Source organism: Lontra canadensis, unplaced genomic scaffold, assembly GCF_010015895.1.
Source record: "Lontra canadensis isolate GAN:19392208 unplaced genomic scaffold, GSC_riverotter_1.0 scaffold66, whole genome shotgun sequence".
Lineage (NCBI taxonomy): Eukaryota > Metazoa > Chordata > Mammalia > Carnivora > Mustelidae > Lontra > Lontra canadensis.
Window position 1 is genome coordinate 2,959,875 of NW_022631060.1, and position 265,790 is coordinate 3,225,664.

General features: G+C 52.2%; 27 protein-coding genes and 2 non-coding genes across 60 annotated transcripts; 9 read left to right on the forward strand and 20 right to left on the reverse strand.

The window, feature by feature from the left end:
- Positions 1-3,962: 3,962 nt before the first annotated feature.
- AHNAK (AHNAK nucleoprotein) lies at positions 3,963-29,186 on the reverse strand. Of its 4 annotated transcripts, none has more exons than XM_032879224.1 (6): positions 29,038-29,186; positions 18,822-18,920; positions 18,380-18,536; positions 17,743-17,930; positions 9,544-16,803; positions 3,963-8,937 (listed from the first exon to the last, which is right to left on the reverse strand). In XM_032879224.1, exons 3-6 carry the CDS (start codon positions 18,534-18,536, stop codon positions 4,798-4,800), a joined length of 11,745 nt encoding a protein of 3,914 aa, XP_032735115.1. In that variant the 5' UTR covers positions 18,822-18,920; positions 29,038-29,186; the 3' UTR covers positions 3,963-4,797. The 4 variants fall into 4 exon arrangements, with proteins under 4 accessions (XP_032735115.1, XP_032735116.1, XP_032735113.1 ...); XM_032879225.1 differs by having other exon boundaries at positions 3,963-11,613; positions 13,594-16,803; positions 29,038-29,184; XM_032879222.1 differs by having other exon boundaries at positions 3,963-16,803; positions 29,038-29,185.
- A 10,670-nt stretch (positions 29,187-39,856) lies between these two features.
- Positions 39,857-51,440, reverse strand: EEF1G (eukaryotic translation elongation factor 1 gamma). Its single transcript, XM_032879238.1, has 10 exons — positions 51,313-51,440; positions 50,080-50,238; positions 49,310-49,373; positions 49,012-49,154; positions 48,307-48,450; positions 45,624-45,753; positions 45,037-45,241; positions 40,549-40,721; positions 40,336-40,460; positions 39,857-40,099 (listed from the first exon to the last, which is right to left on the reverse strand). Exons 1-10 carry the CDS (start codon positions 51,322-51,324, stop codon positions 39,941-39,943), a joined length of 1,314 nt encoding a protein of 437 aa, XP_032735129.1. The 5' UTR covers positions 51,325-51,440; the 3' UTR covers positions 39,857-39,940.
- Positions 51,441-52,502: 1,062 nt separating this feature from the next.
- Positions 52,503-63,448, reverse strand: TUT1 (terminal uridylyl transferase 1, U6 snRNA-specific). The gene is made up of 9 exons (XM_032879236.1): positions 63,283-63,448; positions 61,645-61,835; positions 57,971-58,286; positions 57,660-57,760; positions 55,354-55,820; positions 54,631-54,740; positions 54,363-54,473; positions 54,111-54,203; positions 52,503-53,687 (listed from the first exon to the last, which is right to left on the reverse strand). Exons 1-9 carry the CDS (start codon positions 63,362-63,364, stop codon positions 52,546-52,548), a joined length of 2,613 nt encoding a protein of 870 aa, XP_032735127.1. The 5' UTR covers positions 63,365-63,448; the 3' UTR covers positions 52,503-52,545.
- A 1,660-nt stretch (positions 63,449-65,108) lies between these two features.
- MTA2 (metastasis associated 1 family member 2) lies at positions 65,109-73,552 on the reverse strand. Its single transcript, XM_032879237.1, has 18 exons — positions 73,042-73,552; positions 72,222-72,289; positions 71,706-71,799; positions 70,013-70,130; positions 69,821-69,884; positions 69,524-69,641; positions 69,127-69,229; positions 68,846-68,945; positions 68,517-68,705; positions 68,341-68,415; positions 68,157-68,215; positions 67,871-67,968; positions 67,610-67,749; positions 67,100-67,328; positions 66,807-66,896; positions 66,418-66,536; positions 66,160-66,308; positions 65,109-65,940 (listed from the first exon to the last, which is right to left on the reverse strand). Exons 1-18 carry the CDS (start codon positions 73,067-73,069, stop codon positions 65,775-65,777), a joined length of 2,007 nt encoding a protein of 668 aa, XP_032735128.1. The 5' UTR covers positions 73,070-73,552; the 3' UTR covers positions 65,109-65,774.
- Positions 73,553-73,738: 186 nt separating this feature from the next.
- On the reverse strand, positions 73,739-83,657 carry EML3 (EMAP like 3). 7 transcript variants are annotated; one of them, XM_032879230.1, is made up of 22 exons: positions 83,439-83,657; positions 82,450-82,621; positions 82,111-82,368; positions 81,903-82,016; positions 80,501-80,568; positions 80,220-80,343; positions 79,827-79,997; positions 79,587-79,656; positions 79,388-79,498; positions 79,041-79,136; positions 78,488-78,643; positions 78,185-78,326; positions 77,572-77,723; positions 77,365-77,490; positions 77,145-77,276; positions 76,614-76,681; positions 75,786-75,874; positions 75,616-75,713; positions 75,395-75,482; positions 74,801-74,899; positions 74,382-74,512; positions 73,963-74,292 (listed from the first exon to the last, which is right to left on the reverse strand). In XM_032879230.1, the coding sequence occupies exons 1-22, from the start codon at positions 83,458-83,460 to the stop codon at positions 74,089-74,091; spliced, it is 2,691 nt and encodes an 896-aa protein (XP_032735121.1). In that variant the 5' UTR covers positions 83,461-83,657; the 3' UTR covers positions 73,963-74,088. The 7 variants fall into 7 exon arrangements, with proteins under 7 accessions (XP_032735119.1, XP_032735123.1, XP_032735122.1 ...); XM_032879229.1 differs by having other exon boundaries at positions 82,111-82,371; XM_032879228.1 differs by lacking the exon at positions 74,382-74,512 and having other exon boundaries at positions 73,739-74,292.
- Positions 83,658-83,995: 338 nt separating this feature from the next.
- On the forward strand, positions 83,996-85,967 carry ROM1 (retinal outer segment membrane protein 1). Its single transcript, XM_032879239.1, has 3 exons — positions 83,996-84,886; positions 85,289-85,535; positions 85,652-85,967. The coding sequence occupies exons 1-3, from the start codon at positions 84,297-84,299 to the stop codon at positions 85,868-85,870; spliced, it is 1,056 nt and encodes a 351-aa protein (XP_032735130.1). The 5' UTR covers positions 83,996-84,296; the 3' UTR covers positions 85,871-85,967.
- A 355-nt stretch (positions 85,968-86,322) lies between these two features.
- Positions 86,323-91,423, reverse strand: B3GAT3 (beta-1,3-glucuronyltransferase 3). 2 transcript variants are annotated; one of them, XM_032879241.1, is made up of 5 exons: positions 91,167-91,423; positions 89,867-90,005; positions 87,673-88,033; positions 87,212-87,502; positions 86,323-86,840 (listed from the first exon to the last, which is right to left on the reverse strand). In XM_032879241.1, the coding sequence occupies exons 1-5, from the start codon at positions 91,246-91,248 to the stop codon at positions 86,742-86,744; spliced, it is 972 nt and encodes a 323-aa protein (XP_032735132.1). In that variant the 5' UTR covers positions 91,249-91,423; the 3' UTR covers positions 86,323-86,741. The 2 variants fall into 2 exon arrangements, with proteins under 2 accessions (XP_032735132.1, XP_032735131.1); XM_032879240.1 differs by having other exon boundaries at positions 89,867-90,041; positions 91,167-91,422.
- A 1,045-nt stretch (positions 91,424-92,468) lies between these two features.
- Positions 92,469-107,435, reverse strand: GANAB (glucosidase II alpha subunit). Of its 3 annotated transcripts, XM_032879244.1 has the most exons (25): positions 107,329-107,435; positions 104,594-104,698; positions 104,342-104,450; positions 103,969-104,096; positions 101,959-102,138; positions 101,425-101,490; positions 100,551-100,620; positions 100,296-100,383; positions 100,112-100,208; positions 99,474-99,654; positions 98,711-98,864; positions 98,263-98,498; positions 98,055-98,181; positions 97,870-97,949; positions 97,267-97,410; positions 97,075-97,171; positions 96,645-96,746; positions 96,236-96,479; positions 94,948-95,012; positions 94,678-94,754; positions 94,495-94,569; positions 94,210-94,323; positions 93,976-94,088; positions 93,724-93,824; positions 92,469-93,584 (listed from the first exon to the last, which is right to left on the reverse strand). In XM_032879244.1, the coding sequence occupies exons 1-25, from the start codon at positions 107,364-107,366 to the stop codon at positions 93,475-93,477; spliced, it is 2,901 nt and encodes a 966-aa protein (XP_032735135.1). In that variant the 5' UTR covers positions 107,367-107,435; the 3' UTR covers positions 92,469-93,474. The 3 variants fall into 3 exon arrangements, 2 of the variants coding, with proteins under 2 accessions (XP_032735135.1, XP_032735136.1); XM_032879245.1 differs by lacking the exon at positions 101,425-101,490; XR_004385190.1 differs by lacking the exons at positions 92,469-93,584; positions 93,724-93,824; positions 93,976-94,088; positions 94,678-94,754 and having other exon boundaries at positions 94,275-94,323.
- Positions 107,436-107,611: 176 nt separating this feature from the next.
- On the reverse strand, positions 107,612-112,238 carry INTS5 (integrator complex subunit 5). The gene is made up of 2 exons (XM_032879242.1): positions 112,104-112,238; positions 107,612-110,782 (listed from the first exon to the last, which is right to left on the reverse strand). Exons 1-2 carry the CDS (start codon positions 112,181-112,183, stop codon positions 107,803-107,805), a joined length of 3,060 nt encoding a protein of 1,019 aa, XP_032735133.1. The 5' UTR covers positions 112,184-112,238; the 3' UTR covers positions 107,612-107,802.
- Positions 112,239-117,814: 5,576 nt separating this feature from the next.
- CUNH11orf98 (chromosome unknown C11orf98 homolog) lies at positions 117,815-120,952 on the reverse strand. Its single transcript, XM_032879262.1, has 4 exons — positions 120,855-120,952; positions 120,584-120,708; positions 118,248-118,345; positions 117,815-118,163 (listed from the first exon to the last, which is right to left on the reverse strand). Exons 1-4 carry the CDS (start codon positions 120,891-120,893, stop codon positions 118,054-118,056), a joined length of 372 nt encoding a protein of 123 aa, XP_032735153.1. The 5' UTR covers positions 120,894-120,952; the 3' UTR covers positions 117,815-118,053.
- Positions 120,953-121,045: 93 nt separating this feature from the next.
- On the forward strand, positions 121,046-123,646 carry CSKMT (citrate synthase lysine methyltransferase). Of its 4 annotated transcripts, none has more exons than XM_032879257.1 (3): positions 121,046-121,061; positions 121,348-121,664; positions 121,745-123,646. In XM_032879257.1, the coding sequence occupies exons 2-3, from the start codon at positions 121,598-121,600 to the stop codon at positions 122,476-122,478; spliced, it is 801 nt and encodes a 266-aa protein (XP_032735148.1). In that variant the 5' UTR covers positions 121,046-121,061; positions 121,348-121,597; the 3' UTR covers positions 122,479-123,646. The 4 variants fall into 4 exon arrangements, with proteins under 4 accessions (XP_032735148.1, XP_032735147.1, XP_032735146.1 ...); XM_032879256.1 differs by lacking the exon at positions 121,046-121,061 and having other exon boundaries at positions 121,099-121,439; positions 121,513-121,664; XM_032879255.1 differs by lacking the exon at positions 121,046-121,061 and having other exon boundaries at positions 121,099-121,439; positions 121,532-121,664.
- On the forward strand, positions 121,123-121,271 carry LOC116880637. The gene has a single exon (XR_004385236.1). It is a non-coding gene; the product is annotated as a small nucleolar RNA SNORA57 (small nucleolar RNA).
- Positions 123,647-126,883: 3,237 nt separating the features above from the next.
- LOC116880306 (ubiquinol-cytochrome-c reductase complex assembly factor 3) lies at positions 126,884-127,351 on the forward strand. Its single transcript, XM_032879263.1, has 2 exons — positions 126,884-127,020; positions 127,110-127,351. Exons 1-2 carry the CDS (start codon positions 126,901-126,903, stop codon positions 127,257-127,259), a joined length of 270 nt encoding a protein of 89 aa, XP_032735154.1. The 5' UTR covers positions 126,884-126,900; the 3' UTR covers positions 127,260-127,351.
- Positions 127,352-130,281: 2,930 nt separating this feature from the next.
- On the reverse strand, positions 130,282-132,944 carry UBXN1 (UBX domain protein 1). 2 transcript variants are annotated; one of them, XM_032879254.1, is made up of 10 exons: positions 132,838-132,944; positions 132,636-132,723; positions 132,443-132,496; positions 132,259-132,353; positions 132,093-132,162; positions 131,676-131,867; positions 131,530-131,581; positions 131,268-131,381; positions 130,582-130,774; positions 130,282-130,419 (listed from the first exon to the last, which is right to left on the reverse strand). In XM_032879254.1, exons 2-10 carry the CDS (start codon positions 132,692-132,694, stop codon positions 130,370-130,372), a joined length of 879 nt encoding a protein of 292 aa, XP_032735145.1. In that variant the 5' UTR covers positions 132,695-132,723; positions 132,838-132,944; the 3' UTR covers positions 130,282-130,369. The 2 variants fall into 2 exon arrangements, with proteins under 2 accessions (XP_032735145.1, XP_032735144.1); XM_032879253.1 differs by having other exon boundaries at positions 132,247-132,353.
- A 2,410-nt stretch (positions 132,945-135,354) lies between these two features.
- On the reverse strand, positions 135,355-137,579 carry LRRN4CL (LRRN4 C-terminal like). Of its 2 annotated transcripts, none has more exons than XM_032879260.1 (2): positions 137,411-137,579; positions 135,355-136,844 (listed from the first exon to the last, which is right to left on the reverse strand). In XM_032879260.1, exon 2 carries the CDS (start codon positions 136,837-136,839, stop codon positions 136,126-136,128), a length of 714 nt encoding a protein of 237 aa, XP_032735151.1. In that variant the 5' UTR covers positions 136,840-136,844; positions 137,411-137,579; the 3' UTR covers positions 135,355-136,125. The 2 variants fall into 2 exon arrangements, with proteins under 2 accessions (XP_032735151.1, XP_032735150.1); XM_032879259.1 differs by having other exon boundaries at positions 137,394-137,579.
- A 683-nt stretch (positions 137,580-138,262) lies between these two features.
- BSCL2 (BSCL2 lipid droplet biogenesis associated, seipin) lies at positions 138,263-150,438 on the reverse strand. Of its 6 annotated transcripts, none has more exons than XM_032879248.1 (12): positions 150,269-150,438; positions 147,838-148,048; positions 146,049-146,365; positions 144,000-144,081; positions 140,761-140,904; positions 139,835-139,969; positions 139,595-139,692; positions 139,321-139,462; positions 139,100-139,166; positions 138,866-138,952; positions 138,650-138,730; positions 138,263-138,509 (listed from the first exon to the last, which is right to left on the reverse strand). In XM_032879248.1, the coding sequence occupies exons 2-12, from the start codon at positions 147,913-147,915 to the stop codon at positions 138,355-138,357; spliced, it is 1,386 nt and encodes a 461-aa protein (XP_032735139.1). In that variant the 5' UTR covers positions 147,916-148,048; positions 150,269-150,438; the 3' UTR covers positions 138,263-138,354. The 6 variants fall into 6 exon arrangements, with proteins under 6 accessions (XP_032735139.1, XP_032735140.1, XP_032735137.1 ...); XM_032879249.1 differs by lacking the exon at positions 150,269-150,438 and adding an exon at positions 149,911-150,194 and having other exon boundaries at positions 138,866-138,946; XM_032879246.1 differs by lacking the exon at positions 150,269-150,438 and adding an exon at positions 149,911-150,194.
- On the forward strand, positions 148,328-149,965 carry GNG3 (G protein subunit gamma 3). Of its 2 annotated transcripts, XM_032879264.1 has the most exons (3): positions 148,328-148,650; positions 149,068-149,167; positions 149,443-149,571. In XM_032879264.1, the coding sequence occupies exons 2-3, from the start codon at positions 149,069-149,071 to the stop codon at positions 149,569-149,571; spliced, it is 228 nt and encodes a 75-aa protein (XP_032735155.1). In that variant the 5' UTR covers positions 148,328-148,650; position 149,068. The 2 variants fall into 2 exon arrangements, with proteins under 2 accessions (XP_032735155.1, XP_032735156.1); XM_032879265.1 differs by lacking the exon at positions 148,328-148,650 and having other exon boundaries at positions 149,069-149,167; positions 149,443-149,965.
- A 5,829-nt stretch (positions 150,439-156,267) lies between the features above and the next one.
- Positions 156,268-167,101, reverse strand: HNRNPUL2 (heterogeneous nuclear ribonucleoprotein U like 2). Its single transcript, XM_032879267.1, has 14 exons — positions 166,262-167,101; positions 163,991-164,126; positions 163,626-163,702; positions 163,288-163,427; positions 162,677-162,767; positions 162,468-162,580; positions 161,789-162,052; positions 161,482-161,604; positions 160,943-161,071; positions 160,127-160,295; positions 158,472-158,672; positions 157,363-157,436; positions 157,000-157,107; positions 156,268-156,885 (listed from the first exon to the last, which is right to left on the reverse strand). Exons 1-14 carry the CDS (start codon positions 166,800-166,802, stop codon positions 156,805-156,807), a joined length of 2,247 nt encoding a protein of 748 aa, XP_032735158.1. The 5' UTR covers positions 166,803-167,101; the 3' UTR covers positions 156,268-156,804.
- Positions 167,102-167,894: 793 nt separating this feature from the next.
- Positions 167,895-176,629, forward strand: TTC9C (tetratricopeptide repeat domain 9C). Of its 2 annotated transcripts, XR_004385191.1 has the most exons (4): positions 167,895-168,774; positions 172,713-172,895; positions 174,864-175,063; positions 176,524-176,629. XR_004385191.1 is itself a non-coding variant. In XM_032879273.1 (3 exons), the coding sequence occupies exons 1-3, from the start codon at positions 168,537-168,539 to the stop codon at positions 174,956-174,958; spliced, it is 516 nt and encodes a 171-aa protein (XP_032735164.1). In that variant the 5' UTR covers positions 167,897-168,536; the 3' UTR covers positions 174,959-175,719. The 2 variants fall into 2 exon arrangements, 1 of the variants encoding a protein (XP_032735164.1); XM_032879273.1 differs by lacking the exon at positions 176,524-176,629 and having other exon boundaries at positions 167,897-168,774; positions 174,864-175,719.
- Positions 176,630-183,763: 7,134 nt separating this feature from the next.
- On the reverse strand, positions 183,764-186,116 carry ZBTB3 (zinc finger and BTB domain containing 3). 3 transcript variants are annotated; one of them, XM_032879269.1, is made up of 2 exons: positions 186,087-186,116; positions 183,764-185,637 (listed from the first exon to the last, which is right to left on the reverse strand). In XM_032879269.1, the coding sequence occupies exon 2, from the start codon at positions 185,584-185,586 to the stop codon at positions 184,027-184,029; it is 1,560 nt and encodes a 519-aa protein (XP_032735160.1). In that variant the 5' UTR covers positions 185,587-185,637; positions 186,087-186,116; the 3' UTR covers positions 183,764-184,026. The 3 variants fall into 3 exon arrangements, with proteins under 3 accessions (XP_032735160.1, XP_032735159.1, XP_032735161.1); XM_032879268.1 differs by lacking the exon at positions 186,087-186,116 and adding an exon at positions 185,979-186,078; XM_032879270.1 differs by lacking the exon at positions 186,087-186,116 and adding an exon at positions 185,913-185,974.
- Positions 186,117-198,340: 12,224 nt separating this feature from the next.
- POLR2G (RNA polymerase II subunit G) lies at positions 198,341-202,283 on the forward strand. Its single transcript, XM_032879272.1, has 8 exons — positions 198,341-198,377; positions 198,510-198,619; positions 200,282-200,441; positions 201,194-201,244; positions 201,345-201,410; positions 201,544-201,615; positions 201,814-201,847; positions 202,067-202,283. The coding sequence occupies exons 1-8, from the start codon at positions 198,366-198,368 to the stop codon at positions 202,078-202,080; spliced, it is 519 nt and encodes a 172-aa protein (XP_032735163.1). The 5' UTR covers positions 198,341-198,365; the 3' UTR covers positions 202,081-202,283.
- Positions 202,284-207,781: 5,498 nt separating this feature from the next.
- Positions 207,782-218,295, forward strand: TAF6L (TATA-box binding protein associated factor 6 like). The gene is given in 12 exon segments (XM_032879274.1): positions 207,782-207,841; positions 209,380-209,539; positions 209,992-210,078; positions 210,804-210,954; positions 211,108-211,158; positions 211,631-211,725; positions 213,408-213,482; positions 213,604-213,824; positions 214,185-214,317; positions 217,227-217,355; positions 217,492-217,986; positions 217,988-218,295. Coding segments are annotated over 12 exon segments (1,881 nt in total). The 5' UTR covers positions 207,782-207,833; the 3' UTR covers positions 218,264-218,295.
- Positions 218,296-218,343: 48 nt separating this feature from the next.
- On the forward strand, positions 218,344-220,670 carry TMEM179B (transmembrane protein 179B). Of its 2 annotated transcripts, none has more exons than XM_032879276.1 (5): positions 218,344-218,484; positions 219,345-219,532; positions 219,617-219,751; positions 219,924-220,028; positions 220,221-220,308. In XM_032879276.1, coding segments are annotated over exons 1-5 (570 nt in total). In that variant the 3' UTR covers positions 220,222-220,308. The 2 variants fall into 2 exon arrangements, with proteins under 2 accessions (XP_032735167.1, XP_032735166.1); XM_032879275.1 differs by having other exon boundaries at positions 218,348-218,484; positions 219,924-220,002; positions 220,221-220,670.
- A 1-nt stretch (position 220,671) lies between these two features.
- On the reverse strand, positions 220,672-222,361 carry TMEM223 (transmembrane protein 223). Its single transcript, XM_032879277.1, has 2 exons — positions 222,064-222,361; positions 220,672-221,104 (listed from the first exon to the last, which is right to left on the reverse strand). Exons 1-2 carry the CDS (start codon positions 222,359-222,361, stop codon positions 220,812-220,814), a joined length of 591 nt encoding a protein of 196 aa, XP_032735168.1. The 3' UTR covers positions 220,672-220,811.
- A 155-nt stretch (positions 222,362-222,516) lies between these two features.
- NXF1 (nuclear RNA export factor 1) lies at positions 222,517-233,413 on the reverse strand. The gene is made up of 21 exons (XM_032879278.1): positions 233,245-233,413; positions 230,882-231,065; positions 230,515-230,668; positions 229,468-229,551; positions 229,247-229,351; positions 229,055-229,135; positions 228,877-228,946; positions 228,643-228,731; positions 228,408-228,515; positions 228,131-228,240; positions 226,276-226,312; positions 225,702-225,770; positions 225,569-225,624; positions 225,355-225,462; positions 225,184-225,242; positions 224,961-225,076; positions 224,800-224,842; positions 224,185-224,257; positions 223,463-223,645; positions 222,982-223,042; positions 222,517-222,861 (listed from the first exon to the last, which is right to left on the reverse strand). The coding sequence occupies exons 1-21, from the start codon at positions 233,270-233,272 to the stop codon at positions 222,823-222,825; spliced, it is 1,857 nt and encodes a 618-aa protein (XP_032735169.1). The 5' UTR covers positions 233,273-233,413; the 3' UTR covers positions 222,517-222,822.
- Positions 233,414-234,866: 1,453 nt separating this feature from the next.
- On the reverse strand, positions 234,867-254,172 carry STX5 (syntaxin 5). Of its 3 annotated transcripts, none has more exons than XM_032879283.1 (11): positions 254,058-254,172; positions 253,117-253,360; positions 251,429-251,499; positions 251,203-251,258; positions 251,016-251,086; positions 247,557-247,673; positions 247,416-247,472; positions 247,161-247,242; positions 246,381-246,487; positions 246,085-246,206; positions 235,461-235,620 (listed from the first exon to the last, which is right to left on the reverse strand). In XM_032879283.1, the coding sequence occupies exons 2-11, from the start codon at positions 253,339-253,341 to the stop codon at positions 235,461-235,463; spliced, it is 1,068 nt and encodes a 355-aa protein (XP_032735174.1). In that variant the 5' UTR covers positions 253,342-253,360; positions 254,058-254,172. The 3 variants fall into 3 exon arrangements, with proteins under 3 accessions (XP_032735176.1, XP_032735174.1, XP_032735175.1); XM_032879284.1 differs by lacking the exon at positions 254,058-254,172 and adding an exon at positions 253,563-253,918; XM_032879285.1 differs by lacking the exon at positions 254,058-254,172 and having other exon boundaries at positions 234,867-235,620; positions 253,117-253,341.
- Positions 254,173-254,445: 273 nt separating this feature from the next.
- On the reverse strand, positions 254,446-254,972 carry LOC116880318 (testis-expressed protein 54-like). The gene is made up of 2 exons (XM_032879286.1): positions 254,827-254,972; positions 254,446-254,701 (listed from the first exon to the last, which is right to left on the reverse strand). Exons 1-2 carry the CDS (start codon positions 254,900-254,902, stop codon positions 254,502-254,504), a joined length of 276 nt encoding a protein of 91 aa, XP_032735177.1. The 5' UTR covers positions 254,903-254,972; the 3' UTR covers positions 254,446-254,501.
- Positions 254,973-255,053: 81 nt separating this feature from the next.
- WDR74 (WD repeat domain 74) lies at positions 255,054-260,811 on the reverse strand. Of its 3 annotated transcripts, XM_032879280.1 has the most exons (11): positions 260,696-260,811; positions 260,507-260,613; positions 260,299-260,420; positions 258,600-258,675; positions 258,304-258,450; positions 258,033-258,134; positions 256,751-256,851; positions 256,608-256,663; positions 255,719-255,864; positions 255,584-255,640; positions 255,054-255,273 (listed from the first exon to the last, which is right to left on the reverse strand). In XM_032879280.1, exons 1-11 carry the CDS (start codon positions 260,757-260,759, stop codon positions 255,094-255,096), a joined length of 1,158 nt encoding a protein of 385 aa, XP_032735171.1. In that variant the 5' UTR covers positions 260,760-260,811; the 3' UTR covers positions 255,054-255,093. The 3 variants fall into 3 exon arrangements, with proteins under 3 accessions (XP_032735171.1, XP_032735173.1, XP_032735172.1); XM_032879282.1 differs by lacking the exons at positions 260,299-260,420; positions 260,507-260,613; positions 260,696-260,811 and adding an exon at positions 259,907-259,930; XM_032879281.1 differs by lacking the exons at positions 260,299-260,420; positions 260,507-260,613; positions 260,696-260,811 and adding an exon at positions 259,239-259,458.
- Positions 260,812-262,492: 1,681 nt separating this feature from the next.
- On the reverse strand, positions 262,493-262,683 carry LOC116880643. The gene has a single exon (XR_004385242.1). It is a non-coding gene; the product is annotated as a U2 spliceosomal RNA (small nuclear RNA).
- Between the last annotated feature and the right edge of the window lie 3,107 nt (positions 262,684-265,790).

Here is a 265,790-nt window from a genome sequence, read left to right on the forward strand (position 1 = left end):
GTTAAAAAAATTCCTTTAAAAAATTATATAAATAAGTAAAAAAAGGAACATCAGTCCCATCCTCAGCAGCATCTCCCTGCTACTAGAAGTGTCACACACACAGAGTACAGGGGAGCTGAGGTGGGACACGGCTACAGTGAGACATGCATGCCAGCAACCCGCACATCCCGGTGGGCACCACGTTTTGGCTTTGGAATACTGGAGACATAGCAGTAAATCAGTAACACCGCCGTTGCTCAAAACATTTGACCCAACTCAGCAACCACACAGGAAAATGAGTTGTGCTGCATTGTAATCACACCTCGCTCTTGACCCAACCCAGTCTCATCCACCTAATTTGCCATCTTTACTTCTGAGAGGATCATAAACTATTTGGAACCGGCAACAGCCTTTGAGAATGCATGCCTGATCCCTGTCACAAATGAGGGAAACTGAGGCTCAGACAGGAACCAAGGTCACGGCTAATCCCACTGACTCCTCCCAGGCCAGTGCGCCTTTCAAGGTTCTGTCCAGGAACCCTGGAGTATCTTCCAGGCCTGCTGGCTCTTTGCAAAAAATTCAAGACAGGGAGGTCTATGTTTTCCCAAGGGAAAAAAAATTTTCTTTTAATGTATAGGTGACATTGAGAGCCATTTCAAAAGAAAGGAAACAAAATATTCTTAACAGAATCTTCATAGCAGCACCTCCCAAACATAAGTGTTTGTTTAAAACAAAAACTGTTGTATGGGGGGGCCTGGATGGCTCAGTGGGTTAAGCATCTGCCTTCGGCTCAGACCATGATCTCAGGGTCCTGGGATCGAGCCCCGCATCGGGCTCTCTGCCCAGCGGGGAGCCTGCTTCTCCCTCTGTCTCTGCCTGCCTCTCTGCCTACTTGTGATCTCTCTCTGTCAAATAAATAAATAAAATCTTTAAAAAAAAAAAGACTGTCGTATTACTTTATGATCACACCTTAAATACATCCCACGTCATGGGGGCTATTTTAAGAAATCTCAATATACAGGGCACCTGGGTGGCTCAGTTGGTTAAGCATCTTCCTTCAGCTCAGACCATGATCCCAAGGTCCTGGAATGGAACCTGGGATCAGCAGGGAGTCTGCTTTTCCTTCAGCTCAGGAGGCTGAGCCCTTCATCTGCAACACCTAGACTCATTTGCCCTCCAGGGAGAGGCACCAGCAGGAGGACAGATCGCTTCCTCCTGTTTCCCATGGCTGGCAGTTTCTGGTAGGTGCTATGGTCCTTCGAGGCTGTAGGTGCTATGGTCCTTCGAGGCTGTAGCTCCTGCCGGCGCTCCCTCCTCTGCCCCCGGCTCACACTGGATGCCAGGAACACCATTTCCTCCCCCAGGCCCCTCCAGGCCTCTTCAGGCCCCTGGGTGGTACCAGCTTCCTGCTGTCCCCGTTGCCATCCCCTTCTACCTCCAGCCCAGCACTGGCTCCGCTGTCCCTGCCCATTCCTCCTCGAACAGTACCTTTTCAAAGCCTCTGTGCTTCAGCTATCTTCCCGTGGAATTTTGTTTCCTCTAGGGACCCAACAGATTTAGAAATGAGTTTGTGTGAATGAAAAATATTTACTGCCATTTGTGAGCATGTGGTGCCTTTCAAAGTCACTCCACTTGCTTTTTAAAAAAATATTTTATTTATTTATTTGAGAGAGAGTGAGTGAGAGAGAGCATGAGAGGGCAGAAGGTCAGAGGGAGAAGCAGACTCCCCATGGAGCCTGGACTCTGATGTGGGGCTCGATCCTGGGACTCCAGGATCATGACCTGAGCCGAAAGCAGTCGCCCAACCAACTGAGCCTCCCAGGCGCCCAGTCACTCCACTTTTGGAATGTCCCCTGAACCACACGACCTCCCACACACAATCATGCTACCAAAAGCAAGGTACAAGGCTGGGGGAGCCCAGCCCAGCCCTTTCCCGGTCTCCTGATGCTACTCCCGCCCACGACCTCAAGTGTAAGACCTCGTGCATCTGGGCCCCGCAGGACCTGGGGGTATGAATACCAGAGAGCAGCTTATTCTCATCAGGGACTGAGAGAGGGCGGGGGTGGCTGGAGATGAAGGCAGCACGCAGAACAGAGGGAGGGGGGAAATGGAGGAGCCAAAGGCAGGGCAAAGAAGAGTCGCTGGGAAGGGCTCTCCACATGCCTCTCCAGCCCCCAGCCCCTCCTTGCTGCTGTCCCTTCTGTGGTCACAGTCACTGTGGGATGGAGAGTTCCTGTTCCCCGGCCACGACATTCAGACAGGGTCTGATGGAAGCTGGCAGCTGAGAGGTTTCTCACGTTTGAACGGCCAGGAACCATGTTCCTTCTCCATCCCACCCACCACCCCTGACTATCCCAGCCACTGAGATCTCATCCTGAGAGCCAGGGGCCATCACTGAGTCGCCACCAGCCTACAACCCCCTTTCTTAAGCTTAAAAAAAAAATTGCTAATTGATATATTACTGACAATCTGAGTCATCCTGTCCACGGGATCTTGCCAGCGTTCCCCCTGGCTGTGTACACAAGTACACCCCACTGTCACCCACTCGTCCCACCCTGTAGACACCAGCGCCAGCCATCTCAGCGTGCACGCTCCGTCCCGCCCCACACCCACAGCTTCAGAATTGAGGAAGGATTCGGGATTGGGCTCTGAGCACCGGAAGAATGAAAGCAGCACTGGGAGGGCTCCCGAGGAGTTTAGTGCCTGCGTGTGGGTGTGTGTGCCAGTGAGCCCCCGTGTCCTGTTGCTCTTGAGTGTGCATGCGGGTCTGTACACCTGCCTCTCTGGGACCCCACACCCAACCTCGTGCTCCCAGCAAACTAACCTATGCTCTGATATAGATGCTACCCCCTTTGATGTCGTGTCCTTGCACAGTCGACAACTCAGGTACCAGAGCAGACCCTTTGGCTCTATGGATACATGTCCCCGTTTTATGGGGGAAGAAGCAAAGGCTCAAAGGGGTTAAGTGTCTTGCCTAATTCACAAAAGCAATGACGGTAGGTCTGTCATCTCAAGAAAAGCAGCAGGGGTCTCAGCACCTCCCTTGTTCCCTCTTTCCAAACTGAGAGCGGCTCTGGAGTTCCAGAAGCTCCAGGGATGGAACGGATGAAGGTGACAGACTGTGAAGTCCGAGCCAGGGCAGGTGGAGCACCCCTGGGCAGACCCCATGGCCATGTGCCAAAACCCCGTGGACAAGCTGGCAGTGGAGAGGATGGATGGGGCAGGAGCTGTTATCCGTGGTCTGGGGTGATCTGGGGTGATGGGTGGGGTGCAGAGCTGCCTCCATGGGCAGGAAAAGTGGCAGCTCTGGGGAGCAGCAAGGGGAGGAGCTTGTTCCAATCATTTTGGTCTAAAAAGGCACTGCCTTCTGCTCAGCAATGACCAACACTAGAAGCCAGTTTCTAGAAGCACCACCACCACCACCACCAAGTATTGTCTGCAGAGCTGGAAATCAAAAGGGGACTCTGGACACAAGAGGTTTTTTGTAAAATTTAGCAGGACTAGCAGAAACCACAAAGACCCCTACTATGAGATCAGCACCCTTATTTCAAAGAAGAGGAATCTGAGGCCCGGACAGGGCAGGTAACTTGAGGCCAGCCCGCAAAGCCGCAGCAGAGTCAGAAATAGATGGCATGCCTCTAACTCAGAGCCAGATCGAGCCCTTTCCACCACTCCAGTGGGTCTTGTTTTCCATTCATATCTGTATCCTCTTACCCATTCAGAACCATTTCTGAGTTGTGTATTCCTATTGGAGGACACAAAGTTGGGGTGAGGGGGTCCTGGGGCCTGGGCTGCCAGGGTGCCAAGCCTCTCTAGATTTCTCGGCAATAATGCAGCCGGCCTCACCATGAGAATCAGGCAGCAAAGACACCCCGCCCCTCCATCACCCATTAATGAAACCGGCAAATTCCCCGGGATGGACGGAGTCTCTACAGCCAGGGCTGGGTTTGTGCTCCCAACATAGAATGCGAAGGCAGGAGACATCAGGGTTAATAAACAGCTTTATTGGCCTTCGATTTCCTTACATTCTCAATTAATTTGCCATTAAAGTGCGGGAAATTTTCTTAATCAAGGTAACATTTATTGAAAGAAATCAGAACTAGTATCAGGAATGTGGCGGCCATAAAGGAAACATTTCTCCCACAAGACACAGAACGGGAGCCCTTCTTGCTGAGCTTGGGGGGGTCGGCCAATTTGCAAACAGATTCTAATTCCGGCTCACCGTGAGCACCGAACTGGCTAGGACCGCCACCCCTGGGGGGAAAGAAAGCAATGCTAGAGAGATCTAAAAACACCCACCCCGCCTGCCACCTCCTCTCGGCCCTCTTTGGGTGTTTGCTGTTTGAATAGATCCAATCTTAGGAGAAACGGAGGTCTGGCCCCCTCTACTGCCTTCTACCCCACCCCACCCTTACTGACGAAAGCCCCCAAAGTCATTACAATGAAAAAGTGGGTTTCCATTGCCCCAACACTAACAATGTTCAGTAAAAATGAGGATAATAAACACAAAAGCTTGCTTAGTAAACAGGAGCTCTCAGCGTTCAATGCAAAAACAAAAAACAAAAACTGAAATCTCAAGGCAAATCCTGTTGGCTCTGCACACGGGCTGGACGAACCTGGAACCGGTCATTCCCATCGGTAGAGCTACGGGCCAGGAGCACAAAGGCGGCTGGCTGGCTTTTTTCTGCACTTGCCCCGGGCAGAGGCCAGATCTTCGCATTATGCTGAGGCTGTCGGTGTGTTTCTCTTTGCAGTTTATATACAAACACACCCAAGGCTGATGAATTTTTACACATATATGTACACACACGAGGCCTGCTACTCTTTCTTGGAAACCACCAGCTCCACCTCGGGAAGCTGGATGCCAACCTTAGTCCCACTGTCATTGCTGGAAGAGGAGGACAGTCGGGACTTCTTAGAGGCCAAGGACACTCCACTCCCTTGCAACTTGCCTGTCTCGTCATCGCTCCCGGTCACCTCATAATGACCTTTGCTCTTTGACCCCAAGCCACCGAAGGTACCAAACTTCAGCTTTCCGTGTTTCCCTTTGACTTCCCCACCTTCAAACTCCAAGGTCCCGGTTGGGGTGGAAGGCGCCGAGAGCTCCCTTTCGTCACTGAAGGAATTGGAGCGGTGCCGGGGCTTCTTACTTTTAAATAAGGAGAACTTGCCTTTGGGGGATGACGTCTCGGCCTCGGCATCTCCTTCCAGGGAACCGAGGCTGGCCTTCGAGCTCTTCAGGTCGCCTTTGGACCCTGAAATGGACGCTTCCGGGGAGCCGGCGACACCACCTTTCGCTTTAGGTTTGGAAAAATTGAACTTGGGCATTTTGATTTTGGACTTTTTAAGTTTCACGTCGGACTCTTCCCACTCGCCCTCTCCGGCTCCAGCCTGGGCAGTGGCCTCCACTTTAGGGAAGTTAATATCCACCCCGACTTCTCTGCCAATCAGCTCACGGCCAGAGAACGTGAATTTGGGGATCTTCATCTTGGGGAATGTTACTTTTCCAGATCTGCTTTCCAAGTGACCTGGAAACCCAGACACACTCAGCCCAGGACCCTGGAGTCCAACCTGGCCTCCTTTCACACCTCCTTCTACCTTTGGTCCTGAGAAATGAAGTCCCCCAGCAAACTTCGGTGCATCCAAGTTGAGAGCAGAGGTGGCCTGGGGTCCTTTGACACTCACGTGCCCTTCGCCCAGGCTGACAGCTGGGGTGCCAACACCCCCGGAAACATCCACACCTCCTTTGATTTTCGGGCCCTTCAAGCTGACACCGAAATCTGACTCAGGGGAGGCCACGTTAAGGGAAGGCCCCTTGATGCTAATGTCGGGAGCAGCCCCGTGGAAACCTATTCCCGAACCTTTCAGATCGCCTTTGATTTCAGGACCAGAAATTTGCCCCGTTGGGAGTTTCACATTCGCACCTGGCAGCTCTACATCACATCCAGAGGACTTGATTCCAGGCATCTGGAGGTTTCCTCCGAGGCCTTCAACGCTGACGCCTAGAAGACCTCCTCCAACAGTGGGGCCTTTCATCTCACCAGTGGCCCCAAGGCTCCCTTTTATTTTTGGTCCTTCCAAGTTCAAGTCCATGTCTGGTGCTGAGATTTGAGGGCCAGAGATCTGAGGCCCTTTCAGGCTCAGGCCCCCGAGGTTCACATCCATACCTGGTGCCTGTAGTTCTCCAGTCACTTGTGGCCCTTTGACGTTCACGTCCATGTCGGACCCCGGAGTCGAGATGCCAAACTGAGGCAGCTTCATTTTGGGAAGTTTAATGCCACCTTCGGGGGCCTCCAAACTTAGATCAGGAGCACCTACTGATACTTTAGGGCATTTGATGTCACCAGACACAGCCAGGTCCCCCTGCAGGCTTGGTCCCTTCAGGGTCACGTCTGGGGCACCAAGATTTAACGTGGCATCGATCCCAGGCACTTTCACACCATCTCCTTCCATCCTCACCTTTCCACCTTGACCTCTGAGGTCAAGCCCTGGGGCATGTACCTTCACACCAGGAACAGAAGCATCCAGGTCTCCCTTCAAACTTGGTCCTTTCAAGTTCAGGTCAACATCAGGTCCAGAGATTTTTGGCATAGAGAGGGTCACCGAAGGCAAGTCTAGTCTTGGCCCCTTCAGAGACACATCCGGCCCTTCTAGCTTCACATCGGGTGTGCTCAAGCCTCCTTCGAGAGAGGGCAGCTGGGCATGGACCTCCGCTCCTCCCCCTTCCATCTTCACACCAGGGACGCCGATCTTGGGCACTGAAAACTTGGGGAACTTGATCTTTGATTCTGGACCTTGCAGATCTATGTCTGGTCCTTCCAGTCCCACACTTGGGACATCACCCTTTACCTTTGGTCCTTTCAAGCTAACGTTCACATCGGGGATGGAGACCTGAGGGCCAGAAATGCCGAAGGACGGTGCTTTGACTTTGGCATCTGGGACTTCAATGTTGATGTCAGGTGCGTCCAAGTTGGCCTGCACCCTGGGGCCCTTCAAGTCACCCTCTAGTTTTCCTGAGACATCCATGCCTGGCAGCTTGAACTTGGGAGCCTTCACCTTGATGTCGGGACCTTCGACATGAATTCCTGGCGAAGAAATGTCTACATCAGGTGCCTGTATTTCACCCTCCAGTTTGGGGCTTGGGAGAGGGGCCTCAGCTTTAAATTTAGGTGATTTAATGTCAAATTCTACATCTGGGAAGTACATTTTCCCGAACATAGGTTTCTTGGTTTTGGGGGATTTCACATCACCTTTAAGTGTGGCATCTGGCACAGCAACGTTGACATCTACCTCGGGCACCTTGAGACTGGCATCAATTTCGCCCCCGGGAACATTCAAGTCAAATCCCTGTTTTTTGGCCTTCATTTTAGGGCCACTCATGTGAATTTTGGGCATTTTAAATTTACTCTTCTTGCCCTTGCCACCAACACTAATTTCAGGAGTCTCAATATTCATCTCTGCCTCGGGAACAGTCACATCCAGAGAAGGTGATTTGATGTCAGCTTTAGGGCTTTTTGCCCCAAAACCAAACTTGGGTTTCTTGAATTTGGGAATTTTAATGTCTGGCCCCTCGACAGTAATATCTGGGCTCTCCGTGTGTACATCCAAGTTTGGAGCTTCTAAATCAACTTTGGGCCCTTTGAGGTCCAGTTCAGCACCTTCCAACTTGGGACCAGAAATCCCAATTTTGGGTGCCTTGAAATGCAAATCAACATCAGGAACAGTTACTTTAGGGGCAGATATATCCAGCGATGGCATCTTCAAATGTGGGCCACTAAGCTTGGCATCTGGGCCTTCAAAATCCAGACCTGAACCTTTAAGGTCTACTTCTGGGCCTTTGAAACTACCTTCGATCTTAGGGACCGACACATCAAAATCTCCTTTGACTTTGGATCCTTTCAAATCCAGGTCAACATCAGGCATGGAGATTTTGGGAGCTTTGATATTTATCTCTGGCATCTTGAACTTAGGGCCCTTCAGTTTCGCATCTGGACATTCGATATTCACATCCGGGGCATCAATGTCCACTTTGGGGCCAGAAACGTCAATGTCAGCCTTGGGAAGGTTCACATCCACTTCTGGGCCTTCTCCCTTGAAGCCAGGCATGCTGAACTTGGGCATTTTCACCTTGGGCATCTTCAGGTGCCAGTCTGGACCATGAACGTCCACATCAGGGGCATCGATGTCCACTTTGGGCCCTTTGATGTCGATTTCAGGGCCCTTGACGTCACCTTCCACTTTAGGCAAAGACACATCCACATCACCCTTTACCTTGGGACCTTTCAGGTTTAAGTCAATATCAGGCATGGAGATCTTAGGAGCTTTGATGTTCATCTCAGGCATCTTGAACTTGGGGCCCTTCAGTTTTGCATCTGGACCTTCAATATTGACATCTGGAACATCAATGTCCACCTTGGGTCCTGAGATGTCAATGTCAGCCTTGGGCAGGTTCACATCCACTTCTGGGCCCTCACCTTTGAAGCCTGGCATGCTGAACTTGGGCATTTTCACCTTGGGCATCTTCAGGTGCCAGTCTGGGCCATGGACATCCACATCTGGGACATCAATGTCCACTTTGGGGCCCTTGATATCAATGTCAGGGCCCTTGAGGTCACCTTCAACTTTGGGCAGAGACACATCCACATCACCCTTTACCTTGGGACCCTTCAGATTCAGGTCCACTTCAGGCATGGAGATCTTGGGTGCCTTGAGGTGCAGGTCAGGCATTTTAAACTTGGGACCCTTGAGTTTCCCTTCTGGGCCGTGAATGTCAACATCAGGAGTGTCTATGTCTACCTTGGGTCCTGAGATGTCAATGTCAGCTTTGGGCAGGTTCACATCCACATCTGGGCCCTCGCCTTTGAAGCCTGGCATGCTGAACTTGGGCATTTTCACCTTGGGCATCTTCAGGTGCCAGTCTGGACCATGAACGTCCACATCTGGGACATCAACATCCACCTTGGGGCCTTTGATGTCAACTTCAGGGGCCTTTAGGTCACCTTCCACCGTAGGTAGAGAAACATCCACATCTCCTTTCATCTTAGGACCTTTCAGATGCAAATCAAAGTCAGGCATGGAGATCTTGGGAGCTTTGATGTTCATCTCTGGCATCTTGAACTTGGGGCCCTTCAGTTTTGCATCTGGACCTTCGATATTGACATCTGGAGCATCAATGTCCACCTTGGGTCCTGAGACATCAATGTCAGCCTTGGGCAGGTTCACATCCACTTCCGGGCCTTCTCCTTTGAACCCTGGCATGCTGATCTTGGGCATTTTTATCTTGGGCATCTTCAGGTGCCAGTCTGGGCCATGCACATCCACATCTGGGGCATCAATGTCCACTTTGGGGCCCTTGATGTCAACATCAGGAACTTTAATCTCACCTTCCACTTTTGGCAAAGACACATCCACATCACCCTTCACTTTAGGGCCCTTCAGGTTAAGATCAATGTCTGGCATGGAGATCTTGGGGGCTTTGATGTTCATCTCAGGCATCTTGAACTTGGGACCTTTCAACTTTCCCTCAGGACCCTCAATGTTAACATCAGGGCCTTCAATGTCCACCTTGGGTCCTGAGACATCAATATCAGCCTTGGGTAGGTTCACATCCACTTCTGGGCCCTCTCCTTTGAAGCCTGGCATGCTGAACTTGGGCATTTTCATCTTGGGCATCTTCAGGTGCCAGTCTGGGCCCTGAACATCAACATCTGGAACATCAATGTCCACTTTGGGGGCCTTTAGGTCACCTTCCACCTTAGGCAAGGAAATGTCCACATCTCCTTTGACCTTAGGACCTTTCAAGTGTAAATCTACATCTGGCATGGAGATCTTGGGAGCTTTGATGTTCATTTCCGGCATCTTAAATTTAGGCCCCTTGATTTTTCCCTCTGGACTCTCGATGCTCATCTCTGGGACTTCAATGTCAACTTTGGGTCCTGAGACACCAATGTCAGCCTTGGGAAGATTCACATCTACCTCTGGACCCTCTGCTTTGAAACCAGGAACGCTGAACTTGGGCATTTTCATTTTGGGCATCTTCAGGTGCCAATCTGGGCCATGAACATCAGGAGCATTTATGTCTACTTTGGGGCCCTTGATGTTCACATCTGGTACTTTAATTTTACCTTCTACCTCAGGCACAGACACATCAACATCCCCCTTGATTTTTGGTCCTTTCAAATTTAGGTCCACGTCAGGCATAGAAATATTTGGGGCTTTGAAATGCATGTCAGGCATCTTGAACTTAGGACCTTTCAATTTTCCCTCTGGTCCTTCAATGTTAATATCTGGCCCACTGATGTCACCTTTGAGGTCTGGCCCTTTGAGGTCACCTTCCAATTTGGGAACATCAACATCCACCTCTCCCTTTATCTTGGGACTTTTTAAGTGTAGATCAATGTCTGGCATGGAGATTTTGGGAGCTTTAAAGTGCATGTCTGGCATCTTAAATTTAGGACTTTTCCATTTGCCATCTGGACCTTCCACAGCTACGTCTGGCATGTCAACATCCAATTTGGGGCCTTTGACATCCACTTCCGGACCCTTTAACTCTCCCTCCAGCTTTGGGGCAGAAACGTCAAAGTCTCCTTTGATTTTAGGCCCTTTTAAGTTGAAATCAACATCAGGCATGGAGATCTTAGGGGCATGAAAGTGCATTTCAGGCATCTTGAACTTAGGGCCTTTCAGTTTTCCTTCTGGACCCTCAATGTTCATATCTGGCGCTTCAATGTCCACCTTAGGTCCAGAAATGTCAATGTCAGCCTTGGGCAGGTTCACATCCACATCTGGGCCCTCACCTTTAAAGCCGGGCATACTGAACTTGGGCATTTTCATCTTGGGCATCTTCAGGTGCCACTCTGGGCCATGAACATCCACATCTGGAGCATCAATGTCTACTTTGGGGCCTTTAATGTCCACATCTGGCACTTTCATTTCACCTTCTATCCTGGGCACAGACACATCCACATCCCCTTTGACTTTGGGGCCTTTCAAGTGTAAGTCCACATCAGGCATGGAGATCTTGGGGGTCTTGAAGTGCATGTCTGGCATCTTAAACTTAGGGCCTTTCAACTTTGCATCAGGACATTCCAGTTCAACATCAGGCATCTCCACATCCACACTGGGGCCTTTCAAATCTCCTTCCAATTTTGACACAGACACATCCACATCTCCCTTTAGTTTTGGTCCCTTAAGATTCAAGTTCACATCAGGCATGGAGATCTTGGGAGCCTTGAAGTGCATCTCAGGCATCTTGAACTTGGGGCCTTTCAGCTTTCCTTCCGGTCCTTCAATGTTAACATCAGGGGCTTCAATGTCCACTTTGGGTCCAGAGATATCAATGTCAGCCTTGGGCAGGTTCACATCCACATCTGGGCCCTCGCCTTTGAAGCCAGGCATGCTGAACTTGGGCATTTTCATTTTGGGCATCTTCAGGTGCCAGTCTGGGCCATGAACATCCACATCTGGGACATCGACATCCAGTTTGGGTCCTTTGATGTCCACATCTGGCACTTTCATTTCACCTTCTATCTTGGGCACAGACACGTCCACATCCCCCTTCACCTTAGGACCTTTCAAGTGTAAGTCCACGTCAGGCATGGAGATCTTGGGGGTCTTGAAGTGCATCTCAGGCATCTTAAACTTAGGGCCTTTCAACTTGGCATCAGGACATTCCAGATCAACATCAGGCATCTCCACATCTACACTAGGACCTTTGATATCAACTTGTGGACCTCTCAGATCACCTTCTAGCTCAGGCACAGAAGCATCAATTTCTCCTTTCACTTTGGGACCCTTCAAATTCAAGTCCACATCCGGCATGGATATCTTAGGAGCTTTGATATTCAACTTAGGCATCTTAAATTTAGAGCCCTTTAATTTTCCTTCTGGTCCCTCTATATCCAAATCAGGAGCATCAATGTCCATTTTGGGGCCAGAAACATTAATGTCAGCCTTAGGCAGGTTCACATCCACTTCTGGGCCCTCACCTTTGAAGCCAGGCATGCTGAACTTGGGCATTTTCACTTTGGGCATCTTCAGGTGCCAGTCTGGGCCGTGGACATCCACATCTGGGACATCAATGTCTACTTTAGGCCCTTTGATGTCCACATCTGGCACTTTCATTTCACCTTCTATCTTGGGCATAGACACATCCACATCCCCTTTGACTTTGGGGCCTTTCAAGTGTAAGTCCACATCAGGCATGGAGATCTTAGGAGTCTTAAAGTGCATGTCTGGCATCTTAAACTTAGGACCTTTCAGTTTCCCTTCTGGACCCTCAATATCAATATCACCAACATCCACATCCATCTTTGGGGCCTTCATGTCAATTTCAGGACCTTTCAAGTCTCCTTCCACTTTGGGAAGGGAAACATCTACATCAGTTTTCAGTTTAGGAGCTTTTAGATTAAGTCCAACATCAGGCATAGAGATTTTCTGTGTCTGTATATTCATGCTTGGCATCTTAAATTTGGGACCTTTTAGCTTCCCCTCTGGACCTTCAACATTAACATCTGGAGCATCAATGTCCACCTTGGGACCTGAGACATCAATGTCAGCCTTTGGCAGGTTTATATCCACTTCTGGGCCCTCTCCTTTGAAGCCTGGCATGCTGAACTTGGGCATTTTCACTTTGGGCATCTTCAGGTGCCAGTCTGGGCCATGACCTCCCACATCTGGTGCATTAATGTCTACTTTGGGACTTTTGATGTCAACATCAGGAGCTTTTATCTCTCCTTCTACTTTTGGAATTGTAACATCATAATCTCCTTTCATTTTAGGACCTTTCAAATGCAAACCAACATCTGGCATGGATATCTTCTGAGACTTTATATTCATTTCTGGCATCTTAAATTTAGGACCTTTTATTTTTGCATCTGGACCATCAATATTCACATCTGGAACTTCAACATCCACCTTGGGCCCTGAGACATCAATGTTGGCCTTGGGCAGGTTCACATCCACTTCTGGGCCTTCTCCTTTGAAGCCAGGCATGCTGAACTTGGGCATTTTCACCTTGGGCATCTTCAAGTGCCAGTCTGGGCCTTGAACATCCACATCTGGAGCACTGATGTCAACTTTGGGCCCTTTAATGTCCACATCCGGCACCTTTATTTCACCTTCTACATCAGGCACAGACACATCCACATCTCCCTTTAGTTTTGGTCCCTTAAGATTCAAGTTCACATCAGGCATGGAGATCTTGGGAGCCTTGAAGTGCATCTCAGGCATCTTGAACTTGGGGCCTTTCAGCTTTCCTTCTGGTCCTTCAATGTTAACATCGGGGGCTTCAATGTCCACTTTGGGTCCAGAGATATCAATGTCAGCCTTGGGCAGGTTCACATCCACTTCTGGGCCCTCGCCTTTGAAGCCAGGCATGCTGAACTTGGGCATTTTCATTTTGGGCATCTTCAGGTGCCAGTCTGGGCCATGAACATCCACATCTGGGACATCGACATCCAGTTTGGGTCCTTTGATGTCCACATCTGGCACTTTCATTTCACCTTCTATCTTGGGCACAGACACATCCACATCCCCCTTCACCTTAGGACCTTTCAAGTGTAAGTCCACGTCAGGCATGGAGATCTTGGGGGTCTTGAAGTGCATCTCAGGCATCTTAAACTTGGGACCCGTCAGCTTCCCTTCTGGACCTTCAAGGCTCACGTCTGGGGCTTCAATGTCAACTTTAGGTCCAGAGATGTCAATGTCAGCCTTAGGCAGGTTCACATCCACATCTGGGCCCTCACCTTTCAAGCTGGGCATGCTGAACTTGGGCATTTTCATCTTGGGCATTTTCAGGCTCCAGTCTGCACCTTGGACTTCCACATCTGGTGCTTTAAGGTCTACCTTGGGTCCTTTGATGTCCACATCTGGAACTTTCATCTCACCTTCTATTTTCGGTGCTGACATATCTAGACTGCCTTTCACTTTGGGTCCTTTAAGATCCAAGTCAACATCTGGAAGAGTCATCTTAGGAGCCTTGAAGTGCATCTCAGGCATCTTAAACTTGGGGCCTTTCAACTTTCCTTCTGGTCCTTCAAGGCCCAAATCTGGAGCACTAATATCTACCTTGGGTGCAGAAATGTCCACATCAGCCTTTGTCAGGTTCACATCCACTTCTGGGCCCTCACCTTTGAGGCTGGGCATGGTGAATTTGGGCATTTTCATCTTGGGCATCTTTAGGTTCCATTCAGGACCATGAACTTCAACATCTGGGGCACCGATGTCTACTTTTGGCCCTTTGAGTTCCCCTTCCATCTTTGGCACCGTAATATCATATTCTCCCTTCACCTTGGGACCTTTCATATGCAAATCCACATCAGGCATAGAGATCTTAGGAGCCTTGATATTCATCTCTGGCATCTTAAACTTGGGACCCTTCAGCTTTCCTTCAGGTCCTTCAATGTTCACATCTGGAACTTCAACGTCCACTGTGGGTCCGGAGATGTCCATGTCAGCCTTGGGCAGGTTCACATCCACTTCTGGGCCCTCTGCTTTGAAGCCAGGCATGCTGAACTTGGGCATTTTCATTTTGGGCATCTTCAGGTGCCAGTCTGGGCCATGAACATCAACATCTGGAGCATTGATATCCACTTTGGCACTTTTAAGTTCAACATCAGGAACTTTAATCTCACCTTCCACTTTTGGCACTGTGACATCATATTCTCCCTTTACTTTAGGGCCTTTCAAATGTAAGTCCACATCTGGCATGGAGATCTTTGGGGCTTTGATATTCATCTCAGGCATCTTAAACTTAGGTCCTTTCAGTTTCCCTTCTGGTCCCTCAAGGCTCACATCTGGAGCACTAACATCTACCTTGTGCCCAGAAATGTCCACATCAACCTTGGGCAGGTTCACATCCACTTCTGGGCCCTCTGCTTTGAACCCTGGCACACTGAATTTTGGCATTTTCATCTTGGGCATCTTTAGGTGCCAGTCTGGGCCCTGAACATCCACATCTGGGGCATCAGTGTCCATTTGGGGGCCTTTCAGTTCCCCTTCAAGTTTTGGGACTGTTACATCATACTCTCCTTTTACCTTTGTGCCTTTAACATGCAAATCGACATCAGGTATGGAGATCTTTGGTGTCTTGACACTCACTTCAGGCAGCTTAATATCAGGGCCTTTAAGTTTGCCTCCCGGGCCCGCTATGTTGACATTTGGGGCCTCCACACTGACCTTGGGCCCTGGAATACTGACATCTCCTTTGGGTAGTTTCACATCTACATCTGGGCCTTCCCCTTCAACCCCTGGAGTGCTGAACTTGGGCATTTTCAGGTTCCAGTCTGGGCCATGAACTTCCACACCTGGGGCACTGACATCCACTTTGGGGCCTTTGACATCCACTTCAGGGACTTTGACTTTCCCTTCTACTTTGGGAAGCGTGACATCTACACCCCCTTTCATTTTAGGGGCAGCCACATTTAGATCTACATCTGCCATAGAGATCCTGCACGTTCCTGCTTTTCCAGAAAGACTACCAAGCGTGGGTCCCGTCAGGGTCCCCTCAATGCTAGGTGTCTCTGTGTCCACTTTGGAGCCTTTAACTGCCACTTGAGGGCCTTTAATGTCACCTTGCACCCCAGGCACTGAAACCTTAATATCTCCCTTCACTTTAGGGGATCCAAGGCTCAGATCCACATCCTGCATGGAGATTTTAGGTTTCTGCATGATCATTTCAGGAGTCTTGACTTTCGTACCCTTCACCTTCCCTTCCAGCCCCCCAGCAGCAACCTCAGGCAGGCTGATGTCACCAGAGATCCCAGGAAGAGTCACTTCACCTGTGGGCAGTGTCACATCAATGCCAGTTCCCTCTCCCTTTGAACCTGACACAGAGAATTTGGGAACTTTCATCTTGGGCATATTCAGTTTGCCCCCAGGCCCGTGAAGATCAACATCAGGGGCTTGAACTTCCACACTGGAGCCAGTGACAGTGCCCTTGATTTTGGGACCTGAAATGTCCACCCCTATGCTCCCCTGTGGCTTGGCGCCTTTCAGGCCTAGGTCACTCTCAAGAGATGGCCCAGTGATTTGGGGTCCCTTCAGCTTCCCCTCAAGCCCCTCAATATTGGCAGAAGGAGCACTGACTTCTAGCTGAGGGGCCTGGATGTTCCCACCAATGGTCAGGCCAGGCTTGCCACCCTTGTGTCCCACAGAGAACTCGGGTACAGAAACGCTCAACCCTGCTCCTGGGGCCTGGCCCTCAGGCGCTGTCAAGACACCGAATTTTGGCACCTTCATAGTGGGAATTTTAATTTTCCCATTAGCGCCACTATCCAGAGATGGGTCCTGTACCTCCACTGCCCCACCCCCAAGAGAAGACGAAATATCTGCTCCTGGAACTTGGACCCCTCCTTTGCCACCCAAGTCCAAGCCCTTCGCACTGACACTGACGCCTGGGCTCCCCACCTTTATCCCAGGCACGGTGACCTGGAGCTTCGAGTGGCCAGCACCTTGGAGCTCTGGTCCCGAAGCAGAAACAGACCCCGCTTGGATGTCCACAACAGAGCCCGTGGTAGGAGATGCTGCCCCCGAGCCCGAGGGCAGTCTGATCACTGTCTTGCCAGGCTGGGTGTCCACATCCACAGCGGAAATTTCAGTCAGTTTGTGCCGGGGAATCTTGATCTTGAACTCTGGGCTGCTGATATCGATCTCCCTGGCTCCTTCGTGGCCTGTCACATCAACAGTGTAGGCCGTGACCCTTCTCGTCACGGTGATGGTGCGGCTCTGGGTTTCCCCAGGTTCCCCTTCTAGTCCGTCCTCCGACCTCAGCCGAGGCTTGATCTTCGTGGTGTAGATGCGCTGATAGTCCTCGTCATCCCCGCTCTGCAGAAAGACACGGCCGGGAGACGTTGCAGCAGGATCTGCCTGACCACGGACGCCCGGCCACAGCCCAGCCAACAACATGGTTGCCTGTTTACCACAGAAGCTGGGACCAGAACGGAGGCCCACAGAGCCTCCTGGGGCAGAGCATGGAGGGGTGAGGAAAGGGGCTGACAGCCACATCACAGGAGGGAAACAAATTATTTGGGGAAACTCTGGGAAGCAAAAGCTATGGGGGAGAGAAGCAGGGTAGACTCTTGCCTTCTGGGGTCTGGAAGAAGGATTTATAATCAATCAATTCTAGATTCCAATCGGCTTGTCAAGTCCCAGGGATGCCTCCCAGCTCTGCATGGATTTGGCCCTTGGGCTCTCAATTCTCAACTCACGGGCTTGTATAACGGGGACAGGAATCCTCTCAGTGACCTGTCAGAAAGCGCTGGTGGAGACTTGCTGTGCTTGGATTAATACTTTCACTTTGAGGACCCATTATATGTTAAATAAACAAGCCATCAAGGAGCAAAGAAACGTCCCCCAGGCGCTTTGCTGCCCAGCCTCTGACTCACAGATGAGTCCAGGCCTCTGGAACGAGAAAAAGGCGTCTGGAAGGCAGAGCGGGGCACCTGTGAGACTGTTCTGATGATTCTTGCAAAGCAGCTGACTGTCCTCCTGGCCTCTAGGGCCAGACAGCGGGAGCGGGTTCCACGCTGCGGTACTCTGGACCCACTGACGGAAGGCTTTCAGGGTCAGCGTCAGCCACACGCTACACACGGATACAAGCACACGGTCTGGCTCAAGAGAGAGGCAGGGGAGAAGCAGGAGAGGGAACCGCAGGGAGGTCCCGCAGGCAGACATGAGGCTCAGGAAGTGGCCAGTAGGTCAGTGTGGCCCAGAAGCGGGTGGGGTGGGTGGTTTAGGGCACAGACAGGCCGGCCAGGCACTCACCAAAACCACCTCGGAGCTTTGGGAGCTGAAGACTTCGTGGGTCCAGGTCTGGCCAGGCTCAGGGGAGCGGTCCCCCTTGCGATGCAGCTTCAGGCCCACGGTGTGGTGTCCCATGGTGTTCAGCAGCTGGGTCACCTCGCCTGACTGCAGGTTGTCGAAGTAGATGGTGGCACCCACAATCTGGTCCCCTGAGCGGGGCGGAGCAAGAAGCAGGTGAGACCCACGGGGTCTCGGGAGAACAGCACACAACCACCACAGGCTGGGCCCTCGTGTAGGAGCTCAAACTCAGACTTGCATTTACTGCATGTCGTGACAAGCCTACAGGTGTGGTAATACCCATTGCACAGATGAGGAAAAGTAAGGCGTAGGGAGGCCCACTAATTCGCCCAAAGCGGCAGAGTTCTTGGGTAGTGGAGTGGGCACTAAGGATGATGTGTCCACCACCCTCCATAACCGCTGTCCCTCAGGACTGTGTGAATCAAGTGACACCAAGAGGGCAGGGGAGGAGAGGGTGGGGCCTGGGTACCGACCGTCCTGATGTCACTGGGACTGGCCCCTCCACAGACCCTGTGGCCTTCCCGCCGCCCCCCTCAGCCAAACCACCCCGGCACCCAGCCCGCACCCTGAGGTGACTCACCCTCCTTGACCACCCCCGTGCGGGCCGCAGGGGAGTTCCGCATCACCTCCTGCACAAAGACGCCGTCGTCCCTCTGGGCGATGGTCAGCCCGTGGGAGCCGCTGCCCTGCCAGTTGGGCAGCAGCAGCTCCCGGGTTGTGTCCTCTTCCTTCTCCATCTGGGGTAAGGTAAGGAAACAGGGGCTCAGGACAGTGGGGGATCAAGAGCATGAGGAGACAAGAAAGCCAAGGCTGGCCAGTGCTGTAAACCCCCGGGGGGCGACGCGGCCGTGCCCGCTTCTGCCGTGCAAGTGGTCCCCGTGGCAAGTGGACATAGGCTGCGACCGACCTCGGCAATAACCAGCCCCTCATCCCTTCCACGCGGGCCCCACTTCCCGATGCCACCCACCCTTGGTCCCACCCCCCCAACCCCTCCCCTCCGTCACACCCTCCCTCCCACGGACCTTTTGCAGGACTCAGCTCAGGAGCAGATGCCTTGCCAGGAGCCCGCCCCTCCTTCCTCTCTTCTTAGTCTCTCTCGTCGGGAATTTCGGTCACACAGTCTAGGGAGAAGGAGACAGAGATGCTCACGCTCAACCAGGGCCACACCGAAACCCCAACCTTCCCCTACTCCAACATCATTCGTTCATACATGACTCTCCAACCTGGGATCGTGGAGACGGGGCTCGGGGAGGCCAGACTCAGATATAAACCCTGGTCTCGAGCCTTGCTCTGGGGCCTCTGGGTGGCTCAGTCAGCGAAGCATCTGCCTTTGGCTCGGGTCGTGATCCCGGGGTCCTAGGTCGAGCCCTGTGTCGGGATCCCAGCTCAGCAGGGAGCCTGCTTCTGCCTCTGCTCTCGAGCCCTCTCTCCCTCTCGCTCTTAAATAAATAAACAAGATCTTAAAAAAATAAAAATAAAATAAACCCGGTTTCTGCACCCTCCCAGCTGTGTGTCCCTGGCCAAGTCACTCAACTTCTCCAAACATCATCTCCTCTGTGAAAATGGAAAGGATGCAGGATCTCCCGGAGGAGGGAAGGAGAGAGAGAGCTCGGGTATGAAAAAGCCCAGGTGCCCACAAGTTTCACAAAACACCCATTCTCAGTAGTTCTTTGTAACAGCTCCAGGGAGGAGACCATGTCCCCGTTTTATAGATGGAGAGACTGAGATGTTAGGTCTGCAATGAGCGTGCCACCACCCCTGGGCTCTGAGCCTGCAACTCTCTCCCCTGTAGCACATCAGGTCTGCAGCCTTAACCAGCGTCAGACTCCTCTTCACAGTGTCTCCAGCACTGGAGGCCTGAAAGCAGGAAGGTCAGTGCCCTCCCTCCCCTGCTGACAAACAGTGAGTCGGTCACCTGATCCAACACAGCCCTTAGGACCAGGGGGACCCTTGCCAGCTGGGAGCTCCAGGTGCAGCGGGCTGAACAAAAGAAGCCCCAACCCCCGCCCCCCCCCCAGAGCCAGCCCACGCCCCAGAGGCTCGAATGCAGCTGGGCCGCCTCGGGGACACGGTGAGTCAGAGCCCACCTGGCTGCCCACACAGCGCCCCGAGCCAGTCCCCATAGATGCGGTGCTCAGGAGCAAAGATGCCCTCTGGCCACAGGATGAGCTATCAGCTGCAGAGCTGCCCTGGGAAGACACAAGGCAGGACTCTGGAAGCAGCCCCGGCCTAAGGCCACCCACGCAGAACAGCAGGGCCGGAGTCATCCAGAAGCCGGTCTGTGAAACCAGGCCGGGAACGCTAAAGCTCAGGCAGGGCCTCGCCCAGAGCCCCACCCGGAAGCTGTTGACTTTCAGAATTTAGTCAAAGATGGATAAATACATGCACGCTGATGGCCTCCTGCACAGCCAGCACCGGAGCAGACGCAGCAGAGAAAACAGGCAAGGGATGGACTCCGCTTAGCCCAGCCCTGCGCCTGCTGCGTTAGACAGTCACGAGCTTCACCTGCAGGTTCTCTCAGCGCTCACTGCGCACCAAGTGCCCGATGCGGAGATTTAAAAGACTTCGCTCCTGCTCTGGATATAAATTATGAGCAAGGTGCTCTGGGTGTGACCCATTTAGCCTCAGAATGTTCTAGAAGGTCGGGGAGACTCCTGGGGGGGGGTGAAATATAGAAGGAAAGAACGGGGCAAAGAGAACCTATTATCTGCCAATTCTCTTGAAGGCATTAGAGTTTGTTTGCCTCTGAGGACAGGACTGGATCCCCCAGAAATTCATGGGTGCGTCGTGGGTGCGTCGCAGCTCTGGTGTCAGGCTGATCACACAGCACGGGCGAAGACAGCAGCTGGACCCCCAGTCCTCCACCCTCTGAACTCACACATGCAGAATTTAGGACACGGGCGCTGCCTAGGAGGCGAGCAGAGCCACAGAGGGTGAGCGGCCTATCGGCACATGGGTGAGCTAGGGAATCGCCTCTTCCCCTCCAGGCCAGCAGCTGCTAGGGGACCCCAGCAAACAGCAAAGCCATGACTTTAAGGCACCTGCCCCCAGCGTCCAGCACCAAGTAGCCAGCCCTGCAGACAGGGAGCCAGGCAGGGCAGGGAAGGAAAGGCTTCCAGCCCGAGGGCTTCTCAGCTCTCTGAAGCCACCAGCCAGCCTAGCTCCCCTCCTGGAGCAGGCCCCTTCTCTCGGCCCAGCATTCTGGTCCCCCGCCAGCAGGGGCGGAGACAGCGCGCCAGCTCACCCTCGCCCACAGCTCGTCCCCACCCTCCCTCCTTCCCAGTGAGTCACGGAGGCTGCAGCAGCTCCAGACATGCAAAGGGTCACGCCTAAAATCCCATGGACAAAGTGCTTCCTTGGCCAGAGCCCCCAGTGCCAGAGGGGCTGGGGCCCTTGTGGAGACAGGCAGTTGGCTTCCAGGCCCACTCCTGAGGTTGGAGCCCCAGGCCAGGAATCCCCAGGAGCACAGCTCAGAGGCTCAGGAGGGACTTGCTATGCACCTCTAGCCAACAGCTCAGAAGGAGGGGAGAAGGGGCACCTGGGTGGCTCAGTGGGTTAAAGCCTCTGCCTTCAGCTCAGGTTATGATCCCAGGGTTGTGGGATGGAGACCCGCATCGGGCTCTCTGCTCAGCAAGGAGCCTGCCTCCCCCACTCTCTCTGCCTGCCTCTCTGCCTACTTGTGATCTCTGTCTGTCAAATAAATAAATAAAATATTTTTAAAAAAAGGGGGGGGTGGGGAGGGAGAAAGCCATCATGAGTGGTGAAGGGTCCATAGCCCCTGAGAATATGAGCCATGGGACCGGGGGCTGCAGGTTGGCCCCGACAGGGCACCCGCTGGCTTCCTGGCCAGGAGGGGCTGCAACCACCCTGCAAGCCCTGGCCCAGGGCTCTGAGCAACTTCCCTTCCCTCCCCTCTGCTCTGGGCCATTCAGGTGGCTGCACACAGGGGTGCTAGGGGGAGTTAGGTGCGAGACCAGGATAGGAAGGGTCTGTTTTCTGCACCTGAGTCCCAGTGCTCAGTCTCTCCCACATCTTCAGAGCCTGTACCAAGCCCAGACGGACCGTTCTTCTCCTACATAAGTCAGGTGATGCCAGGCTTCCCCGAGGACCGAGGATCCTGCCCTGTGGCTACCCAAAAAAGGGTCTGTGGAACTCTGGGGAATTCTGCATATTTGGCCAAGTGTCGTAAGTCTTTGGAGCTAGAAGAACCTTGTAGCCCTGCTGTTGACATGGTAGTTACATGTGGCTATTTAAATTTAAATTAAGTTAAAATGAATTGTTAGTTTATTGCTTGCAGTAGCCACATTTCAAGAGCTCACCAACCACAGGGCTACCCTATTAGACATGGCAGATGCGAACGTTTCTGCCACTGCAGAAAGCCTTGCGGGGACGGCACGGTCTGGTATTTACAGAAGAAGGGGAGGTCCAGAGAGGTGAGGACAGGACAGTGCCGGGGCCCCAGAACCCTGGTCTGCTGGCTCCCCACCCCGAGGTCCATCTGATACTGGCTCACAGTATCCTTGCTGATGGGAGGGACTGGAGTGGGGACCCTCTAAGCAGAGGGCTGCCTGGAGAGCAGAGGAAGTGCGAGATGGTATGTCCACTCCATCTGTGAGGCAGAGACTGGGGGGACACCAGAACTCAGGCTAGAAGCAGCGAGAGAAGAACAAGGCCATCCTGTCGATTCAAAACTGCAAAGAGGGGGCCCCTGGGTGGCTCAGTCAGTGAAGCCTCTGCCTTCAGCTCAGGTCTCGATCTCAGGGTCCTGGGATCGAGCCCCACATCAGGCTCCCTGCTTGCGGGGGGCGGGGGTCTGCTTCTCCCTCTCCCTCTGCCCCGCTCCCTGCTCCTGTACGCACGCTCTCTCTCTCAAATAAATACATATTTTAAAAAAAAACTGCATAAAGGACGTGCACCACCTCTGCGGACTGGGGAAGTGGGGGGGGGGGGGCAGGGGTGAAACGCGGGCAGATCCCGGAAGCAGACTCCTTGCCCAGGGCAGAGGGTCTAGGCCAAGGGTGGCATCTAAAGGAGCATCTTTCCCCCTCCCCTGCCCTTAGGGAACAGAGCCCCTTCCAACCCCAAGAGCCAGTATGAAGCCAGCCAGGGAGGGGGCCCAGCCTAATTGCCGCTGCAGCCAAAAATGGCCTACAGTGTCAAGATGGCAGGAACGTGCAGAGGCCCCACTGCTGGGCCTCCAGGCCTCTGTCCGCCAAACCTGAAGACGCACACCCGAGGGGCGCAAGTCTTAGCATATGCCCAGCATGACGGACACGGGAGGTGACGCTCCGTGAGAGACAGAAGTGCTCCCCCCACCGCGGGGAGGACACCGACAGCAATGGGACTTCTACCCAGGCCCAGGGGTGATCACACCCACCGGCTGCACAAGCCAGGGAGAAGCACCTCGTGAGCCAGGAAGAACGAAATGACTCACCCCCCAGGTAGAGACCTCCACCAGAGGGAAAGTCCCCAACCCTTCTAACAGGACGAGCGCAAAGGACAATCGAAGAAAAGGGAGACACACCCAGAGGGGTGTTCTACTCCCATGAACACCAGACAGCGAACAGGAAGAGAAAGCCCTTCAGGGAGAGAAAACCCTCAACAGACAGAAGCAGAGAATTTGGCCGAGCTCCTGCAGTTCCACGCCGGGGGTCTCACTGGACCCCAGACAACCCCACATGGTTAATAATTAATGTGCTTATTCTAGAGACGCAGCGACAGACCTCGAGCAGTAAGATGACTTGCCCAAGTGTGAACTGGGGTTGAGATGCGAGCCCAGGCTTCTCGGACTCTGCGATGCCAGAGCAAACAGTCTTTTCCTGGGTGGAGGAGTGCACACGGCAGGTACACGGAGGACAGAGACCTACAATGCAGGAACGCCAGAAAGACACCCACAGGGCGATGGAGGGACCTCCATGCACACCTAGAGGGAGACATGGTGGGAGGGAGCCTCAGGGACAGGGGCGTAAACCTGGAGAAAGGGAGGAGCTAAGATTCCCCTAGGGGACCCAGAGACTCCGGGAGCACCAGGAGACTCACCCAGAGAGCCGTGACGCCTTTCAAGGGCCACAAGCAGCAGGAGGGAGAGCAAGTACCCACCAGTCTCCTGTGCCCACACACCAGCCACTTCCTGGCCAGCAGCTTGGGGACAGCACACCCGGATGGGCAGAGTCCCAGGCATCCTGGAAGCCAGGATCTGAGGTCCCCAGAGTCAGAAATCCTGAGCCACACAGACCCCAGCTCACCGCCAGGCTCTCTGGGGCCCCAGCAAGTGAAGGCCATGAGGGTTGTCCCCTCTGGGGCTTGCGGGACACAAGACCCACTCCAGAGAAAGGCACCAGCAGGGCAAGACACACGCTTCCACTCACTGGGGAAGGGGAACAGCCACAACAGCACAGACCCTTGTCCCACACAGGGCTGGGTTCCCTTCCAGGGCCCAAGGCTCCGAAAAGACCTCCGCGGAGGCCGCTGCCAGAACTCTGTCTGGAAAACAGCAGGCCCTATTCGAACTGGGGGAGAACAGCTCGGTAATCTCCAGAGCCAAAGCCGGCCATCGAGAACTTTTACACTCAGCTCATCCTGGGGGGTACAGCCCAAGGGGGCATGTTGTGTGTTGGGGGGAGTGGGATTATCAGGCAGAATACAACTAACATGCTGCAAGACACAGGCAACCTGGGCACTGGAAGGACATTCCCAGAAAGAAAGACAAGGACGCGCACACGCCGCATGCACGCCGACACGCTCATCAGCCCCGTTCCCCACTCTTCCCAGCCCTGAGCAGGCCCACAGCCCTGCCTTCCCCAGCTCCCAACACACACCTGTCTGGGCAGCCCCAGGACCTGCCCATCATGGAAGGCGCCTAACCCGTCAGCCTGGTGCCCGGAGTCTGTGTCTCCCTCTACCTGTGTGCGCCTATCTTGTTCTCTGGCCACCTGGGCCATTGGGCCAGCCCACAACTCCCACCAGGAGGGGGTTCCTCCAGCTCGGTCACTCCAGCCCTCTCCTCCAGGTCAGCCCCAGCAGGGGACCCCCACCTCAACATCCAGGGGAGCCCCACTCAGACCCTACAGGCCAGCTGATCTCTGGGTCCCTCCCTTAACACCTCTCTCCAACTCTCCCCACTGGCCCTCCGCACACAGCTTCCTCCCAACCCCCCCAGAGCAAGCTCCAAGTTCTCTCTTCCAGCAAGGAGGGAGATTCCCTCTACCTCCCCTGACCGAGAGGGACTCCCCTCCTCCTTGTGACAGGGGATGGGGACAGCAGCCCACTATCCAGCCGCAAGTCCCCGCCCCTGGCCACACAGCCCGGGAATAGAGAGCTTTTCCCCAGGACCGCGGGGACTAAGACACCAAGTCTGGCGGTGGCACCCTCTGCGGGGCAGGGGTGGTGAAGAAGAACGCTCCGTCTCCCCCTGGGGGAAGACGACGGCCCCGGAGCTGCCAGGGGTGCAGAAACTCCCCAACCACAGGCGAGCTCTCCGCCCAGCGGTCACACCCCGCCAGTGCAGGGGCGCAGGGCCAGGCCCCCGCCGCTCCGCAGCGGCCAAGAAGCCGCCCCCCAGCCCAGCCAGGACACGGAGCCGGGATCAGCTCCAGGCACTTCCCCTTCCCCTAGAATCTCCGCTCTGGCCTCCAGGGATGGGACAGGATGCCTCTCCCCGACCAGCCGTGTGCAGCGCCTCTCCGCATCACTCAACCAGGGCTTCGTTCCCAGAGCTAGCCTCGCCCTCCTGAGGACCTCCGGATACAAACTCCAGGGCCCAGAAACTGTCTAGGACACAGAAACCGTCCTACCTAGAGGCCCTGCGCAACCTCCAGCACCGGGGCAGAGACCCACTGCTGTCCCCAGCCCTGGAAGCCACGGGCGCAAGCAGGGTGACACATCGAGGACCCCCATGACAGCCAGAGGAACACCCTCCCGCGGGTGATCACACCTCACCGCTAGGACACTGGGGGTCACAGGGACGCAAGAACACTGTGAAACGGCGTCGCCTGGATGCAAGCAAGACCCGCAGCTGCAACAGCCCAGGAGTCCTCCTGGCGGGAACTGGGGGGAGGGGGGTTTCTATCAAACTCATGCGCACGTGCCCCACCGTGGCCCATCCACGCAGGAGCCCCCTCGCTCCCCGGGCCACCACGCACGGAGGAAACTGAGCCCGCCCAGGAAGGCCTGGAGTGCCAACAGGATGGTCACAGGCCAGCTCCCTGCGAGCCTGGATGAAACCCATGGGGGGGCGAAGAGAGAGCAAAAGGCCCTAGACATGGCCGCCGCCACCACCTGACTAAAGCCAGCACATTCTAGACCTTCTCCAGCAGCTACCTCCCTTCCCCTCCTCAGGCCCCAGCAGCAGGCCGGCCCAGCTCCAGGGAGAGAAACTTGGGGGTGTTGGGGAGTGGGGGGGGGCGGGGAAGAGCCTACAGTGGGAGAGTTCCCATCACGAGTAGGACTAGCTTTCCTGGTGTATCTCTGTCTGTCCCCAGGCGGTTCCCAAGTTCTGAGGAAGGTGGTGACCACACCCCAGAGCCCCACACGCCCCTCCACCCCCACAGCTTTGCCCCAACCTCTCAAACCAGCTCCTCGGGCTCTGGCAGTGTCTCCACCAGCGCCAGCCAGCCAATTCCAAGTTGAGCCAAAGAATCTAGCCGGGCAATGCCTGGTCACCTCCACCCAGGGCCTCTCTGGGCCTCAGGCGACCCTGGAGACCCCCAGCCCATTCCCTGCCGTTGTCTGCTGCTGGCCTTCTCCCTCCACGAGTCCTCCGTGGTTTACTCTCTCGGGCCTCACCCTGGGCCCTGGACTAAGCCTGGCTGGTACAAGTCCCAGCTCTGTGGGGTTATCTCTTCAAGGGGTTGCCCAGACAAGGACCCCTGACTCACCGCAAAGGCCTCCCGAACCCCCAGCACGAAGCCCCGCATGACGGACGTGGCGCCTTACGCGTCCCTGTCCGATGACCAATGTTCCTGCCTATACTCTCTTCAGGACAGAGCCTTAGAGAGGGGCTGAGACGCCCTCCAGTCCCCATTTTGAAGCTCCCAGACCCTGTGTCCTCTGCTAGCCCAGCTCTCACGGTCCCAGGTCCTCTCCCTCCCTGCCCCACCCCACCTCCTTCATTCCGAAGCTCACCGTTCAGACCAAGGACATACCCCCTAAGCCTGGGGCGCCCTTCTGCCCCCCACTCTGCCCACTTACCTACCCTGTGCAGGCCTAACCCATCATCCCTCTGGGTCAAGAAGAAGGAAGCCTCCCCATTCCGCCTCGGAAAGGAAGTGAGTGCCACACCCTGCCCCAGGGATTTCCCTCAAGGCGGGGCAGAGGCAGAGAGGGAGAAGAAAGCAGAATCTGCACCCCTGCTTTACGGGCAGCCTAAGTGTGGAGGCCTGAAAATGCCTTCCAAAGCATCTTCAGTCTCCCCCCACCACCACCACCCGCAGCCTTCGCCTATCACTCTAGCCCCCATGCTCTCACTGGGTCCGGTGAAACCAACCCAGCCCCTACCAGTGCTGGACCCGGTGAGGAAGGGCAAGTGATCCCTGTCATTGGAGGTTGGATCCTAACAGGAGAAACTGTTTCAAAACCAATTATTTATTGGGAGCCCAGCGCTGCGCCAGGGATTCAGAGGTAAATATCCCACTCTTTTTCTCTCCCAAACTCCAGGTCACTCTCTAAGGATCCCCCCACCCCCCGCCCAAATAGGGGATGGTCCCATTCAGCCTTTCCATAAATCCACTGCACGTTAGCAGGGCTCTGAGCAGCCTCCGCGGGCTCCCTGGAGGCACCCACCTCCCCCTCTCTGCAGCCACACCCAGTGAAAGGCGAGAGCCCACACCAAGCACACCACATTGTGCAAAGGCGCCAGGGCCGTCCCCCACCTGGTGCAGGCGCCTAGCCCGAGCTGCGAGGTGCCCAGTCTGCCCACTCGGCTCCCCTCCCACGCAAGGAGCACCGCCAGGCCTAATCAGACCCCACGTGTCCCTCGTGGCCAGCACCGCCCAGGGCTGCACCCCACATCCCGGGCCCTGTCACTGCAGGGGGCGCCCGGGCCAGCCCTGGAGGGCCAGGCCCTCACACACTGCACACCCTCTCCCCGCCTGGGAAAGCCTTACATAACACGGCTCTCCGAACACACCCTAAACCCTCTGCCTTTGCAACTCCACGGCCGGACCCCGTCCCCCAACCCCGTCTCCTGGAGCGCATCGCTAGTACAGAGACGGCGGCTAAGCCCTCCTCCCGCGCGGAGCCGGCTCCTGCCCCCACCTCCCGCACACAGCCCCTTCCTCCCCCTCCCCTTCGCCCCTCACCACTCCCCCCCGAGTTCTGGTTTGAATTAGTCAGCGGCTCCAACCACCACATTCCTCAGGCTGCTGGCGCCGTGCCAGGCGCTGGGGCGGGGGCCATCCCGCCCGGACGGGTTTGGGAGTGGGGTAGGGGAGAGCGCGCCGCCCCCGAAAGGGAAGGGGCGGTGCCGGGGGCCGGGCTGCCGCACAGTTCCCCCCCATCCCCGCCCACCCCAGAGCTGGAATCTCCCTAATTACGCCCCCCACCCCCACTCCCACCCGTCCGGCCCCGAGGCGCGCTGCAAACTTCAGGCAGCGCGGCCTTGGAGGAAGAAGGGAGACTTCTGGAGCGGGACACGCGGAGGGGCCAGACTAGGGCGGGGCAGCTGGAGGGGGGCTGAGAAAGGGAGAGGCTGGTGGTACAGAACTGGGTGGGGCCGGGAGGACTCCGGACGCTCAGTTGAGGCGGAGGTGTGGGGAGCGGGGAGGGACCGCGGAAGGGGCGCGGGGGCTTCGGGAGGAGCCGAGGGGCCGCGGCGACGACCACGGAAACTTCTCCAGTAAACACGGAATAGGAGCGGGAGCGGTGCGCTTGAGCCGCCGCCCCAAGAAGGAGGGGATGGGACGGGGAACCACAGGGGACCCCCAGGCCAGGAACCGCGCGCCCAGCCGTGCAACAGAACCAACACTCAGCCCTCGAGAGAAATAAGGGCTGGAGCAATACCCGCTTCGGAGCGATTTTCCAACTTTGCCCAACTTGCGCCCCAACTCCGGAGGCAGAGTCTGGCTCCCAGAGCGCGACGCGTCGCCTCCCCGCGCGGCGCCGGGCAGCCCCGCTTGCTACACACTGAATCCCCGCAGTGCGCTCGGCCCGAGCGCCTCGCCCCCGCCCTGAAACCCACCTCCCCGCACCCGTTCCCGGACTCGCGTCCCCGCCGCGCCGCGGTGCGCCCGGTGTCCCTACCTGCGCGCTCAGCCCCCGGGCACAGCCATAGCCCGCGCGGGGCCCCAGGTCGCGGTGCTGCGGCTGCCTTAGGCGGCGAGCCTTGGTTGGGGCGGGTCCGGCAGGGCGGGCGGTGCAGTCCCCGCGGCGGAGCTGCTCCGAGTGGCCGGGCCCCCGCGCGCGGAGGCGGCTCTTGTAACTCCGGCTCGGGCGGGCGGGTCTGCCCGGAGCGGTGGGGAGAGGGCGGGGCAGGGCGGGGCCGGAGTGGGGCTGGGACGGGCCAGCGGGCCGACCCGACATGGACCCGGGAGCGGGCGGCTGGGGGGTTGGGGGGAGGGGGCGCTGGGGGGCGCGGAAACGAAGGGGCGTCGCGCGTCCGAGGGCTGCCTTACCCCGTTCCCCCTCCAGTGCCCCCTGCTCTGGCCCGCGCCTGGATCTGCCCCCCAACGTTTTCAGTGTGTGGGCTCCCCGACCAGAAACTCCTCGAAGCTCCCTGAGCCTCATCCTTCCCCCTGGAACTGCGAACCTGCTCATTTTGCAAGAAGGACCAAGGGGTTCAGAAAGCGGCTGGGGGGGGGTGGGGGGCGGGTGCTTGGGTGATTCGGCCGCGACCACCAGCCTGACTCAGACCTTTGAGCTTTCTCTCAACCCAGGCATCTAAACTTCAAATCCCAGGCCCCAGTCCCTTCACTTGGTTCCCAAGCTTCATGCAGCCGCGCCCATTTCTCGCCACCACCCCTTTCTGAGCACCCCCCATAGCTTCCCCCCACCCCCGCCACAGAAAACCTGTCTGTAGACGCTGGCCCCACCCCTGGAGTTAGGGTGTCCACGTGGAGTCATCAGCGCCCCACGCACCACGGGGCTGCTCCTGTCGCTGCCGTGACAGGGGCGTCATGCTGGCAACCCACCCTCCTCCCCGGGCTCCTGAGGGAAGCGGGAGCTTTAGCCTTGCCTCTACTTACCCACTTCTGACTCGAGCCCTTCCCCCACCTTCCCACTTGCAAGGACGCTGTTTCCAGATTTACTGCCATTTCCCACAGCCACTTCTAATCCAGGAGACTTTATTAACCGCTTAATGATGGGGTGCGGGAGGCGGGGGGAACCTTCTGGCTCCCCGGCCCCCCTTCCACACTCCCATTCTCTTCTCCCCACGAATCCTCTTATCCCCTCTCCTAGGTGGCCACCCACTACCCACATCAAGGCAGTGTTCCTTCCTTCCCAAATGCTGAGGAAGGAAGACCCCCAGGCTGGAGGCCCCCCCAGAAGACCCTGCTCCAGGCAGGAGCGCCCTCCTCACCGCAAGATCGTGAGTGGGCTGGGGCTGAGACCTGAGGCCCTGTCCTCTGAAATGGCAAACATGTTTACAGGCTAAAAATACCCAGCAGCCAACTCTGCTGCCAGCCCTGGGGGCTGTGTCCCAGGTCCAGTTACCAGCACAGGCCATGGGGGAGGGAAGACACAGGCAAAGAAGTCCTAGCTGTGCCCAGACTCATACAATGGGCGCAGAAAGGTGGAGACACACGTGTAGACGTTCAGACAGGCATAGACACGCAAAGACAGACAAAGCAGAGACTTGGGCACCCGCATTCTATATCTCTCTCTGTCTCTCACTCCTGTGTGCAAGTGCGTTCTCCCTCCTCCCCCCACTCCCTACCTCTGTTTCACACACACACACACACACCCAGATAGGGACGCAAACCCACGGCAGAGGCCGTCCCACCACACAAATCACAAGCTTTCCAAACCCAGGGTTTCCAAAGCAGTGCCTCCTCCATTTTGTTCTGTACCCCTTTCCTTGAACCTACCCTATTTGAAGAAAACACCTAAACTTTTCAACTTTGGGTTGCTTTTAAAAACATGTAAGTACCAGGCCCCTGAGTAGCTCAGTCATTAGGTGTCTGCCTTCAGTTTGGGTCCTGATCCCATGGTGCTGAGATTGAGGCCCACATCGGGCTCCCTGCTTGGTGGGAAGCCTGCTTCAACCTCCCCCACTAACCCCTGCTTGTGTTCCCTCTCTCTCTGTGGCTCTCTCTGTGAAATAAAAAAATCTTTTTTTTAAAGATTTTATTTATTTATTTGAAAGAGATAGATCACAAGTAGGCGGGGGCAGGGGGGAGCAGGCTCCCTGCTGAGCAGAGAGCCCAATGGGGGGCTCCATCCCAGGACCCTGAAATTATGATCTGAGCTGAAGGCAGACGCTTAACCTACTGAGCCACCCAGGCACCCCAAATAAATAAAATCTTTTAAAAAATAAATAAATAGGGGCGCCTGGGTGGCTCAGTGGGTTAAAGCCTCTGCCTTCAGCTCAGGTCATGATCCCAGGGTCCTGGGATGGAGCCCCGCATTGGGCTCTCTGCTCAGCGGGGAGCCTGCTTCCCTCTCTCTCTCTGCCTGCTTCTCTGCCTACTTGTGATCTCCGTCTGTCAAATAAATAAATAAAATCTTTTTAATAAGTAAATAAATAAAAATAAAAATATGTAAGTACCAAGCGCTCCTTATTTCCTTTACTAATGGCTTTTTAATTATTTCATTGTCCATAACATTTTTTCAGCTTTTCACAAATGGAGCGAGAATACCGAGAAACCAAAGTGGGCCCTCATGCCCCAAGTCCGATAATCCTTGTTGACTTTTTTCTTTTTTTAAATAAAATCAATGCCCCCATCTGGTGAAGAATGTAAACAATAGAGAAAGGTAGACCGGTAAAAAGTCAATGGGTCCCTCCTCCCCTCCCCAGTCCCTCTCCCCAAAAGTAACCACTGTTAACAGTTGACCGAAGGATTTTTAGCTTTATGACTCACCTGGTTCCTTGAAAGAGCAAGATTTCCCGGGACATATTTAAAGGGGAGTGGATTTAGACCTAGGTTTTGGGAATTTGGAAAACAGCTCTCTGCGGATAATCACGGAGACCTAGGGGTTCTGCCGAAGGGCGCGTTGGGAGTTTGGAGGGAGGGGCTGGAGCGGGAGAGAAACAGGGAGGGAGGGTGTGGGTGTCTACCTCCCTGGAGCATGGGCTCTGTCAGCCCCCCAGGAGTGAAAGAGCAGAGGCTAGTGTCCTGGGCTCACGGCCAACGTATCTGTTCATTGTTTGTTCTGGCCACCCTCTTGGTCAACAGAGAAGAAGGCAGGAGAGGCTGGTTTGCAGAGCTGCTGCAGAGCTGGGATTACCGTCCAGGTTCTTCGTTCAGAGGTAGGAGCGACCCCCCTGGTGGGGGGTGGTCCTGGGGACGGGCTCCTGCCGAATTCCCAGCTGAGCGAGAGGCGGAGTAACCGATACCCTTGCCCCATTAAAAAAAAAAAAGAAAAAAGAAAAAAACTATGGTCGGTACCTGCTGGAACAGGAGCTGGGCTTTCCTAGGTCAGCTTCCTTGGCCCAGGGGAAGGGAATATATTCAACAATTTTCAATGGCTTAAATGGAGACGCACGCTCTTTTGGAAATTTCTGCCCACCCTTCTCCTTCCGCCCTCTGCTGGAGCCCCCTCCCGCCCCTCACCCCTCACCCCACAAAGCTAGACCGTAATGGTGATTGTGTCTCAGGCCACAGCAGGCAGTATGGTGTGTTAGCTCAATAGATCGTCACATGCTTGGGGACGAAATGGTCTCAGAAAGGATTAGTGATTCCCCTGAAGTCACACAGCCCTCAGCAGCAGGAGTGGAAACTCCTACCGGCATCCAGGCTCCACAAGGGCAGGGATTTTCTTGTTCTTTGTTGTCTGCCCTGTGCCTGGAGCAGTGGCTGGCATAGAGCAAACGCTGAAGAACTTTGCGGAATGAATGAATGAATGAATGAATGAATGAACGAACGAACGAACTCCAGGGATAACTGCCCCCAAAGTCCGTGTCTTTTCCACAACAGCATCCTGAACCCCACACTTCCTTTTACTCTCAGCCTCCAGGGACCAAGTCCCCCACTTACAGACCTCTCTGGCAGCTGCACAAACATTCACTGTGTGTGTAACACTAGTGGTGCTGGTGCAGGGGATCAAGAACCTGATGGGATGGGGTGCCTGAGGGGCTCAGTCGGTTAAGCATCTGCCTTCAGCTCAGCTCACGATCCCAGGGTCCTGGGATCGAGTCCCGTGTCAAGCTCCCCACTCAGGGGGAGCCTGTTTTCTTGCTGCCTGCCACTCCCCCTGCTTGTGCTCATGCTCTCTCTGTCAAATAAATAAATCTTTTAAAATTAAAATTAAATAAATAAATAAATAAGAACATGACAGGATGGCATCCCTGCCCTCATGGTGCTCCTTCCTGAAGGAAATGTATTCTGAGCTCCTCGCAGGCCTTAGGCTTTGGGAAAATGGGATATTGTCTTTTCTGCTATATCCTTTACACTGACACCTCATTCCCCCAACATACACTCGTGGGGGAATTTTTTCGTGGATACACACACAATTTTTTTAGTTATAAGGAATCACCCCCACCCCCAACTCCATCTCAACTTTGCAAAGAAAACCTTTCTCTTTTGGAAGGTTTCAGATGCCTCGGTCAAAATAAGGGCCACCCAGGGGTCCAGGAGGACTTCCAGCCTCCTGCCTGGCACTCTGTCACATTTCTGAGGCATCTGACCCCACACGGGCCTGCGGGTTCATTGGCAAAGTTAGGTGAGTCTTAGAACTCGTCATCACTGGGATACCCCAGCTTCCCCAGAAGTTTTGTTCCCTCCCCCCGCCCCCTGCTGGGGGTTCCCTGATGTGTACATGCGTCAAGTGTGTGTGTGTGTGATGAACCTTGGGCTTCTCTGTTGCCAGGCGACGGGCCTCTGTTTTGTTCCTATTATGCCTGTTTCCATAGTAACGACAAAGGGAGCTCTGTGGGCAGGCCCCTTGCCAGGGGGATTCCCCTTCCCCTCCCTCCTCCCCGCAGTCCCCTTCTCTAAAATCAGTGTATTACAGGGAAGACAAGACGCCTGACTGCTCAGAGAGTAATCATGGCTTTTAAACTGTGATCCCAGCAAGGAAGTGAAGTGTGCAATCTGTAGTCTCTTTGAAAGCAGACTCCCCGCCCTTCCCATGAGGGCCCTTTGGCGTGTCAGCCTTAGAAGCAGAGAAATGACTGTTACCCCTTCTTTGAGCCATCTGGGATCTCCCCGACCCCACCTCCACCCCATATACCCCCCCCAGAGATGAGCATGTCCGCCAAACATCAGCCCCTTCCATGTTCTCTTTCTTCGCTTCCTGATCTGTCTTTCCCAGTGAATAGCAAACCTATCTGGTGATTCTGGGATAAAGATATTATTGCCTAAGCAATTCTGAAACCCCCAAACTCCTAACCCAAACTCAAAATAAGAAGCCAAGTAAGTATCCCAGCTCAGTTCAAACCTCAGCCTGTATTTAAACCTCGGACTTCAAATAAGGAGTTCCTGAACCGCTCAGATCAGACAGCCGGGGTACCGGAAACCCGCGCATTACACTCAGTCCTAATTGAAATCTTCAGGCCAAAGCAGAACCCAATCAAAGCTGATTAGAGAACAAGAGACGGCACACAGGGCTCTGAGGACAGACTCTGGGAGGAAAGAAGGCACAGAAAGAGCATCCATGCAAGAGAAAGGGGACAAAGTGGGCAGGGACAGCAGGGCAGGTGGATACGGTGAGAGAGATGGCCTGGAGGCCTGGGAGGTGAGGATGTGTGGATGTGGAGAGATCAAGAAGAGAGGGGAAATGTGGAGCTGAGATTAAGGAAGACAAGAAGCAAAACACTATTGAACAGGACTGTGAAAGAGAGAGCCCCCCCCCCCAAAGTAGAGCTCAGAACTGAGCTGGGGACTGGGCGGACCGACTGTGGATTGGAGCTGAGGGAGGGAGCCAGAATGAGCGGAGCAGCCGATGCCTCAGCCAGCTCCCCTCCCCGGCAGGGAGCAGGGAAGGAGGGGAGCACCAGCCTCCTCTCCCCTTTTTTGGAATCTGCCTTTCCGCCACCCTTTCCAACTTCCTTTGCCTTTCCTCCAGTTCCAGGGGAGAAAGGGAGACCAGCCCACTTTTCCCTCCCTCTGCTGCTTGCACTTCCCAAGTCCAGGCTAAGGAGATCAGGCTGAGCAGCGAGGGAAGGGCCTCGGCTGCCCAGAGCCTGAGTCACCACATAGTTGAGGTTCCTGTCACTCGAAGTCCCGCCTCTGCTACACCCTGTGCCCTCTGCCCGCCCGAGGACTTGGAGCGCTGTGTTGGGAGGTGGTGGCGGTGACCTGCCCTGGGACCTGCTCCACTTCTGAGCTCAATACCCAGTGAGGGCTGCTCCAACCCTGGATACCACGCTGTCTCTGCCTCCAAAACCGAGGAGGGTGTGTGGTCCGTCATCGTCGCCCCGCGGCTTTGGGATAGGCGCCCTCCTGCTCTAGGAACCAAAGTGACTCAGTGAGTGGCTTCGAGAACTGTGGAAAGACTCACATGCACCCTTGATAAGTCACTTCCCCTCTGTGGGCTCGGTTCCTCCTGGGTAAAATAAAGGGACTACCTAACGCGTGTCTCGGGCAATCCTGCATACGGTACATTCTCTAAGTCTGAGTCGCGCAGATGGAGTGTTCCCGCTGAGGAGGGTGAGATAAAGAGGCATGTTTGCTAACCCCTGTCCTAACGGGAGTGGGCGGGGTAGGACACAGGCACCTCCACAATAGGGCCGCCAACACCCTTGGCAACTCCGTGATTCAGGCCCCGCAGAGAGTGGGCCTGGCAGGAAAGCATCCCGTGGCTTCCCTGTGACTCAGGGGGAAATGCAGATCTCCCTGAAGAATGACTGGCCAGGGTCCCACTATAACCAGCTCTATAGCTTGTCTCCCCAGCACCTAGAAAGTTTCCAGTCCCAGTGTAGCACCCCCCCGCCCCGCCCCGGCCTTTGACAGCGCTCTGGCTGCCTCAGCTGCTTCCACCGCCCCCCGCCCTTACCTGGCCCTGGCAAGCCTCTTCCCCCGGCCTTCAACTCCATAGCCCTCCCTGCCCTGCCATGTCCCCTTGGTTACCCTTTGGCTCTGCCCATCCTCACTATCCACCCCCATCCTGACGGAGCCAGCCAGATGATTGCAAAAGGGCTGAGCCAGCGGGAGAGGCCCTCACATGACAGCTGTTCCTGCTGCAGAGGGGAGGGGGCAGCGGGAAGTAGAGGGAAGCACATTCCATGGGAGATCCGATCAGAAATAGCCCCAAACCCTGACCGTCCAGCCCCTGCTCTGCTCCTGGCCTGCCCACTGTGTAAACAAGGTAAGGTCAGTAGGCTTCCCCTTTGGAATCCTGAGGAAATGTGGAAAGCGGGGGGCAGGGGGAAGTGTCCAAAAGGGAGGGGGCTGCAAGAATGAAAAGAGCCCAGGAACATCTAGAGACCCAGGGTCACCAAGGGCACCTTTGCCACTTAGGCAGCCCCACATGCCCATGGGATTCTGTCTTTCCCAAGACATTCAATACAGCACAACGCCCAGCAGCCACCTTGAATGCCATTCCACCCATCCCTTGGGTGCTGAAGCTCTGGGACACCCCAGTAATTCCACTGGAGTAAAACAACAGCCTCCCCCAGGGAGCCATGCCAGCCTGATTAGAGCCAACAGACAGGAGCAGGTGGCTGTGTCTCTAACCTTTTGGGAACCCTGATATCTTCACGCCCCAGCATTAGGGGACACATGCAGAAGAGGGGTGAGGACCCCAGAACTCCATTCCCTGACCAAAGCGAGTCAGGGAAGTTACCCTCCAGTGTAGATACAGCTGGAGGGGTGGGCCAGGGAAGCCACAGCCGCCCAGGAAAACCCCTTTGATGTGCAGAGGGAAAGTTCTGGGTTCTGAGGACAAAGAGTGCTGGTTGCCATGAAAACCACAATATTAATTTCAGAAATGACTGGGTGGATCCTCCAAAACACTTCATTCCACTCCCTTTGACATTCTAGACCCTTCCCCCACCTCTCAAAAGGGGAAGTGGCACATTTGGGGCATGTGGGCAGCTGGTGGGCCGGGTCTGACCCAGTGTGCAGAGCAGCTGTCCAGCTCCAGCTCAAATAGGACATGAAAAAAATAAGACAGTCTAGGTCTTTCTTGGAAGAACTTTAAAGGCTTTTGGCTTTTTAATAAGTGACTTAAGCAGAGGGCCAACAAAGCTAAAACAAGTAACTGCTTATAACCAGTATCTACCGGTTTCTACACAGGCTGAACCCAGTCTCAGGCGTTTCCATTCACACACTGGGCTCGGTGCAGATTTTATCTGCAGCGAGGACGTGGATGGCGCTGGAGAGTTATCACGCTAAGTGAAATAAGTCAGAGAAAGACAAATACGCTATGACATCACTCATAGGTAGAATCGAAGAAACAAACAAAGGAAAAAAAGAGAGAGACAAACCAAGAAATAGACTAACTATAGAGAACAAACTGGTGGTGGTTCCTCCAGCAGAGGGGGCGGGGGAGAACAGGGGATGGGGATGAGGGAGTGTCCTGATGAGTGTGCTAGTGTGAAATCACTCAATGGCACACCCGAAACTAACATAACACTGTACGCTAACTATACGGAACTAAAATAAAGATTTCATCTGCAGTCAAATGCACCTGAGCCCGGAATCCTCTCCTTTCTCCACCTCCTTTTCTGGACGCTCTTAAATTTTGTCCAGTAAGTGGATAAAACGGCTTCCTCCTTGCATCTCACTCTAGTTCTCCAAGATCACCCCTGTTCTCAGGCCCAGCCCGCTCCCAACTCCAACTCCCCCTTCCCTTTCCTCCCCATGACCCCGGCTGGGGACTCAGGAGGCACACGCTGCAGCCTGGGCTCCCGGATGCCAGCTCCAGGTGGTGAGCCTCCCTGGCATGTCAGGAAATGGGCCCAACAACCAGAGACGTCCCCCTGGCGCAGGCGCTCACCGGCCAAGCTGAGGCAAGCCGGGCGGGGCCGGGAGGAGCCCAGGAGCCAGGCAGAGCTCCAACAAGCGCCTGGGCCCCAGCCGGGATCGGGGTAGGGAGGCTGCGAGTCCCAAGCACAGCCCCAAAGCCCCAGGCTGGGTGGTGACTCAGGGCTCCTCCGGGCAGGGCAGGACCAGGACCGCACCAACTCCAGATGGCCCTCCCCTTTCCCTAACCCACATCTGCCGCTAGAAACTCCTGCTGTTAACCTCTTTCTTGCCCACCAGGGCAGGGCAGAAGCCCTCTAGTTCCATCTGGCTTTGGAGGCCAATAGCCAACTCGCCCCAGGTCACAACACCCTCCCCTTGGGCTGCCCACCCCACCACCTCCGTTTGTGGGTATTGGCCGGCCCCCAAGCACAGGCCTGGTCTCATCCAACAACCTGGCCACCCTCCTCTGCACCAAACCGCCAGACCCTGAGGCCCAGGAGGCAGGACGTGGGGATGAGTCACTCTTCCTGCAGTCCGAGGGAGGCTGGGAGGCGGGGTGCCCCAGACCAGCCCAGTCCACATGCGGTGCCAGGTCTGCTGCGGCCCACCCAGCAGAAACCCCATTTTCCCCAGCTCGGCCCCATTTCTGGGCCTCTCTGACCTGCCCCTTCAGACTTTACAGAACTGGGGTCTCTCCGGACTAACTCCTCAGCTACCTGGAAGGTCAAGGATACCCGGAAGGCGGTGGGGGGGGTGGGGGTGTGAAGATTACACAAGCGGAGAAGCAGGGAGGTGTGGTGGGAAACGGAATCTGGGAAGGGAGTCTGACAGGTTAGGTGAGGCCCCAGCACCCAGCGCCTGGCCCAACCCAGCCGGCAACTAGCACTTTTAGATCCCAACCAAGAGCAGCCTGGAATGCTCGGAAGCAAGACAGGTGGCAAGTTTGGATCCAACTCCAGATGACCTGCCAGGGAGCAAACCCTGAGCAAGAACCAGCCCATCCTCGCCCAGCTGGATTCCACACGGTGACGCTGCTCCGCCCTTTCTTCCCAGAACCCCAGCTGTAGTCCAAGTACCCAGAGAGATGACAACCCCAGCCCCCTCCCAAGCGACCAGACCATCTGTACCTGGGAAGACCACCTTCTTCCCCTCCTAGCTAAGTCCTTCTCTGCGCTTGGACTAAGGGTGGGAGAGAAAGAACACATGTAAAACCAAAAACTAGAGACCAAAGGTTGAATCGTGACTGTTTCTACATCTGCCTCAGAATGTGAATCAAACTGGAGCCTTCCAACTTCACCGTGTGTAATACACCAGGAGACCTTCGGTGCTCTTCAGAAAAGACAAGAGAAACAAAGACAGTAGGAACAAGAACCTGTGAGAAGGGCATGATAAAAATTAAGCTCGAGAGAGAGAAAATAGTACTCCCAGGTCTGAGTGGGGTTCTTAGGTGGCAAGTCCGGACTGTCCCAAGTTGCAGGAAGCAGCCGGGCACATTTTCAGTACGGGTTCCAGTGACACCCACTGGGGTCAAAATCCCATCTCTATGACCCATCTCCACAGGCAAGTCTCTTAAATCTCTGAACCCCACTTCCTTGTGAGAAAGTAGGACTAGCCCAGAGATGACCCACAGCCAGTCTAGAGCCAAAGGCCAGGCCTGTTCTGAGTAGTCTGTGTCTGGTATTCCTACTTGAAATATTTCAACCAAGACCCTCGATGCCACCACCTCCCTCCCTCCCAGGGCATCTGTGAGAAATAACAAGAACTTCCTCCACAAACTGTGCAATCGTGCCTTAGCAATCTGGTCCCGAAGACTTAGGCAGTTCCAAAGCTCTATGTCACCGCTCGACCTAACTGCATCCGGCCTCTCCCAGCTAGGCTAAAAGTCAGTGATCACAGTACAGGCACGGTGAATACAGCCAAAACAGAGACCTCTCCTCTACCCTTCTAAGACTCTCTCCTGCAAAAGGAGGTACTGCAGGCCCAGAAAATAACCCTGCTTCAACATATCGACTGCCCTTTGAAGAAGCCATCACTCATAAAGGAGGCAGGACAGGTAAGGGTTCAATGTTCAGTTTCCTTTAATGACCCCCATCTCCCTGAAGGGCAGGTACAGGCAACTAGGCGACGGCAAGAGATGTTCACTTGAAGATCTTGCCCTGATTGAAGGTTTTGCCCACATGCTGGAAGGCCCCCTCCCAGGAAAAGTACTCTCGAACCAGCGTCTGGGTCTCCTCGCTGCCAGGATCCAGTTTCCGCCAGGTATAGGACTCGTAGTCCACCTGCCAATCTGGACTCAGCTGGGGAGAGAAAGCCAGATTAAGCACATGGTCAGGTTATCAGACACTGTCCCACACCTGTTACTTCCAGCTCAGACACATGTCATCAGATCCTAAAATGCCCGTGACCATGGCAGTCCTTCTTGCACACATTCCTTGCACTCTCCGAATGCCTACAAGCACAGGAATGAAGGTGGACTTCCCACCCCCTTGCCCCACCCTGAAGAGACAGGCTCCTCCCCTACACCTTTCCTCACCGGAAAGGCAAGCTCCTGGCCTCGGAAGACCCAGACTCCAGAAATGGAGCTGCTGTTATTGGTTCCAAAGAGGATGACACTGGCAAAGGCATTCTTCCTCAGTTTGTCCAACCGCTGGAACATTCCTGAAGGGGCGAGGGAGAACACGCAGTCTTTAGAATCACATCACCCACGGCCTTGTCCCCCCTCTTCCTCGACCCACTCTCTTCTTACCAGTGATGAGGTTGCAACTCATGAAGGTCTGGGTGAGCTCTTCAGGGAAGCGGTACTCAGCGTACCACAGAGACCAACCATCCTTATCAAAGTGCTCCCAAAAATACGGCAGCGCCACAGAGAGTGTGTCCTCATTGGAGTACTTGCGCTTAAATTCGTCCAACACAAAGGTACTGAATGGAGGAAAAAAGCAAGGTCAATGTGGAGAAGGTCCCACTGAAGCAACACAGGGTTGCCAGGCTAAGAGAAACTAAGGGCAAATTTCACTAAAAATGTACTGGTTTAAAGGAAGAGGTCACTGGATTGGCAGATGGGTACCACCTTGCAAAGGAGGAGAGCTAAGGGCATATAACCAGGGAGCCAGGGCACTCCCTCTGCTCCCTCTCTCGGGCCTAAGTCAGCTAAGCTGGAGGAGGGTAGGACCCACATGGGCTGGAGGGAAGCCCTGCCCCAAGGAGTGCAGGCAACTGCTGCCCCCTGGTGGAGACCCAGAATGTGCACTCCTTCTCGGTGGCCACCCCCTCCAGGGCCCTTTCCCACTGAGTCACACTCAGTCCCTGAATCACCCAACTCTCCCCCGCCACCACAGGCCTCTTCGGGTTACACACACTACAGTATGACAGCCATGTAACCGGCAAACGTTATCATAAGGCCTCCGCCCCAGACCTTACACCCGTGGCCTTGAGTCACTCTGCCCAGGAATAAGCCCAGATGCTGCAAAGCCCTTAGGGTTAGATCCTTGCAGCAACTTGGCACACTGCTGAGAAGGCTCGCAGTGGAGAGTCCCTCCCCTGATGGCAGGGTGCTCTTTCTTTTCTTTCCAGTTATAAAACCACATGCTGACTGAAGAAAATCACTCGCAATGCCAGCAAACAAGAGAACTGATTAGTATGTTCGTGTACTTCCCGCTGTTGGCTCTCCAAAGACCATGTGTGTAGTTTTGTGCCTTTCATCATTTAATACTGTCACTCTACCAGGGATTCTTTTTCACAAATGTTTTAAGATTTCCTGTGTATTCATTTGCGAGAGACAACACGAGAACACAAGCAAGGGGGAAGGTCAGAGGGAGAGGGAGAAGCAGACTCCCCACTGAGCAGAGAGCCCAATGCGGGGCTCAATCCCAGGACACCAGGATCATGATCTGAGTCGAAGGCAGACACTTCACTGAGGAACCCAGGCGCCCTTTACAAATTCTTTTTTAAGATATTTATTTATTTATTTATTTATTTGACAGAGAGATCACAAGTAGGCAGAGAGGCAGGCAAAGAGAGAGGAGGAAGCAGGCTTCCCACTGAGCAGAGAGCCCAATGCGGGGCTCGATCCCAGGACCCTTAGGTCATGACCTGAGCTGAAGGCAAACGCTTTAACCCACTGACCCACGCAGGCGCCCTTTTTACAAATGTTTTAATGGCGAAATAATCCTCTACTGTATGAGTGTGCCATAAACCTATTTTTAAAAAACCCTTACTAAATGTTTAATTGGCTCAATTATTCATTACTATAAATAATGCCAACAAACCCCAGAATTAAAAACCATTCCTTTCCCTCTTCCCAGATAAGGTTAAGTGGTGTGACCTGCCCACTGTTAGAATATAGCAAAGCAGATGCTGTCCTTGAACCCTGGGTCCTATGGTCCTTCCTAAAAATACAAGGGAGACCTCCTCTGAGGAGCTTCCAGCCCAACCATCTGAAAAAGGGACTGGAGATTTTTTTCTTCACACCTTCCTGAGCTGTTAGAACTTCATAATTTTTGACCATGTTGTATCCCATTTCCCCCCAAATGAGGACAAGCTCTGAACCGCTCCGGAAACAAGTGTAGCTGGAAGGCCTTAAAAGGACTGGAACTGGGACGCCTGGGTGGCTCAGTTGGTTAAGTGTCTGCCTTGGGCTCAGGTACCGATCAGAGTCCTAGGATAGAGCCCTGTGTGGGGCTTCGTGCTCAGCAGGGAGTCTGCTTGCCCCTCTCCCTCTGACCTCCCCCCCTGCTTGTGCTCTCTTGCATATAAATAAAATCTTGGAAAAAAAAAAAAAAGAGCCAGAACCAACTATCGACATATAGCGGTCTTCATCTTTGAAGACATTACCTTTGCATTAAAAATCCTACAGAAGGGACGCCTGGGTGGCTCAGTTGGTTAAGCAGCTGCCTTCGGCTCAGGTCATGATCCCAGTGTCCTGGGATCAAGTCCCACATCGGGCTCCTTGCTCGTCAGGGAACCTGCTTCTCCCTCTGCCTCTGCCTGCCATTCTGTATGCCTGTGCTTGCTCTCTCTCCCTCTCTCTCTCTGACAAATAAATAAAGAAAATCTTAAAAAAAAATTAAAAAAATAAAAAATAAAAAATAAAAATCCTACAGAAAATCATCTTGCCAGCCCAAAAGAGAACCATAGTAATACTGCTAACTGGTATGAACCTGGGCACCTGGGTGGCTCAGCGGGTTAAGCCTCTGCCTTCGGCTCTGGTCATGATCTCAGGGTCCTTGGATGGAGTCCCACATCCGGCTCTCTGCTCAGCAGGGAGACTGCTTCCCCCTCTCACTCTGCCTATCTCTCTGCCTACTTGTGATCTCTGTCAAATAAATAAAATCTTAAAAAAAAAATGGTATGAATCAATATTCCCAAAAGGATGTAAGTTGTTTTTTTTTTTAACTCAAGTACATTATTTATGTTTTTTTAATTTTTAGATTTTATTTATTTATTTGACAGAAAAAGACACACCGAGAGAGGGAACACAAGCAGGGAGAGTGGGAAAGGGAAAAGCAGGCTCCCTACTGAGCAGGGAGCCCGACACAGGGCTCCATCCCAGGACTCTGAGCCAAAGGCAGACGCTTAACAATGAGCCACCCAGGCGCCTCAGGATATAAGTTTATTAACAATTTTCAGTCTACTGGTGATTTATTTTCCACCCAAAATATACATACCTAATATATGTGAAAATCTCTACCTAACAATTAACTGGGTCCATGTTACAACAGCACACATAACTCAGGTTAGTTATCACAGCTTATGTACACACACCAAAACTCCTGCTCAATCCTGACCTGTCCGTGTATTAAGTTCAAGGTCAACCACCTCAGTTCAAAAAGAAATACATCTGTAAAGAGAAGCTGCAATCTGGAGGCTTCCTGGTCACGTATGAAGTGCCTAGGCCCAAATTATACTTCTTCCTCCCCAAATGGGCTAGGAGGCTCATCATTTACAAGTCCCCATGCCCCTATTCTGCCCACCAGCAGCGTGCACCTTCATGCTAATTTATCCCATAAGAAACCATTACAGGGGCGCCTGGGTGGCTCAGTGGGTTAAAGCCTCTGCCTTCGGCTCAGGTCATGATCTCAGGGTCCTGGGATCGAGCCCCACATCGGGCTGTCTGCTCGGCAGGGAGCCTGCTTCCTCCTCTCTCTCGGCCTGCCTCTCTGCCTACTTGCGATCTCTATCAAATAAATAAATAATCTTAAAAAAAATTTTTTTTAATTTTTTAAAAATGTTAAAAACCATTACAAGGAGAGCCTGGGCGGCTCAGTTAGTTAAGCACCTGACCCTTGATTTCAGCTCAGGTCATGACCTCACAGAGATCGAGCCCCATTTGGGAGACTGCTTCTCTCTGCCTCCCTCTGCACACCCTCCACAAAATAAAATCTTTAAGAAAAAAAAAAAAAACAAAAAAAAAACACCATTACAAAACGGGGGAGGGTGAACCCTGTTGAACCCCAATAGACCAACTAGTGAGATGGTAGATGGCTTTGGGAAAGGCAGAATGAGAGGGTGAGAAAAGCAGGGACCAAGGAGAACTACGTGAAGTGGCAGCTGACAACAGAGGTCTCCTAATGGAATTCTAATGAAACGCCAGGGCACTAGCTGAGGACTTGAGTACAGATAGCAGGCAAGTACTGGATGCCCCCCTTCTAGGAAAACCAACAAGCTTCCTTTCACTGTATTCTTTTCTTTCAAGAACCCCAAACTTTACTGAAAAGGTTGGCAGTGGATGGGGTGAGGACCATCCCATCTTCTTCCTTCTTGAGGGGCTCTATTCCCCCATCTGGGAAACAATCCAGCAGACAGGCACTAGGGAGTCACGGTCACCGTCCCTTCTTAGTGAGGATGTTTATACAGTTTGCTCACATAGGGCGCCTGGGTGGCTCAGTTAAGCGTCTGCCTTCGGTTCTGATCATGATCCCAGTCCCAGAGTCCTGGGATCAAGCCCCAGAGCCCCACATCAGGCTCCCTGCTCAGCGGGGAGTCAGCTTCTCCCTCTCCTTCTGTCCCTCCCCCACTGCTTATGTGCACACGCACCCTTCTCTCTTAAGTAGATGTTAAAAAAAAAAAATTTACCCAGTTCTTGAGGATAAACTCAAGAAGTTGTTTTCCTTGCAAACAAGACATCTTTCAATTTTATATGGACAACGTAAAATCGTCCTAGCTATGAGAGGGGAACACACACAGGCAAAAACCGGCCTTCAGGAGTCCCATGCCCCCTTCCCTCCAATATCCTTACCTCTTGGGCAGGTGAGCGAAGGGGTCCTTGGCCTTCGGCTCAGCAGCCAATGCCTGTTCACATTCATCCATCTCCTCCTCAGGAGCAGGGGCAGCAGCCTTCTTCTCCTCTTTCCGCTCAGCCTGGGGCTTCTGCTTCTCTTCCCGAGAACCTTTCTCTTTCCGTGGGGTGTCCTTTTTAGGCTGGCTCTCTGCAAACTTTTTAGCTGGCGCAGAGAAAGGGAGAGAAGTCAGCATCCTGCCTCTCTCCATATGCCTCTCAAGGCAGGCAATGAGCAAGGGAACGGAAACCCGCTGGGCGGGGCAACTGTGGAATCTAAGCTCAGCACTGCTCTGCCACCCGCTCCCTGTACGTCCTGCAGCACGAACACAACACTCAGCAACAAACACACACATGCACTACAACTTCTGTACGTGAACACTAAGGAGGGAAAGTACGTATGCCTGTAAAACATAGGACACTACACAGGACAGCCCGCATTCTGTGGGTCCACGTAACCCAGAAGCCTGATGGGAAGGAAATCAAGGGATGGAGACTGAGCGAACAGCCCCGAACCCCGCCACGTGCTCCTCTACCTCCAGACTCACCATCAAACTGGGCCATCTTCTCACAGAGTTTCACCTCCCCCAAGACAGCCCGGAACTGGGGCTGGTTAATGCAGGTGAGGAACCAGCGGTTGGTATTGGGGAAGGCCTGGCGGAAAGAAGGCTCCAGGACCTGTCAGAACATAAGGGTGGAAGAAGCAAAGGAGAGAAAGGTCTTAAGGGGTTTCAAGTCAGAGAGCTTTGTTTTTCTCTACACCAAAGCTCCACCCTCCTCTCAACCCCTGAGAGGGCAGCTCCCTAGAACACCATCTTACCCTGGAAGGCTACTTCCCATTTACCCTCCTCTTTTTAACACTACAGTCCAACTTAATGGATACTTGATCCCATCCTTCGTTTACTACAAATCTACCCGGTAGACATGTTCATATGGCACCTTACCCCTTTCACAAAACCACGTCACACCTACACATTCCAATCTTTCAAATGTCATGTGTCAGGGCACCTGGCTGGCTCAGTCGGTTAGGTGTCTGCCTTCAGCTCAGGTTATGATCCTGAAGTCCTGGGATCGATCGAGCCCCCAGTGGGGCTCCCTGCTCAGTGGGTACCCTACTTCTCCCTATCCTTTTGCCCTCTCCCCAGCTCATGCTCTTTTTCTATTTCTTTCTCAAATACATAAATTAAATCCTTTTAAAAAAAGTTACATGTCAAATTAAAAACAAACAGAGGTGGGGCAACACAGCTACCAATACTCCTTTTGCCAAATAAACAAGGTAACAGAAACTATCTACACATGATACATATTTTTCTTTCGCCAAACTTCAGACCTAGCAACATTCGTAACAAAAAAAAAAAAGCAAAAAGTATTTCAGAATACCAAACAGTCCTTTAAACTAAACTTAGCTTTGCAACAAACTCCTTTACCACCTTTTTTTTTTTTAAGACTTTTTTTTTTTTATTTATTCATTTGACAAACAGAGATCACAAGCAGGCAGAGAGGCAGGCAGAGAGAGAGGGAAGCAGGCTCCCCACTGAGCAGAGAGCCCGATGCGGGGCACGATCCCAGGACCCTGAGATCATGACCTGAGCCAAAGGCAGAGGCTTTAACCCACTGACCCACCCAGGCGCCCCTCTTTTACCATCTTTTAATTTGCTAAGATCAGAGCGAAAATAATCTTTGTCGTGGAGACAGACTAGAGCAGTCAGTTCTATAGTACTGGTTCTACAGTATGTAAGTTTTCTTTTCTTTCTTTCATTTTTTTTTAAATGATTTTATTTATTTATTTGACAGAGAAAGATCACAAGTAGGCAGAGAGAAAGAGAGAGAGAGAGAAACAGGCTCCCTGGTGAGCAAAGAGCCTGATGCAGGGCTCGATCCCAGGACCCAGAGATCATGACCTGAGCAAAGGCAGCGGCTTAACCTACTGAGCCACCCAGGCGCCCCTGGGTTTTCTTTTCTTTTCTCTTAAGATTTTTATTTATCTGAGGCACATGGGCAGCTCAATTGTTAAGCATCTGCCTTCGGCTCAGGTCATGATCCCAGCCTGGGGTGGAGCCCCCATCCGGTTCCTGCTCAGCTGCAAGCCTGCTCCTCCCTCTCCCACTCCAGCTGCTTGTGTTCCCTCTCTCACTGTCTCTGTTTAAAAAAACAAACAAACAAAACACACACACACACACACACACACACACACACAAAACACAAGGGAACACAAATAGGTACTTTTTGCCCCCAATTATCACACTACTATTCTGGACTAATATCCGTCCAAGAGCTGCTGGGAACCTGGGTGGCTCAGTCAGTTGGGCCTCTGCCTTCGGCTCAGGTTATGATCCCAGGGTCCTGGGACAGAGCCCCATGTAGGGCTCCTTAGTCAGTGAGGAGCCTGCTTCTCCCTCTCTCTCTGCCATTCCCCTGCTTGTGCTGTCTCTCTCTCAAATAAATAACTAAAACACTTTTAAATTTAAAAAAAAAAATTTTTTTTTAACTTAAAAAAAAAGGGGCATCTGGGTGGCACAGTGGGTTAAAGCCTCTGCCTTTGGCTCAGGTCATGATCTCAGGGTCCTGGGATTGAGTCCCGCATCGGGCTCTCTGCTCAGCAGGGAGCCTGTTTCCTCCTCTCTCTCTGCCTGCCTCTCTGCCTGCTTGTGATCTCTGTCAAATAAATAAAATCTTTACCAAAAAAAAAGCTTTAAAAAAGAGGTACTGCTCTGCATTCAACATGTCATGTTCTTTGACCCAGTAACCTCAAGACTAATTACCACCTCACTGGTTTTGTAACTTACAAGGAAAAAAAGAACTAAAGGAATTCTCTCTCCCTCTCTCAAACACACACACACACACACACACACACACCTCTACCTACAACTAGTCAGTAATGAAGCCAAGAACTGAACCTAGCCTGCCTGCCTCCAAAAGACCTTGGTACTGCAGCTGCCAGCCCTACCTGTATCTTCACAACTAAACGCAAGCACAGCTGGACTTCCCCAAAATTATGGAAACAAGCTAAACATCTTCACTGCCAAACAGAAACTCAGGAAACAGAACGTTACCTAACTTCTCAGGAGGAGGGAAAGCAGTCAGGGTACTCAAACTTGAGATCCCTAGTTGTTACCAGACACACTCTCATATCCGAGTCCTCGGCAGAATACGGGTAACCTGGAAGACTCATCACTTCGTTTCTACCCTCCCTCCCTACCCTCTGCCAACGTGATTCTTTATAAACGTCACCTGTTTATAGAGCCACAACAGGGTGCAAACAACTGTGATGTCAGCCAGCGTCACACGTTCGCCCACCAGGAAAGTCCTCGTCTTCAAGTGAGCATCCAGTAGGCCCAGAATTCGCCTCACTTCCTCCTTTGCATTCTCTGTGGCCTATTGATTTAAAATGATCAAAAACTTAATAGCGGGTACCCATCCCTTTCCCTGCTCCCCTCCCCCAGCAACAGAACCAAGGTTGGTTCTGTTTCATTTCATTTCATTTACTAAATTCTGGCTCATCCCCATCCCCTCTCAATGGAGTCAGATCCGAGATCATTCCAAATGTATGACAAATGAAGCTCTCGACACCAAATTTCTTCATGGTGGAGTCTAGATGAATTTCCCACTACACTGACCTAGTCCTTTATCTTTGGATTTTAGAAGGGACCTCAGAGATCACCTGGCTTAACCACTCCCCTACCATTTGGGATAGCTTTTCTACAGCAGAGATCTCTGACCACTCACAACAGGCACCACTTCCAGTGGATCTGTGTGACAAAGAACCCAGATACCATCAACCACAGTGCTCAAAATTCACACCCCCATGATGAGGTCTTTAGTTATCCACATATTCTTAGCATCTCCTTTTCTCAGTCTATTATATTTCTTACTCCCTGACACTCAGGAGTTGATGCCATCCCTGCCCTTGGCTTCTCCCCCAGTCCCAAGGCTTACCTGCTTGTTGTGGTGCATGATGCCCAAAGTGGGGAAGACCCAGGTACTGGCTGGGGGCACTATGTCGCTATCAGCAAAGCTCACCCACTGCACCACCTGGGCTGCTGCCTCGGGAGTACTTCCCCGCAGCTCCTCATTGCTCACTGCAGAGGCAGTACACAAAGGTCAGAACTTTGGGGTCATGCCAACATCAATCCAAGTCCATGAAAATTCCTCTTCTACACACTCCAGCTCACCCTCATCCTCTCCTACCTCCTTCATTCCAGATCTTCCCATTCCCACACCCACCGCAAATTACCATAGTAGGCAATGGCATTGCTCTCGAACACACAAAATCCATCGTCACCCTCAAATGCTGGAACCTGGGACAAAACAGTCAAAAAGAGAAGTAAAACTCAGAAAAATAAGTCAAATTCACAGTAACTTTTCACTAGCCAATCTCAGGAACTCAAATCATTTTGGATGAAAGTTCTTACATAAGGCTGACAACCCTTACTAAGCAAACTACTGATAAACACTACTGGTACTAACTCTAACCCATGAACTAGAAATATTTAAGTAATTTGCTATACTTTACAATCTAAACTCTCATAAGAAACCCCAAAAATTTAGGTATTATCAGATGTCTGTATAAAATCCCTCAAAATCAAATAGGCAAAGGATCAAAAAACCAAGTGTCATATCTCTGTCCATGTACCTGAAAGGATGGCTCCCCACACAGCATTTGTCTCCTCTCTGTTTAGCAAGATTATTTGTGGATCTCTGTAAGCCCCGTGGTCGGCTCAGGGCAGATACCTGATACATTTGCACCAAAACTCTCTCTCCCACAAACACAAAAAAAAACCTGTGAATTTTATAACAATCACTGGACAGCTCTGCATTACTTCTAACTACATGTAAATCTACATTTATCTCAAAACAAAAAGAACTTTAAATCACTGAAATGTTAAAAAAAAAAAGTTATATGGAAATCTCCCTTTTAAAGATGGAGACCATCTTCAGAGTGAGACAATCTCAGGGCTCCTTGAGTTCTCGGGACCAAAGACCCCTGTGCGCTTTCTTACTTACCTTGCCTGCAGGAAATTTACGGAGAAATTCAGGGGTGCGGTTGGTTTGGCCAAAGTGGAAGTGGGGTGGTGCGGAGAGCACGCGGACCTGAGCCCCGCTGTACTGAGCAGCAATGAGAGCCTTGAAGGCCCTCCAGTTTTCAGGATATGTGTACAGGGTCTATGGGGAAAAGGAGGGTGGTATTCATGAGTAAAAAGGTCCCAGTCCTAAATCCAGGATAAATTCCCGGAATTATTCCCAACCCGCTCAACTCACTTTTACTCCCCCGGTGAACCAAGCTCTCTAGTATCTGTCATGTGTAATCAGAGTCCTCTGAAATACCGAAGACAGAACTACACACCAACTGCTAAATAAAGCTTGCTGACAGGCTTGACCTTCCCTAAGGAAGGACATCTCTAGAAGCATTCTCACCTCAAATATATCTGTCCAGAAACCCAGAACTTGTAGCTCCCTCAGACTCCACCCGCCAACAAACATACACTCCTCCCTTCCCGGAGCCTTGGTTTCATTCATTGATGGTTAGCGAGTACCTGCCTACTCCACTGCTGAGCCGCGCACCCCTTCCAAAGCATCACCCTTGTCTCACACACCCCGACCGTTTCCAAGTTCCCCTCAGAAGAGCCACGGAGAAACCGAATGGCATCTTCTCTTCCTAAACCAACTCGTTCTCCCCAAAGGACCACTCCTCCTTGTCACGCGTCGCGTCCCTCCGGTCCTGTCCCGCAGTGAGTTCCCTGGCGTTGCCTTCTCCTTCTATTGACCCGGCCAGCACGTTCACGTTCTGACTCCACCGTCCGGAGAGTCCTCCCGTTCCCAAACCTCCCCGCTGGACGACCCTCAACCGGAGACAACCGTACCTGCCCACAAAGACCCTCCTCTTCACCCCGTCCCTGTGGCTGCCCCACAAAACGGTCGCAAAAGTTCTGTCTACCTGCCCGGATCCCACGTCTCGAGGCGGCAACGAACCCGAACCCCTTTCTCAGGCCCCAGACGGCCAGGATCCGACATCTCTTTTCTCCTCTACCCGAGACCCTTCCACCTCTTTGGCCTCCAAGAGTCCCAGCCTCAGTTCCCCTCCGGGGCCTGGAAGCCTTGCACTCCAACAGTACGGTCTCCAGACCCCGGATCACTTCCCCACTCGGCTCCAGAAGTCCTCTGACCCCGGAGGGCCCTATTCCGGCAGAGGATGGCGTCGGATACCGCGACCCGGATCGCCGGAGCCGGCAAACTTACCCCAGCCGCCATGGTGATTCCGCAGAGAAAGGGGGTGGGGCTCTCGGCGCTGCCGCAAAGTAAGCCGTCAGGGAGAGGAGCGGGGGAAGGGGAGAGCCGTGGAGAAGCAGCAGCCGCAAAGCGAGGACGCCACAGAAGGCATACGCACGACAGTTCTGTATCCCGTGGTGGCTGAATTGGAAAAAGAAGGGGGTGGGGCCCGCTGGTCTGCGCCGAGAAAGCTCGCGCCTGTGCAGTGGAACTCCTGGCTGGCCCGCCCCTCGGGCCTGGCCAATCCAAGTCCCGACGTGGAGGTTGAAGGCGCGGAGGGTAAACTGTGAGAACCAGCTGGAAAACCTCCCCTTGTCTGCGACGTGGCACAGCTGCCAACTCCGCGCCAGCGCCGGCTCCCAGAGGCGTTTCCCCTCCAGCTCGGGGACCCGCGGTGACTGGACGGACATCCTGCCGGGACCCTAACATCAGGACTGTGGGACCCTCACAGGAGCGGAAACAAGTCCTGCGTGGATAAGTCCATTTGTTCCCGCTCTGGGTTTTTTAGAGGAGAGGATGAGTAGCTAACCAGAGCCCAAGTCAGAAACCCTGCCAAAGTGATGTTTCCTCCCATTAAACCACCCTGCGGCTCTGCGATGCGGTCCTGCAAGAAGGGCCCTGGTAGCGGGCCTGCAGCAGTAGAGCGCCCTGCGGCCGGGGAGTGCAGAGGAAGAACTTGGCGCATCCAGGCGCATCCCTTCCACCCGTCACCCTTAAGGGCTGCCAGTTTACCCATGATTGGCTGCCCTTTACCCACGCTCGGGTCGGAAAATGTTTCCCCCATTTTAATCAGAACGGAATGAACTCGGTTAAGTGAGAGAGTGAAGAGCCCTGAACCCGTTTCAGGCCATCACCATGGAAGTCCAGCGGCAAGATACATGGGGAGGCAAACTTGGTACTTCTGCCTGGTGCTGCCCCAGCCGCCCACCCGGCACTCCCATCCTTCAGGAACTCTCCGGAGCGGGCTCCGGTTGCAGGGACACACACACCATCACAGGCGCTCGCTGCAGGTTGTGATAAACGGTAGGAAGCAAACAAGCCGAGACCTATTTTAGGGTAGCCAAAGAAGACGCGTCTGAGAAAAGGCAGTAAGGTCTGGGGAGGCAAAGTACTGAGTGGAATGGGGATTACTACCAGGTGGAAATTAGAGGAAACTAGTGTTCATGAAACTAGCAGCTTTATTGCCTGTCACAGTCCCGGTCTTCACTTCAGGAGGTTCCGAAGTGCTTGAGGGAGGAAAACCTGTAAGAAATGATGGAGGTCAGGGAACAGGCCTTGAGAATCCTGGACTGGGGTCACGGTGAGAGTCTGGTCAGCCTGGGAGGCAGAGGCCACAAAGGTCAGGAGCGGCTCTGCCTCTGGCCGCTGTGCAGCACTGCTCAGTCCTCTTAGCTCCTGGGTGACCTGGGCCTCCACGGCCAGCCACTCCGAGGTGCCGTCTCCACCTCCGCCTCTCTCCTTGGTTTGCTGCTGCAAGCGTCGCCGGGCCCGCCGCCGCCCCTGCCACACTCGGTGCCACAGGGCACAGCGCCAGCTCACAGAGCAGAGTGACACCCCCTTCCCTGTCTCACCCCAAGACCCGTCTCCAGCTGCCTCGAGTCCCTTGGGCTCCTGCTCTGCCAGTGCTGCATGGCCCGCCTGCCCCTCTTCTCCAGGGGCGAGCTGCTTTCCGGGCATCTGGGGTGGCTCCCCTGGCTGCCCAGGGCTCTGCCCCCAGTCCTGTACCATCTCTCCAGCCTCTACAACCATTTCCTCCACCCCGTCTTCACTGTGATCCCCGATACATCCCTGCTGCTCCTCCTGCCCCTCCTCACAGCTTTTTTCCTGTCCATCTAGTTTCAACCTTTTGCTTGTCCTTCCCTGAGGAGACTCAGGGCCCCCCCTGTCTGACCGCAGTCTCTTGGTTCCCTGTTCTATATGGCACCCTAACGCTTCCCTTAACACCTGGGCCAGGGCAGCAGTGAGCCGGGCGAAGGGGGCAGGGGGTAAGGAGATGGGTGTTGCAGACAGCAAGGAACTAGGGGAGCTGGGCTGCAGAAGGGGGAGCAGCCCCCAGTCGCGGCCCCGGGAGGAGCGGCGCTGGTACTGGAGGCTCCGGCAGTAATTGGCCGCCACCCGGCAGCTGATCTGTAGGCGTCCAGCTACCCGGCTAGTCACATTGGCTGCCACATTGTGACTCAGGTCAAAGGGGTCCTGGAGATTCATGGGGCCAAGGCGCAGACCCTCCCAGCGATCAGAGGGCAGGCCCCCTGCCACAGGCAGTGCCTGACCCTCCCGCAGGGACAGCAGTGAGCCACGAAGATCCCAACAAGAGACGCAGGAGAAGAACTGGGCTAGCAGAGAACCTGGAGGAGGAAGAAGACCAGGCAGAAGGGGTTACTTAGAGGCCAGAAATGAAATAGGCCTGCACTAGACACATTCTCTACGAACTTTCTTTTCCCTTCCAAGGAGCTCAGAAGAGTGTCAGAAGCCAGACTTCTTTGATCTTTATATAAACAAGAGGTCCAGCCTCTCTCCCCACATGCCCCGTGTCCCCAGCAACCTCCTTCCCCAGATGCTGCTCCTTCCCCTCACCAGCAGTGTAACCTTGAGCAGCCACTTAAGTGCTCCAAGACATGGCTTCTTCATCTGTAAAATGGTATTAAGGATACTAGCTATCCCACGAGGTTGCTGGGCAAACCATGCCAGGCCAACAGTAACTGCTGGATATGACCTATAGTCGTGTTTAACATCATTTATTAATCCTCCAGCGGGCTCCCCAAACTCACTGAGGGGCTCCTTATTGGTGCTGGGCTCCAGTCTTGAGGCATCCCTGGGGAAACTACAGTCCCAGCCATCAACCTCCACCTGCTCACCCTCCCCTGCAAAGGAAAAAAGGTGAGGGTCAGCCCGGAAGCAGAAAGATTTGGGGGTGACAGCAGAGATCTCATTCCTGGGGCAGCTTAGCGCGTCGAAATGAGACACAGAAGAGGAAAGCGGAAGCTAACAAGAAAAGGTGGGTGGCAGCCAGGCCACTGTACCTGCTTTCTGGGTGAGCTGGGACACAGTGGGCAACACAGGAGGGTCCCTGGTCTGAAGGAAATAGATCACGAGCAAGGTCAGGGCGTAGTTACTGAGGAGGGGGCCACTTCCTGGGTAAACAAGAATTCCAGTTAGATTGGAGATGCATGTAACACCCTGGTTGGTTCTCTCAACCCTCGTTCCTGTACAAACCCCCCTCTCTTCCCCGAACCCCCACCTTTGCCCCAACGCCAGTTCAAGCCCAAGTCTGTCCGGATCCATTCTCACCCGACAGCCCTCGACCCTGAGCCCAGCAGCGCAGGGTGTACACCAGGGGCCGAACTCGCCCATCCAACTCCGAGCAGAGACTCAGGAAGCGAGAGTTCTGCAGGGCCAGCCTGGAACAGAAACAAGAGCGTCAGTGCTGGGGAACCCTCTGAACAATCACCCCAGCCCGTGTTCCAGGCCCGCAGAACGGGGGTCCAGCTGGAGTAAGGCCAAGAGAGGGTTTCCCAAGCGTTTGCTGACCCAGTCATGTGAACCGGCAAGCAAAGAAAGGACAAGCAAAAGGACGTCACAAGTGTTCAGGAAACATGACATCCTATATGCCTGTCCTAGATAGGATGTTAGAGAAGGGTTTCCTTACAAGACTGCTCAAAGCCTTTCATACGCAAAGAAACAAAGACTGGAAGGGAGGGAGGAAGACAGAAAGAGGACGTGGGGAGATGGGTGGGGAGGGAGAAACTGACTTGCATCTAATTTAGCATTTCCCAAACTTACTCAACACTTGAACTCTCTTCTAAATCCCCTAAAAATAGTATTCGAAGGAACACACTTTACATTCGTGAAAATGGATGCCAGACAGGAGAAAAATGGCAGAAAGAGGCATGGGACCCAACTAAGATAATCTCGAGGTTCAGCTAGTGCAAAAGCTTCCCACCCCCAGGCGCTCTCTTCACCCATCCCAGAGTGCTCAGCTGGACTTCCCAACCACCCCCTATACAAAGGTACCGGTTACTGAGGGAGACGTCACCGTGAAGACCTGAAGGCCGATGGCAAAACTTGACCACAGGGCGTCGGGCAGTGGGCACAGTTTGGACTCGGTACACTCCAGGGACACAGCCCCGAAGAATGGATCCCACCAACTCCAGCATGGCTACTCCCTCTGTTTTCTCCCCCCTTAGGACCTCTGCTAGTTCCAGGGCCTTCCCCAGGTCCCCCTCTCCCGGGTCTTCCTGCAGTGGTGAGGCTGGAGGCAGGGACTGGGGAGAGGCAAGGGTCTCAGAGGCCAAAGCAGAGTCCGGAGTCTGGGGTGCCAGTGAAGAGGAAGGAGTTTCAAAATCCAGGGCTTCTGAGTCTTGGGGAGAAGGAGGCTCTGAGTCTGGAGGGGAAGCCAGGGTACAGCCCAGGGCTTGAGGATCCAGTGGTGATGCAAGGGCTGAGTCCAAAGATGGAGACTCAGGGGCCTTTGGGGCTGGCTGCGGGCAGAAATGGGTTCAGTGAATATTCACCTCTCCTGCTGTCCCCCATCTGGGCAACATTCCCCAGAATATATCTATTACTGCTTATATGCTAGGTTCCGTTCCAAGGACTTTATATATATTAACTCAGTTAATCCTCACAACCCCTTTTAAAATTAAACTTAAAAAAAAAAGATTTTATTTTTTTGACAGAGAGAAAGAAAGAGAGCACAAGCAGGGGGAGCAGCAGGCAGAGGGAGAAGGAGACTCCCCTCTGAGCAAGGAGCCCGATGTGGGACTCGATCCCAGGACCCTGGCATCATGACCTGAGTGAAAGCAGACACTTAACTGACTAAGCCACCCAAGTTTCCCTAAAAATAACTTTTAGTGCCACACAATGAATGGTCTGTATTCTACCAAGATGCCACTGTCATGAAAGATAAAAGGCAGAGGAACTGTAAAGGAGACTGAGGGGCCAATGCTAGCCTGGGACTGGGCAGCTGATAACTGCAGGCAATGGACTGCAGACTGAAATCTCAGAACATTTTACACCCGCGCCAGGGAACACATTCGTCCTTGCTAACGGTACTGTGGCTGTACCCAAGGATGCCTTTGTGTTTCCCCAATAGATAATGGACTATTATGGGCATCATGTATGCTCTCAAATGACTCTGAAAATATAAAGTGTGTGTGTGCATGTGTCTATATGTAGGCAGAAAGAAAAAACAGACTGATAAATTTTTTATTTTTTTTTTAAATGTATATATGCTTTTTATTTGACAGAGAGAAACACAGCAAGAAAGGGAACACAAGCAGGGGGAGTGGGAGAGGGAGAAGCAGGCTCCACACTAAGCAGGGAGCCCCATGCAGGGCTAGATCTCAGGACACTGGGATCATGACCTGAGCCAAAGGCAGACGCCTAACACCTAAGCCACGCAGGCACCCCTAAATTTATTTTTTAAATAACCCTTTTTGTGGTGCCCCTGGGTGGCTCAGTCAGTTAGGCATCTGACTCTTGGTTTCATCTCAGGTCATGATCTCAGGGTTGTGAGGTCAAGCCCCACATCAGGCTCTGCATTCAGTGTGGAGTCTGCTTGAGATTTTCTCTCCCTCTGTCCCTCCCTCCGCTCAAGCCCAATTTCTCTCTCTCAATAAACAAATAAAATATTTAAAATAAGGTAGGGAGTATATGAAAACTCTGTACTTTTTGCTCAATTTTGCTGTGAACCTAAAGCTGCTCTAAAAAAACAAAGCCTATTAAAAAAAAATACTAACAACCCTTTCCTATTCCAAAAGCAGAATCAATATATTAGATGTTAGAAAATACAGATAAGTAGGGGTGCCTGGGTGGCTCAGTCGTTAAGCTTCTGCCTTCGGCCCAGGTCATCATCCCAGGGTCCTGGGATGGAGCCCCACTTCGGGCTCCCTGCTCAGCAGGAAGCCTGTTTCTCCCTCTCCCACTCCCCACGCTTGTGTTCCCTCTCTTGCTGTGTCTTTCTCTGTCAAATAAATAAATAAAATCTTAAAAAAATATACAGATAAATAAAGACATAACCCCAAAATTACTTTATGTTCTCATATTTCTTTTCCAAAATACAGTATTATATACACCTGTATATAAAAACAGAAAAATCTGTTTTTCTCCTATTCCCAATGCCATATATCCTGTGTCAAGTCATATTCATCCTATCTAATACCCATCTAATACATTCACATTTCTGCAATTACAATAACCCTTTCGGGTTCCATTATCCCTGTTTCACAAAGGGGGAACTAAGGCATGAGGGAGATGGTGCTTGCCCAGAGTCCCATAAGCATCCCCACTGACTCTTCCCAGATGCTTCCCCAGTCACTCACCTGGGACTCTTCCAAGTCACCCAGATCCAAGAAGAGGTCAAGATCACAGCCGTGGACATCAAAACTGTTTATGGAAGAGCCAAAAGGATGGACCACACAGCCTGGATGCCGAGCAGAAAATAAAGGCCGAGCGGCATTAGAGAGGAGTGTGGGGTGGAAGAACACAGTGGGGCACACAGAACAAGGAACAGCCAAATAAATGCCTCTCCCTGAGGGAGAACTGGGGGATGGGGGATGGGGAAGGAGGACGGCGAGGGAGGACAGGGAGGGAGGACAGGGAGGTTTCAGGCATGATAAAGGAAGTGACTCACCGGGAAAGAACTCTGTGAAGACCTCTTGCATCAGGGCTACCACGAGGCTCCGAAGCTGTCGCTCAGCCTCAGACAACTCCCTCAGCCCCACGAGCTTCACCATTTGTGCCCCCACATCTGGGGCCTCAGCTAGTGCTTTGGCCAGCTGGTCACTCTCAGGGGCTGCTCCTTTGGGGGATTTGGAGGCCGGGCTCTGGAACTCTTTCTGCTCCCGTGGTCTGACCCGCAGGCGATGTCCTCCCAGGGTGTGCTGGGGCTGCGACAAGACAGCTTCCCGGGTCCCAATGTCCCCCAACTCCACAATAGCAAACACTCCCTGGCAAACCACAACAGAGGCAGGGATCATGGTTTTGGAATAAAAAATCCAAACACACGGTTTGACACTGAGTGGGATTCTTTGAAATGGGGACCACCCTATGAATTGGGAATATCTGCTTAATGTTTCTGGAACAGGGAACATATTAGAAAAACAATTCTCTCCCTCACTCCCATGCCACACATTTTACTCCCATCCCAGTCTGCCTCTGAAAATGCCATTTTATTTATTCCACTCTCCCCTGCTCTTACCAATGACATGATTTCGCTGCTTATACTATGAGGCATCCCCTAACTTTTCCTTTTAACTTAATTAGACCTTTCAGTGTTGATTTAGAATCCATATAATGAGCTGTGCTAGGTGGAAATATAAATACACCCTACCTTAAATAGACTTCCTATCTAGAAATAGCAGCAACATGACACCGTGATGCTATGATCTGGTTGAGTTCCATGATATTCACTGGGAGATAGATAGATTTTTTTTCTTTTTTTTTTTTTTAAGGTTTATTTATTTATTTATTTTACAGAGAGAGAGAGAGAGAGAGAGAGAGTGTTAGTTCACAAGTAGGCAGAGAGGCATGCAGAGAGAGAAAGAGAGAAAGGGAGAAGCAGGCTCCCTGCTGAGCAGAGAGCCCAATGCAGGGCTTGATCCCAGGACCCTGAGGTCATGAGCTGAGCCGAAGGCAGAGGCTCAACCCACTGAGCCACCCAGGCGCCCCTTTTTTTTTTCTTTTTAAAGCAAAATGTTACCAGGAACAGGAAAAATACGACTGCCTTGGGGCAAAAGTCCATATCCTTTCACATTCTCTTCAGTAGTAACGACAGAGCCTCATCCTGCTTGTAACAAGGTATGTATATCAACTAAGACAGTGTGATATTGGGGTGCCTGGCTGGCTCAGACCCTGGAGCCTGCATCTCTTGATCTCGGGGTCTTGAGTTCAATCCCCATGTCGGGTGTAGAGGTCACTTAAAAAAAAAGGAAAAGATGACGCTGGGTGGCTCAGTGAGTTAGGGCCTCTGCCTTTGGCTTGGGTCGTGATCTCAGGGTCCTGAGATCGAGCCCCGCCTCGGGCTCTCTGCTCAGCTGGGAGCCTGCTTCTCCCTCTCTCTCTGCCTGCCTCTCTGCCTACTTGTGATCTCTCTCTCTGTCAAATAAATAAATAAAATCTTTAAAAAAAAAAAAAAAAGGAGAAGAAAATAGACAGACACTGGCACAAAGACAGTCATTCAGAGGAAGGAAATGAATCAAAGACTCCATAAATTAAGCCCATACCTCTATGGTCAACTGATTCTCAACAAAGTTGTCAAGTCTATTCAATGAGGAAAGAACAGCCTTCCCAACATATGGTGCTGGGACAGCTGGATAGCCACATGTGGAAGAACGAAATTGACCCTACCTTACACCATATAAAAAATTAATGAAATGGGGGGTAGGGGGGACAAGGGGGAGCAGCCTCCCCAGCACACAGGCTTGAATCACACGTAAGGAGTGATAAAACATTCTGGAAGGATGCATACATATACTAACAACCCCTAAATTCTGTACTTTAAAGGTGTGAATTTTGTGCTATGTAACTCACAACTCAATCGAAAATACAAGCACAGTGGGGGGGGGGGCTGTGCCCTTTCTACCCTCCCTTCCACCCCACGCCAAACACGGCAAAGAACCATAGTGAAACTAAGGAGACAGGCAGCCACTTGGACCTGCCCAAGCCCGTCTTCTGACACTGAGGATTCACAATGCTCACCAGACTGCAGTTCAACCGCAACTATGCAACCAAAGCCCCTGCTAGAAATCAGGCGTGTCTTTGCCTGGCCTCATCTTTGCGTGCACATTTCTCTCAAGAAACTAAAATTCAGGGGCGCCTGGGTGGCTCAGGGGGTTAAAGCCTCTGCCTTCGGCTCGGGTCATGATCCCAGGGTCCTGGGTTCGAGCCCCGCATCGGGCTCTCTGCTCAGCAAGGGGCCGGCTTCCCCTCCTTCTCTCTCTGCCTGCCTCTCTGCCTACTTGTGATCTCTGTCAAAAAAATAAATAAAAATCTTTAAAAAAAAAAAAAAAAGGTCATTCTCTACAACTGAAACAAATAAAAACAGGGATACTGAGTTTTCTGAAAAAGGAATCTGGGGCAGACATTGCCAACTGCCCTCCCAATATATATTTTGCTTTTCTTTCTTACTAACAGAGTCCCAAAGGTTCAGAAGGGCAAGGTGTCCAGCTTAAAGAACTTCATTTCCCAGGCTTGCCTGAAGCTAGGGGTAACCATGTGATAGAATTCAGGCCAATGAAAAGTCTAATGAAGAGGGCCCTGAGAAAGATATTTTCCTGGAAAGTAAAGAAAAGCAGGGGAAGACAGCACTAGCCTTTTATATTCTATCCTTTGGACTGCCCCTTTCTCTTATCTGAAGATGTGCAAACAGCATTATCACAACTAGGAAGGGAGAGCCAGGTGCCAATAATGACAGAGCAGGAAAACTGTAAAGTGCTGGACTGCCCAGGACTGGACTTCTTGTTAAGGAGAACAATTAAACCCCTTTTGGTAAAGCCTCTGTGGGTCAGTTGCCGAATGTGATCTCTAAGAAAAACACACCCAGCCCGGCCTAAGAGAAGACGTGGGCTACCAAAGCCATTTGGAGTCACCTAAGCCACGCCTACACAACCAGAGCACAGTCTCAGAACTATAATATGATTACACAACAGAGCAATACAACAATGAACTTCTTCCAAAGAACTAAACAGAAACCGACAAACCACCTGCGTAGAAGACCAAAAGGACCACAAAGAAGCAGCTTATTTGTCTAGCACTGTCCAGAAGACAGGGTAATTTGACCAACTAATTTCAATACCTCACACTCTAAGTTAATAAACTGCTAGCTGGTTTATAAACCAGTCTCTTGTGGGGTTAGGATAGATCTCCCGATGCTGTGGCCTTAAAGCACCTACTTCATTGTAATACTCGTTTAACTGTCTACTTTATTCACTAGACAATGAGCTCTGAGCCTGCATGGGCCACATCCATCCCATTCACTATGGAAAACATAGCTCTTAGGCAGCTGGGTGGTGCAGTCAGTTAAGCACCCGACTCTTGGTTTCAGCTCAGGTCATGATCTCAGGGTCGTGAGATCGAGCTCCATGTCAGGCTCCATGCTCAGTATGGAGTCTGCTTAAGATTCTCTCTCCCTCTCTCTCTTTCCCCCTCTCTCAGCTCACAAAGCTGGACTGGTCCAAGTACTGTGGTGTCCATCAAGGAAAGGCCCCACAAGGCACCAGCTGAAACAGGGCTGCTGGTTTCTCTCTCATTTCTTTTTGGATGTGGCACACCGGACTCATTCTTTACCCTAAGAGCCATTCACTCTACCTTGTCCTTGTCCATGACAACACTGGCCACGGGTCCAAATGCCTGGAAGTACTGAGTGAGCTGAGCAGAATCCACATCCCGGGGAAAGCCACTGACAAACACACTTCGGAGTCCCTGGGCCTTTCGGGCAGCTCGTAGTTCTACCAGGTGCCGGTGCTTCCGGCCCCCCAAATGGGCATCTAGGCTGGGTCCTGCAAAGATAATCGCAAAACACACCCTTCAGTGTACTTACATGCTGGCTTTACCTATATGCACTCCTAACTCCTACTAATCCTTCCAAGCCACAGAAAGTGTGACCTTTGAATATACAAAGTCCTGGCTCTTTTCACCTTCCTCTCTTGTCCATTTGCCTATATAAGATATTCTAAGTGGTCCCCAGGAAAACTAGCTACAAGTTTTTTTTAAACCATCTCTAAGTACTAGGTAGAGCAACACCTGCAAATTGTAAAAAAAAAAAAAAAAAAAAAATTAACAGGAAACTTACCCCGATCATATACAGAAGAACGAAACAAAGCAAGACCCTAGACTACTCCCTCAAGGATGGTCTCTAGGTATGGTACAGAAATTTCAAGTGCATAATTTGAGGTCACACTGCCCAAGTTTAAATCCCAGGTCTGGTAAACTGTGTGAGATCTTGGGCAAGTTACTTAACCTCTCTGTGCATCAGTGTCCTGGGTCACAAACTGAAGATATTAATAGTACTTACCACAAGGGTCTTATGCAATATAGAGTACCTGGCACAGTCTGATACATGTTGAACATGGGAAAAGTTAGCAATTATTATTTTTATTAAATTCTGGGTCAGCTGTTTATTGTCACCAATGTATATGTTGGACCAGGGAAGACTATGCTGGATTTTTGGCTTGCCTCAGGGGACAAATAGTGATAATGCCATTCACAAAGAAAAAGAACAGAAGATCTTGTTTAGGGAAGATCAGGATTCCAGACTTCAGAAGTGGAATTAGAGGGCGTCTGGGTGGCCCAGTCAGCTAAGCATCTGTCTTCGACTCAGGTCATGATCCCAGGGTCCTGGGATTGAGTCCTGCATGGCGCTCAGAGCCTGCTTCTCAAAAACAAATAAATCTTTAAAGAAGAAGAAGAATTTGAGGTTTCATGGAGTCCCCTGCGCTGTCACACAAGAACCCTGATTACTTTGCCAAACCCACCTCCTACTCCTGCATGCCATGCTCCTTCGTATACCTCTGCCTTTGGGTAGCTCCTCTGTAGGGCTTCCCTTCGTTAATTACTACTTTCTCTGTGATCCTACAGCTCTCCAAACATATCTATTGAGCACTGCAATTGTCTCCACCTCTCAATGGTGAGCTCCTTCATCTCTGAATCCCCTCACCCCACCCGAGAGCCCAGCTGAGTACCAGACACAAAGGTGGCGTCCGACAAATGACAGTTTAAGAGGGAATAAGATAATGAAATTTTCGTTGTGGAGATTTCGGATACTAGGAAGGAGGGGGTAAAGTGGTGGGACTTCCGCCACTCTCCAATCCCTTGTACAGGCGGAGTGAAAACGGAGACGAGTGACCCTACCAAACGACTTGTCAAGAACTATGACCTAGAACCCTAACTTTCGCTAGGACCCACAGACGAGAACTCACAACCACCCCCTCACAAGCCACCGCTTACGGTTGGCTGTAGTAACGTGGCAGAGGCAGCAGCGGAAACCCCCACGGGGCAACGATTGGACATCCGAATCCACTGCCGCCATCGCGACTCTCCAGTACCGACAACACACAACCCGTTCTGCTACCGCCGGAACTCACGCCTACAAATCGCAACGCGCTCCGAAGCAACTTCCGCCAGCTCATAGGAAGTGACGTAGTATCGACCATCGCGCAGGCACACTCCTCCGGAAACAGCTCCTTCGACTCAGGGTTCCGCTTTCATCCCCGTTAAGTCTCTTCCACCAGCTTCAGGAAAAGCCGCCCATCTTTGATACTTATCTGCATGCTGTAAGCCGATTGGTGTGCTCTGAGCCATTCAGGCGTTGATTGACCCAACGAATCATGAATATTCATGAAGGCGACCACAAATGCCTGCACCGGGGCCCTTTGAAGTCAATCCGCTGTTTCCCTGCTGCTTGGTTAGGGGGCGGTTTCGCAGGTATCTTCCCTCTCGGGGCGATAGGCACCCGCGGCGCTCCATCCTCAAACCCGTATTTACCTGGCGAATAAAGGCGGAGGATGAGCCGACTTCACGAAGCTCAAGGCTGTCCCCGGACTCCCGAGTTCCTTAGGGCTGCTGCTCTCTCTCTGCCCTCGGTCCTCCCTCCAAATGGGTGTTCTGCGACCACTTCCCAGCCGGGTTAGGGAGCTATTACCCCACTGGGCGCCTTCCAGACTCCACTCAGCCACAGCCAGATCTCTGCGGCCCCGTGAGTCAGACTTTCCTTCCGCAAGAGTGGACGCCGGAGTCACCGGCCCACCCAAGGTATGCGGTGGGGCCTATTACCGCCTTCCTATGGCCAGAGCCACCGGCCCACTTCAAGGTATGCGGTGGGACTCACTATGCCTTCAATGCAGCGGAGTGAGGATATCGTTCAGAGGATATGCTGCTTTCCCCAGACGGGTATAAGTGGTCAGTTCCTCCTGATACTGCCCAGGTGTAAGCTCGGAATGGGGAGAGTGAAGGGGCTGTGAGCCCCCAGGGGCAGAGAACGGGATGGAGATGACTCAGAAGGGCTACGTAGCTCCTGCTGTGGTTATCGGCCCACAGCTCTGGACTGTGAAAAGCACACCTGACCTAAGGCAAACACCTGAAGGTCTATAAACTTAAACAATTCCCAACTGCTGAGGCTGTTGCCCTACAGGGAAGGAAGTGCAGAAGGAACACAGAGTAAGTTTAACTTCACCTACATTCTCCCAAGGGTGCGCCTCCTGTTGGGCCCTGCTCAGGCTTCTGTTTCCCAAAACCAAGAAGCAGGAGACGGTTCTAGAGTAGGCCTCTAGATAGGCCCCACTATCAAGGCAGGTGCTGAGGCTGGTCTCGGGAATCCTTGAGCAGCAATCTGTGCAAATACACCACAGAGCTGGGTGGTAAGAGACAGCAGTACCCCCCCAAGATAGGCTGCATCTTGCCCTGGTCTCTAGCAACTCCCAGAATTTCCTGAGATGAGTGTTGGGAAATAGAAAGAAAAGCACCTTCACACTTCCCTTCCTGTGGAAGCCACCAACCATCCAGAGTCCTCTCATTCCAGCTGCTCTGAACAAATCTCTGTGTATCAAGAGGAGCTTGGGTTCCAGCACCACAGGGATCTGGGAAGCAGTTTGAGTCACAGGAAAAAGCTAGCTGGAACAGGCTGCCTGTCCATGCTGCCTGTCTCCTAAAGCTGTTCTTGGGGAAAGTCCCATCTGTACCTCCTTCATTATCCGTTGTCCTTTATTTTCCCAATTGCAGACACCGCCCTCTCCCCTCCCCACCCCCCACAGCAGAGAACAGCTGAGCCAGGAGAAGCTGAAGAAAACAGCTTTTTATTTGTTACTAAAGAACCAATTACAGAATCCGAGGTTAAAAAAACGGACAAAAGATCTTTATTTCTGAGAATTGGCGTACAAAAGGCGGAGGGGGCAGAGGGAGGGAAGGAAAAGAGAGAGCATGGGCTGGGGTTGATGCCAGCTTAGGCTTAGGGGCCTCAAACTCCAATTAGGAAAGTCCGGACACCGGACAGGAAGAGAAACCCCCATTAGAAAAAAAAGATAGACATGGCAGTCATGGCAGTACACGTCCCCCTCCCCCAACCACCACCTCCTATCCATTTACTCTTCCCCCTCCCCCATCCCCTTTCACAAAGGGAGGCAAAATTTTAAAAAAATTAAAAAACCCTCCCCCCAAAACTGTCCAAGACAACTGTGGGTCCTACCCCCCAAAACAGGCTAGGTTCCCACAATGGGTCAAGTTCCTGCAGTGTGCCTTCCACCACCAGGTGTGGAGAAGCGTGGGAAAGGGACAAGCCTCCAAGTGGTAACACCAGAGGGCGCCCAACCCCTCCAAGGACACACACTCACTTGCTCCCTCCCTCCCTCACTCCTCATTCCCTTTGATACTAAAAGGAAGGGAGGTTGGATGCCCTGGGCACCCACCCTCTAGCTTTCAGCCCACCTCCCTTCCCCCACAGATGCTCAATCCTCCAGGACAATGGGCTCATTGGTGCTGGCAGGATGTGAGGGTGCAGACAGTGGGACTGGGGGCCGCACTGCAATCAGTGGTGGCTTCACCTTCAGGGGCAAGTTGGGCCGGCGGGCAGCTCGCCGCATTTCCAGATGGGTCAGAGCCTTCCGCAGGGCCCTGGCCAGGAAAAGAAGAGTGGAATGAAAAAAGCTAATAAGACTCTTGAGGTGAAACCCCAGATTTCATACTCCAGTTCTGCCTTCTGGCCCATTCTTTCCTGACATCCCCATCCCACACCCAGTCCTCCTGGAGCTGGTCTCACTCAGAACTGGTATTATCCTTACCCACCAATCTGAGCTGTCAACCTCTCAGCCCCTCCCATGGTGGCCTCCCTACCTGGTATCCTTTGTGGCCACAAACACCACAGGATTGGGGGCATCAGCTGGGTTTAGTTTTTGACGCTTGGCTGCTGGCTGTGAGCCGGAGCGAATCCCTGAGGCCAGAGGCCTTCCATTGGCAGAGAAGGGGACCCCCGCTCCTGCCATCTGGAAAGTGGGGGGGTGGGGGGACAGCACAATGAGAGAGGACTCACAGATTCCAATCAGAAATAAAAGCCCACCCAATCAGTCTGGCTCGCTCCAGCTGTCAACTCACAGTTTCATAGGCCCGTTTCACCATAATGCCCCCCAGACCCCGGTTCTGGGTCAGCTGGTTTCTGTTGATCGGCGTCTTGGTACCCCGAGGTGTTTTTGGTTTCAGAGGCGCCTGGGCCACTGCCAAGGAAAACATAAGAGAAAACTTAGAGAACTTTCATGCTTTCTCTTCTCTATGTAGTTTCCCCGGGCATCCCCAAAAGCAGTGATGGGGAGAGGGGTCTGGCAAGCAATTAGCACATGAGTGTGATCTTATCATTCATTACGGGTAGCTTATGAGAACTGTTATTAATGAACAAAAGCAGAGGCTGTTAGACTAAATCTCGTTGGACTTTGACGGTGAAAGGATGACAGAGAACCTGACACCACCTGACCAGTTCCATCCCCTACCCAAATCTTTGACGATGGTTGCCAGCGGCAGCCGCACCAGAGGATGAATCTTCAATGGAGTCTTCGCAGCCTTAGGAAGTCGAATGGAGCCTAGAGAACAAAGAAGAAAATTCTTGAAGGGGCTTCGCTATTCAGGCCTCTCCTATGGCCAGGAGCCACATCTACTCGCCTTCCCAAGCACTGTGGCCTGCCATCCCTGCTGTCATTAGACCTCCAGAGAAACACTGGTCTCCGCTCTGCTTTCTGGCCAGAGCATCCCGACCTGCCACTAGCCCCACCACTCCTGCCCTTACACTCCGCCTTGATGGCATTGGCATTGATAGGGGCATAGGGTCGTCGGGCAGCCCTCCTCGGCTGTAACAGGTCCCTGCACATGCGTCTGGCCAGACGGGTCAGCTTTGTGGTCTGGAGCAGGAATGTTTGCCTGTTCTTAGCCAGCAGCTTGGCCCGGTTGGCGCTGGTCGTATAGGGAGAGAGACTCTGAGCTTCAGGTCTAGACAAATGACCCCTCGAGTGTGGCTCCTGGAAGAAAGACATGGGAAAAAGGAGAGCCCAGATGGACACTGGGGCTCTTCTTTCTTCCATTCTCCACAAAAAGCAATTTATTCCTGCCTGATCTCTTTACTGCCATCCCGACCTCCCCGTCTCTCCAACCACCATCGAGCACCCCCTCCCCACCCACATGCACATCAAACCATCACCAAACCATCACCATTTAAGGGGTTGGGTGTTCTGGCTTTCACCTAAAGCTCCCATCAATATGCTTAACTGCTCTCCCCGCCCTGCTCCCCATCAGTCCTTACTGTTGTGCCCCGAGCAGCTCCCTCAAGCTGGGTCGGGGTCTTCAGCCCCCCATACTTCTTCCAGTAGATCCAACAGGAAGCACAGAGCCGGCACTGCATGTTGGGTGGGCCCCAGGCGTACCACTGGGCAGACTGTGTGGCTGCAGGAGCATGGAGAGAAGGGGGGAGTTTGGGAAGAATATGTCACCTGAGCCCCTCAGGTCCTTGGGCCAGAGAAGACCTTACCCACCCGCAACATCCCTATCCTTCCCTGGAACTCACTGTGGCAGCTCTCGCAAGTGAGGCCCTTCTGGAATCCAGCCCCATTCATGCCGGGTTTCGAGCCCACAGAGATGATCTGGTTAGGATTTGGCTTAGTACTAATGGGAACAGTGTGGGGAGAAACCAGGAACTGGTCAAGGAAGAGAATCCCATTTCCACCTCGTGTCTATCATCATTTGACTCTTTGACCCTGACTCCCGCCCACCGCCAATCTCTGAGAAAAGCATGAGCTGGAGGAGAGAGAAAGAAAAAGAATGCACCAGCCTCCCCCACCTACCACACTTACTAGGTAGGGATATAGACTTGTTTTAGTTTGCTGTCTGCTTCAGCAGCTTTCAACCTTTTCTGCAGGAAGGGAAAAAAGAAAGGAAGAGGCGGATCAGAGCATCTCTGCAGGAGAATGTCATCAACTCCCAAAGGCAGAGGTGAGCAGGAGGCCCCTGGTCCAGCCTTCCCAGCCCAGCCCGTACCTGCTGAATATAGCGGTCTGTGGTTTTCCACATGTAATAAAACTGGACTATGCTGGCGAGTGACTTCCAAGGCAGCTAAGGAGACAGAGGGAAGAAGCAGAGCTGGCATTGGCCCCAGGTCCTGGTTCCCTCACCTGTCATCTCTTCCACCTCTCCACCCAGCCCCATCCACTTACGAAGTCCTGGCGAATATCATTGAAATCCTTCCCGTACTTCTCCAGGGCCTCCTCAAACAACATGGCCTCGGAGGCAGACCACTCCTCCATCTCATCCCGACACAGCACCGGGCCCCCCTGGGGCACCAGGGTAGACATGGCTTTAGCCAAGTCATAGCCATTCCTCTGCAATGTATCCATCGCATGGAACTACAGGGAAGGTAGGAAACAACGCTGATGGCCCAAGCCCCTCTGCACCATGCCCTCGGAGACCCTTCCTCTCCTGTCCCAGGGCTCTGCAGGTCCCCACGGAGCCCAGAATGTCTGACTGCACAGCCGCATCTGCTCACCAGCGTGATATCTCGGGAAGCGGCGGCTGCGCTCATGTGCAGGCTTGGCTGCCGAATGGAGCTGCTGCAATCCAGGGCTCTTGCAAAGGTGCCCACGGCTCTGAGGAAGAGATTGAGAAGTTAAGAGGGAAAGAAGAAGGCATGAGTGGGCTGAGGAACCAAGCCAAATAAGGAAAACACCCATGCCAAGAAAAAAAAAAAAATCAAGTCCACCTCTGAGAATTCGATGCAAGATGTCCACACCGCCCCCAGCCCATCTTCCCCATCCACCCACCCCTCACCGGGCCACCACGAGAAACTGATCAATCTGCCGGTCTGTCAGAGGGTTGTCTGGGTCCCAGACCTTCATCTCCATCTTCTGTTGGTTCCGATTATCGGATTCCCCTGGGAAACAGGGCGATGGCAACATCAGGGACAGGGAAAAGAGGGTAAGTGTCTTGACACAACAGCACCTCATTCCTCCTTGTCTCCCACTCAGATTCTGTCAGCCCTCTCAACTCTCAAACTTCTCCTCCCAACTGTGCCCAACTGCCCCTCTCAGGTTCCCAGGGTCCCATCCCATCAGGGTGGCAGCAGAGAGTCATGAAGACAGCGCAGCAAACAACTCCACGGCACACCATTCACAGACACTACTGTGTTCCGTGACCCAGCAGCCGTATGGTCTGTCCTGTTGCTTACCCTCTGCCAGGCGATCTGGGATCTCAGCTTGGTATTTGCAACCAACTCTGATCTCCCCCTGATCAGCTAGAAGTGTCTTCTGCACAGGATCAAACACCAGTGAATAAAAAAAGCAGTCCTGGAGACGGGAGGAAAAGGTTAGCAGGCAGCAGTCCTCAGAAGCAGAGGGCAGTGGGGAAGACCCAGAGTTCCCAAAACAGACAGTCTGTCAACCTATACCTCGTCACGGTTCTACCTTCCTCTGGCCTTGTTGGGCATACCCACCCCCTCCTCCTTCTCCCAGCACCTCTTTCTCACCTCCTTTTCCAGGTATTGGCTCAAGATGTCCGTCTCGTTCAAGAGGGTCACACTGCATTTCCCCCTACAGAAAAGAGGTCCGAAAAACCTGGGTGAGCTCCTCGTTCCCTCTCCACAGCATCTCCAATACACCCCCCTCCCCATCTTCTGAACAAGTGCATGCAGGCCACAGTGGCCCAGATCATCCCGTACCGTATGTGTGTGGCTGGTAACGATTCAAACTGCCGAGAAAGAAAAAGCTCCCGGTGCTTCAGCTGATGTCGCTGCTGCTCTGAAACCCCTGGCTGCTTTGATTCTTCCTCAAACTCCCCTGGGAGACGAAGGAGGAAGAAGCCAAGTCAGAAACTAATTCAGAAAGAAGCCACCCTGGAAACTCTAACCCAGGGAAAACACCTTCTATTTACCAGCTGGTTTCTCTGCATTCCCCAGGCACCTGCCTCTCTCAGCTTTAGTCCACCAGTTTTACCACTTAGCCCTCTTCCCCATCACAGCGCTCCAACTCCCCATCGCTAACGTTTTGGGAATAGCTGCTGAGAGCGCACAGAATGCCACAGAAACCCATCCCAAACCCAGGCACCAATGCTCAGAAGCCACTCAGAAAGCACAAATCTGCCCACACGAGGCCCGACAAGAATATCACACTTGTCTCTCTTGCTAAACCAGCCTGAGGTCCAGAAACCCAACAAGGTGAAAAATCATCACACAAGGTTGTGCTTACCAGTTCTTTTCAGATTTCAGGGCTGTCTTTCCTCTTAAACATCATGCAACCCTAACTACCCTTCACTGTCCACTTGGCTAATGATAAGTTTGTGGGGCTTCCAAGGCCAGTACCTCTCAAGCCAGGGCCAACACCTTCTTCCCCAGGCACTGCAACTCTGCCCTGAAACCTTGGTGGAAAGGGTTAACTTGGCTGGGGGCCAACCAAACCAGGAGGGGGCAGGCCAGCCACAGGCCCAGGCTCATTGGTGCATTGTTCCCAACCTCAGGGAGAAGGGGTGGGGGTGGGGGTGCAGCAGGCTCCACCCCTCGCCTGTGTGCTCCGGAAACCCCAGTGCTAAGGCAAGGGGGGACCACACCCCCCAACCCCCTCTGATTGGACAAGGCCAAGGTCAGCCCCTGCCAGATGGGGCTGTAAACCCCAGAGGGCCAGAGAACTTGGTAGGCCTAGCTCCTCCTTAACCCCTTCATGCCCAAAGCTGCCTGAAATAAGGAAAATAATTTCAAAAGGAGGAACACGAGGAAGAAAGAAAACCAAACAAGGAAAGAAAAAAAGAAACTAAAGAAAACAGAAGGAGATATGTTTTTTAAAGACAGATGAAAGCATAAAGAGAGGGAAAACAAGGCAAAAGGCAAAGATGTAAAATGGAGTGGTGAGAAGACAGAACAGCTGAGGAAAAGGGGCAAGAAAACTTTCCTAGCTTCCTATTCTCTCCCTTCAATGTATTCTCACTACCTCGTGATCACAAAATTAGGCTGTTTCCCTATTACACAGGCTTCTAAGTACAAGCTCTTCCTCTTCAACCTTGACCTTTACAATCAGCACTCACTGTCCCAATGTACCCAAAACTGTCCCCCAAGGGTCCTGCTTCTCTAAACCCCTTCCCCATCCCCTATTTAAATACTATCATCACTTTTACACCCATCATTCAGATACACAGTCACACACAAGCCATTTTCTGGCTTTCCTTATCATGGTCTCTCCACCCTGCTTCCAACCCCAACGTGTAAAAACAGGCCTCCCTCCGCAGACCAGGCATTTCCCACCCCCAAACTCACACCCCTGCTTTTGGGCATGCTACCAGAGGAAACACCTGCAGGGACATGCCTGGGCCTCAGATCATGGGGGGGGGGTGTTAGGGTGAGGTGAGGGTGCACAGACACTCACTGGCATTGCTATCAGCCAGGCTGTTGAGGCTACTAGAAATGTCCCTTCGCCGGAAAAGGCACACAACCTTTGCCTCCACGTTTCCGTTTGCAGTCTAAGGGGATAAAAAAAAAATGGCAGTTAAAATTGGTCATTTTAAAGTGGAAACTCATAAAGAAGAAACTAACCACCGTGAATAAGGTTCTAAGGGGTGTAAATAGAAAGACCCGAAAAATTATGAATAAAGAGACTTACACTTATGGACAGACTTCTGAACTTTTTTTTCCCCCAGACTTTCCCTTTCCTTAAACCCCCAGAGATAGAATAGTTACGTTCACACCCAACTCTCTAAACCTTTCCTGAATACATCCAATGAATGAATGAATGAATATGAATGGGCACTTAGGATCGCGTTGGTTCCCCGCCCCCACCCCCTTGGCTTCCACCTGAAGTTAGTGACCTCAGAAGAAAAAGACGCCCCCCCAAGGGGGGATGGGGAGGCAGGACAGGACAGAGGTGGGGCTCTGCTCCACTCACCTTGTTGAGCTCCTCAATCCGTCTAACCAGGTAAGGATTGCTAGAAGAATTTTCAAAATAGACGTAATCTGTAGGAGGAGGTGGGGAAGCATCGGGAAGATCAGAGGAGGAGATGGGAAAGACTGAGTACCAGGGTAGGCGAAAAAGTAGGCCTGAGAGGACCAAAGGATAAGGGTCCAGGTAGCGAGGAGCCTGAAATGTGGAAGTGGAGAGACTACCAGAAAACAAGGGGTTCCCCCACCACCACCCGTGACCACCTAGTTCTTTTATCAAATCCTTCACTCAAAAGTGAGCCTTAGGAGACGAGAAGCAGGGGGCCCCCCCGCAGTCCCCACAACTCAACGGTGGAGTTGCACCCCAGTCTCGGCCAAGAGAGCAACTGTTACTGACTCTAGCGCAGGGTCCGCACCTTTTAGATCCCAGGCGCACAATAACGACCCGGGGGCGGGGAGGAGGAAACCTCCCGTCGGTTCCCGCTCAGGTGGCAGAGCGGTCGCCTCGGCCCCCCCGCGCCCCCTGCGTGCCCTGTCAGTTCCTTCGGAATCACTTTCCGGCCCCACTCCCCGACCCAGGGGCCCCCGACGCGAGCCTGAGAGTGCCGTCGGGGCTGCCCGCAGCCTCTCCGGGAGCCGCGGCGCCCCGCCGCGCGTCGCCGGCCCCGCACACTCGCTCCCCGTGTTCCCGGTTCCGGTTCCGGTCCGCGCTCGGGACCACGCCGCCCCAGGCGCGGCTCCCCGCGCTGCCGGGTGCCGAGCCTCTCCGGCCCCGGACCCCGACCTCTCCCGCCGCGGGCCCCGCAGCCCCTGCGCCCGGTACTCACCCCCCACCCGGTACATGTTGGCCGCCATGGCCGTTCCCGCCGCCGCCTCCGGCCGCACAAAGGGGTCCGGGAGGCTCGCGGGGGCAGGGCTCGGCTCGAGGCGAAGCCCCGAGCGCGGGGCTGGCGCTTCGCGAAGTCTCGGTCGGGGCCGCGCAGCCGGCACCTCCGCTGCCTCAGCCGTCGCGGTTCATCCCGGCCCGCGCTGTCGCCGCCGCCGCTACCGCCTCACGCCCGGGACGCCGAGGCCAGCGCCGGTCCGCTCGGCCTCTTCCGGAACGAGCTCGGCTCCCGCCGGACCGGAGCCAGGCTCCGGCTCCCCCGCCCCCCCGCCGCCCTAGCCAAGCCCCACCAGACGTAGGGCTCTGCCGGCCGCCGGGAAGGCTTGCCCTGCCCGCCTCGGGGTTCGCCTCCTTCCGGAACACCTTCGGCCGATCCGGAGAACAAGGCCCGGCGCTCGGCTCAGGTCGGAGAGCGAGACCCCAGAGCTCGGCTACTTCCGGAAGAGATTCGGCTCCCTCCGGCCAACCGCGGCCCGGCGCTCGGTTATTTCCGTTGCAGCTCGGCCCCTCCTCCGAGGGCGGGAGAAGAGTTGGGCTTAACTCTCTCCTCGCCCGAGCCCCGCTGCTCCGCCTGCGGCCGCGAAGCACTCGCGCGCGTTTGCGCTCCGCGGGGTTATTTGCAAGCGGCTTTGCCTGTTATTTGCATGAGTGGCCTACGCTCCCCTACCCTTTCCAAACTCGTCTTTTTCTTCATCGCCACCCCCACAGGGCCCTGGAGGCGCCCAGCCGAGCCCCACAAAAGGACTGGGAGGCGACTTTGCTTTTGGTTTATTGCCCCTCAGCAGGCGGCGGGAGTCAGGGCCCAGGCTGGGGCTGCCCGGCTCAGCCAGCGGGTCTCTACAGTGTGTGCAGGGGTGCCACTCGCCCCCTCCAGGGAAACGCGCAATCGGGAATGTCTTGAAGTCCAGGAAAGCTCGGCCCCTGGTCCTAGGGGTTTCGGGTGGGGCGGAGCCGCGCCGCAGGGCCGGTGGGTCCCCTCCCGCATTGGTCAGACGTCGAGAGAGGAGGCGGGGGACAGGGAGGGGGTTCGAGAGGGCGTGGCGGGCGCCGGCCCCGAGCCCCCAGCGCCCAGCACTCGCCATTGGAAGATGCTGGCGTCCTTGCCCCCCAGCGAGATGAGGTGCGAGTCGTCGTGCGTGAACCGGACGCTGGTCACGTGGCTGCCGTGGCCGCCGTACACGAGGCTCGGCGCCTGGGCGGGAGGGAAGACCGAGTTGCGGTGGCCCCGGAGCCCCGGGCCTGTCCGGCCCGCCCGGCCCCAGAGGCCCCAGGAGGCCTCACCTTGGCGCGCGCGCACGGGTACTGGAACAGGTGCACTTTGCAGAAGTCGTCGGCCACGGCCACCACGCGCTCGTTGTGGGAGCGGCACAGGGAGTTGATGTCGGTGCCATCCGAGCCATCTGGCCACACGCCTAGGACGGCGGCCCGCCTCAGTGAGGCCTCTCCCCTTGGCCACCCACGGCCCAGGGCCGCACCGTTTCCGGCGCTCAGGCAGCCGCGGCCACCCACCGGCCGCGTTCCAGGCAATCCTTCCCAGTCCCGACAGCCCAGGGCCTGAGGGGCCTCCAGGGCTGGATCTGCCGGTTTCTCGACGCCCACCCCTCGACACATGCCCCGCATTCCGAGCCCAGGGCGGGCTCCACCTTGCCCCCGACCCCCCCACCCCCACCCCTCCCTCAAGGTTCCAAGGCCCTGCTCACCGTAGACGTGGAAGCCCAGCACGCAGGTGTAAGTGGCCCACTCCCGGTCTCGGCTGTCGTAGCGATTCCTCAGCAGCTTGCAGCCTCCAACCACATCCCCTGGACAGAGGGAGCCCACCCAGCTCAGCTCTAACCCAGCCCTCGGTGGGGAAGACACCGAGACAGGCAGGCTGGAAAGACCTGCGTGTGATCTGGTCACCGTGGTAGCAGCCCTCAGCCCAGGACAAAACTTAGCCCCATGTGCTTCCTGAATTCTTGCTCAAGTTCTCCTGACAGCTTCTCATCAGTTCCTCCTCCCTAGATAAGTCAATCCCTCCACACCTGCCCTGACAAACTTGTCCAAAACAACCTCTTCCTAGTACATTTTTCAACTCCCTCAAGTCCTCATGGGGAAAGACGTGTAAAACTGGGGGAGGGGGGAATCCCAAATCATAGTGTTTCTCCTCTGTACAATTCCAACCCATCTCCCCCTCTCTAAGTAACAGCCCCTCTACCTACTCTCCTTCAACCACTCCCAACCAGGAGCACCCCCCGCCAAACAAATAAAACCCACCACGTTACCCATTCCCCATGCTCTCTCTTCCTTCCACTCACAGTAAAGGATCTCATAGTCCCCAGAATTGGACATGATGAAACTCCCATCCTTGGACCAATCAAGGTGAGTGATGAAGCTGGAGTGACCCTAGGAGAAAGGGTCAAGAGACTAAAAATGTAGATACTGTTTCCCCTCCTCACATCCCCCTTAGTGCATGAGACCCACTTCAAGGAGTTTACCTGCTATGGCAATGCCCCACCCTCCAACCCAGCCTCCTCACCACACAGCGGCCAAAGCGGCTGGACTTGGCCCCATCACTGGAAACGCTATAGATGTAGATCATGTTGTCATGGGAACCGATGGCCAGGTACAACCCATCTACAAAGACACTCACTCAGAGAGGGAAGGGCCAGGGACAGGTCTAGGACCAGGGTAGGGGGTGGCTCCCACCTGGGCTATACCGGACCACTGAGAGCTGCTCATTGCCGTCAGTGATGTCCGACACAATCTCTCGGGTCTCTGTGTCCAAAACCAGCCACCTGGAAGGGAGGGGGTGGAAAGCAGGTGTGAGGTTACCTGTCCTGGGCAAGGTGGGGATTGGCAAGTTGGAGAGTCTCAGAGACACCGACAGAAAGGCTGTGATGTAGACAAGTCACCACTGTTTTGTTTTGTTTTGTTTTGTTTAAGAGAGGGAGAGTGGGGAGAGGGGCAGAGGGAGAGGCAGAAAGGGAACCTTAAGCAGGCTCCATGCGTAGCACAGAGCCCACACAGGGCTCTCGATCTCATGACCCTGATGAGATCACGACCTGAGCCGAAATCAAAGAGTTGGATGCTTAACAACGGAACCCCTCAGGCACCCCCAACACTCAATTCGTATGCTAGGAAATGGGAAGGGGCCAAGGAGAGAGAAAGGCTGAGGAGCTTCTGATGCCTCTAAGAAAGGAGGACCTTATGGAGTCACAAGCCTGGCACTTCCCTTTGCTAGTCTCTCCCAAACCCTTCCCACCCCCACTGCTTCTCTATCCTAAGCTGCCACCTCCTCCACTCCCGGGTTTGGAGGGGAGAGTGGTTGAGTGTGATGACAGTTGCCACAGGAGAGCAGGCGAGGCCTGGGCTGCAGAGAAAAGCACTGAGGAGGGAGAGGTGCAGCTGGGGCCCCTGAGGAGGAAGAAGCCACACTCCTCCCCCACCCCGGCGCCCCCCCACACACACCTCATTACCGGGGAAGCCTTCCCATACCTCCTGCTTGCCCCTCCCAGGAATCCTGGCTCCTCTCACCTCCCTGTGTTCAGTCCTACAGCCACAACTGCCCCACTGGGGTGGAAGTCAGCACAGAGACCAGTCTCCTGGGAGGGGGGAGAAGGTGAATTTAAGAAGATGCCTTTCTAGTGAAGATACCCGGATGGACACCTCGTCATGTTGGTAACACCAAAGCCTTCTCCTCCCAAGGATGAGACAGGGAGGAGAGGGACAGTAGACCTGGGGTGGAGGCAGGGTGTCACTGGAGCCCAAATGAGGTGATACTCAAAATATTTAACAACCAGAACTGAGCTGGGAAGCTGTGCTGGAGAATTAACCATTTGTTGCTGGATCGAGGGAGAGGTCTGGGGGCTCAGGGACAAGGGGGCAGTGTTCAGGGGGCACTGGAGGCATCTGCACAGTAGAACGGAGATTTTAGTAGCCCATTTGGCCATACCAGTACAAACTGGCTGCCTCCAGGGAGAAGGGAAGAGGATGTTAGGGAAGGAGTGGTGACCACAGAAGCCATGGTGGGTGTTGCACTGGGGAGCCAGGAACACAGGGCTCTACCTTGAGGTCAATGCTCCAGGCCAGTGCATGGCCCTCCCCATCCCACAGGCAGAGCTGCCGGTCGTGGCCACAGGTGAGGAAGCGGTTCTGGAAGGGATGCGTGCAGAGCCCCCAGAGCTCATCCGTGTGGCCCTGCAGCAGAGCATGGGCTGTGACCTCTGCCCCGTCTCGGTAGCTCTTCCCACCTCCTCCCTGGACCCCTGGGATGGTGGGGGCCAACCTGGATTACAGGGGAGAAGCCCTGGGCCAGATCTCCCCTCAGCAATGCATTCTTCGTGGTTCCCACCAGCAGCTCAGAACCCAGCCCCTCCGCAATGGCCCGCACAGCCCCAAAGTGTTCAGGAATCTGCGGGATGGCAGCAAAAGTCAGGGACCCACTGGCCATTCCTCTTCCTCCTCCCTCCCCTGACACCAGCCTAGCCCTCACCTCAGCCTCCTGGAGGGCCACCAATCCTGGCCCCCACTGGACCAGCCGGCGGTCCCGTCCGCCACCACTCAGCACAGTCCCGTCCCGCCGGAGACACAGGGCAAAGATGGAACCTTCGTGAGCATGGGCCTGGGCCACAATCCCGTAGGTCTCTGTGGGCAAACACATGAGTTGGCAAAGACATGTTGGCATCGGGGTGCCAGGAAGTGGGCCACTGGAGCAGCCCTGGCTGTCCCAAACAGAGTAATAACTCCCAGCTGTTGAGTACCGGCCGAACACGGTCTCTGATCCTCGGCTACTATTTTCCCCAGTTTACAAACTGGACAACTGAGGCCCAAAGATGTGAGGTAACTTCCTAAAGGCCAAACAACCAGAGGCAAAACTGGAATGTGAACCCAGGATCTGGCAGATTCCCAAAGCCCCAGCCCTGCCCCTTTGCCACGGTGTCCCTACCCTGCTAGACGGCCCTCCTAGAGGGCCCCTTGGGGCCCACAGACAACCATCAACTCTCCTAGTAAAAAAAAAAAAAAAAAAAAAGAACATCCTCTTCTCTGTTCCCACAGACCCTCTGGGGTACTAGACTCCCCAGAAGCCACCACCCTCAACCGCATACCTTTGGCCCCACCCCTGCCTGGGGTTCTGGAATCTGAGAGGCTCCGCCCCCAGGTGAGAATGTTCCCCTCTGAATCCCCAGTGAGAATGTCTCCATCCGGGAGGAACACAAAGCAGGGGATAAACTTGGGTTTCTTGTATTTCTGGGGGAGAGGCGAGCAGAGAGCAGGGGTCAGAGGGAAGGGTGGAGACCGGAAGTCATGGACCGTTGCCACTTGGGGGTATCAGGGTCTACAGTACTCAGCCCAATACCTCCACCTCCACTCTGTCCTCCCGCACCACCCCGCACCCATCCACGCCTCACCCCAAAGACACCCTGTTTCCGGGTGAGGGTCCCGTTTCCAGGAATCCCTGCTCCTCCACTCCAGTTCCAGAAGTGGACGTGGGATTTCCCACTGGTGACAATGCAGCTGCTGTCACGAGGGCTGAAGCCAACGGCCAAAACCGAGTCATTGGTACTCTGAAGGGAAGACACCAGATTCAGCCGCCCCAAGCCCTGAGCACTCTCACTTGACTCCACTTTTCAGTTTGCATCCTGACAGCTGGTCTGCGGAAGCTCCGAAACCCCAAGACAAGCATTCCTTCCGGACCCAGGCCCCGGTCCCCTAAGAGCGCCCCTCCCAGTCACTCACGATGCTGGGACCACCCTAATGCCTGACACGCAGTGGATCTCTCCGGAGACCAGAAACTTCCACAGTTCCCTTTCACAGCCTCGGAGAGGCTAAGAGGCTTCACTCCAGGTGACCCAGCCAGAAATGACGTCAAGGTACAGGGAAGTCTGGAGTTCGCTCTGTATTCCGCTGCTCTTAGCTCCCTAACCTCACGGCCACGCCAGGCCACCTGGACTCCCTCCTCACCTTGATCTCAGCCAGCTTCGTTCCTCGGCTGCAGTCCCACACCGACAGCATGTGTTCATTGGAATCATCCACGACACAAAGAAAAGCACCCTGATCCTGAGAACGGGGAACACATCGGTGAGGCCGAGTGAGGCCTAGAGGTGTGTGGGCTCACAGTCATTAGGCAAGGGCTGCCATCGCGGCTGGAACAGGCAGGAGGATTGGACACCTGTCCCTTTCTCAGGAAAATCGGCTTGGGGGTGGGGGTGGGGTTCAAGAAGGCCAGAACTTTGGAGGCGTCCTGGTGAAGTTCAAGGAGGTGCCTGGGTAAGGAAGCCGGGGATCTACAGGCTTTGGGGCCAGCTCACCGCCACTGAGAAGGCCAAGGCTCCCACGCCCCGCTCGAAGGCCCCCAGTCCAATCTCCTGCAGCTTCAGCAGGGTCTCTGAGTCCCAGACGTGAACCACCGGCTGCAGGGGCTGGGAGGGTCAGAAAGGGGTCAGGGACTCGAAGGAAAGCCAGGCTGGAATTTCATCCCATCTGCCTGGTGTTGGACTTTGGCCTTACCTTGCCATCTTTATCCACTCCAGCTGTCTGTCCTGAAGCTACACGGACACCATCTGGGTGGACGGCCAGGCTAAGTGGGGGAGGAGACGCTCTAGGGAAGGGGGTCGGTCTCTCAAGACCCCCCAGGACATGTCCTCCGTGCTTGGAGAGCCCTCCTGCTCCTCCACACCCACCCAGACCCTGACAAGCCCACCATCCCCACACCTAGAGCTGCCCACTCCCAGGCCCTGGGCCCCTCACCATCGAACGCAGTCCGTGTGGCCCCGGTAATGTCTCTGGCCGCCACCTCCAGGGCCCCCTGGGCCTCCCTCGGGCCGGTACAGCACCACCACACAGGCAATAAAGTAGACCACCTCCCCAGAGCGCAGCACAAACAGATTAGAGCGGGAGTCACGACCCCTGTACCCATAACTGGAGTGGGGATCACAGTCAAGGAAAGGGTCAGACCAAGGGCAGAATGAGGTAGAGAGGGGGCAACAAAAGAGCTTCTGGCTGGCAGCACCATCAGCAAAGGATGGTAGGGGAGGAGTCAGAAGGCTTCCTGATCCCACGGACCCAGGGGGAAACCATCAAGAAGGGGGGGTCCCCAAGATGGGAAAGGTGGCTCCCGTGGGACTGGAGGGGGCAGGATACACCCAGTCAAGGCTGAGGGTCTCCGGGGGTGGGCCGCTGGGCAGCTCCTCAAGGCTGCGGATGCCAGACGGGATGTACATGGTAATGGGGCGGCCGCGAAGGAACATTTTCACTGAGATGCCTTCTACAGAGAGAAGGGGGGTGTCAACCACCACCCTGCAGCCTCCCTTTCAGGAAAACTCTACCCACCACACCTCACAGGTCCCCCACAATAGCTCCTGGGGCTGTAGCCCAAACCCCAAATCTGTCATCCCAGCTCTTCCGGACTCCTCTGTACATACCCAAATTATAGTTGCTCCTCCGAGACCCAGGACCCCCAGGGCTGGAGAGGGGGTCTTTCCCCCCACGGCTGTTGGGAAGAGAGAAAAGCAGAGGGATGGGGTCAGGTCCCAAGACCTAACTGGGAAAGGGCAGGACACAAGAAAGGAGGTTCCTCTAGATACCCAACAAGGTCTGCTGGCCTTTAGTCTGCATTCGGAGCATTCAGGGCCCCAAGGAGATGGGGACTTTCAGCTCCACGTAGGAGATGAGAAGGTTTAGGCTAAAGGGGCAGGGCACATGGCACAAAGCCCTAAAGCCTGAGAGGCAGTGCGGCATGGCAAGGGGGGCCCTCTCCTCTAGACCACCAGGCTTCTGGCTGGACTTTTCATTTCTCCATCTGTAAAATGGGACCAAAGTGAATCCAGAAAGGTACACCAGCCCTGCCTTTCAAGGTCTGGGATGTGAGCCAGAAAGTCCTTCTCTCACCAGAGGAAAGTAACAGGTGAATTCCCCAAAGAGCTGTCACTAGATTATAAGGCAGTAATATTTTTTTTTTTGTAAATAAATTCTTTTTTTTTTTTAAGATTAGAGAGGAGCGAGAGTGAGCACAGGCAGACAGAGTGGCAGGCAGAGGCAGAGGGAGAAGCAGGCTCCCTGCCAAGCAAGGAGCCCGATGTGGGACTCGATCCCAGGACGCTGGGATCATGACCTGAGCTGAAGGCAGCTGCTTAACCAACTGAGCCACCCAGGCGTCCAGGCAGTAATATTTCTTTAGAGAATAAAGGAGACCAAGGACAGGGCTCGAATAAACATTCAGGGGTCCTGGGCCCTGTAGGTACTCTGAGACAATTATACTCAGCCACTAGGATTTCCCCTTGCTCTCTAAAAATAAAGCCTGTTAGGGTGCCTGGGTGGCTCAGTTGATTAGAAATAAAGCCTGGTAGATTGGGGGAGGGGGTGGGGGCAGGTGGAGCTGAGGGGTAGGGCTGAAACTCCGAAAACAATCATCTGTGAAAATCAGGACAGCTTTCGGTACCTCTTAGAATCTTGGAAGGTTTGCGGTGATACAGTAGAGCCGGAGTCAGGAAAAGTAGGGTTTGAATCCTAGCTCTAGCTGTGTGACCCCAGGCAAATGACTTACCCTCTCTGAGCCTGCTTCCTCACCTGGCCAATGAACAGCAAGAGACCACCTACCCCCCAAGGATGTCGTGGGAACTGAATGAGGTGGAGAAGGTCGAGGGTTTAGCACAGGGCCAGGTACACAGCAGGTGCCCCAGGAGCACTTGTTCCTTTCTTCCTGTTGGGCAATGAGGTCCCCCCACCCCACCCAGGGAATTGAGGTGAGGGATGTGGAAAATCAAGAGCCTGAGTCTGGGGTAGGGTGGGGTAGGGAGGGGCGGGGGGCGGGGCAGGCTGGCCCACCTCTCCGTGCTCCCTGACCGCAGCAACAGGTTAGCCGAGGAAGCTGCCTTCCGGGAGAGTTTCTGCCGAGGCCGCTCTGAGGGGGATGAGGAGGAGGAAGAATTTCTCCGTGGCCTGGTAGGAGCATAGTGAGCAGGTCAGGATCATTCCCTCTGCTCGTGCTCCCCAGTCCTCCCAGTCCTCCCAGCCTCCGCCGCAGGACACTTACGTGTCAGCACGCTGCGGGGACTGCACAAGCCTGAGGATCCCCGGGGGGCCGGGGGAACCAGCGCCACTGCTGCTGCTGCCCCCTCCTTCAGACTGGGTCCCACCAGGCTCTTCACTGCCCCCCTGGGGGGCCGGGGGCCCATTGCTCAGGCTAGGGGGGCCCAGGGATGGCTCCGTCTCCACCTCAGTCTCGGTCTGGGTGCCCCGGCTCACCAAGGAGGGGCCGCACGCGGGTGGCAGTCCTGGGGGCGCTGCAGGGCTGCTGGGGAGACAGTGAATCAACCTGATTGATGCCCCTAGAGATTCCTGGAAGGAAGAGGGTGTGTGACAACAGGCATACCTGTCTCGGGTTGGAGAGGGCGTGCCAGGGTCCTGCAGGGGGTTGGGGGGCGCGTGCAGCCGCAGCAGGCGGAGGGCCTCAGCCAGGGCTGCCTTAACCAGCTCCATCTCCTTCTCCTGCACCTGAAGCCGCTGGCTCAAGGACTGCAAGGCCTCCTGAGCAGGGCCCTCACCTGGGAAAGGGGCAACAGGCACTCAGAATGTACCCACCACGGGGAGAAAGGGTTGAGGGGATTCTGTCTACCCTCAACTTTGCATTTGTCCAATAGGACTACCCCCTTCAAGCAGCCCCAGGCTTGGAGGGTGGCCCAGAGGGGAGGAGACGGGTGGTAGAGGATCAAGGGCCTCCTTCTGGCCAGGGCAGGCGAGGAGTCTGGCAGCGCTCCCTTCCTGCTGCTGTCTCAGCCTCCGCAAAGACAGGGAGTACCGTGGAGTACCAGGGGGGAAATATGGAGTACTGCCCAGGAACGTGGGAACCACAGAGTGAGGCGCAGCGCGGGTGAAGGATGACGGCCCACCACAGAGCAGGCTCCAGTCTCCAGGGAAGGCAGAGAAACTGAGGAGGGGGCGCGAAAGGAGAGGGGGACACGAGAGTACAGTCATCTGAGGGCTCAGACGACCAGAAGAGATCAAGAATGACGGGAGAGGGTATCAGTGGAGACGGAGTCATAGTGAAGGTCCCAGGGTAACGGGTCAGAAGTAAAACGACCCACAAAACCAGGAGAAGAGGCCCAGAATAACGCAGGGGACAGAGAAACACCCAGGGGTCCAGAGTAACACGGGGAGTGGATGGCGTTGAAGAAGTTGGAAATGACAGCAGGAGATCCATATAATTAGGGAGAGCGACCTGAGGACCAGTGGAGGATGCTCAGAGCCCCTGAGGCCGAGAAGCACGCGGGGACGCCACCAGACAGCCGTGGGGGCTCTGGCAGCGGCCGACCGGCCGGCGCTCCGAGAAGGGGCACGCCGCCCGCCCCGCCCCGTACTCACCGGGCCCCCCGGCCCCGTCCATCCGGCCCCCGGCTTGCTCCGAGCGGCGGCGGCGGAGGAGGCTTCTAAGCCGCCGGGGCCATGGCCAGGGAGAGGGGAAAGGGAAGCACCCCGGGGCGCGCGCGCGCGCGCGCGGGTGCCGTGCCACCCCCCGGGGGCGCTGTCGGGCGAGGGGAAAGGGCCTGGAGGGGGCGCTGTGGGGCGGGGGCGGCAGGCTCCGGGGCCCGCCGGGGCCTCGGACTCTCCCGGGGCCGCTCTCGGCTCCCGGGGGTGGGGTGGCGGGGCCGTCCCGGGCCCCAGCGCCGCGGCACAAACAGGCGCCGGACGCGGAGCCGCCAGGAAGCGCGGGAGGGGGGGCGGGACGAGGTGGGGGGGAGGCCGGGCCGCCTGGTAACCCCTCCCTGTCCGGGCCTCGCGGCTCGGGACCAGGGCAGGGCCAACTCGCTGACCCCCGGGCCCCCTCCGGGTCTCCGCCCTCCAGGCCCTTCCGGGATCCCAGCCCCCGGACTCCCTGGGGTCCTCTCTGGTCTCCGCGCTCCAACCCCTAGCCCCTAGGGGCAGAGCAGCCGACCCGCCCCTCCCCACTTCCGCGAGGGGCAGGGGCGGGGTCACGAACTGGGCCCTTAGCCCGGGGGTGGGGCTTTCCCTAAGGGGCAAGGCCAAGGCATCTCGAATTGGGACTGGCAGGAGCGGGGGCAGCGGGTTATTAAGGCTGGGGGCGGGGGGTGGGCGGATTCCCAGGGTATTGGGGTCAGGGTGGCATTAGCCCAGCTCAAGCCGGGCTAGGCTGACTCAGCATCCTGTCCCTGCCAACCCTCGTCCCCGACCGCTCTGCTTTTCCTTGGGCAGAGATGGGAGATGGCGCCGGTGTTGCCCCTGGTGCTGCCCCTCCAGCCCCGCATCCGTCTGGCACAGGGGCTCTGGCTCCTCTCCTGGCTGCTGGCGCTGGCCGGTGGCCTCGCCCTCCTATATAGCGGACACCTCCTGGCCCAGCTGTGGCTCCTCCGCACTTTCTTGGCTCCCTCCTGCCCCTTTGCTGCCCTGCCACAGGTGGCCCTGGCTGCCGGTTTGGGGGCTCTGGGCACAGGACTGGTGGGTGCGGGAGCCAGCAGGGCCAGCCTGGACGCGGCTCAGTACCCTCCCTGGCGAAAGGTCCTGGGCCCCCTGCTGCTGCTTGGCACTGCCGGTGGCGGGGGTCTTCTGATCCTCGCCCTGGGGCTGGCCCTGGCTTTACCTGGGAGTCTGGACTCGGGGCTGGAGGATGGCCTGGGGACTGCCTTGGCTCACTACAAAGACACAGAGGTGCCCGGACACTGTCATGCCAAACGGCTGTTGGATGAACTCCAGCTGAGGCACCACTGCTGCGGGCGCCACGGGTACAAGGACTGGTTTGGCATCCAGTGGGTCAGCAGCCGTTACTTGGATCCCAATGACCAGGAGGTGGTGGAGTGAGTGTTTGGTTTCTCCCCTTCCCCACCCCTCCTCCTGGCCTCCTTCCCCTCCTTTGCCTCCTCCGCCCTTAAAACCCACCTCATCCCCACAGGCAATAAATAGAGCGTAGTGATTGAGAGAATTGGTTACAGATCTGCCATTTATTAGGTGTGTGACCCAGGGCACATTACCAAACTGCTCTGGGCCTGTTTCCTCCTCTGTAGTATGGAGATCATAGGACCCACCTTACAGACTTACTGTAAAGATAAATGAATTGTGCATGCCTCACACTGCACGCGGTGGTAATCCAGTCAGGAAAGGTCTTTCGTGTTGTTTCCCTTCTCAGCTCCTGTGCCCTGTAGTTTCTCCTCCTGGCCTCTATTTCCAGCCATCCTAACACCCCACCCCTCCCCTTGCAGCCGGATCCAGAGCAACGTGGAAGGCCTGTATCTGATCGACGGTGTCCCTTTCTCCTGCTGCAACCCCCACTCGCCCAGACCTTGCCTGCAAAGCCGGCTCTCGGAGCCCCACGCCCACCCTCTCTTCGATCCCCGTCAGCCCAACCTAAACCTCTGGGCCCAAGGATGCCACGGGGTACTGCTGGGGTACCTGCAGGACTTTGCGAGCGTGCTGGGCGGCGGGCTGGCTGTCACCTTCCTGCTGCAGGTGAGTCAGCCAAGTGTCTAAGGGCTCCCCCCCTCAGTGGAACTCTCGATGCCTCCAGCCCTGGCCCGGGGAGCACTTGACCCACACTGACCTCTCTCCCCTTGCCTTCCCCACAGATCCTGGTGCTCCTGGGCCTGCGGTACCTGCAGACGGCCCTGGAGGGGCTTGAAGGAGTCATTGACGCGGAGGGAGACACCCAGGGCTATCTCTTCCCCAGCGGGCTGAAGGACATGCTGAAAACGGCGTGGCAACAGGGAGGGGTGGCTCAAAGGCCCGCACCTGAGGAGACCCCACCAGAAGAGGCACCCCCTGAGGAGGGTCTACCTGAGGCCTAGTGGCCTGAAGCTTGGGGTGGAGACTGGGAGGGGGGATGGGGAGGGATGGACAGGACTGAAAACTTCACAACCCCTTACCGAGCCTCCACGTGGTGGTGGTGGGGGGGGGGCGGTTCCTGGGATTAGAGGAGGGGCGAATGATAGTCACAGAGCTGGATGGGGGGGGGGGGTTGGCGAGAAAACTAGGTGTCCAGGCCCTAGCCCCTGTGGCTAAGAGCCACCGGGGGAACAGAAGGCGCCCAGGGTGTGGGGAAGGAGACGCGGGAAGGACTGGAGACTGCTCCTTGCACACAGACTCAATAAAGCTTTTGGATGGAAGCCACTGACCTTCCTCTTCAAGGGGGTGGGGGGCCTTGGGAGAGCTGATTTCTGTCTGACAGAGAAGCCAGGACGCCCAGAGGGCCTGGACTCTGGTGAGGGTCAAATGCAAGAACCAGACGTGTGCGACGAAGGAAACCAGAGGCCCCTCCAGCTTGAGATCTTTTATTCTGGAGGTAGGAGGGGGGTCAGCATGCTCAGGTGGGGAGGGTCCAGCCCAGCTCCTCCAGCCCCCCAACGCATGCCCAGCCCCAATAAGTTACCCAGTTGCTCAGCAGCCCTCCCTCCTGAGCGTCTGTCCTTCCGCTCCGCCCCAGACAGGGCTGACCCGACTCAACACAAGGGCCGCTTGTCCCCAGCCTGTGGGCAGTGCCACATGGCAGGCTGGGGGAGGGGAGAAGCAGCTGGGCCACGCCCTGGGGCTGAGGGGGCAGAGGGGGCCGCCCCTGGCTCTGAGGGGGTCAGGATTTGGAAAACTGCATCCTGGGCAGGCCAGGGGCCCAGTCCCCCAGGTTCGTGCCTGACGAGGCAGTGGTCAGGGTGGGGATTGCCGTCACACCTCCACAGCTGGGTCTGAGCCTCGGCCCTGCCGTTGGAGCTGCTCTTCCTGCTTCATCTTGGGCTTCTCTGTCCGTGTGTGCCACACCAGAACCTGTCCCGGGCGTGCTTCGGTTAGGGCTGGGCCCGGCTGGCATGAGGCCTCCGGGGCCCTCAGTGTGGAACGGATTCTCTCACCCCCTCTACACACACAGCGTCCGCTGTGAAGTGTGAAGGGCAGCCCCCCACCCCTGCCACCCCCATGCTATGTGAATGCCCAGGAGACAGCGTGGCAGGAGACCCCTTGCCGACGCTGGCTCCCAGCTTCCCCAGCAACGGAGTAAGCGAAGTTGAATCCGGGCTCTAGAGGGTCCCTCCTGGTTCAAAAGCCCATCTTTTGAGCGTCCTCCTCGAGGGCTTGCTCCGCTTCCCCCATCACCCCTCCATATCCCAGAGCCGGATTTTGGCCCATCTCCAGCTCCTTACCCGAGTGCAATTGGCTGCCCGCGGCTCCAAGTCCTTGGGATCCACGAGGTGGCTCAGGAGACTGCTCTCCAGGTGGCCCCGGGGAGCGGTGGCATCAAACTGGGCACTGGGCTTAGCCAACAGCAAGGGCAGGGCGACAGCAAATCCTGCCATATCCACTGGGAAGGGCCTGTTGGGCTCCCACGCTGTGTGGAAGCCCACAACTCGGCCATCCTGTACCCGAGGGCCCTCGAATCGCAGGCCGCCCACCAGGCCCACAGGCCACACTGAGACACCACGGGTCCAGCGCATCTAAGAGAGGTCAGGAGAGAAGAAACAGACAGGGGGGTGGCCCAGGGCCACGGGGGTCACTCGGCCCCACTGCTTCCCCCTCCTCACACCGGTCACCAAGGTGACAGGTGAGGCTGGCCCCACCTGCCTCTTTCCCCAACCCCACCCCAGAGGGGTGGGGAGGGGCTTACCTCCTCAAAGAGTTCCCGGCTGTAGGTGTTGTCATCATCTGCAAAGTACACAACGCCCCGCGTGCCGGCTGGAGGGGGGTCCTTCTCTCCCCCCACAGCGCCCCCTCCACTCCGGAGCCAGTCCAGGGCCCTGTTCCGTTGCTCTACCCCGCGGGGCCGAACCCACCCGGGTTCGCCCTCCCTGAGCCGCTGGGCCTTGGGGGTGAGGACCACCAGGTGTGTGAAGAGGAGGCCCGAGGCAGCCAGCAGCCCAGAGACCAGTGGGGTGGGGCCCTCGGCATCCTCCACCAGCAGCCAGTGCAGCCGGGGCACCAGGCTCAGTGTCTGGGACAGCCGCACCAACTCGGCTTTCTGCACCAGCCTGCAGGGGGAAAGAGGCAAGGTGGGGGGTAGGGCTCCGTACCTTCTGCTCCGGCCTGCCAGCCAATACACATAACTTCTGGGCCCCTTCCAGTATCCCCCATGGTCTTTCCCCAGCCAATACCCAAATTCTCTTTCTCACCTATCAGTTCCACACCAAGCTCCCCTGCCCTGTTCCTGCAGCCCGTGCCTGGAACCCCCCCAACCCCACGGTTCTGGCTGTGGGAGACTACAGGTTAAGGTCACAGGCTTTGGAATCAGATCTGGGTTTGAATGCCAGCTCTGTAACTGAGTAGGTGAGACACTGGGGGAAATGGGTCAGATCTCCCCAAGCCTCAGTCTCCTTGGCTAGGAAAATGAGAATAACAGTACTTTACCACAATGCTGTCTTAAAGGTTCAATTATAATGACTTTCTAAAATATCAGGAGGGAGGCGCCTGGGTGGCTCAGTGGGTTAAGCCTCTGCCTTTGACTCAGGTCATGATCTCGGGGTCCTGGGATGGAGCCCGGCATCGGACTCTTCCCCCCCCCCGCCTGCCTCTCTGCCTACTTATGATCTCTCTGTCAAAAAAATAAATAAATCTTGGGGCGCCTGGGTGGCTCAGTGGGTTAAAGCCTCTGCCTTCAGCTCAGGTCATGATCCCAGGGTCCTGGGATCGAGCCCCGCATCGGGCTCTCTGCTCAGCCGGGAGCCTGCTTTCTCCTCTCTCTCTGCCTGCTTCTCTGCCTACTTGTGATCTCTGTCTGTCAAATAAATAAATAAAATCTTTTAAAAAAATAAATAAATAAATAAATAAATAAATCTTTTTAAAAAATAATAAAATACCAGGAGGGCCACGTCCTCTGCCTGGGTTTCTTTTTTTTTTTTTTTTTTTTTTTTTATTTATTTGTCAGAGAGAGGGAGAGAGAGCGAGCACAGGCAGACAGAATGGCAGGCAGAGGCAGAGGGAGAAGCAGGCTCCCTGCAGAGCAAGGAGCCCGATGCGGGACTCGATCCCAGGAGGCTGGGATCATGACCTGAGCCGAAGGCAGCTGCTTAACCAACTGAGCCACCCAGGCGTCCCTCTGCCTGGGTTTCTAAGTAGAGAGATTTAGAGGAGCTCTTTGCCTCATTCCTCTCCAGGGGAGGGTTTTCCTAAGTTTAGACAAGGAACTGGGAAGGTGTGGCCAGGCTTCTTTATCCTGCAGACTAGTCTGCCCCAGGGTTGATGCGGTGTGTATGGAGGGGGACAGGGTCTAAAGCTGCCTGTGCCTACATGGGTCAGCCACCTGATTCCAGGCAGGTGTCGGCAGGCTCTTTAGCTATAGATCCAAAACCATGTTCCCCAGTTGGTTTGTACAAAGAGAAAGCTACATTTTAATTTAAAAAAAAAAAAAAAGAGTAAACCTCTTACTTAGCACAATGTCTGGTAGAAAGTAAACATGCTGTAAATCATAGCTGGTGTAACTATTTCTAGATTCTAGTTTGACTGTATGGCCAAGCCCTTTCCTACTTCAATTTAGCCAGGGATTGTCCAACTTTCTTACCAAAGGATCCCCGAGAGAGAGAGAAAGTGAACTCATGGGCAAGCTCAACATTTCTTTGAAACTGTCTTGTTCTTTCTTCAAATTTGTTAGGAACTGTGTCTTCTATTTCATAGCATACCCCTGTCTCTTTTACTAGAAAAACAACCCTTTTCCCACAAATCTTTGAGGAGAGATGTGGTTCATTTACCCTGTCATTTGGCAGGCCCCAGTTTGAGGAACATCCCTTGGCCCAGCTCCTCTCTAAAGTCATCATCAACCCCAACCTCCTGGCCCATGCAGGCCTCCTGGGTACACCAGAGCCTGTTACCTGGCGTAGGTGGGGGTAATGACATAGATAGTAGGCAGGGCTTCAGGTTCAGGGGGCTGGGCAGGGGCAGGGGGTGGGCGTCGGAGATCGGCTTGCAGCTGGGAAATCCTCAGATCCTTCTGCCGAAGCTGCTCAGCCGCTGCGCGCAGGGGAGGGAGGCAGTCACATGGCTGACCTGGTCCCGGGAAGCAGGGAAGGGGGGCAGAGAACCACAGCATGTTGAGCATCCCAAAGGGGCATAACCTTCTCGTTCAACTCCTAGGCAGTGCTGGAGTCTCCTGACAACTTCCCCGACAGCCTCTCCCACGCCTCATGGCCTCAATCAGCAGCCCCTTCCAACTGCAATCAATTCCATCTGTTAGAGCTTTCACTCGGATACTGAACTGATCAGCTGCCTCCATCCATCCCGTCTACCTGCTGATCCTAAGGTTGCCTTCTGGAGCCATAAAGAACAACAGATCTCCTGAAACAGGGCAGTCTTTTAAATACCTGAGGATCACGCCCTAAGCCCTGTCTCTCTGTGTAAGAGGCAACATTCCATCTGTTCCCTTGGCTGTGTGACCAAAGACTCATAAAATTAATCGATTCCGTTATTGGATAAATATTTATTGAATGCTCCTCGTGGGAGGCAGCCTTAGGTGCTGGGGATGCAGCAGGGAGCAGGACAGACATGGTCCCTGCCTTCATGGAGCTTTCAGTTTAGTGGAGGAAGCAGACACTGACCAAATAAACAAATTAGTAAAATCATTCCGAATTGTGATAAGGACCAAGAAGGAAACACAAAAAAATAGAGAATAAAAGAGAATGCGGAAAAAGAAGAGTTACGCTAGCTTAGGTGGTCAGGGAAGGCCTCTCTGAGGCGGTGACATTTGAGCTGAGACCTGAAGGATGAGAAAGCGGCGGCCAGGGAAGAGCAGGGAGAAAAGCACCGCAGCCCGGAAGAACAGGTTAAGAGCTTGAGAGAGCAATGCGCATGGGCTTTTCGAGAAACTGTCATGCAGCCAGTGGGGCTGGAGCAGAGCGAGCGAGTGGGAAGGGGAAAGGGTTGGAAAGGCTGACGGCCACAGGATCATGCGGGGCCCTGCGGACTCTGGGAAGGAGTCTGCATTCCATCCGAGGTGCGGAGGGAAGCCGCGGCGCGTCCTACGGAGTGGAGTGCGCCGTCGGCCTCAGAGGGCTGTAGGAGGGCCGAGCCGGCTGAAGGGTGTCTGCGCGGGGGTTCATCCCCAGGGCGGGATCCACGGCGGCGGGCGCCCTCCGGCGAGCCCGCCGCCCCCCCGCCCCGCCCCGCCCCGCTCACCGAGCTGCACCAGCGCGTAGAGGAGGCCGGCGATCGACACCAGGAAGTAGGCGAGAAACACGTTCTTCAGCTTCAGCTTCATGGCGGTGCCGCCACCCGCGCCGGGGCAGGCGGGGTCCGGGGGGACGAGGGGGTCCCCGCCCCCCACCCGCCAGCCTGCAGACCCCGCCCCTGCAGCGGCCCCGCCCCGTGTCCCGCCTTCCCCACGCTCCTCTCTACCGGCTCCCGCGAGCTGGGGCCCGCGGCGCCCGCCCGGGCCCACTTCCGGTCAGTCTGCACCCCGCCCCTCGGGTTAATTTCCGGTCCCACAGCCTGGTTCTGGGAACCACGGGAGTGGGTGACGTCACATCCGGCGTGGCAAGCTCGCGTGGCGGGCCGTGGGAGCGACTCTTGAGACCTTCCCCTTGACTCCAGTCCCTGTGCCCGGATTTCCTCCTGATTTCCATTCATTCACTTACCAGACAAGGAACCCAGTAACAGTTCTATAAATCCTTGTTACACGAATGAACGAAATCTAGGACTTCTCACGTGCCAGGCCTGTGCTCTGGGTGTCTCTCACGCATTGCATTTCTCGGTCTAATGCTGAGATAGGTGGCATTGTCCCCATTTTACGGACAAGTAACCAAGGTTGACAAAAACTACGAATTGTCACTAAGCAGTTTTCTATGTCCCTTCTAGATACCGGTCTCCAAAATCTTTAGTTCCCTCTAACGCACGTTTCCTACACGGTTGACAATAGGGGTCACGGTGTGGGGTGGGGGTTAGGAGCGGGGTGCCAAGGCATGCACTACCTCCCAGGAAACTGTCAATATTTGAGTTGAGAATTGCATGAACACATCCCTTAACTACTCAAAGGCAGGAGCCTTCCTGAGCAGTCATTTTCCCTAAAAAAAAAAAAAAAACAACAACAACCCACAACCTTCTTGTTTCTGGTACAATAAATCTCTAAAACTGGTAGTCTCCAAAATGGAGAAATTTATTTCTTGTCACTGAAACAATAGTTTTTATTAAAAAGGGATGCTAAGGAAAAGCAGCCTTTTGCATGAGAACATGACTATAAAGCTGTTTCTATTCAAGGACCCCATTAGCTCTGGTCACCACTATTAACTAGACCTGCTAAAATCTGATGAGCTTGCTGGACTCCTCTATGAAAATACTGGCATCTAGCAAATTAAGGAAGACTTGCACTCATTCATTTTGCTGAACTGATGAGGCTTATGCTGATGTTAGATGAAAATGTCAGGTCCTCAGGCTTCTAAGGATCTGTGGTTCAGGCCAGAACCAGAATCCAGACACCAACAGTTATTTATGGTTTATCTTTTTATTGTTTCTCCTTTTATCAAAACCTGTCACAGCTGGGGGCCAAGAGGAAGTAAAAAAAATTGCCACAAATATTCCCCCTTGTCCCCTAGTTAGTCCTCCCCCACCCCCCACCCAGGGCTTCAGGCCAACCCTGGGCACACATGATCATCTCCCCCCACCCTCAGTCTTCTCCCAGCAATAAATACAGGTGACCGTGATTCGATGAAACCACAACCGATTTCTCCATCTTGAATGCCCCCCCAAGGGGACAAAACAGGGACAAAAGAAGTTTAATGCCCATCCCCTCTTAAGGAAGAGTGGAAACTTCTTTCCCCTAAGGGACAGGGGGGATAGAACTGCCCCCATCAGAACTGCAGCAGCTCTAGAAGCTATCAGGGAGAGGAAAGGTTGGGGCGACAGTGAAGAGTATGTTCTCCAGCAACCTCACTCCTTTGATCCATTCATCCCTTATCAGGTAAGGGGTGGTCCCAGTGTATCAGTGGGGCATAAAAAGGGGAGGGCTGACAGAGAAGCAGCGGGAGAAAGAAACAAAAGGAGGAAAAGCAGTTTGGTGGGAAGGGAAGAGGAAGGAGAAAAGGAACCCTAAAGCTCACTGCCCTCCTGTTCTTCCAAGAAATGGCATCAACACCATCAAGAGGTACGAATGAAGAGGGTCTAGAGGAGATTCAGGGCCCCCAAAAGAAAGGAAAAAGAAGGGAAAGCAAGGGCCTCATGGTCCCCAGGTCTTCACAGGTGAATGTGCTCCAGTTAGAGCAACAGACTGTTGGGAGGTGATGCGAAACTTGTCGTCAGCAGGGTGGCAGAGGTCAGGAGGTCACAGGAGGAATTCAGAGCCCAGGGACAGCTTCTCATCCTGCCCAGATGCTGGCAGAATCTGAGTCTTCAGATAAGAAAGGTGAAGTCTGGGGAGGGTCAAACTCCAAGGCAGAAGGAAGAAGAACTCTCATCACCACTGCGCCCCTCCCACCCCCCAACAGCCCTTGCGTTATCGCAGGTGAATACTCCAGTCGGAAGCCACGTTGACGCCAGGCTTGCGCAGGACCAACACCGAGGTCTCAGGGTCATGCTGGAAGGACAGGCGGCTTTCAGGAGAGCCTGTCGGGAGAAAGAAGAAAGCGTTCCTCGGTCACAGCAACAGCTATGGCACAGCAACTATTTTCCCACAGGCAAGGTGTCCCCAGCCCTGCCCCTACTTCCCCTCTTTCCCCAACCTGGGGGCTAGTCTCACCCTCACCTTTTGTCTGGAGTACCACGGCTGCTGGCTTTCCCGCCCCTATTATCACCACTCGCTCAATCCAGATTGGTGTCTCAAAGTGGCCTTTGGGGTCTGCTGAGCTAGAGGGAACAAAAACAGATGCCAGTCAGGGAGAAAGATGTCAGAGCCGAAGGAAGGATGAGACCCGAGAGCAGGATCATATTTAAGAAAAGAGCACAGGGCACTGTGAGCATCCCCGAGGCTACCACAGACGAATGAGCGCTTCATTACCTGGAGACCAGGCTGTTGCCAGAGAATGAGAACCGACGCAGCTGGAACTCCTGGCGAGTCTGATAATTGAATGTGTGCCCATCATCTAGAAAGAGCTCTCCTTGGGCTGTACCCTGAGCAGGATATGGGATAGGCAAGAGCCTGAGCCCAAGGGGGAAGGAGGGACGCTCCCCCGGGGGCTGAATCCCAGGGAGGCAGGCAGAGGGCTGAGGGGCTCCCTGCCCACGCACTCACCTGGGGACTGAGAGCAACGAAAAGGGTGATGGGGTCATCCTTCATGCAGTCAGAAGAGCGCCGCACTCGCATCCACCGAGGGATAATTGTCCCTCCACGCTGGAACACGGGGATCTAGGGCAAGAACAGGGGAAGAAGCTGCCCCCCTGTCCAGGCTTGGGCCCAGCAGTGTCTTTTGCTCTTGCCCATCTGTGCCCACTTAGGTACCAGAGCCCAAAGCACACACTCTCCCCTTCTGGAAACCGACAGGCAGACGGAGCTGGCAGCTGGGCCAGGTGTACTCACAGTGCTCAGGGTTACAGGTAGGTACAGGGTCTGGGGACCATAATGCTTCTGGTAGCTCTGAATATCATACCACACCTGTGGATGGCAGAAGACATACTAGGTCACTGCACAGGGCCCCCATTCTATTTACTCTTCTTGCCCTTCACCACCTTTCCCCACCACGCCCTTTCTTCCTTAACTCACCTCCCCTTGGCCAGGCAGATACACCTGCACGCCATGAGCCCCGGAGTCTGATACAGGGTGAACCAATAATGCATCCCCTAAAACACACCAGAATCCGCTGTGAACTGAGGCGACCAGTTCCCAGGTAGGGAGGACCAAAACACCTGCTGTCTTGCGCCACCGGCTTCACTCACTCCTCCCTCCCTGGGCACCCACAGACCTCTCCCACAGGGGCTTACTTCTTCTCAGCCCTATCCCAACCCACCAGCAACGGTCCCCTCCATTTCTCACCAAGCAGGAACTGATCATCTATACTGAAGGTGGTCACATCCTGAGGATAATGCACCCACAGGGGCCTAGGAAGGAAGCAAGACAAGAAGGGAAGACACCTGCTGTCTTGGCAGAGGTCAAAGATGCTACCCCAGGAACTAGAGATAAGAATGGCACAGGGTGAGGCGCCTGGGTGGCTCAGTGGGTTAAAGCCTCTGCCTTGGGGCGCCTGGGTGGCTCAGTGGGTTAAAGCCCCTGCCTTCGGCTCAGGTCATGATCTCAGGGTCCTGGGATCGAGCCCCATATCGGGCTTTCTGCTCAGCAGGGCTTTCTGCTTCCTCCTTTCTCTCTGCCTGCTTCTCTGCCTACTTGTGATCTCTGTCAAATAAACAAACAAAATCTTAAAAAAAAAGAAAAAAAAAAAGTACAAGCCAGGAATTTGCAGCCAGACAGCCCAACTGTGCCGTAGACCTTAGCTATGCAACCTACCCTTGGTCATTGAACTTCCTCACCCATCTCCTTGCCTCCTCCTCCCCTGCCCCCTCCTGAAACTATTCCACACAGCAACTTTCCAGTGGCCATTGCATCATCCTGGATCACATCGAATTTTCGTCTCCTAGGTCATGTCCTACCTCTCCCTCTGGTTCCTTACCCTGAGTCACACTGGTCTTTCTATCCCTGGAACACAACAAACTCATTTCCACTTTAGAATGTCTGCACCTGATGTCTCCTGTGCTGGGATTTTCCTCCGCCAGATCACAAAAGTCCATCTACCTCATTAGTCAGACCTCATCTCCCATGCCCTTCCCCTACCCCTTTTTTTAAGAAGGCCCCACACCCAGCGTGGAGCCCGACATGGGGCTTCAACTCATGACCCTGAGATCAAGACCTGAGCTGAGATCAAGAGTCAGACAAAAAACCCAACAAGCCACTGGTGCCGCTCACATGTCCTTCTTCTTAAAAAAGCTATGTGTAGAACCAAATTCCATTACCCTATTCAAAGAGCCTATCATTGCTGGCAATTTTCTGATTTGCCTATTTGTGTACATGTCTGCCTGTTTTACTCCCAAGGATGGAAGGATACTTGTGGGCCCTGTTTCAGGCACTGGGGATAGTGATGAACGATGCCCAGCAATGTTTACTGCCACTCATCCCCATTGGTCTCTTCTTACTCTTCACCTTGAAACTAGAATTTCCTTCCTTTACGAGGCCCCGGTGAGTGGTGAAAGAGGCCCAGAGATGGAGCCCAGTCCCCACTGTTCCTCAGCCACCTCAACCCACTCCACACAGACGCAGCTGACTGCCTCACCTCATGACAGGAATGCCTTCACGATGGGCCTGATAGAAGAGGGTGTACCAGAAGGGCAGCAAGGAGTATCGCTGGCCCAAGGCATCTCGGACGATGTCATGGTACTGAGCTGGTAAGAGCCAGGGCTCTCGCCGCCCAGTGTCCAAGTGTGCATGGGCCCTGAAGAATGGCTGGTAGGCACCCATCTGGTACCAGCGCACAAGCAGCTCTGGTTCTGGATTTTTGAAGAAACCGCCCACGTCCGCTGGGAGGGGAGGGGGAAACAGGTTGGAAAAGAGGGCTGCTACCTAAGGAGCTCCCCCAGGCCCCAACCTAGACTCTCAGCTCTCTCTGTTCCCGCCTGGGTTCTGTGCCCTCTACCTGGCTCCTCTCCCACCAAACCAAGACCCCCAATTCCGCCCCCTCTCACCTCCACAGAAGGAAAGTCCCACCAGCCCCAAGCTGAGACACATAGGAATAGAGATCTTCAAATGGTCCCACTCAGCAGTGTTGTCCCCAGTCCACACAGCTCCTAAGGAAGAGGAGGGAGATGGAGGTTGCAAGCAGCGGGGAGGCTCCGCTTTTCCTACAGCCGACTCCTCTGACCTGCCACCTCTGTTCTAGGACCCCCAGGGCCCTGCCCAAGATGGCAGAATTCACAACAGCACTTGAAAGGGGACTGGACCTCCCCCTCCCCGGATCCCCTTAAAGTGCGCAGGTGCGGGGGCAGGGGAGGGGGCAGCTAGCTGCTCTCAGACAGCCGCATGGACAGATTTCTCAGAGAAGGCGGCCTTGGTGCACCACTCCTCCGATCTGTCCTTCACACCCCCTCTGTCACAGCTCTATTCTCCAAATCTTACCAAAGCGCTGGGAGCCCGCGAAGAAAGCCCTGCTTAGGACAAAGGGGCGCTCCAGGCCCCCAGAGCGCAGCACCAGCCCGTCTGCCGTTGCCATGTGCTGGATGGAGACAGGAGAGGAAGGGTAGTGAGGACTAAAAGCCTGCTGTCATGTCCATTCCCCAGCCCTCAGGCTCTTCTTGCTCAGCCTCTTACCACGTAGAAGCCATAGATGTTATGGACGTCTCGGTGCTCCCAGCCCCCATAATGCTGGGCATCCTTAAGCATAGTAACCTCAGGACCATTGAACACAGATGGTTCGTTCATGTCATTCCAGACATAGAGGTTGGGAGCTGAGCCCTAGGTACACGAGGCGGAAAATGGGGACAGAAGGACAGAGAAGAGGAAAAAGACAAACTGTGAGAGCAGAGCACGCCTAGGAACCCAAAAAGTATTTCTCAGGGTCCTACGAGGAACAAGAAGGCCTCCTGAAAAATACAAGCAGCCAGGGGCGCCTGGGGGCTGAGTCAGTTAAGCACCAACTCTTGGTATTGGCTCAGGCCATGATCTCAGGGTGGTGGGGGTCAAGTCTGGTGTTAGGCTCTGGCCTCAGCGGGGAGTCTGCTTCTTTCCTTCTCCCTCTGTCCCTTCCCCAACCCCCAACTCCCACACACACTCTCTCTCTAATAAATACATCTTAAAAAAAAAACACAAAACAAAACAGAGAACCAACCAGAGCAGGGCTGGCCAGCAGAGAATGACAGTCTCAAGGAGATGGGGTGGGAATGACAGATCCAGATAGAGGAGGGGCTGCCGTACCTCATAGTTGTCAAAGCTGAACATGTTGGCCCACCAGGCCCTCATCGTAGGATTGGTAAAATCAGGATAACCAGCGGCACCTAGGACAAGTTAAGGGTAGCTGTCAACCTCCACGGGGCACAATGGTGGCCATCCTACCTTCCTGGTCTCACAACAGCCTCTCCCTCAATTCTGGGCCCACCTACCTGGCCAGCACCAGCCCTCGTAGTCAGAGCCATCCCGGGTTTTAACATATAGACCCCGGCTCTGCAACTCTTCATGTACACGGTAGCCAGAATCCACCTTGATGTGGGGGTCCACAATGGCCACCAGCTGCAGGCAAGAACAGGGATGCTCAGAGCTCTCCAGGGCCGCTGTGCCTGAGGAGACCGAGCACGGCCACAGCCCTCTTACCTTCCGCCTCTTGGAGGCCAAGTGTTCCAGCATGGTAAGGGGTTGGGGGAAACGGCTGGGGTCCCAGGTGAAGTACCGCTTGCCATCAGCATGCTCTATGTCCAGCCAAATGACATCACAGGGCAGGTTGTGGTCATCAAAGCCCTGATCGACTTCCAACACATCGGCCTCATCCCGGTAGTTCCAGCGGCTCTGGTGGTAGCCGAGGGAGAAGAGCGGGGGCAATGCCTGGGTCCCTGCAGGCACGGGGGTCACAGTGGGGTCAGGCCCAACCTGGGTCACTGGAACACCCAGAAAGGAAGGGAGGCTTGTCGATGAGAGAGAGTGTGAAGGGTGCTGGGCTAGTAAGTAGGCTGAGGCACAGAACTTTTGAAAAGCGGAGTCATCCTCTCAAGAAGACAGGGCCAGCAGAGGAGGCTTCAGGCTGGCAGAGAGGGGACGCATGTACCTGTGAGACTGGCATACTGCCGGAACACATCAAAGGCAGAGGGCCCGAGCAGCAGGAAGACATCAATGATGCCGCTCTCCGACATCCAGCGGACATCTGTCTGCGGGGTCTCCCCGGAGCCTTGCAGGTAGTCTAGCATCTTCCCAAACAGGGTCTACAGAGGAGACCAGACACACAGATCCGACACCCACCCTCTTCGTCCTTGATGCAGAGACAAAGCATCAGTGTTCTCTTCAGAGTCCTCACACAGCGGGGTCCTAAGGAGTCACTCTGGGCTGAGATTAGAGATCATCTCCTCGGCGAAGCTTTTCGGGAAAACGCCATCTAAAACAGCACTGTCTCCGTCCCCACCACGTGACCGTTGCATCTCCTTCTCAACACTTAACCCTGCGGAACTCACCCCGCCTTCTCACCTGTGTTAACATCTGTCTTCCACCCTGAGAATGAGAACATTTCCTACCCCAAGAGCAATATATCCCCAGCACCTACCGGAGTGTCTAGTACATGATAAATGTACTAACAAATGCACTGACAATAAATGCAGAAGGAGCAATACCTTCTCCACGAGCATGTGTTTTCTGGGAAGGGCCAGGGAACTCAAATGCTGCTCCCAAGACTCAGGGCCCCTTCTCCCACCCAGTCCCTAAACAGGGATCCCCAGGAGCCTCCCGCCAGCCTCTTCAAAGTAAATTCCCCTAGCACACCCACTGTCTCAGGCCTGAACATGTGCTGCTCTCTTACTGCTCCCCGCCTGCGTGCTCACCTTCCCTGCGGTGTTGGACGATATGTCAACCCAGGTCTCCGCGGCATTGAGCCAGAAGATGCCCAGGTCCCGGTGAGGGCTGTGTGCCAGGAGCACAGGCACAGACCCATACAGGGCCATGGGGTTGTAGAGCTCATACTGGAATACATCCAAATTGTAGAGGCGATATGGCTCCCCACCCCTGCAGGCAGACAGACAGACTGGCCCTAGGCTGTGGCACCCACAACCTCCACCCCACAGATACAGAGTGATAAGAATTGGCCCCCTGCCCTTTCTCAAAACTTTCTCAAACAAGAATTTTTCTTTATTTAAGGTTTTATTTCTGAGGGAGAGTGTGCATAAGCAAAGGGGAGGGGCAAAGGAAGAGGGAGAAGCAGAGTCCCTACTGAGCAGAAAGCCTGATGTGAGGCTCCATCCCAGGACGCTGGGATCACGACCTAAGCCGAAGGCAGACGCTTAACCAACTGAGCCACCCCGGCGCCCCTCAAAGGAGAATTTTCTGATCATCAAAGGTGATCTGGCCACAGGAAGTGATCCATGCTTGTCTGGAGCATCCGAACTGTATGGATACCACTCCATAGCCCTAACGCCCACCCCTCTTTCCCGCCCCCACTTCTTGATGTCACCATGGGACTCACTCAGTGACCTTTAACCTCAGGTTGTCTGCATGCTCAGGGATCCCATACACATGCTCCATGCCTGGCAGAGAGAAGTCTAAACCCACAGACGTGGGGCCTGGAAGGAAAGCAAAAGATGGGCTCCAGAGCTTCTGTTTGACAAGGAGTCCTTGCAACCCTGCCCAAGGCTCTCCCAGTCCCTCACCATATGGCTTGCTGTCAGAGTGAGTTTTGAATGTCTCCTCCCAGGCTCCTGGCTCATCTTTCTCTGCCTTCCCCTGGGTCTCCTCTGGCTGTGAGGAGGAAAGCAGAGTACCTCCAATCACACACTAGCTCTCTCTTCCCCCGCCCTCTTCTAAATCCCATCCGCAATGGGGAGACTGAGCTCAAGTTTCCTGTGGGCCTTTCGCCTCCCACCTCCCAGCCAGCCCTGTGCCAACAACCCAGCCCACTGACTTGCCTTGTCACCATCCCCAGGTGCTTCCTCCGGCTGGGCCCCACCGCCCTCCGCTGGGTCTTTTGATCCTTGCCTGGAAGGTAGGAGAGCTGTCTGCTCCAATCCAGAGGGGGCAGGGACGAGGGGCTAGTGGAAGGAGGGGTAAGGGAATAGAGAGCCAAGGGTCCAAAGGAACGAAGGCATTGGAGGAAGGGACTGAATGTTAAGGCTTGGCAAGGGACCCCAGTGAGCAGATCCATATGCAAAGGACGGGGAGAGAAATGAGAAAGGGAAATGATTAATGCCACCAGGAGGTGCCCGCCACACACAGGACTCAATCCCCAGCCTCTGCCTGCGTTCCAGAAGAGATAGGCGGGATGGTTCAAGTGCCTGGACTGGGAACGCCAGTGCTGGCTCCGCGGCCTCTGAGAGAACCTGGCCCCAACGACTCTCACTGGACCTCAGCCTCTTGGCTGGACACCAGGGTTTTACAAAGGCAAGTGGGTCATACCGCGGTCAAGCCTCTACAGATATATGCAGGGACTCAAACAAGAGGTTCTGCCGAAGAATGTTTTCAAGGGCAGCTGGCAAGCAGTTCCACCTAGAGCCTCAGTGCACCCCCACTAAGAGCCAGAAACCGCAGCACTGGGCAGCATCTCTCCACCCCATCACAAATCAAGAAGCCCCCTACACTCCTTAAGGACTTCCAGCATTTCATCTTGCTTCTCCCAGGGGGCTCCCAGCCAGGGGACCAGGGACCAGATACCACGTATCTGGAGAAAGAAGGGTGAGTGAAGGGCAGGGTATAGAAAGGTCTGGGGCACCTTCCCCTGGGGGCCAGAGTGAAGGGTGGGTAAGGGCAGAGGAACAGATACAGTACCAGTGGCCATGGATTTACCTAGAGAAAAGGTTCTTGATCTTATCCCAAATGCTACCGAGCGTGAGACTAACTTTATCCGAGAAACTGGGGCAGGAGGAAATGGGTAGGAAAGGGGAAAAGGAGGCACAAAACCAACACAAAAACAGAAACATAAAAGTGAGTTTCAGTCGACAAACTTCCAGAGATGGGGGGATGGGGCAGAAAAGAAACAAAACAAAACAAAACAAAAAGGAAGAAAATAAACCTGGGAAATGTGATGGTGTGAAAAGGGGAAGAGGGAAAGGCAGACCCAGGCAGGCCTCCCAGAGGTGGTGCCCAGGGTACAGCTCAGGGACAAAGGTGACTTGCCTCCTGGTCTGTACAGGAAACGGAGAAAACCGCGACCTGGGTCTGCTTCCTATCCTCCCTGACAGCAGCTTCTCCCAGCCTCAGCCCCGGCCCCTACCTGGCGGTCCTGCCACCCTGTCTCCTCCCAGGGACCCAGTGCCAAATCCACCACACCCCTGGGCCCTGGCCTACTAGGTCCTCTCCAGTCCCAACCCCTGTACTCACGGGACCCTGGGAGCCCTCTGGTGCTCAAAATCCAAGAGTCCTCGGGCATTGACACTAAGCAGAAGACTGCGGTCCTCTAACAGGTCCAGGCGAAATGGCCGCGCTGTCAAGATGATTTTATAGGGTCCCTCAGCCACGGTGAGCTCCACACTGTTTTCATCACGGCCAGAGACAGAAAGCCTGGGAAAGAGATCGAAAAGGATAAAAAGAAGCACAAAGAGCCAAGAGTAGTGATGACCACTTTCAGACGGTGGGGAGGGGGACTGCTAAGAGCTACTGTTGGTGTGGGGACAGTGCCAAGGGCAGACAGATTCACCAAAGGAACGAAGAAGAGCCTGGCAGTGGAACCAAGCATGCTTAGAACTTCGAAATGTAACAGAGATAGCATGGCAGTTGGGTGAGGTCAGGAGGACTATTCAATAGAGAAATCAGAAAAATAAATTTTGATTAGGAAAAAAATGGTACCAAATTCCTACCTCATATCAGATATAAGTAACTACTCCAGACAGATTATGACTTAACATTTTAAAGTAAGATTTTTTAACTTTTTTTTTAAGATTTTATTTATTTACCTGACAGAGACCACAAGTACACAGAGAGGCAGGCAGAGAGGAAGTAGGCTCCCTGCTGAGCAGAGAGCCCGAAGCAGGGCTCGATCCCAAGACCCTGAGACCAGGACCTGAGCCAAAGGCAGAGGCCTTAACTCACTAAGCCACCCAGGCGCCCCTTTTTTTTCTAAGTAATCTCTACACCCAACATGGGGCTCAAACCCATGACCTTGAGAACAACAGTCACATGTTCTAAGGACTGAGCCAGCTAGGTGTCCCTAAAGTAAGATACTTAGAAAAAAATATAAATATTTTTATGACCTTGAAATAGAGAAGAATTATTTAAACACAACTTAGAGGGGTGCCTGGGTGGCTCAGTCAGTTAAGCCTCTGTCTTCGGCTCAGGTCATGATCCCTAGGTCCTGGGATTGAGCCCCACATCAGTCTCCCTGCTCAGCGGGGAGCCTGCTTCTCCCTCTCCCTATGCCTGCAGCTCCCCTGCTTGTCCTCTCTCTTTCTGTCAAATAAATAAAATCTTTTAAAAAATTATACAGGGGCACATGGGTGGCTCAGTGGGTTAATCCTCTGCCTTCGGCTTGGGTCATGATCCCAGGGTCCTGGGATCGAGCCCCACACCAGGCTCTCTGCTCAGCGCCTGTCTCTGCCTACTTGTGATCTCTGTCAAATAAATAAATAAAAATCTTAAAAAAAAAAAAAAAAGACAAGTGAATGATAACTTTAGAATAACAATCACCTCTGGGGGCAGTCAGGGCCACATGATAGTGAGAAGTATATGACTGGGTTGGGTAAAGGGTATACAGGGAAGGTTTATCATATCATATTCTAAATTAAGTACTTAATAGAGAGCCATGCATGGGGCCCTGGGCTGGCTCAGCTGGCAGAGCATGCAACTCTTGACCTCGGGGCTGCTGGGTTTGAGCCCCACGTCGGGTACAGAGATTACTAAAAAATAAATAAATAAATAAATAAACTTAAAAGAGAGAGAGAGAGAGAGAGAGAGAGAACCCCATGCATGGAATACTCATTATGACACTGTGTCGAGACTCAAGAATTTGAGGAACTGTATCAAAACTATCTGACGAAAAAGAAAGAAAAAGAGAAAAAATTAGGGGAAGGGAAAGGACAGGAGGAACCAATCACACAGACACTAACACTGGAGGGCAAGATCTGGGGCCTTGTTTATTTACTTTTGCATCGCCAGCCCCTAGCCCAGGCCTGGCACAAAGCTGGAAGCAGTATCTGTCTGCGCAATGAAAGAAGAAAAAGGGCAGAAAAGAAAATGCATGAAACAAAGGGAGAAACAGAGCAAGGTGAGGAGAGTGACAAGGATACTAGAGAGCTGTTATCCCAAAGTGGGGGAAAAAAAAAATCAGCCAATAAAGATTCATCAGGAAGGAGAAAAGGACCGTGGAAATGCATAGGTTTCTCAAGAAAAATTTACCGAGATGTGGGGGGGTCAGCCACCAATACATCTGACACCCGGTACCGGGGCCGCCGGGGCTCCAGCTCATCAATCCTTATCCGGGTCATGTTCTTTTGAAGCCCCTGGAGCTCCAGCACCAGCACTACCTGTGGGGGTAGAGGTTTGGATCTGGAGAAGGGAGAGGGCTACACCACAGAGTGCCCTCTGAACCCACTCCCTCCTGAGGGGGTCTCCTCCTTCTAGCCCCTCACCTAAGGGACCTGAGATCTGAATTCCTCACAAAATCCCAAGATGGATGGGACAGGATGTTGGCTATAGGTTCACCTCTGACAAATTACCCCTTAGCAAGCATTTCCCCACCCCCACCAGACTCCTCCTTTTCTTCCCTGACCTTGGTGACCTCGTTGATCAGACGGACTGTGAGGGCATCGGGACCAAGCTGTAGAGAGTCCAGCAAGGCTCGGTATGGAGAAAGGCCTGGCCGTATGCTTCGTTGCCTCCTGCCAAGTGAAATGGGAAGGAAGGTTCCCCAATGTTCCTTGGTCCCTCTACCACCTGCAGTGTCCCCAGGCTACCCCTCACCTGGCACAGCACCTCCCACAGTACCCTATTTTTCAGCCCCACTCTCCAAGAAATATCATACTTGCAGAAGGAACTCTCTTCACAGGTCTTAAAGTTGCTTCTATCCACAGCAAGGGTAACTCCCAGGCAGACCCCTAAACAAGCAAGTACCAAACCTGCCCCAGACCTAAGGAGGAAAAAGACAAAGAGGGAACAATCAGCACAGAGGTCAGAAAAGGCCCCACCTTCACAGGGAAAGGCCCCTTCCCACCACAACCCTAAAGGGGGAGAAATGTAAGGAGTCTGGTTAAACAGAAGAGAAGGCAGCGTGGACATGGGGTGAAGTGTTAGGCGTGAGGCGTTGGCTCGCTCACACCTTCCCTTCAAAAGGCAGAGGAAGTGGACACAGGATCTTTGGCCTTCAGAGGCCCTGGTATTGACTCTGGTTACATCAGCTTCTCAGAGGAAAGGAGCAGTAACAGCCGGTCCCAGGGGAAGTGGTGGCACCATGTGAGGAACAGAGAAACAAAGCCAGCCATGCCTTTCCACGGGCAAGGCATTAGATGGAGTTACGGTGGTCAGCGAGAATACCTAGAATCCCAATATCCCTAGCACCCTCCACATCCTGCTCCTAGATCTTCAAAGTCAGTCACCACTACTGGGTAACCATAGCCACATGTATTGAATCCTAACATATCCCCAGGGGCCAGACTAACTACCTATATCCTCGGTTTTCAACTCTCCCTGAAGTTTTTAAAAAGTATCAGTCTCAACCCAGAGATTCTGATCGAACTGACACAAACAGGGGCCTGGGCATGTTTTTAAAATCGCCTCAAACAATACTAATGGGCGACCATCATTCAAAACTTCTTGATACACACTACCTCTTTTTCATTTCTTTCATTGTTTACTTAGTGAATGTAGGGTAAGAGTTTTACCCAGATGGAAAAATTGAAGCATAAAAGGTTCAATAATCCATCCAAAACTAAACCGCTAATAAGGGCTGAAAGTGGGATCGAACTCAGCTCCGCCTGACTCTGGGGCCCAGGTATTTCATGATACACAATACAGCACACCACCTACCAGCAGGGCCTGCCTCATTGAGGACCATTACCCCAAGGTTACCACAAACTGTCACTTCCCCCAACGTCCTATCAAATGACGACAAAGGACTAATTGGCCTATTTAAGCAAGTCAGTTTGAAAGGCATGTTCATCCATTCTCAGTAAATCCTAAACAGAGGTCCTCAAACTTCACTGTTAAGAATTAGCTACAGTGTTTAGTAAATGTAGATTCCCAAATCCCGGGGCGGAATCTGCATTTTAAACATGCTTTTCCAGTGACAAATGTGGGTTGTCCAGGAGCACACTCTTAAGTGTGTGTCCCAAATAGGAAGAGAAAACAAACACAGGCTTCTCTTAAAATCTTAAAACTTTGCAAACTGTTAACAAAGTAACTAAAGACTATATATACATTGTATCCAGCATTAGCCTCAATCTGCATGACAGCTAAAGGTAAGGAAAATCACCAGAAAGGAGATGGCAGAACATGGTCCTTCAGTTCCAGAAGAATGTGAAAAGCAATGCAGGACACACAGAAAAGTGAGAACACCAGGCACTGTCTTTTGATAGGCCAAGCAGGAATAATTAGAATCAAAAGAAGAAATGCTACCAGAAAACTCAACAGCTAAGCTTGTGGCCCAGGTCCTGAGGAGTGACGGCAGCAGGCACCCTGAACCACTGACCCCATGTCCACCTGCCCAAAGCGGCAGTAATCAGAAGTAAAGTGAGTTAAATACCCTCTGGAGTTCTAGTTACACAACCTATGCAATGGGCTTGGGGGAAATGCCAATGAGGGTAGGATTTCTAAAAGATCTTTCAGAAGTGACCTGTTGGAAGGCCCTAGGAACTCAGGAATGCCTCGAATGCCCCAGAGCAAGAGGTGGTCACAAGCCAAAGTCAGGAATGAGCCGCAGGGTAAGGTGCACCCGTTTATTGTTTCAGATCACAGACTTCAGAGAGTTGAGTTTACAGTCCAATTTTTTTTTTTCCACTGCTGGTCACAGGACATGCCTCTCCCACCCCCGTACATCCGTTATGTCCAGGTAAACGCTTTGTGGCGTTGGTGATTGTTTCGAACCGTTTTTTTCGGTAATAGAAACTCGAGAGCGCAGACCAAAACATTCGATTGCCATGTTGTGTTTGAGCACCATCATCCAGAGAGACCGTGAACTTACGGGATCCTGCCTCAGCCGTGCCCAGCGACCGTGAACACCGAAAAAGCTAGGATTGGTGTCCATGTGAAGACAAGGGCAGGGCAGGGTCCGGGGCTCTGGGGTGGGGGTGGGGGTGGGGGGCGCGTAGGGCTAGAAGGGTAGTGCAGGCGGGACAGCAGTCCGCGGTGTTTCCCGGATGAGGGGCCCGAAGGACAGTGGGCTGCGTTCCCGGAGGCCCTGCCGCGTCTAGTCCCCGCCCGGATGGCCCCGCACACTGCAGGAAGGAGGCGGCAGCGTTAACCGCTGCAAGCCGCCAAGGGAGGGGGGCGGCTGAGAGCAGCCAAGGCCAAGAAGAGCGAACGGTTGCGGCCCTCATGAGCCGCCGGGCTGGAGCTGGGTGCCCCAGAAGCAAGGGCCCCCAGCACCGCGCGGATGTACCGCGAGGAAACCGAGGGAGACTGAGGCCACCTCCAGAGGGACAAAAGGTGCTCACGAGGCCGGGGGGGTAACAGAGTCTCAGGAGGACACACAGGAAGGAGAGATATGGGGTGTGGGGGGCCTGGGGGCGTCCCGGGCGTGCCCCCGGGTTCCGGGCTCCTCACCGCCTCCTACGCGCCGCCACTGCCGCTACCGCCGCCATCTTGTGCCGGGTTTGCTCCTTGACCCCGAGCCTCTCCTCCCCCCGCGCGCGTTGAGCCACGTACCTTAGTGCCCGCCCCTTCCGGCCTTCTGATTGGCCCGACCAGAGAGCGGCCGGGCGGCTGTCCCATTGGCAGAGCGCACACAATAAACGCCCGCGACAGGAGGGTCCAAGGGCGTGGCTTGCGGGCGGGGGTGGGATTGTCCAGAGCCAGGCGCTGTCCGACTTTACCAGCTCTAAGCATCAGACAGAGGAACTGGACTCTGCTTTTCTCAACTCGGCAAATTTTATTTAGAAAAAAAGGTGGGGGAGGAAAAAAGTGACAGGGCTCTTTAGCCTAGGGTTTTAGAAGAGAAACCTCCACCTTTCTGCAGCACCTTAGTCCCCTATCTCTCTCACTGCTCAACCTCCCTTGGCTTCCAAAGCTTGGAAAAGGCTATGTCCCCTGCCGAAGGAGAGTGGACGGTGAAGGTGCCTGAAAACGGCCAGAGAAAAGGCCCAGGCGGTCAATGTTGCGGTGGAGGACACTGTGCAGCACAGCAAGATGGGGTCCGCCCTCACCGCCACCCTCCCTGGAGAAGTCCCGGATGAAGCGGCCACGCTCTGACTGGAAGATGAACTTCTGGGGCAATGGTCCATGCTCCCGGAGAAAGCCCCAGACACTGAGCAGCAGCAGACGCACTTCAAAAGGTGCCAGCTGGCTAAATACCTCGTGCATATTACCCAGGGCTGGTGGCAGGAGGCTTCCCTCTGCCATGACAGCTACCAGGGTGCAGGATGCCTCCAGGTGCCAGGGAGAGTGAGCTGTATCAGGGTGGCGAGAAGCTTCCCAATGACCCAGAAGGGCAGCTAGTAGCCCCCGCAGGAGCACGGAGCAGTAGCACAGGGCTGGGGGAGCAGCGGCTACCAGCTTCAACAGCTCAAAGAGCAGGGGCTGTTCCCGGAAGCGTCGGCCAATGCGGAGATCCCGCTCCACTGTGGCCCTGGCATGCTCCTCAGGGGGCCAGGCCAGCTCAGCACCAGCTGCATCAGGACACACGCTCTCCACCAAGGTCACTGCCACCGCTTTGGCTGCCTCCGGGCTCAGGGTGGGAGCCCCCCAGCAGCCCCCACATTCAGTACCCCCAGGGGCACTGCAGCAGTGCACCAGGAGGCTGAGCAGGCTCTGGGTGTTATAGCTCACTTCCTGCTGATTGCGCGACTGGACAAATTTCGGTGGCTTTAGGCCACGACCTATGACTCCAGCATGGAAAACTGACCAAATCCCTCCAGGTCCTGGCACAGCTGCAGTGTGCCGCCGGTTTGTGTCCAACAGGGAGGCAGAGGCCAAAGGAGCGGAGACAACCGAAAGAGTCTCGTTGTCCCTATCCACTTCCCCTCCAAACAGTTCTGCGTTGCCCCGATGTAAGGCTCCCTCAACTAGCAGCTGCAAGACAGCCTTGAGCCCAGCTGGGGAGGTCTGAGAGAGGCGGGTAAGAAGCTGAGAGGCCGATGCCACCCCTGGAGGGCCATGCAGCCTCAGAGAGGCAAAGAAGCGATGTACTCCAGCTCTCACCAGCCCCAGGAGTTGGGACGGGGACAGGGCTTCTTGAGGAAAGGGACAAATGGCCAGCAGGGAGGCAGCAGCTTCAGCTACTTCCTCCTCAGGATGTAGCAGGAGAGGAGCCAGGTCAGACAAATGGGCTGATGCAGACTCCCCAAACCGGGCCCCTAGGGCTGCAGGGCCCTCACCACCCTGCTGTTCCCACCCCACTAGCAGTGCCAAGTTACGCAGGAACCGGGCAGTGAAGGGAGGCTGCAGAGTCCCTGCGTGTACCCGAGCCAGGCAGCTTCGGAAAGCCAGAGGCAGAAGGCCAGAGAGACTGACCACCAGCCCTGCATATAATTGGGTGGCCAGACTCAACTCTTCAGGGCTTCGGGCCCGGCTCAGGAGATGGCCCAAGGCCTCAGGTCCACAGCTAGGCCGAGTATAGACAGAGAGCAGGCCCAGGAGCTGGTGTTGCCAGAGAAAGCGCTTCCGCTCCAATCGTAATGTCTCTCCACACAGCTCTCCAACGTGGTTTCTTAGCGCATCTAGAAAGGGCACAGGGCGGGGGGGTGGGGGCGGGCCCAGCACCCCTTCCCCAGGAGACCCTCCCCGGTGATGAACCAGTTTTTGCAGATGCAGCAGCAGCAGCTGGATCAGCCGGTCACAGGCCTCACGTACAGTGTCCGGCACAGCCAGGCCCTGGGTAGTAATGACTGAGGCAGGCATAGCTGTGTCCACCAGAAACTGCAGGAGGCGGTAGGCACCTGCCCCCGAGGCCTGGCTCACCAGGTGCACAGCCAGATTCAGCATGTTGTCCAGCTCCTCTCGGGGAAATCCCTGCAGGTGTTGCTGCAGCTGACTCAGTACAGCTGGGGGCTTAAGGCAGTCCACCAGCTCTCCAGAGACGGTGCCCAGCAAAGCTGGTGACATGACCGCCAGCTGCAGTAGGAAAGGAACTGTGGCCTGAAGGGACGGGTCACCACTCCGGCCCCCAGAGCCCCCTGCCAGGCTATCATGGAACATTCGAAGAAGCTCCCGGCGGATGCTGTCTCCGTGGCGGGAGGCCAGGTGCCCTAGGATGCCTACAACTGAGGCAATCTTGGGCACCCGTTTCTCCCCAGGGATAGCAGGAGATCCAGGGAACGGGTCTATAGAGGGGGTCTGAGAAGAGCTTCCACCACTGCCACCAGCTCCACCTCCAGCCCCACCGTGAACACAGAAATCCTTAAGGCCACAGGAGAGAACTCGGGAGATGATAGTGCCAGGAAAAGAGGAGCCAATATGGGCCACAACCCAGTCGAAGTGTGGGGAATGCTGGACAGAGGTATCCAGCAAGGCATCCACGCAGGCATCTGGGCAACTACCAATGAGAGCTGAGAGACACTGAACATAGATGTCCATTAATGTGCGGGTGGCCCGACAGCCCATCCACAGCTGCAGCAATTCGTTGAGAGAGCCAGTGGCATGGGGCACACGCTGGTGCTGGCCTGAGTATGTGCTGCTCAGCTGCCCCATGAGGTCAATGGACCATGCACTAATCACAGGTGCCCAGGCCTTCGGGTTGGCCCGGATAAACTCAGACAGCACCTGCTGTACTTCCTGCACCACATCTTCTAGACCAGGTCCCCCAGCTGGGACATGGGAGGGTGGGGGTGGACGGAGGTGAGGGGGGCCAGCCACAGGGCTTTCGTCCAAGGCAGCCAGGTGGGCCCGGACACTCTCATCAAAGACTCCTCGCAAGTGGTCAAGCACAGCAGCCCGGGCAGGTGGCAAAGAGCGGAGCAGGAGAAGACCACAGCGAGCATGTTCCCGGGCCGAGAGTTGGTGGCCCAGAATAGGGTCCACACCAGTCAGAAAAGCCTTGATTTCCTGGGACAGCTCTTGAGCACTGGAAGGAAGCAAGAGAAGCAGACTTAGAGCGCTGCAAGATGTTAGGCACATTACATTCCCCCGTGAGCTTTGGTTTCTTTCCACGTAAAAGAGGGATAACGGTACCTCCTTCATAAGATAATGTACATGAAGCACTTAAGCACCGTATCAAGTTCACACTCATCACCCAATAAATACTTTTCTTTCAATAACAATATCAATGTTAGGTAACTCATGTAAGGTACTCTCTTAGGAACTTTATGTGTATTATTCCAATCCAGACAACAGCCCCAATAAAGTATGATCCCACTTTACAGATGAGAAAACCAAGGTTAAGTGATCAGATTATAAACTCCAAAAGGGTAGTAAACATTTCTGTGCTCTTCAACACAGAATACCTTTCTATTGAGGCTCCTGGTATATGGGAAGTACTCCGTTAAGTATTCGCTGAATTGAGTAAAGATATATTGTGTGGCCATAACATCTGCTTTAAAAAACACCTTTCCTGCTTGACTGCACCCCCCAAAACACAAGCTCTTAAAGAAAATCCTAAGCTCAAACTTGTCCCTCATTAAGGCTTCCTAGTACCTGTTTTTTCCCATATTCTGCAAGCCTCCTAACCACCCACCACTTGAACTCCACATCAACAACCACCTTCCAGGCATCCTCAGTGTGCCTAGGAATCATGGTGTCCCAGGATACAGACAACATAATGCCTGCTTTTCAGCCCTTCTCCTCCCAAAACATATGGCTTCAGTCTTAGGCGTTCAGAAACCAGTGTTATGGGAAGAGGCAAAGTCCCTTTCCTCTTACTGCCTTTTCTGCAAAGAAGACCGCATCCTCTAAGGGCTGATAGGGCTCCGACCGTGCCCTCATTCCTTAAATAAATAAACAAATAAACAAACCACCCTAAGGTGAGGGAGAGTAGCTTAGTTGGAGAGCAAGGTAAAGGCTAGAGGGAAGCATTTTGTGGGTTTCCCGGCCTGGGTTTCCAGGGAGGCTCCATGAAGTCAGGAGACCCTGGGTTCTCTCGGGTCTAAAAGGGGTAGGACAGCTCGGTTCCCAAGAGTTCTGATATCCCCAACTCTTGGGAGAACAAGGCCGGAATCTGGGGTAACTAAGCGTTGGGGTTTAGGAGGAGGCAAGACCAAGGTCTTAGGAGTGCGGGCACTGGAGCCCAGAGTTTTGGTGAGGCAGTCCCTGAGTTCTGGGAAGACCCGACCAGGAATCTCTGAGAACCCTGACGCGAGTTCTCGAGGTAGGATCTGGGTTTCTGCCGAGAAGGCTGGGGATCCGCGCAGGGCCGCGCGATGGGGGAAGATGCCAGGGGCTCTGACTACCTGAGCGGCGCGGGACCGTGGGTGGCCGGGGCAGGCCCGGGAGGCCCTGGGGCCCCGGGAGGGTCGCACAACGCGGACATCCCGGAGCCCTAGCCCGAGCCCGAGGCGGGAGCGGCGAAGCGCAGGCAGCGCATGCGCGCTGAGGGAAACCCGAAAGGAACCACCAACTAGGCTTCTCAGGAAAACCCGTCCGGCGACGTGCGCGACCCTCCTACATTGGTTCCGGACCATGTTCGGACCCCATGGTTCCGGACCATGTTCGGGATCGCGACGGTGACAGCGAGAAGCTGACCCGGCCTCAAGCAAGCCGTTTTACCCACAAAGGGCGTTTAAGACACAAACTGAAGCTAGCTGCGGCTATTCCCAGTTGGATTTAATTATTTTGCCGAAAACAAAAAATGCAAAGTGTTCAACTCACGAGGTTTTAAAAAATGAAGCACTAGGAAACATTTCATCAATTAATAGTGACGATATTAAATAAGTAAACAAACACTTGACAATGGAAAAAGCAGTTAAAGGAGAGAAGGGAAGGGGAAACCGGTAAAAAGACGGAAAGAAAGGAGGGAGGGGCAGCTTAGTCGATTAAGCCTGGGAGTCTGAATCTCAGCTCAGGTCTCTCAGTCTCAGGGGCGTAAGTTCAAGCCCCGCATTGAGCTCCACGGTGGGTGGGAGCCTAAGAGAGAAAAGGAGAGAGAGAGTGAGGGGGGGGAGGGGTAGGCTCCTAAGAGAGAAAAAGGAAATAAAGAGAAGGAGAGGAAGCCCAAAATAAATTGGGCTGGCCAGGCTATAGGTGTTCTCCCAGTCATAGGCTGGCGCTTCTGTCCCTCTGTTTAGTCTTCATTGTTTAGGCTTTGCTCTCTCCCCAGCCTGCCAACTCAGGACCTCTCCTCTCCCTTGCAGATAGGGAGTGTGGTAACTGTATGAGGAGCTCATAGGCACCTCTTGAAGAGCCCCCACGACAGCCAGTCTGTCTAGATCAAGTTCCAGCTCTTCCACTTAACTGGCTGCGCACTCTCTTTACCCTCTCTGTTCCTATTTCCTCTTCCCCAATGAGGATGATCATAGTACAACTACCTCACAGGCAGGGTTGTTGTGAAAACTGAAACAAGGGAATATGTTCACTGATGTGAAATGTTGGGGTCCGGGAGCCAACGGTCAAGAAAGAATTTTTGAGGGTCGGCTGGATGGGTCCTTACACTCTGGTCATGATCCCAGGGTCTTGGGATTGAGTCCCACACTGGGCTCCTTGCTTGGCAGAGAGCCTGCTTCTCCCTCTGCCTCTGCCTGCCACTCTGCCTATTTGTGCTCTCTCTCTGACATAAATAAATAAAATCTTAAATTTAAAAAAAAAAGAAAAAGAAAGAATTATTGAGACATCTTCCGTGCAAAAAGGTTGTGCTTTTTTTGTTTTGTTTTGTTTTGTTTTGTTTTAAGCACAGGGACAGAACTGTGGGCAGGAAGAGCTGCACTGGGGTTGTGGGGAGTGACTGATTATATATTTTTAAGTTGGGAGGGGGTTAGGGAGAGTGTAAATCTCTAAGGTTTCCAGGACCTTGAGGGGTCGTTTACTACTGCCTAGTGGAACTTTAGTCATGAGACCCTTCAGATGACGATCAGTGGTCCATATGCTTGGAGGATGATTGCTAACATATATCTTGGCGGGGGCAGTTGAAGGGGGGAAAAGGGATGAAGGACATTGCCAAAGGGATTTGTATATGTTAAAGAAGACTCAGAGGATCCTGGAGGTCAGGCTAAGATCAAACAAAGGTTGCCTTTTGCCTCTAGCAAAGTTACATTGAAGCAGTTGAGTTCCTGGAAGAAGGTCACTCTGCCTGTCTCAAGTACTCGTCAATGGGCTGTAAGGTGTAAGGAAATTTTTTTTTTCTGTACTTCTTTAGCCTTTGTTCCCCACATCATTCATTGTATAGCACTTAGTGACCTGCAATGGTTAAGAAAGCACCATATAAGCATTCATTATTTTTATTACGTTTGTTGAATAAACTCCAGAAAATCAGCTCTTGGACAACAGGAAATTTGCCCATATTGTTGAGGGCTACTCCTCATCCCCTACAACAGTGTTTGTCAGGCATGTAGTAGGTTCTCAATAGTTGGTTAAATAAATGAAAAGGAAAAATCAGTTTTGAGGCCAGAAGGCTTACTGCTCTCAGTGGAAGTGTGAGTTAGAGTGATACCAGATGGCAGTTCCTGAAGATACCTTTGAAACCACTTAAAAACATAGACTTGAGGGGCACCTGGGTGGCTCAGTGGGTTAAAGCCTCTGCCTTCAGCTCAGGTCATGATCTCAGGGTTCTGGGATCGAGCCCCGCATCGGGCTCTCTGCTCGGCGGGGAGCCTGCTTCCCCCTCTCTCTCTGCCTGCCTCTCTGCCTACTTGTGATCTCTGTCTGTCAAATAAATAAATAAAATCTTTAAAAAAAAAAAAAAAAAAAAAAACATAGACTTGAAAAGAGATCAAAATGGCTGTACTAATGCTTCGGCAAAACTTGATTTTAAAGTAACCTTTTTCTTCTCTGCCAAACCTCCTCTCCTCCTTTTATAGCTTTTTGTTTCAGGAACCTGGTACCACCCTGAAAAGGACTAAGGAGTCTGGCAGCACCTATACAATTCCTATAGAAACCAGCTAGTTCCTGTATTTACCTATAAAACCCCCCAGCCCATTCCTCTGAGCCCCTTCCTCCCAGTGGGCTTACAGTTTTTGAGGGCCACAGCTTGCTACAGGCTCCTTTGTCTGGCAAACCAATAAACCTATTGTTCCTCTTTATCCCAAACTCTTGGGTCTGAAGCACAGTAGTTGGTTTTCCAATAACACTTTTGAAGTGATTGTATTTTAAAAGCTAAAGGACTAATTATGGTTCTTTTTTTGTTCCTACATTTTAGAAGTGCAGTAACTTACAAAGTGTATATATTACCTCCTAGCAAAATCTGTTCTAGAACAGTAATATGAGACAATTTCTGCTCCTAACAGTGCTTCAAATTGGGACCCAACACTTCCCATCTCAGAGACTCAACTTTGGATCTGTAAAAGGAGACTTTTGAACCAGGTAAGTTCTCCAGCAATGAGAGTATTATGTGGTCCTTGCTCTTAAGGATTTCATAATCTAAAGGTGCCTTTTTTGGTGTTAGACAGATCTAGATTCATCTCTGCTATTTATCAGTAATGTAACCCTGAGACAGTGACCCAAATGTTTGAAGCACATTTCCTCATCTGTAAAATGGGTATGATGTCTCCTGTCTCCCAGAGGTTTTACAAAGATCACTTGAGACCGGGGCGCCTGGGTGGCTCAGTGGGTTAAAGCCTCTGCCTTTGGCTCAGGTCATGATCTCAAGATTGTTGGATCGAACCCCGCATCGGGCTCTCTGCTCTGCAGGGAGCCTGCTTCCTCTTCCCCGTCTGCCTGCCTCTCTGCCTACTTGTGATCTGTCTCTCCCTCTCTCTCTCTCTGTCAAATAAATAATAAATAAAATCTTTAAAAAAAAAAAAAAAAGATCACTTGAGACCACTTATTAAAAGACTTAGCATAATGCTAGATACAGAAATTTTTCAACACAGCAAGCTCCTTCTGCCTTAGATACAGGGGTAGAACAAAATTATGAAGAATGGGTATACCAAAATATTAAAAATGTCTTTTCTGGGGCACCTGGCTGGCTCAGTCGGTGGAATGTGTGACTCTTGATCTTGGTGTTATGGATTTGAGTCCTGTGTTGGGTGTCGAGATTACTTAAAAATAAAGTCTTGGGGCGCCTGCGTGGCTCAGTGGGTTAAGCCTCTGCCTTCGGCTCAGGTCATGGTCTCAGGGTCCTGGGATCGAGCCCTGCATCAGGATCTCTGCTCAGTGGGGAGCCTGCTTCCCCACCTCTCTCTGCCTGCCTCTCTGCCTACTTGTGATCTCTCTCTGTCAAATAAATGAATAAAATCTTTAAAAAAATAAAGTCTTAAAAAAAGAATATTACTGAAACTAAGGAAATTCAAATATGAAAAAGTCAATATTAGCCAATGTTAAATGTGTTAGGTGTGACAGTAGTATTTTGGCTACATAGAAGAATGTTCTTAGGGGTAAAATCTCATCTGGAATGGACTTTCAGATGAGTCAGCAAAGACAAAAATCTACGGACATATACATATTTGCAAATGCATAGAGATAGAACATGTAAGTGTAGAAAAATGTTAAAAATTGTTAAATCTGAGTGCGTATGTAAAGGTTCATTGTACTAATTTCCTAACTTTATTGAAGGTTTGAAATTCAAAATATGAATTTGGGCTGGGAGATGCAACACTGGGCCCAAACCCTCCCTCTTCCAGGAAGCCTGCACTGATTAAACAGGACAGAGAGAATATGCTTTTCCTCTGTTGAACACACCTCCACATAGGTACTTTTTACTTTAAGCAAACACCCCAGCCCTGGCTTGCAACAGAAGTTCTGCATGCTAAATGGGAAAAATAATGCTTGGTTCTCAGTTTATTGGAAATATAATCCTGGGTGCCCCACTGGCTCTCAGTACAACATGTCCTCTTGATCTCAGGGTCATGAGTTCCAGGCCTGCATAGAGTTTACTTAAAATAAAATTAAAAATAAAACCCAGTAGGGGTGCCTGGTTTAAGCACCCAACTCTTGGTTTCCGCTCAGGTCATGATCTCAGAGTTGATCTCAGGGTTTTGAGACAGAACCCCTGTGGGGGGACACCTGGGTATCTCAGTGGGTTGAGCCTCTGCCTTCCGCTTGGGTCATGATCCCAACGTCCAGGGATCAAGCCCTGAGTCAGGCTCTCTGCTCAACAGGGAGCCTGCTTCTCACCCCCCCCCCCCGCCACCACCCACTCTCTGCCTGCCTCTCTGCCTGCTTGTGATCTCGATCTGTCAAATAAATAAATAAAATCTTAAAAAAAAAACAACTCCTGTAGGGCTCAGCAGGGAGTTGGCTTCCCCTCTCCCTCTGCCCCCCTCCAACTCTAAAATCAATCAATCAATCTTTTTTTTTTTAAGCCTTTATTTGACAGACAGAAATCGCAAGTAGGCAGAGAGGCAGGCAGGGTGGGGGGGTGAGCAGCCTCCCCGCTGAGCAGAGAGCCTGACTTGGGGCTTGATCCCAGGACCCTGTAACCGTGACCCAAGCCAAAGGCAGAGGCCCAACCCACTGAGCCCGCCAGGCACCTCGATCTTTTTTTTTTTTTTAAACAAAGATTTTTATTTATTTATTTGACAGACAGAGATCACAGTAGGCAGAGAGGCAGGCAGAGAGAGGGGGAAGCAGGCTCCCCGCCGAGCAGAGAGCTCGATGTAGGGCTTGATCCCAGGACCCTGATATCATGACCTGAACCGAAGGCAGAGGCTTAACCCACTGAGCCACCCAGGTGCTCCAAATCAATCAGTCTTTAAAACTACAGTCTGTATTTATAAAATCCACCAAAGGAAGTGGAGACAAACATGACAAAGTGACTTGGCCCCTCTGGTCACACAGAGGCAGCGGCACGGCTGACATCACGACCCTCATCTACCATCTCTATAATAATCTGTATTTTTGTCGGAAATGGAGAGTTGGGAGTGTCACGCACTAGGGGGATGGGAACATCACAGAGCCTGGCTTCTCATTGCTTAGCTCAAGTGAACTCCATGGGTCTTACGTCCTAACTGTCTCATTTCCAGGCCCACAGCCCCCTTCCTATGGCCCATTCCCACATTAAATCACACGCCTCTCCGGGAGAACTCTAGGGCTTTATTACAAGTGGAGCTGACTGCGAGGGAGCCCCATTCTCCAGTCTCTCTTCTCCACTCGCTTCCTCTCAACACACCTCTCCAGGGCAGGTGACTAGGCCATCAAGGAAGAGGAGTCTAAGGAGAATGAAAAGGGGCAATGCTTCCTCCAAAGTCCTCTGAAACAACCAGAGTCCTTCTGGCTCCAGCTGAGAATCTTCGGGTGGAAGGGGTGAGACATTCAGCTGTCATCTTCAAGGTCCTCCATGTCTACATCCTGGGGGCCTTTCATCTTCTTCTGCCGCTTGGGCTGCGGTTCACTAGTCCTGGCTGGCTTGGCAGGGGCTTCCACTGAGCAAACGGAAAGAGGAAGCATTGAAGAACCCCAAGGAATCCAGGCTGCCCCCTTACCCCCCCTCTGTGACCTGGCCTCACCTTCCATGGCTGCTTTCTCTTTCTGGGCCAGCCGGATCTGCTGGAGGAGCTTTCTGCGCTTCTTCCCAGAGAGAGTAATGTTGGCACGTGCACTGGACCTGAAAGGGTGGTAGGTGCGAGGATATCCAGGTTAACCTGAATCAGCATGGGTTGGTTCTGGGTATTGAAAAGGTCTTTGAGGGGCGCCTGGGTGGCTCAGTGGGTTAAAGCCTCTGCCTTCGGCTCAGGTTGTGGTCCCAGGGTCCTGGGATCGAGACCCGCATCAGGCTCTCTGCTCGGCGGGGAGCCTGCTTCCTCCTCTCTCTCTCTCTCTGCCTGCCTCTCTGCCTACTTGTGATCTCTGTCTATCAAATAAATAAATAAAATCTTAAAAAAAAAAAAAAAAGAAAGAAAAGGTCGCTGTTTTGGGTTTCTTTTTGGTTTTGTCTTTTTGAAAACGTCTTTGGATTCAAGTAAAAAGACTGAAAATCTGGGCTCTGAGGTAGTGAGTTAAATCTCTCCAACACTTAGCCATTAACATTCTTAGTACTACTCCCATACATATATAAAGTACTTACCATTAAATGTTAAAATTTGGTATATGGCAGAAACTTATAAGGGAAAGCTATTTTTCTACTCTATTTTCAATATTTTTATGTTTTAAGTGGGCTCCACAATCAACATGGGGCTTGAACTCACGACCCTGAAATCAACAGTTGCATGCTCGGGTCATCTGGGTGGCTCAGTCACTTAAGTGTCTGCCTTCCGCTCAGGTCATGATCTTTTTTTTTTTCTTTTGATTTATTTATTTGACACAGAGAGCGAGAGCGAGAGAGAGAGAGAGAGAGAGAGCGCGCGCAAGCACGCACAAGCCAGGGGAGCAGCCGGCAGAGGGAGCGGGAAGCCAGATGTGAGACACCATTTCCGGACCCTGGGATCATGACTTGAGCCAAAGGCAGACGCTTAACTGACAGAGCCACTCAGCCTCCCCAATAAATAAAATCTTGAAAAAAAAAAAATCACATGCGCTATTAACTGAGGCAGCCAGGTACTCCTATTTTCAATACTTCTGACACCAGAAAGGTGTGGGGCTTGTCCCACATCAAGGCATTCTCAAATTCTGCAGACACCGACTGAGAATCCTGCAAATTTGACTCAGTTCTGACACCTCTACCTGGAGATAGCATCAGATCCCACAGGCTAAGGGCTCAGTCTCAAAAGACTGCCCCCCACTTCAGATAGTGTACTTCTGAATGACCAGCTATAAATCAAGGTTCTCATGATCCCCTTCTCAGACTCAATAATTTGCTAAACAGCTCACAGAACTCAGGAAACATTTACTTGCATTTACTTATTTATGGTAAAAGAATGCGATTCAGGAACAGACAAATGGAGGAGACGCACAGGGTAAGGTCCGGGCATTTCCATACTCTCCCCACTTTCCCTAAACCTCCACCCATTCACTAACCAGGAAGCTCGTCAAATCTCTATTATTCAAGAGTTTTTACAGAACTTAATCTTCCCAGGTGGGTGGAGCTTAAATTCCCAACCTCCTCATCACCAGGTCTTTCTGGAGACCAGCCCCACCCTAAGTTACATTAGCATAAACCAAGGTGTGCTCAAAGGGGGGTCCTGGGGCCATGATAGACACTCCTATCACTCAGGAAATCCTAAAGCTTTTAGAAGCTCTGTGCCTGGAATCAGACCAAATATTTCTTATTATACCACAAAACTGTATTTATGATGAAAAAAATCAGTGGAAAAAAGGGATGGGAAATCTTCCCCAAGGCTGGGAGGCGGGGCGGGGTCTTGAAAAGTACAAAATCCTACAGGTACTTTTGTGAGAATTGAGTACATGCACACTTACGTGCCTTTTTTTTTTTTTTTTTAAGATCTTATTTATTTGTCAGAGAGAGAGCACAAGCAGGGGGAGCAGCAGGCAGAGGGAGAAGCAGGCTCCAGCTGAGCGAGGGGCCCAATGCAGGACTCAATCCCAGGACCCTAGGATCATGACTTGAGCTGAAGGCAGACACTTGACAGACTGAGCCACCCAGACGTCCCGTGTGTGCTTTAAATTTATTTATCAAAAATCCATGTGGACGTACAATGTTACTTGGGGAGGTGGGTGAGTGGGCAGTTCTTACACTTTTGGTGGGGTCCAAGACCCAGAGAGGCTGTGGGCTACCGGTCCCGTGACGGGCCAGCGGAGTGGAGGCACAAACGCTGCTTATGTAAACGCCAGTGCACACGCAAAGCAGAGCGGCTATTTGCGGGGGAGCTCGGCAGGACTGGGAAAGGGGGCAGGACGGGATAAGAGGACTCGGTCGGGAGCAAAGCGAAGAGGGTCTGGCACTCACGCCCGCTTCTTCAGGTGGTGCCGCGTGATCAGCCCTTCGTCTATCACAGCCCCGACCACCCGGCGCTTCAGTCTCCGCTCCCGGTTCAACACCCGCCGTCGCTTGAACAGCTTCTTCTTCAGCTCCTAAGGGGGAGGAAGATGCTAATCAGACGGAAGTCGCTACCCGGGACCCCGCACCCGGCGACTCCAGCCCACAGGGCCCATCTCTGGAGGGATGAGAGGCCTCCAGGATGCTTGAGGAAACAAAGTCGGGGCTCCCACACAATCACCGTTCGGGGCCGGTTGATCTTTCCGCCGGGAGCCCCCATGACCGCGCAGAGAACCTGACTTCCAGACCGTGTCGCGGCTCTGCGTAGCGTCAGCGTCGGTCCCGCCCTCAGCCTCCACGAGCCAATAGCAGCTCGGGGGCGGGTCCTGAGCCTATATAACGGTGGTCTGCAGTGTAACCGGTCTTTCGCGCGGCGGGGACGAAAGAGGTCAGCGTCTCGGTTGCGGAGCTGGGAGCAGGGGTGGGGGTTCTGGGCGAGGCCTGCGGACCCTCCTTTTCTTGGCGGGGGTCGGGTGTGCGGTCCCGGTCCCTGTAATGTACGGAGGCAGAGGGAAAGGGCTCTGGCCTACTCGGCGTCATGTCTTCGGTGCCCGCGGCATCCAGTCCGCCGGTTCTATCCTCAAGCGCCGGGACACGTCCTCCGAGAAGCGTGGCGGAACGGAGGTTCTGCAGGCCCCTCCCTCGTGCGCTCACGCCTTCTCCTTTGATTTCAGGTCTTTGGAACCGCCCCTGGAGCCGGAGCTGTCGTGTCCCCTCCTCTTTAACTGCCCGTTGCAAACAATAAAGGGCGATCGTACCCTAATAGGTGTGTGTCCGCGTTCTTTTTTTCGAGGTGGTTGTTAAGCGGTACGCGTTATCCCACAAAGCGGAATTTGCAGCTTTTCTCTTGGACCTCAGGCTCCTGCGGGCGTGTGGGCGGCATTTCGCCGAAGGCTCTCCGGCCGACCTTGCGGGGATCTCCAGATGGCCGCGCTGCGCCGAACCCTCCACGTGGCGACACTGGCGGCTGGGGCGCGCCGTGCTTTGGCGGGTAGGGAAGGTGGATAGTGGGAGGGAGGGTTCTTAGTGACCTGGGAGTCTAGACCCTGAAACTGATTCTTCAAACCCCAGGGTACATTGCACCGTTTCTGCAGCATATTGATGGAACTAGGCCGGTGGATGACACATGTGCTCCACTCGTGTCCACAGGCTCCCTGGCTGGTAGCTGCCTGGCCAACCGTCGCTTCTGGGATAAGCTTCATGCCGATACCCGAAAAGGCCACGTCCCCACATTCGACTGGTTCTTTGGGTATGAGGAAACCCAGGGGTTGCTACTGCCGCTCCTGCAGGAGACAGTGGCTGCCTGCCCACTGCGGGTGTTGGACGTGGGCTGTGGGACCTCCAGTCTGTGTACAGGCCTCTACACCCAGTGCCCACATCCCGTGGATGTGCTGGGGGTGGACTTCTCTCCTGTGGCTATTGCCCACATGAAGCGTCTTCTGGAAGGTGGCGAAGGCCAAACACCCCTGTGTCCTGGGCATCCTGCCTCCAGACTCCACTTTATGCAGGCTGATGCCCAGAACCTGGAGCCAGTGGCTTCCTCAGGCTCCTTCCAGCTAGTGCTGGATAAGGGCACCTGGGATGCTGTTGCCCGTGGTGGTCCGCAGGGAGCTTACCAGCTTCTGTCAGAGTGCCTCAGGGTCCTAAGCCCTCAGGGGACCCTGATTCAGTTCTCAGACGAGGACCCTGATGTGCGGCTTCCCTACCTGGAGCAAGGGTCCCCAGGCTGGAGTGTGACTGTGCAGGAGCTAGGCCCTTTTGGGGGCATTACTTACTTTGCTTACTTGGTCCAAGGCTCTCATTAAAGCCTTCAGTCCTGACCCAAATTTTTCTGTTGGGTGAGGAGGGCGATGGACAGCTTTTCAACTTTGTAAGATGGCTGGGAAGTGAGGATTTGAGGCCTGGCCTCCGCATTTACTAGTTGGGTACACAGAGTATGGAATGTTTCTGTCCCCTGGTTCTCGAACTGACAGCAGGGTAGGAATAATAACCCGGAGTTAGGGGATTACAGATGATGATGGGTGAAATATGGAGCATTTAGCAATGGCAGGCACAAAAGGGGTGCTAAATAGAGAAGGTACAGTGATTAATTCCCCAGCCCCAATAAACTGGAACTCCTAAAAACAGGAGTTTTGTGGGGTATTTGTGGGTTATTTTGAGGACTTTGGGTTTTGTTTGTTTTTAGATTTATTTATTCTAGAGAGAGGGAGAATCCCAAGCCATCTCCATGGCCAGTGCAGAACCCAAATCAGGGCTCCATCTTAAAACCCTGAGATCATGACGTGAACTGAAACCGAGTCGGATGCTTAACCGACTGAGCCACCTGGGTGTCCCCATTAGAGGAGTTTTTTAATCGAGGCGTTCTTAATCCAAATCCCAGTACAGACTGACTTGTGTGACCCAGTGGCCTCACCTATAGAAGGGGGAAGACTGAAAGAACCCACAGAACGGCCTCAACAAATCACCGAAATGTTGAGGGAGACCGAAGGAGACTTACCCTCAAAGCTTCTGGGAGGCAGATGTGAATATTCCATAAAACAGCTTTGACAAACATGGGAGCCTGCTGCTGGCTTCCACAGAGGACAGGGGCTGGAGGCTTCATGATAGTCTGTGTCCCCAGGAATCCAGGAGACCTCTTGTTCTCCATATTCCTGCCCCCACCCAAGTTCTGGGTTAAAGGTTCTTAAGGGAGATCGGGGGTCCAGTGGGCTCCAAATCCAGCCTGGGGGAAAGAGCAGTTGGAAGAGCCCATTAAGGGTGAAAAATACTTCTGATCTATTACTGACTTTTTAAAAAATGCTATTTATTTACTTAGTTTTAAGATTTTATTTATTTATGACAGATCGCAAGAGAGGGTGAGCTGAAGGCAGATGCTTAACGACTGAGCCACCCAGGCAGCCCTATTACTGACTTTGAAATATGAAACGGGTGTCTGGGTGGTTCAATGGGTTGGGCCTCTGCCTTTGGCTTGGGTCATGATCTCAGGGTTCTGGGGTTGAGCCCCACATTCAGGCTCTCTGCTCGGTGGGGGGCCTGCTTCCCCCTCTCTGCCTGCCTTTGCCTGCTTGTGATCTCTCTCTGTCAAATAAATAAATAAAATCTTAAAAAAAAAAGATGAAACAAATTTGTGTGTTTTTTATTATTAGAAAAAGTAATATAGCAACTATAATTAAGAGGCTAATTTCAGGGCAGCCTGGGTGGCTCAATCTGTTAATCGGGTGGCTCAGGTCATGATCACAGGGTCCTAGGATGGAGCCCCGGCACTGGGCTCTCTGCTCAGCAGGGAGCCTACCCCCCCCCCACCGCCCCGCTCCGCTCCCCACCTCTGCCTCCCTCTCTGCCTACTTGTGATCTCTGTCAAATAAATAAATAAAATCTTAAAAAAAAAAAAAAAAAAGGATAAGGCATCCAAAATGTAACTTATCTCTGGGTAGTTGATTTAGGATAATTTTTTTTTTCCCCCACAACAATGAACTTTTTTTTTAAGATTTTATTTGGGGGCACCTGGGTGGTTCAGCGGGTTAAGGTTTTATTTATTTGACACGGGGAGGGGGGCCAAGGGGGAGAGTAAGCACAAGCAGGCTCCCTGCTGAGCAAAGAGCCTGGTGCAGGACTGGATCCCAGGACCCTGAGATCGTGAGCTGAAGGCAGACACTTAACTGACTGAGCCACCCAGGTGCCCCAAACTGTGAATATTTTAAGCAATTAAAAATAGTTGAAAGTCTGGGGCACCTGGGTGGCTCAGTGGGTTAAGCCTCTGCCTTCGGCTCGGGTCATGATCTCAGGGTCCTGGGATCGAGCCCCGCATCGGGTTCTCTGCTCAGCGGTGAGCCTGCTTCCCCCTCTCTCTGCCTGCCTCTCTGTCTACTTGTGCTCTCTCTCTCTCTCTGTCAAATAAATAAATAAATAAAATCTTTAAAAAAAAAAAAATAGTTGAAAGTCATCACCCATCTGACATCAGAACTTCCCTCTAAAGTTCAACTGCGCCAGACACCTTTAATTTCTCTCCACTCTACTCCTTTTCCGGTCCATTTCCTAAGCACCTACGGTTTGCCTGTACGGGGACACAAGTAAGTTTTCCATCTCAGTCCTGCCCAGAACATCCCCGTCACAATGGCTGCACTGGAGCAGCTGCCTCCCTCACCTGGCTCTTCACTTTGGTCCTGGAAGAAGACCTCGGCCTCCTCTTCCTCATCGGTGAGCAGCAACAGCTCGTCATGTGGCCAGCCAAGCTCCCCGCTGTCTTCACTCACCTCAGACGCTTCCACCACGATGGAGGGCAGGGGGGTCTTTTGAGAGACAACCTGAATCGGGATAGCAGGGCGCTTGGACCAAGTGGGAGGATGAGCCAGCCGCCGGAGCACAGGGTGGGGAAGTACTGACCTGAGCATCCTGGTGACCTTCAACCCTGACAATTTCTCCTCTGTCCATCCGCAGAGGGTGCATCAGCCAAGGACTTTCTGGGTGCCGGGAGGAGCCTGGGCGATCTCTAGGCCAAGACCCGTCCTCACTGCTCCCTGGCACAAGGGCCATGGGTGCAAATCCTTGGAGCGTGTAGTGGTTGAACTCAAAGCGGAGTACCCCTGCTCAGTACACTCTAGAGACTGCTCCTTTAATCTTTGGAGCCTGGCCCCTTAATCACTTCTGAGAAGAGAATGAAAAGCTAGGAGATTATGGGCCTTCCAGGGGAGGGGGAAATCCCAAGAGGTGGAGCAATACCTGCTCCCTGGAGGAATGTGGGAATATGTCTTCTCACTCCCTGGGTGACAACTGGGAAAGGCAGGAGGGGTAGGGGTCAGCAAGGGTATCTGGATGAAAGCCCTGTGAGTGAGTGAGGAGCTTTGCCAACAAACTTGAAATTTCTTGATTCCTTTGGTTCCTGGGTCTCCTGATTTGACATGTTTCTTTATGTCTTATTTAACAAATATTTATGGTGTTAACAATTTGACAGGAACAGTGTTAAATGCCTTACATATAATCTCATTCAATTATCCTAAAACTATGAGATAGATTCTATCATTAACCCTGTTTTCTGCATCAGAAAACAGGGGACAAAGAACTTGAATGACTTGCCCAGAGTTACCCACCTAAAAGGTGCTTTCTTTTCCAAACTAGAACTCAGTATGTTACTCCAAATTCAGAGGTTTCACTGGCAGGGGGTGATGGGGGCGGGTGCAAGGGAATACCATGATGAGAAAAACAGCACATTTACTCTTTTTTTTTTCTAGTTTTTTTTTTTTTAAGATTTTATTTATTTATTTGACAGACAGAGATCACAAGTAGGGAGAGAGGCAGGCAGAGAGAGAGGAGGAAGCAGGCTCCTCGCGGAGAAGAGAGTCCGATGTGGGGCTCGATCCCAGGACCCTGAGATCATGACCTGAGCCGAAGGCAGAGGCTTTAACCCACTGAGCCACAGAGGCGCCCCACATTTACTCTTTTTTATAAAAGATTTTATTTACTTATTTGAGAAAGCACGAGCAGTGGGGAGGGGTAGAGGGAGAGGGAGAAGCTGACCCCAGTTGAGCAGGGAGCCCCATGTGGGGCTCCATCCCAGAAGCCTGAGAGATCATGACCTGAGCCAAAGGCAGATGCTTAACTGACTGAACCACCCAGGCGCTTCCACCAAATTTACTTTTAATAAGTTTAACAGGGGCGCTTGGCTGGCTCCCGCGGTGGAGCCTGCCACTCATGATCTCCGGGTGGTGAGTTCGAGCCCCACAATGGGTGTGAACTTTACTTAAAAATAAAATTAAAAAGAAAAAGTATTTTTTCCACCCAGTACACTTGACTTTGGGTTTTCGTTCATAAATTGAGGGAATTTGGAAGGGTGAGCAGATTGATGTGTGTAAGCATCTGGCTATCCAGTACCGGCTGTTCTGAAAACGCACAAATCATTGTAGGAAACTACAGAGCACAGAATCAACCTGGAAATTCCAGAACTGGGCAAAGTAACCCCACAGCAACCAGGCCGACAATCCCATTTTGAATTTCCTGACAGTGAGCCCAGAGCTTGGCCCTCGATGCCAACGCTTCGGGACACGGTCAACTTCTCCAGCCCTTCCAGACCCGAGCGCTTGGAGCCGACCAGGCCCTCTCTAGCCCGGCTCCTTCTCTATGATCTCCGCTGCGGGCCGCTCTAGCCTGCGCGGGAGGCGGTGAGACGCCGTGGACGGCTTCCCAGGCGGCGAAAGTCCCAGAGGGTCTCCTCGCCCGCCGCGCGGTCGGCCATGGAGGTTTTGCGCAAAGCGCTGATCGTGGGTGCCCTTCTGGGCGCGGGGGCTGGCGTGGGCTCCGCGCTCTTTGTCCTCGTGACCCCGGGAGAGGAGCAGAAGCAGGCGATGCTGAAGGTGGGAGTAACTGGGGGGGTGCGAGATGGGGCAGGCGGGCGGAGAGCCCCGGGCTGGGGGCTCAGGACGGCGAACCTTCCTACCCGCAGGAGATACCCGAGCAGGACCCGCGGCGCAGGGACGAGGCGACCAGAACCAAAGAGTTAGTGCTGGCCACTCTGCAGGAGGCAGCGACCACGCAGGAGAACGTGGCCTGGAGGAAGAACTGGATGGTCGGCGGCGACGGGAGGTCCGCGTGAGCCCGGACCTCCCTCGTGGGCGCTGGCACCTTCCTCCCGCGGAGTCCGGCGCGGCCTTTCTCCCCCGTAGTCCCGGTAGGGAGTCCGGACCCGGGGTGGAACGCCCGGGCCTCCTTGAGGCCCCGGGAGCCGCTGCGGGGTGAGCACGTGGCGCCTCCACCCGCAGGCGCTGCGCTGATAGCGCTTTCCCGTCCTGCGTCGCGGGCCAGGGCGTGGGATGTGGCCAACTGAAGGAACCAATAAATCACGTTCCTCTGTCCGGTCAGTAAGTCCTGCGGTCTGACGCCTGTGTCTAGAGTGTTCTGGGGATCCGTGTAGGGGACGCGGATGACTGTGGGTCCCACCGGCCCTGCAACGACCACCTTTTCCAAACACAAGCCAGGTCTTGTGGTCTGAGTGGCCATTCGGTGATAACCAGGAGACATTCTCGAAATCAGAACTTTCCTGGAAAATCCTGTAGCAGTAGATGCCCATGGAGGACACCTTGGGTGAAGTTGGAGAGGGGCTGTTGGTATTAGCATGTGCGGTGATGCTTTCTGGGGCTGCCGAACCGTTGGAGGCCAATTTAAATTGCCCAGCGAAAGGAGGGTGCTTTGAGTCAGACAGATCTTGATTAAAGTCCTGCCTATTACAAAACCTTTCTGAGATTCAGTGCTGTTTCATAAAAGGTGGTAAGTATCTTGAAGGTTGTTGTAAAAAGATTAACTTGGAAATGTAAAGTGCATTGCTTGGCACAGAGCATCACTTCAATAAAGGTAGGGGAGGGTTTCTCCTTCCAAAGATTTCAAGGTAGTTCAGTCTCTGAATCCAGTCATGGCTCTCTTGTAGATGCCACTGAAGTAAGGAAATAAAGCTGGCATTTGGGTCACAACCCACATCCAAGTCAACTAATTCACTCCCTGTTGTCTGTGGGTTTTTTTTGTTTTGTTTTTTAAGATTTATTTGAGGGATGCCTGGGGGGTCAGTTAAGCGTCTGCCTGCAGCTCAGGTCAAAATCCAGGGGTCCTGGGATTGAGTCCCGCATCCTTCTCCCTCTGCCTGCTGCTCCCCCTGCTTGTGCTCTGACAAATAAATATAATCTTTAATAAAAAAAATTTTTATTTGAAAAACCCTGGTGGGGAGGGTGAGAGGGAGTCATAAGCAGACTCTCTGCTCAGTGCAGGTGGTGGGAAGTGGGGGGACTCAATCTCACAACCCTGAGATCATGACCTGAGCCAAAGCTAAGAGACCCTTAACCAGCTGAGCCACCCAGGTACACCTGTTGTCTATCTTACATCCTGTGGTTCCAAGCAAGATTTCAATTGAAGGAAGAAAAAAGGCCTGAACAGTAAGTACAGCTTGATAACACTGAGGTCCAAACCCAGATGGCAGCACTGGGGCTGTTTCAGCTGGTGGATGGTGAACCCCTAAGCCAAACAAATTTGTTATGTGTGATCTTCAGTTTAATTGTGGCCTCTTTCTGAGCCTGGGAATGAGAGGGGAAAGGTTAGCAGCTCTTTGAGGGAGCATTAGGGTGAGGGGATCAGCAACACTGAGGGGCTATGAAGCGGGAGCCTGGAGGTTGAGAGCCTGAGCCCTAGAGTCGGGCTTCCCCAAGTGTGCCCAGGTTCTGCTGTTGGTTACCTGTGTTGCTTTCAGCAAGCCATGTGCTTTGGTGTCCCAGTCTCTAAAAGGGGATACTTGTATCTATTCCCAGGTAACTGCCTTTTTATCTCAGTTAATAACAGCAGTTAAAACTGTGTGGTGCATATTAAGTACTCAGTGTTTTTTAGTGAGGAGGAAATGCACCTGCAAAGGTCACTGCATTGCTCCTCTGGCCATTTGTGAATGGCTACATTAAAAAAAAAATTACCCTTTTAGGGGGGCCTGGATGGGTCGGTCCATTAAGCCTCTGCCTTCAGCTCAGGTCATGATCCCATGGTCCTAGGATCGAGCCTGTTTCTGCCCTCCCCCTTGCTCACGTTCTGTCTTAAATAAATAAAAATCTTTTTTTTTTTTTTTAATTACCCTTTTAGTAGCTAATAGTTACTGAAAACTTATTAGGTCCCAGGCAGTGTGCTAAAGCCCCCTATCACCATTATGTAACACCCACAATAATCTGAATTAACAGGTACTATTGTCCTTATTTTAATAAAGAGGTAACTAGGCTGCTTCAAGAAGTCAAGGCAGGGGCAGGTGGACGGTGCCAAAAGAAAAAAAAAAAGGCATAGGAGTAAGGATTTCAGGCCTATGCACTGCTTTTTACCCATAGGAGCAAAGGGTGCTATCCATTGTACTCTCCTAACCCCAACAATTCTCCCCTCTCAACTTCCCAAGCAAATAAAAAGACCCAGATATTGTTACCAAGTTTGTTAGAAGCTTTAGTTGAGGGGTACCTGGGTGGCTCAGTGGGTTAAGTGTCTGCCTTCAGGGGCACCTGGGTGGCTCAGTGGGTTAAAGCCTCTGCCTTTGGCTCAGGTCATGATCCCAGGGTCCTGGGATCCAGCCCCACATCGGGCTCTCTGCTCAGCAGGGAGCCTGCTTCCCCGTCTCTCTCTCTGCCTGCCCCTTTGCCTACTTGTGATCTCTGTCAAATAAAATCTTTAAATGTCTGCCTTCAACTCAGGTTGTGATCTCAGGGTTCTGGGATGGAGCCCCTCATGGAATTCCCTATTCGTGGGGAGCCTGCCTCTCCCTCTGCCCCTGTCCCCTCCCCTAATCATTTTCTTGCTGTCTCTCTCAAAATGAATACATAAAAAAATCTTTAAAAAGATTTAGCGGTTTAACCATCTGCCCTTAGCTCAGGTCATGACTCCAGGATCCTGGAATTGATACCCTCATTAGACTCACTGCTCATTAGGGAGTCTGCTTCTACCTCTGCCTCTCCCCCATGCTCATTCTCTCTGTCGCAAAAAATAAAATCTTAAAGAACGAAAAAAACATCAAGATGAAAAATAGGGCCTATCCTAAATGCCTTCCCTTTGGCTTCTTCCTCTGCCTGTTTTGTCCCTCCCAGCCATTCAGGAAGGAGTGAGGCACATATAGAACTCAGGGTCTATTTATTAGGAAGGAGATGTCAGTGCTTTATCAAAGATGAAGAGGTCAGAGAGGGATGGTGAGATAAAGGCCTCTCAGCTGGGACATTTCTTGGCCACAATGAGGACAGCAGAAGGCACAAGTCCTGAAGATTGAAGAAGACAGCTTTGACCACAAAGATCCTTGCCTTTTGCCCCCCAAATTTCTGGCCTCACACCATCTCCTCCAAGTCCCTTCTGGCATTCCTTCCTTTCTCGGGCATCCCCTCCCCTCCCCGAACCCCTGTTCCTGGTCCCAGGTGTCATACCCAGCTCCTGCAGAGGCCGTTCCATGTCCGCCTCGGAGAAGGCCCGCCGGGGGAAGCCACTGAGCAACTGCACAGGGTCCTGGCCTCCCCCAGGTTCTTCCCCGCGGTGGAGCTCCACGTAGAGCCTCACAGCTGCCAGCTGTTCCCGTGCCCGGAACGTCTGGGTCAGTGAGGTCCCATCTGGCAGCCTGACCTGGAAGGCAAGCGAGAAATACAGTGCTGTGAGCATCAAAACTGAGTGTGGCGCCCAAATAAGGAAAACAAGAACTGCATCGAGAGACTGAACCGGCATAATTACTCTCAGAAGCAGCCGATGAACCACCACTTCTCTGCTTCCCTAAGGCTGTAAGACTGCAGCTTTCTCACAGTTTAACAAACACAAGGATAAGCTCATACAAAAATACGGAAATAGCCCACCATGCAAATAGCTGTGCAATAAACTGAGTGAAAACGTGAACAACTAAAAAGGTAACTGCTGAGTAAGACAGAGATACGGATTTAAATTAAGACTGGGTCAAGAGAAGTTTGAAATCTTTCCAAAAGTAGAAGAGAGAGGATTTCAAAAGCCATTTACAAAGAAGGAAAAGGTTCGGCAAAGAGAACCTAACCGGATAAAGCTCTGAGTCAGGTGTCTTATACGCCAACGAAGGGGGTCCCAGAAGCAAGACAGGAATCAGAATCAGTACCTGTATGCGACACTGGTCATATTCCCGCTTGGTGGGAGGCTCCTGGCTGGGAGAGGAGGGAACAGGACCCGGCTCTGTTGGTGGAGAAGGCCGAGAACCCACACTCCCACCATACTGGAGGACAAAGGAAAACACTGGTCAGGCTTTCACCCACTCGTAAGAGGAGCATCGTATGCCCATCCTTTCCCTCTGAAGCTAGGAAAGGGAATTTTTTTTACTAGCCCACCTACTTCTTTACCCCAGTGTCTTCCCAATCACCTACCTTCTTGGCTCTTTCTGCTTTGTCTCTCTCAATCTTTTCCCGGACTCTCTGTCTGGAAGGCAGACAGGAAGAAAGTACGTCAGATGTTGACAAAGCAAACCTAGCTTCCCGTCTCACCAATTAGCCAACGTCCACATCACCCAGACCTGGCTGCTAACTCTTCAGCCTTTTCCCTCCTCCGCTCCTCAGCAGCCCGGCGCATCTCATCTTCCTGAAGCCGCTGTCGAGCAGCTGACAACTCTTGCCCTTGTTTCCTGCGCTGCCTTTCCCGCTCCAAAGCCTCTCGCTCCTCTCTTTCTTCCCTCTCCCGCTGCTTTTGGGCCACCAGCTCCAACATCCTATGTTGCAGAAAAGAAAGAGCTCAGAAGAGATGGACACAGATCGAGGTGAGTTTATAACGGATGCAATACGAAATACGGTAACACGTGTCCAAAGAGAGAAGAAAGAAACCGCCAAGACAGGACAGACGAAGAGCATTAAGTTCCAGGTTCTTTCATCAGAGTTGTGTATTGTGGACAGGTCGAAGGTGACCCTCAGGAACATGACACTGTTCCTTACTATACCTCTTAGTCTGTTCCTGTCTCTCTTCTTCACTCAAAATGGGTTTGCCTCCTCCAGCAGCAGAGCCGGTTCCTACAAACAAGCAATCACTGTTACTGCCCGTTCATCCTCCTCAAGCCCTCGTGAATAACCAACACGGTGCTCCTCCGTCAGGACCTTCAGGGCCACCTTGCTCCGGGGAGGTAGGTTCCCTTCCCAGGACATGTCCAAGGGGGGTCGCTAGCGGCTCGTCTACGTCGGGGTCGTCTTCGTGCTCCATCAACCTGGCGGGGAAAGTCGGGAAGGAGGTTAACACGGACGCTGGCCCTCCCAGAAGTCCCCCAGGCCCCTGCTACCCCATCGAAGCGCTCACCAGTCCATTGCAGCCTCGATGCCCTGGTTCCCTGTGAGGGCCAGAGCCTTCTCCCTGGGGGCAGAAACACCGTGAATAGCGCCCGCGAGCCATGGTGCTGGTCAGGCTGGGGCGTGCAGCCTGAGGCCAGGCTAGGGGAAAGGCCAGACAGGTCCGCGATCCCCGCGGGCCAGGGTTTGGGGGGCTGCCTTACGCGCGTCCCCTGGGGAAGCCCATCTCGATGAGACTCTCCAGAGCCGTCAGCTCCGCCATGGCGCCGCCACCGCCGCTTCCGCGGGGATCTGGGGGAAGGCGAGAAGGAGGGCGCAGGGCGGGGGGGGGTGGTCAGCGCGGGGTGCCCCCGGCCCGCGCGCGGTCCCGCCCCCGACGCCCCAGCTGGGCGCTCTCTCACTTACCCGGCTCTGGACCCTCAGCGGACACCGCCGAGAAGAGAGCCGAGGGAAACGGAAGTGCCCGGATCTGTTTGGGTCACGTGGAGGCGGGCGTGGACGGGTGCCGCCGAGAGCCAGAAAGCACCGGCCGGGCCCAGCCGCCTGGACCCGGCGCGGGCGGGGTGGGCGGTGCGTCCGACTCGCGGATCCAGAGGCGCACGGCCCGCCCCCCGCCCCGCCCCGCCAACTCTTCCCCGCCCCGCAGCCAAGCTGGCACGCCCGGCGGCGGTGGGGAAGAAGGGTGGGGGGTGCGGCCCTGAAACCCGTGGGCGGAATGTAACAAGCCATCGACCAGTTGGAATGCTATTTGGCAATGTTGATGAGGAGCCATAGAAATAAATGTACACGGTCTTTGACCAGCTCATCCTCTCCGGGGAATTGAGCCATCCTCCGCCCCACTGACAAAGGCATCTTTGCAGAACACAATTATCTGATCTTGTCATCACCTCCCTGCTTAAAAATTCCCCATGACACCTCAGTCACTTAGGATGAAATTTAAGTGCTAGTAGGCTGGTTTCCTCCGTTTTATTTGTTGTTTGATTGTTTGTTTAGAGCCCTCTCTGGAAAAGTGAGAATAACTAAGCACTGCCTTCGGTGCCTGGCAAGACTGTACCATGAAGGGGCTCCTGGGCGGCTCAGTGGGTTAAAGCCTCTGCCTTCTGCTCAGGTCGTGATCCCGGGGTCCTGGGATTGAGCCCCGCATCGGGCTCTCTGCTTAGCGGGGAGCCTCCTTCCTCCTCTCTCTCTGCCTGCCTCTCTGCCTACTTGTGATCTCTGTCAAATAAATAAAATCTTAAAAAAAAAAAAAAAAAAAGACTGTACCATGGAAACTTGGGCTAGTGTGCCGTTTCATCTCCCACCATTTGCTGCTAACTTGTGCATATTGCAAAACAGACCCTCCTGCTCTTCCAGGCCCTTTGCACCTAACAGCCCTTTGCCTGGGATGTCCCGCCTCTTCTGTGGGACTTCTTAACTCCCAGTCATTTGGGAGACGGGACCCAAGGTTTGCTTTCTAAGGGAATTCTGCTTTGAGCACCCCCTTTCCACCTCCCAGCTCCACTAGAGATTTATGTGACTATTCAATCATTACAACAATCTATACGATTATGCTATTATTAGTCACAGGAAACACAGAAAAAGGAGACAAGGTCACAAAGCTGGTAAGTAGCCAAGCTAGGATCCACAACCATGCGGTATGCAGTCACTAAACTACTATGCTGGGTTGCCTTTCCATCGTGGAGTGAATAGCACCTGCTTTGGAGTTGGGCATCCTGACTCAACTCCTTACCTGTAGCTTCAAACCATTTAGAACTTCAAACTTCTCATCTCCTCCCAGGTGATCCTATCTTTTGAAAGACTGTGAAGAGTTAATGAGAATACGCAGAGCATGTCTTGAATAATGAGAGATGGGGCCCCTCGTTTGTAAACGAATAAATGCTGAGGAAATGCAGGAAGCAAATAAAACAGGGACACAGTATTCACTACAGTATGGCGAGTGTATTAGAACACATATATTCTTTTTTTAAAAGATTTTATTTGAGAGAGAGAGAGATCACAAGTAGACAGAGAGGCAGGCAGAGAGAGAGAGAGGGAAGCAGGCTCCTTGCTGAGCAGAGAGCCCAACGCTGGGCTCCATCCCAGGACCCTGAGATCATGACCTGAGCCGAAGGCAGAGGCTTAACCCATTGAGCCAACCAGGCGCCCCGAGAACACATATATTCTAAATGTATCCTGAGGTCCAATGATTTAAAAAAAAAAAAATCCTTAATGGTATAGTACCACGTCTTTTTTTTTTAAGATTTTTTTTTAATTTATTCATTTTGAGAGAGACAAAACATGAGCAGGGGAGTAGGGCAGAGAGGGAGAGGCAAGCTCCCCGCTGAGCAAGGAGCCTCATGTGGGGCTCAACCCCAGGACCCTGAGATCATGACCTGAGCCGAAGGCTGAGGCTTTAACCCACTGAGCCACTCAGGCGCCCCTATTTTTTATTTTTTAAAGGTTTTATTTATTTCCTGGGATGGGGGAGAGACAGAGGGAGAAAGAATCTCAGGCAGGCTCCATGCCCAGCTCAGAGCCTGGCGCAGGGCTTGATCTCACAGCCCTGAGATCATGACCTGAGCGGGAAAACAAGAGTCAGACACTCAACTGACTGAGTCACCCAGGCGCCCCTACATCCAGTTAATTTAATTTTATTTTTTTAAATATTTTATTTATTTATTTCACAGACAGAGATCACAAGTAGACAGAGAGGCAGGCAGAGAGAGAAGAGGAAGCAGGTTCCCTGCTGAGCAGAGAGCCTGATGCGGGGCTCAATCCCAGGACCCTGGGATCATGACCTGAGATGAAGGCAGGGGCTTTAACCCACTGAGCCACCCAGGCGCCCCATCCAGTTAATTTTAAAGATAAATTTGAAAGTATACGCTACTCTGAGACATAGGTATGCGGACAGGGAAATGAAAAGGGTCAGAAAAAATGAAAATGTCTTCCTTTTATATTTCCTTTAATGTTGGTACAGTGGATATACAACACACACAGATTGAGGGAAAGTGGGGGAAATCCTTGGATTTCCTGGGAAATGCCCAGACAGCATGGTTCTCCACCCCATGTCAGTCATTCATTTCCACCCACTTCAGACGCAGGTGGACTCTGACTCAGGGGTGCCCACCTTCAATATCCAAATGAAAGGTAAAAGAGGGAGTAGTCTTGCCCCAAACTCCCAAATTGTTCTCAAAAGCCCACCAAAGCCACCAATGTGACAGGGCACTTTTGAGGGTATATCATGGGGATTGGGATCAGATCACTGCAGCCAACAGGCATAACACAGCTGGGGCCTGATCCGAAAAGGAAAGGCCCGTGAGCTAAGAATGGTTTTTACGTTTTTACGCAGTTCCATGGCCATACAAGTACCTATGTTTTATCTTTGATTTTAATCGTCTGGAACTGCAAAGCCTATGTTATTTACCATCTGGTCCTTTAAGGAAAAGGTTTCCACCCCCCTCTGCTCCTTTCTGAACCTGAGGCTGGAGCAGGACGGAAAGTCTGGGACCTGAACAAGTTTTGGGGCCGAGCACTGAGACTCAGATAGGGCCTCAGGCTCCTGGCCTTCTACTCCCCACGCATCCCCCCCAACAGGCCCCCCGCCCAGGGCTGGTCAGGGCAGCAGCAGCAGCCACCTCCTCCCAGGGAACCCAGGCTAAGCTCTCCTCTCCAAGCCTGGGTTCAGCTGGGCCCCAAGAGGTCCCCCAGGCTGCTTCAGAGCCCTACTGCCGGCTGGGAGGCCGGCCGGTGGGGGCAGCCCCAGCGCTCACGCAAGCAGAAATGCCAGACCAGAGCTAAGCAGGTCAGCAGGGCCAGCACCGTGCCCACCCCGATGGCTGTGTGCACCAGGGTAACGGGTCTGGGGGGCACGGCCAGCCTACCGCAGGGCCCGAAAGTCGGGCCACCCACTCCCTCGAGGCCCTCCCCACCTGCACCAGGCACACTGCTTTCTCCAGCCCCGTTGGCAGCCACCACGCAAACGACATAATCTCCCCCGGGCTTCAGTCCTTTCAGTTCTGCTCTTCGGACCGTGGAGTTGAGCGGGGGCCCCTTCCAGGTGGCCCCACTGTCTTCCCAAAGCAGCAACCAGTACTGGTGGACCGGTGAGGAGGGAGCACACCAGTGCACCACTGCGCTCCCGTCCTCCGCCACCACGTGCACTTCTCCCAGGCGCGGCGGGGCAGGCGGCTGAGCAGGGCTGGAGAGCCCAGGGCACATGCAGGCTCTGGGCCCAGCCCTCTGCAGCTCCTTGCATGGCACCTGCAGGTGCCGGCAGCTGTCATAGTCACAGAGGACAGGCGGCAAGGGTGGCCGGGACGTCTCATCTTCCTCCTCTTCCATAAGATCTTGAGGGGCCAAGGGCCGCGTTCTGGGAACTAAGGAGAAGGTGACAGCCAGGAGACACAGAAGGCAGGGAGAGCCCGGCATGGAGTCTGGAAGGGAGGGAGGTGGAGAGGTAAAGACTGCCCAGACCCCACGCCTCCTAGGGCCCCCTCCCTCAATGAAACCTCCGGGGACAGGGACACACAGCGGGGGCCAAGGAGAGAACAGAAAAGAGGAGGGAAGGGGGCAGACACACTTATTTGTCAACCCACTTCTGAACCAGCTGTGGACTTGGTTTCAGGGAGGAGGGGGGCAAACATGGGTTGCCTGGAGATGGGGGTGTGGCCCGCAATGGGTGAAGGCCCAGAAATGGTTAATGAATAAGCAAAGTTCTGGAGGGGAAAAGAAGAGGAAATGATTTACTCAGCCTGGAGAAGAAAGGTGGAAAAATTCCCAGCAGCCACCCAAAGAAAAGATCTCGGTAAAATAATTATCAGTCAGCGACACACACAAAAACCCGAAAGTGACAGAAATGAGACGGAAGAGATGGTATAGAGGGGGAACCTTAAGGACCTCGGCATCCTCCCCACCTGTTGAAAGAGCTCCAGTCCCTGCCCACCCCCACCTCCCCGCGACCCCAGGCCCCAGCAGCACCTCACCAGCCGGGAGGTCTCACCGCGGTGCAAATCTCCCACCAGTGGTCTGTGGGCGTGAGGCTGGGGCGACCCCAGGAGCACAGACTTGCGGGCAGGTTTTGTCAGTGTCCTCAATTTCAATTCTATTTTGGCTCGAAGCTTTTATACTCTTCCACTGTGATGTCACCACCTAGCCCCCCCCCCCCCGCCAGGCCCCCTCCACCCCCCTTTCCCGGTGAATGCCAAGAAGCGGCGGGTCCCTTCAGAGAGCCTGAGTCACGGGGCCAGGGATTAGGGTGGCGGGGCGGGGGGGGGGACGGGAGTCACAGCAGCTGTTTCATCTGGAGGCCAGGATGCCTGGGTTCGGAGATGGGAGTGGAATGTGGAAGACAGCCAGGAGCCAAGAATCACAAGGCTCAAGCTATGTTGAGGGATGAGGAGGGGCGCAGAGGAGAGAGGGCCACCTGTCTGGTATCAGAGAAGAAAACAGCTGTGACAGCATGGGGCCTGGGCTACAAAATGCTGTTTTGGTAAAAATCATACCACATCCATGGCAGTCATTTCCTGTCTTCTGCCTCCCAATGGACAGAGAAAGGGAGGGGTGCAGAGGCCGGAATGATGCGGCCTGGCTCTCCGGACCCGCCCTGCAATGATCCCCCTCCCCAGAGTCACGTGGATGGAGTAGGCCGGATGGGTTTTCTCTCCTTGGACTTTCTAGGCCTATGAATGCAGACAGCTGTACCTAGAGCAGTCCAGGTCTGGAGGCCTTCCCCCTCGGCAGGCAGCCCCCCAACAAGACAGTCTCCTCCAAAGCAGGAAGGCGGGGAGGATGCCCGGGGAACATGGGGTTCTCAAGTAGCCCTGAATCCATTTCAAGGAGTCAGGCAAGCAACTGGCATGAAAATAGTTTATTGGGGGAGCCACAGGATAGGGGAAGGGGTCAGGGGAGAAAGGACTGGAATGTGAGGACTCTGCCCTGTTCTCTTCAGGAACTAGAGCAGATGGGGCGCTGTCGGAGATTGTCCCCAGAGGGTTCAGAGCTGCCCAGAGTCTCCGGGGCAGGGTTGGGGGAGGGGACCAGGGCGGCAGCAGGAGCCGGCAGGTTGGCCTCCGTCAGCAAAGCTGCGTCTTCCCAGGAGCCTGAGCCAGAGGAGGGAGAAACAAAATCCGCAATGGGAAATTAAGTAACCGAAGGCTCTTCTCCCTCAACCAATATAACCTCCTCCCCACCCACCAGCCACCTCCACTCCGCCCAGACCTCCGTGCCCCGGGCCCCTCACCATCACTGGCCTCTGGCTCCAGCTCCTCCTCTCCATTCAAGGGCTGCTGATCTGCTTTCTCCTCCTCAGGGAGCTGGCCCTCTGCAGCCACAGGGGGAAGGCAGAGGTCAGACTAGAAGAGGCTGACCGAGACAACTGAGGACTTGTGGGGACTGAGAGAGTGAAGGAGGAAGGAGGGGGAGGGAGGGAGGGAGGAGGGCAAGCTGCGGCCAGTACCTGCCCCTGGGGGATCTTCAGGGCTCTCGCTGTCCTCTGTGATGTCTGACAGCTGGGTCGACTCCTCCTGGCCTTGGGGTCCTGTGCCTCCAAAGTGGGTAGAGGGCGGGGGTAGGGCCAACGCAGCTATTTGGGCCAAGCTCACCTCCTCCAACCTGTCCTCCACCCCTCAGCTCAGCTGCGAGGGCCTAAAGCTTGGGCCACACAGGAGCCCCCGCCTCCCATCACATTTACCTGCATGCCGGGCAGAGATCTGTTGCTGCACTGCCTTCTGGGAACCGCCTCGTTTCCGGACGCTCACCTGTGCGGGACAAACTAGTGAGCAGCAAGGCTGGGCCTCCCTGACTGTGATCTGGGCCCCCCCTGCTCCCCAGCCCTTGGCCACGCCCCAGCCCGCTCCTCAGAGGAGGATCATGGAGTGGAGTGGAGGGGAGGGGAAGGAGGTCCTCTGTGACCTGCAAAGAGAAGCGGTGTCGGGGCCAGATGCTCCCCCACACCCACTGCATGTAGCTGAAGAGCACAATGACGCTGAGGAAGGTGAAGTTGCTGGCGACGCCGATGAAAGCGCAGGTCATCGGGAAGTTGTACAGCAGGTACCTGGGGCCAGAGGTGGGTGGCAGTTAGCGGACAGCACCAGCCTCCTCACTTCCCAGGAATTGGTTCTAGGAAAACGCAAGCCAGTTGCACTTGAGGACAGCCCCCCTCGCGCCGGCGTCGGCGCGCCCTCACCTGAGCCCAGTGAAGTGGGCATGGATGCGGAGCGAGGCCCCGTACATCTGGATGCGCTTGCTGTGGATCTCGATGATGGCTCCGGTGGTCGGCACGTACTGGGGATGGGACAGGGGAGGGGGGTCAGCCCAACCCGATGCCCCCTCCCGGCATCTTCGTGGCTGACGGAGCCCAGAGGCTCGGCAGGTGGGACTGTGGGCTCCTGAGGAGAGTGGTCCCTAGTCTTCCCTCACCCCTCACCGAGTTCTCCCTGTACTCCGGGTACAGCTCCACCTCCAGGAGCTGCTTCTGCTCCGCAAAGCCAAACAGCAGGAGGCTGGAGAAGACCAGCGTGTCAAGCATCTGGAGCAGGTCTGAGCGGTAATGCAGCATCACCTGCTGGGGCCAGAAGGGAGAGGCTGGGGACAGGTACCCCCCGATTTCCACAGCCCAACCCACCCCCCAAAACCAAGCCTCCTGAGCAGTCTGTGAAGCCGACTGCTCTCTCATTTTCACCTCCTACCACGATCCCCCACCCTTGGCCGAACCATCCCAGCTGCCCGAGTGACAGGTCTGCCCCGCCTGACCATGTCTCCATTCCCCTCTTCTAAGAACCTGCACAGGTTAAGCCCCACACAGTCTCTGATCTTCCCCCAGGCAGATCGACCACCCAGAATAGACTTAAGTTTCAGGGCGCCACCGGAAGCTTTTCTCCATGAAGACATTCAGAGATTTGTTTCATCATGTGGCTCTGTTGACAGTTTACGTAAGAATGGGGTCTTAATATTTACTGAAGACCCACTATGGGCGCATAAGCACTGCACATTTCTTCATCGAACCCAGTCTAGTCTTGCTACGGGACTATTACTAACATGCCGGGTTAGGAGTGCTTTGTAACCAACGGGTTAAAGAAGCTGTCCCTCAGCTAGTATGTTTCTGAGTGAGGATTCCAGGTCTTTGGGGCCCTAAGGAAGCCCATTTTGGCTTCCCTCTTCAGACCTTTCTGAAAGCTGGACACACTCATCAGATATGTGGGGTGTCTGTCTGGCTTGGTAGACTGACTCCTCTTCCCCGTTGTGAGGAGTCTGTGACCTCTGAGCTGGGACGTTTTCTCCTAAAGCCCTACCCAGATGTTCTGACCCCTGCTGTCAGCTCCGCACCCTCCCAGACAGGCCAGGAACACTTACGGAGCGCGAAGAAGTGGAGATGATCCGGCCACCTCTGGTGTAACATGAAATGGTCACTAAGAACATGCCCAGATCTTGATTCACACGGGACTCTGGCAGCTCAAGCTCTAAGGTAACACGGTACGGCTGTCCATACATCAGCACCTGCCCAAGGCAGCCCCCATCTCTTTTCAGAAAATTTATTTGTTTAGATGGTGCTCTGTTCCACCTCCCCTCACCTCTTCAAACTCGGGCACCACCAGCCCCCCTGCCCTTGCCTAGCGCAGCAGGCCGCTCAGTCTCTCATCCCAGGAAGGTGCTGCCCCCTTGTGGCGGCCGGGACCCTCCCACTTCTGAGATCAGCATCCTGTGACTTGGCTGAAACCAGCTCTGTTCTGAGAAAGGCTGTGTCACATTTTTTTCTTTCCTTTTTTTTTTTTTTTTTTTTCCCAAAAGTGAACCGTCCCGTTGCCAACTGGGCCATGTGTGACTCAGCCCTCTGTCCCCGTGAGGCCATCCCCCTGGGCCCAGCCTGCTTTCCCTTCCATTATTAATTAACCAAGTGACAGCAGTGTGCACCAACTCCCAAGCCATCCCTTCTCGGTCACTGTCGCTCCACATCAGCTTTATGTCACTCTGCGTCCCCTACCTTGCTTCTGTGGATAGAACCCTGAGACGCCTAGTGGGAAGGTTTCTTCACTGGGATTAACATCCAAAGGTTCAAGATTTGCCACCAAACATACCCAGGTTTTTCCTGACTGTTCCTCTATTCTTCTAATTCTTTGTTCAACTATTCTTATCCAAGCATCACCTCCTTCAGGATGGTACACAAGAATCACAGGGGCAAGAGTAAAGCTTTTGTTTTTAAACAAAGAAAAAAGAAAAAGCCCTCGTGAACCACGCCCCAATCCAGACGTGGCTGAGGGTGCTTTGAGCACTACCACTAGGGTAAAAGGTGGAAAATCACTGATTAGAGTCTTTCTTTGTACGGGTTCTTATTTCCAGAATGAATTATCTCTTGAAAAAAATGGATTCCATGAGACTCTAGGCCCTGGAACAGGCCAGAGGAAGCTGGTGGCCTCACCGAATTCTTGGAAACATTTTTTTAGGGTGGGGGAGGGCCACAGGGAGAGGAGGAGAGATGAAGCAGGTTCCACACCATGCACAGAGGCCGATGTGGGGCTCCATCTCTCACGACCCTTCTCAGGGTCATGAGGGCTGAAATTGAGAGTCGGATGCTTAACTGACGAAGTCACCCAGGTGTCCCTGGAACATTTTCACAGGTAGCTCTCTGGGTGAAGTGGAGGGGGGACTGACTATTAGCTAATCGGTAGGAGTTTCCGACTGAACTATACATCTTATACGGGTGAATTGTATGATATGTGAGTTTTCTCTCAACAAAGCTGTTTTAACATAGGTTTTTGAACTAGTAATTCTGGCTAAAAACATCATTGCCTCCAATGGGACCCACGAAATTGACCACCAGATTCTTGTGAATGACTCCGTGCCTTTGTGCACATCGGATGGGCAGATGTCCTTCTGTTCCCCCATTCCGACGTAATGTCCACCCTTCCTTCTAAGATCCACTTTGAGCCTCGCCATCACCAGTTTCATACTGATCCCTCAAATTCTTCTGAAATGCGGAAGCTGTACCTTCCACTTGGCTACTTAATGCGATGTATCGATTTCTCCATCAATCCTGTGACCTCCTTGAAAACAGGAACCCATCTTCTACTTCTAGCAAAGTGTTACACATAACATACATACACGTTATTTATTCTGTTCCTTCCTTCCTAAAGGTTCACTATAAACAGACAAAATGATCAACCTGCTTTAATTATCAGGGACCACCCTGATCGGCATCCCTGACATTGGATCTCCCCTCGCCCCGCACCTTTCTCTTCCTCATCCGGCAGCTTCACACCCAATTGTTTCAGGCTCCCCGAGTCACCGGAAGGATCTCCACACCACGCAGCCACACAATTGCAGGCACCATTTCAGGGCAGACGTACTGTGGTTTGTTTCTAGCTCCTCCTCAACACAGTCTATTATTATTTTTAGCCACAAAAGTACATCAAATCAATGTCTTCACTGAAGATTGTGTAATACTCTCCAAACTCCTTTTCTCAGTAGCCGGATTAAACAATAAATCTTGGGGCGCCCGACTTGATTTCGGCTCAGGTCATCTCAGGGTGGTGAGATCAAGGCCCTTCATCAGGGTCTGAGCTGGGCGTGGAGCCGGCTTAAGATTCTCTCTCTCTCCCTCAGCGCCCCCCCCACCTCAAAATAAATACATACATACATACATACATACATACATACATACAACAAAACGATGACTCTCTGCCTCACAATATCCAATCTTCCACATGACAACGTCCACTGGGGTCCCAACTCATTGGACCTGCTAAGTCTTCTTGATGGTGTCTGGCTACCTCCTGGTCCAGTGGAAGAGGTCACAGGACACACACAGCCGGCTATTCGTACTGCCAAACAAGGCCAGTCCAAACACCAATCCCAGGGCCCCCCAGATGCTAGAGCTCATACTCCTCCCTCCAGAGTGACCATGTAGATCTATCCTGTGTCAGGAAGTGTCCTCCCATGGACCACTTAAAAAAAAAAAAAAAAAAACTTTTCAGAGGATTTAAAAATTCTTAGTACACGTGGCCACTAATTACTACGAGTTCTGTTGTGACTAACAACTCAGAAACTGGTGAGCAAAAACGATATGGACGCTCCAATGGTCCTCTGAAGCATGCTGGGGTCCTCCTCTCTTCTGAAAGCCTCCAGCAGCTTGCCTATTACAAACACATGCATTCCCACTCTGCATCTCCCAGGGCTTCAGGGTTCACTAAAGCCCTACTGGCCTCTGGCCCATCCCCTGGTACAGTGCTCTCTGTAATGCACATCACACACATTTGTCAAGAGTTTCCTAACCTCACATACAGGCTTTCAAAACTCCTGGGTGGATTGCAGCCTCGTCCAGGGAAATAGCTGATTGGTTCACTTAGGTTCACTGAGGTCTAGAACACATCTCATCTAGTAGGTACAGCCTGTTTGAAACGATCTGAGAAGGGCACTGCTAACATCTGGGCAGGAAATAATCCACGCGATTCAGACTTTTTCTTTAACCTCCCTCTCCTTGAGAGCCTTCCTCTGAGTCTCTACTGCTCAAGTCCTGCTCGCCAGGTCTTTCTCAATCCCTCCGATCTCAAGTCTCCAAAGTTCTCATGAAACCTCTCTTCTGCTCCCATACTCACCCGGTCACGTCCACCCTTAGCCAGCGAGACATTGGCAACAGGGAAGGAGCAGAGTAAGGACGAGGAGGAATCACAGTCAGTCCTAGATGAGAATGGGGATAGTCCACTGAGTTACAGAGTCTGCCTTACCTGTCCGCACACCTCCTGGGCCCCCTAGGGCTCCCTCTTGTCCCCCATCCCTTCTTCCAGAACAGGTACCCTTCTGTCAGAGAGAGATGGAAAAGAAATGCAGCCAGGAGATTCAAGACACCTGAACAGTTTTCATTCTCTTCGTGCTACTTCAGCTCATTTCCTCTCGTTAGAGTGGAAAGTCTTACACGGGACGCAGTGAACACCTAGTTGAACAATTTCAGATTGAAGTGTTTAAGATTCACTTGGGGAGAGCTTGATAAAAATGCAGATTCCTGGGGACACCTGGGCGGCTCAATCGGTTAAGTGTCCAACTCTTGATTTCTGCTCAGGTCATGAACTTGGGGTCCTCGGATCAAGCCTTGTGTCGGGCTCCCTGCTGGGTGTGGAGCCTGCTTGGGATTCTCTCTCTCTTTCTCCCTCTGGACCTCCCCACCAACTCATGGGTACATGTGTGCTCACTCTCTTTAAAAAAAAAAAAATTTGGGGCGCCTGGGTGGCTCAGTGGGTTGAGCCTCTGCCTTCGGCTCAGGTCATGGTCTCAGAGTCCTGGGATCGAGCCCCGCATCGGGCTCTCTGCTCAGCGGGGAGCCTGCTTCCCCCTCTCTCCCTGCCTGCCTCTCCACCTACTTGTGATCTCTGTCTGTTAAATAAATAAAAAATATTAAAAAAAAAAAAATTTAAAATTAAATAAAAAATTAAACAAAAAAAGGAGATTCCTAGGTCCTATCTCCAGATTCAGTAGTTCTGGTCTGGAGCCTAGTTTTGGAAAATCCCAAAGAATCCAAAGAGGGTCTTTTCTTCTTCTTTTTTTTTTTTTTTTAAAGATTTTATTTATTTGAGAGCTAGCAAGCGAGAGGGAGAGAGAGAAGCAGGCTCCCTGCTGAGTGCAGAGCCCAACACAAGGCTCAATCCTGAAACTCCAGGATCATGACCTGAGCTGAAGGTAGACACTTAACTGACTAAGCCACCCAGGCACCCCCATAGATGGTTTTTAAGAGGTTCACAAATCTCAACTTGTAACAAAAATTATACATGGGCATGCCTTTGTGTGTGTGTGTGTGTGTGTGTGTGTGTGTGTATTTTAGTAAGGTCTACAATCCAACATGGGTCTTAATTCATGACCCTGAGATCAAGAGTCAGAGTCATGTGCTCTACCAACTGAGCCACCCAGGTGCCCCAGTGCAAACATGTTTTTACAGCAGAAGGCCCAGAGTTTTCATGAGATCATGCCTCCTGAAAGTTTAAGCAGCTTTGACTTAGAAAGCACAGTTCATAATCAGGGACTCAAGACAGGAAAAAAAAAAAAATTAACTTTGGACCATTGGTAAGAATGCCCCAATCAGCATCTCTTCACTAGTCCTACTGCCACTGTTAAGCGAAAGGGTGAGAATTTGGCAAACTCTGTAAAATCAGAAGGAACTGAGGTCCCAGGTAAGAAGCAGGACTCTGGGATTTTGTGTACCCTGTTCCCTTGTGTTTCCATAATCTGTGGGATTATCGGGAGTGGGAGAAAGTAATGTACAAGGCAACTTGAGGCTTTCCTAATACCTTCTCTGCTGAAGGCCAAGTTGAGTTCTGAGATGACCTAAAGGATCTGGTTGCTTAAGAGGTCTACAGTGGCCCTAAGAGAGATCTGACCTAACCCAAACAGAACTGATCCTCACAGTGACAGTCTAAAAGGCGGATTTTCTTCTTCTTCTTTTGAACAAATATCAGCAACCAGAGGCAGAACTAGGACCTTAGAGCCCTACCAACCCAAAGCTTCTTCAGCCTTGGGCTGTGAAAGGTAAGAAGTCATATAAGCACACTGGGCTCGAATCTTCTCTGTAAATGAGGGGTTGACCTGAATAAGCACTAAGTGCCCTGACAGCAATTCTCTCAAAGAATCCCTCTACTTTGGTAGAAGACCCTTCTCACCTGTAGTAGAAATGCACGGGGCTGAGATGGCTGACTGTGGGCATGTAGGAATAGTAGAAGGAGGCATAGAGGAAAACAGACACCCAGAGCAGGAGGAGGATGGTACAGAAGAGCACCCCAAACTGTAGCAGCAGTTTGCGGGCACGACCTGCCAAGACGTGGCCCACTTCCTGGGCCCACAGTAAGGCAGGTAATGGTGGGTCATTGACCATGGCAGGGAGTGCAGAGTGTCTGGCCCCAGGTTCAGGCCTTGAGTTCCTAGCTGCTCTGCCACCTGGACGCCACCCCTGGCCATGGGATGAAGCAGCTGGTGGTTCCTGGAAAAAGACAGAGAGGGGGAAAGAATGGCTCTTTTCCCAGGGGAGGTGGGGACAAGAAGGACGAGCTTACTGGACTGGCTTGGAGGAACTACAGAGAGCAGAACACAGCCAAGCCTTTGTTTTCATATGGCTTTTCTCCAGATGACTGCGTTTCTCAACCAATTATCCCTTCCCTTTTCCTTCACTGTGCTTTCTTTAGCCCCACTGCCCCAACACCTCAGCTGAACTTGTCTTCTGGGCACCCGAGTCTGGGACCAGCCACCGGGATACTCATTCATAACGACACATAACACAGAGAGGATGAGCACTTTAAAAAGCTTTTACACACACGATGACACCGAGTCCCCACCGCGAAGTGGCTGCACCGACAGAATGTGCGACTTGCCTAAGGTCGTACAGCCGCACTCAAAGCCAACAGCCCAAGCGCGGTCACAAATGCCTCCCGAGTTTCTCCGCTTCTCCAGGGCTGCGCTCGCTCCCCTCCAGGGCCGCGCCCCACGCCCGGCAGGGCGTCCTGCACTCCCCGCCAGCACCTGACTCCGGCTGGCGGTGGGCGCGGCGCCGGGAACCCGGACCTAACCGCGCCAGCGAGGAAACAGGCAGCTCGCCAGCCACCAGGGCTCTGCAGACTCACCAGCTCGCGGAGGCTGGGGCAACGGCGAGAGGGGACTTCCGCCTCCCGCGGAAGCCCCGCCCCCTTCCGCCGGCCGCCTTTGTTGCCTGGCGGGGCGGGCCCTCACTCCAGGGCGGGGCCCGGCGCAAGGGGCGGGGCCTGCCAGGCGGCGGGTTTCCCACCTCCGCGCGCTGCGTACTGTCCCTCGCTGCCGTCCCCCTCGCTGCCGTCCCCCTCCCAGACCCGAGAGGACAGGCGCCTCCCGCCAGGCCTCAAGATAAGGCCCAGGGCATGCTATGAGTCAGCAGCATCCCCCTCAGGCCGCCCCTCGAGGCCGCAGTCCCGGCCCTCCACCCACACCTTCACCACCGGCCATCTAAACCCCTCGCAAAGGGGGAGAGGGGCGGGCAGCCAGCTGGCGCCCACTTTTATCGCCCACAGCTCCTTGGACCCGTAGGCGTCCGAGGCAGAGAGCCCTGCTGGCCCGCCGGCTGGCTGGCCCCTATCACAAGAGTGATAGCATTTCAGCTCCATGTTTTGTCTCCAGCATTTTAGAACGCGACCGACCTCCTCAGACCCTAACTGGACTCTCCCTCAGGATCCCCGCAGCGCGTTATGTACACTAGATCTTAGCAGACGGTACCTTCTATTTTGTATATGACTATTCACCCCAGATAAGATTCCTCAGAGGGTAAGGTTAATACTGTGTCCATCTTCACATTCCACGGAGCGCCAGCCACAACCCTGCAGGCCTCGGATGTAATCTCTCAGACCAATACCCACACTCCAAAACCCACCCTGGAAGCTCATCTAGTTCAAGAAACATCCGAAGACTTTCCCCCACAGTGTCCCCTACCTCTTCTTTGTCCGATTCTTTGATCTGGTATCTGCACACCTCTTTTCCCCCAGCTTCTTCTCCTTGTTCTTTAGGCATCTTCCTAATGAACCTCGTTGCCCCCGGATCTTCCACTCGAGTCACTCGTGGCTAGAACATGAAGTGGTTGGTGATCTAGAAGCTGATACCTGTAGCTCATCACATTTTCCTGGATATAGGGAATGGAGGGTCCCTGGGAAAGAAAAGAAGATTCAGGTACTACATGCTATGTCAGAGCAGAGGGAGGAGGGAGAAGGGGGGCCACTGCCCAGCTGATGTCAGATTTTCAAATGAGCAGGGTCCCCCGCAGCCAGTACAGACTCCACAGCAGGCGATGTCACAGGTCCAGACCACCCCATTTGAGGGGGTGGCGGGGAGTCGGCCTGGGCCTCTGCTCCTTCCAGGTCCGTCCTAGTCTGGATTCAGAATGCCTGCAATGGGGGGAGGGCAGCTAGTGAGAGTTCACAGTGGGGGTGTGCGTAGGGGCTGCAGTCACCAGCCAGGCTCCCCCACTGGCCAGGCAGTTGGTATGCTCCAGGATCTGAGCAGCTCCTTCTAGCATCCTTCATCCTTCAGGTACCAGCGTCTGGGCAGTGCCTGAGCTGCCGGAACTGGGACTAGCCCCCGGCAGACCTCTGACCTGACCTCCCCAGTGGACTTCTTTGTATCAGCTGCTTCTGCTGCTACCGCAGATCTTTTCAGCTGCAACTCCCTGCAAGGTGGGGCACCCATCTCAGCCAGCTTTTGTGCACCCCACTGACTACTCCCCAGGGCTGCTGCCGCCTGTGGCCTCAGGTGAGTAGGGAGCATCCTGCTTTTCTCCCCCTGGGGTTCAAGGGGGCAGGGAGAGGGGGGTTACATGTCCTCATCAGGGCGGGGCTTTTTCTGGTTGAGGCTTTCAGAGCTGGGAACACACATGGCTGGAAGGGCTGAAAAGCCTTAAATCATTTTTATGTCTAATGATCCGTGGCCCAGGCCATAGGGGGGTTTGGGTGGCATTTCATCCCACCGTCTCCATTTCCTTGGCCCAGGAAGACAGGGATGGGAAAGACCGCTAGAGGATGAGGATAAGAGGAACAAAATACTGGGACACATGACCCCAGTCTTGTAAAGATGGATGAGAAAGGAGCACGAAGGAGGGGTCTTCAGATGAGATTATGCGGCCCCTCACGCCCCACATCATGGTCTGAGCTATCCCTCTCTTTTCTCCAGGATGAAAGGGGAGACCCCTGTGAACAGCACTATGAGTATTGGGCAAGCCCGCAAGATGGTGGAACAGCTTAAGATTGAAGCCAGCTTGTGCCGGATAAAGGTGGGCAGACCCTGGGTCCCATTAGTTGGCCCAGTTGTGTTGTAGGTCCCCAAATCTCAGGTTAAGAGATGTTTTCTTTCCTGGACTGCCTGCCATCAGGGGAGGAGTCTCTGGCTCTGTAAGGACAGCTGTCCTCTGGCCTCTGTGAGGGATGAGGGAAGCGAATACTGTCTGAAGAAGCCCTAGGGATGGCAAAAGATAACCCATTTGGGGAGGGAGGCAGCACTCCTTCTCAGAGGATCTGGCTAACAATTCCCCTCCTGGCTGTGCCCCAGGTGTCCAAGGCAGCAGCAGACTTGATGACTTACTGTGATGCCCACGCCTGTGAGGATCCCCTCATCACCCCTGTGCCCACTTCGGAGAACCCCTTCCGGGAGAAGAAGTTCTTCTGCGCCCTCCTCTGAGTTGCCCTGTCCCCCGGCACAAGCTCTTCACCTTTCCCTCTCCTAGGCCCTTCCTTGGGTCAGTAACTGTCGTGAGCCCCTGAGGGTCCCTGCATTCCCATCCCTAGCCCTTGTCCAACCCCATGAGGTTATCTGAAGCACAAAGGTCTCCGTCACCGATCTGTCGACCCCATTTCCTCGCCCACTGCGGAGGACCCCAAGTACCCCCTGACCCAGGGCCCCCTTAGCTCCATCCCCAGAACGGCCGTTCAGACTCTGCCAGCGTCCTGCCGGCTTCTCTCTGTGACCCGCTCAGACAATGGAGAGAGGGATGGGCCGAGTGCTTGCTCTCAGTCTCACCTGGAGCTATGAGAAGGGTAAAGCCATTTGAAGAATAAAGTCATCCAGAGTCTCAGAGGACAGCTCCTGTGTTAGCGTTCTTGGGGAGAGGATCATCAGTCTGTAGATCTGAGAGTGTGTGCGGCAGGTGGAAGGCTTGGCATACCCCAGGAATAGGGCCAGTCAAATCAGGTTAGACATTGTCTAGGATCGGAGATCGCCGGGATTGGGGGGATGGCGGGCGCGAGAGTGCGTTCTCAAGTGGAAGAACTAACTTACAACAGACACTCAGAGGCTATGGAGAGCACTCACACACACACACACACGCAAGCACACGCGCGCGCGCAAGCACTGAACACAAGCGAAAATGAAAACAGACCGAAGAGGGGAGATCTAGGGAGGGATTCCGAGAGCATTCGCAGACCGCAGGAACTCTGGAACGGAGGGGAGGAGCGCGGCTCCAATTCTGCGAAGGGGCCGGTTTTACTTCTAAGATGGCCGCGCCCACAGCGGGCCCCTTTCCAAGATGGCCACCGCCATGGGACTTGCGCCAATATGGCAGCCCCACGTCACTGGGTTTCACCGTACAGGGCTTCCGAGCTAGCCCCATGCTTAAAATGGCGGCCCCAGGCAGCCAGAGATCTCAATATGGTCCCTTCTGTGCTCATCTGGTCTCAAAATGGCTGCCCCTGCCCTTGCCAACTCGATGCCCATTCCTACCCACCCCGGAGTCTGAAAATCGACGTCTCCCCACCCCCCACCATCCAGGTGAAGGCACACGGGTGGCTATAAGCAAAGATCGTGGGCCAAGAGGACCCTAGCAAGCACAGTGTAGCAGGCATGCCGGTCTCATGGATCTTGGGAGGGAATCTAGGCTCTACAGCTTGCCAAGTAGAGGCTCCCTTTGGGGTGTGCCCGGCGCCGTTCCTCAGTCGCCTTCTGGTCTCCGTAGGAGCTAGATAAGCTCGAAATTGTTTCGGGTTGGGTTTCCTGGTAGGGCTTGCAGTGTTCCCATTTCTCCCTCAGGCCAATTCTGTCACATCCGCCAGAAGCAACGTCCCCGCTCCTAGTGTGCCTACCAACCTTCGTAGTGGCCCCAGCTTGCCATCTGGCCAGATGCCAAATCCAAGGCTTAATGTCCCACGAGCGCCTCCCAGACTCAAACTTGGCGGAGGTTTATAAGCCCAGGATGCTTTTCTAGAAGCCTTTTCCTTCCAAGGGTGAACATATGGAAGTGGGACCAGCGCCAAGACAGGAAAGGTAACAGTCCCGGGGTGTCTGCTTCTCATGCATTATCAACATTCCCCAAATTCAGGGATGTATCTATCCTTCCCCGGGGGGAATCCTAGGCCAGCTCGTTTTGTCAGGATACACTTTGGGAGGGGCATCTGGGTGATTCCGTTGGTTAAGTGTCTGCCTTCAGCTCAGGTCACCAACCTAGGGTCCTGGGATGGAGACCCATGTTGGGCTCTCTGCTGAGGGAGACACCCCCTCTCCTGCTCCCCCTCGATTGTGCTCCATCAAATAAATAAAATCTTAAAAAAAAAAAATTTGCGTGGGTGGGAGGAGGCACCTTGCAGTAGGAGGAGGTATTAGGGATATCTATCACGCCCAGCTTCCCCACACCTTTGCACAGGGAACAGTTAAAGAGAGAGGAATGGAGAGAGGAAACCACAGGAATAAAGGGCATCTACCAGGAATTGAACTTAGTCTCCTATGGATGTCTCCACAGGTCCAGGGGTACCCAATGGACTTGGGGCACTTTCAGGAACAAAAAGCAGCTTTCCAGCTGTTGAACTTCTGAGACCTAACATGTTCTGAAGGTCATATAATTACCTCACCCTAGCAATGGAGAAGCAGGGACAACAACCTGGTTGCCCTCCTGCAGTGGGGACCTCCCCCCATTCTGTCCAGGAGTCCCCATTGGTTCCTTCTTGGTGTTTCATGAAAACTCCTGAAAGGATCCAGTGTGTTCTATTTTATTCTTTTAAAGATTGATTTACTCTGGGGTGGGGGGGTTAGGGGCAGAGGGAGAGAGAGAATCCCAAGCAGACTCCCCACTGGGCACAGGGGGCAGGGAGAGGGGAAGAAGGGGATGGGGCCAGGGAGGTCTCGGTCTCATTAAGATCATGACCTGAGCTGAAATCAACCCACTGAGCCACCCAGGCGCCCCAAGGAGCATCTTATCTTGAAAGTGTCTGGCACATAGCTGGCACTCAAATATTTAACGAATGATTATACTATATATGCTTAAATAGCAAGCAATGCAGAGGAGACACTAAGAAACTCTCTCTTTTTCTACTGCATCAGTGTTGGGCAAATTCCAGGAGAGTAAGTGAAAATTTCCACATCAGCTCAGACTTGGTAAAAAGCCAGAACGGAAGTGCTCAATAAACGTAATCTTGATATTCGTTGTTTTGCTTTTTAAGTCTCTTTTCAATTTTTCTGCACAATTTTCATACTCATCAAATTGGGGGTGAATGGCTGCAGCCCTGTTTGGGGACAAAGGGGGCTTAAGAGGTTACCAGATGGGTGCCTGAGCGGCTCAGTTAAGCACCTGCCTTTGGCTCAGGTCATGATTTCATGGTCCTGGGATCCAGTTCTGCATCAGGCTCCCCACTCAGCAGAGTCTGCTTCTTCCTCTGTCCCTCCCTCCCCCGTCACTTGCACAGGCACGCGCTCTCTCTCGCAAAGATAAATAAAAATCTTTTTTTAAAAAAGAGGTTACCAGAGACCAGGCATTAACCATAAATAACCATTAAAAATGATTAATTTTTAAAAATGATTAATTAGCTTTAAAACTGACTTTGGGGGGGCGCCTGGGTGGCTCAGTGGGTTAAAGCCTCTGCCTTTGGCTCAGGTCATGATCTCAGGGTCCTGGGATCGAGCCCCACATCAGGCTCTCTGCTCAGCGGGGATCCTGCTTCCTCCTCTCTCTCTGCCTGTCTGCCTACTTGTGATCTCTGTCAAATAAATAAATAAAATCTTTTAAAAAAACCACACACACACAAAACTGACTTTAGGGTGCCTGGGTGGCTCAGTTGGTTAAGCAACTGCCTTCAGCTCAGGTCATGATCCTGGGGTGTCAGGATCAAGTCCCCCATCAGGCTCCCTGCTCAGCACAGAGTCAGCTTCTCCCTCTGACCCGCCCCCCTCTCATGTTCTCTCTAATAAATAAATAAAATCTTAAAAAAACAAAAAACAAAAAAAAACCTGACTTTAAGTATCCCAGAAAATGGGCACATACTGAAATCAAAGATAGCCCTGATCTCGGGCTCTCTGCTCAGTGGGGAGCCTGCTTCCTGTGCTCTCTCTGCCTGCCTCTCTGCCTACTTGTGATCTCTGTCAAGTAAATAAATAAAATCTTTTAAAAAAAAAAAAAAAAAAGGATAGCCTTTATGTAAACAAATCCGTAAGCCTCTGAGGGTCTGAATCTGTGTCCCACACGGAGAGAGGAGTTAGAGCAGGATCTGTTACCTGTTATATCACTACTTTTTCCAAACACTGGTTGTGAGCCTGTGGCATCTCAGCTTTATTAAGTCCCTGACCATTTATTAGAAATTACAGTTAGGGGGTGCCTGGGTGGGCTCAGTGGGTTAAAGCCTCTGCCTTCGGCTCAGGTCATGATCCCAGGGTCCTAGGATCGAGCCCACATCAGGCTCTCTGCTCAGCAGGGAGCCTGCTTCTCCCTCTCTCTCTCTGCCTATTTCTGCCTACTTGTGATTTCTCTCTGTCAAATAAATGAATAAATAATCTTAAAAAAAGAAAAAGAAATTACAGTTAGGAGCAATTCAGTGCTAGAAACACAATAGTGCTCTTGTTAATTAAAGTTACCTTTTCCTCTCCAAATTAACTATGAAATAACCCCCATCAAACACCTTTCATGGAGTGAGGCTCTTCCTCCTAAATAGTAATAACTTATTAATAAACTTATTTGGCCCCCAAATGGAACCTTACATTTAGCTTTAAGCACCCAACTGGTTGTAGTATAGGCCAAATACAGAGAAGTCAGGATTTAGAATTTATTTTCTCCTACTCCACTGGCTCAAACACTCAGCACAAGCAGGCACTATGGGGACTAAGAACCCTCACGTGAAGGCCTGGCTGGCTCCCAAGGGACTCGCGGAACAGGAAGGGAGTACTAGCCATGCAAGGGGAAAGCCATCGTTGGTTGAACCCATGACAACTTGAGGAATCACCATCAAAAATCAGTTTCCCCCCAGATGACACACTCCGCCCCAGTCAGTGCAGCCACAGGAAAGAGGGTGAATTCAATCCAAATGGTTATTTATTCTAAAACTGGAAGCTACTATGCCTACATTTTTGCCAGGATGTAATGAGAACAGGGGAGGAAAAAGTTACAGATGTAAACAATGACACAGTTACATTTTTTTTTTTTTTTAAACGGTAAAACCCTTTTTTACTGGCCACTTCCAAGAATGCTTTACAGGTTGTGCAAAAACATTTACAGGCTCCATGTGGTGTGCGTTTCCATCTATGACAACTACAACAGACGTCTGATAAAACACTAAACAAGTCTTCTAAGGAAAACAAGGCTAGGGGTCCCTCCTGGTAATCCACATTTCCCCCCCTTAACATTTTTTCACAATAAAAAGACAGAAACAAAACCCAGACATCTACTGTTGCTGTACGTGATCTCTTGGGTTAAACCAACAAGGATGTGGCAGCTTCACTCTCCATCCAGCAGAAAAAGCTTTTTTTTTTTTTTTTTTAATGATGACTTTCTGGAGTCCAAAATTAACAGCAAGTCCCTCCCCTAGCCCTCCCCCAATCCCCAAGACCTCCAAACGGCTTGAGCTTTGTTCCTCTGGCCCCGAGGGCCTAGCATCCACAAACCACGTCAGAGACCATAAAAAGATGCTATTTGCCAGAGGACGGAACATTTGAAAAAGGGATGGCAACTTCTGCCTCAGATTCAATTTTCTATTCACATCATCTTGCCCTACAGCAATTTCTTTGGGCTCGAATTTTTACCTCCCTGCCTGACACTACGAGCAAAGCTTTCTCAAACTCCCTTAATAAGTTGTTAGTGGATTACAGCAAAGTTCACACAATCACTTCACCCACTGCCACGCGCAAATCCACGAGGGCCCCACAAGGAAGCAGGCGCCAACGGAAAGGATGTCATTAGGAGCAAGCCGGCTCCCTTCCTACCAGCACCCCCTCGCCAGCCTCGGGGGCAGAAGGGTGTATGGGACAGGGGTGACTGGAGGACCAGGGCTGGGCCTGCGAGCCTAGAGAAGGGCTGCATGGAAGGAGTAATGGCAGAGGGAGAGGAAGATCAGATCTCAGCACAAAATTTTTACCCGAGGACTGCCCAGGTGAGGAAACGGAAGCGGAGCCTCGGGGCAGGCGTGGGGTCCAAGCCGGCCCCCCCCACCGCCCCGACCGGCTAGTGCTGCAGGACGCAGTGTTTGCAGAGTAAGCTCTTGGCTGACACAACACTGGGCAGGAAGAGGACTTACAACTGAAGCGGAGGACGGAAGGAGCATTCCCACACCGCCCCGGATTCCTGAGCACGGCCACCAGAAGCTGTTTGTCAAGAACCGGGAGGGTGTTGGTAAAGTTACAAACAAAAACTATCCCAACTCAAGTCTCCTGGCTAGAGGCCTCTCTGGGGACGCGCAGGGACAGCGCCCCTGGAGGAATCCTGTTTCCAGAAGTCGGGAGGGGGCGGCTCCCTTCTCAAGCACACGGTACGCACGCGCTCACATTCTCGGCCTCCCCCCCCCATTTTGGCAGCCCCCACTGAGCTGCCTCCCACCCCCCACCCCCCTCCTATCCACTCTCTACCTGTGTATCAAAAAAACCAGCAGGGCTTGCGCCCCCCACACTGTATAAAATAGTTGCTGTTCTCAGCACCTGGGCCCGGGAGCCCACACCACAGGATTCGCCTATGTACATATCCTGCTGCGGCATCAAGAATCCTGCTTCGTTTCTGTGTGAGCTGAAACCCTGAGAAACGCTCCTTCTCTCGCACTACAAGAGGCCAGGTACCCTAACAGAGATGATTTCAGAGACTTCCCGCCTGTCTCGAGCTTGGAAGACAGAGAGCAGAGACTGGCAAAATCACAATCTTCCGGCTGAGGGCGGCAACGCCCCTCTCCCCCGAAGGTTCTGCGGCAATTCACTGCTGCGTGCGCGGAGCGGGCCCGCTGTTCCGCTCCGCGATCGTGAGCCGTCCCCGGGCCTCCTCGGCCTGCGAATCCTACGTAACAGAACCACCCAACTGGTAGTCTCCGCGCCTCCGCCGAACAGCACGAGGCCCGGGAAAGTGGAGACAGGGACACTTTGGCCTCCCAGCCCACCAGACCAGATATCCCAAGAGGGAAAGGTCGGTAAAGAAAATACAAACGGTTAGTTGGTGCAAGTGATTGATAAGAGCCAATCGTTTATTTTCACTGCCCCAGTCACAAGCTCTCCCTCTGTCCCCACTCCTGCCTGCTGCGGGGAGGGCGCGCTCACATGCGTGCCCACCCTCTCCGCACCTCCTCAACACTCTCCCTTCCTTGGCTGCCAGTCCCGCTGCCTTAGAATGTCAGAAGGGTGACATTTTCAGTTCTTTTCCTGTCCGAACTGCAGGATACAGGACAGGCAGCCCTAAGTGCTGCTTTCTGCGCAAATGTTTTTGATTACAAATATCTAACTAGGTTTGAAATGTTTTATAGAATAAGACAATATTCTTTTCAACAAACTTTTAAAAAAAATGTACAGTTTTGTTGTTTCCACCTCCCCCCTCCCCTGCCCCTGCTTGCGCACCCTCCCCCCCACCGCCCCTCCCCGGCAGCTCAGCCCCACCCGAACAGCCCCTGTTTTCCTTGGTTGTGTTTTGGGGGGTGCCTGGCACCCCTAGAGATTCAGCTTCACGGCTGACAGGCGAGAATGACAGGGGCTTCACCGATACCCTTGGTAACCGTAGTAGTTCCTGTAGTATCGGTCTCTGTCCTGGGGGTGGTGGTAGTAGTAATTCTGCCACTAGAAGAGAGGGGAAACCCCGTCACTGGGCGCCACAGCTGGCAGAGGACGGAGAGCATGACGCTCATTCCTCTAGTCCTGCCACCCCCCCTCGCTCTCCCCGAAGATACTCACATCCCGACTGTACTGTCTGTAATAGTCTCTGTATCTGTTGTACTCATAATCTCGCCCGTAGAATCGATCATAGTCTCCCCTGTATCGATCGTAGAAGTTACGGTAACCCTGAGAAAGGAGGAGCGGAGATTTACGGGTTGTCGGCATCACGATCCGCTGCCATCCCATTTTAAACGAGACACACGTCATAGCTTGATATGATCAACAGGCTTAAGCTTCCCAGAATAAATTCTTCCAGAGGAACACATTCAGTGGGCAAAACCCTAAGCCCTGAGGAAACAGCCCAAACCGCTCTGCTCCCCCAAGCCAATAGGAATGGCCATCACGACCCAGAGGGAGGAGCAGAAGGAGAGCTGCACTCACCCCTCTGTTTCCAGACTGCCCCCAGTACTGCTGCCCGTAGGCCCGGTTGTCGTAGCCTCGGCGCTGCCCGCCCACTGGAAGAGAAATGGAGAGCGCGCTCAGACAGCTGGCATGGGGTCCTGGCTCCACGTCTGAGTGGAAATCAAAAAGTCGGAGCCAAAGGCAATTCTGGGGGAGTAGGAAGCCTACTTCTGTCAGGCTTACACAATGGTAATTAAAACACCAGCCAGGAGCTTTTTCAAGAGTCTGAAGGGGGAGGGCAGAGGAATAGAGACACAAGGAAACCAAGCCACCTTGCTTTTGGAGCTCCCCAATTCCTGCAAAACATCTAAGATGGCAAAAGGATAGATGGCAGAGTTAGGAATAGGAATAAAATCTGCCATTCATAGGATCACAGACTTTCAGTTTTGGAAGGGACCCCAGATATCCTGTAACCCAGACCCGTTATTCCATGCCAATGACACGAAGTCTAACTAGTAAGCTCGTCTAGGGTAGGAAGCTGGTATTCCCACTGCCTAGCACACAGCAGACACTCAAAAATTTTGTTGACTTATACACACACACACACACAAACATTATTAAAGGGCAGTGAGCGCACACTATGGGGCTCACTGACAAGACATTCAGGAGGAAAATTAATTCTATCACTAGCCTAACTTACTTCGTAACACCCCCCACCCAAATTACTGAATAATGCATTCACTTTCTGTCTACACAGCTGGGTTGATCCAACAGACAAAGCAGCAAGAAACTTTAGGCTTAGAGTCCCGTCTCACTGCACCCCTCCTGGAGCTCTACTGCAACAGTGAGCAGGAAGTAAGCGGGGCACTCGTATGTAACACTGAAAACGAGATAGAGAAGCTCAAACACTGTTTTTCAAGGAAAAAACATTTCTGTTGCAAAACAACTACCTCTCGCTGAACGAAGGATTGTGGGAAAAGCCTAAGAAGATGGGGGGTGGAGGACACAGGAAGAATGAGCTCCATAAAGAAGGTACTTTCTTAACACCTACAACTTGACTGGGTGTCCTTGCCTCTACCGTGGCTCCCTCTGTGCGCAGCGATGACGCCGCACCAAGGCAGGGAGGCTGGCAGGTCCCCGGGACTCACCGTAGCCTTGGCCGCGGCTTCGGTTCTGCCGGTTGCGCTTGTTTCGATTGTTTCGGCGGTTTGTCCGCTTCTCGGAGGGGGGCAGCAGCTTCCTGGCCTCCTCCTTGTACTTAGTGACAATGGGCTGAGCTTCCTCCTTCTCCAGCTCGCCGTATGTCACCTCATCCATATAGTCGCATTTCTCAGGCAGAGAGAAGTTGGCTGTAAGAGGAAGAGAGAAGCTCTCGAGACCTGAAAAGTGCATACGTGCGCAAGACCTCACCTTGAAAAGCCCACTAGAGGAGGAACGGGATCTTCTAAGCCTCATCTACCCATGCCCACAAAGGTGCTGGGTTCATCCCCACTCACAATTAACTGAATGATGCACTTGCCCTACTGGAAGTTTTTCCCTAAATTGTATCAGCCCCAGACCAGAGGCTACTTGCGAAGTCGATTTACAAGTTCTCCAGTGATCCATAATAAATTAACAGTGAATTGGGTTAAAGTCTCTTATCAGGACAGAGGCAGGTAGCCAGAAGCTAAAAATACCTGAGAAAGTTTTGGTGTTGGTAAGATGCTGAAAAATCCACTTTTAAGAGCAACTCCGTGAGAAGCTGACCCAAACCAAAATGCACTTACTCATCTACATGAGCACAGGAAGCAAGGGTACAAGGGAGCTCATTTACCACCTGTGCGTGACGGGCCAGCACATGAGGCTGGGTCTCAGCAGAATTCAGCTCAATGGGGATCTCCTGATTCTCAGAGGAATCCAGTGAGCTCTCTGAATTAAATTCCTCCAAGTGTCTGAGTATCAGGTATGGACTGGAAAAGTTCATTCTGAGTTAACTCAGAGCGTCCAGCTCTTAGGTGTGTCATCAGCTCCCGGGTCTGGGCATTACCACAATTCAAAGAGCCAGTAGCCGATAAGACAGGTGGGATGCCAGAAGGTGAAGGCAGCCAACAGGGGGGAAAAAAAAATCACCTCAAGAGAACAACTGGAAGTGGGATCAGTCAAGATGGAGATGTTGCTCTAAGGTTCTGTACTGCATTAAAAATTGCAGGCACATACCAAAAACCAAAACGAAAGAACAATCCTAATGTGACACTAGAAAGCAAGGTATACCAATGAGACTGTTCACACCAAACACTATAGTTTTGTTTGAACTGTAATAACCGCCCCCCTCTAGAACATAAATTCAATGAAGGCAAAGCCTCGTTTCATGGCTATTTACTCTCTATGCCTAGGATAGTACTAACAAACAGTAAACACCCCTGAAGCTTTTACTAAATGAGTAACTGACTCAACAAAGCCTCTGCTCTGAGTGATGGTCTATCACTACCTCCCTTTTTGTATCCTCTCTGGAATGATTCAAGGAGTTACTGCCTCTCTCCAGTCACTTCCTCGTTCATCCATCTATAAGTGCTCATACCCATTCATTTACTCTCCAGATTTACACAACCCCCCACTTTGTTAAAGTAAGCTCTATGCCCAACCTGAGCTTGAACTCATGACACTGAGATCAAGAGTTACATGCTCTACTGACTGAGCTAGGCCGGCACCCCCAGATTTACTCTTTAAATGTGAAGTACTCCAGATGCTAAGAGGCGCTAAGAGGCCCTGAAAAGGTGTGCACTGACCAAGGACAGGCTCCCTAACTTGTATCATGTTAGCCCACCTTTCATCTCCAGCATTATAGACTCAGGCACATCATCTCCCTCCACTTCCTTCCTCAACTCCAGCCTCTTCTTCCAATCTTCCTCATTAGGAACAACCACCACCACTTTCCGAGAGAAAGTCTTGAACAGCAACAGCTTCCGCCGTTGGCCAGAGTTGTACACATTACACTAGGGACAGGAAGGATAACAGGTTTTAGGAATAAAAATTACCACTCATATGCAACCAAAACACTTACGGAGAATCTTTTCCAAGTGAAGCAAGAGATTAGGGGTCTTACAGACACAATTTCCCCTAATTCTTCAAATTCTAACAGATATTATCCTGTTTTGCACATCAGAAAAATTGAGACTCAGAGAACAAGACTTGTCTGAAGTCATAAACCTAGTAAGTGGTGGAGCCAGGAATCCAAACAAGCTCTTCCCATTACCTCTATTACGTATGTATAGTCTGGGTCCCTACTCTCTGGTAAAAACACTCATAGGAGGCATCTCTGTGTTCAAAAAACATGGCCACAATATAACCGCTCAGTCATAATTAGGTAACCTGGTTCTGATCGTTAATTCAGTCTCCCTCTACATATGCACCCCACTTGGGGCTGCAGGCAATTCTATCAGATAAGTTTTCATCTTTGGACCTTCTGTAAAATTAGCTTTCTTTTTTTCCTTCTTTCGTTTTTTAAGTAGTCTCTGCACTCAACATGGGGCTCGAATCCACAACCCCAAGATCAAGGGCTGCACTTCCCACTGACTCAGCCAGCCAGGTGCCCCAGGTTTTTTGTTTTTGTTTTTTATTTCCCCCAATGTCTGAAGAATACCTGATCAAGAATGAAGTTCCTCTTTGTCCGGGAAGCAATCTGGACCAGCTTACTAAGGCACTGGGAGGCTTGCTGAACTAAAAGGTCTCTGCTTTTGGGGTCCATCTCTGGCTCCTCAAGCCCCTTCATCTGGTGAGTTCGAGGGGAAGTGAAGAGAAACACAAGAAGTTATGCACAAGTTAAAACCCAAGAGTCACTGGTAAAGGCCATCTCTCTAAATGCCACCAAAGCTATCACAGCAGTTCACGGCTACTCAATGCTGTGAATGTATGTTGTCCATTTTCTAAGAGTCACTTCCAGTCTTGATCTGGATATAGTCCAGATTTCACCTGCTTTCAGAAATCTGACAACACAGCAAACGGAAAAAAAAAAAAAAACAAACTAAAACTACTTTAAATATATATTGAGAATTCATTTCTCTATTTGTGGGATCCTGTTCTCAGACACTTAACAGACCCAACTCCATCAGAAAAAGGTTATAGGCATTTCTTGGGGGCCTCCAAAGCAAATACCATGGCTATCCTCCCCTAGCAACTCACCCTCATCTGACTGAGCACAGTCTCAGCTCCCAGGACATTGTATCTTTTCTCGGGGTTTTCTTTTGCGTATTTCAGTGCCCACTGGGTCTTTCCAGATCCAGGCAGTCCTACCATCAGAATCACCTATAAGTAAACAGAACCAGGAATACCATGAAAGTGACGGAGGGTCATGTTTACAAAGCCCCATTTAAGAGCATCATCATCTGCCCCAGCTCAGTGGAGCTTTAAGAAGCAGCTTTATGAGAAGCCGTAAGACCAACTGTTCCAAAGCACACGTACGAACGTTCCTGCGCGTTGTCTGGCGTACCTCACACTCCTCTATGGTCTTGGGAGGGACAGCGGTGCGCACCCGCTCCTCAACAGGCACAGCATGAATGAACACAAACTCTTCCGGTGCTGGGAAGAAGGGCTCCTCCTTCTGACCAAAGTTTAATTCTACAACACAATTTTTGCAGAGGACATGGGGTAGGAGGGCCCGTTCTGCCAGGGACTCCTTGTTGATCCGGAACGCCACACCTAGGTCTTCTCCGTTCTTGGAAAAAGAAAGTTCTACTTCTTCAGCCTCAAAATTCTACAATGACAACAAACAAGAGCGTTTGTGACCTTACAGGGTTTGAGACTGATTACATCTTACAATATTTTTTTAAAACTCAGACTGCCGAACACAACTCAGCAAACAATGCATCAAATGCACAGAAGACAAGACCTGACAGGAAGCAAACTGAGGGGCACCTGGGTAGCTGAGTGGGTTGAGCGTCCGACACTTAGCTCAGATCTTAATCTCAGTCATGAGTTCAAGCCCCACAGTGAACTCACTGATACATTCCAGACTTTACCTGCTTTCAGAAATCTGACAATACAGCAAAGGAAGTAGACTCCCGCCTAGCATGGAGCCTACTTGGGGGGGCGGGGGGAGAAGCAAACTGAATACCCAGTGCCCTCTATCCACTCCTTGCTATGAATCCACAACTTTTAGGAGCACTTACAGCAAAGCAGCCAATGACATCATTCTCCCCGAAAGTCTGGCCAAATTCTTCAAACTGCCCATTCTCTGCCTTGAGTCCTCGTCCATCAAAACCATAAGAGAATTCATCCTCACCTAGAACAGCGAACAAATTAGTTATCTACACACAAATTTCCTATGGAGTAAGCAACACGGCAGCAAACACAACGATTAAGTTAAAAATAACATTACCAAGCTGTGGATGGGAAAAATCAACAGACCATCCAACTCGAAGGAGAGAAACCTCTGTGCAGCCTTCTTTCATTGGGAGATTCTGGGTTACCTGGTCAAGTCAGAAAAGGAACTCTCAGATACTGTGACCAATTCAGGAGCAAAGGCTGAGTTAGAAAGACAAGCCTTGGGGCGCCTGGGTGGCTCAGTGGGTTAAGCCACTGCCTTCGGCTCAGGTCATGATCTCAGGGTCGGGGGATCAAGTCCCGCATCGGGCTCTCTGCTCAGCGGGGAGCCTGCTTCCCTCTCTCTCTCTCTGCCTGCCTCTGTCTACTGTGATCTCTCTGTGTCAAATAAATAAATAAAATCTTAAAATAAAAAAAAAAGAAAGAAAGACAAGCCTTTTATATGAACTGAAAACTACTACCACAACTCAACATCAGAATAACAGCTGTCAATGAACTTAAACCAAAGCCAGAGAGATCAATTTCTTGGTTACTGGAGCTAAGGTTATCATTAAAACGTGGTGCCTTTTACTGCATTAATACAATATTGGTAGGCAGGAACCGAATACATAGTAGTTTAATGAACAATTTAATAAATGAATGGTCTCAATGAGCTGCATATACTACCTTGGCCTCAAAGCAGACTTTCCCCTTTGTCACGCCGTAAGTACTCCTTGCCCCAGACCAAAGGGTGGGGAACTTCTCTGAGAAAAGCGGCTGCCCTCCATAGCGGTCTTTGCTCACTTGAAAATGGAGATCCGAGGTATCTGTTAGAAAGAAGGAATCTGTTTATTCCAAAGCTCAACACTTGAAAGCCACCAGCAGAGCACAAATACACCTAGTTGTCAAGAATGGATACAAAGTCTCCCATTGCTAAGTCTCTTAAAAATTGCAGACCATGAAATTTTAATATCCCAAATCACATTTGACTGGTTGAAAACCCCAACCTTCTGCCTTAAACATACACGTGTCCAGGTTCACAAGAGTCTGATCCTCCTCCTCATCTTTTGCCTCTTCTTCGGGGGGTGGTGGAGACTTTGAGCTGTAGGTAGAAGAGAAAAGCAAATGGTGTATCCAAACCCCTCTTCTTTGAGGGGTGTCTGTAAAATGTCTTAAACTATCAGTGAATATAAAATTCCAGGAGACAGCTGCTTTCAACAAATGAGAAAACAACAACAGGAGCTTTCAGAGCAGATCCAATCTAATACTTATGCCTGTAAAAACCTATTCCATTTTTAATCCACCCCTCTTTCCAAACTCTCCAATCAATATCAGGTATACCAAAATCAGAGCAGACACTCCTTTCAACGAAAGGGACTGTTTCCCTCACCGGCTGTGGTAAGCCTCCTCTCGGAATTCATAGTAAGCTCGGCCATGTTCATCCTTCTCATCCCGCTGTCTCTTTACCCCCCGCCGCTCACCATCTGAGCCTGCTGGTTTTGACTTTTCACTATCTTGGTCATCTCCTACAAAAAGGAGGGAAAGAAAATCAGCAGTTTTCATTTTGGAATGTAGAATAAGCTCAGAACCAATAGCAACTAAAGGAGGAGCTGAGAATCCGTCTAATGAGAACAGCCAGGTTATTCCCACTGCATCCACAGAATGCTTTATTTCTAAAGATCATCTTCCTGTCATTGGATGGTATTTTATCTTAGAAAAAAGAAGGGACGGACATTATGGGCTAATTAAAGTCAAGCAGTAGATAAAAATTGGACAATTTTTGCATTCTAAATTTATCTGCTTAAATCAGGTCAAACTTGCAGATTTTCCCACCAATATGACATCTTTAAAAATCCCCTAAGTCTTTTAAAAAACTTCGTAGGTTAATTTAATTTTGATCCTTGATTGTTAGATTTGGAAATAAGCGAAACAGTTAATACACATTTTCCAACACTCTTCCACAGCTTCATGATATAGATGCCTCAGAGTGAGTGTGTGTGTGTGTTTTTTTTTTTTTTTTTTTAAAGATTTTATTTATTCATTAGTTAGAGAGAGAGCATGAGCACAGGCAGACAGAGTGGTAGGCAGAGGCAGAGGGAGAAGCAGGCTCCCCGCTGAGCAAGGAGCCCGATGTGGGACTCGATCCCAGGACGCTGGGATCATGACCTGAGCCGAAGGCAGCCGCTCAACCAACTGAGCCACCCAGGCGTCCCGTGTGTGTGTGTTTTAAAGAGTTTGCCTTTCTAGCTTAGAATGCACAGCCATTCGCAACTTTTACTTATACACCAAACAGACTCAGGTGCATATACACAGCTGTATTTTTACCATGCGTTTTTACTGAAAATTGCCAAGAGCAAACCATTAAGTCACAAGAGACCCATAAATAATACTGCATCTTTACTGCACATAATTTGGGGCAGAAAGGTGTTGTCACATATTTAGCAACATTCTCTGCCAGAGGGAGGAAAAAAACTGGAATTTTTCCTTAGACTTTGGTAATTTGCAACACAAAGATATTTAATAATAATTTCTTTAAAGCAGTCCTTTATCTCTCAACCTTTTTTACCTGCTATTTGGGATACACGTCAAGTCAAAGGTTATGTAATGGGATTTTTGTTCCAGGACATAGAACAAACAATCTGCAAGTTGCATGTGACTGTCTTAGAATGGGTTCCAATTATACCATGATTACTAATAGCAGCTTTAAAAAATCTGTTATAAAAACTAAGGCAACCCACTTCATAGTAAGACTTGGAAGCAGCTCTAGGTTTCCTACCTACTCTGACAGACAGGTATGGATCAGCTCTCACCATCCAGCCACTTCAAAAAAACAAAGGTCACTAACTCCCTGGGGCGACTCTACACATTCTCTTCCGAGGTTACTCAAATGGAGCCACTAACACCTCAATCTTTTCAATTCAGGAAGTCAGGGACCGAAAATGTAAAAGGCTGACCAAGTATACAGCAAATCCCCAAATTTGCCCATCCACAGACTCAGTGGGAAGATTAAAATTTAATCATAAGAATTCAGGCAAGATAAAACCTCTACGAGGGGGTTGGTCAGTTCTAAACACACTAGATTAAGACCTTCGCTTCACTAGTTAACTATTAAACTCCACACCCTCACACCACTGGCTGCTAAAGCGGGAGCAAGGTTAGACTTCCAGATTCACTGTGTGGCTCAAGCTCCAGCAAAGTGATGGGGCGAACTTTGGCGAACTTAGCTTATTGCTTAATATTTTTAAGGCAGAAATATCAATAACCCAAAGGCCAAAGCCTCCCTATAGTGCGATCTGACTGTCCGTGTAATCGCCAATTTCTAAGCGCATTCCCGCTTTAGGAAAAGATAACCAGTACCGCGGGAAGCTGCTCCACAGGTAGCTCACAAGCAGTTCGCCTGCAAAATCGCTCACTTCCATCTAGGAACCAAGTTAGGCAGGAACCTCCCTCCTGAAGAGAGCAGGGCCGCCAGAGGCAGCCAAACCCCCCAGAAAGGTGGGTAGAGAATGAAAACCACCACCTCCCCTGGGGAGTCCCACCAGAAGGCGATAGGAATCTTGCGCTTTCAGGCAAGTGAGAACAGGGAATCGGACCCCGCGGCGCACGGCTGGGTGCTGGGTCGGGGGCAGTTTGGAGCCGAGCTCCGCTGCCAGCTCCTCACCCTGTTCCTCTGCGGCCTTGTCACCCGGCGCCTCGGATCCCGGCGTCTCGTCCCCGCTCCGCTCCTCCGGCTCGTCTTCCTCCCCCTTGCCGGTGCCCTGCTCTTCGCCACCATTTACCCCACCTGACCCCGCCGTGGACTCCTCCGCCGGCTTCTCGGTAGCATCAGGCTCGGCCGCGGCCTCCATGGCTGCCGCCTCCGGAGGCTCCGGCGGCGGCTGCGCGGCCTGGCCCGAGACCTGGGCAGGGGGTGGCTCTTCGTCCTCGTCCTCAAGCAGCGCCTCCTCGTCCTCCTCCTCCTCTTCTTCGTCGTCCTCCTCGTCCCCGCCCGGGCCACCGCCCGACGCGGTTACAGGCCGAGGCTCCGCCTTGCAGGCCCCGCCGGGCCCGGCCCCGCCACCGCCGGCCTCGTCCTCGAGCATCTCGGCGTCCAGCGCCTCCTGCAGCCGCTGCGCCAGATCCACCTTGAGGCCGCGCGAGTCCAGGCCCCGCCGCTGCAGCTCCGACCGCAGCTCGGTCACTTTCAGCCGCTTCACCTCCATCGCCGCCGCCTCCTCCGCCTCCCGCCGCCTCCTCCCCTGCGAACCGTCGACCGAGCCCGACCGCGCAGGCGCCGCCGCCGCCCGCCTCCGCCTCACGCGCCAGCACTGAGCCCGCGCGAGCGAGCGCACGCACGTACGCACGCAGGCAGCGAAGGCCGCGCGCAGCCTCCGCTACGTAGTGTTTGTTTCTCCCTACTGCTCCCCTCCCCCCTTCGGCTCACGGAGCCCCAAACAACGCAGCGGGGCACTGCTTCCCTTACAGCCCTTCGGTTCCCCTGCCGCGGGCGGGCGCGCCGAGGACGACAGACTTCCCTCCCCTTACCTCCCGCCCCCTCTCACCCCTCGGCCAATCGCCGCCAGCGGTTTCACCGCGCAGCCGCACCGGAGCCGGAGCCGGGGACTGGCTGCGGTTCAAGTGCCTCGTAGCACGGAGGGGTGTGCGCGCCCGCCTTCCCGTACTTCCAGCCGCGGGCTCTGCGCAGCCGCCGGGAGCTCCTTTCCCACACGCCCCTCCCACCCCGTCACCACCCTTACTCCCGGCTGGCTTCCGATCGCGCTGTCGTCTTAGGGCTTGCTAGTCTTTCTTCCCTACTATCTATACGTGAGGCAGCTTTTGAGAAGAAGAAAAAAGCCAGGAGGGAAGCTGTTGCAACTTGAAAGCCTACTAGCAACTGTCTTTCTGTTTAGTACACAAAGGGCTTCCCCAAACCAAGGAATATACCATGACCCCCTGGCCCTCTTCTCTAAATCCTTCAAGTTCTCTACCCAGCAACACACGCTCGGACCTCGCCTATTAGCTTTCTTATTGGCCAACTTGAATCGACATCTGCAGTTCTGATTGGCCGTGCGTGATCATCCGGATTCTTCCAATTGGCGAAGCTGCCGGGAGATTCCGCCCCCCCCCTCCAGCCCCCGGGTTGATCCGCAGGGGGCTGGAGAGGCGGGGTCATTTCTGCGGGATTACTTTTTCGAGGCCGCTTGTGATTGGACGGCGTGGCGCAATGCGCGCTGCCGTTTAGACACCAAGCTGTCGGGACTCTGGCCCAGGTACTGTAGGTGCTTCCGCCCGTAAACCGAAGTCGAGGAGGAGACTTCCGTGCCTGGGCTTTTGCAGAGGGCGAGCGGTTGCCCGTGGGGCTTCAGGGACTTGCCACTGAGCTGCTGTGCTGCTGCGTCAGTTTATGCCTGTGGTTTGGGTGCACGGAACGCATTCAGCTCGGTTCCCAGCTTCTGACGCAGACAGAAACAAATGCTTGTGGAATACGTGCAAATAAAGAGCCAGGGTGGCGGCCAGCCCTGTAGCCCTCTTTCAGCAGCTGTCCCCGCCTATTCCCTTCCGCTTCCGGGTCAGGGAGGTGTGTCCAAAAGAAAGGAGGAAGCAAAATCCGCCGGCATTCCCACGCCTGCCACAGTTCCTTGGGACGGCCTCTGATTTTCCGGGAGGGCTTGTCCACCCCGCAGTCTCTTTAAGAAATCACTTAGTCTCTGGCTTTGCTCTTCCCTCATCCTCTCCCTGATTACTCCTGTACGTCTAGAGATCGAAAAATACTGCAGAGTAGAGAGGAAGGGGCTGTAGAAGAAACAAGCGAAACTCATTCCCTGGGGGGCGTCCTGGAGAAGGGTAATTTCCTGCCTTCTCATACCGGCTACCTAAATTAGTTATTCGCTCCTGTCTTCAGAGCTTCAGTTGCTCTTTCACTTCCCAATTCCGCAAGAGCTCTGGGAGGCAGGGTTATGGAGAAGCGCCTGCAGGAGGCTCAGCTGTACAAGGAGAAAGGGAACCAGCGTTACCGAGAAGGGAAGTACCGAGATGCTGTAAGTAGGTACCATCGAGCTCTGCTTCAGCTGCGGGGTCTGGATCCAAATCTGCCCTCCCCGATACCCAATCTAGGACCTCAGGGCCCGGCCCTCACACCTGAGCAGGAGAACATACTGCAGACCACGCAGACAGACTGCTACAACAATCTAGCTGGTAAGAACAGGGCTGAAGGGCGGGTACAGTATCAGGCAGGCAGGTGAAAGTCTGTGAACATTGGGAAAAACACAGAGGTGCTCTTCTGTCATGTAATTACTCTGCCATGGATTGAAATGTATTTCCAATCTCTAGGGCTCCCTGTTTCTCAAACTTCACCTGGAGAGTTTAACTGAACCCCACCCCCCAGAGATTCCAGTTTAGTGGGTCTGAGGTGTAATGTGGGGTGGAGGGAGGATCTACCAATTTATGTTTCTAACAGATTCCTAGGGGATGCGATTAGATTTAGGGAATTTTGCACGCTCTTGGAAAAACACTGAACTTATGTTTATGACATTGTTTCTTTAATATGTAAAATATAGGAAGAAGCCACTTGCTTTAGCCTGTGGTGTCAGTCATTATTAGATGTTTTGGACTTTTCCACGTTTTCCTCCTTCCTATAAATCAGCTCTTGGGGGCGCCTGGGTGGCTCAGTCTGTTAAGCATCTGCCTTCACCTCAGGTCTTTTTTTTTTTTTTTTTTAAGATTTTATTTATTTATTTGACAGAGATCACAAGTAGGCAGAGAGAGAGAGGAGATGAAGCAGGCTCCCTGCTGAGCAGAGAGCCAGACCCTGGGATCGTGACCGAAGCCACTGAGCCATCCAGGCACCCCTCACCTCAGGTCTTGATCCCAGGGGCCTAACTGGGATTCTGCTCAGCTGGAGTCTGCTTCTCTCTCTGCCCTTCCCCCACTCATTCTCTTTCTCTCAAATAAATAAAATCTTTCCAAAAAAAAAAAAAAAAAAAAACCAGCGGGTCACCTGGGTGGCTCAGTTGGTTGGACGTGTGCCTTCGGCTCAGGTTGTGACCCCGGGGGTCTTGGGATCAAGCCTTGAGTTGGGCTCTCTCTGCTCGGCGGGGAACCTGTTTCTCCCTCTCCCTTTGCTTATGTGCTCTCTCTCTCATTCGCTCTCTCTCTCTGAATATTTAAAAAAAAAATCAGCTCTGGGATAACTAGTGTCATCCATCTCCATATGGCCTTGGATGAAGAAACAGATGGCAGAGTTAGTATCACTAAGATTAATCTGTGAAAAGAAAGTAGACTTCTCAGGTCTGTTCTATGGCAGGCAACATAATCATAGTGCTAATGAAATTATTTTGAAATATATTAAAGCATTCTAATGGTCCCAGCTGAGGCCATAGAAATTATTAGGATTAATTTTTATACTTCATGACTGTTATTTAAAGGTGATTTTTTTTCACTACAATAGTTTTCACTTATGATTTGATGAAAATCTAGCTTTGTTACAGTGTGTGTCTAGAGCAATTCTTAGACTCAAGTGCCAGTAATGGTAATTATAGTAGCTAATGTTTCAACTCATCCAATTCAACATTTATTTGGTAGCAAGGATATGGGAGGATAATGAGACAGATAAAAAGAGCTGCTCTCGGGTGCCTGGGTGGCTCAGTGGGTTAAGCCACTGCCTTCGGCTCAGGTCATGATCTTGGGGTCCTGGGATCGAGTCCCGCATCGGGCTCTCTGGTCAGCGGGGAACCTGCTTCCCTCTCTCTCTCTCTGCCTGCCTCTCTGCCTACTTGTGATCTCTGCCTGTCAAATAAATAAATAAATAAATAAAATCTTAAAAAAAAAAAAAAGAGTTGCTCTGATGGAACATATATTCAAATAAGGAGGTAACATACATAATATATGAAGTGATGGTAAGTGCTGGGGAAAGGAATAAAGCAGAGAATGGGGACAGTGAATGCCACAGGCATGGGAACGTTTTCTTTTTTAAAGAGAGTGGTCGGCCAATATCTTCACTGTCGATGGACCCAAAGGCAAAGACTGTGGCTTAGCCATCCATAGAGCTTCTGCTTGGAGGTGCTTGGGGAATGCTCCATAAAGATTTACTCAATTAACCATTTCTGCTCATTGAATGCCTGTCACACCAGTTTATTTACAGTATTTCTCATCTTCATAAAAATTCTGCCAGGTACTTGTGATTATCCCCATTTTGCAGGTAAGGAAATGAGATCGTGTCTCTGCCGAAAATCCTCCATTGGTATCTCATTACACTTAGGAAAAAACCCAAACTCTGACCCTCACCTTTGGGCCAGACATGGCTTGGCTCCTCCATGCACTGAACTTGCAAAGCATATTTATTTCTACCTTCTAGTTTTGTAGGATTTCTTCTCTCTCTAGGCTAGCATGCCCTGACCCTTGAGTGATCCTGGCCATTCAGATCCTAGTTCAAAAGTCACTTTCTTTGAGAGGCCTGGTGTAATCAAGCATCACTCTGACCTCCTTCACTCTATCATAGAACAGTTTTGTTTTCCTGAAAATGCTTCTAACAATTCATTTGTTTATTGTATACTCTTCCTGCTCGGGGGCTAGGATGCAAGTGGTGTTTACTCATCAAGATGTCTGTCTCATTCCTCTTCCTGCTGCTCCTAGCTCTGCCTAACATATGCATAACTGGTTGTCCAATAATGAATGAAACTACAGTGATGGATTAGTCAAGTATAAGCCATATGACCACTTGGTGGGGGTATTGTAGAAGGGATGCAGATGTAAGCTTGGGCCCTTTACTGTCCTCAGAAGCCCTGATTCTCCTTTCTTCTCACACCATGATTAAAAAATACTGTGTTTAATTCCTACGGTAATGAAACAGGGAACACATTTCCCTCCTTAATTATAGAAAGGCTGAACATTGGCTCATAGATTTGTATTTTGAAGTCTCCTTATATATACCAAGGTAATAGTGAAGTAATATATTATCAAGAAAGATGGTTTGGGGGGTCACCTGGGTGGCTCAGTAGGTTAAGCGTCTGCCTTCGGCTCGGGTCATGATCTCAGGGTACTGGGATCGAGCCCTACATTGGGCTCTCTGTTCAGCAGGGAACCTGCTTCCCCTTCTCTCTCTGCCTGCCTCTCCGCCTACTTATGACCTTTCTCTCTCTCTTTCAAATAAATAAATACAATCTTTAAAAAAAAAAAACAAAGAAAGAAAGATGGTTTAGGAATCAGAGAGACGTTGGTTCAAACTTTATATTCCACCTAGAAGCTGTGTGATCTTAGGCAAGTTACTTTTATCTCTCCAAGCCTTGATTTCTTTGTCCATTACATGGAGATAGTAACACTGACCAATTTCACACAGTGGTTGAGAAATAATGTTTTGTAGGAGATAATGTTTTGTTTTTGTTTTTAAAGGTTTTATTTATTTGTTAGGGTGAGCGGGATAGAGAGGGGCAGGCAGAGGAAGAACCAGGCTTCCCCACTGAGCAGGGAGCCTGATGTGGGGCTTGATCCTAGGACCCTGGGAACATGACCTGAGCCGAAGGCAGAGGCTTTAACCCACTGAGCCACCCAGGTGCCCCTGGGATAGTGTTCTTATGGAGCACAAAGCACAGTGCTTGCTATTTCCTCACACAATTGATGGCAACCGTTGTTTATAAAGCTGCAGTACGGGGGGCACCTGGGTGGCTGCTTCTCCCTCTTTCACTCCTCCTGCTTGTGTTCCCTCTCTCATGGTGTCTAGCAGATAAATAAATAAAATCTTTAAAATAAAAATTAAACTAAAAAGCTGCAGTACAATAATTGTTATGAAATGGATGTTCAAGACAGAGAGCCTGGGATAGAAGCGAAACAATGAAAAAGAATTTTAAATACCTTTCGAAGTATGTTCTACCAGTTTTAGAACTGGTCTTAACCCAGCACTGGGCACATTGTAAGCATTTGGTAGCTATTAAAGTCATTTATAAGGTATGTAAGAGCTTCTGTTTGCTGTTGCAACCCCAGCATCTAGAAGAATGTTTGACACCTGATGGACACTTAGATGCTTTAGATGAGTGAATTCTGTGGGTATTGTCCTCTGGTGCTGCCTCTGGTTGGCCCGTGGAACTAAGTGTAGTAAGCCCCCCCTCCCTCTTCTGTTTTCCTTTCATTTGGCCTGTTAGCCTGTCTCCTTCAGATGGAGCCAGTGAACTATGAACGAGTGAAAGAATACAGTCAGAAAGTCCTGGAACGACAACCCGATAATGCCAAGGCCTTGTATCGGGCTGGAGTGGCCTTTTTCCATCTGCAGGACTACGACCAGGCTCAGCAGTACCTCCTGGCTGCTGTCAACAGGCAGCCAAAAGGTGAGAGAAGGGGATGGAAGTGGTAAGAACAGATAAGATTGCACTGCGGAGGTGGTATCTGCTGGGGAGTGGGGAGTATTTTATTTGACTTTTTCAGTTTATTAAATGTTTTTGCCTAGGCAATAATACATTCACACCCGTAGTTCAAAATTCAAAAAGTAGAAAGAGGTGCTTGATAAACTGGCCTTCTATCCTTGCATTCTTGCCTCCAAGGGAAAGCAGTATTGTATACCCTCTAGAAGTGTTTATGCTTCAATAGGCATATCTAGAATGTCCCCGCCTTCCCTCAAAGAGATTTTAAATAAGCATTGTCTTTCAAGTTTCAGTTCCGAGGTTGTAAATAAAACAGGACTTAGATTCCAGGGAATAGGCCTGAAGATCCTCATTTCTGCCAGCTCCCCGGCTGGGTCTGGCCTTTGCTTTAGCTGTCACTTTATCCTTTAGCTCAGCAAGGCCCAGGTATGACCTAGAAAAAGGGCAGGCCTGCTGAGAGAGAATTTGGGACTTGGTTCTTTGTTTCGGAAGCAAGGAAATCGTGAAGTGGGTTATAGACTCATTCCTGTGCTGGTGGTTCAGCACTGAAAATTGTCTCCGGTTTTGCATTCTGGCTTAGAGCAACTAGGAGATGTTAGAAGCAGAGGGTCCCCAAGCATAACAATGTAGCAAAGACTGTCTGAATGAATAGGGGTGGGGGGCGGCGCCTGGCTGGCTCAGTCAGTGGAGCCTATAACTCTTGACCTTGGGGTTGTACGTTGGAGCACCACGTTCGGTGTAGAGATTACTTAAAAATATAATCTAAATATAAAATATAATAATCATAGAACAAATTAACGGGAAAGCTAGTGTGAATAAAGACCTAAATCGTGACGCGTTTGTTCGTGTTTCTTACCTTCAAGTACATAAGTGAACTGCCAGCCACGTATAAGCATTTTTAGAGTCTCTGTAGTTGTGACAACAGCTCTTTCTTCAAACTCTTTTCCTTTATCAAGTTAAAAACCAGCCAGCCCTGACTGTACAGAGATTTTTCTTCCTGTACAGAAATTTTTTAAAAATTCGCAGTGGTATTAATGAGTGAGATTTACTATTACAAGGAATAGTTATAATATATTCAGATCTTAGAAAGATTTTTAAAAACAAGTATGTGGGGGGGATAGCAGCGGAGTAGGGGGACCCTAGGCTCACCTCATCCCACAAATCAAACTAGATAATCATCAAATCATCCTAAATACCCCAGAAATCGACCTGAAGACTGGCAGGACAAACCCCACGACTACAGGTAATGAAGAAGCCTCAACGAAGAAGGGTTAAAGTAGCAGCTAAAGTCTGATACCCATCATTATGTGTGTTTCTTCACAGGAAGCTTCCTGGGCTCTAGAGAGTAGAAAATTCTGTGCATACTTTGTAGATCAGAACAAACTTATTCTCCCAGAGAATATGTTTATTCTGCTACTTACGCGTGCACACACACAAACACACACACAAACACACCCCTCCAAAAAAAAAAAAATTTGTTCCAGTATAATACTAAGTAAACCCAAATGATTCTTTCCAGTTTCAGAAATCTGGACCTCCTCAAACCTACCTTCTATAGTAAGTCCTTTGAAAGACTTGGAATCTTGATTTGAAGTAACAGTGCTGGTTTATATCATTCATTCGGGATGTCATTTGGGGTTGTCTCTGACCTGTTTCTGTAAAATAACCTCATCCCAAAAGTGGGGGTCAAATGCTAGCTTGCAGAAGCCAGTAACAGTAACTTGGTATTTTCTCTAAGTATTTATAATCAGTATGTTTTGCTTTGAACATTTTAAAGGGCTCATGTATTAATTTCGGCCATGGCTAAAAAGAAAATACCTGATTCTATAGAAAAAGTTGTAAACAAACAAACGAAGTATGTGAACAATCCTTTCCTGCCCCAAAGTGTGATTGTGTTCTAACTGCCTCTAACTGCCTTCTTTGCCCTCTCCTAAGATGCCAATGTCCGACGGTACCTCCAGCTAACACAGTCGGAACTCAGTAGCTACCATCAGAAGGAGAGACAGCTCTACCTGGGCATGTTTGGTTAACAAAGAAGAAAGATGCTCCTCCACTTGAACTTGAAAGTTAAAGACCCATCCGGGGGAAACCTGAGCCTCAGCAAGAGAAATTAACCCCATACCTCTCTGACCCAGGTGGATTTCTGTTTTGTTTCCAGCCCTGCCCAAACTCCTTGGCACTTACGCAGTCTGGTTTTCTTTTGTTGTTGTGTTGTGTTATGCTTTGTTTCTTGGGTCTGCCCATCTGCATTTGTATACCTTTCCATACATGATTCTTGGGGATATTTGCCTTGAGAATACAGTCACCTATAGGTGTGATTAATCCTCTCTGTGGCACAGATTTTAATGGTAGATGTTGTTACATGTATTCACGTACCAAGGAGAAAGCTAGTAAAGGATGAAAGAATGACAAAAGAGTTTTTTTCTCTGTTTCTCAGAGGTCCAGCGCCAAAGTCACACAGACTGCAGACTGGGAAACATATTTTTATGTGAAAACAATTATAAATTGGACCCACATGACTTAAAATGGAAAGATTTGAAATTAAACATTTTGATTAAACCAAATCCTTTTTCTTAATATTCCATGTACATTCAGATTCTTTGTCCCCCCGTGAAAGGATCTGGTTTCTATTTTTTCTGGTAATAATTTCTAGCTCCTGCTATTGTTCATACTCAGAACATTCATACAATATACTTATTTATTTTTTCATTAAACTCTTCTATCTTAAAACCTTGAGTCAGGCATTTAAGTATTTAATAGTTCTTTAGCTGTTGTGCCAAAAAAAAAAAAATACCCCAAGTAAACGTTTTAATTTTTAATAGGTGCATATGTATAGTATGCTCCTTTCTCTAAGGAAAAGAAAATAGGAAAAATAGATTGCCGTGTTGTCTTGAAACAATACCATGAAAGCAGGATAAAAAAATTAAATCTTTTCTTCATGTGTCACCTCATATTTAGCAAGAGCTCAGTTCCTTACAGAGGAGGGAAATAATAAGGAAGGGTTCTCCTTCCCTAGTGCTGAAGCACCCCCATAGAACTTTCTAGAAGCTTTGTCAGTGCAGGCTGCAGATCTGGTGTGGTCATCTCAATAGGAGGCTCCATCAACCACAAGCTCCTTTGTCATTCTGTGTACTTGTTAGGAATAATGTCCACAAGATTTGAGTTCTACAGAGTAGATGAGATCATGTAACACTGCCTCGACCTTCATGAGTGGAGGTAGTAAGCGTGCGTCACTAGCCATCACCTAACAGATTCCAGAAAGAACAACCAAAAAACCCCCAAACCCTTAGTCTTGCTAAGTATGCGTGAATTCTCCCTTCATCAGTAATGTCCCCCCACCCCCAAAGAGTCAGGCTCCTCTTTGTGTCTCCCCCTACCCTTAAATAACAGAACTTACAATAAAAAGGTTTTCTACCAAATAATCTTGTAAGTCCAAGGACAGAACTAACAGAAATAGAGTATTTCATTCCTTTTCCAAAATGCTTAAGTTTCTAAGCCTAGGTTATTGGCAAAATTATGTCATGGTTGCATGTTTGCTTTGAGCAAGTTTTGCTTTCTGATCTTCTTTTTTCTTTTTTTTTTTTTTCTTCCAAAGACTGGATGTTACACTAAGCTATCTTCTGCATCAATGAGGAAAAAAATAAAACTGGTATTTAAAAACCTATTTTACAAATTTATTGCACTAGGGGTGCCTGGGTGGCTCAGTGGGTTAAAGCCTCTGCCTTCGGCTCAGGTCATGATCCCAGGATTCTGGGATCGAGCCCCGCATCAAGCTCTCTGCTCGGTGGGGAGACTGCTTCCCCACCCATCCACCGCCTGCTTCTCTGCCTACTTGTGATCTCTGTCTGTCAAATAAATAAATAAAATCTTTTAAAAAAATAAATTTGTTGCACTAATCCTTTTATTAGCACTGCAAAGAGACCAAGTGGTCAGGCTTACATTTCAGTCTTTCTTTCGAAGACCGGCTTCTAATGGAGATGTTAATGAACAAGAAATTTGTCAGAGATAGGCAGTCACCTGTGGGTCTAGGGGAGATCCAGCCAGCCCACATCCTGAAGGAATCCCAGAGGGCACCTCAATCTCTGTACTCAGAAGTTTGTGGTGGGGGAGGCAGCTCACCGTACTTATCCTTAACGAATTCCATGCAGAATTTCAGGGTTTGATTGACGGGAAAGCATTGTGGATGTAAAGGTACGTCCTTGGGCAAAGAAGGGACAATTTAGACCAGTGTCTTCCCAACTCCTGCCCACCACCTTTACAGTTTTGCCAAAACCACATACTACCTACGTTATTATTTTCTTTCTTTTTTTAAAGATTTTATTTATTTGACAGAGATCACAAGTAAGGCAGAGAGGCTGGCAGAGAGAGAGGGAAGCAGGCTCCCCGCTGAGCGGAAAGCCCAATGTGGAGCTTAATCCCAGGATCCTGGGACCATGACCCAAGCTGAAGGCAGAGGCTTTAACCCACTAAGTCACCCAAGCACCCCTACACTATTATTTTCAAAGGACCTTTTGGACAGAGGAACATGTTAAATGATATCATGAGGATATAATCCACAAACTGTGAACTGTGAAACTATAAGACAAACAACCTAGTTTCCTCAATAAATAGATTGCAGGAGGGGCACCTGGGTGGCTCAGTCAGGTAAGCATCTGACTTTTGAGTTCAGCTCAGGTTATGATCTCAGGGTTGTGCAATCAAGCCCCAAGTCAGGCTCTACACTCAGTGGGGAGTCTGCTTGAGATTCTCTCTCTGCTTCAGCCCTCCACACCATCCCCCACCCCCACTGCTTGCATTCATGCTCTCTATCAATAAATAAATAAAATCTTTTTTTTAAATGCAGGGAAAAGGAGAGAAGAACTTATAGATTAAAAAAGGCTTAAGACACCAAACAAATGTGACTGATTCTGATTTGAATTCTGGATTTGGATTCTGATTTGAAAACAAAACAACTGAGGGGCACTTGGGTTGGTTAAGCCTCTGACTTCAGCTCAGGTTATGATCTCAGGGTCCTGGGATCTAGTCCCACGTCTGGCTCCCTGTTTAGGGGGGAGCCTGCTTCTCCCACTCCCTGTGCCCCTCCCCCCGCTTGTGTGCGTGTGCTGTTCTTTCTCTCTCTAATAAATAAATGAAATCTTCTATTAAAAAAAAAACCAAAACAACTGAAAGTTTGAGATAAGGGTGCCTGGCTGGCTAGTTAGAGTATGACTCTAGATCTCAGGATTGTGGGTTCAAGCCCCATCCTGGGTATAGAGATTACTTACAAATAAAATCTTTAGGGCACCTGGGTGGCTCAGTTGGTTGAGCGACTGCCTTCGGCTCAGGTCATGATCCTGGACTTCCAGGATCAAGTCCTGCATCCGGCTCCCAGCTCTTTGGGGAGTCTGCTTCTCCCTCTGACCTTCTCCTCCCTCATGCTCTCTCTCACTCATTCTCTCTCAAATAAATAAATAAATAAAATCTTTAAAAATAAATAAAATCTTTAGGGGCACCTGGGTGGCTCAGTCTGTTAAGCATCTGCCTTAGGCTCAGGTCATGATCCTGGGGCCCTGGGATCAAGTCCCACATTGGGCTCCTTGGTCAAGGGCAAGTCTGCTTCTCCCCTCTGCCCCTCCCCGTTGCGCATGCTCTCTCTCTGTCAAAAAAATAATAAAATCTCTTAATAAAAAAAAGAAAATCTTTAAAAATCTTTAAAAGAAGATCTTAAGAATAAATAAGTTTATGAGATAAATTTGAACCAGAATTGTTGGGGTGGAGAAAAGGATTTTTGCCAGTTTTGTTGAGTGTGACTATGGTATTCAGTATTTGTTTTTTTTTAAGATTTTATTTATTTATTTGACAGACAGAGATCACAAGTAGGCAAAGAGCCAGGCAGAGAGAGAGGGGAAGCAGGCTCCCCACTGAGTGGAAAGCCTGATGCGGGGCTCGATCCCAGGACCCTGGGATCATGACCTGAGCCCAAGGCAGAGGCTTAGCCCACTGAGCCACCCACGCGCCCCTGGTTGTTGTTGCTGTTGTTGTTGTTGTTTTTTAAGAGTTCTTTTAGGAGTGCCTGTCTTGAAGCAGCTGCCTTTGGCTCAGGTCACGATCCCAGGGTCCTGGATGGAGCCCCACATCAGGCTCCCTGCTCAGTGGGGAGTTTGCTTCTCCCTCTTCCTCTGCCTCTAACCCCTGGCTTGGACTCTCTCTCAGTCACTTTCTCTCTCTCAAATAAATGAATAAAATCTTAAAAATAAATATATTAAGAATTCCTTTAGAGGTGCATGCCAAAATCATTTACTGATAATTGGGTAGGGGACTTTGGAAGATTTCATATCATTTGCCAAAACAAAACAAAACCCAGTAAAGTAAATATATTTTACAATAAAAATAGTATATCTCCAGGTAAATAATCTTTGGAAACACTGGCTTTGGTGACATTAAAATTGAAATTCAGGGGCGCCTGGGTGGCTCAGTCAGTCAAGCACAAAACTTATCTCCGAGTTTGAGCTCCATGTTGGGCAGAGAGATCATTTAAAAAAATAAATAGTTGGGATGCCTGGGTGGTTCAATTGGTTAAGCATCTGACTCTTGATTTTGGCCCAGGTCATGATCTTGGGGTCCTGAGATAGAGCCCCACATTGGACTTTACACTGGACGTGGAACCTGCTTGAGATTCTCCCTCTCCCTCTGCCCCTTTCCCCCACCCACACCCAATCCCCAGCCTTGTGCAGATGCACACACACTCTTCTCTAAAGCAAGACAAAATAGATAAATAAAATGGAAATCAAAGCAAAGGACTGAAATGATGACTTTTGTGAAGCTAAGTCTGGCCAAGTGTCTGGTGATTGAAGACACAATAGGCAGCAAATGAAATCATACTCTTATAAAACTGCCAGTTAAGAAAAGATTTTAAATTTAAAAAAAAAAAAAAAAGAGGGGCACCTGGGTGGCTGAGTTGGTTAAGCTACTGCCTTCGGCTCAGGTCATGATCCTGGAGGCCTGGGATTAAGTCCTGTATCGGGCTCCCAGCTCCATGGGGAGTCTCTTTCTCTCTCTGACCTTCTCCCCTCTCATGCTCTCTCTCACTCTCTCTCTCTCTCTCTCAAATAAATGAATAAAATCTTTTTAAAAAGAAAGAAAGAAAAGAATTAAAATCCTAAATTAGAATTAAAGCTCTAGAGTCACCTGGCTGGCTCAGTCAGTATGGTGTGCAGCTCTGGATCTTGGGGTTGTAAGTTCGAACCCCACACTGAGCGTAGAGATTACTTAAAATTAAAAATCTTAAAAGAATTGTATCTCTAAAGCTGGAGAGCAAAAGGTGGTTGTCTGAAAACTAAATCTGCTTATAGCTCAAAAATAAAATTTCAGGGTGAAACTCTTGGTAGGCTGGAGCCTGACCCTTACCCTCATAAAAGGAGGCTGATTCTGGCTCGGTAAAATGCAGTGTTATCCAAAAATTAGGACTGTCCAGCGATAGACTATGTTTCCTCTGGGAATAATGAGTTCTGTTTTTTATGATTATTTATTTAATCTCTATACACAATGTAGGGCTTGAAGTCATGACCCCAAGGTCAAGAGTCACAAGCTCCACCGACTGAACCAGCCAGGCACCCCAGGTTCTTCTTCAAGGAGGGGTTTCACACTGGCAATAGGAGGAGCCAATGTTGGACTAGGGGTTGGATGAGCTCACCTGTGGTTCCTTGAATTCACGGAGGAGACCATTGAGAACCCCGGAAATGAGAAAATTCTCTATAGCTCACACCTCTATAGACCGGTGGAGACTGTTCCTGGCGACCAGCATATACAGTGAGACAACTGTGGCCTTTCGTGTTGGCTGTTGGCTGCCTCCAACAGCTCGCAGATTCCTAATTTCCACTGCCAGGGAAATTGGCATCTCATGCTGGAAACTGAAAGCAAATGCTGGCTCTGGAGGAGAACCACACCAAGCAACAGATCCTCTTTAGGTGTTACACATGGCCAAGACTGTAACAATGGTTACTGTTTTCCAGACTGTCTAGAGAAATAGTATGCATGATATATACATGTAGACACCATATTATGTCTTGCTTTTAGGAACTGGATGTTCTGAGGCAACCGATTTTATTTTTTCTCCCCACCCCCCTTTTTTAAAAGATTTTTTTAAAAAGATTTTATTTATTTATTTGACAGACAGAGATCACAAGTAGGCAGAGAGACAGGCAGAGAGACAGGCAGAGAGAGAGAGGGGGAAGCAGGCTCCCCACCGAGCAGACAGCCTGATGTGGGGCTCGATCCCAGGACTATGGGATCATGACCCGAGCTGAAGGCAGCTGCTTAACCAACTGAGCCACCTAGGCGCCTCTTTTTTTTTTTTTTTTAAGATTTTATTTATTTATTTGACAGAGATCATAAGCAGGCAGAGAGACTCGATCCCAGGACCCTGGGATCATGACCTGAGCCAAAGGCAGAGGCTTTAACCCACTGAGCCGCCCAGGCGCCCCAAGGCGCCTCTTTTTTTAAGATTTTATTTATTTGACACAGAGAGAGCACAAGCAGGGGGAACAGCAGGCAGGCAGAGAGGGAGAAGCAGGCTCCCTGCTGAGCGAGGAGCAAGGAGGCCAATGTGGGGCTCCATCCCAGGACCCTGGGATCATGACCTAAGCAGAAGGCAGCTGCTTAACCAATTGAGCCACCCAGGCACCCCTCTTTCTTTCCACATATGTAATTATTATACAATTCACATATCATAAAATTTATCCTTTTATTTAAAAATTTTGTTTGAGGGGCGCCTGGGTGGCTCAGGTCATGATCCCAGAGTCTTGGGATCAAGCCCCGGCATCAGGCTCCCTGCTGAGCAGGGAGCCTGCCTCTCCCTCTCCTCCTCCCCGGGCTTGTGTTCCCTCTCTTGCTGTCTCTCTCGCTGTCCAATAAATAAATAAATAAATCTTTAAAAAAATGAATAAAAAATAAAAATTTTGAGAGAAAAAGGGAAAGAGAGAGCACGTTCAAGAACCCAAGTGGAGGAGGGGCAGAGGGAGAAGCAGACTCCCCCGCTGAGCAGGGAGCCCAATGCAGGGCTCAACCCGAGCACCTTGGGATCATGACCTGAACGGAGGGCAGATGCTTAACTGACTGAACCACCCAGGTGGCCAAAATTCACCCTTTTAAAGACAAATGATTGGGCGCCTGGGTGGCTCAGTGGGTTAAGCCGATGCCTTCGGCTCAGGTCATGATCTCAGGGTCCTGGGATCGAGTCCCGCATCGGGCTCTCTGCTCAGCGGGGAGCCTGCTTCCCTCTCTCTCTCTACTTGTGATCTCTCTCTGTCAAATAAATAAATAAAATCTTTAAAAAAAAATAAAAATAAAGGCAACTGATTGTTTTTAGGCAACCGATAGTTACTCTAGGCAAGACGTTGGAAAAGGTGCTCCACTCAGCTAGAACTCATCGTGTGTATGTATGTCTTGCCTTGTTACTGATGCCAAGGAATTAGAGTGGGAATATATATTTGCACAAATAAAATTAGCCATTTGGAAGACAAACTAAAAGGTTATTCCAACACAAGGAAGTGAAAGGCATAGAATTCATTCAGCTGTGAAAATGTTAAGCATCAATGGTTTGCTTCCCTCAATGCCCCAGATATGGAGTTTCCTTTGGCCAAAACTCTGATGTTTAATCCGCCTTCCTCTAACTCAGAAACAGAAGCTTGCCGGCAAGAGCTTACAATGCAGAGGAGGACAGATAAATACAAAAAGAGAGAAAATAAATTCAGAAGAGTGACTCATTTTCATCTTCTCCAACTCTTCCTTGTTGCTTTTTTTGCACCCAATTCCTTATGTGCAGAATCGAGAAGGGTTTTTCGGGAGCCCTCCTACCCTATGGCACCACTGTTCACAGAGAACAGAAAAGCAGGCCCCTTCTGCTACGGGCCCAGAGCTCCCAGAACCCACCTCAACACCCGAGACCCCTATTTCTCTGGGGTCTCTACTGCCAGTAACCACTGTGCGACCACAACTGAGTAATCTGACTTCTCGAGGCCTTCCTCATGCCTTTCAGGTGAGGGAGTTGGACTAAAGGAACTTTAAGATTGTGTTATCTGGAGTTCCTCGCTTTCATTTTTCCCAAGCCCCCATCTTTCCCATACCACAGGCCTTCCTCCTCCTCCCCGCAAAACCCATCACGCCAGAGCTTCGTGTTTTTTTCTGCCTTTGGGTTCATCTTCAGGGACCTCAACCCACATCAGGACACACAGGCAACGATTTCATGTCATCGGTAACAGTGTCTGTTGCTGAAACAGTCACCCACAGACTTTCTATAATGGAAGCAGAGGCGAAGGGGTAAGGGAGCAAAGCCAAACACTCATGAGGATGAACGAGAAAACTGCTGGTTTTCTCAACAACGTTCTAACCCAGCACAGTGGGCATGGTGTTTGAAGCCCATGACTCAAACTCTGGTTTGCCCCTTAACTCGCCCTGGTTAACCCGCAGTAGGTTAACCTGATTTTTGGGTCTCACGTTTCCTTGCCCGTGGAAAAAGGAAAGGGGAGAGGAGTGCTAATACCTCATAAAGTTGTTGGGAATTAAGGATTTTTATGAAGTCTTCAGTACAGCCCAGGATACGGGAGCTCAACTACAACGATAAACCATCACTGGGTACGATTCCCTCATTAGTACACTTGTCCTAAGCCAAATCCATATTGCCCTCTGCCTCTCCCACTTTTTCCCCTCAAAAGCAACCTGACCTTGAACCCTACCCCAGGTACAGATGTGAGCTTCCTAAAAGATTGGCAGGAAAAGTATGAAAGAATCAGGAGGCACGCAGGTTTGTGGAATAAACCAGCCGACACCGGTCCAAAGAGAAGCTTTCACTGCTAGCTTTATGGTCCAGAAGGCAGGGTGGGAAGCAATTACAGCTCAGAAAAATTCCCAGAGCCCTTGGAGAGGAGCTGACCGAGATGCACCCGCTCCAGAAAAGTCCTGCTGTCTGGCTGGGTAAAGAAAAACCGGTGGGAAATCTCCCGCCTGCCAAGGGGTTCATTCTGTTCCCACAGCAGGGGAAAAGAAAAAGCTTCCAGTCTCTGCTGCCCCCTAATGATGGCAAGAGCAGGCCTAGCATCGGCTCATGATGCTCCCGCAGGTGTCAGTTTTTGGGGCCGAGTACAAAATCTTTAGGTGGCCCCCCGCCACCGCCACCGCCGTTCTGCTTGTCTGCTGTCGGGGACCCGTGGAGGGGCTGCACTCCTAGGAGGGGGCCAGCCTCTGGATCCGGCTTGCTGCGTTTGGCCAGGTCCTCATTGTGAGCCTTGCGGATGTGTCGGTAGAGGTCCCCTGACTGGGTGTAGCTGCGCAGACAGTAGCGGCACTCGTAGGGTCGCTCGCGTGTGTGCACCGTGGCGTGTCGCCTTAGTGTGTAAGAACATGAGAAGGTCTTCCCACATGTCTTGCAAGTGGGCACGTCCTCGGTAAAAACCCCAAAACTTCCCGGGGTTGCTTCATACTCAGAAGGCAGGTAAAGTGGCTCATGCAGGGCCGCGGGCGCAGGCAAGGGCGATGTCACCAGTCCTCGGGGATACTGCCCTGGCCCTGGCAGCAAATGGTAGGGTAGGTGAGGATCTGGGGGCAGGAAGTGGTCACTTGGTCCCACCTCCTCCAGTCCGGCTGCTCGTGGCTCCTCAAAAGCCTCTGGCTGAGGGGGCTGTCCACCATACATTGCTCCCCCGGGCGGGAACAGTCCCTCGGGCCCCTGACGCTGTTCCTCGGACACATCGGGCTCCTCGTCAGAAATCACAATAGCTTCTACTTTCACCTGGACCAGCTCAGCTTCCGCGGGCGCTGGAGCCTGCGATGGAACCGGGACTGGGACCAGGGCAGCTGCTGGAGCAGGAGGATAGAAGCCTTGCAGTGTTCCCCCAGCACCCCTTGGTTCCACCATCCTCAGACTCTCAGTACCCACATCAAGGGGAGCCAGAGGCTCTGCCGAAACTGTTGGAAGGCCTGAAGACAAGTAGTTTGCAGGAATAGTCTCTGTGGAGCTACTGGGGCTGGCGAGGGAGACATCAGCCACTGGTGCAGGAGGTGCCCGGAGATGTGGGGAGTCGACCTCCACGCCAGGCTGGGTCGTGTCAGCCCCCCCGGGCATTGGTGGCTCATCTGGAGGACAGACTGTCGGTGAGGGAGCTGCAGGGCCTTTCCATTCCCCTTTGCCCCAGTGGCCTGATGTCTCGGCAGATGCCAACGAAGGCTGGGGGCCACGGGAAGAGGGCAAAAACTCCAAACTAGGGGGCTGTGAGTTGGTTTCCTCCTCCTTCTTGGTACTGTCTGCCTCAGCCAGGGCCCGGGCTTGCAGCCGCCGCTTACACACTTTAACGATGTCATTCATGTGCAAGTAGCTGGCAGCCGCCAGCACATCCTCCACAGGGGTATCCCCCCTCAGGACCAGCTGGCCAGCATACATGAAGTCCAGAAGCAGCCCAAACGCTGGGGCCGTGACAATCTCATTGTGGATGCACACCAGATCCCTCTTGTCCAGCTCCCGCTCTTTGTAGAAAAGCTGGAAGAACGGGCTGCAGGAGGCCAGCACAGCCCGATGGGCCAGGAACTGGGTGCTACCCACCATTACGGTGCAGTCACAGAGGAAACCCTGGGACCGCTGCTCTCGCAGGCTCTGCAACAGCTGCTGGCTGTGTTCTGGGAACTCCATAGCACCCCACGAAGGGAAAAGGACCCTAGGAAGGGCCCCACCAGTGGCTCCCTGGGAAGAGAGGACAGTAGGTTAGGGCAGCTAACCTCCCCAGCAACCTTCACCTCAGCCTGAGATTTCACCTGCCGCCCCAAAGCCTCTGGCAACACCGTCCTGGCCCCAAAACGCCCGCTGAAACTACTACCCTTCTTTCTCCTAGGTCACACCCAGTGATCCTTTAGCCCCGCCCCTTCGGCTCAACCTTAGCAGCAGGCCCCGCCCCCGCTCATAAAACCACGCCCCGGAAGTCCCGCCCCCTAACCAGCCTACGCTTCCTCGATGCCCACCCAGTGGCTTCCAGCAGCTTCCCCAACTAGGAGTCTCTTTTGCTTCCAGGCCTTCCCGGGAGGTACCTCTACGCCCCACTCCAAGAACTCCCCTGAGCCTCTCTCTCTCTCGCCTTCCAGGGGCTAAGAAGTCCTAGGGTGGGAACTAGCAGAGAAAGCCGATCCCTCACCCACCAGCGAGAAACCACCGGCGAGCTCCACCCCCTCCCACCTCCTTAATTTTAATTGGCTAAAATTGGCCTCCCCTCGGCACGGATTGGTTCACTGTCCACTAACCATCCCCCAGCTCTGAGCGGCGTCTGCAAGTGGGTGCCGGTGGCCGTTACTCCGGAAGCTAGGCGCAGGATTGGTTAGCGCTCCTGTCCTAAACTTTTCCTCGTCGTCCCGCCTTCTTTACCCCAGAGACCTCGTGATTGGCTGAGCTTCATCTACCTGCGGCGGTAGGAGGGCGGGGAGCGGCTCTATGGAGATGAGCGCAAAGTCTTCTGGCTTGGGCTCGAGGCCCGCAGCTCTGCAAGGTGTTGTGCTCAGGGTGGCTGGGAAAGAGAGAACCCCAAAACCCTAATTTGATGGCTCCAGACCCCTGGGTCAGAAATGGTGGTGTCCTTTCACCTGATCATACCGCCCTTAGCCTAATTCCTGTAGTCAATTTACAATGAAGAGATTAGGGTGCCCTTCTCCGTGTCTGCAGGGGCCTTGGAGGTGCTGATGGAAGGGAGGGAGTGGGGGCATGGCCTTAAAATTTACCAGCACAGGAAAATAGGAGAATAAAGAGTGTGGTTACACCCCCCGCCACTTTTTTAAAAAAGTAGACTCGATGTCCAACATGGAACGTTTACTCAGGACCCTGAGACCAAGGATCATAGGCTCCACCGACTAAGCTCCAAGAACATGGTAACATGGTTTTTGTTTTTGTTTTGGGGGTTTTTCTTTTTTTTTTTTCCCCCCTTTGAGTGTGATTGCTTCTGAATAAATCTTTTGAGGGTACCTAGGTAACCAGCAGAAGAAGGGGTATTAATTGGGAGTTACTGTTACCTGTCTCTTCTCTGACCAGGGCAGTGTGTTGACAGGGTTTCCATAGGGGTAACTCAGTGCACTTCACCCCTTTTCACCCCTTCACCCACCACACTAAGTATCTTCGCATTGTCCTGCAGCCAAGCCCTCCAATGAGACCTAACCAGAAATAAGGACATTAATCAACCTTTCATCCTTGTACTTTAGCCCTGTGGGCCATATTGACCTTGGCTTGAGATCCCATCTTTTCAAGATACCCTCCAAGCCACACTATATTGCATAGAAATTAAAATTAAGCAACATATCATTTTTGGGGAAAATATATTTTCAAAACAAAAAAATGTAGTGATAATTAGTAGCAATTTTTTATATTTCCCCAAATTTCTTTAATGTCTGGCTTAATAGAATACAGGTGGATTCTCACATCTGCTTCGGTTTTCAAGCTATTATGAGATATTGTGTTGATTATGCAAAGAAAATGCCTCACACAGGTATTAGTGCATGGAATTTCATTGGCTATGGAGACAACTTTGTGTTCTACTCTGAGTGGGATGGGAAGCCATTGATGGTTATGTTTTTGTTTTTGTTTTTTTAAGATTTTATTTGGGGCGCCTGGGTGGCTCAGTGGGTTAAAGCCTCTGCCTTCGGCTGAGGTCATGATCCCAGGTCCTGGGATCGAGCCCTGCATCGGGCTCTCAATGCTCAGCAGAGAGTCTGTTTCCTCCTATCTCTCTCTGCCTGCTTCTCTGCCTACTTGTGATCTCTGTCTGTCAAATAAATAAATAAAATCTTTGTTTTTTTTAAAGATTTTATTTATTTATTTGACAGAGAGAGAGAGATCACAAGTAGACAGAGAGGCAGGCAGAGAGAGAGAGAGAGAAGCAGGCTCCCCGCTGAGCAGAGAGCCCGATGTGGGGCTCGATCCCAGGACCCTGAGATCATGACCTGAGCCGAAGGCAGAGGCTTAACCCACTGAGCCACCCAGGTGCCCCCATTGATGGGTTTTAAGTAGAGGAATGCTCTGATATGATTCTAGTTCTTAGAGGCTTATCCTGATGACTCAGTGGAGAAGGAAGCATAGGGGATCAAAGTGGGAGCAGGGAGGAAGGTGTGGGAATGGTCCCAGAGGAGATGATGGTGCCTTGATAAATGTAGTGGTGGATGTAGCTGGAGAGAAATGCTAGGTCAACAGAATTTGCTAAAGCAAGGGTAGGAAGTTAGGAACAAGAGAAAAAAAAGTCAAAATTTTGGCATGAGCAGTGGTATGGCTGGTAGAACCATTTTCTGAGAGGCGAGCAATGGGAAATCGAGAGTTCTGCTTCTGATCCTTTAAGCAGAGCTTCCTCTTAGCCAGTTAAGACTTGTGAGCCTGAAGATCAGGGGGAATGTTGGGGTTGGAGATACATGTTGGGGAATGTCATCAGTATATAGATGGTATATTTAAAACCAAGGGACTAGAGGGATCCTCCCTGTATAGTAGAGGACTGCTGGAGTTGGTAAGCAGTAAAGAACATAGGCTGTTCAGGAAGGTGAAGCAGTTTGGTTTCTACAGGTTCAGAAGAGATCGGAATGAAGGTGAGTCAGAGTTTGGGCACAAAGACTGAGTGTGTGCCACACTCTGGGATTGCTATGCCTACTGGACCTAGGTTAAAAATTTTTTTTTTTACATGTAAACTCTGTGTCCATCATGGGGCTTAAACTCATGACGTTGATATCAAGAATCACATGCTCTACTGACTGAGCCAGGCAGACACCCCTGAAATTTCTTGTTTTAGCTTTACATTTGCCGTGTTGCGGGGTGCCTGGGTGGCTCATTGGTTGGGCAACTCCCTTCCAGGACCTTCCAGGGTCCTGGGATCAAGCCCTGCATCAGGCTCCCTCCTCCCAGGACCCGGGGACCACGACCTGAGCCAAAGGCAGACACCCAATGACTATCATAGAGGTTACAAAAATAAAATCTTAGGGGGAACTGGGTGGTTCAGTGGGTTAAGCCTCTGTCTTCGGCTCAGTTCATGATCTCAGGGTCCTGGGATGGAGCCCTGCATCAGGCTCTCTGCTCAGCAGGGAGCCTGCTTCCCCCTCCCTCTCTGCCTGCCTACTTGTGATCTCTCTCTCTCTTTCTCTTTCTGTCAAATAAATAAATAAAAATCTTTAAAAAAATCTTAGTAAATAAATAAATACCAAAAGAAACGTCATACTTACAGTATCAATTTTCTCCCAAGAAAAAAGCTTGAAAAGCTTTGCTTCTATGTATTTGTGTATTAGTAGAAGTTAGATAACCATCTACCATTTATTTAGCATTTGTTAAGGGCTAACAGCATGCTAAAGACATAATCTCTAATTCCAAAATAGTCTTTCTGCTCTCTATTAAGCAGAAATGACAGCTTCACCTTGGTTACGTAACTTGGCCAAGGTCACATGGCTAATAAAAGGCAGAAATGGGGGCGCCTGGGTGGCTCAGTGGGTTAGAGCCTCTCTCTTCAGTTCGGGTCATGATCCCAGGGTCCTGGGATCCAGCCCAGCATCGGGCTCTCTGCTCAGTGGGGAATCTGCTTCCCTCCCTCTCTCTCTGCCTGCCTCTATGCCTACTTGTGATCTCTATCAAAATAAAATCTTTTAAAAAATAAAATAAAATAAAATAAAATAAAAGGCAGAACTGAGATTGAGTTTAAGACTACCTGCAAAACCATACCCCTAACCATTCTGTAGATCTATCTTCCTAGAGTGTCTGTAGGGTGGTTTTCAGGGTTGTTGTAATACCAATGGCCAGAGGATTTAGACTTGGTTGAGGGCAGGAGTATCCTAGTTGTTGGAAGAACAGGTGGCACAGAGGGAGGAGTCCAGAACCAGGAAGAGGGGCAGCGGGGATGGATGGTCTTGCTCAGAGATCGCCCTCCAGCAGGACCTGCTACTACTGTTGGTCTTTAGGAAACAGTGACTGACATCACAAGGGCTCCTCTCTAAAAAGTGATAGCAGGGGCTCCTGGGTGGCTCAGGGGGTTAAGCCTCTGCCTTTGGCTCAGGTCCTGGTCGGTCGCAGGGTCCTGGGATCAAGCCCCCCATCAAGCCCCACATCTGGGCTCTCTGCTCAGCAGGGAGCCTGCTTCTCCCTCTCTTTGCCTGCCTGTCTGCCTACTTGTGATATCTCTCTCTGTCAAATAAATAAATAAATACAATCTTTAAAAAAGAGAGTTAGCAAATGATAACTGAATCTTCCAACAGATTTTCTTTGTGTGCCAAATCTCAGTACAGCTGATTATTAGCCAATGCTGTTCTCTTCCATCCTAGCTTGTCTCTCTCTGATCCCGAGGCTTTGGAAGCAAAGGGATCAGGGCTTGGGGTAAATGTATCAAGGCCAACCCAGGCCTGGGGAGCTCAGAGACAGAACAGGTTCAGCCAGTCTTTGCTGACAAAATCCAAAAGCAGAGAAACAAGAGGTGGTGAAACAAGAAAGGAGTTTCAGGGAGGCTAACACTGGGGAAGACAGAAGATTACCATCTCAAAGACTGTAGACTGTCTCCAAAGTGCTGAAAATACTCCCATGTTTGTATAAGGAAAATGCCAGACAAAGGAAGGTGGGTCAGGGGAGGTAGGCGGAGAAGGTCAAAGGGATCACTGTCTTACCGGCAATCATGGGTGGGGTTTTACCGGCTCAGGAGAGTCCCTGGTGCGTGAAGGGGTAGTTTTGGTTTCCATCAAGGGATGCTTTGCCCTCAGGGTCTTCCGCTTGAGCCCAGAGATGTGCTGGAATGAAGACCCCAACTAAAAAGTTTGAGGTCAAAATGGAGGCCACAGCCCTCTTTTACCCTGGGAAGCCATTGGGTTACAAAAAGGGGAGAGACATAATTAGACTTGAGTCTTGGATGCATCAGTCTTGGCAAATAAATGCATAAAAGATGTTCAACATCATTAGTCATTAGGGAAGTGAAAATTAAAACTACAATGAGCTACTACTATGCATTTACTAGAATAGCTAAATAAACAAGCCTTGCTGACAGTGTCAAGTGCTGGTGAAGATATCAGAGCAACTGGATTTAGCCTGCTTATGCAATTATAGTATTTTACCATACCACACAGACACAATAGGTGTAAATTAATGCAAGAGCATTGATAATAGTAAACTGTGGGAAAATAACTAGGAAGAGATGAGGGGTTTTTAAAAGATTTTGTTGCACTCTTTTAAAGAAATTTCTCTACCCAGGGGAGCCTGGGTGACTCAGTGGGTTAAAGCCTCTGCCTTCGGCTCAGGTCATGATCTCAGGGTCCTGGGATCAAGCCCCTCATCAGGCTCTCTGCTCAGCGAGGAGCCTGCTTCCTCCTCTCTCTCTGCCTGCCTCTCTGCCTACTTGTGATCTCTGTCTGTCAAATAAATAAATAAATAAAATCTTTAAAAAAAAGAAAGAAAGAAATCTCTCTGCCCAACAGGGCGCTTGAACTTATAACCCCAAGATCAAGAGTCATATGCTCTACCAACTGAACCAGCCAGGCACCCCAGGCCCAGGAACTGATGAGTAGTAAGTATCTATTAATAATTCTGACTCTAAATACAGTGTTTTTGTTTCCCCCCCACACATGCATATCAAGTAATTCTCAAACACCAGCTGAGTGTCCTACAATTCAGTTCAATTCTGAAACCATCTACATGGTAATAATATTGGGTTCCACAGGTTAAGGGCTCAGTCCTGTCAGAATGTTCCCTGTCCCCACCCCCCTCCCCCCTGTAGATGCCAACTGGAAGTCCACATTGTCACCTGAGTTTCTCACCTACTGGCTATACATTCTCCAAAGACTCTTGGGTTTAGTCAATTTGTTAGAGTGGTTCATGAAACACAAAGACACATTGCACTTACTAGATTACAGGTTTATTATAAAAGGATATATAGGGGTGCCTCGGTGGCTCAGTGGGTTGAGGCCTCTGCCTTCGGCTCGGATCATGGTCCCAGAGTCCTGGGATCGAGCCCCGCGTCGGGCGCTCTGCTCTGCGGGGAGCCTGCTTCCTCCTCTCTCTCTCTGCCTGCCTCTCTGCCTACTTGTGATCTCTGTCAAATTAAAAAAAAAAAAAAAAGGATATATAACTCAGGAAGAGGTGCATAGGGCAAGGTATGGGAAAAGGGTATGGTACTTCTAGGCTCTCTTTTAGGGCACTACTCAACCAGTGTCTTCAAGTATTTGCTGATCTAGAAGCTCCCTGAACCCCATCCTTTTCGGTTTTCGTGGAGGCCTCATTACACACACACCATGGATGAACTTGTTGGCCAAAGGTCAAGGATTCAACCTCCAGCCCCTCTCCTTTCCCTGGAGGTCGGGGGTTGAGACAGAAAGATCCAACCTTTCAGTCATCAGGTTGGTTCCCCCAGCACCCAGTCCCTATTACTAGGTGATTTTCAGATGTCATCTCATTAACATAAACTTGGGTTTGAGAGGGGTTTGTTATGAGTATCAAGAAGACACCTTTTAACACTGTTATCACTTAGGAAACTCCAAGTCTTTTAGGAGCTCTGGGCCAGGAATGGAGAAGACAAAATATGTATTTCTTATTATAAATTACAATTATCATAATTACCTTTGGGTTTTTTCCCTAACTTTTTATTACTAACAATGTCCAACACAAACAGAAGGAGACATGTAAGAAACCAGTATCACCCATCATCCGGCTTCAGCAGTTACCAGTGCATTGCCAAACTTGCTTCATCTACAACTCTGCTGTGGGAAACAAAGGCAGAAAGAAATGTAGATAAAATTAAATGTCCTTATGGGGCACCTGGGTGGCTCAGTGGGTTAAAGCCTCTGCCTCCAGCTCTGGTTGTGGTTCCAGGGTCCTGGGATTGAGCCGGGCATTGAGCCCCACATCGGGCTCTCTGCTCGGCGGTGGGCCTGCTTCCCCCTCTCTCTCTCTGCCTGTCTCTCTGCCTGATGGTGATCTCGGTCTGTCAAATAAATAAATAAAAATCTTAAAAAAATTAAATGTCCTTATAAATTGCAGCCCATTGACAAATACTTGAAATAGGCAGATTATAACATTCCTCCAGGATCCTGAGTCTTCTTTAGCATATGAAAGTCCTTTTAGAATTTCCCTTATCTTTACTTCCCCCCAACTCCAAGGTTGTGTAAACTGTCGTTCCTCACAGTCCAACCCTATCAGTGGCAGCTCTTTCTGCCCAGCGGTGCTGTCCCTGTGCTTTAATAAAACCACTTTTTTTTGCGCCTAAGACATCTCAAGAATTCTTTTCTGGACATCAACTCTGGACCCCACCAACCTCATCAACATTCCAAAAATAGAAACAAAAAACCAAAAAATATCACCTCTGCCTTTTAAAAAAAAAAGTGTATATATATATATATAGTATATATATTATATATATATAAATATATATAAATATATATTTATACATATAAATATATATATAAATATGTATATATATATATTTTTTTCATTCTTTCATTCATGAGAGAGAGCATGAAGGGGAGGGACGGGGGAGAGGGAGAGAAAATCTCAAGTAGACTCCATGCTGAGCAGGGAGCCCTACAAGAGGCTTGATCTCACAACAATGAGATCATGATCTAAGCCAAAACCAAGAGTTGGACACTTAACTAACTGTGCCACCCAGGCACCCTGGCCTTTTTGTTTTTTTTTAGTACAATTAATTTAATTGTAAGTTATAATAATAAACAGCATTAATGTTTAATAAAGGCTGTATTTAACAGCTGGCTTGCAAAATTTCTGAAATAGTAAGAACTGGCTGGGGGCACTTGGTGGCTTAGTCGGCAAAGCATGCAACTTGATCTTGGGGTTGTACGCTCGAGCCCCCGCCCCCTATCAAACACGTGCACTGTCTCTAAAAAAAAAAATGCTTGGAAGTGATAAAGGGACTTGTAAATGCCTTGGTTTGTGTAGGGACCTACTTAGCCAGAGCAACTCCATCTTGGTTCAACGGTCATTTTGTTGTTTATGCAGTAAAACTTAAACTGACCCTGCCCCCACCCCCCAGGAGAACTTACTTAAAAGCAAGTCTGGGAAACCAGTAAAATATGGTCGGCCAGTCCATGATAACAGAGCCCAAATACAAGGACGGGTCAGGTCAGGTAGAGATAACAGCCCGGAATACAAGGACAAGTCCTGCCAGGTGAAGACAATCTCATTGGCCAGGCTCAACCACATGGCCTTTGCTCTATAAAAGCTAGTCTGTGAAGCTGGGGATCGTTGCCCTCTCCTTAAGAGACAGCCCTGACCGGTCCGTTTGATTCTCGGTACTGGCACAAAATAAAGCTTTGCTTGACATTCGCTTTGTATCAGTCTCGCTCCTTTGATCATGGACCCCATCACATCGGTTTGGACTCCCTCAGTCCCTTCAGAGTGGTAACAGAGGGAGTATCCAAGGTTTTGGGCTTTACTCATTTCATCCCTTTTGCAAAGAGCTTCCTAACTCCCAGCCCCAAAATAACTGACTTCTCCCATTTCACGCTGGGGACCAAGTGCTTGTTAAGGGCTGGTCTGGGAAGGCCCACACACACGGGTGTCAGCAACTCTGATAGCTAAGTGAAGCCTAGAGCCGCCGTTCCAGATCCATCATTCCTGGTCAAACACTGGTCCCCAGTGGGGCCTAACAACAAGGAACCAAAATCCTTCTGTGAACCTAGTGAGGACCTCAAACTAGGCTTAAAGCAAGAAGACACAGATACGTCTTTTTCCTTTTGCCTGCTGTCTCCTCACAGCATGTGGGGAGTTCACAAAAACATGCTCTATTTCTCGCTGGACCCCTGGCTGTACTCGGTCTTGCATTGTGCATTTGGCCTTGCCTCCTAAATGCCCTGACCCACTTTAGATCTTCCAGAATAAAGGTCGTTGAGCTCCAAATGGTGGTGGTTCAGAAGGAGCCTCACATGGAGATCAAACTAGACACCTGCAGGGGACCCCGTGACAGATCCGGATGAGAGGAGCCCTGACTGCCGTCCCATCCATGCCCCTGACCAGCAGGAAGTAGCTTCGATCGGTCGTCACCCTTTTTCCCTGACAGTAGTTAGGGTTACCTCTTTAGAGGAGGGAATGATGGGGGATAATTGCAAGGCAGGCAGGCAGGAACAAGGGCCCACCCCCACCTTAAGAGGAAACCACTCTTTAAAGGATTTTACGGTGCTCTGGAAAGAGCTCTCCACTCTTTCCTATATGATAGGTGACAAAAGCCTGATTGGGTGACAGACACAGAGGGTTAATCAGATGAACACAGCCTGCCAATAAGCCCGTAAAAACCCCTAGACTTAGAAACTGGTGGCAACCTCTTCGGGTTCCCTTCCCCCTGGGGAAGGTTGTACTACCACTTTGATATTGCTCGACAAACCTTGCTTTGCTGCTTGCAAAAAAAAAAAAAAAAAAGCTCTTGTAGCTTGTTCCAGCACCTCATTGTCCTTAAGGTTACCTTTGAGGGGTCCACAATAGCCAAACTATGGAAAGAACCCAGATGTCCACGAACAGATGAATGGATAAAGAAGATGTGGTGCTGGGGCACCTGGGGCGCTCAGTAGATTAAAGCCTCTGCCTTGGGCTCAGGTCATGATCTCAGGTTCCTAGGATTGAGCCCTACATCGGGCTCTCTGCTTATCATGGAGCCTGCTTCCCCCTCTCTCTGCCTGCCTCTCTGCCTACTTGTGTGTGATCTCTCTCTGTCAAAAAAAATAAAATCCTAGGGCACCTGAGTGGCTCAGTGGGTTAAACCTCTGCCTTTGGCTCGGGTCATGATCTCAGGGTCCCAGGATTGAGCCCTGCACCAGGCTCTCTGCTCAGCGGAAAGCCTGCTTCTCCCTCTCTTTCTCTGCCTGACTCTCTGCCTACTTGTGATCTCTCTCTGTCAAATAAATAAATAAATAAAATAAAAATAAAAAAATAAAATCTTTTTTTAAAAAAAGATGTGGTGTGTATATATATGTATACACACACACACACACACACACACACACACACACACACAAAATGGAATACTATTCAGCCATCAAAAAATTGAAATCTTGCCACTTGCAAGGATGTGGTTGGAATTAGAAGGTATTATGCCAAGCGAAATAAGTCAATCAGAGGAAGACAATTATCATATGATCTCGCTCATATGTGAGATTTAAGAAACAAAACAAAAGGGGGCACCTGGGTGGCTCAGTGGGTTAAAGCCTCTGCCTTCGTCTCAGGTCATGATCCCGGGGTCCTGGGATCGAGCCCCACATTGGGCTCTCTGCTAGGCAGGGAGCCTGCTTCCCTTCCCCTCTCTCTGCCTACTTGTGATCTCTCTCTCTGTGTCAGATAAACAAAATCTTTAAAAAAAAAAAAACAAAGAAACAAAACAAAGGGATCATAGGGAAAGAGGAAAAAGTAAAACAAGACAAAATCAGAGAGGGAGACAAACCATTAGAGACTCTTAACTCTAGGAGACAAATTGAGGATTTCTGGGGGGGTGGGGGATGGGGTAACTGGGTGATGGGCATTAAGGAGGGCATGTGATGTGATGAGCACTGTTTTGTTTTTTTTTTTTTTTTTTGGACAGACAGAGATCACAAGTAGGCAGAGAGGCAGGTAGAGAGATGGGGAGAAGCAGGCTCCCTGCTGAGCAGACAGCCCGATGCTGGGCTCGATCTTAGGACCCTGGGATCATGACCTGAGCTGAAGGCAGAGGCTTTAACCCACTGAGCCGCCCAGGAACCCCTGAGCACTGGGTATTATATGAGACTGATGAATCACTGACCTCTACCACTGAAACCAGTAATACACTGTATGTTAAATAATTGAATTTAAATAAAAAAACAAAACAAAACAAAAGTTGCCTTTGAGGAGAGGCTGGCTGGAAAGAGAAGTTAGGACTGCTGAGGCCCATTCATTTGCTTCCTTGCCCGATCCTCCAAAGGGGATCCATGGAGTCTGAGAGGCAGACTGGTGGGCTCAACAATTTTAGGAAATGGGCAATGTCCATGGGAACTGGTGTTTGAACCCTCTGAGGAAGCAAAAGTCTCTGTTCTTGCAGGAGGGTGGGTCAGGCCCATTTACAACGTAAAAAAGCTTAGGTGCTGGGCATTGGCTCAAGGCCGCAAGGATTGTCCTGGCTCTAGAACCTGAGGCTCTTGTTAAGCCTTTCTCAGGGGTCTGTATCTCTGGTGGCTTCTGCCCTTTTTCTGCATTGCCCTTTATTTTTTTATTTTATTTTTTAATAATTTGCTTTTTTTTTTTAAAGGATTTTATTTATTTATTTATTTATTTGAAAGAGAGACAGTGAGAGAGAGCATGAAAGGGGAGAAAGTCAGAGGGAGAAGCAGACTCTCCATGGAGCAGGAAGCCCGATGTGGGACTCGATCCCAGGACTCTGGGATCATGACCTGAGCTGAAGGCAGTCACCCAACCAACTGAGCCACCCAGGCGCCCTGCATTGCCCTTTAATCAGTCAGGGTCTCAGCAGGGAACAGATGGCATGCTTACTCTGGTTAATTGAAGTGAGTTTAATAAAGGGACTGTCTACAAAAATGTGGGCAGAGTTGAAGGAAAACTGACAAAGGCTCATCAATTCTTTAAGCCCCTGGTGTGTGTCTGTTGGGGGAGGGGAAAGGGGACCTGGTTTCTCACATCCGGAGAGAGCGCTGCTTTCTGGGCTCTGATTTTGGCTGCTTCATCTCCTAATGACCTGCAGGCAAGGAGTGGGTACTCCACATTTGCTGAAGGAATGCCTGCAAGAAAATCTGGAATGCCCAAATATGCAAGAGTCTTGGGGTCAGACATCGAGAATTTGAATCCCGCTCCTGAGTAACCCTCAAGTGACCTCAACCCTCTGGGCCTGGGTCCTCATTGGTAAAGCTTGCCTGGGGGGGTTGCTGTAAAAAGCTACTTACTATGGTTACTGTATGAAAGCAGCCTTCAAATATTTGCTGTAGGAATGCATTTTGCTAAAGCGCTTTATTCATGTTGTCTTTTATTAGCTAATTAATTCCGTTTGAAAGTATTTATCTGGGGCGGTTGGGTGGCTCAGTCCATAAGTGCCCCTCTTCGGCTGGGATCCCTGTCCCAGGGTCATGGCATCCAGTCCCACATGGGGCTCCTTGCTCAGCGGGTAGCCTGCTTCTCTGTCTACCTGCCGCTGCCCCTGCTTGTTCTCTCTCTTTCAGATAAATAAATAAAATAAAACAAAATAGAAAATACTTATTTACTTAGCATCCACTCTAGGTCAGACGCTGTTAACTTGTGAGCCCAGAGGTTGGACCGCCGGTGGGCGTGGCGAAAGGGGGGCGGGGTCCACGGAATCCCCGCCTCCGATAGCGATGCCCAATTGGGTCCACGGAGGGGGCAGAGTCCCGCCCACTTCTCTAGGGCAGGCCCGGAAGCAGGTTCGGAGAGGCTAAGTGTGTTTCCGGTTGGGCGGGAGGAGCGTCTGCTTGGGCCCGTGTGAGTTTAGTCGCTGTTGTGTCCCCGCCGGGAGCATGTTTTATCACGTAAGCGGAGCACCAGGTGGCGGCGAGGGCAGGGTTGAGAGGAAGAGTTAAGCGGGCGCCGGGTCAAGGAGTTGCTCCTGACCCCATGTCCCTACAGCGCCTTCCTTGGACTCCATCCCGCTTTTCCCTCAGATCTCCCTGGAGCACGAGATCCTGCTGCACCCGCGCTACTTCGGCCCCAACCTGCTCAACACCGTAAAGCAGAAGCTCTTCACGGAGGTGGAGGGGACTTGCACCGGCAAGTGAGTGCCGCGCCCTTCGTACCGAAGCGCGCGATGCTTCCAGCCTCTCCCCAACTGCTATAGGTCCACAAGGACCTGCTCCCTACCCTGGGGAACCCTCTCCCTCTCAGGCACCCCACGCAGGCACTTGCTTCCTGCTTTGGGTTCCCGCGGCGCTGTCTGCAAAGCTGGATCGTAAGACTGTCCCTGAAGCAGAGATTGGTCATTTGGTTGATGCCACAAACATTTTTAAATCTCCTGCTGTGTGCTAGGTTCCGGGCTGGGCCCGGGGACAATGCAGCCAAGAAGATAGAATGAGGCCAGCGCTCATGGGCCTCACAGCCTAATCATTGTTCCTGTGTCTGTTCCCCCTCTGTGGTTTTTTTTTTTTTTTTTAAGATTTTACTTATTTATTTGACAGATCACAAGTAGGCACAAGTAGGCAGAGAGAGAGGAAGGGAAACAGGCCTCCTCCGATGCGGGGCTGGATCCCAGGACCCTGGGATCATGACCTGAGCTGAAGGCAGAGGCTTTAACCCACTGAGCCACCCAGGTGCCCCCTCTCCCTGTGATTCTTATGACTTCTTCTTCTTCTTCTTCTTTTTTTTTTTAAATTTTTATCCATTTATATGACAGAGACTGCGAGAGAGGGAACACAAGCAGGGAGATTGGGAGAGGGAGGAGCAGACTTCCCACAGAACAGGGAGCCTGACTCGGGGTTGGATCCCAGGACCCTGGAATCATGACCTGAGCCAAAGGCAGTTGCTTAAAGACTGAGCCACCCAGACGCCCCTCTTCTGTTTTTTTCTATCCCACAGGACCAAAGGACCTGGCATGGCACATCTCTGGGCTCTGCAGAGAAGGGCCTCTCACATGGTGATGTGAAGGAGCTGGGATGAGCCCTGGGCTGTGGGTACTTGGGCCTCCCGCATGGGAATAAACACAGGCAGGGGGCCTGATGGCTCAGTAGGTTAGGTGTCTGACTTGGGCTCAGGTCTTGAACTCAGGGTCCTGGGTTGGAGCTGCATGTGGGGCTCCGTGCTCAGTGGGGAGTGTCCGTCCTCCTCCCTTCTCCTGCCTCGTCCTCTCTCTCTCAAATAAATAAATAATAAAAATGCACATGCGGGCGCCTGGGTGGCTCAGCGGGTTAAGCCTCTGCCTTCAGCTCAGGTCATGATCCCAGAGTCCTGGGATTGAGTACCACATCACGCTCTCTGCTCAGCAGGGAGCCTGCTTCCCCTCCCCTCTCTGTCTCTCTGCCTACTTGTGATCTCTCTCTCTGTCAAATAAATAAATAAAATCTTAAAAAACATAAATAAAAATAAAAATGCACATGCAAGTTCCTGAACCTCATCTCATCCAGACAGCATCAAGACTGGGGACAGGCCTGGGAATCTGTGTTTAGTAAGTTTTTCTTAGGTGATTGAGGCATCCCCAAGATTGAGGTCTCTTGGCTCAAGGACCACAGCCTCCTTGGATATTTATTGTGAAATTATGAGAGCAGCATTTGGCATTATAGATACTGATCAGTATCGTGTCTTCTCTCTGGCATTAAGTTCTGCAGGCAGGGGTGCTATCTCCTTCCATCTGTACTGTTCTCTAACGCCCATGCCCACCGTCTTGTTGCAGATGGTTTTAGAGGCTCTTGTCCACACAGTGCCTTTCTTTTTCCCTTCCTTACAGGTATGGCTTTGTAATTGCTGTCACCACCATTGACAATATTGGTGCTGGTGTGATCCAGCCAGGCCGAGGATTTGTTCTTTATCCCGTTAAGTACAAGGCCATTGTTTTCCGGCCCTTTAAAGGGGAGGTTGTGGATGCTGTTGTCACTCAAGTCAACAAGGTGAGACCGTACAGAGCGGAGGCAGTTGGGTGGCTGCTTAGAAGATGGGAGATGGGTCTCAACTACTCTTGCTCACTCTGTGTTCTTGGCTAAGTCACTCTGTGCTTCCAGTTTCCTCACCTGTCAAATGGTACAGTAATCTCAGTGCTGCCTCCCTCGGGGTCCTATAATATAAGTCAGAAAGAGTAGTCACCAGTGGCAGCCTCCATTGGTTGAGTACTTGGGCCAGGTCCAGCGCAAAACCTCACGATGACTGAGGCGTGTGCCTTTGTATAGAAGCCTCCGTGTGGAGAACGTAAGTCTACTGGCCAAGGTCATGTAATGCACAAGTGTTCAAATTGTGGACTGACAAGCCCCAGGCCTTGGGCCTTGATTGGCCTGTATTTGTTTCACTTAAAATGAAATCGTGGCAGAAGAGAGACATGAAAGCAGATGATACCATTCAGAGTGGTTTCAAAACATGAAGATTTTTTTTTTTTTAAGATTTTTTATTTATTTGGCAGAGATCACAAGTAGGCAGAGAGGCAGGCAGAGAGAGGGGGGAAGCAGGCTCCCCGCTGAGCAGAGAGCCCGATGTAGGGCTAGATCCCAGGACCCTGAGATCATGACCTGAGCCGAAGGCAGAGGCTTAACCCACTGAGCCACCCAGGTGCCCTTAAAACATGAAGATTATTAGGAGTCAGATAAAGTTGGGAAGCTTACAAGAGTTGGGGGATAAAAGACAAAGCCTTAAAGACTCGTTGTCCTCCTAGGTGGGGCTCTTCACAGAAATCGGACCTATGTCCTGCTTCATCTCTCGACATGTAAGTCTGGGCATGCTGGGGGCGCTAAGGAGGAGAGAGAGTCCTGATCATCTCTGGAAGCACCTGTGGAAAGCGCTGACCAGTCTTGCTTTCCTTTCAGTCCATCCCATCAGAGATGGAGTTTGACCCCAACTCCAACCCACCCTGTTACAAGACAATGGATGAGGTGGGTGGGGAGGAAGTGCATGAGAGGGAGGAAGGAGGAATGAGCCCTCTGAGGGATTTTGGCTTTGTGGGGGGAGGACGGGGGGAAGGGGGGGGGGGGTGCCATATCTGAGTATCCCGTTCCCTCTTCCCAGGACATTGTGATTCAGCAGGATGATGAGATCCGCTTGAAGATTGTGGGGACCCGTGTGGACAAGAATGACATTGTGAGTCTCTTGCCTGCCCTCTTCCCTGTGCCAGGCAGAGGTGGGAACTGTTGATTTCTTACCACCGAGGGTTCCTGGGGATTTTGTGCTCTTCTGCAAGGAAGAGGGGATGGCTGGGCAGAAGCCCTGGGGCTGGGGGTTAGAGGCTAGTCCCGCGCTTGCTCAGGCTTTATTTCCTTTCTGCCTTCCCTCCTGCAGTTTGCTATTGGCTCTCTGATGGACGACTACTTGGGTGAGTGCCTGATCATGCATCCAGGGTTGTTGCCTGGAGAAGGGGTGTGTGAAGGCAGGGGGTGGACGTGGGACTTAATGCCCGAGTTGCAGATGAAGAAAACTCAGGACTGTCCGCTTGGAAGATCCAGGACATGCGCCTCATGGGACGAGGAATGCTTGGTTGATGGCTGCCCCCAAGCTCTGAGCCCAACTGATGTGCTTTTCCTGTTCTCTGCAGGGCTTGTGAGCTGAGCACTGGGACCCTCTGCTCTGTTTGGTCCTTATCTAGGAGATGTGGTAGTCACACTTCATGGAGCCCAGAGGCCTGGTCTGGCTGCTGTGGGGAGGCAGAGAAGGCTCCTTGTCCCCAGAAAACACTGGGTTCTTCTGCTTAGCAACCACTCCCCAGATTTCTGACTGTGCATTCTAACCATAAAGGTCCTGTTCTCATGGAAGTGTTACCTCCTTTATTTGGTAAGAACAATTCTTTCTTAAAGGCTGGAGCCCAGTTGGTTGCTGGTCTCTCTTTCGGTGGCCTGATGCCTCAGTTAGCCTCAGTGACCCAGAGGATCTGACTAAACCCTTTTGCAGAGGGTTGACGTTGACCTCACTGAAGAGAAGGCACTAATGTCAGGTCTCTGGCTTCCAGCAAATGATGCTGTCGTTAGAGCCAGTCCGAGTCCCGATCGAGTTGTAGAGTATTTGCGCTTCCCTCACCCATAAACACAAAGGGTGTAGCTGGGCATGAGGGGAGACGAGATGGTTGGGTCGGGGGAGGGAAATGAGGACAGAAATGACCCCAGACTTTGGGATCCCAACACAGCCCTCCCTAGGATGGCTTCACAGACAATGGAGGCCTTTCAATGCTGATCGATCCCTAAGCTGAACTGAAAATGGGAACAGGCTTAAAATGTCCATAGGGGGTGACACGGTCAAAATCCGTGAAATGACTGGAAGACTAAACAGATATGCCGCCTTCCCTCCCAGGATGCCCACACTCTGCTTTTGTCATATAATTCCTCTGCCTTGGTGTGCCCTCTCCCATCCTGTCTCCTGGCTGCCTGCCGATCCAGCAAACCTCAATCATTCTTCTCCCCCTCCTCCCTTTTTCTTCTTTTTCAGCTTTCTTTTACTTCCTTGGGAAGCAGAATTGTGTCATAGAAAGCGTGGTATTTGGGTTGGTGTAAAACTGGGTTTCAGTTCTAGCTGGGTGACCTTATGTTTTCTCGTGAGAAAAGGGCCTACTACATCCCTCTCTGGGTGGTTGCTGCTGGTGTGAGCTTACACGTGCAAGTGGCTTGCACGGCGTCTGGCCCTGGATAGGCCCTCAACTGTTAATTGTGATGATTGTGCCCTAATGCATTAAAGCAGTGATTCTGAGCTGGGGTGATTTTTGCACCCTGGGGACATTTGGCAATGACATTTATTTGGGCTGTAACAACTATGGATGGTACTACTGCCTTCTAGTGGGAAGAGGCCAGGGGTGCTGCATAGCATCCTTCAGTGTCTAGGACCCCGCTCCCCAACAAAGAATTACCTGGTTCCAAATGTCAATCATGCCAAGGTCCAGAGACCCCCATAAGAAGCATCCAGAATAGTGTCTGGAACATGGTAAGAAAATGACACTTAAATGTGGTTTCTTTATCCTTGCCTTCACCACTCCTGGACAGATAGATGGAGGCTTTTCCATTCATACCTCTACAGTGTGTCACAAAACGTTTTGTTACTGTCTCCCATTCCTTTTTATAACCTTTATTTCTTTCTCTTTTTTAAGATTTTTATTTATTTGACAGAGAGAGCCCACAAATGGAAGCAGGTAGAGGCAGAGGGAGAAACAGGCTTCCCACTGAGTGGGGAGCTCTAATGTGGGGCTGGATCCCAGGACCCTGGGGTCATGACCTGAGCCGAGGGCAGATCCTCAACTGACGGAGCCACCCAGGTGCCCTCTCTCTGTGTTTTTAAGATTGATCTATTTATTTTAGAGAGCATGAGTGGGAAGGGGAGAGGAAGAGAGAATCTCAGCAGACAGCTCACTGAGCACAGAACCTGATGCGGGGCCCCATCTCATGACCCTGAGATGACAACCTGGGCCAACACGGAATGTGGACCCCTTCTCTGTGCCACCCAGGCTCCCCTAACCGGTTCCTCTTTTAAGTAATCTCTACACCCAGGGTGGGGATTGAACTCATGACTCTGAGATCAAGAGCTACCTGCCCCACTGACTGAGCCAGCCAGGTGCCCCTCATTATTATGTAAAGATTTTTTTTTCCCCTTTAAGATTTTATTTATTTATTTATCTGACAGATCACAAGTAGGCAGAGAGGCAGGAAGAGAGGAGGAAGCAGGCTCCCCGCCAAGCAGAGAGCCCAATGCGGGGCTCAATCCCAGGACCCTGGGATCATGATGTGAGCCGAAGGCAGAGGCTTTAACCCACTGAGCCACCCAGGGGCCCTCTTTTTTTATTTTTTAAGATTTTATTTATTGGGGTGCCTGGGTGGCTCAGTGGGTTAAGACTCTGCCTTCGGCTCAGGTCATGATCCCAGGGTCTGGGGATCGAGCTCGGCCATCGGGCTCTCTGCTCGGCAGGGAGCCTGCTTCCTCCTCTCTCCCAGCCTGCTACTCTGTCTACTTGTAATTTCTGTCTGTGAAATAAATAAATCTTAAAAAAAAAAAGATTTTATTTATTTATTTGACAAAGAGATCACAAGTAGGCAGAGTAGCAGGCCGGGGGTGGGGTGGGGTGGGGAAGCAGGCTCCCCGCTGATCAGGGGTCTCCCAGGACCCTGAGATCATGACCTGATCGGAAGGCAGAGTTTTAACCTGCCGAGTCGCCCAGGTGCCCCAAGTTTGTTATCTTCTTGATATCTGATAACTGTGGATTCACATGCATCCCTTTCTGTTTAATTTTTCTGTCTCCAGCTCTTGGGACTGGGCCACGTTTTCCAAGTTTGTTGAATCTGGGACAGTTTCTGGGCTGGATTTGCAGTGAATTTTCCCACGGAAACCACATTATAGTTGTGCTACCACTTTGTTGTACTCTGAGTGGATCACCCGGGTTGTAGGGACTCCCCCTAAGCTGTAAACACCATGTGTGTCACCAAGAGCAAAATTCCTCTCAAGTTCTCAGAGGGAGCCACCCATCTGTAAATTGTGTTGCGGAGAACCTGGAAGTAACACGGGCCTAGAAAGGAAGCAACTGATGGACGGAAGCTGCTCGTGGAACCTGGGCACGAAGATGGTGGTGAGGATGTGGGGGGTGGTACCCATCAGGAAGGCACGTGCTGTCGGGGAAAGGGAGCAAGTGCGGATGGCCTGGAGATGGTCTCCAGGATTCTTCTAAGGTTTTGTAACTGAAAGTTATGGCCTCTTAGAAAGGTCACAGGTAACAGGAATATCTGCCTGCTAATGCTAAGTCTTTGACACACTACGGGATTGTTCACAAGGGTTCCATGGAGTCTTGTCTGTTACTCCACTTGAAGGCTGACAAAACAGGTGAGACACCTCAACTAGAATGCGTACAGTCACACAGCTCTATTGAGTGGTAGGGCTTTTGTTTTGTTTTTAAACTGTCCATCTGGCACCAAAGCCTTCATTAGCTCTCTTTGCCAGGCAGTAGGTGGCTGGGGAGTGAGTGGACCCAGCTTTCTTACCTGTGGCCATGTGGGTCTCACTACTGCTTCCCTTAACCCCTGCCTACACCTGAGCTTGGGGGCAGATGGGCCCCAGATAGCTTGAATACAGTGTCAGTATGTCCCACAGGCCACAGGGCCTTCCACCATTGTCTCCTGCCTCCAAGGTTGCCAGTGGCTCTCCAGACTAATTAAACACTTCAGCCAGGAGATGAGCTAGGAGCCCAGATCTTGCTAAGCTGACTTCAGACTCAGGACGTCAGAGGAGTCCCTGCCCCTTCCCTTTATGCAGAGGTGGGCAGACACTGGAGCATTGAAGCACAGTACTGAAAACTACTGCTAGTGTCATTCTGAATGTAACTGGAAGAAACTCAGCAGGGTCATGGGCTGCTTAGGGGGTGTTGCCATGGCAACCTGAGTCACCTCCATCTGGCTTTCCCAGCTCTGTCCTGGGAGGATCTTTTCTGGAGGCAGCAGCATCTAACCCAGAGAGGGAGGAAGGTCTAGAATGTATACAGTCACGCTCCCTTGTGGAATACTCCTCTCTGTAATGAACAGACTGTTGCCAACTACCTCATCTTGGATGAACGTAAAGGAATTGATTCATTGTCTGCCCCCTGTTATGTGAAAGAAGGTCCGTCCACAACTCTGTCGAGTGCTTTCATAGACATGATCTCATTTAATCTACAGTAGTCCGGTGAGGTGGGTATTACTACCCCATTTTGTAGTTGGGCGAAAATGTGGTTAGGTAATTTGCCCCAAATTGGTGGCAGAATTTGGACCCAGGTTAGTCTGACTCCAAATACTAGACTCACTAACCCCACTTGGTTCTGAACTGAGAACTGCGCAAGTTCGGGAAAGTGCGTGCAGGGGGAACGGTCAAGGAAGTCTGCGAGGCAGGTGAGGGCTTATGTTTGGGCTCCTGTTCAGTAGGAACAGGAATGAAAAAGATAGGAGGTGGGGTGTCCGAGTGAGCATGGCCCTGGCGTCTGCAGCTTGCACGTTGAGTTCGGGCCAGTGGGAAGACCCTTCTGTCCGGAAGAGAATACCCACCGGGAGCTCCAACTCTACGGCGGGAAAGGGAAGTGCAGGTGATGGAGGGGTAAGCTGATCCCCAGCAAGCGGGCAAAGAAAACTTTGATTAGTCATTAAAGTTTAAAGCTTCGTTGCAGTCGCGTACGTACTCAGGAGCAGACTAGACTAAACGAATAAGGACGCTATTCTTGACCATACGCTTTTCAAGCCAAACCATAGGTACCTACTCGCAAAGATTCCCAAGAGCTGTTGCTTTAAGAAGCCCGACGCCTCGACGTCACGTGACCCCATCGCGCCCAGATGGTTTTACAGCCCCTTCACAGAGGCCAACCGCTTGGCCGGAAGCCCCCGGGAGGGCGGGAACTTCGCAAGGCGCTCGCCGATTGGCTGTGCTCTTGGAGGGTGGGGCCTGGGCTCAGAGAGAGGGAATTAGGGTGAGCAGGGTGAGTGGGCGCTGCCGCCGCCGCCGCCACCGCCGCCGCCGCCGCCGCCGCCGCCGCCGCCGCCTGGGTAGACACTTTCGCTGCGCCCGGAGCCCTCAGGTGAGCAGTCCCTCGCAGGGCCTCGCACTCTCCGTCCCGCTGTGGGCCGCGCACTCACCGGTCTTAGGGCCGGCTCCTCTGGGGGCCCGCCCCCTTCTCTGACCACGTGACCCAAGTTCGGTAACCCCTGACCTCTTCCACCCCACCCCGCCGCTTCTGGATCGGGGATGAAGCGAGGCTTGGTGAGGGGGATGCCCGCCCCCGAGGCCGGTGGCGGTCAGGTCCCACGCTCTTTCCCAGTGTGGCTAGTGGCTCTGAGGATGCAGAGAGGAGATTGGGGTGGAGGGAGACCTTGGTCAGAACCTGGACTTTGTGGGTCTTAATGTGGGCATCCAGTAGGGAAACTCTGTCCGCGCTTTCCGCGTGGGCAGGACTTCATATTCTCATTTCACGGACAGGGAAACAGAAACTTCAGAATTACCCGTTGGCGGGTCTCCAACGCCGAGTCTTCGGGCTGGGAATGCAGGCCTTGTTCCCCACACAGCCCGCCACTCCTGATGATTGGGAACAAGAGTTGGTCCCTGCTCCCTACTTAGTGCTCGCTGGGTGGTCTCGGACAAGTCACTGAACATGAATCCCTCAGAGCTTTGATTTCCTTGACTGTGAAATTGACATAGTACTTATATAATACTTATTTCATTGTTAATGAGGATAAAATGAAGTATGAGCCATATAAAGCACTTAGCTTTGTGCCTCAGGCATTGCGTGTGTTTAGAAAAAATAGCTGTTTTTTGTTCGTTTTTGCAGCAAGCGTTTATTGCGGGCGTATTATGTGCTGACAGTGTGCCCGACGCTGGGGATGCAAAGGTGAGCAAACAGGCATGACGATCCTAGCTGGTGTGGAGCTTACTGTCTAGTAGGGGAGGTGGGAGTTAATCACAAAGTTACACAGATACGTAATTACAAACTGTGATAATTGCTTTGAAGGCAAAGTACCCGGACACTGTGGAGGTCTGAGGAGACTTCCCGGAGCAAGTGACATTTGAACTGAGACTTGAGGGAGCCTCTTAGGAGTCTACTAGACCTAGAGATTGGGAGTGAAGGAGGAGAGTGTTTCCAGTAGCGCAGTGTATGAACGTCCTGATAGCAGGTGTTTTGCGGAGGAATGGAAAGAGGCCATGGTGGGAATGCAGAACACAGGAGAGAAATGTTGCAGAAGTCGGTGGACATGCAGGACCTGGGAACCAGGTCTCTTCTCTATTCCAGAGCCAGTGTGGAGCCACTGGGAGGCATACGGGAGGCCAGGGTAGGATGCCCATTGGATCTAGGGACCTGGAGATCACTCGTGACCCAGTGAGCCTTGCCAGAGAGGAGGAGTGGGGCAGCTCCTGGGTGGGTCACCCTGGAACTGGAGCCCTGCTGCCCATGGTGCTGACGCCTCACTCTGGCCCTTACGGGCCTGCCTTCTAATTGTGTCAGAGTCATTCATCGGCCACTGTTTTTGTTGGATTCTTACTCTGCCATATCCTGTGAACGGAAGAACAGGTTCCTGCCTTTAGGCCTCGTGGCCAGACTGGGGAAGACCAGACACATGGGCAAAAAGCCCAGCTGCTGAAAGCCTGACAGTCCCCAGTGGCATATGAGCAGGAAGACCTTACAGGGAAGCCTGGCGTCACTTTAGCAAAGAGAAGAGGGTGGGGGCTTGGAGTAAAGGGGGAGGCAGACCAGCCTGAGCACTGGTGGAGGAGCGCAAGGCAGGCGGGAAGACACTAGGCTGGTCTTCCTGGGAGGAGGGATCAGCTTGAACACCTGTGGGGATTTGGGACCAAACCCAGAATGTCAAGCTGGGGAGTTGAGAGTTTCTTTTAGAACCTGTGGGGAAGGACTGAAGGCTTTTGAGCAAGGGGGAAAGTACTGTTTTCATCAAGACTCAGTAGGTAGTGGCTGTAGCAAGAATCAGGGGGAGGAAGACATGACGTTTTTACTTGTAACTGACCGTGGTTACATCTTCCGTTGTCCATCTGGGTACCGTTCTAGTCCCTGGCTTCCTCCTGCACCAGCTCATTCGTCTTCACAGCAGCCCGTGAATTAGGGAGGGCGGGGGTGATTGCCTGTGTTCCCCAGGTTGGGACACCAAGGCTCAGGCTGACAGACCTCGGCCACGTTCACTCAGGAAGTGGTAGGGCACGGCTGGGGCCCAGTTCCGTGAACTCCCAAGGCCAGGCCCTTTCTCAGGCAACACTTGTCTGACCCGGCTCGTCTGTTTCTTGCACTTTACCTCAGTGGCGCCTGGTTTGGGGTTTCTGGAGCAAGAGCAGGGAGCCTGGCTCAGAAGGCCTTGAGGCAGGCTCCTGTGCTCCGAGGGGGCCTGGGTGGCTTTTTAGGCCTTCTCTCCTGGCTCCCAGCTCCAGCGGAGCCATGTCAGAGCGGGAAGAGCGGCGGTTTGTGGAGATCCCTCGGGAGTCGGTCCGGCTCATGGCAGAGAGCACGGGCCTGGAGCTGAGCGACGAGGTGGCGGCCCTGCTCGCAGAGGACGTGTGCTACCGGCTCAGAGAGGCCACGCAGGTCCGCTCCCCTTCCCTCCCTGCACCCTCCCTGCTCTCCCCTCCCGGTGGTCGCCCCCTCCTGCAGGGATGTATTACACAGGTATGGGTGCGGCCCCTACTCGGGCTTCGAGGCAAGGCAATGGAGGAGGCCGTCCCTGCCCTCTCCAGAGTTCCCCTTTGAGCCAGAGGGGCTTCCTGGCGAACGGTGCTGGCTGTGCATGGTCTCACGTGCCCATCTTCTTGACAGCCATGCTGGGCAGGCCACACAAGGTCGTGCTCATATTCTGCATGCGAGAAACGGGTCCCAGAGAGGGAATATTACATCAAGGGCTGTTTGCACAAGACCAGCGCTGGAGTCCAGGCGTTTTGGTCTCTGTTCGGGGTCCTTTTTGCCTTCCGTCTGTCTCTCTCCCCTGGGGGGACTCTGTACCCCCTTCTCTCTGTCCCCTGACTTTGTTCCTTCCCTCTTAGAATAGCTCGCAGTTCATGAAACACACCAAACGGCGGAAGCTGACCGTCGAGGATTTCAACAGGGCTCTCCGATGGAGCAGCGTGGAGGTGAGTCGATCCCAGGCTGTGGAGGCCTCGGCTGGCACGACCCACCTCCGTGCCCTGCTCGGGGCTGGCACCACGGAGACACGAAAACCCAGCGTGCGCACAAGGGAAGCTCATGGCCGCCACAGTGCTGGGGGGCCCAGAGGTTCGGGAAGCCTTCTTGGAAGAGCTGGGACTCGATGCAGGCTTTGAAGGGAGGCTTGCATTAGACTCAGCTAAGAGGGGAAGAGGGGGACATTCTGGGTAAGGGAGGAGCCTGGGCACAAATGTGGATGTTAAAATGTCCTGCGTAGTTGTTGGGGGGTAGGGACTCGAGGGGAGGAGGTCAGGTTGAGAAGAGAGTAGTGTTGGGGCGCCTGGCTGGCTTGCTCAGTAGAGCATGTGGCTCCTAATCTCAGGGTTGTGAGTTTGAGCCCCGCATCGGGCATGGAGCCTACTTTAAAAAAAAAGAGTCGTGTTTTCAAAGTTGGGTGAGTGTGAGGACCAGCAGCAGAGTGGTGTGGGGCTCAGAGCCCATACAAATCGGGGTGGAGGGACCATGTTCTACTCCCTGACCCAGCGAGTGCTCGGTGCTGCGGCCAGATTCCTAGCAATAGGCTTGAGGCCTGGGGCATCTCCCCTTTCTCAGGACTTTTGGATTTGCCTCAGTGTAGACTCCCCTGCAGGATCTATAGAGTGTCTCTTCCCTCCCTGGATTCAGCCTGCCCTCTGGTCCTCTCTCTGCTCAGGCCGTGTGTGGTTATGGATCCCAGGAGGCGCTGCCCCTGCGCCCTGCCAGAGAGGGTGAGCTGTACTTCCCTGAGGACCGAGAGGTGAACCTGGTAGAGCTGGCCTTGGCCACCAACATCCCTAAAGGCTGTGCCGAGACAGCTGTGAGAGGTGACTGCCCAGGCCCTCTGTGGGGCGGGGACAGAAACAGAGTCGTCACAGGAGGGGCGATGGGCTGGCTGGTGGATGGAGCAGGACCCAGGGGTGGGCGGTGCTACCACAGGCAAAACCCCAGGCTCACCTCTTTCTTTGCTCTGGTTCTAGTTCATGTCTCCTACCTAGACGGCAAAGGGAACCTGGCCCCGCAAGGATCAGGTAAGGGGTGGTATGGGGAATGGGCTCTGAGCTTTCCTTTCTTAGGAGCTGGCGTGAGGGGGGCACCCCATTTCTCTGATTCTTCATCTGACAAGTATTTACTGATACCTGGTCCTGCGGGGGCTCGGATTTGGAGATAGCAGCCCAGTCTTGGAACCCGTCACGTTGTGGGGTGTTGAATGCTGGCACACAAGTCTGGGCAGCTGGGGTCCCTGATGGCAGGGGTCCAGGAGGGATTAGGACGGAGCAGGAATCTGCCTAGTGGAGGACAGGTGGGAGGCAGAATACAGAGCAGAGGCGGGCAGAGCAGCAAGGTCAGAGCTGGTGGCTGCGCCATGGGAGTCCTGTCTGCATGGGCTCCTGGCGGGGAGGGTGGAGGGTGGAGGGTAAGGGGGTGAGGGAGAGCACGCAGGGGAGGCTGGGAGAGGGCTGGGCTCTCCACCCTGACCACCTCCTGCCCATCCGCGTGCAGTGCCCAGCGCGGTGTCTTCGCTGACTGATGACCTTCTCAAGTACTACCAACAAGTGACCCGGGCTGTGCTGGGGGACGATCCACAGCTGATGAAGGTGAGCGAGTGGGGCACAAAGGCCAGCGTTCAGGTTCCCTGAAAGCCCTCTCAGATGCCTGCTTCCTGTCCACTCCACACCGCCGGGCTAACATGGCTGGAGGCTGCTGTCGGTGGCGGTGTCATACTCTCAGGCTGGTCCTCCTCCAGGGCAGATTCTAACCATTCTAGCAGGAACCCTTGTTCCTCTGGAGCCAGCAACTCAGCTGGGGCATTTAGGGGGCTCACGTGGTCAGTACCCCCACCCTTTAATTCCAGAACCTACGCTTTAGGGTGAGTATTGACCTGCGGCCACGGGGCGGGGGGAAGGGGACAGGCACATGGCAGCTTTCATTTGCCTGGACTTGAGAGGGAGAGATGGGAGGTAGAGGCAGTCAGGTCAGGGTGCCCGGCCGGCTCAGAGACCCTGCCGCTTTAGCCTCTGGGACTCCTCAGGGCCTGCGGGATGCGACCTGTGGTCAGTCCCCTTCTGTCCAGAATCAGGACAGCACTGGTTTGGTGGTCTGCTCACGCATGTGGCCTCTCCTAGAGGGCTTACATCCCCCACTTCCCCACGTGTCTGGCTGTTGCTGCCACTCCCACGGCAAAATTGGGAATGTCGCTACCGTACATTCCTGCCTCAGAAGCACGGCTCTGGTTCCCCAGGAGCAGGGCAGGTGGCTGGATGGAGGGCCTGGGAGTTGAGCACCTGCCTTGCCAGCATGTTGTCTGCCTTCGTGATACCTGCTGAGGACCTTTATCCAGAAGAGTCTGGGGGTCACAGGTAGCCGAGATTCACGCCTAGGACAGTTTTTCTCATTTACTTAACTTTCTTTCTGCTACAAAAGTAAGACCAGCATTTCATTACAGAAGTATTGTAAAATGAAAGCATACAAACTGGAAAGTGAGGGTCTCTAATAGAAGCGCCTACCTTTTTTCCCCTATGTTTTAACTGTGATTACTCTAGTATAAACCAAAACATCTGGTTTTAGAATAGCTGCTTTTCTCCATTAAAAATGTGTTAGACAGGGGCACCTGGGTGGCTCAGTGGGTTAAGCCTCTGCCTTCGGCTCAGGTCATGATTTCAGGGTCCTGGGATCGAGTCCTGCATCTGGCTCTCTGCTCGGTAGGGGGCCTGCTTCCCCCCTCTCTCTCTGCCTGCCTCTCTGCCTACTTGTGATCTCTCTCTGTCAAATAAGTAAATAAAATCTTAAAAAAAGAAAGCACAAATAATATTTTTTTAAAAAATGTGTTAGAACTTAACATTGTATTCAGTTTCGTGTTGTCACAGATGGGTAGGAGTGGGTATGTTTGTCAGTGGGTATTTCTTTCTTTCTTTTTTTTTTTTTTTAAAGATTTCATTCATTTACTGGTCTGAAAGAGAGAGAGGGAAGAAGCAGGGGGAGTAGCAGGCAGAGCGAGAAGCAGACTCCCCACTGAGCAGGGAGCCTGATGCGGGACTCGATTCCAGGACCCTGGGATCATGACCTGAGTTAAAGGCAGGCGCCCAACCGACTGAGCTGCCCAGGGGTCCCATGAGTGGTTATTTCTTACGGTGGGTTACATTTACAGAAATACAGTTGCTGAATCAAAGAGTGAGAATGTTTACAATTTTACTTTAGAGATACTCAGCTGTCCTTTAAAAACTGTCGGTTTTTCCCTGGGGCTGGTGGATCCAGGGCAGTTTGGCTCCTTCCTTTTCAGATTGCTCTCCAGGACCTGCAGACTAACTCCAAGATAGCGGCCCTCCTGCCTTACTTTGTCTATGTGGTCAGTGGGGTGAGTGAGCAGGCCGGGGAGGTGACCCAGCCCCGGGTAGGGCTGGTGGCGGGTGCCCACAGAGCCGCCGCCCCCTCCCTGCCCCCTCGTGTGCCCCTCAGCCGGCGTCTTCTGCAAACAGGTGAAATCTGTCAGCCACGACCTGGAGCAGCTGCACCGGCTCCTGCAAGTGGCCCGGAGCCTGGTTCGGAACCCACACTTGTGCTTGGGGCCATACGTTCGCTCCCTGGTGGGCAGCGTCCTCTACTGCGTCCTAGAGCCGCTGGCTGCCTCCATCAACCCTCTGAATGACCACTGGACTCTTCGGGATGGCGCCGCCCTCCTGCTCAGCCACATCTTCTGGTAGCCACTGGGCCTAGCCCAACAGAGGGGGGCTGCCACAGTGCTGAGGGGGTTGTGGTGGGAGGGGGTGGAAATGTTTGGCTTCAAGGCCCTATGTCATGAGGTCAGGGAGCCTCTCTGCATTAGAGCTTTCCGGTCGCTGCACTGTGGCGCGCCGGGGTTGTGGAAGCGGACGGCGACTGCGCCAAGGGCTTGGTCCTTCAGCCCCTTGGGTAGTCTTCGGTCCCTGAACAACGAGCCACCTTGTTTGCTTACCTCAGTGTGCCAGGCCACCGCCATTTTCTCTGTGTGCCCTGACTTGAGTCCAGTTGGCTGGCCCCATGCCTCGTTCTCCTCCCTGACCCAATGCTGCGCCCGTAGGACCCACGGGGACCTGGTGAGCGGCCTTTATCAGCAGATCCTGCTCTCCCTGCAGAAGGTCTTGGCAGACCCGGTGCGGCCTCTCTGCTCTCATTACGGGGCTGTGGTGGGGCTGCATGCCCTTGGCTGGAAGGTGAGGACCCTGGCCTTTCCCCACAGACACAGCCATAAGAGCTCCCATTTGTAAATAGAACGGTGGTATTTATGTGTCTGTTCTCATAAAAATGGTCTATGCTTGCCGTTTCCATGTGTAGAGTTCTTGCCTGAAGCCAGGCTAGTTGGTAGCATGATTTTCTGTAGATCAGTGTCTTATGCTTTCAAAAGTCCTACGTGGGGGCGCCTGGCTGGCTCAGTGAGTTCAAGCCTCTGCCTTCGGCTCAGGTCATGATCCCGGGGGTCCTGGGATCGAGCCCCGCATCGGGCTCTCTGCTCAGCGGGGAGCCTGCTTCCCTCTCACTCTCTGCCTGCCTCTCTGTCTACTTGTGATCTCTCTGTCAAATAAATAAATAAAATCTTTTATAAAAAAAAAAAAAGTCCTACGTGGCAAGTACTAATATATCTCCACTTCATGAATCCCTGCCCATACTGTGCTAATCATGTTAAGGAACTATCCCTCAATTCCTCTTGTACTGAGTATTTTTTTAAGCTTATTTATTTTTAGTAATCTCTGTACCCACCATGGGGAACTCATGACCCCAAGATCAAGAGTGGCACACACTACCCACTGAGCCAGCCAGGTGCCTCACTTTTTCGGGTTTTTAATGTGGATCATATGGTAAATATAATGATAGCTTTATTTCATCTTTTCTAAAGCTATTGCCTTTAATTTCTTTCTGTTTTATTGCTAGGACTGCTAGTATCATTTTACATATAAAGATAGGGGGCATCCTTGTGTCATTTCTAATTTTTTTTTTTTTAAGATTTTATTTATTTGAGAGAGACACAAAGAGATAGTGACAGAGAGCATGCGCACAGAGGAGAGGGAGAAGCAGGGTCCCCCTTGAGCCCAGGGAGCCAATGCGGGACTGGATCCCAGGACCCCGGGATCATGACCTGAGCTGAAGGCAGACACCTAACCGACTGAGCCACTCAGGTGCCCCATGTCATTTCCAATTTTTTTTTTTAAAGATTTTATTTATTTATTTGACAGACAGAGATCACAAGTAGGCAGAAAGGCAGGCAGAGAGAGAGAGGAGGAAGCAAGCTCCCTGCGGAGCAGAGAGCCCGATGTGGGACTCGATCCCAGAACCCTGAGATCACGACCGGAGCGGAAGGCAGAGGCCCAACCCACTGAGCCACCCAGGCACCCATGTCATTTCCAATTTTGAGAGAAGTGCTAATATCCTTCCCATTTAGGCTGACATTTACCTTGTGTTTACTGGTAACCTTTCTCGGATAAATTAGTTCATACTGCTTTATATTCTTTTTTAAAGATTTTATTTAGTTATTTATTTGACAGACAGAGATCACAAGTAGGCAGAGAGGCAGGCAGAGAGAGGGAGAGGAGGAAGCAGGCTCCCCGTTGAGCAGAGAGCCCGATGTGGGGCTCGATCCCAGGACTCTGGGATCATGACCTGAGCCGAAGGCAGAGGCTTTAACCCACTGAGCCACCCAGGCGCCCCATACTGCTTTATATTCTTGATTTAATTATTTATGTTTAACTTTTACAAAATGCTTTTTCTGTATTTTTTTGATTGATCCTAAGGTTTTTGTGATTTTATCTGTTAATGAGATTAATTGTATTTATGGATTTAAAAAGAAAACTTATTTAGAGAGAACACTTGCACACTCGAGAGCAGGGCAGGGGGAGGGGGTAGGGGAGGGACAAGCCGACTCAAGCAGACCCTGCGCTACATGACCCCAAGATCACCAAGTGGAAACGAAGAGCCCAACCGACTAAGCCACCTAGGCTCCCGTTTATGGATTTTTTTTTTTAAAGATTTTATTTATTTATTTGACAGACAGAGATCACAAGTAGGCAGAGAGGCAGGCAGAGAGAAAGGAGGAAGCAGGCTCCCTGCTGAGCAGAGAGCCAGATGGGGCTTGATCCCAGGACCCTGGGATCATGACCTGAGCCGAAGGCAGAGGCTTAACCCACTGAGCCACCCAAGCACCCCATGGATTTTTAATAGTAAACCATCATTACATTTTTGTGTATAGACTCAATATAGTAAAGATTTAAAAAAAAAAAACCCTAAATCTTTTATTGGAATATAAGGCATTTTTTGTAAACTTTCGGGCTTACTAAATTTTAATTTTTTTCTGTTTTCAGGAGTGAAATCAATAACAAGTTTCTTCTTTTGTACTGTCCTTGTAGAGTTTTATTATCAGGGTTACACTGACTTCATAGACTGAGGCATGGTGGGAGCATTTCTTGTTTGTTCTTGTGAGATTGAGATGCTCTTTTCCTTGAATATCTGTAGACTCAATTTTAGCAATGATTTTATTTGTGGTTAGGTACCTACTGTGGTTAGAGAATTACTCAAGTTTTTAATAGCTGAGTCAGCAGTAAGTTCTATTTCTCGAGGAACTTGCCCATTTGTTAACATTGTCAAATCTTCAGGCTGTGGATGACCGGCCGGAGAACTCCCACCCAGCAAAGTGCATAACGGAGGTCACCTCTGTGAAGTCTTAACTTGATACATAATCAGAGACCAGGTCTCTGATCAGTTTGTTTTGGGGCAGGTGGTTTGAACTGAGTCCCAGTTTACATCTCAGCAAGAATAGTAGTTGCCTACTGAGCGTATAGGGTAATAGTTGGCAAATTAAATCTGTTTCTAGCCCTGGGCATTACTCACGCCCTCTTAGCCCCTGTCATACAGGTCAGTGATAGTTGGGTCACTTTATATTGTCTTTGTACCTGACCTTTATCGCCAGTGCTTAGCAAAGGTTTGGGTATAGAGTGGGTTCCAAATAAATGCTGGTTGAATATGCCAGGCTAAGAATTTCATATCGGAGATAGAAAGCAGGTCTTCCATGGGAAAGGGTACTTGAGAGGCCATAAGCAACAAAGAGGTGCCTACTGTGTTCCTTCTCTCCCAGGCGGTGGAACGAGTCCTGTACCCACACCTGTCCACTTACTGGACAAATCTGCAGGCTGTGCTAGATGATTATTCCGTCTCTAACGCCCAGGTTAAAGCAGATGGGCACAAGGTTTATGGAGCCATTCTGGTGAGTGCCTGCCCCTTCCAGCCTCCCTTCTTCCCTGCTTGAGCTCAGCAGCTCGCTCACCTGCCTTACTTTGGAAAACTTAATGGGCCCTGGTTCCTCCTAGTTCTTGCCTATCCTGGTTCCTCTGCTCCTGCAGGTGGCTGTGGAGCGACTGCTGAAGATGAAGGCCCAGGCAGCAGAGCCCAACAAGAGCGGCCCAAGCGGCAGGGGGTGCCGGGGCTCCGATGATCTCCCCTGGGACAGCCTCCTTCTGCAGGAGTCTCCCTCCGGGGGCAGCGCGGAGCCAGGCTTTGGGTCTGTCCTCCCGCTGCCGCCAGGAGGCGCGGGGCCGGAGGACCCTTCCCCATCGGTGACCCTGGCGGACATCTACCGGGAGCTGTACGCCTTCTTCGGGGACAGCTTGGCCACCCGCTTTGGCACCGGTCAGCCCGCACCCAGCACTCCGCGGCCGCCCGGGGACAAGAAGGAGCCGGCGGCCGCTCCGGACTCGGTGCGCAAGATGCCGCAGTTGACGGCCAACGCCATGGTCAGCCCGCAGGGCGACGAGAGCCCCCGCGGCGGCGGCCCCGCGGCAGCCTCTGCGCCCGCCGCCTCCGAGAGCCGGCCGCTGCCGCGCATGCACCGGGCGCGGGGGGGCGCCCCGGCAGCAGGGGCCCGGCGCCGGCACCCGCGACGTCTTCCAGAAGAGCCGCTTCGCCCCGCGCGGCGCCCCCCACTTTCGCTTCATCATTGCCGGGCGGCAGGCCGGGAGGCGGTGCCGCGGGCGCCTCTTCCAGACGGCCTTCCCCGCGCCATACGGGCCCAGCCCGGCCTCGCGCTATGTGCAGAAGCTGCCCATGATCGGCCGCACAGGCCGCCCGGCCCGCCGCTGGGCGCTCTCAGACTACTCGCTGTACCTTCCGCTGTGAAGCGGCGCGTTCCCACCCCCTCCTCTGTAAATAAAGCCCTGCGTCGGAAGTGACGTCTCCGCGCTCGCGTGCCGCGCCGGATGAGGCGGGGCTTGGGCGGTTGGCTTCCTGATGGCGGGGGCGCCATGGCGCTGCCCTGGCTGCAGCGCCTCGAGCTCTTGCTCTTCACCGCCGCCTTCCTGTGCGGAGCAGTGGCGGCCGCGACGCTGACCCGGACCCAGGTGCGGGGCGGGGCCGGGCCGGCCTGGGTGTCGGGGAGGTGGGGTGGGATGCTGGTGCTGCTGTCCGGGCCGGCCCGGTCCCGTCGTGCTGCTCTTCGGAGTCGGTGGGCTGCGTGAGGCCCGGCGGGCGCCGATCGGGCTCTGTGGCCTCTCCGGCAGGAGTTCTGCTTCTCATCCGTTTCCTTGCCGCAAGGACGAGTCTTCAGGATTGACTGACAGCACCAGACATAGCCCGGCCTGGTGGCTCCGGCTGTATAACCTTAGCCTAGTTCTGCAGCAGAATTCGGTCCAGGCCCTGCCTTCATCCTTTAAATCAGACACTGTTGTGCCGGGCTCCGCTAGGAAATAAAACCTAGGGTGGTGGAGATGCCGGGCTAGCGCAGGATTGCAGTCCAGTGTGTGTGAATGACAAAACAGCCATGTAGAAAACCCCCACCGAAAGCCCAAGGGTTTTCCCACCCAGGCAGTCGTCTTCGTAGACCCAGGGGCATGGAACCCTATGAATATGAAGTAGGCACTATTAGGTGGTGTTTTTTTTTAACGGATGAAAAAACATCGGAGATAGTTGAAGGTTACACAAGTCCTGGTTTTACTTTAGGATTTCTGCAGAGGGGAGACCAGAACTTGTGAGGCATCTCCGGAGCTCACTGTCCTTTATAACCACCGTCTATTTCCTGATCCTTCTGGCCACAGCAGGTTTGACTTCCCCAGCAGGCCCTCTCCACACTACTGGCCCAGAAACAGGAACTGACAGTGCATCTAGAACTTCCTAGGGTGGCCCTCTCCTAGATTATCCCTCACACTTGCTATGAGCCTGTGCTGAGGCGCTAACCAGACATCTCAGCAGCTTCTCTTCACAGGGCTCCTTCAGTGGCCGCTGTCCCCTGTATGGTGTGGCCACCCTGAATGGCTCCTCCCTGGCCTTAGGCCAGCCCTCGGCCCCGTCCCTCTGCTACTTTGTGGCTGGGGTCTCTGGCCTCCTGGCCCTCTACTGTCTCCTGCTTCTGCTCTTCTGGGTCTACAGCAGCTGCATCGAGGACTCCCACAGGTGATTGCCCTACCCTGAGGGCCGGGGTTTGAGCTGGGAGAAGTCCCATCTCACCCACAAAGCTGGTTCTCTACCTCCTCATAGAGGCCCTATAGGGCTCTGCATAGCACTGGTCATCTCCGCTATAGCCATCTTCCTGGTCTTAGTGGCTGCCTGTATCCTTCGATTTGGCACCCGTTCTCTCTGCAAATCCATCGTCTCCCTGAACATTACAATTAGGTAACGGGAGAGGGAGGGGACCCTGGCTGGGGCTGACTGCCTTGCGTCCACAGAGGGGAGCCTGTAACTCCCTCTCTGTCCCTGTCAGTTGCTCCCATCCTGAAGGGCACCTGGGCATGGGAGTGTCGGGTATGTTCTGCCCTTTCTCACCACCGTCTCTCTGACCTCGCAGCTGCTCTGAAGCCCAGAAAATTCCGTGGACACCCCCTGGAACCGCCCTGCAGTTTTACTCCAACCTACACAATGCTGAAGTGAGGTCCCGGGATATGAAAGACTGGTTCGAAACCCAGGGATTCCCAGATTCCTATAAGCATCTGTAGTTGTAAGGGTGCTTTCCAGTGAGAGGCTGTGAGGGGCTGAAGGGCTTTCAGCCTGACAGCGAACAGAGAATGGTGGTTCGTGGGTGGGACTGGATTTGAGATGGCCACACTCCTCACACTCCTCACACTCCTGTTCCTGTTTCCCACAGACCTCTTCTTGGGTGAATCTGGTATTGTGGTGTGTGGTCTTGGTGCTTCAGGTGGTGCAGTGGAAGTCCGAAGCCACCCCATACCGGCCTCTGGAGCGGGGCGACCCTGAGTGGAGCTCTGAGACAGATGCTCTGGTTGGGCCACGCCCTTCTCATTCCTGAAGAGGAACCAAAGAATGCTTCCTGCAGCCAAAGACTCTGCCCAAGTGCCTACAATCCTGCTGTCCCCTCCTGGCCCTGTTTATGCTGGGAGCCTGTTTTCCCTCCACGAGGGAAACATGATGATAGCCCCCACCCCCACCTCTCTTCCTACAGCTCTTTTTGTAACAGAATATTATATTACTTTCTTCCTTCCTCTTGGTACTGAGTTCTTGGTGTTAAAGCACTGTAGACAGGTGGACGGGAGGACAGAGCTCAACAGACATGTAACAAAAGGCAGAGGTTCTGTCAGTTGCCCTCTTGATGACTCCTCTTTTATTTGCTGTTCATGAACCTTGGGCGCCCTTGTGTCGTGACCCTGATTGTCACCCTATCTCTAAGGTTCAGTTTTTAGTCCCCTCTGGGAGGGGTGAGCTACCCACAATGGTTTCTTCACAAGCTGCGGTAGGCACCCACAGTATTGTCAAAGAGTTTTGTGTTGGGGAAGTGTCCAGCTTTGTCTAAGAGGAAGTAGAAGCGCCGGCCTTTGATCTTCAGAGGCAGCATAGCAGGGACTTCACCACGGTAGGCCACGCAGGATACCTGGTTCAGAGGGACGGTGAAGTGAGCACCCAAGCCAAAGGGGGCATGAGTGGTGAGGGTCACCTGCTTTCCTCCAGCCCGCAGCATCACCGAACGCACAGAACGGAGGGAGAAGAGAAGACCAGCGCCGAGTACCAGGGTACCTGCAGGAAGACCAATGTTCGGGGTGAGGGATTTCTGCTGAAGAGCCAAGCAGCAACCTTAACAGTGTCCCTGAATTTAAAAAAGTTGCCATTGTAAGGGCCTACTTAGCCAGAGCGAGCCATTTTGTTGTTTATGCAGTAAACTTAGATTGAACCTGCCCCTTCCCCACAAGAGGAAAGCGCTTAGAAACAGAACTGGTGAAATACGGCCAAATAGTCCCCATAACGGAGCTCAGATACCAGGACATGTCAGGCTGGGCAGACATAATGGAGTTCAGATACAGGGACGTGTCCGGCCAGGTGGAAACGTCCAATCAAGGGAAAGCGCACGTATCACCTCCCTACCCGCCAAGGATGAGCCAAGCCAGGTGGAGACATCCAATCAGGAAAGCACCTCCCTAACCACCCAAGAATGCGGGCCCTGCCTTTTGGGCGCCAATCCTGACCAGAGTGATAGGCTAGTTCAGATGGCTACTATAGGGTGAATTGTAATTCAGTTGGCCACCTGTGTGTGGCCAGGCTCGACCACGCGGTCTTTATAAAAGTTAGTCTGTGAGGCTGGGAGGGGTCGCCTCTTTGCAAGAGACGGCCCTGGCCGGTCAGTTTGATTCGCGATGCTTGGCACGAAATAAAGCTTTGCTTGACCTTCGCTTTGTATCAGTCTCGTCCTTTTGTCTACGGACCCTTTCAGCCATGACAGTCACATTTACCGAGTTCTTCTACCCGACTCTCGTGTTCATCCTTCCTCCCCAACAGCCTTCATGTACACCCCTGCTTTAAGGACAAGGAGACGGGTCCAGAGCGGTGTAACTGTTCAAGCTCGCAGTACCCCAGGCCTGTCCGAGGGCTTGGCTGGGGGGGCCTCCAGGTCGGGAGCCCCGCACTGTCCTTGGGGGGCAGGGAGGGTCCTGTCCAGCCGCCCCACGTCCCCGTGGTGGGGAGGCCAGCCCACACCTTACCGATGGCACCGCAGCCGATGGCCAGGCCGTAGCGCCAGAGAGCGGAGCGCAGGTCCGGGCGGCCGCGGTCTGCGGGCTCTGCGTCTAGAGGCAGCGCGCGGGCTGGGGGTCGGGCCAAGGCTGCCACGGCCAGGGAGGCCCAGAAGACGCCCTGGCCGGCGCAGAACAGCCCGAGGACGGCGAAGAAGCGGCCCCGTTCATGCTGGAAGAGCAGGACATCCCGAGGCGGAGCCGCGTCGTGCAGGGGCCGCAGTGCGAGTAACACCCGCGCGGGCCACCGCCTCCCCAGTGCCGCCATGAATCTGCGCGGCGCCGCTTCCGGGGAGGGACTTCCGGCCGGCAGCCCCACCCCCGAGCTTACCGGCTTCTGCCTCGCACCGGATCGGCCCCGCCCTGGCCCCCTACTGCGGGCAGGGGGCGAGGCAAAAACAATGTAGCACACGGGACACAAAATACAATATCACTCTTTTATCTTAAAAAGTAGGGCGGGTTCTGGGGTTAAGTACACAAAGCACCTAAGTCCTTCGGGGAGTTTAGTGTCAGTTCTACAAAGTAAGCTTTGGCTTCCTGGCACCAGTGAGGCTCAATCTTCCAGAAGTCTTCCAGAAGGCAGGTGAGGAGAGGGATCCAGCAGCCCTTCCTCTTCCGTCACAGTCACGGGGTGGCCTTGGGGCCAGAGAGGAGGAGACAACAGCCACGACAAGACATCAATATCCAAGGGCTATTTTACAAGGGCTTCTTCTGGGGCAGGTCTACGGATCACTTCATAAACGCCACTTCTGGGATCTCACCCTTGGCCTTAGGAAAAAAGAAAAGGTCAATAGAGCCAACCCTTTCCCCCATCCCCCCCCGGCTGGCTTGACCCTCTCAAGGCCCAGAGATCCCTGGTCTTTTTGCTGTCAAATTCCCGAAACTTACCTTGAGATGAGTAAAGGCCTGGGCAGATATGGTATAGTCCCAGTTATTGTCCTGAAGGCACCTGGAGTGGGGGAAGAACAGCACAATCAGAACCAAAATGCACTCACCCTGCTCACTAAACGCCTCTTCACGATCCTTCCTAGAGAAACACCCGTGTGTGCCAAAATTACATACATTCTTGCACTGTGTATTACAAATGAAAAATAAGTAAAAATTCAAATGTCTATCACTGGTCTACTGGATACAAAGGATAAACAGCTGTCAAGGTAATGTTTATAACGATAGGGTAAGACATTCACGGGGTAAGCAAAAAAAGTAAGTTGCAGAACTGTAAAATTGTTGCTATGCTGATTTAGGCATAGGCCACTTTTTTTTTTACAGGCCATATTTATAAATTTTGGCTTTTAAAATATCAGGGGCACTCACTCACTCCCACCTCTGCCTCCGTTTACCCCTACTCCTACACATGCCCAGCACTTACTTCTGGGACCACTCAAGGTTCATGCCAGACTGGGTAGAGAACGCCTGTAGCATCTCCTGCTGCTCTGGGGACAGGGTGGGCACTGGGCTGGAGGAAGGGGTGGGTGCGGGCATGGCGAAGGCTCTCTGGATCTCGTCAGGGCTGGCATTCCGCACAAACAGCTCGTCGTTTACGATGCACAGCCTTTGGGACAAAAAGCACTTTAGACAGCCGAACAGACAGCCAACCTCAACTTCCCAACATCATTTCTGTTCTCACATTTGACAGTTTTATAATACTTGACAGATTCTTTCAATGCCCACAAAGTTCCCCTCCCCACTCATGGTCACGTTTTATCATTTGCGCCCCTTCCCACAGAACCTGTGTGTGGGGGCAGATGCCAAACACATTGGAATTACACATTCTTCCCCAACTCAGGGCAGTTCTTATCCCCGTGGATCTTCAAGACAGAACAACGAAGTAAGTAGCTTATGCTAGCTAGTTTCCCAGTGACAAAACCTGCTCTTTGCTCGACGTGGGGCATCCAGGATGAAACACCCAGACAGGCAGTATGGCTCCAGAGCCGAGCTCACGGCCGGGAGAGCCGCCTCCTGATGCCCACTTGCCTTTCTGAAATTCTGAAAATATCCTGAGGACTTGCTCCCCTTTTGCGTCTCCCACCAGTTTCCACATGCTGGCCACGGATTGGGACTGGGACGCCGTGTGATAAGCCCAACTCTTACCCTGAGTTACTGGCAGGAACAGCGACAAACGTCCGGGTGAAGGCTCGCAAAGAATCCCGAGACTTTCCGTCCACTGTAACATCAACAACAACAACGACCCCTCAGAACCAGCTCCACGTTAGGTTTACTAAAAGCTTCTCAATCCTGGTCTTACTCGATACGACTAAACTGAAGCAGACCAGACAGATGACCACATGCGTATAGGGAGGAGAGGGGAAGAGGCGTGTCAGAGGCCAGGGCGAACCACCACCAGGTAGCCCACCTGGACCCTGTGTCAGTTGCCCCCCCACTGACTCCCCAGGGCGGAGCTCTAACTTCCTTCACAAGAATGAATTTGAAGCCTGCAGATAATGTAAGTTGCCCACACATCCACGGGCTCAAGGCTGGAATGGAAGCCCAGACCTGCCTGACCCCAGAGTCTGTGTCCTCCTAATCCTCAGGCTTTTCCCATTTCCCAGACAGGAAAGACAGGTGAAGAGAGGCCTCATGAAGGCGGCTTGGGCGCAGAACAGGAGGAGGTCAGGGACAGAGAGGGAAGGCAGCTGAGAGTGCCACGGAAAAAAATCTCGCTGTGGGGGGCCCACTCTGCAAACTCAGGACCTCAAAGATTCTTACCTTCTTTGAAGACCCCGTTGACAGAAAAGCACAGCAACGTACTCTGGAAGAGAAAAGGCATCAGTCACCATGCGGACTCCTGGCCAGATCCCGAGGCCCCCAGGCCTCGTAAGTGCTCCTTCCTTTAGTTCCAGCTTTTGTGGGAAGTAACAGGTGCTTACCGTCTGAGCGCTTATGTCTACCACAAAGGAGTTGACGTCGTGCTGGGTTTTGGGCAGCTCATTGAGGAAGGCCACGACGTTAAGTCGTGTGTGCTTCAGCAGCCGGAACCGCAGGGCTGTCGGGGAGGAGAACCCAAGATCCGGGGCTGCCACATGCTGGCCCTGTGACAGAGTCCCGCCCAGCCCCCTTTCTCATGCTGTTGTGCTCACACCACGCACTTACTTGGGTCTTTGAGCTTCTTCACGTTCCTGCTATCCTTGAAGTACTCGGCCAGGTTGCTTCTAGAGGGTTAAGTGGAAAAGGAGGCCCGGGTCAGAGCAGCATGCGCGCCAGCAGGGGCTCGCAGGGGCTCCCGTGCGTGGTCCGGGGCAGGCGGCGGGTGGGGACACTCACCGGGCAGGGTTCTGGGGGGTGAAAGGAATGCTGAGGGAGCAGCAGGCCCCATCGTGGTAGGCATCCAGGAGCCGCTGCCGGTCCCCAGAGTCGTACACGGCATAGTACCTGTGCAGAACAGAAGGGGAAGTCTGACTCCCCGGCCGGCTCCCCAGAGCGGGCTGTACTGTGCCCCGCCCACCGCCCCCAGCCTCGGGGCCTGCGGTACACTTACTGCTGCAGGAAGTGCAGGACCAGACTCTTCAGGGTCTCCGTTCCAAAGTAGCTTCCCTGGAATCACACAGGTATCAGGACCACGTATCCGATCCTCTCCTCCCAACCCTCGTTCTAACTCTGCCCCTTCCTACCTTGCAGGGCGGTAACATTGTGGGGGCTTCGACATCAAAGGCAATTGGCGGGGGTAACTCATGGCCGTCCTGCAGGAAGAAGTGGAAGTCGGCAGCATGACCAGAGAGAAAAGGCTGGATGAGTAATGAGATGGGCGAACGAGGAATGAGGGCTCAGAGATCAAGTGTCAAGGACATGTGCAGAAGATCCAGGAATCCAGAGAGAGGCAACTTTTGTCTTCAGGCCTCTTTCTGAAAAGGATCATAGCCTTTGCCAGATTCTCAAAGGGCTCCATGTCTCCAGATTCCTGGTCATACAAACACACGAGAGGCGAGAGCTTCTGGGTGGGAGAGCTTGTGCTCGTTAGAAAAACCATAACGGGCCCCCGGGTGGCTCAGTGGTTAAGCGGTTGCCTTCGGCTCAGGTCATGATCCCAGGGTCCTGGGCTACTCTGTGGGGAGCCTGCTTCTCCCTTCTCCCTCTGCCTGCCACTCCCACCGCTTATGCGCGCGCGCTGTTAAATAAATAAACCAAATGTTAAAAAAAAAAAAAACAAAAAAAGCAAAAGGAAAGAACAAAGAACTACAGACTTACCAGGCGTAATAACTTGGGAAATCGTTCTCGAATGGCGCTGTCAAAAACGGGACGCAAGTGAGTGACACTTCAGAGCCACCGTGCCTCCTGAGCTGCTCTAGGAGCAAATACTCCAATGCCCAAGGGACCACCCACCCCATCCTGCTTGTCCTCTCACTCCTCCCCAACCTCTGAGCCCCGGGAAAAGAGGCCCCACTCCCCACCTCACCCGGGGCACCCAGGAATGACCGCCTTGAAGGCGGACTCTCTCCTTGCTGCCTGACCCGAGCGCCACGAGAGCAGCACTCCCAGCCCAGGCTTTAAGCCAGGACCTCCGTCCCCACCCTGCCCCCCTTACCTTCCACCTACTCACCTGTGCAGCCCCGGGAGGAGGGAATGGGGTGGGAGCCCAGGGGCTCCGCTGCCTCAACAGGTATCCATCAGTTCTGCCCGGTCTGGCCATGGCCAAGACCAGAACACACCACAGGGATGGCACAGGATGTTGGGGCAGGGAGATGAGCAAGGCGGGGTCAGGAAGAGGGGAGGTGAAGAAAGACGACAGGGAAGGAAAAGAAGCGGAAGAGAGAGAAAGTAGGATGGGGCCAGAGCAAGGGAGAGATGGGGAGATGGAGAGGAGCAGAGAGTAAGAAGAGAGAGAAAGCAAAGCAAAGGCGAAAGAGCTGCAGACGGCAAGGAGGCATCCCCGAAACAAGGAAGAAAAAGGGAAGAAGACACCCGATACAGCCTTCTCCTTCGGCTGCCCCTTGCCCCGTGGTCCAAGGTACAGACGGGAAACAGGTTCTTGCTGCAGCCGGAGGGCACATGCTGTTGGCCAGGTCTCGGTCTGGTACCTGGGTCCCGATCTCAGCTGGGCGTGGGAAGCGAAGCAGCCAGGGGGGCAGGAGACCTCCCTCAGAAGGGGTGAGGGTTCAGGCCCCTGCAAAGTTGGGGGGGTGAGGGTCTGCGCCCCACCTCTGTTGGCCCCCAAGTTCTCTCCTGATGGCCCCTCTGCGACTGTGCCTGTCTTAGGTTGTTCCTTCCCTGAGGAATCTTACCCGTCTCTGGCTAACCAGCCATCCTCCGGGGCCAAGCAGGGTGACGTGAGGTGTGCGAGTGAGGGCGAGGCAGCGCCCCCCGAGAGGGTCAGTGCTCTGTCTCCTCGGTAGCCTATGCCCCCGTGGCCTCCACGCCCAGCGCCTGCCTTGGGCTTCCCTCGCCTGCTGGCGGGGCCCTGGCTCTGGTCACATGGCTTGGGGAACCCAGGTTTCTTCTCCAGGGAGGGCCCAGCTCACAGCTCCGGGTAAGAGAAACAGAGTGCATGGCACCAGCTCCGAGGAGGCCTCAACCTCAGCACGAGGGGGAAAGCCCAGGCAACTGCCTTGGGCACGTGGACCATGAGAAGAGTCCCTCTTGGCAAAATGACAAGAGGGCCCAGCACCAGACAAAGAAGGGAAGGCCCATCAACAGGAAGTCCCCGGAGGGAGGCCATTCTCGGCCCAGGGATACCAGGCTCTTGGCACAAGGCAGCTCCGCGTATGGGACATGTACGCAAGACACCCCCAGGTCAGAGTAGAAAGCGGGAGATGCCCTTCCTGGAACAGCAGGGTGGGGAGACTCTAGAAAAGGCTGTGTTCGGGAAGAGCAAAGACCACAGAACAGCAAACAGGTAGTCAGGGGAGAAGGAAGGGAAGGAGACCTTGGGGTCAAGCTGGGACACACGGACAGACGAAGGGAGGAGCACATGATCCTCCCAAAGGACACTTGGTTCCAGCTCAGGGCTGCACATCTCCTGCAGACGGGCACTGGTCAGGGTATATTAGCTCAGCCTCCCGGGGGGTGAAGGTCCCCAGGAGGGGAGACAGAGGCTACAACTGACCTGATGTAGGTAGACTGGTCTCGGAAGGTGTCACACAGTGGGTTTCCGTCGAGCCACAGCTCTTCCAGCTTCAGCCCTTTTACCTTGTCCAACTCCCTCTCAGACTTCAACTGCGGAGAGCGGGAGAGAAAACAGCGGCCAGGAGGCCGTGATAAGGAGAGCCAGCGAGACCCCCCAGCCCCGAATGTCCCTCCCCAAGCGTCTGGAGCCTCCTGCCGTCAGCCGGCGAGCCCTCTGCTCACCCCACCCATGACACAACCAGGCCCTCAGGTCTCACCTCATTCCCGGAGAGGTTGAGGATCTTCAGGCTGGGTGCTTTCTGCACAAGGCTAGACATGTCATCCAGCCTGTACAGCCTGTTGTTGCTCAAGTTCAAGGACAAAAGCTGGGGGCAGGGAAAAGTTGAGAGGAAGCTCCACTGACAAAGGATTCAGAGACACACCTGCCTCCCAACCCCATCCTACCCACCCCAGCCGGCTTCCTCCCGTCTCAAAACCCGACAAAGGCCTCACCTCAGGGATGTTCTCCTCAATGATGCGCAGCGTAGCCGCCATGCAGCTCCTGCGGTTCAGGACAACATCGATGTTCTGGGCCACCAGATCTTCAGGAAGCAGAAAGGAAGGAAAGGCAAGTCTGAGAGGGCTTTCCCAGGTTGGAGTTCGTACCAAACCACTCTCAGACCTTCCCCGCCTGACAGACCCCCCCTCTGCCTCCACCTCCCTGAGGATGACTGCGACCGGCCCTACCTGGGTCTGAACGGAGCGCCTTGAGGTCAAGCGCTTGCTGGGAGCCATCATATCGTTTGCTCATGATTAGCTGCAGGGCAAGGAAAAGGGGCCGGGGGTCACTCGTGCTGTGTGGAGGGCTGGGGATGGGCGAAGTGGGAGGACCGGCGTGGGAACGCGTGAAGGGGGCCTGCCTCACCTTTAGCTGCTCGACCTGCTCTGGCTTCAGTTCGTTCTGCACGGAATGGGGAGGGGCAGACGAGTTGATGATGATCGATATCTGGAGGCCAGATGGGGAGGGCAGGGTGAATTCCAGAAAGGCCTGAGCTGGGGAGGTGGGGAATTCCCGGCCAAGACCAACCACCAGGCAGGCCAGGCCCTTGATACATACCCTTCGGTTTTCCTGATCCAAAATCTTATAGTTGACGGCCTTCAACGCAGAGGCAGTACTGGCATCCTCAACAAAAAACTGGGCCCGTGTGTTTTCATAGTGAAACTGCACGAAGAGGAAACAGGAGCGTGTGAGACTTGGAGCCCAGGGTCCCCCCCAGTCCAGCTGGCCCCTCGCCTTCCTTGGTGTCCCGCCAGCCACGAAGGCCTAATCTCACTCACCTCAATGGGGGTGAAAGGGACATTGCACTTGCTCTGAATCACGCTCAGGAGCCATGACTTATCGTACTTTCTGCCATAGGGAATCTAGAGGACAGAGAAAAGGGTATGACATGTAACGCAGGCTGACTGGCAGACCCATCCAGTGCTCTTTTCGTACCTGCCAACTTTCCCAAGATTTCCTGAAGAAAGGGCCAGTTAAAAGTTTTTTACTCAAGTCCGACACAAACTGCTTACTCTCCTTTCTGTCCATTTAAACTTAGTATTTCTCAAGAAAATAAAACTTTTTGGGTCTAACAGGTCCAAGACATGATTTAGACCTGGCCCACCCCTCAGGGGCCTTAAGAAACCCCAAACCCTTGGGGCGCCTGGGTGGCTCAGTGGGTTAAAGCCTCTGCCTTCAGCTCAGGTCATGGTCCCAGTGTCCTGGGATCGAGCCCCGCATCGGGCTCTCTGCTCAGCAGGGAACCTGCCTCCTCCTCTCTCTCTCTGCCTGCCTCTCTACCTGCTTGTGATCTCTATCTGTCAAATAAATAAATAAAATCTTAAAGAAAAAAAAAAAAAAAAGAGACCCCAAACCCCACATTCGCCTTGAGCCACATGGAGACATTTCAGAGCAGTTTCTCCACTTCCCAACGAGTTAATCATGTTTTCCTTTAGACGATGTCCCCATCCCCCCACCCCCATCCTGCTTGTCACTTCTACTCCTTTCCTGAACCTGCTCTTAGGTGTTCTAGGAGAAAGGATGGACTACTGACTGTGGAGAAAACAGCGGGGAAGATTGACTTTGTCACGTGAAAAGTAAAGACCTTCACTCGGAGCCCAGCCCCCTCTCTCTTTTGCAGCATCTACTTCCCCAGACACTCACTGTAATTTTTTTTTTTAAGAGGCGGGGAGGTGCAGAGGGCAAGAGAGAGAATCTCAAGCTGGCTCCACACCCAGCACAGAGACCATGACACAGGACTCAATCTCGTGACCTTGAGATCATGACCTGAGCCGAAATCAGGGGTGGCTTAACCCAATGAGCCACCCAGGCACCCAGACACTCACTGTAATCTTAAACCAGTTTCTTGAGGTCCCATCCTGGCTGGTGCCAGCTCCTCCTCTCTCTGGAAGAGCTCTGTCTCTCCGCACAGTAACATGAATGCGATCTCGATCGTGCCAACTGTCACCTCGACGGTTGGGTCGGGAAGGATAGGGGTTGCTGTGGGAAAGCAGAGAATAAAATGTCCACAAACACTAGGAATGTCTTCTCAAAGGCTTCCCACACTGTTGTCAGGATTGCGGTTAAGACTGTTCAAGCATTAACCTGGCCCTGGCGTCTCTCACTTTTAGAGGTGGGAAGAGAAATGGTGTGGGCAGCAGAGAGCCAGATAAGTGGGTCACTAAAATCAAATCAGATCAACTGGTCACTTACTGTCGTATTCGGGGAACATCTTGGGCATCACTCATTGCCACATCTCTGTCATCTTCCTCCAGGCGGGAAGATCGAATGCCAGACCCTCCTCTTCCAGACCTACGGTTCCCCTCACCATACTTCCACCGGAAAGGACCCCGGCCTTTCTTTCTTCTTTGAGGGAAACTAACGCGGTCATCGTGCTCTGGGGTTAAAAACAACATCGATTAGGAAACACGTTGCTGGTCCGGCTACCCTGCTGTGGCGATCACAGCATCCAGCAGCCTGTGTTATCGAATGACATATACACCAACTACGAGCCCACTTCCACACAAACTTCTGTCGAGAGACAGAAGCCTCTCTGTGGCTTGACAGCATGGGGGAAACATTACTGGAAGCCAGCGTAGAGCTTTAGAAAAACGAGTCAGAAACGAACCTAGAGAGAGAAGAAGCACAATGTGGAAGTGTGAGAAGAATGTGGCCTCGATGTGGAACTGGAAAGTCACATGAAATCTGCTTGCTCTTGGCCTCCCAAATCTATTACACCCCTCTCAAAATCTGGATGGTGACCTCTCTCACATCTCTTAAAACCAATCAATCATAATGATTACATCAGCTTTCAGTAAACATGCTTCCTTCCTTTGTCTACAGAGTACAAATGTTGTATGGTTACAAATACAATCAATTTAAGGACTTCTTTAAAACTTTTTTTTTTTTTGCTTCTTTAAAATTCTTGTTCTCAAACTGCCACACTGAAGTTTTGGGAGTGAGCTCTTTATTTTCTTGGCCAGAAATGCTTAAAAAAAATTTTTTTTTTGATTAGAGAGAGAGCGCGTGCAAGCGAGCGCATGCACAAGTAGGTGGGGTGGGGTGGAGGTGGGGTGGTGGAGAGGGAGAAGCTATCTCCCCACTGAGCAGAGATCCCAACACTGGTATCTATCTCAGGACCCTGGGATCATGACCTGAGTCAAAGGCAGACGCTGAACCAACTGAGCCACCCAGGCTCCCCCCAGAAATGCTTTTTTAACTGGAGACAACTCTTTTTTTTTTTTTTTTTTAAAGATTTTATTTATTTATTTGACAGACAGAGATCACAAGTAGGCAGAGAAGCAGGCAGAGAGAGAGGAGGAAGCAGGCTTCCCGCTGAGCAGAGAGCCCGATGCGGGGCTCGATCCCGGGACTCCGGGATCATGACCTGAGCCGAAAGCAGAGGCTTTAACCCACTGAGCCACCCAGGCGCCCCTAACTGGAGACAACTCTTAAGATTCAGGTTCTATTGGCAACTAGGGAGCTTAGCCAAGGGTCCTTGACTGCTCTCCAGGAACAGGACCCTCTGAATGCTGGTGTAGGAATGGCTTCTCAAAAAAAGGTCCATGAGGGATGCCTGGGTGGCTCAGTCAATTAAATGGCTGCCTTCAGGTCAGTTCATGATCCCAGAGTCCTGGGATGGAACCCCTCATTGGGGTCCCCACTCAGCAGGGCCTGCTTCTCCCTCTCCCTGATGCTCCTCTGCCTACATGTGTTCTCCATCTCTCTCAAATAAATAAAATCTTAAAAAAAGAAAAAAAGAATTGACAACTCCCAAGAAGGTGTGCCTCATGCCTAGCAGGCTGCAAACAATGAACCTTAAGAAATGACTACAGGAAGAAAAAAAACAAACAAACACAAGAATAGCAGACAAGGCTAATACACCGACAACTTTCTCCAGGGCCAGGCACTAGGCTCCAAGCACTTGATACGAACGATCTCATTTAACATACACAAGGGCAAACTTAGGAAGTACAGTCGCTACCTTCCTAGGGAGATAGAAAGATGAGGCCTGGGAGTGGAATTCACTCAAGCTTGGTGAAGACAACTCAGGACTCAAACCTCAGCTGTCATGTGCTCCTAACCACTTCTCTGGCCTGAAACCCTGCGCAGTGTTCGGACTAGCACAGAGAGCTGGTGTGGAGGTTTAAAATATTTAAAGCCAAAGCCAAGGCGACGGGGAGGCGGGGCAAGAGACTGGACGCGGTGGAAAAGAGGACACAGGTAGCCGATGAGCACGGCACTGACTCACATTAAAGGAAGAGTCTGGCCGCCAAACTGAACTGACAGGCATCAACCATCCACAAAGTTCAAAGGAATCTCGCCGCCCCACTGCCGGGCCGCCCGCTCCGAGCCCAAGCTCCTCGCAACGCCAGGATTCCCGCGTCAAATCGCCGGGCTCCTAGCCTCGAGTGCGGCCAGGCCCCCGGATGGCCTCGCTCCCGGCCCGCGCCGCCGCCGTCCCCCGCGGACGCCCGGCCTCTCGCGGCCTCCCGCCCCGGGGCTGCGGCCTAGGCCGGTGCCGCCCACCGGGGGCCCCAGATCGCCTCGCTCCCCGCCCTGAGGCCAACACTGACCGTTGTAGGACTTCCCCTCGTCCGCCATGGCACAGTGAGAAAGCAGGGCCGGCTCAGGCGCGGGCCACAACGCCGCCAAACGACCGAACACCCACAAGCGCCCCGGCCGAAGCGCTCCTACGCCCGGCGCCACCGCATTTATTCTGCGAACTACGTCGCGCGCCGCCGCCGTCCCCCTGTGGTGGGCGGTGCCGCCGGAGGAGCGCAGCCGCCTGCGCGTGCGCACTCGGCGGGCAGCCGCGCTGGGGGCGGGGTCGGCCGATCCGCGTCTCGCCAGAGACCTGCGCTCGCCCGGCCATCCCCGGGGTTGGACCAGGCCTGCCCCGCTGCCTGCTTTCTTCGGTCCGTCACTACGCCAGCACCTCCGGGCTGGCGCTGGAGCAAAGAGCAAGCTGCTGCAGCCCAGGTCCCTTGAGAGGAACAGGAAAGGGGATCGCAGGAAGGGCTGCCGAGGAAGGGGAGCCCTGGGCTTTGGAGCGGTAGTGATGGTTCGGAGACCCCTAGCGGTGTACAGCCAGTATTGAAGTCTCAGGTCAGCCCTTTGCCGGCAGCCCACAGAACCCGTGCTTTCCTCGTCTATAAAATGGATTATCAGGCAACAGAAAACTAGAACGTAAACTCCAAGAGAACTGGGAACTTGACTAATTCGTGGCTTTTCTTCCTCCAGCTTCTGGCTCAGTACCCTGCCTGGCATGTACCAAGAACTCAACAAACACTTGTGAAATAAAATGAATTTCCGATCTATGCGTCCTCCCCAAGAAGAGTTGCCACGTCAAATGAATCGACCATTTTTCCAGCTTTGGCAACCAACTGTCTTCACAACCTCTCCACCCACCACCGAGGTGCTGTGCGAGAACTAAGCTTGCGTCAGCTGGGCACTGAGAATGCAAGCAAGACCACCTGCTGAACAGAAACCAGGGAGAGAGGAAATAGTACAATGCCTGGGCTAGAAAAGGCCGAGTTCTCCTAGACTCCCCCCACGCACCTCCCCAAAGTTCTAGGGCCAGCTCTCAGGAGTACGGTGTGGTTCTCTGTAGCTTGAACCTCCTTTGGGGTGTGTGAGCCATGGGGGTACCCCAGGAACCTCAGAATGATGTGGTGGTGGCTCCTGGCCACGGAGTGTATTAACTTCCCTGGCGGGGCAGGAGGGAATTGTTCTGGGCAGGTTTCTCCTCCACTCTCCTGTGACTGGCTTGGATTTGGTGAGGGGCTTGGAGGGGACCAAGAGCCTTGGCTGGAGCTGGGAACGAGTTCTTCACCTTTTACTCGTGGCGGCAGGCAGAGCTTGTGTGTCATCCAGCTCAAGGAAAAACGGGGGCCAGCCGGCTGGAGCATGCAGCGGAAACAGGCACAGATACTGCTGGAGATGATCCTGAAAGTTGCCACCAATCAGGGCCCCATTCTGGGGTTGGGCTTCCCCCTCTGGAGGGAAGTTTCCAGGCTCATGAAGTGCTGCTGCACCCGGGTGTTCCCTGCCTGGAGGCAGCTGTGTGCACAGGGCCCAAAGCTTGGCCCTCAGAGCCATCAGCCCAGCCTTTCAGTTCTGGTACCAGGCAGTGCACTCACTCCACTGGCTGCGAAGGCCCTTCGACGCTCCCACCCAAAAATGACGACATGGCTAGTGAGGCTGACAGTCTTGCTGTAATTGGGAGAAGATGGGCTGCAGCGCGTTTGGCAGAACGAGTCACCAGCAGCCAAAGGTGGGGTTGTGTAGGCAGCTGAGAGGCTCAGGGCCCCCTGCCTCACGTGGTGGGGAGAGGAAGAAGAAAGAGGTCAAATTCTAACCGAGATGGGAAAGTTGGTCCCGGGGGGTGGCTTCACTTCCTCTCCTCCCTCTCAGGAAGGTGGGGAAGGCCATCATCTCCCCTTGCTGCCCAAGTTTCCTTTGGAAGAGGCTGGGGAGTTTCTAAAAATCTCCTACCTAGTGGAGACAGCCTCCCCGACCGGCCCCCCAGTTGGCCTCTGCTCCCTTCCAGCACCTTCACAGCAGAGTACAAATCCAGAACTGTGTGTTTCGAGGGCCTGAGGGTAGTGAGGGGAGGACAGGGTGGCCAGAGGCAAAGGGGCAGGGGGCGGGGGCAGTGGCCATTCTCAGCAGTTCCAGGAAACAGGGCCTTTCTCCCAAGCACCCTGCACAAGGCTCAGTGACAGCACTGGCCACCTGCCCTCCCAAAGGGGTTCCAAACCCCGATGGAGTGCCTCAGAGCGGAGAAGGTTCAGGCAAGGAAGACCACAAAGATGATGAAGAAGACAATGAGGATAAGGAAGATTTTGACCATGAGCCACCGGTTCGAGGTGACCGACTGGAAGTACTTGAGGATCTCTGAATGGGCGGCCTCAACATCCAGCTGGGCTCCCAGCACGTTCTCGTCGATCCTGGGGGTAGGGCGGAAAGAAGAAACAGAAGAACACTGGATTAAAAAGACTGCTGTTGAAGTAGACTTACCAACATGGAAAGATGGTCGCGATAATGTGGGAGTGAAAAGTATTTACATACAGTATGATCCCATTTTTGTGTATATATGCTTGTATATAGAAAGAGCTCTGGAAGGGTAATGGGGATGGGGCTTGGCTCTGGTGTGAAGATCAGCTCTGCAATTTATTAGCTTGTGATTCTAAGCCGGTCGGTCATTTAACCTCCAGACTCATTTCCTTCCACTGCAAAGGAGGGAAAAGGAGGATAACCCCAACGCTGCATCTGCGGTTGTCGTCGGCCTCAAATGGCTAACAAAGTGCCCAGCCCACACGAAAAGCCCCCCAAGTGTCAGCTATTATAAATCTTCGCTTGTCAGTGTTTATTGATTTTTGTCTAATAAGTAATACTGCATTTGTAATATGGGAGAAAATGCTCACAGACCACTGTAGTCAGGAAATCCTGGTTCTGAGTGAGACAGGAAGAAAAACTTAATGATACGGACAGGAAGTCAGGAGATAAGAAAAGCCCTGCTATTAGGAGACCATGTCTCTCCCAGGAACGTCCATCTCTTGAGAGGCGCCTGAGGAAAAGAAAACATTTCTTGGCCACCCGGCATATGCAACAAGCCTGAGAACCCAATACAAACCCCGGCTTTTGCAAAGGGAGGCCCCAGAAGCAGAGACTGCGGTGAGCTGTGAGGACAGAAAAGCTGAAGCCTGATAATCCAGTTGGAACAGGAACGCAAAGCCTGGGCCAAGTGGTTGCAAGCCCCAGGTCCTCAGAAGGTAGTCATGAGGCCTGCGAACTACTCTCTGTCCAAACGTAGGAGCCCAAGGGTGCCTGGCTGGCTCGGTCAGAAGACCAGGCTTTCTGGGGGTGCCTGGGTGATTCAGTCCGTTGAGCTTCTGACTTTTCGTTGCGGTTCAGGTCACGATCTCCAGGTCCTGGGGTCGAGCCCCAGGTCAGGCTCCATGCTCGGCGGTGTGTCTGCTGGGATTCTTTCTCTCCCTCTGCCCCTCCCTCTGCTCGCATTCTCTCTCTCATGAATAAATCTTTTTTTTTTTTTTTAAGGTTTTATTTATTTTAGAGAGGTGGCAGGGGGAGAGGGAGAGAGAGAATCTGAAGCAGATGCCCTGTCAGTGTGGAGCCCGATGCAGGGCTTGATCTCACAACCCAAGATCATGACCAGAGCTGAAATCAAGAGTCAGACACTTAACTGAATCACCCAGCTTCCCCAAATAAATATATATTTAAAAAAAAAAAATGGAAGAGCATGTGACTCTTGATGTTGGGGTCATGAGTTCGAGCCCCATGTTAGATATAGAGATTACTTAAATAAGTAAATAAACTTTAAAAAAAGGCCCAAATACAGGAGTCTAGACTGATGCCCTATCTGTGTCCGAGTGGCTAACTGAAGTAGCAGGTTTCCTACCTTTGTGCTGCCATTTCATTTCTCATTGTGGGTGCAACTGCCATTTCATATCCAAGAAAGCTCATCTTGGCAATCATGAATGGCTTTGCTTAACAAAAACGCATACACAGTAAATGCAGTTTGGCGTAAGAAAGACTTTAAATCAGAGTCCATGAATGTAAACTAACAGGAGGGAGCTCTGGGTGGGGGGTAATTAGGGATCCGTGGGACACTCAGAGACAGTAGTGGGGAGCAGAAGACAGATATGAGGGGGCCAGAAAATGTGGCCTGAAAAGGAGAAGGGTGAAGAAAACGGGGGGTGGGGCGCCTGGGTGGCTCAGTGGGTTAGGCCTCTGCCTTCAGCTCAGGTCGTGGTCTCGGGGTCCTGGGATTGAGCCCCGCGTCGGGTTCTCTGCTCAACAGGAAGCCTGCTTCCCTTCCTCTCTCTCTGCCTGCCTCTCTGCCTACTTGTGATCTCTGTCAAATAAATAAATAAAATCTTTAAAAAAAGAAAACAGGGGAAAAGTTAGCACGGTGAGGAGGTTGAAGGAATGTCTTACGGAAAGAAAGTAAAACTATAGAGGGAAGGAATCAAGCATTAAGAAGCTGGAGTCTCGGGGCGCCTGGGTAGCTCAGTGGGTTAAGCATCTGCCTTTGACCCGGGTCATAATCCCAGGATCCTGGGATTGAGGCCCTGCATTGGGTTCCCTGCTCATTGGAAAGTCTGCTTCTCCCTCTCTCCCTCTGCCTCTCCCCTGCTCATGCTCACTCTCTCGCTCTCAAATAAAATCTTTTTTTTTTAAGATTTTATTTATTTATTTGACAGAGACCATAAGTAGGCAGAGAGGCAGGCAGAGAGAGAGAAAGGAGGAAGCAGGCTCCCTGCTGAGCAGAGAGCCCCATGTGGGGCTCAATCCCAGGATCCGGGGATCATGACCTGAGCTGAAGGCAGAGGCTTTAACCCACTGAAGCCACCCAGGCACCCCTCAAATAAAATCTTTAAAAAAAAGAAGAAGCTGGAGTCTCAGGGTGCCTAGGTGGCACAGTCAGTTAGGTGTCCAACTCCTGACTTCTGCTCAGGTCATGATCTCAGGGTTGTGAGACTGAGCCCTAAGTTGGGCTCCCCACTCAGCCTGGAGTCTGCTTGTCTCTTGCCCTCCCCCTCAGCACCTCCCTATCTCCCCTGCACTTGTGCATGCGTGACCTCTTTCTAATAAATCAATCTTAAAAAAAAAAAAAAAAAGAGCTGGAGTTGGACTGAACAGCAAGGATACATGCTCAGAGTGATGGAGAGGCATGAAAACCCAGAGGATGAGAAAGTTGAGTTTAAAGTTAGGGAAGACAACAAAAAGGAGGTTGAATGGAGAATGACAGTAAGCCCAGGAACTGGAAAGACTATTTGACCATGATTAGGAAATCTGGAATTTTAGCTTTTGGAGTGTCAATTTCCCAAAGGCTTCATAATGATTGATAGGAGTTGGGTCATATTCAGAGGATATGGAAGCTACTTTTAAGGAGCTCCACATTGGGACACCTGGGTGCTCAGCGGGTTAAGCGTCTGCTTTTGGCTCAAGTAATGATCCCAGGACCCTAGGACAGAGTCCTGTATTGGGCTCCTTGCTCAGCGGGAAGCCTGCTTCTCCCTCTGCCTGCAGTCCCTCTGCTTGTGCTCGCTCTCAAATATATAAAATCTTAAAAAAAAAAAAAAAAAAAAAGGAGCTCCATGTGGCTAGGTTTAGAAAATCTGACTCTATAATGAAAAATGATGACAGTTGGGGCGCCTGGGTGGCTCAGTGGGTTAAGCCTCTGCCTTCAGCTCAGGTCATGATCTAAGGGTCCTGGGATCGAGCCCTGCCATCGGGCTCAGCGGGGAGACTGCTTCCCTTCCTCTCTCTCTGCCTGCCTCTCTGCCTAATTGTGATCTCTGTCTGTCAAATAAATAAAATCTTTAAAAAAAAAAGAAGGGATGAATTAGAAAACTGCCACTTGGTCTCACACATAGTCACGACTGTATCAGGCAAGGACCATCATGGGTCTAGGGAGGCGGACGTTCACAGGCACTCAAAGCGTCACTCCACAGGTGACTTAGCCAGATGCTCACTGCATTAAACAAGTGACCAAACTTGCCATCGCCAATAAAGGGATAACCTCATCAAGTGCCCACTGGTAATAATCAGCTATGTAGCTGGCCAACAGTCTATAACCTAGATCCGATCACGAGGCGACACTAAGCTAACACACATGCGGGACCTGCTACAAGAGGCACTGGCCTCCTCAAAGAAAAGTCAGTGTCATGAGAAGCAAAACAGAAGGCAGACTAAAGAGACATATCAAATGCCACGTGTGACCACTGCCTGGGTCTTAAATTCAAGGAAAAAAGCTTAAAGCACTTGTTTTTAGAACAGCTGGGGTAATTTCAGTATGGACTAAACACTGGGTAATGACAGAGAATTGTCGGTCATCTTAGATATGACAGTGGCATTGTGGCTGTTCAGGAGAATACCAATTCTGGAAGGGTGCCTGCTGAAGTCTTTAGGGATAAAAATGCCATGATCTTTGCACTTTCCGATGGTTCAGAGGAACAAAAAGGAGGGAAAGCAAACATGAGAAAATATTAAGTGGGTGAATCTGAGTGAAAGGAACAAGGTGCTCATTTGTATGATCCTCCCAACTTTCTACTCGCTAGAAATCCTGTAGGTTACAAATCGGGGTGCAAAGCGAAACAACGGAGTAACAGATCAGCAATTTTCATACCTCAGAAAAAAAATAAGAATCACGTGTTGAACATCCCCAAAATGCAGATTCTCATGTCTCATATTCAGAAAGTTTAGGATGGGGCCCAGGAATCTACATATTGAAGACCTTTGGACTAAATCAGTGGTTTCTTTTTCTTTTTTTTTTTTTAAACACATCATGCTTCTTTTTTTTTTTAAAGATTTTATTTATTTATTTGACAGATCACAAGTAAGCAGAGAGGCAGGCAGAGAGAGAGAAAGGAGGAAGCAGGCTCCCCACTGAGCAGAAAGCCCGATGCGGGACTCAATCCCAGGACCCTGAGATCATGACCTGAGCCGAAGGTAGAGGCTTTAACCCACTGAGCCACCCAGGCGCCCCTAAATCAGTGGTTTCTAAAAAGGGTGTTCAAATCCGGATCTACTGGCATGCAGGAAGCAAACAGAAGAATGTCTATTTAAAAAGTTTCATCCTTTCATCTGTCAATCAAGCATCTGCCTTTGGCTCAGGTCATGATCTCTGGATCCTGGGATGGAGCCCAGCATCAGGCTCCCTGCTCAGTGGGGAGCCTGCTTCTCCCTCTCCCTCTGCTGCTCCCCTGATTCATGTGCACGCACGAACACATTCTTGCTTGCTCTCTCTCAAATAAAATCTTAAAAAAATAAACAAATACAATAAAAAAAAAATTCATCCTTTCAAAATCTCCATTTCTTGTACATACAGTTGCCCACAATTTTTCTCTTTTGTTATTTCCCTTTTGTGTTTCAATCCCCTATAAAATTGCTTCTGAGCCATCCAACAGAAGTTGCTGCGCTGATCGATCAATCCCAGCCCCGCAGCCCCCTGAACACCCTGGAGCCTCACCTCACACCTCCTTTTTCAGGGGCACCAAGAAATATCCACTCCTTTCTTCCTAAAATCCCCAACACCTCACCCCACACATTACTCTCCGCTTTCGTCATCCTCCTTAGCCGTCTTCCTCAGCCTCCTAGACAAATCCTTCCCCCTTCTCCCAGTACTCCTGGAGCCACAGGGATCTGTCCTGTCCTTTTTGTCGCTTTACCCACTGTCTCGGGGTAGTCTTGTCTATGTCCATGGTTTCACCAGGAGGCCACTGACTCCCCCAAGTCCTTATCTCTAGCCCAGCCCTCTCTGCTGAGCCTCAGGCCACACAGCAAATGCCACTTGGAGGGCCCAGGGAGTCTGACAGTCAGCAATTCCAGAACAAAGCTCGTTCCCCTCCCCCAGCATCCATCTACTTCTCCCTGAGAATGCAGCACACAGGTCCTTTGTGATCTGGCCCTGCCTCTCCAGCTTCCTCCCTCCCCACTCCGCCTGCCTGCCTGCCTGCTGTGTGCACTAAGTCTGCATTCCTGGAAGCCACCCAAACCCTTTTTCATTTCTGAGCTGTTCTGGAATGGCCTTTCCTTTCCTTTGGCTGGCATTCCTCCTCAGGACTTAGTTTGCTATCTTTTATTTCTAGGAGAGGTACCTGGCCTGAGTTCCCTTACCTCCTTCTCTTCCTGCCCTTACCATACTGAAGTGTAACTGTCAGTGCATGTCTCTCCTACTAGACATGAGCGCCGCAAGGACCGGAACAGTCTTTCACCTTCCTATCCCCAGATCCAGCAGGACTAGCTCAGAGCATCACCAGATGTTTGCTAAAACCAATAAAGAAATGAACACTAACACTGAAAGACTCTTTCAAGGAAAACGAGAATGTAAGGTTGCATGCAGATGCAGAGAATGTTAGCAATTTTTTAAAGATTTTATTTATTTATTTGAGAGCAATCAAGAATGAGACAGATCACAGAGGGAGAGGAAGAAGGAGAAGCAGACTCACCAGCTGAGCACGGGGCCTGATGTGGGGCTCGATCCCAGGACCCTGAGATCATGACCTGAACTGAAGGCAGACGCTTAACTGACTGAGCCACTCAGGTGCCCCTAATGTTAACTATTTAAAACACATAAAAGATGGAGAAAGAACCCAAGTAACTTTTTTTTTTTTTTTAAGATTTTACTAATTTATCCATCAGGGAGAGAGAGGGAGAGAGCACAAGCAGGGGGAGCGGCAGGCAGAGGGAGAAGCAGACTCCCTGTTGAGCAAGGAGCCTCATGCGGGACTCGATCCCAGGATCCCGGGATCATGATCCAAGCTGAAGGTAGATGCCCAACCGACTAAGCTACCCAGGTGTCCCAAACCCAAGTATCTTTTATGATTCCATTTCACAGAATCTATAACAATATTCTAATATACAAAGTACATCACAGCCTGAGGAGCTACAGTGTTTACGGAACCAACCCAGTAAGGAGTTCCCTAGGTCTCAGCTGAACCAGGGAAGAATCAGTCTTTTTTTTTTTTTTCCTTTTTCAAGATTTTACTTATCTACTTGACAGACAGAGATCACAAGTAGGCAGAGAGCCAGGCAGAGAGAGAGGAGAAAGCAGGCTACCCGCTGAGCAGAGAGCCGGATGTGGGGCTCAATCCCAGGACCCTGGGATCATGACCTGAGCTGAAGGCAGAGGCTTTTAACCCACTGAGCCACCCAGGTGCCCCAAGAATCAGCCTTTTGAAGTCTCTTGATTCCAGGACCATGATGGCTAGACTCATAGCACCTTATAAAGGGCTGGTACTATAGTCGATGAATAAATAAACAAACAAACATCCTTTAAGTAGCTGTAGTCAAACTCCTCCCCCTCCCACATCTCCTCCCCCTCCCTCCGCTCTTGTGCTCCCTCTTACTGAAGGGAGAACACTGAACCAGTCTGAGGAATCGGGCACAGTGTGAGTAAATAATGGCCAAACGTTTCCTAAACTTCATGAGAGATGTAGATGTACAGATGCGAGAAACTCAGAGAACCCCGAGAAAGGGAAGTTCAAAGAAAATGACATCAGGAGACATAATAGTCAACTAACTGCTGAAAATCAAAGACAAAAAAAAACACATAAACAAAAAAACAAACATACAAAAAAACCTGAAAAGCAGCCGGAGAAAAACACATTACATACACAGATGAAGTTATCACCACCTTCTCGTTAAGAACAAGAAAGACCAGAGGCGCCTGGGTGGCTCAGTGGGTTAAGCCTCTGCCATCGGCTTGGGTTGTGGTCCCGGGGTCCTGGGATCGAGCCCTGCATCGGGCTCTCTGCCCCGCAGGGAGCCTGCCTCCACCTCTCTCTCTTTCTGCCTGCCTCTCTGCCTACTTGTGATCTCTGTCAAATAAATAAATAAAATCTTTTAAAAAAATTAATACAAAATTCTTAAAAAAAAAAAAAAAAGAATGAAGTTGGGGGCACCTGGGTGGCTCAGTGGAGGCTGTGGGGCTCTTGATCTAGGGGCTGTGAGTTCAGGCCCCGTTTTAGGCACAGAGCCTACCTAAAAATATAAGAGCCGGCGGGGGTGGGCGGGGTGCCTGGGTGGCTTAGTTGTTAAGTGTCTGCCTTTGGCTCAGGTCATGATCCCAGGGTCCTGGGATCAAGTCCCATGTTGGGTCCCTTGCTCAGCAGGGAGCCTGCTTCTCCCTCTGCTTGCTCTGCCTGCTGCTCCCCCTGCTCGTGCACATTCTCTCTCTCTCTGACAAATAAAGTATTTTTTTTCAATATTTTATTTATTAGAGAGAGACAGCACGTGCACAAGCAGGGGGAGCATCAGAGGGGGAGGGTGAAGAGGATTCTCTGCTGAGGAGGGGGCTGGATGGGGACCCTGGGATCATGACCTGAGCTGAAGGCAGACGCTTAACAACTTAGCCACCCAGGCGCCCGAAATTTTTTTTGAGAGAAAGAGAGAGCACATGCGCACAAGCAGAGGGAGGGACAAAGAGAGAGGGAGAGAGAGAGAACCTCAAGCAGGCTCCACACTCAGCACGGAGCCCAACACAGGGCTCAGCCTCACAACCCTGCCATTATGACTTGATCTGAAAACAAGAGTCGGATGTCCAACTGACTGCGCCACCCAGGCACCCCTAAAGTTCTCACATTTTGTATGAAGTAGGCTGTGAGAGCTAATGATGCATGCTGTAATCCCTAGGTCAGCCGCTTTAAAAAAAAAAAAAAATGCAATGACATTTAGCTAAAATATCAACAAAAAAATTTTTGGTGGAATTTTGAAAAAAATTTCCATTGTTCAAAAGATGAAAGAGAAAGAGGAACAAAGGGACAAAAAGAAATAGGAAAAAAAGAAAGAGAAAGCAAATAGTAAAATGGTAAGCCTAAATCCAACCTTATTAAAAAGTACACTATTTTTGTTAAATTTACTTATTTGACAGAGAGAGAGATCACAAGCAGGCAGAGGCAGACAGAGAGAGAGGAAGCAGGCTCCCTGCCGAGCAGATAGCCCGATCCCAGAACCCCGAGATCATGACCTGAGATGAAGGCAGAGGCTTTAACCCACTGAGCCACCCAGGCGCCCCCCAAAGTACACTATTTTTATGGAATCACAGAAGACCCTGAGTAGCCAAAGCAATTTTGAGAAAGAACACAGCTGGAGGCATCACACGCTCTGATTTCAACCTATGCCACAAAACTAGAGTCACCAGGACAGCCTGGTCCGGGCGCAAATACAGACACATAGATCAATGCAACAGGAGAGAGTGCCCAGATATAAATCCACGCATATGTGATCAATTAATCAGAGGAGGCAAGAATATAAATAGGGAAGACAGTCTCAACAACAAATGTGTGGGGGGACTGGACAGCTACATGTGGAGAGTGACACTGGACCGCTTTCTTTCACCACATGCAAAAATTAAGTCACAATGGATGAAAAACTTGAATGCAAGACCCGAAATCATAAAAATTCTAGATGAGAACACAGGTGGCAGGTTCCTTGACATCACTTAGCGATATTTTTGGACCTGACTCCACAGGCAAGGGCCACGACAGCAAAAATAACAAATGCGAGTACACGAAAGTAAAAAGCTTTGGCACAGAGAAGAAACGATCAACAAAGTTCTTTCTTACCGAACAGGAGAAAAGTTTGCAAATCATTTATCTGATATGGGGCAGGCATCCAAAATATATAAAGACTGCATATAACCCAACAGCAAACAAACAGACAAACCAACATTCTAATTAAAAAATGGGCAGGAAGTCTGAAGAGACGTTTTTCCAAAGAAGACATCCAAATGGCCAAGAAGCACATGAGATTCTCAACACCGCTCATCATCAGGGAAAAACAAATCCAAACCACAACGAGATAATCACCTCATACCTGTCAGAACAGCTAGCATAAAAACAAAACAGGGGCACCTGGGTGGCTCAGTGGGTTAAGCCTCTGCCTTCAGCTCAGATCATGATCTCAGGGTCCTGGGATCGAGCCCCACACGTTGGGCTCCCTGTTCAGAAGGGAGCCTTCTCCCCTCTCTCTCTCTCTCTCTGCCTGCCTGTCTGCCTACTTGTGATCTCTGTCAAATAAATAAATAATATCTTAAAAAAATAAACAAAACAAAACAAATAGCCAAAATATATATATATATATATATATATATATATAGGTGCTGGTGAGGATGTGGAGAAAAGGAACCTTTGTGCACTGTTAGTGGGAATGCAAACTGATACAGCGACTCTGGGAAACAGTACCAAGGTTCCTCAAAAACTTAAAAATATAGCTACCACATGATCCAGTAATTCCATTTCTGGGCATTTATCCAAAGAAAAAGAAAACACTAACTAGAAAAATAATATGCACCCCAATGTTCGCTGCAGCATTATCTACAATAGCCAAAACACGGAAGTTGTAGGAGTCCATTGATAGAATGGATCTTTTTTTTTTTTTTTTTTTTTTAAGATTTTATTTACTTATTTGACAGAGAGATAGAAAGGAAGCACAATAGGCAGAGCGGCAGAAGCAGGCTCTCCGATGAGCAGGGAGCCCGATGCTGGGCTCGATCCCAGGACCACCTGAGCCAAAGGCAGCCGCTTAATGGACTGAGCCACCCAAGCACCCCATGATCCCTTTCTTAACACGTCATCCCGCCATAATTCTCCATGTATATCTTATCACTACCTGAAAATTTCTTGTCAACTCTTTTAAACAGCTGTGCTCACCCACCCTCCTGAATCTCACCCCTACGCTATAGAGATGTCATGGTTCTACTCATCGGTGTATCCTCAGCACCTGACAAGAAACAGGCACTCCATGAACACTTGTTGAAGGAACCCTGTGGGTAGGCTGGATTCCCTCTACTCTTTCGACGGGCAGCAAGCTGTCCCTGGGGGCCTTTAGGATGTCACCCCACAGGAACAGAAGGCTCTTCTGTCCAGGGTGAAAGAGAGTCTCACCTCTGAATGGTTTCTTCCTGCTCCTTAACCATGTGTGCCAACTGCTGAAAGATGGAGCCCAGCTCGACAATTGTGGACTCGATGTTCTGCATGGTGTCTGCCCGGCTCTGGATGTAGGAATCCTTCAGGGGAGAGACAGCGCCCATGAACTCTAGGAGCTTCCTCAGCGGAGGGCCTGCTTCTTTAGGACCCCTTCCCAGCGTGGCCACTCTACTCAACGCACATTTCAAACACTTGCTAGAGGCCCACTGGGGAGGACAGATGAGCATCTCCTACCCAGTTCCGAGCCCAGGTACCTGCTCATCAATGAGCTGCAGCTGCTGGCTGGTCCGAGAGTCCATCATGTCAATGGCCACATCCCCGGAGGCACGAGACTCTGCCCCCAAAACCACAGCACTGCCCCCTGGGAAAAGAAAGAAAAGGCACTTCGTAGTGCTTGGAAGTAGGTTCAATGCCCACATGCTCTGGGTTTGAATCCCAGCGCGGGCACTTCCTAGCCTTGTGACCCTGGACAAGTCATTTAATCTCGCTGGGCCTCAGTTTCCTCCCCTTTAAATGATGCATAATAAGGGGCGCCTGGGTGGCTCAGTGGGTTAAAGCCTCTGCCTTTGGCTCAGGTCATGATCTCAGGGTCCTCGGATCAAGCCCTGCATCAGGCTCTCTGCTCAGCGGGGAGCCTGCTTCCTCCTCTCTTTCTGTCTACTTGTGATCTCTGTCTAATAAATAAATAAAATCTTTTAAAAATAAATAAATAAATAAATGACGCATAATAATAGTGGCTTTCTCTGAGGTGGTGGTGAAAATTAAATGAGAGAATGTGAATGAATAATAAAAATGTTAGAGTCATTCTAGTGCACAGGACTGAAGTCAGCCCCGACAGTGAGAATGTGGGAGACTAAGTGTAGATCGTGAAAGCCAGTCGTGGGGTTTGACCTCTGAGAGAGAAATCTTGGCATCTCAAGGATGCCTGTCCATTCTCCTATGCAAGCCCTGCCCTCGCGGGGTTAGAGGATGCCATCACAGACACAATAACTGAGTCTTACCCCTCAGGGCTCCCTGCATTGCCGGTGACTTACCCAGGTGGTTGGGGGCCAAGGGCAGGGCTGACACAGGTGCCCGGGAGAACTGTTCCCGCCGATTCCTCTGCTGCTTCAGGTTCTGGGATTGGGGAAGAAATGCAAAGGTCCCGAGGCCTCTGGGAAGCAGGCATGTTAGAGAGACCCTCCTGTCGGCCTATGACACTGTTACCCTCACCCCTCCACTTGTTCCTTCCCCATCTCCCGTTGGGCCCTTACCCCGATTCCTATCCCTCCTACACAGATTCTTCTTACCTCTGTCCTCACTTCTAAAACTGATTTGAAGTCATTGGACATCGAGGCCAGTTTTGACTAGAACAAAAGGAGAGAGGGTTGGCCAAAGAAGACAATCCCTTTCTCCCTTCTGCCTCCCCCTCCACCAACTCCAGGTCCCACCTGCAGGGAGACCACGATGGTGTTGGAATGGGTTTGCAGGTGCCGGCCGCTCTGGCTGCCCTTGGCCCTCACGAAGTCCTGAAGCTGGGCAATTTGTTTGTTGAGGCTATTGATGTCCTACGGAGAGCCAACAGGAAAACGGTTAACAAAGGGGTCCTCGGCCAACGTCTCTCCCACATGGACAGCTCCAGCAAGGACGACGGGGTGGAAGTTACGAACGATGGGGAGGGTATTTCAAAGTCAGACCAGAAGGGGCTTCTGGGATGGTCCAAGCTCCGGACTTTGCTCCAGCTCAGTCCCTGCGGAGTAGAGCCAGAAGAGGCAAAATCTGGTCTCATCCATTTCTAAATAACTGATTTTACCCCCTTCACCCTCTGGCTCAACTCCACCTGTGAGGCCAGACACGTGACCAGAGAACTACTTCGAAGGCCATGATCTCACACCCAGTGCATGCTGGCCAGCAGAGCACTGTATGGCAGTCAGGAAAAGGGAAGAGTCAAAGTCTCCGTGTTTCCCGGAAGCATCAACAAAACGCCTCTTATACACAGAACTCCTTTCAAAAGTCATTATAGCAAAAGAGTAAAAGCTGTGACTTGTCCAAGGTCACACGATGAGGTAAAGTAGCACAGCCCGGCTTTCTACACCAGACCAAAGCATCCTCCGCTCCCCGATCCGGCTTGCCAAGATAGAGATGAAGGAGATGGCTGGGGAGTGGCAGAGAGTTTGCCCAGGGGATAAGGGGGAGGGGGAGAGAGAAGAGGTCAGGAAGAGTGAGTTCAAGGAACACACTGAAGACAAACTAGATTAGGCAACTTCTAGAATTCCTCTAACAGTCCCCCCAGTTAGCATTCCAGCCACAAGCACTCGAGAGCCATGGACGATATCCACAGCTGACTGGTCTGGCCCTTTGGAGCTGACACAACCTCCTTACAGCCCCACGTCCAAAACCGCACTCCACGTCTTCTCCCCATAAAATCTCGTCCCCCAGAGTTCTAGCTCGGAAAAATGGTACTGTTTCCCACGGAGGCGCCCAAGCTGGAAGCTTCTAAGTCACATACTCATACCTCCTAAACCCATCTCTCTGCCACAACACAACCACAGTCTACGGGTCACTTACCGGGCACCGAGCACCTGTGTCTCTGTGCCACACAGCGCGCTGGGCAGCTTGCGACTTTCTTTGCCCTTACACTTACCACAGAAGACAACTCCCAACTCCCCGCCAAAAGCTGTTCCCCCTTGTCCCTACTTTTCCTTTTTGGTAAATGGCACCACCAGTTACCAGCTGCTCAGACCAGACTCAGGAAAGCCATCCTCAAGTCCCCTCTTTGCCCTTAATCCATATGGAGCCTAGCAGGAGCCCACAGAGAACCCGGCTGATTCCAACAGACGCTCCGAATCGGGCCGCTCACCTCCTTCCCTACGAAACCTGCCCTGGACCCTATCATCACCGTCTCTCAACATTCGCCAAGAGCCTCCCAAGTGACTTTGCCCTTGCAGCCTGCCCTCGCCCATTCACCCTCGACACAGTGACCAGAGTGAGCTTTTGAACCAGAAACAGAGTACATCACCCCCTGCTTAAAATCTTCCAAGAGGTTTCCACTAAATTTAGAACACAAGCCAAATTCCTTCCCTGGTGGACGCAGACTTCACAGGGTCTGGCCCCGCCCATTTCCCTGACCTCATCCCTCCCAGTCTCCTTCTCATTTGTTATGTGCAACCACACTGCCCTTCGTGTTTATCAGATGCGCTAAGGTGGCCCACCCTTCAGGGCCTTTCCCTTTGCTATTCCCACTTTCTGAAAAGTGCTCCCACCAGATCTTTGGAAGATGCTTTTTCTTCACCATTCGGGTCTCAATGCCTCTTCTCACGGGCCATCCTAGATCACCCCCATCTACTAAGACCCCAGCCTGAGGAACTCAATTTATTTCTTTAATAGGATTCACCACCCTGAAATTGTTTTTTCTATCTGCTTGTCTAGTGTCTCTCCCTCTCCCTTCCCTCCCCCTCTCTCAAATAAATAAAGAAAGAAAGAAAGAAGGAAGGAAGGAAGGAAGGGAAGGAGGGAGAGAAGAAGGAAACCCCCCAGGGCAGGTACCGCACCTGTCCTGCTCACTGCTGAATCCCCCAGAACCAGGAAGCTATAGGTCACCCAATAACGGGACTCCAAAAATAAACAAGTGAATTCCCACAACCACCCTCCGAGGTAGGTGCTGTGACCATCATAAGGGAACCGAAGCTCAGAGTAGTTAGATGGCTTATGCAACATTACACCATAGTTGGTGGACTTGGGATTTGAACTCGTCTGTCTGAAACCAGGCAGTGGTTCTTCAAAGCCTACGCAAGAGCGCCCCGATAGATGGTGGCATCCTCTCTCTACCCCCCCACAAGGCACCTCCTGAACACGGCTGCCTCTGGACAGCAGCAAAACCTCCTCCCTAGCCTCTCTGCCCATCCATGCTCCAGACTGGGTTTTTTCCCCGCTTATGGTCATTCAACTTCAAGTTTCATGCTTATGACATTGTGCTGGGAGAGGAAGGAATCACAACTGTACAGATTCTGCTATCCGGGGGTCTTCCAGACAGACTATGCTCCAGATTCTTATCGTCCTTGTAGCACCTGGCAGTCAGTGATTCCATGCTCCTTACCCAGGCCGACAATGAGCTTCCCAACCAGCCACCGATCTACCCACCCAGCCTCATCTCCTGCTGACCAGCCATCCAGTCAACAAACAGTGAATACCTTCTCTACACCAGACACTAGTACAGGCATTTGGGATACATCTGTGAACAAGCAGGAAGAAAAAAAAAAAATCCCTGTTCTTTTCTTTGTTTGGGGGTGGGGGGATGAGGTAGATGGCAGGGAACAAAACCAATTAAGGTAAGTCAGTCAATGACAGAGAATGTTAGAAAGGATCCAGTGCTATAACCAGAAAAACAGAGCAAGGTAAGGGAGATCAGAGTTGCGAGCACTGATGTACTGAACAGCACGCTCAGGGTAGGCCTCCCTGAGCAGGTAACATCTCCTCAAAGACTTCAGCCTTCTCTGTTATAAGCTGGGCCACTGCACACACTGTTTCTTCTGTTGGAATGTTCTTCCACGGCCTGTAGGCAAGTCTTAAAACCAGTTCAGACTTCACTCCCTCTAGAAAATCTGCCCCAGTGTCCCCAGACCGTCTCATTCATCTTTTTGTAAGGTCTAGACCCCTTGCCTTCTCCTCACTGTTTAAGTTTGAGTTTGTGGGACCGGATACCTTTTGGAGACAATAAGCTCTGAAGGCGGAAATCTTGCCTCAAGCTTTTGTACTGTGCTTTGTACACAGCTGATGGCCAAGTGTCCACTGCCTCAACGCACGAGCAGGATGTCTGGGGCTGGCTCTAGAAACTTGCTCTGGACCTCCGTGATACCGGTGACTCAGCGCGATCTGATGGGAACGCAGGATCCTGAGGGCCAGCAGCTCACCTGTTTGATGATGTAAGTCAGCTCCTCGATTTCCACTGCTTTATCATCGAAGAGGGACTTGCGCTTTGCCACTGCAGAGACAGAGGAGGCCACGACGGGGTAGGTCAAAGACAAGGCTCAGGGAGTACGGTTCCTCAGCCCTCTCTGGTTCACTGCCCCATCTCTGAAAGACCCCAAGAACACTCACAGATTGTCAGCTTCTCCAGCTTGGCAAATGTGTTGCTGAGGTCTTTCCCAATGCGCCTGGAAACGAGCATTAGTGAGGGCACCACGGGAAAGGGCAGGACAGGGCCTATTCCCACATTAGCTCCAGCAAAACTGGTGCAGCCCTCCCTCACAGCCAAGGCCCCCCGAGGCAAGCCTACTGCTCCCAGACCCTGCAGCACCCCACCATGTAATTTCTCTCAACTTACTTGGCCATGAGGGTAAATTCACTGCGCTGCCGGACAGCACGCAGAGCCGGCTTGTTTGTCTGGATTCCATTCTGAAATACAACGTCAAGGTGTGACACTTTAGTTCCCCTTCTCCATTTCCAGCTTTCACTGCTTCTTAGGTATCAGCTACATTCTCCCTAGGACCCCCACCGGACGGTCCAATTTTATCAGTAGTGGTCATTTAGAGCTCAGATCTGAACCTGGGTAGACCCAGGTTCAAATCTTGACTCCACCACTTATTAGCTGGGGTTTGGGGCAAATGACTTAAACCATTCTGAATCTGTTTTCTCTTGCTTAAAAAGAAGACAATCCACACACCTCCTATTGTTGCTGCTAAAATTAAACAGAATAAGGTCCATAAAGTATTTTAGTTAGATGCCTCAGACATTGTAAGCACTAAATAAATGATAGGCACGATTACCATTTTAGTCTTCCAATCAGGAAATCTCTTGGAGATCATACAGAAAAGCAGTTGTTAAAACCTGAGCAGTAAAAATATTTAAAATTACAATCACTCAGGTCCCACTTTGATTCAGGATGTGTGGACTGAAACAAGGGAATCTAATTTGTAAAAAAGCATTCCAAAGCAATTTTGGTAAAAAGTACTTATCAAAAAAACTGTTTTCGGGGTGCCTGGGTGACTTAGTTGGTTGAGCGTCTGCCTTCAGCTCAGGTCATGATCTCAGGGTCCCAGGATCGAGCCCTACATCCAGCTTCCTGCTCAGCAGGGAGTCTGCATCTCCCTCTGCCTCTGCCCCTCTGCCTCCTCCTGCCTGTGCTCTCTCGCTTGCTCACACACTCTCTCTCTGTCAAATAAATAAATAAATAAAATCTTAAAAAAAAAAAAAAAAGGCTTTCATTTGATAGATATAAAAACTGAGGCCCAGGGGCATCAGTTGGCTAAACCTCTGACTCTCATTTTTTTTTTAAAGATTTGTTTTATTTGATTTTATTTGACAGATAGAGATCACAAGTATGCAGAGAGGCAGGCAGAGACAGAGAGGAGGATGCAGGCTCGATGCGGGGGCTCGATCCCAGGACCCTGAGATCATGACCTGAGCCAAAGGGAGAGGCTTAACCCACTGAGCCACCCAGGCACCCCTAAACCTCTGACTCTCGATCGCAATTCAGGTCTTGATCTCAGGGTTATGAGTTCAAGCCGCACACTGGGCTCCACACGGGACATGGAGCCTACTTTAAATAAAAAAAAAAAAAAGCCCTACACCTCCCCACTCACCCCCCACCCCCCGCCAAAAAAACCCTGAGGCCCAACTAGACTAAGTTACCTGTGGCCACAGAGCAAACTTATGGTAGGACTATTCTGGGACTAGAACTCAAAGTCCCTGTCTTTGAGCTAAAGGCTCTTTCTAGAACGTGTTCCTTATCCACTCCAAATATACTGCAGCCACCTCTCATCCTGAGATAGTCCTTCGAAGATTAGCAACCCTACCCTCTGGGGGAATTTCTCACAGAACACTTTGCATCCAGATAGCTGACCCTCCCCTTTTCTGTTGCTGAGTAGATCCTACAGCCCCTCCAAACCAGATCAGTTCTGCAACAGGTCACCACCCCCCACCCCCAAATTATGTCTATCAACAGTGCTGGAGCACAGCCTCTCCCAGATTTCACTAAGGCTCACTGCTGCCTTTTCCACTCCCGGTCCTTACCTGACGGCTCTGCAGGGACTTGCAGGCAGACAGGAACTCCTGGGTCCGATCCCGGCAGGACATGGTGTTGGGAGGGGGAGGGACCAGGGCCACTGGGGGGGGCAGAGGGGCGATGTCGCTGCTGCTACTGCCAGCAGTTGCAGGGGACAGGACCTGTGTCTTTGAGAGACCCAGGTAGACACCCTGATCCGTGTTCTTAGACCCGTAGCGTTTCCGCGGGATCATTGAGACGCATAACCTCGGACTGTTGTGGAGGGGAGAGTGTCATTCCCCAGGCAGCCTCCTTCCCCACAAATCCCCCGCCCCCAACACACACACACCAGTAAATCCTCGGGCCCCTTCTGCACTTGGCACGGACTTTCGCGCCCAAAGCCACCCGCAGATCCTGGGGCCGGCCCAAGGCGGACAGGTCCCCGCTCTCCGGCCCAACTGGTCCCGCTCCTCACACTCTACCAACTTGGCTCTGGCGGCCAGAGCGCGGGCCGGGGGCCTTGAAGCAGGACAGGACCAGAGGCAGGTCCTGTGGCACCGAGGCGCCAGCCCGGCCTGTGCAACTGCCCCAGGCCCTAACCGGGCCCTCTCGTATCCGCGGATCCCTTCGACTCCTAAGGGAGAAACGGTGACCGACCTCCCGAGAGGGACCCACTTCAGTGGGCGGAGGGGGGCGAAAAAAAATCTCTAGGTGTTTATTTGAAACAGGAAGTCCCACCCCCGCCCAAGTCCCGCCTTCTCGAGGACTGCGGCCACTGATTAGGTAGTGCCGACGTCTTTCTCAACAGGGGCTTCCCTGATTGGACGGCGAAGTATTCCCTCACCCCGAGCCCGGCCGGCAGGACTGGCCCGCTCGCTCCAGGTTCCCTTCCCCCCTCCCGTCGCCGCCCCCGGAAAGCCGCTGCCCAGAGCGGACACGGCAGCCAGACCCCTTCTAGAGCGAGTCCTACCTCCTCTCTGCCTCCTGCCGCCACCAACGCTGCCACAGTCTCCCGGGTGGTCACTGCCTCCTCTCCAAGCGCTGTAGCCGCCGAAATCCGACCAGACTGGAAGCCGCCACGTCACCCACACGTAACCCCTCCCCCGGTGACGAGAGGGCGGTGCTACGCCTTTTGGAGCACAGGGACTCGAGAGACACGCCCCGCCACCCAAACGCAAGAGCGGCCCCGCCTTCCCATTGGCTAGGCTGTTCGTGACCCCGCCCCCGAGGAACCAGAGCCGGGGCCCGGGAGGCAAGGCCAGCCCCAGGGGAGGAGCCTTAAAGAGCCCGCCGCCCCAGCGGAGCCGGTGCCCTGTGGGCCCGGAACCGGCAGCGGAGGCACTTGCACTCGGGCAGGTACACGTTAGAAACTTTATTCTCTGGAGGCTGGGGCAGACTGAGAGCAGGGCTGGGGTCACCCCTTCTCCGGCTCCTCCAGGATCCCCTCCCGGTTGCTCTCCTGTAACCCCAGCTTATGATTCTGGGCTGATTGCCTCTTGTTTGACCCCCGACGGCTGAACAGGGATAGCCGCCGCCACAGCACGGTGATCAAAAGGCTTTCATTCGACCTCCGATTCCCGCGGTCCTGCGGGTCCTCACCGATCCCTTCGAAGCCTGCGGGGATGACGAGGCCACTGAGCTCTGCTCTACCTTCCCCCGTCCAACCTCCTGGACGGTCCCCAACCGGGCAACCCCTTCTCCCATTCCCTGGGCCCCGTTGGGTGTGTCTTGGGTCCCACCTTCGCCTTCCTCCGACTCGGTCTCCTTGGCCGGCTCATCGGAGGTCTGAAAGTCCTTGTCTTGGCAGCAGCCCATAGCCCCGAGCGGCCCCGAACTCCGTGCCACCCACGCCAGCCCGCCAGCCTCTGTGCCTGGCTTTTGTGACGTCAGATATCCCACTGCACCAGCGATGGGAGCAGTCCCCCCTCTTTCCTTTCTCCCATCACAAAAGGCTCAGGGTCCTGGAGGGTGTTGAGCTGTTTATTTACAAAGTGAGGACAGGCTCTTCAGGGGCTGGTGGACCCAGGCCGCTGCTTTTTTCTCCGTCTGGTTTGGAGAGCCCCTTGGGTCCGCTTCAAATCAGGGAGCTTCCGTTTGGCAGCTGCCTCCAAGGAGGCCCAAAGTTCATCTGTCTCTGTGTCTTCCAGGGGTGCCTTTTTGGGCTCCTGGGGCTCTTGCGGCTCATCCTGGTGAGTGGGAGAAAACTTAGAGGAATGAGGGGCACAGTAACAGATGGACAGGGAAGGAGGATCTAGCTGGGAAATAATCACTTTAATTTCCTGCTCCCAGCCACTATTCCCATCCACGCTCCTATGTCAACCCTTGGCAGTAATCATGTCAGGACTGTTAACTATTAACACCCCTCACAAAACTTAAGTAACTTGGCAGACAAGCAGACAGTTCCAGATCTGTGTTCCAGCTGCTGCTTTTTTCTCTCCCCAGGGAAATGCTCACATCTGTGCCCTTGCTCCCACATTCCTAGACCCAAATGCTTACCTCCCAGTTATCCCTGCCTGACAGGAGAAGGCAGTTCAGTTGAGACTTCAGATAAACCTGCAAAAGATCAGGGGTCTTGAGCCAAGCACATTGAAACAGAAATATGGATGGGGACACGAGGCGGCCAGATCTCACCTTATGCTCTAGGCCCCGTGGATTCCGGATCCTGTGTACCCTCAAGACTCTGTCCAAGCCACAGGAGGCTAGCAGGGGCTTTGAAGGGTGGCACTGTAATCCTCGGACACTGCCCGCCAACCCCTTCAGACAGCCCAGTAAGCGCCCTGGGGAAGGAGGGGGCACATCAGCACAAGCAGGCCAGCCAACAACCATTAAATGTTTTTTTTGTTTTTAAAGATTTTATTTATTTATTTTGACGAGAGAGAGAGAGAGAGAGAGAGAGATAACAAATAGGCAGAGAGGCAGGCAGAGAGAGAGAGAGGGGGAAGCAGGCTCCCCGCTGAGCAGAGCCCAATACGGGGCTCGATCCCAGGACCCTGAGATCATGACCTGAGCTGAAGGCAGACGCTTAACCCACTGAGCCACCCAGGTGTCCCCCATTAAATGGTTTTTTTGTTTGTTTGTTTTTTTGAGAGAGAAAGTGAGTGCTCATGTGCAGGAGGGGCAGAGCGACAGAGAGAGAATCTTAAGCTCCACGTCCAGTAGGGCCTGGGGCTCCATCTCACAACCCTGAGATCATGACCTGAGCCAAAATCAAGAGTTGGACACTTAACCAAGCGAGCCTCCCAGGTGCCCCAACCGTCTCAATCACTTTATGTTTCAATATTTATTCCTCAACATAGTGCTGGGACAGGAGTTATCACTGAGATCTCCATTTTACGTGTGAAGGAGGAGTCACAAGGAGTTGAAGTAACTTGTCCAAGATCCTGTAGCTTCTGGTGAAATCAGGATTTGAACCCCAGCAACAGGCACCTGAATGAGGGCTCAACCACTCTACCGCACCCCGAGACGGAATCCTGCCTTTCCTCCCACCCCTTGCCCTCTCGCAGCTCCCTGGTCCACTTACCTTGCCGAAGGTCGATTTCTGCCAGCTGCCCATGAGTGTTCCCTACGATCACTGAACTGAGGAGGAGACCAGAGGCAGGTGGGGTCAGCAGGAACCTCCTGGAGTCCTCTCTGAGCACCCCCTCTTGTCCTCTCAACACTTACTTGGCCCCAGGAGTGAGGGTCATGGCCGTAAGTGGGTACTCTCCATAGGTGGCCTCTAGGACTGGCCGGCGCTGGGGGGAGGCTGGATCATAGACACGGACCTGGAAAACACAGGGGCATCACAAAAGCACTGCCCTCCGGCTTCTCCACATCGTTACCTGCTCCTTCACCCACCGCTTTCTTGTTTATGACCTACTCTTAGAGAAACTTTCTCATTTGAAATGTACCTCCCCTTCTCTGAATGTCAGTAAGGAGTGGGCAGAGGAGACCTGCTCAGGAGCATGGACGGACAGGGCTGAGGGAAGAGGTCCCCCAGTCTGGGAGGGGGCAGCATTCCCATGGTCCACACGTGTGAGCATTCCATCTCTCTAGACTCCCATCTTGGGACGACAAAGTAAGCCAGTCCAACTGTCAGAGAGTACTGAATTTCAGAGAAATTTAGCCTAAACAACAGAGGAGAGAGGAAGCCCTCAGAGTGTGTTTTGAACGGAGGCATATCACCAAGATCAGATTTCCTTATGCAGGAGTAAAGGAAATGAGGCAAATACAGTGACCCAGTCTTGCCTGGGTCTTAGGACTTCAAATGAGGCCAGCTGTAAAGCTCCCCAGTTAGACCCTCACTCCTTTCCTCCCCCCTATAAAGCCGAGGAACTGGAGGCTGGAGAGGAAAGTGTCAGGCCTGGGTCCCAAAGCAGACCAGAGCCTGCATCAAGACCAGAATCCAGGGACGCCTGGGTGGCTCAGTTGGCTAAGCCGCTGCCTTCGGCTCAGGTCATGATCCTGGGGTTCTGGGATCGAGTCCCGCATCAGGCTCCTTGCTCCGCAGGGAGCCTGCTTCCTCCTCTCTCTCTGCCTGCCTCTCTGCCTGCTTGTGTGTACTCTCTCTCTCTGACAAATAAATAAAATCTTTAAAAAAAAAAAAAAAAAAAAAAAAAAAGACCAGAATCTAGTTCTCTTGATGCCCAGTGTCCTCGCATCACACCTGTATCCTGCTTCCTACAGTGAAAGGGACACTCTCTTCTGTCCTCCCTTCCAGCTGGGAAGCGAAGGAAGGCCCACAGTCCAGAACACACATCCTAGGAAGCACTAGAAGGTCACTGGCTCAGCCATAGGACTGGGATGGATGGAGGAAATCCTGCCTCTGAGAACTCAGGGACAGAGCCTGGTGAGAACGGAAGCTGTGCCAAACGATGAGGGATGAGGACTGAGCCTGTGCAAGGAGGCTGTTTCTCCAAGAGGTTGCTGGAGCCCAGGACGGGCCAGGGGTGAGATGGTGCCTCACCTGGTGGTACCCTGTGCAGGTGACAAGCTTCTGAGACTCAGGCAGGAACTGTATGTCCTGATCCCAGATGGGAACCCGCAGGTCAAGCCAGTCGTTCCGTACCTGGTCGGGGGTGGGTAGATGGGCGACAGGTTGTGGGAGGCTCATGTGAGGCCCTTTCCTTCAGCCCTTCGGCATCATCCCCTAAAGCCCATCTGGTCGTCTCTGACTCAGTCAGTGGCCTCAGCCTCCCTGGACCTCAGCCCCAGCCCCTCCCACCCCCATCACTTACGTTCTTGGCCCTGAACACAGGCTCCTCAGACCCCTGTAGGTCCCACACCTTCAAAGCATTCTCTTTCCCACCCGTGGCAACCACATGGGGGTGTGCCGGGTCTTGGCGCATCCTACACACCCCAGGACCCACACTCAGTTCCAGGAGCTGAAAAGAACAGATGAGAGGGGAGATGAGAAGCAGTTCCAGAAATGATAATCTTCCCCCAAAGCCCTCACTTGGTTCCTACAACAAGTGATTCCTGGCCCCCATCTTCCCTATCATCACCAGCAAGGCAATGTCAGAGGATTACTTACTGGGTCAGAGGATGCCTCTTTGTCATTATCACGCCAGACTCGGACAATCCCAGAATCCACACATGTGATAAGGGTGCTGTAGGCAGAGAGGGGATAGAGTTAGGTTTAAAAAAAAAAAAAGGTGTACAAGTCTTCTCTGGGCCCCAGTCAACGGACCCACCCCCAGATTCACATTAACAAGACTTTCTCCTTTTAGGTCTGTCATTTAATATCCTCGACAAGGGGAGGGGTTACCAGTTTTGGAAGTGAGGAGACTGTAGCTCCGAGAAATGACAAGATTTGCCCACACAACTAAACATCAGAACCAGAGCTGGAAATAAAGTCTGTGATACTCCAAAGCAGAGGGCCTCTGCTATTCTGCAGCTACACCTGGAGGCACCCGGCTCTGCTGCTCTTTCTCAATCTTCAGTGGGTCACCAAGAGGCAGGATCAGTAGTCCTGAAAAGACTGAAGTGGGACTGGTCTAAATTTAGGGTCTGGCCAAAGTCGACCACCAGCTGCTTCTCTCCAGTTCCCAGTTCAAGGTTCCAGACACTAAATGTTGATCTCTCCCTCAAAGTACACACCCCTCCCACGAAACCCAAGCAAGTTCCTACCAGGCTCTGGAGAGCCGGAGCCTATGTTCTTTCATCTGCCCACTTTCTCCACCTTGCTGCAGGCTGTGTCATTTGCCTGGGTTGTGGCGACAGCCTCCCAACTGCTCTTTCCAATCCATTCTCCATACCCCTTCTTGCTCAAAACCCAACACCCCCACCACCTGCAAATCACAAGTGCAAATCTCTCAGCCTGGCTCTGAAAGCCTTTTCCATATCATCTCTACCTATCTTGCCCATTTGTATTAAAATGCATGCTCAGCTTCAAAACTTCCAAATGCTATTTATCTTTCCCAAAATGTGCTGTAGCCTGACACCATCATGCCCAGGTAGTAGCCTCTTTCTAGAATGCTCTTACCCCTTTCTCCTCCTGTCAAAATTCTGCCCATCCCTCATGGCCTCGTGCAAATGTCTCACTCAACGGAACTTCTAGATCTCACTTGTCAAACCACCGCTAAACCTACACAGCCCATTCACAGCCTTCTGCATCTTTGAAAGAAAGCTAGGCCAGGGGGCACTCCTTGGGCATCTCCCTTCAGTTGGGCCGTGATTCCAGGGTCCTAGGATTGAGCCCTGCTTTAGGCTCTCTGCTCTGGGGAAAGCCTGCTTCTCCCTCTCCCACTCTCTCTGTGTTCCTCCTCTCACTGTGTCTCTGTCAAATAAAATCTTAAAAAAAAAAGCAAGAAAAAAAAAAAAAAAAGCTAGGCCAGTTACCTAATCGCTAGCACCTTCCTATCCTTTACCTTGGGAACTTCACCATATTGTTGGCTGTTGTTCGTGTCTGTTTTCAAACATACTCTAAACTATTAAATGACTTGCTCCGGGTCATCCAAAAGGTTACGGAGCCAGGATGCAAAGCTCTTGCGGATGCAAACTCCATGAACGTTGGTACTTCATGTGCCTGGTTTACCTGCAGCCCTTGCATTTCGCCCAACGACTGTTACGCAGCAGGTGTTCAATAAATGCTTGTTATAGGGAGGACGCAGGTCCCTGTCACCCAGCCCCGGCCCGTGTCACCATGGGTTGACCGTCATTATTCGGCCTTCCTGCGGGAGCCTCCATGCTCTCCCTGTGACCTGAGCGTTCATCGAGGGGTTCAGTCTTACCCGTCGACCTGGGCGAGGCCTCGGAACGTCCCCTCTCCGCCAGGGCAGTGCTTCTGGCCCTGGAATCGGCCTTCCTCGGTGCTGAAGTACCTCACCGTTCTGTCGGCGCAACCCACCAGGATCTGCGAGCAAAGGAGAGCAGGATGGCGATCAAAGCGAGGCTGCCTCATTTGGTTCCCCAGCTCGGGGCCGAACGGCGGCTGCTCACCTGAGTCTCGCCTCCAGCGCCCCAGCACAGGGCGCTCACCGCCTCCTCGCGCCGCGGCTGTCCCGCCGCCGTGAAGTTCGCCGCCTGTTTGCGCTGAAGGTTCACCCCTGCGGGAGGCGGGTGTCAGTCGCGCCGCGGTCGCGAGCGGGGAATACCTCCCACTTCCCGAAGCCGGGCCCAGCCACCCACCTTTCAGGATCCCGGTCTCCGTGCCCACCCACACATGATTCCAGCGTGCCCCTGCAGCCGCCATAACGGAGCCCAGCAGCCCACGGCTCGGACTTCCGGCGCAGTTATTACGTCGTCAGCGCGCGCCGAGTCGCCTGGGGAAGAAGCCCTCTCCCGGAGTTTAAGGAGCCGGAAGAAGAGAACCTAGCTGGTTCATGGGGAAGAGTTTGCGGCTTTTGATGTCGCGGTCGTGAGTTTGAGACTCCAGGTTTCGTGTAGAGATGACTCAAAACAAAAACAAAACAAAGCAAGAACCTGGAAGAGTAAAGCTTCCCTAACTGCAACAGCTGGTTTCGCTTTACGAAGACGAACTCTGGAGATACTTGTGATCTGAAGACTAACTTGACAGTTTTGCTCTCGGAGTGGCAGGCATCCTGACCGAACCGCGTCGCCTGGCGGAGCCAGGCCTAGTGCGTCTCCCCCTCCAAAGCATCACGCACAGCTGGTTTTCCGTACAAGAGAAGAAGGAAGAGCACACTTAAGAAACAATTCAAATCACTAATGAGGCTCATGGCTTCAACCTCGAGTATAAAAGACACAAAAGGAAGAAAGATGGGGAAATTGAACCCGACGATCTTAAAACAGAAATCCGGAATGCGGCGGTGGGGGCGTCGTTTTTCTTTCCTCATATTGAGGTTTGGGGATGGTAAAAATCAGCTCTAGCTGAGAGTAAAAGTATGCAAAATTAAAACTATTCCTCCCAGGGACAAACGGCTACTGTACAGTGTCATAACAGCCCCTTCATTGAGTGACTGCTGTTTCCTTACAGAGAGATTTTTGTTCTCTGAAATAAGAGAACCAGAAACTGTTTGAAATTCTATCAGTAAGAATAAGAACATCCCACTCTTGCCTGCACGGAGAAGCAGCCTTGGTTTGCAGCTCAGCTGCAGAGCTGCTGGTGAGAGTTCTGAGCACCACATTCCACATTTATCTTACCGTTGTATTACCAAGGAAACAAGCGCCCCGGGTCTACTTTACATACAGTCCACGCCTGAGACTGACCTCCTCGCGTCCCCCTGCCCTTGCAGCGTATCACATTAAATTAAACCTAAATTCCCCCTTTGTCTTTAAAATCCTACATTTAGGGACATCTGGGTGGCTCAGTCGTTAAGCGGCTGTTTTTGGCTTAGGTCATGATCCTAGAGTTTTGGGATCGAGCCCGCATCAGGCTCCCTGCTCAGCAGAAAAGCTTCTCTCTTTCCCAACTCCCCCTGCTTGTGTCCCATCTCTTGCTGTGTCTCCCTCTGTCAAATAAATAAAATCTTAAAACAAAAATCCCACACTTAAATCCTTTATTTTGTGACATATCCTCTGTTGCGCAGTTTCTCTCGTCAGGGGGAACACCTGCAGTTTATGCTAGTCGGGGCGATCCAAAGATCAGAAACCTAAGGAAAAGACAAACGAAGCACTCTCCACAACGCCATCAGACAATTTGAGAATCACAAGAAGTACACTTCTTTTAAAAGCGGAGTAATGCCAGATGGTAAAGTACAACAGAAATTACTTTTCCGGGGGTGCCTCAGTGGGTTGAGCCTCTGCCTCTGATTTCAGGGTCCCGAAATCGGGTCCCCTCATGGGGCTTTTTGCTCCGCCAAAAGCCTGTTGCTCCTCATCTTTCTACCCGCTAGGAGTATAAACGCTTTAGCCGTAACAAAAATCACATGTTTTAAAAAAAGTAAGAGCTGATATTTACAAGACTAGAAAGATCAGTTTAAGTTTCAATTCTAATTTTCGTACTGCAGTTAGTTCCCCCAAAGGGGGGGGTGCACCGTTCCTGGAAGTACTGCAATACCAGGTCGATGCGTGGAGTGGACGGAGCAAGCTCCTATTCCATCTCCTAGTTCCAAAAATCCATTTAATATATTGTCCTCGGATAGAGGACGTATCAGATATTAAACTGATAAGAACAGATACTACACTTGATCTTAGCCAAAAGGCCGAGAAGCGATACTGAGCACTCTCACTCCCCGAAGGCCTTACCTTTAGGATAGCTTTTACGATTATGGTAACTTTGATGACATAAAGATTAGATCACTTTTCATGTGCAGTACTTCTAAAATTCAATTTTCCATTATCTTACTTTATAATAATAACTACATTTTTTTAAAAAGGCCAAAATTTTGTTCTTTACTTCTTTGCCTCCCGGTTTGCTCTCGGTATATTTTACATAAGCCCGCCCCCGCACTGTTTTTACTTTTTGGGGATTGGTCCACATACACGTCGGGTGGCAACGTGGGCGTGGCTTCCCCCCTCCCCCCACCTAGGGACTACGGAGTCCGTGTCGGAGCAGGTTGCTCGCGGGTGTTCGCAGACGGTCTCTCTTAGTGAGTCGAAGACGGTGTGGCGGCTGCCGGCGCTCCTCTCCCGGGCCTTTATTTTTTTGAGGCTGTGGCTCCCAGGCACAGGCTTTGGAGCTCAAAGAACCGAATTGGGATCCCTGCTCGCTAGTTCGTGACTTGACAACACGGGGAGCGTTGAATGGGGACTAACAGTCGGAGAGATTGCAACTTCCACCCCCAACACACTTCCACCTTGTGGTCTGCACCATCCGTCACCCACCGTGGGCCCTTCGCAGAGGGGAAAAGCGGCCCCGAGAAAGGCCTTTCGGACGTTCCCAATTCCTTAACCCCGGGTGGGAGAAAGAGGGTGCGGCCAGCGTGGATAAAACGTAAATGAGGCAGTTCTTTTGTAGGCTCAAAGCAGTCCGGCTGTATGAAAGCGATTGAGATCAGGCCAGGGCTGAGAAGGGACTTGGGGTCCCGTTTCCTTAGAAACTATATTAATATAAATGTGGGAAGATCAGTCCGAAACCTCCTTAACAAACTCTACACCCCGCCTGGAAATAGAGACCGAATCTGTGGGTCGAAGGGTGGGGACTTAACGTTCTTACTGATAGGCTTTTAATTAGCAAAATGTCTGTGATGGATGATTTTAGAGAACGGGGTTCTCCGTAGTGTGTCCCCGATGTTAATAAACAGAGGCAATTTCCACGGGTCCCCATAAGTAAACCCAGAGCCTCCAAGGAGGGGCTGCATTAAGAGGGCGTGGCCAGTAGAACAGTACCCCCAACCCAGAGGCCCAGGTCCTGGTTTTCAAGACCTCACAGTGTATTACTTTGCATGGCAAAAAGTACTTTGCAGATACGGTTAAATTAGGGTTTGGGGAAGGAGAGGTTATGCTGGATTATCTGGTGGGTGCCTGTGATCACAAAGGTCCTTATCAGGGATAGGAGGAGGCAGCGTCAGAGTGAGGCGGCATGCGAAACATGGATGAGGCATTGCTGGCTTTGAAAATGGAAAGGGGTCATCAGACGGATGTGGGCGGCCTTCCAGAAGCTGGAAAAGTTAAGGAAACATTCTTCTTGAGCCTCCAGAATGGAATGCAGCCCTGCCAGCACAGCTTGATATTAGCCCTGTTGGATCCGTTTTGGACGTTTTGGACATCTGACTTCCACGACTGTAAAATAATAAGTTGTTTTAAAAGTCTGTGGTAATTTGTTACAACAGCTGTAGAAACACAGGGGCAAAAGAAAAATTGTTTCTTTTTAAAAAAATTTTTAATTTATTTGACGGAGAGATCACAAGTAGACAGAGAGGCAGGCCGAGAGGGGAAAGCAGGCTCTCTGCGCGGAGCAAAGAGCTGAAAGCAGGGCTCTATCCCAGGACCCCCAGCCGAAGGCAGAGGCTTAACCCACTGAGCCACCCAGGCTCCCCCAAATTGTTTATTTCAATCTCAACCTTCTTCAAATTCTGCAAGACCCAACCTGGGGCAGGTCACAGCCCCCTGAGTAGCCTTCACCTTCTGCCTAAGTTACAGACAGGGGGCCCAGAGTGCAGATTTTGGGGGCGGGCTTTGGGGTGTGGGGAGCAGTTCCCCAGGTGAGGCTGCAACACAACAGCCCTGTTCCTCTTCTGAAGCCTAGGCAAGTGGGGAGTGTTTCCTGCACACTGTCTGCTGTACTAGCTCTTCCTATCTAAGTACAGGACACTGATAGCACAGGTGCTGTAAGAATCAGAATTACATTCTCTCTTGGGAGGCTTTTTGTTCATTTGTTTATGCTTATTGAGCAGACACCCTACAATGATAAAATCACATGTGGCCCTTGCCTTCATGACATTCATAGTCTACTGGGGAAAAGAGGGGGAAGAATCCTGGGAACCACCAGGCAGGAGGAGGGGACTTGGGCAGGGGTGGCGCTGATGACAGAGGTGGAGGGAAGTGGGGGAGTTCACAGAGAATGCTTTTATGACAGGTTTTGACAGCAGGCAAAGTGAGGCCAAGGAAGAACATTCTTTCCATGTGCATACATTGTAAACATATTTGATGTCTTATTTTCATGAAACCAATAGTGTAAAAATTGTCACATAATAATCGAAGGCTTATGACATTTTCCTCTCCCATTTTATTTATTTATTTTTAAAGATTTTATTTATTTGACAGATAGAGATAGGCTGAGAGGCAGGCAGAGAGAGAGAGAGAGAGAGAGAGGAGGAAGCAAGCTCCCCGCTGAGCAGAGAGCCCGATGCGGGGCTCGATCCCAGGACCCTGGGATCATGACCTGAGCTGAAGGCAGAGGCTTTAACCCACTGAGCCACCCAGGCGCCCCTCCCATTTTATTTTTAAAAAAAGATTTTATTTTTTTATTTGACAGAGGTCACAAGTAGGCAGAGAGGCAGGCGGGGCGGGGGCGGGAAGCAGGCTCCCTGCTGAGCAGAGCCCGATGTGGGGCTCGATCCCAGGACCCCAGGATCATGTCCTGAGCCAAAGACAGGCTTTAACCCACTGAGCCACCCAGGCGCGCCTTACATCCCCCTTTTAACTTAAAGTAATTTAAGACTTTATTTTCTAAGATTTTGAGAACACAAGCAGGGGAAGCAGCAGGAGAGAGGGAGAAGCAGGTTCCCCATGGAGCTCTTCAAGTTTTAAGGTTAACCATTTAATGAGCAAAAAATCCGCATTCATTTTTTTAAAGATTTTGAGGAAGAGAGAGGATGCACGCAAGTAGGGGGGAAGGGCAGAGGGAGGAGTGGGCTCCCTACTAAGCAGGGAGCCCTAC

Bases quoted from the DNA above. Each gene is read 5' to 3' on its own strand.
- POLR2G (XM_032879272.1), top strand. The intron at 201,245-201,344 runs GTAAGTCTGGGC...CTTTCCTTTCAG, and splicing joins CCTGCTTCATCTCTCGACAT to TCCATCCCATCAGAGATGGA. The intron at 201,616-201,813 runs GTGAGTCTCTTG...TCCCTCCTGCAG, and splicing joins GTGTGGACAAGAATGACATT to TTTGCTATTGGCTCTCTGAT.
- B3GAT3 (XM_032879240.1), bottom strand. From the start codon at position 91,248: ATGAAGCTGAAGCTGAAGAACGTGTTTCTCGCCTACTTCCTGGTGTCG. The intron at 90,042-91,166 runs GTGAGCGGGGCG...TCCCGGGACCAG, and splicing joins CTACGCGCTGGTGCAGCTCG to GTCAGCCATGTGACTGCCTC. The intron at 87,503-87,672 runs GTAAGCCCCTCC...GACCTCTCTTAG, and splicing joins GCCGGGAACTCTTTGAGGAG to ATGCGCTGGACCCGTGGTGT.
- WDR74 (XM_032879280.1), bottom strand. From the start codon at position 260,759: ATGGCGGCTGCAGGGGCACGCTGGAATCATGTGTGGGTGGGCACGGAG. The intron at 256,852-258,032 runs GTGAGGCACCAT...TGTGTTTTCCAG, and splicing joins CCTGCACAGGGTACCACCAG to GTCCGTGTCTATGATCCAGC. The intron at 256,664-256,750 runs GTAAGTGTTGAG...TCTCCTCCTCAG, and splicing joins ACCCTCACTCCTGGGGCCAA to TTCAGTGATCGTAGGGAACA.
- ROM1 (XM_032879239.1), top strand. From the start codon at position 84,297: ATGGCGCCGGTGTTGCCCCTGGTGCTGCCCCTCCAGCCCCGCATCCGT. The intron at 84,887-85,288 runs GTGAGTGTTTGG...CTCCCCTTGCAG, and splicing joins AATGACCAGGAGGTGGTGGA to CCGGATCCAGAGCAACGTGG. The intron at 85,536-85,651 runs GTGAGTCAGCCA...CCTTCCCCACAG, and splicing joins CTGTCACCTTCCTGCTGCAG to ATCCTGGTGCTCCTGGGCCT.
- LOC116880306 (XM_032879263.1), top strand. From the start codon at position 126,901: ATGGAGGTTTTGCGCAAAGCGCTGATCGTGGGTGCCCTTCTGGGCGCG. The intron at 127,021-127,109 runs GTGGGAGTAACT...TCCTACCCGCAG, and splicing joins AGAAGCAGGCGATGCTGAAG to GAGATACCCGAGCAGGACCC.
- INTS5 (XM_032879242.1), bottom strand. From the start codon at position 112,183: ATGTCCGCGTTGTGCGACCCTCCCGGGGCCCCAGGGCCTCCCGGGCCT. The intron at 110,783-112,103 runs GTAGTCAGAGCC...GCTTCCTTCCAG, and splicing joins CACGGTCCCGCGCCGCTCAG to TGCTCAAGAGCTGTCCCAGG.
- HNRNPUL2 (XM_032879267.1), bottom strand. From the start codon at position 166,802: ATGGAGGTGAAGCGGCTGAAAGTGACCGAGCTGCGGTCGGAGCTGCAG. The intron at 161,072-161,481 runs GTGAGTTGCTAG...CGAACTCACCAG, and splicing joins CTGTGCTCAGTCAGATGAGG to ATGAAGGGGCTTGAGGAGCC. The intron at 156,886-156,999 runs GTGAGTATCTTC...CCTCTCTTCTAG, and splicing joins ACAGACAGTACAGTCGGGAT to TGGCAGAATTACTACTACCA.
- GNG3 (XM_032879264.1), top strand. From the start codon at position 149,069: ATGAAAGGGGAGACCCCTGTGAACAGCACTATGAGTATTGGGCAAGCC. The intron at 149,168-149,442 runs GTGGGCAGACCC...GCTGTGCCCCAG, and splicing joins CCAGCTTGTGCCGGATAAAG to GTGTCCAAGGCAGCAGCAGA.
- TMEM179B (XM_032879275.1), top strand. From the start codon at position 218,389: ATGGCGCTGCCCTGGCTGCAGCGCCTCGAGCTCTTGCTCTTCACCGCC. The intron at 219,533-219,616 runs GTGATTGCCCTA...ACCTCCTCATAG, and splicing joins TGCATCGAGGACTCCCACAG to AGGCCCTATAGGGCTCTGCA. The intron at 219,752-219,923 runs GTAACGGGAGAG...CTGACCTCGCAG, and splicing joins TCCCTGAACATTACAATTAG to CTGCTCTGAAGCCCAGAAAA.
- CUNH11orf98 (XM_032879262.1), bottom strand. From the start codon at position 120,893: ATGGGGGCTCCCGGCGGAAAGATCAACCGGCCCCGAACG. The intron at 120,709-120,854 runs GTGATTGTGTGG...CCTCCCCCTTAG, and splicing joins AGATCAACCGGCCCCGAACG to GAGCTGAAGAAGAAGCTGTT. The intron at 118,164-118,247 runs GTGAGGCCAGGT...CCGTTTGCTCAG, and splicing joins AGAGAAAGCAGCCATGGAAG to TGGAAGCCCCTGCCAAGCCA.
- CSKMT (XM_032879257.1), top strand. From the start codon at position 121,598: ATGGCCGCGCTGCGCCGAACCCTCCACGTGGCGACACTGGCGGCTGGG. The intron at 121,665-121,744 runs GTAGGGAAGGTG...TTCAAACCCCAG, and splicing joins GGCGCGCCGTGCTTTGGCGG to GGTACATTGCACCGTTTCTG.
- UBXN1 (XM_032879253.1), bottom strand. From the start codon at position 132,694: ATGGCGGAGCTGACGGCTCTGGAGAGTCTCATCGAGATGGGCTTCCCC. The intron at 131,868-132,092 runs GTATAGTAAGGA...TCTGCAACATAG, and splicing joins AGACAGGAACAGACTAAGAG to GATGTTGGAGCTGGTGGCCC. The intron at 131,582-131,675 runs GTCTGGGTGATG...TCTGCCTTCCAG, and splicing joins GCTGAAGAGTTAGCAGCCAG to ACAGAGAGTCCGGGAAAAGA.
- TUT1 (XM_032879236.1), bottom strand. From the start codon at position 63,364: ATGGCGGCAGTGGATTCGGATGTCCAATCGTTGCCCCGTGGGGGTTTC. The intron at 61,836-63,282 runs GTAAGCGGTGGC...TTATCTTTGCAG, and splicing joins CCACGTTACTACAGCCAACC to GACCCAGCCTAGATGCCCAT. The intron at 55,821-57,659 runs GTGAGTGACTGG...TTCTGCCCGCAG, and splicing joins GTGACTTGGAAGAGTCCCAG to CCAGCCCCAAAGGCCCCTGA.
- TMEM223 (XM_032879277.1), bottom strand. From the start codon at position 222,361: ATGGCGGCACTGGGGAGGCGGTGGCCCGCGCGGGTGTTACTCGCACTG. The intron at 221,105-222,063 runs GTAAGGTGTGGG...GTCTTCCTGCAG, and splicing joins CATCGGCTGCGGTGCCATCG to GTACCCTGGTACTCGGCGCT.
- LRRN4CL (XM_032879260.1), bottom strand. From the start codon at position 136,839: ATGCCGGGCTCTCCCTGCCTTCTGTGTCTCCTGGCTGTCACCTTCTCC.
- AHNAK (XM_032879222.1), bottom strand. From the start codon at position 18,536: ATGGAGAAGGAAGAGGACACAACCCGGGAGCTGCTGCTGCCCAACTGG. The intron at 17,931-18,379 runs GTGAGTCACCTC...CGCCCCGCTCAG, and splicing joins CACGGGGGTGGTCAAGGAGG to GGGACCAGATTGTGGGTGCC. The intron at 16,804-17,742 runs GTGAGTGCCTGG...GTCTTTCTGCAG, and splicing joins AAAGCTCCGAGGTGGTTTTG to AGCGGGGATGACGAGGACTA.
- NXF1 (XM_032879278.1), bottom strand. From the start codon at position 233,272: ATGGCGGACGAGGGGAAGTCCTACAACG. The intron at 225,625-225,701 runs GTAGGAAGGGGC...GTGTGATTCCAG, and splicing joins CAATGTTACCGCCCTGCAAG to GGAAGCTACTTTGGAACGGA. The intron at 225,077-225,183 runs GTAAGTGCGTGG...CCTCCCCGACAG, and splicing joins GAAGAAGCTCAAAGACCCAA to CCCTGCGGTTCCGGCTGCTG.
- ZBTB3 (XM_032879269.1), bottom strand. From the start codon at position 185,586: ATGGAGTTCCCAGAACACAGCCAGCAGCTGTTGCAGAGCCTGCGAGAG.
- BSCL2 (XM_032879248.1), bottom strand. From the start codon at position 147,915: ATGCCTAAAGAACAAGGAGAAGAAGCTGGGGGAAAAGAGGTGTGCAGA. The intron at 139,693-139,834 runs GTGAGGGGTGAG...TCCCATCCCCAG, and splicing joins CGGAGTACAGGGAGAACTCG to TACGTGCCGACCACCGGAGC. The intron at 138,953-139,099 runs GTAAATGTGATG...CCCACTTTGGAG, and splicing joins GATCTCTGCCCGGCATGCAG to GCACAGGACCCCAAGGCCAG.
- EEF1G (XM_032879238.1), bottom strand. The intron at 49,155-49,309 runs GTAATTTGCGGT...CTGCCTCTGCAG, and splicing joins CAATGCCATTGCCTACTATG to TGAGCAATGAGGAGCTGCGG. The intron at 48,451-49,011 runs GTAAGCCTTGGG...TTAAATCAATAG, and splicing joins TCATGCACCACAACAAGCAG to GCCACAGAGAATGCAAAGGA.
- GANAB (XM_032879244.1), bottom strand. From the start codon at position 107,366: ATGGCGGCGGTAGCGGCAGTGGCGGCGCGTAGGAGGCG. The intron at 96,480-96,644 runs GTGAGAGGGGGC...CTCCCCTCCCAG, and splicing joins GGGACTTTCCTTCTGTGGAG to CGGACGTGGGCGGTTTCTTC. The intron at 93,825-93,975 runs GTAATGAAGCGC...TGTTCCCTCTAG, and splicing joins GGCAACAGCCTGGTCTCCAG to CTCAGCAGACCCCAAAGGCC.
- MTA2 (XM_032879237.1), bottom strand. From the start codon at position 73,069: ATGGCGGCCAACATGTACCGGGTGGGGG. The intron at 72,290-73,041 runs GTGAGTACCGGG...CTCCTCCTACAG, and splicing joins CAACATGTACCGGGTGGGGG to ATTACGTCTATTTTGAAAAT. The intron at 68,946-69,126 runs GTGAGGGGTGGG...TCTCTTCCTCAG, and splicing joins CAGTTTCTCGTGGTGGCCCG to AGCCGTGGGCACCTTTGCAA.
- STX5 (XM_032879285.1), bottom strand. From the start codon at position 253,341: ATGATCCCGCGGAAACGCTACGGGTCTAAGAACACGGATCAGGGTGTC. The intron at 247,473-247,556 runs GTGGGACCTGGA...CTTTTGTTCTAG, and splicing joins CCATCGTGGTCTCCCTGCAG to TCAAAACTGGCCTCGATGTC. The intron at 235,621-246,084 runs GTGAGACTCTCT...CCCTACCCCCAG, and splicing joins CAGGAAGAAACCATTCAGAG to GATCGACGAGAACGTGCTGG.
- LOC116880318 (XM_032879286.1), bottom strand. From the start codon at position 254,902: ATGGGCTGCTGCCAAGACAAGGACTTTCAGACCTCCGATGAGCCGGCC. The intron at 254,702-254,826 runs GTGGGACCCAAG...TCATCCCCGCAG, and splicing joins CGAGTCGGAGGAAGGCGAAG to GCTTCGAAGGGATCGGTGAG.
- TTC9C (XM_032879273.1), top strand. From the start codon at position 168,537: ATGGAGAAGCGCCTGCAGGAGGCTCAGCTGTACAAGGAGAAAGGGAAC. The intron at 168,775-172,712 runs GTAAGAACAGGG...TTGGCCTGTTAG, and splicing joins CTGCTACAACAATCTAGCTG to CCTGTCTCCTTCAGATGGAG. The intron at 172,896-174,863 runs GTGAGAGAAGGG...CCCTCTCCTAAG, and splicing joins TGTCAACAGGCAGCCAAAAG to ATGCCAATGTCCGACGGTAC.
- EML3 (XM_032879228.1), bottom strand. From the start codon at position 83,460: ATGGACGGGGCCGGGGGGCCCG. The intron at 82,017-82,110 runs GTAAGTGTCCTG...TGCTCCTACCAG, and splicing joins TCCCCGCAGCGTGCTGACAC to GCCACGGAGAAATTCTTCCT. The intron at 77,277-77,364 runs GTTGGCCCCCAC...GCTCTGCTGCAG, and splicing joins GCTTCTCCCCTGTAATCCAG to GGCCACACGGATGAGCTCTG.